The following is a 267228-nucleotide window of genomic DNA, read 5'->3' as shown; positions in this document are numbered from 1 at the left end:
GGTGATAACTGTACTGTTTAATTATTAATATCAATATTATTTTATACACAACACGGTACTTATCCCTGCTTGCCTGCTATATTCAGTTCCATTAACCGGGAAAGAAATTTCGGTTGAGGAAAAGACTCCAACGCGTCATTTTGCTCAACGATGAACGAGCACATAGTAACTCACATAATGAACAAATAAACGCCTCACGTTGAAAATTATTTTCCTATATAATAAGTGAATAAAACAATCATAACAAACAGAAAATTTCCTTGTCGAAATCGTTCCTGCAGTTATGTTATTTTCCAAAATAATCTATTCTCTTCTACATATGACGGTTAAGTAGAGAATAACTCGGCCAAAATATTAAGCACATCAGTGCTCAATTAACTTATAGGTCTCCACCATTGCTCTGTGGATAATTCTTCCGTATATATTGGCACACGGTAGTTAAATTCTGTAATCACTGCCAAGTGATCCACAAGACACAAGAAAACGTACGTGCGTCTCACTCAAACGCCCGCGCGTCAATGCGCGTGGAAAACGCGCGAAGTGAGCGCCGAGGCGCGAGCGTGCATAGCGTGCGTACGTTCGTACGGCAGATTTGCGCACGAAATTGAACCTTGTTATGACAGATTACATGGATTAGCATGGCAGCGGCTTGTGATGAATGAATCTTCAGTGATAAACGTGTAAAGCGATGTCATGAGATACATGCTGAGACTCGAGAGATGTAAGCCTGCTAGCATTACTGAATAAAGTCTTGCGATAGCATTCATGATATTAACTATTATGATGTTATATTAATATATTATGCAGTTTCACGAATGATATTGCATGACTGTTCAGTAAATTATCGATATCATTGATGATATCGTATAATCTACTGAATTGACTCGTGCAATATGCTTAAAGGCATTGCATGATGAAACGAATTAAGTTATTATAAATGTTTCCTATGCCAGAAAAAAATTTGAGTCATTGGTGTGGCGCTGAAACTATTTTAACAATAATCATTTACGTTGTTTCAATAACTTATTAATGCGCACAAAAATAGTAACTAATGGATAACTGCTAAACAAATACTTGCGAGTTAAGCTATAAATATTTACCTTCAGTTGAAGTTTGAGCGCTGGTGTCTCGCTAACAGTACGTCTTATTGCAATAGCGCTTCTATTCCATCTAAGATCACAAAAAAATTGTATCGTGTTCTAGAACCAAATATTGGAACAACAGTTTTTTAGGTTATTTTCAGATATGCTGCAATAAGAAAAACAATTAGTATTCCCGAATAAAATATATTTTAGAGGAAATTCGCCCAAAAAATTGGTGCGATGCTGGAAACGAGAAAATTGTTATCGTGAACTGGAGGTCGGTAAATATCTTAAATTAAAGTACGTGGTTTTTAAAATTTTTTACATACATTAGATCGTAACAATTTTATGGCATCTGGCCTACAGTTGTCTGATTCTGAGTTAAATAATTTAATATTGAATTAAACATTTTTGGTGGTTCGTTCATTTGCAATCATTTCACTGAAACTTCCGAAAATCGGAAAAAATTGAATTATTTTCCTCTTGTGTTCTCGATATCATTGATGCAATATCAATGTAGATTGATATCTAATTCTAATCATCTAATACTAAAAGAAGATGATGTATATCGATTATACCTGAGCTTCTTAGTAATAAAGACCTTGATCGAGCCTTGGAATGGTTTTGTTTGGTGCTTTCTTGCCTCTTGAACTCGTCGTGAGGTCGCGGCTCAGGAGGCATAGTTAGTGGTAAGAGCATGGGTGTCAATAACAGGTGTTGGTGGGTAGCGTTATGCCATTGTTTGCAGCGTTCAAGGTTGTGGATATGAAACGTGTTCGTCCAGTGACGCGCGACTGCTAAATGCTCACTCAAGGTATTAGATTACTTACTTAGACTGTGTAATATTGTGTACGTAAAACTTAGGTCATGATAACTTGTAATGCTAATTTATAAGAAATACTTAACGAGAAATGTTTTCTGCTAGCTGAATAGAAATTTACTACATAAAATTAGTTCAGGGGTTCAGTCTTTTATTTGTATATACGAGCCGTTTTTTTCGGGCTTGCCAGCTTAGTTGATACACATTCAATCAGTAATTTTTTGCCTCAGAACAAAAGTAAAAGTTTACATTTATTATTTTATTCATATATGTCACCAATATTAATATTTTTCCTCTATCTACACCTCCATATTAATATTAATTGCTTTTCCGTTTCCGCAGAAAAGTTTTGGAACAAAGCGTTTTTCTACGTTCGCATTTTTTCTCAAGTAATTATAAATTTCCAGCGAAATTCTAAAAATCGAATTTAATTTTTTGTTTGGATACAAATAATCAGTAGGACGTTGTTAAGAGAAATTCTCCGTTATGAATGTCCGTAGAAATTTGTCTCTAAGAATCACGTAATTTGCAGATTCCAGCGAATATAAAATAGTAAAACGAAATGTACTATTCAGTTCTGAAAATGCACTTATTTAAAAAATCAGTTATGAGCCCATGATGATGAGTCGATCAATTCCCGCTTCAGAACAGCAGCCTCGATCAAAATGTCTTTTCTTGACGTCGTTTTGAATTGGGTCATTAAAAATTGTAGCAGACCAGCTTGTGGCCGCGCTGTTAGTCGTAAGCCGCCGCACTTCGCCGATTATGACATCAAATAAGAAGCATTGTGATTGTGGCAGTTCCTTGAAGTTCGTTCTTCGAGTGTAGGGTTCAGTTGTAAGCAGCCGGGCTCCACTATGAATTGTTTTAATTGACTCCCTATCCCTTGTGGAATCAAGTAACGAAAAGTGTAAGAATCGGCAACAGGCCATGGGGCATGGGCCTATTTCTTCAATGCCGACACTTCTATTCTATTAAAATTTTTCACCATTTCTGTAACTATAGTGTAGCATACCATCACTGCACAACGTCTTCATTATCTTTTGTTACATGCTTTGTTTATTTTGTGCCCCTTGTAATTTTGTAATTTGTACTTCATCAACCTCGTTTGTTTAAGGCAAATTTTCAATTGTAAATGTAGTGCGTAATGTTCCCGCTAAAAGGTCTGACGCAGCTTTCACAGTTACTCCTAAAAAAATGTGTTTTCTCTAGACTAGAGAAAGTTTTCTCTAGCGTCATTCTTTGAGTGACTATAATGTTTAACACAGCCCATGACATGTAACAAATAACTGTACGAAATAATCTTCTGATTTTATTTTACATTTAGTACACAATAATGATTTAGTCGACTAAAACGAAAGGAAGGTTTGATATTGCTTCATTTATAACTCAAACACCTAATTTTCACCTTTTTCTATAAAATGTTATTAGCTGATTAAAGTGCAAGTGCGAAATTCGGTAAAACGTAAATACATAGCATTGGAATTTTACAGTGTTAGACAAATTATAGAGCACTTTGAAATATCTGTGCGTGTCTTGAAAAACTTAGAATTTTCTAACGTCTGATTGGGATTAAAAACATCTGGAATTGTTAATAAGCTTCTCCAGACATAGAAGAACTTGAGGCGTTTTTACTAGAAATAGCTTGACAGATCGTACACTCTATAGATACTTCATCATGTCATCAGAAAGGAAATGTTTATCCATTTTCTGCTCATTGTTTTTGATTAATTAAAGCCAAGAGGTAAAACATGCACGAATTAAGCGTGTCATAGGCATATACATGCAGGCTCGTTGTTCCTACTATTCCACTAATTTCTTGCATCGACTGTTCTTCTATAGTCAACGGCGTGTAGATAATTATGCTTCATAGTTCTTATAACAATAATATGCTTCTATTAATTATTATATACTTACGCATACTATAATATGCTTTAAAATAATGCTTCATGATTATGCTTGATATAAAACAGAAGGCTTAAAATACCGGTAAAATCAATAATTATTTTCTCCGTGACCGTGGAAAATTCCTGTACATTTTGACAATTTTTCCATTATTTTTGATCTTTAAAGTTGTTAATATTTCCTATTTTTCAGTTATTATGAAATTAATTGCCTTTTTTGTAACAGTCAATCAAACTATCAATAGTCATAACTGTTAAACGGAATCACGCAGATTATTTAAGGAATTATTTGCCAGTGACTGGCTTTCAATTCTGCTATAATTTGCATCAATTTTGCGGTATTCTGCTTCCTTCAGGTTATATTTTGGGTCAGTTTTGCTATATTTTGGGTCCTTTATGCTATATTTTGGGTCTTTTATGATATATTTTGGGTCAGTTCTGCTATATTTTGGGTCCATTCTGTTATATTTTGGGTCAATTCTTCTATACTGTCGATGCATTGGTCTCCCTGGTCTTCCTTGAAATTTCAACTGCCATAGATTTCGACACAAAGTAAAGGTTGTATATGTCATTTAAATCTATTTTTCATGTGTAATGAAACTTTACAAAAGCAATATTGCAAGTAGGAATAAATTCTTCAAGTTTATATTGCTGCTTTGCATGTCAATTTGAACTCCAAATAAGTCGCCGAACTTTAAACATAGTTGAACGAAAAGTTTACTTATTTGCTATCTCATTCAAATGTTAATCGTATGAAGTGAAATAAATCACAACTTTATGAGGATTACAAGGCTTCTACGTGCGCACTGCGCACCAATTTAAAATACTCTTATACTGGAAATTGGTTATAGTTTCTTGTAATCTATACATGCATAGACTGGATTCAACCTGAATTCTTAAAAAATTATCCCTTATCCAACGCACCGTATCCTTTTTTCTCCAAATTCACATGTTTCGGAAAACGTTTTGAAATTTTAGATGACAAGGCAGTTGAAAATTGTGATGAATTTCGCAGCGCTGCTGTCGCGTGACGACGAGCAGATCGCGTGAGAGTTGCGTCCACGCGACGACGTGAGTGTTATTGATGAGTGACAGCATGACGCGTGATGGGTGCTTAGTGTTACTGATGAGTGACAGCATGACGCGTGATGGCTACTTAGTGTTATTGATGAGTGACAGCATGACGCGTGATGGCTACTCAGTGTTATTGATGAGTGACAGCATGACGCGTGATGGCTACTTAGTGTTATTGATGAGTGACAGCATGACGCGTGAGGTGAACGCAAGACGTGGTTGTTAAAACGTGACTTTACATTCATTTTTTTATTAATGTTTCCATACTTTATCTACTATTTATCGGATATATAATGGTGGAAGATATTATTATAATTGTGTAAATATTAGTCTTAATATCTTGAATTGAGTTCTAAAAACGAGACTTGTTTCGATGTTTCACTCCCCACCATCAATTGTTGTTTCCATAAGCAAAAGTGCGAAGTATTTAAATAAAACTTGGGTATCCTGTTAATTTTAGAGGATAGAAATTGCGGATAACGTTAACATCCGGGTAACATTCGCGTACCAGTACCGAATTTCATCCATTTATATAACGTTGGACTAGCGTTATCGTTATTCTCGATGTACATACATAAGTCAAGTCACATAAACTAACAAAAACTTTAATGCATCAAATATTGTATGCAAGCTCAGCACGCAGCTTGGCGAGCAACAGACGCTGCATCAGGAATACAAACGGTGAGCTTGTCCCAGATTAGCGTGCGCGTGCGTAGTTTGAACGAGCAAGCGGAGCGCGTGTAATGCCTCTACGTAATTTGGCTGAGCCTCGCCGTGGACTTAATGCGTCAGAGAGATGGGCTGCAAGCTTTACAATTACGACGGCCAAAGCCTACACAATTCTTCCCTCCCCTTCCTCCCGGTTACCCTATTGTAAATTTTGGCACTTGAATCGGTTGTGTCACCTTCAAGAACTGTAGAATTGTCGATGGCCTGCTTATAAAGAGAATTTGGCCGCGCCGAAAATCCGTTAAGTTTTGATAAGGCGGCAGCATCACGACTTTGCTTGTACCGAGCGCGATTGCATCTAAAGCACAAACAAATGTTGTGTCGTCCGCTCCCTGTGGCTTGGAGGATAAATTGCGTTCGCTGGGAGATATTCTGAACGAGGCTGCAGGGACCTAGACCGCACCGCCTGTAACGACAACTTAAACTTCAAATTAACCACCGAATTATTCTCTAAACAAAGTTTAGAGAATTATTCTCTAAACAAAGTTTAGAGAATAAGATATTTATTTGGAAATCCAACGCAAACATCAATCATTTTATCTGAGATCAAAGTTAATTTCAAAAATTACTGCAGAAATTAGGAACCGCAAATAACTCGACTTTAATGTGCCATAAAATTGTTAACACACAACTTAATGTGCCAGAAACAACCATGCATGGTTGAAAACTCGTGGCGGCAAGAAAAATAGATCATTGTCATGCTCACTTGTTCAAGCAAGAATCATGAAAGTTGGATTGACGGACAACTATTTAGTTTACCTCTGTTCCTGAAAGAAATAACTGACTAAACACGGGCAATATAAGTACGTAGTGGCGTGTGTTAACGGTAAAGGCCGTAATGACCATTTTCCATAATAAGATTTATTATTAAGTGTTCTTTATTATCTCTGAAATTTTGTACCTAACTCATATCTTCCGGTCGGCGTCTTTTTAAAGCCATTGCATAAAGGCCATTGAATTAATAAAAATTTTACAGTGGTAAGTTTCCACTCAAGGGAGGATTTCAAGTGCCGGCTTGAAACTGAGAAACCTTTTATTTGCTCCTTGCGTCAAGAAATATTCTTTCGTGTTTTTCTAAAGCTACCTCAGGCAGCTTTGCAAGCATGAAAAGAAATTAAGAAAGGCTTTTTAGGTGCGCCGTGAGTGGGACTGCAGTCATCATAGCTTCCATGCAGCGCGTTACGCCTGACAACGACAACTGCTAATGTTGCCTCTTATTCTTGCCTGCTCTTTGCGGGGACATGATGGCTCTAGATACTCAGGCCTAGAGGTCTAGATACTCTGGTGCTGCTAGCATGACGCGCGGAGCACTCCTGGAGTTCTAGTTCTAGACTCAGGTGCTGCTGGCATGACGCTCGGAGCATTCCTAGAGTTCTAGTTCTAGACTCAAGTGCTGCTAGCATGACGCTCGGAGCACTCCTAGAGTTCTAGTTCGAGACTCAAGTGCTGCTAGCATGACCATCGTAGCACTCCTAGAGTCCTAGTTCGAGACTGAGGTGCTGCTAACATGACTGTCGAAGCACTCCTGGAGTTCTAGCTAGTTCTAGACTCAGGTGCTGCTAGCATGGCCATTGGAGCACTGCTGGAATTCTAGTTCTACACTCAGGTGCTGCTAGCATGGCCATTGGAGCACTGCTGGAATTCTAGTTCTAGACTCAGGTGCTGCTGGCATGACTATCGAAGCACTCCTGCAATTCTAGTTCTAGACTCAATTAAGTGCTGCTAGTATGACTTTCGAAGCCATCCTGGCGTTCTAGTTCTGAACTAAGGTGCTGGTGGCATGTATGATAGCCGGAGAACTGCTAGAGCGCTAGATTCTGTGCATGAGTGTGACCATCGTAGCACTACTTGAACTCTAGATCTAGACCGAATAGAAAAAATATAACTCATTACTCACTGCAGTAAGTGACAGGGAGCGCATTTTCTCGTCGACGAAAACGCGAAGTCACGGACAGACAGACAGACAGACATACGGACATGGCGAGCACGATAACGCCTTTATTTTCCATAAACGAGAAAATGCGCTAAAAATTAGTATAAACGAGGAATATTCATATGATTTTCGGATTTACTTGATTTTCTTTTACAATATTTTCAAGTCTCTGGAAAGTGAAGCTGTTTCTACAAGTATTGCTTCAGCGGCATCAGGTTCATGCGTGACATCGGTCCGTGACTTACATGCAAATGTCGAGATGCTTCGAACATATTTCACCTCATAAATTATTCAAGCTTGCCGCTCTACCTGACCGAAGGCTGTGCTTCACTTCTCAGGATTTCTAAATGTGTACTGAATCGTAAGACACGAAACCTGTGCAATTTACACTGTTTTATTTATTTGTGTTATCAGCCTATATATATAGTTTACACAACTCACAACCGCAAGTGATAATAATTTTATTTCACATCAGGCAACATGTTGATGATCTTTACCAGCGTCTGTGACACTCGATGTTTGCATTTTATCCAGGTTATCTGTCGTTTCATTTTTAATGGCTGAAGTCATACACGCTTTAGCCATTTGTACATCTACTGTTACTTTTTTCCGCGTTTTTTTCTCGGGAATTAACTCACTACTACTAACTAATTGCCCAAATTATTTAACGAAGCTTGGATTCAAGGCAGTAGCGCCTCAAATGACCTATCCACTGAACGCTCATGTGAGGGCTGTCAAAATTGGTCACCGTATTATGAAATCTAATGCCTGAAAATCATTACCACCAGCAGTTGAGTTTCGTGTTTAATAAAGGACTTTTGGCCCAGTTATGTACCTGGAGTTGAGATAAAAAATTGGCTCGGCTCCTACAGATTTATAGCGCGAATTTCTTACGGAAACTTTGGCAGCGGCGGATGCGGAGCGAGGGTTTGAAGCTGCCGGAGGCCTCAGTGCGCCGAGGGCTTTGATGGTGAGAGGGATTTGCTGTGTCGTTGTAAGAACTTCCAGAAATGAACTCGAGTGCCTGATGAAGTAAATACTTGAACTTCTCTATGTGACGTCGTAAACACTACAAAGGATCGTGCTTGTGAGCCTAAAGTTTAGAATTTGTTCAAATTTCACCGTGAGTCATTCTGAGATTTTCATGCCTATGGGTGTGGTGTACTCAAAATTACCTATGTTTTGGCTAAGACCTAAACTCGAAAATTCTACTTCGGCCGAACCAAATTGATCAAGAGAACTATGATAATTATTTAACCGAAGCAGACCTCATCGATTGTATCAGAAACGAAATCATATGTTATGCAAATATCAACATAAAAAGTAAATTCGTGTAATTTTGAAAAAAAATTCAGTTTGTCCTGTTTTCTGGTCGAATGGACAAGCGTGTACAGCTTCGGATAAAATGCTGAGTATATAGGAACATTTTCTCATATCGTTCACGGCTACATCAATGTAATTGAAGAGTGACCAATTAATCATCTTTTAAATGGGCGAAAAGATTCCTTTGAATTTGAAGTCTGCGACTTTTTCATCTAATTTTCTGATTATAATTAATTTACAATTAAGTTTAATAATTAACTACTTAACTAAATTAACTATAGTTAATGGTTCTGTCAACTTCTTTGAAACCTGATTCAATTGTAAAAATTTCAATTTAATTCCTTAATGAGATTTTTGGACCATGTATTTTCTTTTCATGCCTTTGTAAATTAAAAATTAATTCGTGAATATATGTAAACAAAACACAGCATGCTACACATTCTTACTTATTTAAACGCTGTAACTTCCTACTTCCTACTACTATAAATGCTACTATTCAAATCACGTAGGCCAATAAATTTCCCTAACCTTTCCTGATAGTGAAAGCTAGGGACTACATAGGTAAATGTTATGATTCATTTATTCCTCTAAAACGTCGAATTTTATTCTACCGAATCCAATATCTGCAAAAACCCAGAAGAACCAAAGTGAAATCGAACGCCAGTTGCTGCGTTTATCATCATTCGTGACAGAGCCCTCGTCAGACCGAGGGGGCGGGTTGCCCTCTGACGACGATTCTGCTCCAGGGGAGACTTCGCAGGCACTGCACTGCAAAACTTTCAAGTCGGTGAGTAAACTCCGTTGTCTTGTAACTTTAATGTACTGTATTAGTATTTAGTAGAGTTACAGCAAGTATCATATTTTTTTCCATGAAAGTTGATTTATCTTTAAATGTTATTGGAAGAACCTTTGAATGTTTTAGATGACCCTGAAATTCCAAACAAGTATTCATTCCGATTTAAAGTATTCTCATTTTAATTCAGTGATATGAAGACATCTAGTATGTTCTGCACGTGTCCTTGCTTGCACGTTTACATTAGCATTTAATAATGCGATCTCATAAATTCGTTCCTATTCTTCGGCTATCTTCCCGGTTCATGATAAATAAATTACCTTTCACAAGTTATCCAAGCTTATCCAATTATAAGAATAAATTTTTACGACTATTCACAAAAGATGAAGATGAATCCTTTCTGGTTCCTCCGTGAGATGGTTAGTCCTGATAGCGCCCTGGAAATTGAAAGCGCATCGGTGCAGGTTTTGTGTTCAGAATATTTGAAAGTCTATTATTCATCCACTATGTTTGGTATATCTAGTATATAATGGGTGGCACCTTTCTCATACAACTTTGTTAAAGTCGGTTGAAGCGCAGATTTCGGCTAAGCGAATTTCGTTAAAACTCGAAAAATAATGGAATAGATTTAGAGAAATCCTCCAAGTTCTGAAACAATCCCCACAACTTTATCTGATTAAAGGTTAAATCAACTATATCGAGTTGTATATTTATATTGATGCTTCGTATTCGCACCGAGTAGAGCTTCACTCTCGCCTCTCAAATGCAGCACTTGGCAGTCTGCTTTCGTTCACCGATGTTCAGGGTTGCGCCAAAACAATCTCGGCCTCTGCAAGCTGCTGGTCATGGCGCGAGAAAATTGGGTATTGAAAATTATGGTTAGTTTATGGGTGGCATCTAAGCGGCCGACAGCGGGCCTTCGAGAGTTTAAAGTCAGGTTTAAAGATCTTGCGTGTTCGGGAGTAGAGCAGACTATAGCACAAAGCTATCCGCGCTTATGATAATGGCAGAGTTGAGGCACAAGTGCGATACGCCTCAACTTCGAACTCGAATTTCCTTAGTCGCGTTTACTTTAATCATTTGCAATGTAATATAGTAAGTAAGAATTCGAGGAGGTACTGTAAAGTTTAAGCAAGTTATAGTAGATGGCGGATCAGAATAATTAGGATTGACAATTAGCATTAGTTCTGTTTTTTTAAGTATTTTTGGGTCAAAATCCATAATTCAAATTCTACATCAAAATTCTATCATTGGTAATAAACTTGGAGGATATTGACGCGTGCATTCGATCTCTGCATAATCCAATTGCGGAAGACGGGTTGAGATACCTACAAGTTTTTTCATTGAAAAAAACATTTTGTGCGTTTGCCGTGAATAATTTATACGTGAAGCAAAAAATTCGCATGGTGAATTTTCTGTCATATATGACAGCAAACACTCTATAAGGTTCTATTTGCAGTCTTTTCTTCACAACCGCTTAGCCTGGTGTCTTATTAGTCTCGTTATTTACAGCTTTACTCTCCTGTGAAATCGGAAGAAATGTTTCTTGCAGGAAATCCCTTTTCCAGTTATTCCTATCTTATGCTGCAGGCATCAAGTTTATTTTTCTATACATCTTGTGCTTCGTTTGAATGTATATTTTCATTATCATTCATTACGTGAGCCAATTAACTCTCCTCTCCGTCTTTCCTGATTTACTGCTTCCAGAATCCAGAGCCGCTCTTCGATCCTCATTTGTTCCTTTAATTACATGCTTCCTCGCATCCTTGCCGGTCTCTATATCCTTGTTCTAGATCCTCTTTCATCCTTAATTGCTTTTTCATTACTATCATTACTTAATAATTTGTTTCATCTCAGTTTTATTTTTATTCGAGTTCATTCAGATTCATTTTTCAACTCATCCTTAATGCATTTAAATCATTTTTATAACTTTTTCTCCTTATACTTTCATTATTGTTCTAAATTTTTATTCGTATATTTTTTTCAAAATGTAACTGAATTTTTCATTTCATTCCTCTTTAGCTAACTTAGTAAGGAATTACTTGCCAGTGTTGACAATTTTCTTCTTTTAATCATCGCTCCTATTGCACTATCAATTGTTTCCTCCTCATGTCGTCTTAGTTCTTCTCCGTATTCATTTCCTCATGGGCAATATTATCGCTTGTATTTACTTTAATCTTCTTCTACAATATCTTCCTAGTTTCTAGGTGTTCTCCTCCCACTTGATCCCCTCTCATCCCGCCCCATGTATCCCCACCGGACGCCTCAATTCCCCACGAGTGTCAGCCTCGATGGAGGCCGCAAATGAAGCGGCGCTGATTTGACTTGAAGCTTTATTATCGACCTCGACGTGCCTCAGTCGACCTGAAAATTTCACTTAATTTATTATTTAAGAGCAACAGCAACAAGCCATTGCCTGCGTCTCACACTGAAGTTCCTTCAGGATTGCGCTCACTGACACTAGAATTTTTTTATTATATTCAATGGGAAAATTTTTGTAAATAATCAAATTATTTTGAATCGTAATTTTTTTAATCTGTCAATTTAGTTTCTGTACTGTAAATATAATTTAAAATTTTGAAGAAAAATCGGCAGGATATTTTGTTCAAATTGAATTACAATGTTTCTGAATTCGGCATGTACATGTAATTCAAAAGTTTTGAATATCAGCCACTCTAATGTCGGCTGTTCAAGAAACAGGGGTTCCTGAACGAAGGTTACCAAGTAATTTGGCTTGCTTTCAATTAATACTATAAATTTCCTTCTATGTATTACGTTATTACGTAAATGACATATGTCGTGGAAGCGTCTTTTGAAGTAGTTACTAGACACACATGCAGTATATCTCCATGTGATGGGTTGAGCCTGCCCTCTAAATCCCTTCCTGCCTGAGCTTCAGAGTACGTTTAAGAACTTCGTTGAAATGCTTGCGAAGAAAATTTTTCAACAGTGTTGGTGAAATTTAACTATTATTTCAATAATGGTAATTTTTCGATAACAGATCTAGGTTGCCTTATGCCTCTATCCCCACTAGAAAAGAAAAAATCCGCGTAAAAAATATTATCGTATTAAATCAAACGGATAAGACAATCAAGTCTAAGGTTAGTAAATGTATGAATCTATGTGTGTCATAACACATATGCAGATTAATAATTATAGAATGAATGTACCAATGACGAATGTCGCTGGAAGGTCAATTATGGAAGTGTGCTGCTGGCCCGAATGTGCAAATTCTGCACAGTAAAATTTTAGCCTCCCTAAAGGTCGGCCGCTCCTGATTGTCCGCAATCGGCTTCCAGTCGGTCATATTTACTCGTATAAATGATGCCATTTCCGAAGTAAATCTTGAATTGCTTTGCATGTTGCGTTTCGAGATTTATGGACCTGAAATCCTGCCGGAGCAGCGCTATCAATAGTTCCTTCAATGGCGCTCAGCATTTTACATCCACTGACCGGGATTGCAATCGCTTCCCTCCTCCGCTCCATCTTGTCCCAGCGACGAGGACCGAAGTGATGCCGCTGCTGCCAAGACGCTCCTTGAGCCGCCGAAGCGCTTCGTGTTCCCAGATATCGCTTCAATCGCAGCCAAAAATGGTCTCGACTTTACGAATAAATCTTCGTGCTATTGGCAGCCTCAGGCTTCTTGCGAGAGCTTGTACGCTGCTTCTATACAGGCAGTAACTTATTTTATCTTAATCGTGTCCGTTTGATGTACTGAGCGTTTTTTCATATTTTTTGGAGGAGAGGGGGGAATTTCGAGTGGATTATTCCGTACGGGAAAATGATTGAAGGAGTAAAATATTGAATACTTCTATCCATCGAAAGATTAACTTTAAATTTCTCTATATCATCTCTTTTTTACGCTTATATTTGATTTACGTATCATTCATGTGTGGAAATGGATACACTATTTCACTCAAAAGCGTTTACTATTTGAAACTTCTTTGCAATTACTTTCAATGTTATTAAACTTAATTTTTGCTTTGAAGTATTTTTATTTTAGCAGTATTAACTTTACCGAGATTTGTTTAATTTAAGCCACATAAGCAGTCAAGAACAATTTGCTCTGCTCCTATGTTCTGATATATGGAGTCGAGTCTGATTTCCAGTACGCAAATGTTAATTAAAATTAAGATTCTAGCAAGATTCTAGCAACTTAAGGTAACTAATAATACAGTAGTGATTCTAAAATTAGTTATTAATTACAGAAAACTGTGGGACTAAAATTTCTGGAAGGCATTAATGGCACTGATTTAATTGAATGCTTGCGACTTCGACCATCAGCTTCGCACGATCGTTCAGTCCAATGACAGACGGCGGTGCAACTGGCCATTTTCTGGCGCTGGATATTTGGTGCTGCAGCGGACATTGCGCTGATATCACCATATGCACAATGAATCCACATCATATCCACATCATACCCACATCATATCCACATCATATCCACATCATATCCACATCATACCCACATCATATCCACATCATATCCACATCATATCCACATCATATCCACATTATATCCACATCATATACTGTACATCGCAGCACATCGTTCTCTTCACTTTAATGTAATCAATCAACAGCATGGCGGTAGTCGTGTGACGTGTAGTGTCCGCAGCAATTCATGTAGCGACGAGATCGCTTGTGATGACGAATGAAACTGTTGAATAATCTGCTACGTTGTTTTATTTGTTGACTATATGGATTGATGGAACATGTAATTCTGATAAAACTTTCTATATATACGATTTTATTATCAAAATTCAACGCGATTTAAACGTTGAAGCAAAGTCGAAATGTACGATGTTGAAAAATGACGTTAAATTACTTTTCATTCTGGACTAATATTCAACATGATTTCAACGTCGTGATGTACGTTGTTTCAACGTTGATTCAACCTGACATTGCCTGCTGCGAACTCTTTTGCTTTTGAGATAAGCTTGCCATACCTGAGCTCGCACATGGGGTGCCGTATGCACGGTGCGATCAATGGTCCGATAAGCTCAATAGAAGTCCACTAGACGCCGGTGACTTTGAAAAATGTTCATCATAAGGTTCTTGATGCCTAAATGTTCATGGTACATGCTCATGACCAGAGTCATAATGCAGATGAATGAGAGGCCTGACTCATAGTCCAGGCCACAGTTCACTTACTTGTCTACTGGGATGCCTACACTTACTGGCGCTCGTGTAGTTCTATTTGACTCAGAAAAGGTGACATTATGAACTTTCCTTCGCGAATAAGAGTTTTAAACAATTAAATAAATGAACAGTTTTCAAAAAAAACGTAACTCGGAGTATCTTCCAACAACGAGAACGCTCCGCGCTACTTGAACGGGTTAAATAAATTACATTAAAAAAGTACAGCAAGAAAAAAAACCTTCATTGAGAATATTATGGTACATTTACGAGCTGTTACGCATTCCTTTTAGCCAAACATCACTTAAGGTAGGTTATATGGGCAATGCTAAAAAATACTTTCTTGAGAATGTAATATGGTACATTTAAACGAGTGACAACGCATACCTGGTGGCAACTCATTGCCGGAGGCGTGGCTGGACGGAGGAGAATTAGAGGGTATCGCGTTCCCTCATAACTCACCTCCTGCAACTCCCCTCATTTGGACAATAAAGGTAATGACCCTAGCGCCTTGTGACAGCTCGTATTTTTCACCAGTGGCCAGGGGCTGCACACGAACATTGCGATATTTTGAAGCGATGAAAGTTTTGTTCAGTCCTGTGAATAGAAACGTCAGAAGCACTGTAGGTTGCGTCGTTTAAGGCTTTAAAATTAAAGAAATGTGTTAAAGTAATAGTGAGTTTTCTAATATCCCGCCCGTACATAAATGAGGCATGAATTGGTGTTCGATTTACCATTATGCCTAATTAACTTATTTTCGTAGCACGCTATCTCCCATTCCCTCAATTAAACGTTAAAGTTTTTAAAAAGAATAAATAAAAAAGTTAGCCTTTATAAGAAGCTTGATGTTTCTTTTAATTGACTTCCACGAAGAACATGATTCGTATGAGCTGCAAATTTTACAGTTCAGTTCAGTTCTTTCGATTATAGCACAACGGTCACATTCATCTCTTGGCAATGGTTTCGTTAACAAGTTTTCACGAGTGAATTATTTTTCTTGACTAGGCCGCAAAAATGAGGACATTTTTGCAGTAATCCTTCTGCCCGCCTAACTTCTTTTAGAATTAATTTAAATAGATATGATCGCAGCGACATTTGAGATTATTCTACGCGCTTTGATTTTTATTAATTATTTTCAACGGAAAATACAGTTAACGAGGAATGAATTGTGATGAATTTCTTTTTAGGTTTTAGCTACAGGTATTATCTCTCATGCTTGCTTTATGCGAACGAGAGCTATTCCCATGCAGCGTAGTCAATGACCTGCAAAAGTTTCATGAAAATATTTTTCATTTTCTCGGTTAAATTTATATAGTCGAATAAATAATAAATTATGATTTTTGAAGATTAACCCCCCAATCGCCCAAACGCAGTGTGTAGTACCACAGCTGCCAGCCTCGACCAATGAGTTCTTGAATTCGCGTTGAGCGCCGTATGTAAATCCAACATTTCATTTCAACTCTGCAGGGTAGGAATTATTTTGGTGCGTAGTTCTTTATCCAGAAAATATGCAAGCGAATATCCCCACTCCTCGTTCCCACTGTATGTTTAATGCCTCATTAATAGAACTTTTCAATCGTGTACGAGCGTGAGGCTCATCCTTCGAGGATCATTTACCTGAAGCCCTCAAACTCTGACTTTATAGTTTAGTATCAACAATTAACGCTGTTTATGGTGTTGAAACGGTCATTAAAGGCTCCATGATTAAAGCGTTATAGCTCACGTCGCCCGATGCGTCCGCTCGTTTACAAGCTCTCAACTTCCTCCATCAAGTGCGACGCGTGTGCGCGGCTGTAGCTTTGTCGTCTCGGGCAGTGTTGCTCTGCGCGCATGACGCTGTCGCGTGAAATTTATTTAGTTCAGGATAGATATATTTGGTTTTGTTTGGTTCAGGGTTAGAATATCCACTTAGAATTAATTTTGTTAAGCATCTTAATGTCAGCTTGGAATTCGTTCAGTTCAGCAATAAAATTATAGCTGAAAATTCGTTGGGCTCAGTACTAAAATTCCAGCTTGATATTCGTTCGCTTTAGAATTAGGATTCCAGCTTGAAATGAATTCGCTTTAGTAATAAAATTTAAGCTGGATTCGTTCGGTTCGTCAGGATTTGTGACGTGACTGCTAAGTATCACTTTAATTAGCTGGGAATTCAAATTAGAATTGTATGCAGAAAATAATGGGAAATTTGTATAAAATTATTGTTAAGTTGTAAAGTCAACAGACGCCTGCAGGAAGAAGGATCTGAGTCACGCAGAATTTCATGGCTATTTACTAGAAAAATAGAAAAATAATAGTTAATAGAAATTTGGCCAAGTCGGTTGACTCACCCTAGATAGGTTGTCCTGACCCACTAATTCATACTTTGGCACACGTCATAATTTTCTTTCGTCCCAATCCAGTGCATGAAAACATAACCGCTATTTGGTTGATTTGTTCGCAAGTAAAGCTCGTCAGCTACGCTGCCTCCCCAATTAAATCAGCAGCTCGAAACTGGAACGCGTTCTGGGAACTTCAAACCAACTGGCCTTGAGAATAAATTGAGTTCAAGGATGAGATAAAATGAAATGCATACATTATGGCATCCATTTTTCAAATGCGCGTGATTTATGATCTTTTTTACAACACTTCTCTTTATCGTCACTTCTTGTTTGTTTGTCTGTCTGCTACAAATCTTATAATCGATATTAAACACGCTTCTACCAGTCCAATCGATCTGAAATTTTGCTGCACACTTGCCTAAAGTTGGAGACAATGCATGATGATTCAATTGACAGAATAAATAATTTAAAAAACCTAAATTTTTTTATACTTTAAAAATAAAATTTAATAATTATTCTTTTTTAATATTTGAAAATAAAGTTAGAAATTCATTGCACATGTGTAACATCAGAGACACTGGTGGATTCTTTAGAAGTATTGTCTTTGAAAAGTAATTATCAAACCCATATTTTTACGACGCTGTCGCACAAAGTTATCTTTATGACGGACGAAAAATGAAAAAAACGAGTATATGCATCCAAGATACGAGTCTGGGTATACCTGCTCGTTTCTATCCTAGAATTCTAGAGGGTTGTATTACTGACATCCACACAGGTTATTTAAAATTTCACTTAGAAGTGCAAAAAGAAATTTCTCTCGCTGTTGGCATATCAAGTGTCAGCCCTTCCGTATATCCGCCAAGCCATCTTTTATCCACACTTTAATTTTTAATCATTCAAATTCTAGAGCAAGAATTCAGACTCAAAAATTAATTCTTCGCGCTCTACAACTTTTAAATTATTTTATGCGATTTTTCTTCGTCCTATTCAATTAGATATTCCGGTCTTTTATACTCTGATCATCATGCAGAAGAGTAATGGCGAGTGCTGTTCAAAACGAATTTTCTGATTTCCTCCACCAAAGTATCTAATAATGTTATTTCATATTTTTGCACATTACCACTCATGTTTTGCGTATTTAACATTAAAGAAAACATTAAAATATAGTATTGCAGATATATATATATATAAACAAAAGTTTGTTGTTGTTGTCAAAAGTTTGTTACATCACTTGTTGTCTACTAGTATCATATCCACGGATTCAGTGACCAGCATTTTGATGCAAGCTTCTGAATTCTGCTCTCCGCTTTCATACATAAACGTGCTGATTTTCGTAAACATTGAATAAGATTTTCATGTTACCGCGGCCTCAAACTTCATCAGCCTACGGCCAACCCTCCCTCCCTTGACCTGCGTTAGCGCTCCAACATTTTCATCGCGACTAATCGAATCCTGCGCGTTAATTGACTCCATCCATTAATCCTACGGGATTAATTGGAGCCGTGTGAATCGTAGACTAATTGACGAGGTGTGGCTGAATAATGACACTACAGCGGCGTGTACATACGAATAGTGACACCGAGGTGGTGTGAACAGACTAATAGTGACACCACAGCTGTGTGTACAGACTAATAGCGACACCAGAGCTGTGTGTACAGACTAATAGCGACACCAGAGCTGTGTGTACAGACTAATAGCGACACCAGAGCTGTGTGTACAGACTAATATAGTGACTCCACAGCGGCGTGTACAGACGAATAGTGACACCACAGCGGCGTGTACAGACGAATAGTGACACCACAGCGGCGTGTACAGACTAATATAGTGACTCCACAGCGGCGTGTACAGACTAATATAGTGACTCCACAGCGGCGTGTACAGACTAATATAGTGACTCCACAGCGGCGTGTACAGAAGAATAGTGACACCACAGCGGCGTGTACAGACGAATAGTGACACCCAGCAACTCATTTTATTTTGGTTTTTGTTCCGGTTTGCCGATAAATTGCCGATTTCGATAAATTTCTAATTCACACAATTGAAAATTTATTGGCAGGCACTCGTCTATGCTCAAGTCTCTTGTACTAGTTTTGTTATTTGAAACTTGATACAAAGTTGTTTGTGAGAGTTGTTGTTCTTGGTAGTATGAGTTTATTTGAGTATGAGTACATAGTTTATTTTAATTACGATTAAGAGTCATATGTGCCTGCATTAAATACTGATCATAAACTTGTATCGCGATCACTCAATAAAGTTTTAAAATTCTCACCGAGATGACCTTTCAGTGAATCTCTGCTGCGTTAATACAAACTAATTTTCACAATTAAATAAACTTAATTAGTGAGGAGCCCATTATTGAACATCTTGAGTTCGCGTCTCAGGTCGAGAGTGCGAATCAAGCTAGAGTACAAATCGTGTTGTAGAATTGGACATATAATTTCAGAGATTATAATGCGGACCACTGATTGCAGGTGTGCCATGCATTGAGTTGGATGTTGTGCAAGGGGCTGAGCAAGATATTGAGCAAGGAATACAACAAAATTTTTGTTCGGTAAACTCGCCATGAAACATATTTTATCATCTGCATGATAATATATAACTTTATAAGGTACTATATGGATATACAGGATGTTTCAGGGAAACTACCTGTTTAGTATTTCACGCCTAGCAGCCTGATGTTATAGGAAAAAGACGAAAAGGACGAAAAGTATTTCATATGAAAAGCAAAGTCATGAAGTTTTGTGTCGCACCTAGTCAATTAGAAAATTAAGCATTGGAAAATTTTGCAGCGTGCGTTTGCTGTCGAGGCTTCCTCTTCTAATCCGTTCCATTATCGCTACTCAAAGAGCATTCCGTGCTCGGTTCCTTATTCTCTTCTCGAGAACTTGCCTCACGATGCAGTCATTTCCTTGGTGATGAGGTTCACTTCCACATTTCCAGCAGCGTAAACAATCAAATCATGCGTTATTGGAGTGATAACAATCCGCGTGAACTCCATCAGCGGCCACTTCATTTTCTATGCGTAACTGTGTAGTGTGCGGTGTCATAAGTCGGCATAATTGGCCCTCATTTCTGTGAGGAAAACGAACGCTCAGTAACGGTGACAGCAGCTCGGTACACGCAAATGATTGAGGCATTTTTTCTGCCAAAACTGACTGAAATGAATGTTCGGGATGTCTGGTTCCGACAGGATGGAGCCATGGTCCACGCAGCGCGATGTTCAATGGATCTTTTGTGACAATATTTTGCAGAGCATCTCATCTTCTTGAGAGGTGACCTTTTGTAGTTCGCCTGATCCCCCGATTTGGCTCCGTGTGATTTTTCATGGGATTATCTTAAATCAATTGTTTACAATGACTGTCCAAGGACCCTACTTTATTTGAAGAACAAAATACCTCAAGCCATCGCCAACATACCCGTCAATACGTTTCAGCGCGCTGAACGGAACTTAAAAAATCGACTAACTTGCATTGATAATGGGGCCCTCATTTGTCCGATGTCATCTTTAAAACTAAGTGATACAAAAATTCAGACAATGTCTTTTTCAATAAAATTTTTGTTGTAATGATATATTTACTAGTTTTTTATTGAGCTTTCAAATTGAGAAGTTTCTGTGCATCCCTGTATGCAATCACATGCATCCGTGCATCCCTGTATGCAATCACCTTTTATCCATGTGTACCGAGTACAGCCGGTTGACTTGAGTACACCAATAGTTCATATTATCGAGAACTGTTGTGACGCATGCGCTGCAGGGGTGTATATGTGGCGTGCTCTGAGGGAACGCTCGTGCTGTCGCGGCCATCACATAAAATGACTAAAGTTTCCATTAGACCTGATGGAGGGAGTTAAGGTGCACTGCGCCACCTATATCGATCCCCTAGACTTTACGATCATGCCTGATGGTGATACGCAGGCGCCTGGAATGCCGCTGATCCAGGCGCCTGGAATGCGACTGATCCTTAGGCAGAGGCAAGATACAGAGTTTGTCATAAATAATTTTGCCTTTGGCAAGCATCAAGTGATGTCAGTGATACTGGGGTCGCTTTGAGCTACAAGTGAATTGGCTGGCAGGGGTTCGACAATTTCAGTCCTTGGCGAGCGTTGAAGACCAATCGTCCTGCCGACAGAAGAAATCTGTAGGGAAAAGCAATTACCCAATAGCAATGGCAAGCTGCATGTAGATTAACACTGATCATTATGTAAGAAGCAATCTTTTACAGATTAAGAGAATTACAATTCCAATTCTTGCACCTCCAAGCCTCTTTGAACAACTGTTCAACATTGGGTTTAGTTGAATGCCGATAGCAAGTTTTATTGAGTGAAACTGGCTATTAGAGCACTGTCAATCCCAGAGGCTCAGAGTGTGCTGGTAACAGCGATGCGGTATAATAACAAAGGCATGTCTTTGAAAGAGACGCGCTATCGATACTGATAGCAATATGTCTAGTCAAATTTCTTTGATTTGTTAGTCATGCAATCCCTCGAACAATATAATTAAAATAAAAACTTTTTTAGAATTCTGAAGCCCCGATGAGAATGCATGCAAAACCCTGTAAGGAAGGAAAAAATGGATATTATGTAGCTGGCAAGAAAATAAAACGGATTAAATAAACTTAAAATAGGGACAACTTGCAGAATAGATTACGCAGCATTTTTGCTTGGTTTGCTTGCGTTTGAAAAGTATTTATCCAGTTGGTTCATACATACGAGTATGAATCCTGAACTTGATGAATAATGCATCCAATTTGATGGATGAGTGAGGAATCCTGAATTTGATGAATCGTGCGACGAGTCCAGAGCCTATACTTTCAAAAAAAGTTAAGAGATCGTAAGTTCATCAGCCAATCATTGACGACCTTTCAAGCAAAATCCACCAATCGTAGACAAGAAAATAGAGCGTAATACTTACGTTCACTTAGCGAGTTTTGAAAGTGTGGCCCCAGGGCTGGAGAAATCTCCCCTGATGACAACGTCGTTCTCCAGAACGCGTCTGGAGTTCAAAATATTGCGCTTTTCATCATAGTAGAGTAAACAATGTCATGAATTTGAGCGTAAGTCTTTGGTTGTGCAAGTTATTTGAAATTCAAATCCATCTATTATGTATGGTCTATTTACAGTACGGAATGGTTTACATGCATAATGTATTCAGTACATATGCGCTAAATATTAGTTGTCCCATAATAAAAATTATTTAAAGTATTCTAAGCTTTAATTTTCCAGATGTTATTCTCGGTTTATAGCGGTTAAAGTGGTAAACAATATAGAATTTCGTTCCATAGCACACCAATCATCCGCTGTTCATGGCCGTGAAATTTTCGGTGTCCATCAATTACGAGTTTGCTCGCGCGGTCATAAAGCCACCGTGAAAGAAGCTCGCCTCGGTCGCATGATGCCCTATAAGAAGGCCTTAATTGAGTGTTTGTCTTTGATTGCTTCCATAATGAAGACTTGTAGCGCGCATTTCTTACCTTGCATGCATCGTAAAAGCTTGGTACGTCCATCACTCGCCCCAATGAGTCGTCACAAAGAAGTTATTGGCACGCACGCTCGACGTGACTGCCTCCGACGCCTGAATTTCATCGCTTGGATTCATTTAATTTCGTTAGGAAGCTTTCCGCTGGAGCTGCCCCCAGGAGGTACGTATCTTTATGAAAACAAAAAAATATTTCCGTGTGTAGCGGTGTTAATAAATAATACTTGATAAAGATTTAATGCTGAAAAATGAAAGAAAATCGCGACTATACCATGTGGCGAAGACATTCTTTGAATTTTTGGTTACGCAAAGTACTGTAATTTGCTTCGATTGGTAATGTCAACAAAACGCTTGTTTCCTAAATCTTGAATATTCATTCGTGCCCTTCAAACGATTTGAAAGGCAAATTATATATAGCTTTGAAGTTTCTCTTCTTTTCCTATCCATGGATTAAAGGTATTAATTCCACGCTAAATCAATTTCCCATGAAATCTCCAAGTTTATTTAGCCTCATCGTCTATTATATCAAACGTAATCCATGATCTTCTTTCGAGACCCAGAACGAGATATCGAGGATCCATGTATCGTCAGGACACGAGATATCATGATTGGACGCATCATCAGCTATCATGGGTGGATGTATCGTCAGCTATCGCGGACGTATTTAACGTCAACTGTCGTGGCTGGATGTATCGTCAGCTATCGTGGCTGGATGTATCGTCAGCTATCGCAGACGTATTTATCGTCAACTGTCGTGGCTGGATGCATCGTCAGCTATCGCGGCCGTATTTATCGTAAACTATAGTGGCTGGATGTATCTTCAGCTATCGCGGTCGTATTTATCGTAAACTATCGTGGCTGGATGTATCGTCAGCTATCGCGGTCGTATTTATCGTCAACTATATCGTGGCTGGATGTATCGTCTGCTATCGAGGCTGGGTGTATCGTCAGCTATCGCGGCCGTATTTATCGTCAGCTATCGAGGCTGGATGTATCGTCAGCTATCGCGGCCGTATTTATCGTCAAATATCGTGGCTGGTTGTATCGTCAGCTATCATGGCTGGATTTATCGTAAGGACCATTTCAGCAGCGCACTCTTCCATTAATCCCTTAGGACAGCCCGTCATGTCGCCGCGTCGGGCTCTCCATCATGCTGCCGATATATACGATGTCTCAGCGGCTGACCGAACGACAGCAGAACCTCTAATGATTACAAGTCGTCCGTGCAATGATATCATCCTCAGGTATTATGTATCAGGGCGCTGATTGAGCTGTGTACGGTGAAATATTGGCCTCACGCACGACATTTTTGCGCACTGCCGTTCGTGTTCGATGAGCTCGTTTGCAGTGTCGGTTGGTTGATTGTGAGGGCATATATGTCGATGATGTGTTCGATATATTTTGAACTATTGTGAGGCTTAAATTGTCGATGAAAAGAGTATGTTATAGAGATTCTGAAATATCGCAAGCAAATAAATTTCTTTCACTGTTTCTAAAAAAAGAGGAATTTCTCCATAGTTTCGTACCGAAAGTTTGTTAAGCTTACTTTCGATAGATTGGAATTATATTTCTTTTTAACTCAATCAGGTCGCTCATTCACTATATACTAATGTTTACAAGTATTTTTTATTTCTATTTTATTAATCAAATTTCTACGATGTACCACATTTTTAGTGGAGCATCCTGATCTCAAACAGGATATTTCACTCTTTCTGAGCGTATTTTTCTGTTAATACATTACAAAAGAGCTTGCGGGCGCAAGCATTTTCTTATAAAAGACTTATTAAGGGAGCATTGGTGAGCTTGAGAGCCGCTGCTCAGGCCAAATGGTCACGAAATTCCTGTAGCGGAAAAATAAAGTGTCTTGGGTGTACTGCAGCTAACACTTCCAGGCGCGTGCGGTGTACCCAGGACACTTTTTATGCATACACTCAACAAAAATCCCCTTCAGATGACCGTGATCAGCAATATCAGAGTCCCCGTCTGATGGTCGTGATCAGCAATATCAGAGTCCCCTTCAGATGACCGTGATCAGCAATATCAGAGTCCCCTTCTGATGGTCGTGATCAGCAATATCAGAGTCCCCTTCTGATGACCGTGATCAGCAATATCAGATAGCAATATCAGAGTCCCCTTCTGATGGTCGTGATCAGCAATATCAGAGTCCCATTAGTCTTGCAGCGATAGCGAGCCGTCATATATAACTCGGCTGAGGGGTTCCAAGGCTCCAATCATTTCCTGTTCCACGCGCACCAAACTTAGGGAATGGATAACTTTCCTGTTTCATGGGAACGAAGGAAATGGAATGAAATGATTTTGAAATTCATGCAAGACAATTTAAAGGAATGACTCACTTTCTTATCACGGCAGAACCAAGGGAATGTAATGAATGAATTCTTAATTTCAAATTCGGGGGCATTAATTATATGTAATTATTTTTTCCCGTGTTCCTGTGTACTAAATTGGAAAACTTACCTGTTCCGCATGGAATCAACGAATTTGATACCCAATTACTTAATTCACTTTAACACGATTTTTGTTTGCTTGCGAACGATCTAATTTCATTTAATGGTAAATTTGACGATTGAAAGGTGAATGCATGTGTTTGAACAATTAATAAGTTATCATTGGTCGATTGAACGTTTACCTTAGGTAAATATTCATCGAATTATAAGTTTCTTTCAATTCTCGCAAAAGCTGTCAACGAAATGATATTCCAGCGATCAAGTTCACAATCGATTCAAAGAACGATCGAGCGATCGATGAAGCCGATCTACCCCAGTGAACGATTGAGCGAACGTCATGCACGATAATCAATAATGAGCGTAAACTTGAATCCAATATCTAAACGATGGCAATCTTGCTGCCACTGTACTCCAACTCTTCCCAAACGCTGCTCCATGCTTCCCAAACGCTGCTCCACGCTTCCCAAACGCTGCTCCACGTTTCCTAAACGCTGCTCCACGCTTCCCAAACGCTGTTCCACGCTTCTCAAACGCTGCTCCACGCTTCCCAAACGCTGCTCCACGCTTCCCAAATGCTGTTCCATGCTTCCCCAACGCTGTTCCATGCTTCCCAAACGCTGCTCCACGCTCCCCAAACGCTGCTCCACGCTCCCCAAACGCTGCTCCACGCTCCCCAAACGCTGCTCCACGCTCCCATGGTATAATTTTCTGCATCAACGCTTTCCTCTTAAGTTTCTATTGGAAAAAAGGCTGAGACGGCTTTTGATTTTTGGCGACCTCTCTAAAATTGATCTTTAGATTATTGAATAAAGTTGGGCGAGGTTGGAAATTACCGGAAGAAAAATTTCTCTTGAAGGGAGCTTTACGAAATTGGCAACTTGCTGCCGGATGATGCAAGTAAAAAGAATATACAGCGTTATAGGCTACGGCTTGCAGATGCTATCAAAGTTGGTGTTTTGTATTTTAGGCTGAAAGCTCTTAAAATAAATTAAAAATTTTAGTGGAATTGATTGAAAATACAACTTTTTTAAACATTGACTGACAGGGTCCCCACATCTACATTTATAATTATTGTAATCTTTATTCAGATTTTATTTAAGATAATATAACGTGCTTTTCCAGCGATATTATATGCATTTATGTGATTGAAAGAAACGCCATGGTAAAGGTGCCACAGCAAAGTCTGCCTCGGTCAGACTAAACAGCAAATTTAAAATTTCTATCAGAACATAAATTTCCTTGAAACTGCCTCATTATCATACCAATAAAAATGAAGTTTCATGCCCAAATAATATCTCGACACGAATAATATTGTGGATACGCTTTATAAATATCCCCTGTATATATACGGCACCAGGCTCTGAACATAAACAAACTTAATGAAATACATAATAAATAATCAGAATGGCAAATGCGGATGACGTCGTGCAGGTTAACTTTACGATCGCAGCCTGGGACATACGCTTCCATATCCTGCTTTTAATTCTGCATCATAAAGCAAGTAATCCGAGTAAGTAGATCCTGGGGCCCACTTTATTACCAGCCTCATGATTAATAATGCAAAGAATACCTCGCATTAATACGATATATCCGTATGCTTGTTCATATTAATAATTCGTACTATAATTTCTGGAAGCGGGTTTATCAGCCTCGTCTGTTGTCTAATATTTAATATTTGTACTGTTTCTGTCAACACACTCAACCCCTGCAGGAAACTGTACATTAAATCTGTACATTTAAACTGTAAAATTTACAGTTAGTGGACACTCAGATCGACTGTTTTCTAGCGGCATGACTTATTGTATTATTTATTCGTTGCAAGATCAGGAAAAATAGCAACACAATAGCAAAATCATTGTTATTTTATCACGTTACGTTGTCATTGTGTTACTTTTTCGGATGCTCATAAATACCCTGCAGCTGGGATACGGTCTGATCGAGAGAATTACTGGAGAATGTAATATTTTGTCTGCCTTTAACTGTATAAATATAAAGGTTTTCTACCCTCACCATCGAATTGCTACGATCACAGCTTTATTTTCTGTAAATTCAGATCACCTAACAGTAACTTATCTTTACCAGAATATGTGATATGACTCGGTAATTATCATGTTTACTGATATCTTTGGGTACCGCGTATCAAATTTTCATGCCTCAAAGCAACTCTTGATTATCTAAAATTATATACGAGATGATTGTTCGCAATCGCAGAGTCACGTGCTATATCGCACCCAAGCATTAAATCTCATTTCTAAATTTATTATCATTATTATTAAACTGCATGATTTTATTAATGTAGTTTCTTCAGAATATATTGCAATACGATATCATATTTCGGGCTGGGCTTTGTTCATAAGAGACTCCATGAGTGCTCTTATAACGGGCCACTGGCGCAGCCCTAACACGACCGTCCGGGCAAGGGGCAGTGAACGGGCAGTGAAATATCATGAAGATAGAGCACGTCGGCAACGAATGGCGCGGCATAAATCCGGACTTTCTTTATCGTACTCGGGCGTGCGTGTTGCCAGCGCCAGTTCTGCTGATGTCATCATTTTTGGGCAGTTCGCTGCATTTGATTGGCCAGCGGCATTGCCTGTAAAAATGCCCTAATGAACTCGTTTGGCGAAAAGTCGGTTTCAAATTACTTCGACAAACACTGGCGGTGTCCTCTTTTCATTTTATTGGCTTCACAATGGTGAATTGTGTGTAAAAAAAATATCGCGCGTTACGTTCTCTATGGGGGACGGTGGTGGTTTTGAAGACTATTGAGGAGTTATTATGAACAAAATGCAGTCCTTGCTACCCCCATTTCATTTCACTAGAACAATACGGCCGGAGTGTTGAACGTTTTTCACTTCAATAACAGAGTGCGCCATTAGGAAACGAGGTCGCTCTGTTTCAATTATTTTAAATATAATAAACTTGACTAACGACCATGTAGTTAGACACGCCTGTCTACTACTATTATTAGTCTACTTAGTGTACGTTTTTCTAGTGCATTGGATATCCTTTTAAGACCAAATTACTTGTATTGACTCTCCACGACTTGCATCTCTTTTTTGCTCAGGATATGATTTCCGCGTTACGAAGTCTCACTGAAAGGATTTTGAAAACATCTACACTGAATGTAGCTAATTGAATTCAGGTATAAGCCAGCAAAAGAATATTTATTTAATTAATAAAGAGTGTAGTGTTTTGGCTTGCGTTATTATTATTTAAAGTTCGTAATTCTTAGGCCACGATATTGTGGATGCATATGAGTGATGAAATGTGGGCGCACGTATCACGATTAAATACGAGTTCTACATTTATAAAAAGAGAAAAAGAATTATTCACCTTAGCTTTTAGCGTAAATAACTACACTGAACAATTTTCATGTCAAATAAATGTAATGAATTCTATGAAACTCAGTTTCCAGAGCAATTCTTGTACGTTAGTTTCCGCATCGCGAACACAAAATGCAGCTTGTCTGAGAGGCTGGCGTAATTGGCATTCCCTCACATCGGCAACTTTTGTCTTCAAGTCGAGGGTTTCTAATTAGTCAGAGGGAAAAACATTTGGGATCTTCATGCAAATATGGACAGCGTTCTCCATGGCTTGTGGGAGGATTTCGACGAAAAGAAATTCCTCTGAAGAGCCGAGGTCACGCCGTGAATACTGCATGAGCGATGCCGTCGATTTAAGGCCTACATTGCAGCAGACTTGCCTCAGGCCTTGGCCTCTTCCGTGCGGCAAGTGACGGCCTCGCTTCGAAATTGCACGTCGGGTCCTGACTTGAAATAAAGGAGAACTTCCGTGCCTAAGCCAACACCAGTCAAGAGGACCCTATACTCCATAAAGGAGAACTTCCTTGCCTAAGCCAACACCAGGCAAGGAAGACCCTGGACTCCATAAAGGAGAACGTCGTACCTAAGCCAACACCAGGCAAGGAGGACCCTATACTACATAAAGAAGAACTTCCCTGCCTAAGCCAACACCAGTCAAGGAGGACCCTATACTCCATAAGGGAGAATGTCCGTACCTAAGCCAACGCCAGGCAAGGAGGACCCTATACTCCATAAGGGAGAATGTCCGTAACTAAGCCAACGCCAGGCAAGGAAGACCCTGTACTCCATAAAGGAGAACGTCGTACATAAGCCAAAACCAGGCAAGGAGAACCCTAGACTAAAAATTTGCTCCTAGACTTAGCCGACGCGCTCGGTGAAAATCGAAATTTTTTGCTAAACATGCTTGGCGAGTCCACAATTTTTTTCGTCGGAGTCGCACAGGCAAAAGTTCATGTTTTGAAATATTGAATTTTAAATATAAGACACGAAAAGACGACCACTTATTCCAGGAATATGATCACATTAAACTGTTGAGAAGTATAGTCTGTTGCGTAATTACAGTTTATTATTATTGGTCGCAAACCATATTTATGTGAATCAATTTTTCTATTAGTTCTCTGCCATTAAATATTGGGTAGTTACGAATAGAAATTAGATCATGTCATCCTGGCCTAACAACATTGGACGTCTCAACTTTACTAAAATAATAGTGCCTGTTATTTCCGTAAAAGCTGAACATACATAATTGCCTAAAAATAGCAATCACTCCTTCAAAAATTTTCACAGATAACTTGAACGATCTTTAACTGTAAAATAAGTAATATCGCATCCCTCTTCTTCATGAGGGGAAAAAAATGAACGCGGGTCTTAAAATTTAGCTTCGTCTAATGCCATATTATGACTCATTTTCCAGCTAATGCTCCAGAGTCTCTCGTCATAATTATGATTTCATAATTATACACTTTGTTGCCCTGCTATATAGCAGTGTAAGTGTAGCTTCAGAGGCTCAGGTGAACAAGGTTTATGGGCCATCAGAATCCTAACAAGAAAACTGTCACGGCTTCCTGCCTCAAGGCATTGTTAGCGAGGAATTAATATGCATGCTTGGCATGTAAATAAATCTCATATTCTACAGGGGTGATGGTAAAATTTTAAAATTAGCATGTTCGAAGGAGACTCGAACATATGATGAAAAAAGATTCGTCGCTTAACAACGTTGACCTCCGAATTCGATGAGCCATGCATAAACCTTGATTTTTTGTTTGCATTAAGCTGATATCAGTTCTAGCCTCTACTAAAGCTTCTTTCTGTGCTCAAATTTATCAAGGAAGCAATACAAATATTGGACTTAATCACACTGAAATTCAATTGAAATATCACAATATTATTGATGCAGTTTATGAAAGTATGTAATATAGTAGGCTGAAAAATTTCCTACTACTTGCTATTAGACAGTTAAGAGTAAGATCACTTGATAGTTTAAATCGCAATTCTATTCCGTTAAAGGCGTACAGGCTCGTTTTCTCTCATAAGAAATGGTGAATTTTTGGCTATTTTCCTTGCTCTTAAATTCTTGACCACTAAGATCAAGCGTGACCAGCTCTAACGTGGGCGTTAAATTTTTGGTAGCCGCCAGGTAAGCTATTGATCCAGACTGGCGTACTGGTTTCTCTTATAGGATTCTAACTACAACGCCAGCGTAAGTTATTGCGTGCGATATTGTAGAAATTGGAATTCTTCGTGTAATACCGTGATATTAGTGAACATATAATTAGTTTGTCATGCTTACGTGTTCACTCTTTGTTTTCTGTTTTTAGGATCACGCGCTTTATCGCATAACTCCGGTCTCAGCTCTCTCTTACGCATTAGATTTGTCACAGCTTTCTCGCATGTCCGATTAACAAGTATTAGTTTCCGTGTATCCGCTTTATTACTTTTTTAGTTTCCTATTTCGCATCCGTTTGCAAAGACTACCCGTTCTGATTTGTTACTTTAATAATTTGCAGTTTATCTTTAATAAGTAGTATAGATAATAGGCCTACCGTCACACTTTGCATAAACAGCTTAAATCATAGGTCACCACAACCATTTACCCCGAATCTTGTCCAACAAAATTAACCAATTACCCCTGAATAAAACCTATTCATTTACTCACAATCTTATTTCGAATATTACCCATCATAACACTTTCCTGATTGTGGTAACCTATGATTTAAGCTGTTTATGGAAAGTGTTATGATGGGTAATATTCGAAATAAGATTGTGAGTAAATGAATAGGTTTTATTCAGGGGTAATTGGTTAATTTTGTTGGACAAGATTCGGGGTAAATGGTTGTGGTGACCTATGATTTAAGCTGTTTATGCAAAGTGTGACGGTAGGCCTATTATCTATACTACTTTAATATATTAACGTTAGCTTGTCATAGACGTTTCAAATCCCGTCCAGCTCAAGTCTTGCTTATTAAACCGATAGGGAAACTTCTTAAACTTTCCGTTAATTGGTATATGCGTGGCGAGAGGACCACCCGAACTTTTGAGATGGTGCGACTGTTAATTTGAATATCTGAGGCTAGTTCGTCACGAACTATATTCCCTGATATTGAAATCGGAAACATTTCTTGAAATTTTGTTGCAATTAAAATTCACAGAAATTTGTTTTGATTAACAGCGAATATTTTTCTTTCTATATGTAATCAACAATTTTGGACTAACCTAAACTGTATAAAAGAAGTCTGTATATCAAACAATTTGGCTTCTCCAACTTCTAAATCAAAACTTCGGGTATTCCGTTTTTTAGTGAGCATTTTAGAGGCTAGGTGCCAAATTGCACCCATGCTTCTGCTAAAGTTTGCCTCTTGCGACGGTCGTAACGTATTTTTTCTGCCTCGGTAAGTGCGGCAGGTGTCTCGAAGTGTCATCTCACTGGCTCCTTGTAACGGCCAAGAGTCATCTTACTAAGGTTCCAACTTACGAATTGTTCCATCGAAGGCGTAACTGCCTTTCACTTTCTCGATTTTATTCCCGTTGACACTTAAATCCAAATTTGTGTTAGTTTAAGTTTGGTTTAGCTTGTAGCTTTAGCGTTAAGATTTTGATCAAATGGTATTAGTCGTCAAGCCATTTTTAATTGAAAATCGGAAAAAAATTTAAAAATACTGGAAAAATTAGTCGTCCAACCATTTTCAATTGAAAGAAATTTTGGAAAATACTGGAAAATAAGAATTTGGGTTTGGATTTTTGAAGAATTTGGGTTTGGATTTTTTCTCTTTAGTTCCCATATTTGTGGTCGCAAATAGTGATTTCTGTCCAATATTCTGAGAAATATTCTGCCAATATTCCTCAAATTCGTACACGTATTTCGAGGAATTTGTCACCTTTCATCAGTTTGAAGACAGTTAAAAATTAAACTATCAAGTTTAATATTCATACATCGACTTGTTGAGGTCTGAAAGGGCCTGTGTTGAACCCTGATCATGTGCTGCCTCATGTTGGAGAATATTCATCAAATTCGTACGCGTATTTCGAGGAATTCGTCACCTTCTCGCCTCAAATTACTCAGAACTCGGCGTTAGTTTGCAGTTCACGGCCTGAAGTTAAATGTGCTGGCCAAAGTTTGTTGTTAATTTGTTCTTGATGTGCAATATGTCCTTCGCTCCCTGTAATGAATTCATGCGTTGTGGCCTGATAATCGTCGCGACAGTTTCATCTTCTGGAATTTTTGGGATGAAAATCATGTTTTTCAAGTTTGGTCTTAATTTTTTTAATCACGCTGGGTGTAAATTCAAGTCGAATTTCGTTCATTGTTCGCTTATTTTTAAAAACGCTCAGTTATTTTGCGTCAGCACGGAGCGATTCATCGTGGCTTGGGACTGCCAGGTCCGAAACACATTATAAGGATACTAAGGATACTCGAAGAGTTCGTTTTTTTGAAAAGGCTCATTTTTTTGTCGTTTTACCAAAACGATTTTCATTTTTCAAGCGAGACTTGTATCATTCTTCAAAAGATTTTGACGGATGTTGACTTAAGATGCAGTCTCATAAAATCGTTTCCCTCGTTACATTCCCTCTATATCGATGTTTTGAAAATCCCTGAGATAAAGGGGGTTTCTGAAAACCCATTTCTTCGTCTCCTCTGCCATTGAGTTCCCTTGCCATCACCTTTGCAACGTCCCTCTTTGTGTACGAGAAGCCCTCGCTTTTCGGCTCTCAATGCAGACCACGCAAGCTGTCTTTGTGGCCCGTGCTTTCGCTCCATAAAATCTGAGAAGCTCATTCAATTTGCCTGGTTAGCGAGCGACGCTGCAAATGAACGGATGCAGTCCTCTGTGTTTCGGAGACCAAACGCGACTTGTGTTGCACGGTCGGTTTCGGGTGACAGCTTGGTCATCATAGACGCGATTACGCTCGTTTTGAATGTATGATTCGACATGGAAACGCTGATTGCAAAATACAATGTAGCAGATAATGTATGGCGATAGAGGTACGTGGTCTACGTGCGACGTGATAACGTGCTCACTGACACGACGCGTTGATAATGCACTCGTCCGGTTATTAAAATGAAAACGAAATTTTAACGAAAAATAATGCATTCGCACGTAAACATCGTGTCTTTATGCTTTAGCCATTACAACAAAGGCAGATATTTGTCTACCGGACAAATTTCTACAAATATCTACGTCACGAAGCTCCCAGGCGCAGAGTCCTAATGTTCCACTGAATGATTAATGAACGCTTGCTAATGAACTCCCCAGTATCTCTTCATCATTATAATACCTGGATTAAATTCTTTAATGCTGCTGGTTCTACTAAAAAATTTTAATACTAAGAAATTATTTACTGTAATTATTTGGGCTTGTAAATTCATAATAAAAAAATAACATTCACTTGATAGTGAGAATGAATCGGTATTTTATTTATTGAATTATTTTATTTAATGAATCGGTATTTATTTTTTATTTTCAATGAATCGGTAATATAATTTGTCTCTGATGAAAGTTAAACTCTTACAATAGAAGTAACAGCATTTAAGCATTTACAATATCACTCGAAGCGCTTGCCATCAGTTTGCAATCTTAATAAAAAATGTCAGCACCTGAAATGCATTTAGTGTTCATCAATTTTCATTTTCATGCACGGAATTGAAACGAGCATAAAAAATATAGTTTCTTTGCAAGATTTTTTTTAATAATAAGCTGGTAATCTTCTTCAATACGTTAGAGGTGTGTCCAAAATTAATTGTCTATGAGCATTGTGACATTAAAATAATATTTTTATACTTTCTTACAAATAGTCCGGTAATTGGGTTTGGATTTTCGAAGCCAACTCTTTCGTTCCTATATTTGTGGTCGCAAATAGGGATTTCTGTCCAATTTTCACATCAAATGTGCCCTGTGAATATCATTTTAGGAGCGTATACCCATATTCCGTTTAAATATTGTAATTTACTAGTAAGCATAAATTATTAAAACTTTACGAAAACAAAATTCACAGCTACTTATTTCCGCTCGAACCACTGTGCCTAAGACTGGATTTGCATGTAAAATTTCTCTTCAGTCGGACCAATGATTGAAGATTTCAGAAATATAGACTCCTCGAAATCCTGAATACTCTATTGCTCATACGATAATTAACGGTGAGCTTACCATATAAATAAAGTTACGTAGACATATATTCTATGAAAAGGTAAAGTAAAAAATAAATAAATATAAAAAATAATATAAAAATAATAACTAAAAAAGCATGAAAGTTCTTTTACAAGATAATATAATCTACATACATTGTTTTTACTAACATTTTGCAATAAGGGGCGATATTTTGGGATGCGGAGCTGGCGTTCCAGCTATACCAAGGGGCTTCATTTCTCCTTCCATAACGAGACAGCTTTACGTTGGTGCAGCATTAACCTGACCTGCCGTCTACTCCCCAGCGCTGCTCTATAATATAGATGTTGCTTCTCCATGAACAGAATAAACTTGAAATGAGGAAGATGCGGGATCTCTCGCTTATATTTTGATAAATGAAAACTTGAAACGCAGTTGTTTTATGAGCATGAAATATAAAACGTTCTTAAAAGAGTCCCATTAGACCATACTCGATGTGTTCGAAATAATTATTGTTAATGTAAAATGTGTTTAGATAATTATTATAAAATGGAACCACCAAGAAATTTAAGGCTGGCTGACGGCAGGTCTGTTCTAAAATATTCACTCGCAGCGTCTCGTGAAGCACATAAACTCTGGCCTCCAAGAAAAGTACCTTTGCATGCTGTCGAACAATTCAGCTCATCCTTAAAATATTCCCTAAAATATCCTAAGAAATGATGAACTGGAAATGAATTCTCAAGCATGACGAATATAAATCAAGAAACGTGTTACCAATTTTTTTTGTGTTCATGAATAAAATTTTTCGAAGCATCCTCGAAATAACTGAAGGTGAAAATTTTCTTGGTTCGTCGATATCACCCAAGCTCGCCTTCATTTACTGGTTCGGTGCTTCAGACAATTATTTTCTTGGTGAATAATTTGTGAACTCACATGAACTTTGATTATTCACATCAAGATCACCTTAGCCTTTGGAATATTTCCAAATTCTCAGTGATGTTCGCCCTGATACCGATAGTAAAGTTATAATGACTTGATTACGTTCTTTTTACTGCAGCGCACATCTACATTATTTTCGAACCTTCAAGTAATATGATTAATAATTTATCTGAAGAATCTACCTCCTTGGTTAGATGGTTTACTTTTGAGAACCAGAATTTTATATTAAATGTGTCACTAAAGACATAGATTATTTCCTTGTACTCCTTCGCTTCGTTCATGTCATCCAAGCTCCAATCCGTTCTGGAAATCTGGCATAAGCGTTCGCCACAACTTCTTCGATAGCACGGCGAATACGACATTGGTCTGACAGATCTGATCAGCCTTCCTCTTGCAATGAGGGGGTCAATCTCCCCCTAAGCTGCTCCCCACAAAAAAAAATAGTGCATGGAGCATGGAAGCGTTCGCGTACACATCTGAGGAGAGTAGGCGAAGAAATAAATATTTGTTTACCATTCAAGAAGATTTCCTGGAGGAGTTGCATGGTGCTGACATCTTTAATGGGCCCAATGTCTTCGTACCGGACAGTTTTTTACTGACATTCAGATCCATTGTGAGGCAATTTTTCAATATAGCCAACAGCTGTGAACGTATTATTATTTGTTGGTAATCTTTGGTAAAGTTTAATTGAAACTTAAAAACTTGAAACGTGAAACTTACGTTCCGAGGCTAGGAATTTTAAAGAGTCATCAGCTTAGCACCGGTTGCCATTTGGAGAAAACATCACGTAAGAGATTTTTAATTTACTCTGATTAACTCAAGCACGTATCAATGCGACCAAACATTTCCAGTACTTCATTAACGCCGCCTGAGTCTGCACTCAATGCTAAGGCCAATAAGAGACAGATTGCTATATCATAGAGGTCAGTATATGGCTGATGGCCAGTTGTCGCTGATTCGATGGTTGTGCCCGAATTCGAGTCGAGGACATTCCGACCTAACGTGGCGAACGTGTTCGACGAGATCACAATTGGCTGAACATCTGCCGACTCTAAGGACATCGGCTGCTGCTGCTCCTGATAGCCTGCCAGATTGCAATGAGTTCATCAAAGCCAACATGCATCCGAGGTCAATATTCCCTCCTTGCATCGTTCGTCGTGACCGAAATGGGGCACGACACCAAAGCGAGGCAGGTCAGATTGCTGTTCAGTGGGTTGCAAACCTGTAATGAAACTGAAGGGAATTCTGGTTCTGTCTATTCTATATAATATTTTTATAAGGCTCGTGAAACTGCTTCTGATTTGTTGACTATATGCACTATTGATACACACATCTTTTCTAGCTTCAAAATTCACTACATGCAAAGCAGCTCTTAATTGTGAGAACAGCTTCTTTTCCTATTTTGGATTTTTTAGTTAGATAAATTTTAAAATTAAATATTTTTTAAATATTTTGATCCACTCAACCAACGTTCAGCTGTGAGGTATTATTGTTTAGCCACGAATTTCAAATTGGGGATCATGTTTTAGCTTTTTATTACATGTTCCTTAATTCAAACGATTAATAAAGATCTAATAAAGTTGATATATGTATATGACAGAATTTTCATCGATATTCATGTGATGAATTTGATCTATAATAACAATGATATAAAGCATCTTTTATGATCTTTGATAAGAGTTTTTATGTAGAACCGCCAGCTTATAATCGCACTTTTTTATAATAATTTTTTGTTCAAAACCTTCACAAAAAACCGCTTGCACTAAATTTAATTAATTCTTATCCTTAACTTCATGGTTGTTGTAATAAGAACGATGTTTAAACCTTGAAAAAATGTGGACAAGGATTTTTAAAGTTCTTCACGCTCTAAATTAATAACATTGAAGTTCCAATGTGGGCAGAAAATGGTGCAACAGACTTCACGACACACAAGAATTTATGTCGCTTCTAACCTGCGCTTCAATTGTACTTCGAATAAAATCGGCGCTGAGTCACCAAAAATTTTACGATATAAAGTCACGCTCAAAATTCCACGCGCCGATGATATCCCGCAGCGTCACCAGCATTGCAACTTTTGCTGAAAAATTGTGAAGATCCACGAGCTTTAACAAGTTGTGAAGCTTCCTCCACTGGTAGACTTGGTATGTATTTTGAGACCTGGCATTCAGATCCACAATCAAACTTTGGGGGCGAACCGAATCGTCTTATTACTGTTTATGGACAATTCATTTGGTTGTATCAAAATTTTGACAAAAGCTTACAACGATTTGCGAAATTGTGAGCTAAGACATCACCTTTTATTTTGAATGATATTAGGCGAAATTTTTGACGCGCTCTCTCCCTCACCCCTCCTCCTCAGATGGTCTAAAACTTAGATTAGAATAAATAAAAAAGTACGTCGTCGGTAAAGTTGATGGGGAAATTAACACTGGTCTGGGTTCCTCATTTAGGGGAATTTTACTGCGCTAGTTGTGACCGCGAAGCAAATGAGGAACGGCAGGCGGGCTAGGAGCTCGCTAGGCAAATATTGACTGGCAAATACAAGACAGACAGAGAGTAATATCTCGGGCTTCAGCGTCCTGCGAGACCAGCATCTCAGGAATACGTACATAGCCTCTAACTTTCGCGTATATACTCTCTTTTAGAAGCCTTCTCGTGGTCTTTAAGCAATTTATTTAAATTCTTCACAATCTCACTAACCGTCGCACTAACGTCGCTCACTAACCGTCGAAACGCATCATGTTTCATCCATGGTGCATATATGAATTATGTTAAGTCTTCTTTGATAACTATATTTTGAGAATGGAATTTTAACACTATCATGGCTTGCTTAGGACAAGCATGTCGAAACTATCGCTCTGGCGGCTCGGTGCAATTTCTTCAGCGCGAATTACACTACGCCTTGCATCTCCTTGTTGCTATAATTCGCCAGTAGGGCGCATGACAAAGCTTTTTTATCTTCTTATTGCTCACTCGGGAAATCTTGCGAGTCCTCTTTGTTATCTTGTGTATAAAACTTGGAGCGACGGTTCATGCTCACCTAAGTCGGAATGAAGTTGATTCGGTGAAACACAAAGTAGATGTAAATTCTGATACGTAGGTGGTGATGCTTGCACCAAGTATCTGCCATTTAACATTGAATTGATCAACTGTGCCATTCGATGGATTTAATGAATGCATTAGTGCGTCGAAATCATCCGTGTTTTAACACGTTGAAAAAATTTCTCATGACATCGGATTCGTCGTTGACATGCCCTCGTTCACGTTCGTTTAACCTCCTGACGGACGAGATTGTTTTTGTCATTCTGATTAACTCGTTTTTACGTAATATGATGTTCGTTGAAAGAAATGTTAATTTCACAATCAGTGCAAAAACAAATGCGAAGCTCTTGCATATGATTTTCTAGTTGATCAAGTTCTTTTGAAGGCCCAGTAGAAAAACGACATCATGCTTAAAAACTTTTGCTCTGAAGAAAAAAAAAACAAGCAAATCAAAGCCCTAGATTTATTTCTTCCATTCAACCGAATCCGGATAAAATTGAATTAAGCCAGACGCTGGCAAGGCAGGAGCTCAGATAGAATGGACAGAAAATGGGCAACGCACTCCTCAATTAGAGCTTCTTCAATCGAAATTTCCCTTTGTTTCGAGATCTTGAGCTGGCATTCCCGAATGAACAAGAGTTCCTGAAATTCTTCGGATCAGATTACCGAGAAGAATTTACGCAGTCTTTGTGAAACGAGAATCCTGAATTCTCACTTATGTGTTTTAAATCCAAGCGTCCATTGAATTGCAAATAACTTCTAAAACTTGGCAGAAAAGTGCAGCCCTGTGCGCACAGAAGTAAAATCCAACCAGCTTTTTTGAAAAAAATTCGGAATAGATGGTTTCTTTTCTTCGAAGTTTTTGACATTTGTCACATTTCTGAAGAAAAAAAGTGCGATAAAGCAAATCACATTTTTACATACATTTGATAAAACATTTATCGCAGAAAAACAATAAAATGTATGTTATTTTCATAAGCAAGTTAATCCAGCATTCCATCAGCAATTGAATCTTTATATTATAATAGATTTGAAACAGCTTTACAGCATTAAATTTATCAGAGATCGCAGGTGACCGTGTCGTTTGATGGTATACGTATAATACTCGTGCTTGGTTCGGAATGATTACGCACTCCCGGACTAGACATTTTTCATTTTCGAATATGCTTAGAACAGAATCAGTCTTCAGATTTAAGAAAAAGATTGATAATTTTTCAATAGGTAGGCTCGAGGAAAACTTTTAAGAAATAATTGAAACTTGTTTATACACAAGTAACAAAATATTTCTTCTTCGCTGACATACAAGAAAACAATGAACACAATTCTCAGTCTTGTCGATCTTGAACTCGATCTTAATTGAAAAAATAAATGTACCAACCGAGCACTAGCTCTGTACAACTTGTCAATGTCGTGCTGCCAGCGCCACGATTAGCCATTAGCCACTCTTCATGATAGCGTTCAGCGAGTTTCAGATAAAACTGAAATCCTTGATATTATTAAAAATACAGTTTAAATTTCTTAAACTGAAATTCAAAATAATGTAAACTGTAAGTAATGATCACAGGCGTTCTTTTGGTGTATATTTATGATACAGTCCTTAACACCAAATTTATGAGGCCTTAAGTGTCCGTCATCTGGAATTAACATGCAATTTTTTAATTTGATTTTCGTCATTTAGGTTTTGACCAGTGATTTAGTGGGCAAATAGTTACATTGTACTCTTGTACCTAAATAGAATAAAAAAACTCTTAAACCATTGTGATAAAACGTAACGCGTTGAATATTGTAATAAAGGGCTCGTTTTCTGATGAAATTATTTGAAAGGAATTGTTCTTCTTTCACTTCAATAAATACTTGCAATAATTTTTATAAGCAATCCCTTTTGGCTTGTGTATCTACCGTTTCAAGCCCCAGGGCCGTAAAGCAAGCTTGCAATTCGATGTAAGTGGCCAGGCAAGTCCCAAGTCGTAGGTAACGACATAGAAATCGTAGAGCAGGTCAGTCTTTATTTGTTATTTACCTAAATATTAGGCAGCAGAGAGCCCTCGGTGCAGCTCAAGCACCAGGTCAGGTCGCTTTTACCTCCGCCCTAGAGACTTGTAATGGAAAGCCAACTTTTTACCTGCGCCTCGAGTGAGACAGAAAGCTGGTCTTAGAGAAAGTTTATGCCCGAGATGGGGCTGGTCGAATTCGTGCAATATACATGCTTAGGGATGTAGTCTGCTATTTAGGTTTATTTCTACTATGATGTAAATCTTGCATATAATTAATAAATTAATCTAGATCTTAGATAGTAGAAACATCGTAGAAATAAATATGTTAAGTAAATTAATAACAGTTATGGAAACGCAGATAAATTTAAAATTTACATAAATTATTTGGAAATGTTTTCTTAGGCAGAGACATTTTTGCTGATCGTATATCCGGATGGCGTGACATTTAAAAATATTCACATATTGCTAGATATCTATCTCGTATATTTTTATCTATATTTGATAATCACTATTATAATATAATTCTGATTTGGGGATAATTCCATACCAAGGCTAAGATATTTCATGCTTAGAATTTCTGAAATTAAAAGCAATCAAACATCACTTAGAATGAGCACTACCAAAAATCCTTGTAGGCAATGAATAATGAGTTGAATATCATTGTCAAACTTCACTCTTCACGTCACGATTATTGTAAGGCAAAAGGATTGTTTTCGAAAGCAACATGTCCTAAAGCGTACAAAAAATGTTTTAGGTATGAAAAGTAATAATGAAGAAACTTCTAAAGCTGAAACAAGCTGTTTTGAGCATGTCTCATAACTGCTGCAACCATCCTGAACTAATCGGTGGATGATGGGAAAATGGGAAAAATATTCTGCAGAAATAGGGAAAAGGAACCGCTTCTGAAGAATCAAGACTGCGTCATGTACATGTGACTGAAAGAGAGCACAAAGTACTCATAAGCGTTTAAAAGCAATAAATACTTTTCAAATAAATAAAAATAAATGAAATTTGATATAGGAAAAAATTTAGGTCTGGACTCGACGCTGGAAGCTTAGACTTTTTGGCGAAGTTTGACGGTGAATTGAATTTGTGGTTGAAATAATTGTCTTTGCCACCTCCATATGTAACCTTTTCATCAAAAGAGTCAAGTCTGCTATTAATTTGCAGTAAATACATTTAATTTATTGAGTTTCAGGTAATTTTCTATCAGGTAAAAAAATATTTTGCAGCCTGTGAATCAGAAAACACTCGAGTTTAAAAGCGTACGTAATATTCATCTTTAAATCATTGTATTACAATCGTCACAGGAATTGCCTACAGGCAAAACGGTACAATGAAACCAAAGTTTTGTTACATGTTGTCATATATACATAACTGTGTAAAAAATGCTGTCCAGAACATGCTAAAAGTCAATCAATCTTTCAATCACATCGGGCTCATCTGAAACAAACCGTAAAGTAGGATTTTTTCTAGCAGAGTTGATTAGCATTGCGGCATATTTTCCTAAATACTCGATCTTAATTGCCCAAAAATTTCAGTGAGGTCTTGACAAATCTTTTCTGTTGCATTTTTTCAATTAGTTGAAATCCATTTGAACCAGGAATTTATTGGTAGAAATTAAATTAAGGAGCTAGTAATTAAAATAATGAGCGCAATTCTATCGTATAGGAGCTTATCAACAAAGTGAAGTACTTGGCCGAAAAGAAATCGTGGGCCGGACAGCCGCGGCTGATCGACGTTCATCGAAGCTACGAGCGAAGTTTTTAATTGCATTTAATTGCTTTGCTCGAACGTCCATCGATATTTTTAAACTTTGAACTTCTAGCAAATTACCGGATCGAGTTTGGGCAAGGCAGAGAGAACAGCGTCAAATGGGAGCCGAAAGATCCCACTTTGATTTTTCCGCCTCTTGTTGATGCGCGCCTATAGAAAATAATTGGAATCTAAATGGATCTGAAATGTTAGAAATTGGCGAAGGAAGTATTTTGCTCGTGGTTCGTATTTATTCCCCCTGAGGGTTATAATTTATGGTGCTACAAGATGTCTCTACCAGTTTATTGAAGTCTCAGATGGTTAAAGACACAGCTCTCTATTAATTACCTCAGATAGGGATATATTAGATCTGGTCGCGTGATCGGCTAAACAGATGTCGCTTCTGCTGCACGCCTTTAAATCGTTGAAAATATTTGTGATTTGAGATAATGACTGATGCTTACTAAATGGAAACAAACTTATTGTAGTACAATTGTTTGCATAAGATGGCTTAGTCCTCATTCGAGTGTCAAAAGGCATGACTAAAAACTGGTGTCTGCTGAGAGTAGATCTCTGATTACCTGTCGTAGTGTTGGGGATTGAACTGAGTGCGTCCCTAGGAATAGTAAGGTTTATAACTTCGCATTTTGCTTAAAAAGTGCTTTCTCTGACAAATATCATCAATATCGGGAATTTCTTTTTTCGTCTATGGAGAATATCTTTCATACTTTGTTTGTTAATTGATTCTCAATATAATTAGCACAACTTCATAAACTCGAGCAAAATGAACGCCCAAAGTAAAGAACAATTTGACCGCTTACAAGAAATTTGAACAAAATCTAGTCAGGAGGAACCATAATGTTTATCCTGACAGTGACGGAATTTCCAGGAAACAATTCGACCTTTTTGCTATTGTCGTGATCGTATTTAAACTAAGGCTTTTGTCTTTTATAGGACCGCTTGCAAGAGACCGAAGTAAAGCTGATGCTCGCACCCTGCATAGAATTCAGGGCTAAAATTATTCACATTTTTATCTAGCTTCAAGCCGTTACGTATAAGTATAGCCGTTTCGTAGGAATAACATGCAATTTCTCAATCATAGACAGTCACAAAACTATCGCTAAAATTATCCATAAGAATGTTACCTGAGTAATTTGCATTGCATGCAAATTACAATACAATCGTTGAATAATGGATTCATTTGTCTTTTCTTTCACCAGTTTATTCCTGAGCTTTAAAATTCATGTTCTACGTTCCATCGTGCGAATATTTTTGCTCTTCTTTTGATAGAAAAATTATAATTTTTCTTACAGCATCTGCTGCAGCTGCTGTTGCTTCGCAGTCTTTCGACGTTCAATAATATCCAGAAAACCAATGTCTGGTTGTCATTGGAAACCTCTCATAACAGATCACGTGGCGTTGAGAAAAATAATGGAAGAGAAGGAAAATCTTTCCAGGCAGGGAGCTATCCAATATTTTTGCGCTCTGTCAATAGACTGAAGAAATAGATTTTTCATCTGTGAGGTTTTCTGATGTGTACTTTAATTAGTTTAAATACGCTTTAAACGTAGAATGTAGTTCTTCAAATGGGTGTACTAATATAGTTTTTATTATTATTATTATTTTCGCACCGAAAATAATCGTTTTTCAATTTTTAATAGTCAAAGAAATTATTGACCTGAAGTATTTGATATCTTGATTAAATATATAAAAATTTAGACTCGTTTTCTTTGAAATATTTGTCATTTCACGTTATAAATTCTAAAATTTTAAGATAATAATAGCATGGCTCGCAAAATGACCGACGAACGACAAAAATTTCGCCAGGAACGCAGCAGTGAATTGAGTGGCGCGTTGTCGAGCAATCATCGAGTTAGGGCAATATTGTCAGGGAATTATGGCTCGCCTGAAGGCGAATGTCGTCAAAACTTTACCCCATATTGAATCACTCCTGCCTCACGCTTGCAATAACTTCGGAATTATGAGCGACCGCTGCAATCAGCAGCGGCTTATGACATGAGCCTGATTTCTTTGCTTGAGATTCTGCTCATGCATTGCCAGAGTTTATATTTGAGATGGAATATATGACTTGTATGTTAGTAATGGCGGTCTGTGTGTGACGCTGAGGTATTAAGACATTGTAGCATATACTTGCGCAACAATTTTAGTTTCAAAGATAACAACCAAATGAGTGAAGAATAATTAATCTTTTATTTCAGTGATTGAAACGATATCTGTTAATTATTTCGCTTCTGAGAATATGAAAGACAATCCAGCCTGCCGAAACATTTACTTAGCAAGAAGTTTTTCATGACATAATAATGAATGTTCTATTCCACTCTATACTTAATAGTATTACGGAGCATTAAATTTAATTTAAAACAACGTTTTCAATTAAATGTTTGAGTAAATATACCCTCCGCTAAGATTAAGATAGAATGCATAATTGCATTCAGTTCGTGACCTTGCACCCAAGTAAATCATACCTATATGCTGAATCTTCACTTCTAATGATAATTGATTTCCACTTCTATTCTATTGGTATTGATATAATTCAAGTACTGTAATTCAAGTACTGGTAATTCAAGTAATACTAATAATTCAATAATTGTAACTGCGGTCTCTGGATTTTGGGTCGTTGTGGCTGCTACTGAAACAAATTGCCTGGCATGACGGATGACCTGTCAAACGAGATGAATTGATCATGGCTGAAAAAATCATCTACTTAGTTTTTAATTTCCAATTCTTAGTGTTTTAAGGACATTTCATCCATACTCGTAATGTCCAAGTACGTCATTTCGAATTAGTATTTGAGGGTGGTATACAAAACAAAGTCAAGTTTGCCGGTCGCATTTATAATCTAGGGGATCTACGTTACATGCTAAAGGAAGAAGTAATACGAGAAAGTATAACGAATAATGATGTGAAAATTGTGAATATAACTGGTATGGTATAAAGTTGAACTCGTGGGACAGGGTAAGGTCCTAAGGAGCTGACCTCAAGGTATAAGCCTAAATTAATATCAATGCGATTATATCGATTCATCTTGCCTAGTTCTATTATCCAAGTAAAATTCCAAATATCTATAGTATTGTCGAAAAAATACAAGGACACAATTATTGCATTATGCCTATAGGCTTACCTGCTCAGTGTGGGAGAAAAGGGTCGACGATTTTATTCAGGAGCCCAGCACTGAGCAAAGTGACGGAATTGAAGAAAAAGTCTATTACAGAAATGTGGACGGACACCTTACAGGTAAAATATTTGAAAAATTTGTCAATTCTTAGCTGAATTTTTCCTGTTTTTAAAAATTCAAAAGAATCTTCTGTGATCAACCGAGGTATGTAACAGAATTATTGTTTTGCAATAACTTGATTCAGATTATTGCTAGGTAAATAGCCACGAATAACTTTGAATTAATGAATGCAGACTTAAACACACAGACTTGCCTATAGTCTGCAATGCATTAACTAAAATATTTATCGGTGAACATGAACAAACATATGCTTCTCGGTGACTAAGTTGTACTCATTTACCGGAGTTTTTCCGCTTGTTGTAATTATCAATTTTTTTATCAGAATTTTTGAGACACTTGCCTCTTCCGTGGGGCTTTGTGTTTTAAAACTAATCTTAAGTTTGTGATATGAAACCCTATTTTCTCTTATGTTGACTCTCATTAATGCTTAGGATGGCGATTTAATGTGCTAGTTAGCCAAATTAATTTCACAGATATGCTCATGAAAATTATTAAAAATTTTCAGTGCTTGGCGTAGAAAAGATATTCCCTGTCTTGAGAGCCTAATTTTTTTTGTGTTCGGTAATAAATTTTTGACAGAGAAGAAGTTGAAGTAATTTCCCAACAACGATAACTTGCACTGAAAAGATTAAAACAAAATTCGCATGCCCCGTCAGTTCCTATGCGTCATCAGACTTGATGTTGTGCTGCAAACTGACGTCGTTCGTCACATTCTTCAGGCAATTTAAGTTTGGCCAAGTGAGATAATTCAGCAACGTTAAGAACGTCGTAAACCAGACCCGATACTGCAAGCCTCGCTCCGCGGCGCTTTATAGTGCAGGTTGCTGGCCCTGCATCTTGCTATCGTGAAACACAGCAACAGACCAGTCTCAAATGTTAGAAAATACATTCCACCAAAATTTAGCTCATTCAATTGTAAATGTAGAATTTTGACGTTGCTGTGAATTTTCGTGATGTCTTAATTATAATGCCGTATAGTACTTTCAGCGCTAAATTAGTTAAGCATAACATGAAAATATTCGTTCCTTAAATTGAAAACTAGATTGTATGTGCTTATTAGTAGGCTACTCATGTTGCGGCTTTTAATTGAGTTAGTAAGGAAGTTTGTATAGTTTCTTCGTATTATTGGTGCTAACTTGCAACTGCTGGTATTTAATGTCATTAAGATTAAAAATAAAGGTAATTTCCATGCTTAATAATTAGAATGAGCTAATTTAAAGTTAGTTTAATTAATTATGTGTACGATTAGCATCGCGTAATTACGATTTATTAGTACAAATTATAAATACATGCCGAAATTATGATCACGTAATCAGTGTGTCGAATCTAGATCCTACCTTCTTATAATTCTTCTTTTATAATACACTATTTTTTTAATTGCGAACGCAACTATATTGCTGATTAATTTGTATTAAATTTCACTATAGACCTCAAAATAGTTTCAAATTTTAGCCTCCACTCCCACCTTGTCAGCACGACAATGTCGATGACACCATCCACCATTAGCTCATCACCGCCTCACTACTTCCTGTACACAAATTTTCTTCAAAGAAGATCACAATCAAGGGAACTTTGTGAGCCGCTCTCCTGACTTCTGCAGACGCGCCCTGTGAGCTCTTACTAGAACTTGTCAACCTTCGCTCAAAAGGAAAGTTTCCGAAGCGTTAGCATGAAATTCGTATGGTGCAAAGAATATTTTTTAGACAGTGTATTTTATCAAACAATTGACATGGAGTTTTTAATATAGTGATTTCCATGGCTATGGAAATCAGAGATACTTCATTAACTTATTCTCTATCATCTAGCTTCATAGGAACTTATATTTCATAAATAGATGTCATTGTTATTAATTAGAGGCGCACAGTCATGATTTTTTCGTCATCACAAGGTTTTCAAAATCGCATTAGCAATGAAGCTCGTGGTCGATATTTTCTAAACTGCAATTATTAATTCTCGATAACGATTTCAGACTATATTTTGGTAATTGTTGGAAGCAAGCCCTAAAATTCCAACGCTCCAGAATTCCAGAATAAAAACGTCTGCTGCGATGAAGAATTGCGCGTCGGTCTCCTGGGACGTTATCCTCCAGTTCATTTGGAGCGTCCTGGGTCCCCAAGACTCAGCATAATATAAAAGCTCTGTTTTTTAAAGACTCTAGAAAGGCTACTCCAGATTATTATTTTCACTTGACGGTTCTTTTGTCCAGATCATTATTTTCACTTGACGGTTTTCTTCGATTCAAATGCAAGGGTTCTCCCTCTTTCGCGGTTATGTATTGTTTGTCTAGGCCAAGCCAAGTAGAACGACGTTCAGAGTGTTCTAATCTACGGATTTCGCTCCTAATATTTCATTTACTATGCAATTATATCCACGCATCATGTTAAAATTGGTATTGCGTGGGATATCTCATCCTGGAGATTCGAGAACCACAGCTCGTGTGTGCCGGAGAGACCCGTTAATGAAAAAACTATTACACTATCGTTTTAAAAATTTGAATGAATTTTTGATCGATTGTTTTAGAATAGCATAAAAACAACTCAATATTTATTTTTAGTTAAGTTTCAAAGGTTCATTCTATTGCTCGTTTTGTTATGCCAAGTAATTTATGATATAATGATATGCCATGAAAGTTTGAATTCAGAATTTGAATATAATGATTTCTTCCAATTTATTCTACGAATAAATATGACATGCTGCGCTTCAGAGCAAATTCTGATAGAGCTTTTACAAGTTTAACTTTCTCTCGAGCTTACGTTGAATTTCTTATACCGTGCAGCTGCAACGTCGGTACTTCCAAACAAATTATTTTTCTAGCATTCTACAATGTTTATGAAGTTGCTGTTAAATTAGCACACAAGAAGGATATTTTTCCTTATGATGTCCGAATTAAAGCAAACTAAGCATGCCGATCATTGAAGGAACTCACGCATATTTTAATGATCTTCTGATCGGTCGTCGGGACTGGCGTCCTTCCGCGCGTTTGGTGCTTTCTAATTTGTTGTTTAAAATTTGTCTGGTGTAATTATTGGTCCACGAAATTAAGCGACGATTAGAAATCGAGCACAAATTTTCTTAATTATATTCATGAAAATGTGATGGGTCAACTTACTGTAAAAAATGATCGTTTTTGGCTGAGTTTGGGCAGATAGAGATACATATAGATCGGATATTTCCGGCATTTATTTCTAGCATTTCTTCCGCTCGCTACACCTTGCGAATAACTGTAGTTGTTTTTCACTGTATTGCTAACCTTCAAAATAAACGAAATTATTTCTTTGTTACTTCTCGGTCATTTTTTCTCGTCTCTAGATGTGTCATCATCAAAAACAGATTCTTCTATTTAGTACTCGCTGGATATTATCACATAATCATACCATTTCATTTTTTTCGCCTACTTGTAGTTGAAATTTCATTGAATTGGCGCGTATTTATAGTTTGCTTGCTTCTAAGATCCAACGCGTTTTTCTCGATAACTTCATTGTTGGGGATCTCAGAACACCCAACTAGCCTACATGATCGTATAGGTTCCGGATATTGATGAATACTTGTTAAAACACTTATCCCACTTTCCAATAAACATAATTAAATAATCAATAAATAATAACATCAGCACATTAACAATTCACTTCATCTTGGATGCTTGCTTGCGAGACTAAGTCTTGACTTGAGTCTAACTCTTGCAATCGGGTCTAACAGTAGATTTGAGGCTTTCCTAAAAGAAACAAATAAAAAGTGGGAAATAAGTGATAGTAAACGAACATTACAAAATTCGAAACCCTAAATATTCACAAATCTATTCCGCATTTAATTCATTCACATATATATTTACATTTTGACATCCTAACACAGTACATACCTCCGCTCCGGCTTTCCACGCAACAATAATCAACGAATCTTGGCATTCCGCACATTTCTTCCGGTGGTATCTAAAATAAAATGACAACAAATTCAGAATGATAAACCATTTTGGAACATATATTATCGCCTCGAACTACATTAAAATAAAACTATTTCTATCCTTTACATCATGAATAATCAATTTTGTAGGTGTTTTCCCCATCTTCGGTATGCTACGAAATTTGCACTAGCTTTCGTTAATCGATGCATCAATTGATAACTTATATCTCAATGCTTGCTATATAATTATTTCAGACTGACAATGAACTTTCATATTTCTTTACCCGAAACCACATACTTAGGCCTATATTATGCTGTGCCGATACAGCCCATAAGTGCTTCTTAAATCAAATCTCACTTATTGAACCTCTTCACTCGCTAGAATATTTTCACAGAACGTCCTGAAGATCTTTCACGACCTCCTCACCTATAAGATTGATGTGCCCAGTAAAGAGGATTTCTCTGTTGTTATTTTTTGCTTGCGCAGAAAGCCGTGTGAAAAATGTAATTTTGGTTATTGATTGGCTTTGTTCTGTTGAAAGGCGCTGGTCAAGAACTAAATGTGGTAGAAAGCTTTACTTTTGTCAGCAGGTTAGCGTCTAAACTCGCACGAGGTCGGTATATGACTGTGATGCATATAATTGTTGTAATAATATGATTTCGCTAAATTATATATATTAATTATAATTTTGCAAATAATAATTTCGCTAAATAAAAATTTCGCTGAATTATAAATGCATAAATGATAAACAATGATATCACTGCATTTTTGATATTCAATTAATACCTTATTTAAAAATCGCGGGTAAGAATTAGAGTTGTTGGAAATTTAAGGTGGATAGAAATTCTACTATCCATCACCGTATTGATGTCCGGGAACGTTAAGATTCTGATGATCAAAGATTTTCGATAATACGGGATGGTCCACGATAAATTTCTGTCCATTGTTGTCATTGATTGAGGAAAATTTTGTGATGAAACGAAATATTGATTTATGGTCTTGGGAATGGGCTAAAGGTAGGCGAAATAAGATTATCAGATCTATAATTGTATACCATATATATTAAAGTGTTACATATTAATTATGAATATGGGCTTCAAGCGTAATTCCATAAAACTTTATAACAAATACTCAGAATTGTTCTTTTAATTCTCAAATATCTTATCTTCATGAAACTGCAATTGGAATTCCAAAAGAATTTCAACATATCAACAATTAGTTCCAAATTATTTCAAATTTCATATTGCAGTTTTAAAATAAGTCACGGAATCGCGTTATTTGTGCTGAAGCCAAAAACATTCCGTTTAGTAGTTGATGACAAAACATTCTTCTAATTGTATGTAGGCATCAATTTCAAATTCCAAAACAATTACCTAAAAAGGAGTTTTGTTATAACTGAAACTCATTGACAAAATTGGAATAATTGTTTTTACTCAAATTCTCCTTAGTTTTAAATAGATACAAATTATTATTTGTCGATGCTCGCGTCCTTGTTGAAAGCGCTTCATCTGGGGAATATTTTTTTATGATTTTTTAACTAGTCTAATTTTTCATCTGTCAGTTCCTTCCAAAAACAAAGTTTGTCAGGTATTTTCGCCACTAAATTGAAGAGAGATTCATTCCAATGTCAATGGTAGCTTTCAGCTCTCCTCCTTAGACCTCGAGATCTTCAAGCAGGAAATTTGTCTTTGCTTTACTTTATAACGAGTCCATCATTTAACGTTATATATCCTACCTTTACACTCAGCCGGGACAACTTGAACAGAAGCACTTCATCAGCTATTTTTTTCCCGACCGCCGTATTTTTTTCGCGAAATTCTTCTTTCCTTTGGCACCCAAACTTTAGTTGCTAATTTGCAGGTACAAAAAAGTTTCCGTCAAAGCAAAGACTGCATAAAAACACCGAGAGGAGGTCTTTTGCTCGCTGTCTCGAAGTTCTCTTGACGAGCTTCTTTCATTCTCCGACAAAAATTATCGCTACTCGACCGTTATATTTTCAAGACTAAAATTAAATTGCATAAAGAAATACGAAATCATTAGAACTTTAAAATAATACCAAACCCCTCTGCAAAACATCGTATTACTTTTTTCAGTCATACGAAGAATAATAATTATTGTCAAATCCAAGGTATAAAATTTTATAATTATTGTTTATATTATATTTATGTGCCCTTAAAATATTCCACCGTTTGGCGGTTACTACGACAAATTGGATAACTGAAAAAATTTCTAACATTTTCGCAATAAATTGTTGACATTTAGTATTTAAGCGCAAACTTGGGCACTGGCTAAAATGGAGATAAGAAAATGCGGATCGTCTATTTTCTTTTTAATCATGGGTGGTGTTGTGAATAATCGTCTTCCAGCAAAGAGCTTTCGTCCTTCATGAAAGCCATTGTTGTTTAAGTTTGCTCTACAAATTTTAGCGTTTTCTTCAACTGGAACAAGCCTTTCATGCTTCTGAATGGCAAACTTTTGTTAAATTCCTGGTTGCAATTAAAAACTGTCGTTGTTCTTTTAACATCACTACATTTACTGGTAACTTCCCACATCCACGTGAAATTTCCGAACTTGTATACGTTATAGAAAGCCAGGTTTGGAAATTTCGAGTTCAATAACTGAACCATTACGATGGTTCAATTTACTTTATTTCCGCTCCCTGCTTGCAGGATTTTGGGCCCTCATTGCAATGATTTCCATTGCTTCTCTTCCAGGCAATTAATGTCCAATCAGACTAAACTAGATTAGCATTAAGTGGATCCTAGTGCCGCCTGGGCTGTGATTGGAGATTTCGCAGCCTCTGCCCGGTTGCATTCATTTGAGCCCCTATTGAAAATCTTAGCTGTATTATAAGCGGAATCCTGGCAAATAGATTGGAAAAATGTTGGGTGGATCTGTTACACTGTTCGATGCCAGTTCCAGGAGAATTTCTCACTCAATGCCATTGTGAAGGGTCTTCTCATGTGCACTTGATATACAATTCAAGATTCGTCATATTCTCTTGCACACGTAACTTACTAGGGCGTTGCGGTTAGCATTGGCTGTCATTGTATGATGTAGCCTGTACTACTGTAGTAAGACAAACCGAGCTTTTCATCAATAATTTGGTGAGTCTAGCCACTATATCCGATGCGGTTTTACGTGAATAATGTTTGTACAATTAGTGTGTATATTAGTATAGGTTGGCAGAATTTCTTCTTTCAAGCAGGTTTCATTGAAGACCAGAGAATTTGTTTAGTGTGTATATATGTATGTTTTATATTTTCGTCATATGGTGTTTAGTTTTAATAAATGTTAATAAACTTACGCTAGGGGGAAGTGATGTACAGTGGGACATAAGAGTCACAGTATTACACGTCAATTATTTCATGTACTAATATATAATATGGTGTCCCATTGTAGCTCATGGACTGTCCCATACTACCCCGGACCGGAGTACTGCGAGGGACATTTTATTTTATTTTGTATTTTCATTATTTCTTGTCGATGTGACAGTTCTAATTATTGTCAATTATTGTTTAGGCAGTTAGCAATGTAAGGATGTGATGCTTAGTTTTATTTAGTATTTTGTATTTTAGAGAGGAAAATAATAGTGTTATTTTTAAGTAACTTTTTTTGTCTTTTTGTGCCCTACCTTCCTCTACATGTTTATTATCGTCTATTGAATAAATTCTTTGAATACATACATATATGTATATTTCTCATTATCAATTTGAAATGCGATTTTTGCTCCCATTTCTCACCTGAAACACAATTCAACTGAAACGATCGAAATATTATCAGTTAATAATTCCTCCAGGATTTTCAACCTAGTGATATCTAACATTGAAAGCTAAGAGGTTAATTCAATATCACTGTTTTATGATGCTATTATATCTTTAAATAAGTAAGTTTCAGGCAATACAAAACTCCTTGGCGAACATCCATCCAATTATCTCGGTGTTTTATCTCGCTCGAGGAACACTCATGAAAATTGCCGTGTATCTTTGCTACACTTTGTCCATTACCAAGTAAGAGCTCTTCTAAAACTACTTATCGTGATCAAGAATTCTGGCACGAAGTTCGCAGCCGGAAGGTGTCACGGGACTTCTCTCTCTGAATTTGGTCAACTTGCCCACTGGGACTGAGAACTGTGCTGTTCCTTTACATTCTAGGATGGCTAACTCTTTGAATAAAATACTTCCGCGTGGAATACTTCGTCGGAAGAGACAAATTTTACCTCAACTGGTCTAAAATTTTGTTGGATAAATGTATTGGAAGTAGGTATAGAATAAAAATTTTGCTGAAATATAAGTTTTTTGACTCAACTTAGAGATAACTCTCTTTGAAAATTTACCAAATAAAATGACCGTAAAATTATTCACAGTCAAATTAAACTCTATTTTCTCGTCAGGGAATGAGCTCACAGTATCAGTCATTCATCATTCATTGGATGACTATTGACATCATTTTGTTAGCTACTTTCACTCGAATTAATAACATTTATCTCGAATCTATAATTACAGCTGCTTTGCAGACAACTATGGTACGGCAAATTATAACGTTGATGATATTCTATTCGCCGCAGCAATATACTGCAGCATACTATTTACGCGTTTATTTCAGCCCAACAATTAATACCTAGAGAAACCTTACACTAGCTCTTTTTTCATAAGCCACTAAAGTTGAATTTGACTCTCAATAACGCAACTAATTCAGTCGTAGTGCGCGAGCTGCATTAATAATAGCAGGGTCGGAAGTCCTTCATATAAAACAAAGAAGTTAATTAGCATTCAAAGTGCATGTGCCTGGCCTTGCAATATCGGCAACAATGTTGCCACTCTAATCAGCAAAGCGCTGTAAAATTCCTGAAGCTTCTCCGCGCTGATGAAATTAAAGTCAAAAGCCTCCAGCTTTCATCATGCACATACCGCGTGTACAAGCTGCGCTTGCAAGCGCTGTCCAGTGCAGAAATTTGGAATAGAATTAGGTAAATTTGTTAGTTTGTTGAAGCTTTTTTTAAAATAAGAGATAATTGTCTAGCGTCCTTCAGATAATTGAAAAAGCAGTGAAGCTTTGTATGCATACTTAATTTTCACTGAGGGATAAGTGCCTAATTGTTTGGATATTAAATGACGCTGTCTGGTGACAAAGAAACTACCTTGATGAAATAATTTGCACTAAACGACAAATTCAAGTTATTAGTAACTAACATTTAATTCAACCACATTGCGAATTGAGAATCTTATAGATATAATTATGGAGACTAGGGATAATTAAGTCATTAAAAGTCACTTTAAGTGGGATCTCAAATCCGAAAAATTTTCGTTGAAGCTGTTACAAATTATCGGTTTACGCGATCAGTTTCCTTCTCTGAAGATTACCTTGGTAAATTTTCAGCATATAAGTGACCTTATTTAATAAAACTTGATGTTCACATGTTTTATTTTAATTCTACGGCACGCACGAAAACCAATTAATTTTCACAAATTTCCGAATCAGGTTACCACATACCGAAAAGAAAATTTGTTTGCAGCGGACGGGAAGCCAGCAACCCTTGGATGAGAGGAGGCGATTGAGCCGAACTGTACGATGGCCCCCAGTTTTTTGGGCCCCAAATTGCTGCTCGAGGCAAAAATATGAGCTCAGTAAAAAGGCAGGGGCTGTTATGCAGGTGGCGGTTATGAACGGTGAACGGTGTTGGTAAATTAGCTGCTGCAGCACCGTACACAACCCCTACGATTACGTCTGCCTCAGTCCACCCATTGGGGGAACTAAGCCCGTCTCTTAATTGAACCATTGATCAGCTTTTCGATAGCACTTTTTTGTGGTGAAAGTTGCCTTCTGGACACATTAGAGAGCGAAAATTTAATCGGTGTAATATACGATCTAAAATTGCTTGATATTACATGGAGAGCTAGCGTTATGAATTACAGTGGATTAATTTTACCACGTTAGATCTCTCAATGAATTAGCAAAACAATTCACAGAAGACCGTAAACTGTAAACGAGGCGATGACACCTTACATTTGAAAATTGTCCATTTTTGCACGTGCTTTTAATGAATGTTCTTTTTAATGACATTTGATACATTTTATGAACTTTCTTCGATCGATTTTCTTGTTGGCAATAACTTCAGTTTAATTTCTATTGCGATGAGGCGTGCGTTAAACTACAAATTTAATAGGTAAATCACTTTCATTAAATATTAGCACCGGTTAGTTGTCGAGTAATCGCTCGCTCCTCGAGGAAGACATTTGTTGTTTGTAGCAAAATCGCATACTGCACAACAGTAATTACAGTCATTTTTTTACTTGCTAGCTCTCATATAATTACATGATAATAAAATTAATTATTGCTGAACTAGTATAGCAAAATCCATTTTCTTTCATTGCTAACTCAAATGTTGTAACGAAGCCAATAACCTTTATGGCGCACCAATGTGATTCATTCTTTTCAGCACATGTGTCTTCTATGTGTATTTCAGAACATGCATTATTTATTTTTAACTTTAATTTGTCAATTGGCATTCCTTACGCTTGCATGCCAGCGCACGAGACTAATGTCACGCGTATTTGTTGTCCTCGCAAGTCCATCCAATGATTGTAAAATTGTATGAATGTTTATTCGTATGACTGTATCCGAATTTTTATTAAAAAATCTTTTTATTTTGTAAATCTGACAAATTTGACTCCATATAATATGGAACCCCAAAAATAAAAGAACTTGAAATGTTAAGAATATCTAAAAACGCTTCATATCTTCGCCGATTACTATTGAAAGAAGAGTAGAATACAACAGCGTATTCTTCAGGCTTTAATTTGAGAATTGAATTAACGCTGAGGCCTGCACATATGTTGCACTCGAGTCGCGCAATTGCAAATACCTCGAAAAACTCGATAGAATAACGAGGTTAAAGATCGAATATCGATCCTTTTTGGTGATAGATTGTTTGGGAATCAATGAGCCTTCAAGCCACAGCATATGGAGAAATAGAATCGGGGCACTAACCCTGAGAAATGTAACAATGTTATACTGAATAAAGTTATTTATTAAAAAAACACTGTGATGGATTTTAATATATTTTTTTCATATGGGTAATTTTGAACTATGGAAAAAGCGTCGGCTTTCAATCTCGGATGTTGTAAAGTTAGCATATCCTGCAATATCAGTGGCTAATATTTTCATTCCCGGATAAATAAAATTTTTTGACAGGAATTTTTAGTTCAAAAATCGCAGTTTCTTTCGTTCAGGCGGCGGCTGCCAGTCGCGTTTTATCGCCATACTTCATCCTGACCAAATTTCAGAGGATTTTTTATGAAGCTCTAGAAGCACACGTTTAGCCCTGAATTCCTGGACCAGAAGCTGTAAAAAACCGCATTCAGTTTTAATGCATCAATTTATTAGGCTTGTAGGTAATTTTTTCGCTTCGCCAAACTTTTGAAAGATAATTAAATTGCGCATGAGTAAATTTTACGTGCAAATGTTAAAGTTTTCCCACTTGATTAATAGCAGAAAATTTCAATTTTTGACTTTCACAGCATCTTAAAAATTATATGATAATTAAGAACTTTAAGTTGAATTACTTCAAATTTAGAAGCAATTAGTGAGACAGGCAACAGAAAAAATGCAATAGCCGGGTTATTTTTAGGGAAAAAATTATCGTATTTTGTGCTCATTAATACGTATTGAAGTATCGCTCTACGTCAAATATTGACTCCTTATGAACAATTAAAAGGCTCACACCCGAATCACTTCACAATATTACGGTATATTTGATAATAATATCCTAGTTAGACGGTATATTAGATAACTTTTCTCAGCTCCGCATCCCTACGTAATATGATATGGCACTCAAACGGGTTATCATGCGCATATTATGAGGTCTAAATACTTGTGAATGCAATCGAAAATAATAGGAGAAATTTCAAATTTTAAGATCGTCTAAAAGCTGAAAGGTGCCAAAAAATAATGAAGGTACTAAATTTTTGCCATCAACATTACTGAAAACTTTTCCATTAATATCACTGGACGGTAAGATTGCAAAACAATTTCGGTATTTTTTTTCTTACAAGCTGTTCCTCGACTATTTCAGATCAGAAATTTAATTAAAAATATACGGCATTTGTTTTTGTGCTCTTCCTTGAGTTTCCAAATTACCATATATTTTTATATTATATTATATTATATTATATTATATTATATTATATTATATAACTACAAACAACTATGTAAACAATATACTGCATATTTCCCTAGTTGTCTCAGACTTGCTTCTCGCTCGTGTTTCAGTTGTGTAATTTTTGGCGTAGCGAGCAGCGCGGTTTCGCATCATAATTTCAAGGAAGTTTTTATTAAATGAGATGGAAGCTGCGAAACCCGCCGCCTAATTGCTTTCATTTGTACAGAAGCCAGCGTCCCGCCTCAGCTTCTGTATCGCACTTTGCGGTCTCCAGCGCTAAGTTTATTTCTTTTTGATATAAACTTCGTAGTCGTGAAGTTGTTCCTGAGTTACTTTTAAAATTCTTTCTAAGTCTTTGCTTTCTTATTTCTATGAAGTTAAAGTCAATTCCACTCGCACTATGCTTGTTCAATTATCTCAATATTTTATTTCATTAACTAGCTAGAACTTGTTAATGAATTACTAGTTTTCCAAAAGATACAATCATTGTTACCTTAACAAAAAAATTTATTTTAAGTATTCGGTTTGAACTTGCATCATTATTGCATTTTACATGCAATAATTTTTAATTTGGTACGGGCGTGACGACAACACAACTCATACGGCACTGCTACAAAACAAGAAAATTTTGAAATGAACATTCTATTCATTGTATTTCTGTCGGATACAAATTTTCTCAGAAGATTGAATTATTTTCCACATGACATAACTTCTGTAGGTCTACGTTTCCGGAAAACACATTTGTTTATTTGATTACATTTTGACTACATTTGGTTGCATTTCGAGCCTCTCTCCACATGTTCCCGACGAATATTTATTTTTCCCTTGATTAGGCAATCAAGTGAAAAATAAATATTCTAATAAATATAAAATAAAAAGCAAAAATAAATAAATAGACTTGTTTTGAGTGGCAATTTGTTAAGCCAGGCCAGGATGAACAGCGCTGATCATTGATCACGTCATCGCGCCTGACGCCTGCCGTGAGATTGATCGCTCCAGTCGCCTGCATCGTTACGCCTTTCATGTGTTACTGCTCTTCTCTGCCTTCTGCTCCTACTTCATTGTATTCTCTACGTCTTGTTTTTCTTTGAATTCATCTTTTCACTGCACCCTCCCTTAGCTCTTTGTGTTCATTTTTCCCCACTCTTTTCCCCATAAAATATATGTTTTTACTGTGTCTTTTTCTTATTTACGTTCTTATTTTCACCACTCTTTTTCCCTTAAAGTTCATCTTCCATTTTCCTTTAAAATTTATTCATTTAAAGTGCACTTTCCAATGGGCGCAACGCATTTCATTTTTTATTACCCACATCTATTTTTAGATGCGTTTTAATTTTCATAAGTTTTCATTGCTTATAATAGTTCTGATCGCCCTTTACCCTGACGACATGACCAATTTCCATGTCCAAATGAGTTTCGTGCTAATAAAACTAAATAAGAATCAACGGTCAAACGTATAATACAGAAATGATCATCAGTGACGACTATGACATTTTCATGAATATTTCACAATTGACATCCAGAATATACATTTTCAATGAGATTCCGACAGTTGCAGTCACAAATTCATTTTTAGTATTTAGCTGACTCGACGAAAACATGTTCTTTCCATTGGGCTTATGCTTTTTTAACAGAAAAGCCATAATCAATGATTTGCATTATCTATTCAAGAGATGAGGACGAGAAACAAGGCGTGCGAAATATTCGTGAGCCAAATAATATTTCCTCGTGCTGGTATGCAGTTGATTTATTTCATGTCATTAATTATTCAGTAGCTTCAATAGGCCTGGAAAATTTGAAGCCAATGCATGGTTGCATGAATTGTGTCTAAAATTGAAGTTCAGTGGTAGAAGAATTTAATTTTCTGAATTATATTTCATGAATGTTATAAGAGTTTGGATTTGATTGGTTCTTTTTAACTACTTAAATTATCGCACCAATTCTAACATTAATTGACTGATCGAAAACTCATGGGCGGTGAGTGAGTCTACATCCATCCTATGCACCCCACTTTGGTAGACTCATGGTAGGCGATTGAGTGTACTTTCTACCTCCTTTCTACTTTCCTCATCTACATGTCGCCACTGGTCCCACTTTACTGCTGTCGTTAGAATTTTGATGCTGATTCTACTTTCCTTTCGTTGGAATTGCACCGAAATAACGGCCTTTGGAATGGGCGGATTGAGGAGCTGAGAAATGAGATTTGTCTGGCCTGAAATGCAAGGCTCTCAAAATTAGAAAAGGTCCCCCCTTCATACCCTTCAAAAATAGCGCGTTATTTTACCTTTCCATCGATACTGCAGGCAGTGAAACTTCAAGTGATCGAGACTTTGGCGAGTCATCGAAACATTCCTATATATTTACTTGCAGTTTTACCAATCGAGAAGGCGTTTGCAAGCAACTTGAAAGCTTGAAATGGGTGTCCAAGTTAGGAAAACATCGTTGGTGTAAATTTATTAATAATATGGCGGCGGTGCCGCCCGCTAAGCTATCTTACCATACACGGCTATCGGTTCTACTGGTATCGATGCCTTATAGGAGGCCGGATTAAAGAACTGAAGTCATCTGCTTATGTAAATCCCGTCTAAGTCTAACGTTATAGATCTTTATTTGATAAAATACTAAATTTTCAATTTTTTTTTGCGGTTAAATCTTTTTGTTGAAATTTCCATCCCTTATTTTCCAGAAACAAGTGCATCCTCCCGTTTGTTACGTAAAAAGTATATGAACTCGTAATAATAATCTCTTACAATTCAAGCCTTGAATATATTTTATAAAATAATATTTTCACAATTAGAGCGCATACTTTATTTCAACGGAGCAATATTGCTTTACAGTTCAAACGTAGATTATATTTATACAGAAATATTTTTTACAATGCAAGCGAAATTATGCAATCACTGAGATACGAACTTATTGCATTCTTTGCATAAGTATCGGTGAGAGAGGTAAGAACTTTAAAAAAATTTTTTTTAGAACTTTCTTTGCAGTTAATTTTATTAATTTCGTCTAAAAAACGAAACTAAGAATAGACGATGCAATTAAATCGTGATATTCTCGGTCAATCTTAATTTTCAAGATTGTCTCTGAATATCGTGCGCAACGAAAAATGATGCGCTTGGTTGATAGAACTCAATTTTTTTCACACGGGTTGATAAAACTGCATTTTTACGCGTTTAAATGAACTGCAACTGACAAGGTTCGTTCAATACAGCTGTGTCTTGGTAGATAATATGCTCTCATTTGAACGAATAGAAAATATAGAGAGTGGTTGAAGTCAATTTATTGTATTTTTTTCTGAACATGAGAGTATTTAGTGTTTGTAGAGAAGCTAACGTTCTCTAGATTGATTGTATAACCTGGGATTGATCAGTTCCGCGTTCTGAAGATCTGTCCTCAGTTCCGCGTCCTCAAGATCTGCCCTCAGTTCCGCTTCCTCAAGATCTGCCCTCAGTTCCGCGTCTAAGATCTGCCCTCAGTTCCGCTTCCTCAAGATCTGCCCTCAGTTCCGCTTCCTCAAGATCTGCCCTCAGTTCCGCGTTCTGAAGATCTGCCCTCAGTTCCGCGTTCTGAAGATCCGCAAAAGACGGAGGTCCGCAGTTGAGGACGCTGAGCTGCTCTGCAATGGCGCGATTGCCGACGATATCTCCTGGAATTTGCATGGGAATGATGCGTGCCTCTGATATCGCTGCGCTGCTACGTCTTCCTTCGCCAAAAATCGTCCTATGAAACCCCCGTACTGCAAAAATTATGAGCAGAAACGCAATATTGGAAGTAATTGTGAGCAGAAACTGCACAGAAATACGAAATTTAGGTGAATGCAAAATACCTATTTTGCTACTTTGACAGAACGATGAGTAGAAGCAAAGAAAAGTGGTAGAAATGACGTGATGAAACTACATGGGCTCTAACAGATGCTGCAACTGTTCACCTTGGACTGCTCCAGATTCAAATTCTGGCTCAAATGTGATGGAAATGCTCGAAAAAATATAGGCAGGTAACTCGAAACCTGCGCATCGATCGAAAAAGGAGCCAAAAGATCTATGCATCTAATCAAAGCAGACGTCCGTCGACGGAAAAATTACCTGGGATTGGAATTGCCCACTCGCAAGCTTGGGATTGTACACGGGATTCAGGAGGCTCCTCATACTGGTGGCAGAGCTCCGGGCAAACTTTATTTAAGAGGGAAAAAGTACGGCAATGTTATGATCTCGTTGGGCTTACGTGCTGTACTAAAGCCTGAAATTATCAGCACGATGAGCATCCAAGCGCACGCAATGGCTCGCCACGATCGTCAAATCTAGTCTTCTGATCCGGCGGCAGCCTCGGCTCCTTTCTCCGCGGGGGGCTGGTGCTCGTCAGGAGAACTGCTGCTGTGTTCTGTGCTGCGTGAGAATGTGATGTGAGGGCGAGTTGCGAGTTGTGAGGGGGTTAGGGAGGTTGTGCCTGGTGAGACTGTGATGTGAGGGCGAGTTGTGAGTTATGAGGGCGTTAGGGAGGTTGTGCAAGGTGAGACTGTGATGTGAGGGCGAGTTGTGAGTTGTGAGGGCGTTAGGGAGGTTGTTCAAGGTGAGACTGTGATGTGAGGGCGAGTTGTGAGGGCGTTAGGGAGGTTGTGCAGGGTGAGACTGTGAAGTGAGGAAGAGTTGTGAGTTGTGAGGGCGTTAGGGAGGTTATGCCTGGTGAGAATGTGATGTGAGGGCGAGTTGTGAGTTGTGAGGGCGAGTTGCGAGTTGTGAGGGCGTTAGGGAGGTTATGCCTGGTGAGCATGTGATGTGAGGGCGAGTTGTGAGTTGTGAGGGCGAGTTGTGAGTTGTGAGGGCGAGTTGCGAGTTGTGAGGGCGTTAGGGAGGTTATGCCTGGTGAGAATGTGATTTGAGGGCGAGTTGTGAGTTGTGAGTTGTGAGGGCAAGTTGCGAGTTGTGAAGGCGTTAGGGAGGATGTGCAGGGTGAGAATGTGATGTGAGGGTGAGTTGTGAGGGCGTTAGGGAGGTTATGGCGTTGCGAGTCAAGTAGATTGGTTGCGAGGGTATTTTAACAAAACAGCTGCTAGTCCATAATCCGTTATACGTTTTATGTGGAAAAAATAATCGGGAATTTTGAGTCTAAAATTGCTGCAATTCAAAGAAACTGCATCGCCTTCGTCATTAGTACGTGACCAAGCGCTTTATCTATTACTGTCTGCCTCACTATCAGTCATTATCTGGCCTCGCGAGATACGGCATCATAGTACCCACACAGTCTATACCACAGTTCCATGGTGTCACGTTGCTGTCTTCCAAAAGTCGTATTGCTTTCCCCTGTTGAAATTTTAAACTCGAGTTATCAGTGCCCAGGCTAATGGTTTCGCAGTTTCACATCGGAAGTTTGAAGTGATAAGTAACAATAATGAATTTTTCGCGTTCTTTGAAAGCACCCAAATCGGTTTCATAAATTTGTTGGGTTACTCAAGTGTGACCTACCTCTTTTTGTCGTTTTCGGTTAAAGACATTATTTGTGTGACGAACTTGCGATAATTTTCGTGATATTTCGTTGCCTTTTATTTCACACTTTCTTCTGAAACAAAGAATTCGTGCTCGGTTGAGAAAAATATCATTATCATTGAATAACTTCAGAGCCATCAATGAACTAGAATCAAATTAGTTAATTGAGAAAATATTAATGCGAACTTTATTAATTAATCATTCCTTCATCTCTCAACAAAAAAGGTGTACCCCAATTTTAAAGTTTGCTTTAAAAAAATTATAAACGCCAAAGTTCAGAAACTACACGCATGAAAATAAAATTTCCACTTATGTTTATTAATTCCTTCATTAACATTTGCAAATAATAAAGTGCAGCTACAAGCGAGGCTCAGGCACTCTTTCTCCATAACTTACAGTGCTGGTGCTCGAATTATGGTCCAACTTTCTCGCGACCAGAAACTTACGACAGATTTTCAAACTTTAAAGTTCTCTTGTTTGTTTTAAAATACCTTGACAGCCTGCAAACTCATTTTAATGATAAAGAATAACGACAAAAAATAATATCGCAAATCATAAGGTGGACTATTTATTTTTTAAAATTTATGTACGTATTAACTAATTTCAAATTGTATCTTTTATTTCGTTATTCGAAAACGTGAACAATATAAAATTATGTTGAAATATTTATGGTGGCATCTGATGGTAATTTTTTTACAGTATGTGTCGAAGAAATAAGTTCACCACGTGATCTGAAAAACATTTTCTTCGACTGAAAAGCTATAGGAAACTAGTATAATTAATACATAAAAGACTGTTTCACTCCGGCCTTATTCGAGTAGAAAAGCTCAACAAAATCCCACTCGAAAAAATTTCCGTACTTGTACTATGTATTGTACTATGTATGTTATTAGTAGCAAGGTAGCATTTTCAAGTCGAAATTTAGTTTTTATTTCTTGGCAATAGGAGCCATGAGTATTGAAAAGTCCGCGGGGATTTCCCGCAGTAAGTCATATGCTGAGCAGGTGCCTTGTGCGCTGCAAGACCAGCCTCGCTTTGACGCTAAGGAATTCGTGAAGAGATCCCGGAAGGGTTTTAATGCTCGAGTAGGAAGATCGAGTATCATTGAAGTATCGGAAGAATCTGATTCTCAGGATTCCGAAAAGAATTCGCCACTTCTGCATCCTTCGTCTCAAAATGCGAGTTTTTCGGTAGACGTGTCTGAACGAGATTATTCTGCTGATAAAATGCCCGGAAAGAACGATAATGTAGATGACCAATTTAATATCAGAAGAGTAGATGAGAAAAGTAAGGATTCATTGGAAAAGCGTGAAAACAAACTGGCTGATGATGCAGTACTGAATGCAGGAAGTAACTCCAAAAAGTTTATAGACAATGACTCACGTTATCTTGAACTTGACTCTCAACTATACGAACAATTTCCTGATATTCGTCCTGCCAATGGCACAGTTGAAGCGACAAACTCTCGTCCGCCTCAAACGAAATGTGATGAAGCTGTGGTCAAGGCTCCGGCACAGGAAAGTTCAGTAAAAGTTTACCCGGGGCAGAAAATGAAAGAGTTTTTGAAGTCCCGACATGCAATTAGTCCTGCAAAAACCCCCGCTTCAGAAGGTCTGATGAAATCTAGCAAATATTTTTATTCGCAGGAAATCTCGACTCATCAGTCAAGCTCACCTAATCGTTCGGTTCAAAGAATCAACGAAAATTCTAAAAAGAAAAACTCAAGAACCAAATCACTTCCTGCGTCAAATAATCACTTAAATGAGGAAAATCCATTTTTACAACTGTTGCTTGGCGTAAAGAAGGCAAATACTCCTAACTCATCTCATACCGATAACCTTTATCTCGGTAACAATTGTGCAGACGATTCACGTCATAAAGATAATACACCTACAGCTGGCAATAGAAATGGGGGAAACATGAACGATTCCCGCTCCTTTACCCCTAAAAATTTTAGTTCTTCGAGTTTAGACACAAGTCCTATCGACGATGCAGTCGGGAAAATACCTAAAATGGAGCTGCTTGACATTTCTTACAGAAGAAGGAACATTCTCTCGTCAAATTATACTCGTAAAGATCAGTTTCATGATAGTCGGAAGCTCGATGTTCTTGTTCTGAACAACTCTAGAAACAGCTCCACCAATCAGTCGGAAGGTGCACAAACAAAAGACTTTATTTGGAGTACTAAAATTTTCCCTCCAAAATCTTATTCTCGGCCATCGAGTTTAGAAAGAAAGAGTCGTCGGGACTTTGGGTGTTCGCCGGCTGCGAAACGAAGCGAATTGCGCACTTCACGATCACTGCCGCGATCCGTTATGTCAAAAGTGAATTTGCAGGGCAGTGACAAGAAAGAGAGAGATGGCGTCAATCAGAGTCCGCAGTCGAACATAAGTAAATTTAATTCTTGGTTTCGGAGGAGAACCAAAAGTCCATCTGTTGATCGAAAGTCTTCTAGCTGTAAACGAAAGTCGAAAAAATCGGAAATCAGTCTAGTAAACGCAAAAAGCGCTTCTCAAAATGATGAAGATCATGACATCTCTCAACCGAATGCAAAAATTGGTGTTTATTCTGAACTTCCTCTGTCGCCGAAGAAATTCCCTTGGGATTATATAAGATCGTCTTCAACGCACACCGCAGAATTTAATTCAAGTCAAACTGAATTGAGAAAACAAGAGGCAGATATGAACTCCATCAGACACCGCACATCGATGTCCGATAGAATTTCTTCTCAATATTTAATAACTCATTCGCCAACTGTAAATGTTGCTTATTGCAAATTTGATGGAACAAGCCGTTCTAAATCCTTGAAGCTCGACAAGTACAGAAGTATGCCAAAAATTTCTGAAGTGCACTTCGGCTTTTCGGAGGATTCAAATGTTCAATCACCACTACCGCTTTATGTCAATCATGGATCATCAAGTCATTCTCTACCAGCTTCTCCGTGGGACAAAATCATAGCGAAGTCCCGATTTGAGTTCAGCGCCTGTGATATCGCAAAATACACTCAACAAAATCAGCTGGAGATGATTGATCGTAACGACATCTGTGGTCTGAAAATCCGAGCTCCGACGCAGGACGTTTCGGTAAGAAATTCTGTTGTGCATTCTAAGCAGTTTTCCCGAGTCAACAACCACGATTTATCTTCTTCGGCCATTGATTTCAGATTCAGCCACGAGAAAAATGCACAAGATTACCGGAAATCTAGACTCCAACATCCGCCGAAAAGAAGTCAGCGACGGCAGCGGCAGCTCAGCGATAACGTGGAGTCGGCAGCAAATTTGTCATTGCTTCAAGAAACTCTTGGCAAGCAATCGCTTGGACATTCCCCTGAGCTTATCAATCCGAATGATTCTCTGGACAAGGGAAACGTAATGCAGAATCTATTTCATTCATTGCCGGAATCTGCCACTCATTGCAATCCATACCACAATGAAACAGAATTCATTCAAGACAGGATTGAGGCTTTGAAATTCGCATCCAGTGAACCATATTCCTACTCCTCGACCTCTAGCGTCTCTTCATCGACTAAATTTGCAGGCTCCTCCTATTTGACGTTACGCTTGCTTCCTCCAAAGCACGACAATCAATTACTCATGCGGCTCTCAAAAGAGGTGCCACCGGAATTTTCCACAGATGAATTTTCGAAAGAGGGAATGACAAACGAGTCGGCAGCCGACATCGCAACAAGTCTAACGGATGACTGCGAAATTACTGGCTCGAAGGCCTCTCTCAATTTATCAGGGAATTTGGCTATCTTGGAGAAGACTTCAAGTTTAGTGCAGGACTATTCACCTCCTGGGAGTGCTCCATCAATAATGTTAGCGCCATCCAAGTCTGTACTTAGACGAAAATTCCAGTATTCTGTTTCTTCCGAAGACGCTGACTGGCTTTGTGGGAGTTCAGAGTTTCTCAGTCTTCGTGGGCATGGGCTACAAAAGAAAAAAGAATTAAGAACTTTTTCGAACGGCGTTTTTTATCTAAGTAAAAGCGAAGAAAGCCTCCCAAAAATTCATCACCGGGAAAAGATATCTAGAAGTTTGTCGCTGATTATTTCAACAAAGGAAAGGCACTGTCTGTATGCAGCCGGACAGACTGCGACTGAAAATCTGCGTTGCGAAAAATCCATAGTATGTATCGAATTATTTTAGCTTATGTTCTATTTAAATGACTTATACTTGCAGTTAATTCGCTGAGCAATTAGATATTTTTAACTGGAACTCAGGTTCCCGAAAACATTAAACAGCGATACATATTTGACAGATATTTTTTAATATTTATTAGTTGATTGAAATACTTGAAAGGGTATATTCATCTTTGGGCTGATGAATTATGGCAAGCAACCGGGAATAAGTTTCTTGAATTCAGGAGAATGTTCCATATATTTTTTGTATGGAGCGTGACATTTCAATTGCGTTGCGATGAACAATTAATTTAATATACGTATAATATTTATTGTATATATTGCCCTTACATTTCATGACACTTTTCAATTTATTTTTCTTAGAAATTGATTTCAGTTTTATATTTGCTGTTCGCGATTTGTTGCAGGAGGACGCCGCATTGGTAACCGCGCTGATTATTTATTACATTTGAATATCTCCAGTAGCTTTCCTAGATAAACGATTGTTGATGAGTGGATCAGTACTTTGGTATTATTAGGCTACTATTAACATGTTCTAGCTTAAATTAACAATTTTCTTATCAAATTAAAGCTTTATTGATTTTTCAGGAGACGGACGCTTTCCCGCGAATGCCAAATTCGTCAGGTGAGTTTAATTTTTTTCTTTGAAATGAAATTCATAATACATTAGCTGTCCTAACATTTCCATCTCTTCCGTAAATTTCGAGTCCATGTGACAATTTAAATGCTGAATATCTACTGCATTTCAATAAAATATCACCGCACAGTGATGGGAGTCAGGGCTGAGCTGAACGGAAGTGCTAGTGAGTGAACGTGACGAATTGCTGTGCACTAGTGTCTGGTTATGTACAAAGAGACGTATTGCTGCGCACTAGTGCCTGGTTAGGCACAAACAACGTGACGTATTGCTGCGCACTAGTGCCTGGTTAGGCACAAACAACGTGAGGTACTGCTGCGCACTAGTGCCCTGTTAGGCACAAACAACGTGACGTATTGCTGCGCATTAGTGCCTGGTTAGGCACAAACAACGTAACGTATTGCTGCGCACTAGTGCCTGGTTCGTTACAAAGTGACGTATTGCTGCGCTCTAGTGCCTGCTGCCTGGTTAGGCACAAACAACGTGACGTATTGCTGCGCTCTAGTGCCTGGTTAGGTACAAACAACGTGAGGTATTGCTGCGCACTAGTGCCTGGTTAGGCACAAACAACGTGACGTATTGCTGAATATAGTGACTTGTGTGGATGCGAGTGTGCGCCTCGGGATTGCTTACTCGCGCGGCGTACGGAGTGCCTGCTTTACCACTGGCCACCTAGCGGTTCCCTGGCAGTGTGGGTCTGGCCGTGGAAGTAATAGGTCGTGTGTCCTTGGTGATCGTTCGTTGTTGGTTGTTGAGTGGAAGACTAAACTTAGTATCAAGTTTCGAGTGGTTGCAACTACATGTAAATGAACTCCAAATGCACGAAATTTTCTTATCAAATAAAGTCGGCATGTTTTGTTGTATTTATCTGGTATGTAATAGCAGTAATGGTAGGTGTTCTCGGTACGAGCGTCATGTGAACTTATGTGCGTTCCCGGGAGAGTTGCTTCAGATTAAATCTGCTGCTGAATTGGTAATTGAGTTGGTAATTCTTGATTAGTTAGCCTGTTTATACGCTCTTAGATGCCTGTAATAAACCGAATCAATATCTGCTAGTGTTTCTGTGTCCATTCAGAGGTAGGGGTTTCCAGTATCGGCGCTAATATCGTGTCGATTCCAAAAAGCTTGGCAAATCATGGCATTTACAGCAAAAAGCGCCGATGAAGGCCTGTTAAAAGAATGATTGGTTCGCCCCAATATTGACCAAAACTTTACTAAAACATATTATGCTCGTATTTGTTTTAAAATACGGAATGATGCAAACTAAAAGCGCATTGAACGATTCTTAATATATCACCATGTATCATATCAGTATTTAAACCATAATTCTAAAATATAACCAAATCTCGTTAGCATTCTGCGTATTTATCTTATATACATTGACATTGGCATTTTTTTTACAACTAAATTTCTCAGTGTTCATGGGGCCCCAAAACATGCGATGAATATTTTGCCGTTGACCGTCTGCTGATTAGCAATGCTTGTGCTGATTAGTATACGAGACCACGACGTCTTGCAGGAGTTACCAGAGATAATATTTAATTGTATCCTGTTGGCCAAAACTTGACGTCACCTGCACCAATACGTGATAAGATTGCTATATTAAGTAGCGTTGCAATATTCAACAAATATGCAGCTTTGAATTGAAATTATTGGGAAGAAATCAACGTGATACTTCATTACTAGTAACAGAAGACCATGGAACCTACCATGAGGCTGACAAATTCGGTCATCATGTAAATGAATTTAACATGAATTGTGTTTGGTTGAGCTCGTGCATTGGGTGAGTGGTGGGGGAGGGTAGGTGGTTGAGTGCTTGGTTGAGTTGTGCATTGGTGAGTGGAGGGCGGAGGGTAAGTGGTTGATTGTTCGGTTGAGCTCGTGCACTGGGTGAGTGGAGGGCGGAGGGTGAGTGGTTGAGCATTTGGTTGAGTTGTGCATTACGCCAGCAAACACTGAGGTGGCAATATTGGTCCAGTGAAAGCTTGTCGCTTGATCGGCCAAAATTGCGCGACGTGTTACTCATGCCAATCTAACAAATAATCACTTGATTTTTTTCTCTTCGTGCAGTATGTTGTTAATCATCCAATTCCAGGCATCAGTCGGATAAAGTTATTTGTTTTTATCCCGCAATGAATTTGATCTCGCATTTTATCATACGGCAAATTCAGTACGTGTTTACTGTGACCTCATAGCTCGATCGTCTCCATAATGGAAACAGCGAAAAAAATTAAGCCCATAATTTGTCCATTTCCGCGTAATCCTTTGCATTAAGAGCCCTATTTATAATCATTGAAAAGAATTTCACAGCCCAAACTTTAAATAAATCTGGATTCAAGTCTCGCAGATATTTTCACCTAAAGCATAGTCCTATAATAATTTGCATTGGGAAGCTGTTGGTAGAGGCTTGATAAATGATACCTACTGGGTGTAGCTCCGCCCATCCTTCTATTATAAATCCTTTATTTTTTAGTCTGAATCAAGATGAGGCTCATGATGACTAGCCAGTTTAACACCTTATTTCTAGGTAGGCCTGAGGTGCTTGTCGTATTTATGGCACGGCGTCAGAACAACGCGTTCCGTTAGGCCGTGTGTATGTCTGGCCGTGTTCACAACATCCTGTGCAACGGCTCTCTCTCACCAAGCTACCCTCGCACTAGTATAGTATAGTGTGGTATAGTATAGTAGTGTAGTGTAGTATAGTGTAGTAGTGTAGTGTAGTACAGTATAGCGTAGTGTAGTGTAGTATAGTATAGTGTAGTAGTGTAGTGTAGTGTAGTATTGTATAGTGTAGTACAGTATAGCGTATGATAATTAAACACAAATTTAGCAAGCTATACTGGATAATGACGTAACTATGATACAATATTACCATGAAAATGTTCTTCTTTTAAATAAAACAAGTTTCAACTTCATAACGTTCTTAGTTTTTTTATTTATTAACAAATTAAAAGGGTTACTTAATTCTGAAACACCCTGTACTTACGCTCTATTTTCTTGCCTATGATTGGTGGATTTTGCTTGAAAGGCCGTCAATGATTGGCTGATGAACTTACGATCTCTTAACTGTTTTTAAAAGAGTGGCTTGAAAGGCCGTCAATGATTGGCTGATGAACTTACGATTTCTTATTTTTTTTGAAAGTATAGGCCCAGATTTATATTCCTAGGTAAGTATATAATAGAAGGACTACGCTCAATAAAAATAATAATTATACTCTAATACATCGACTTAAATACATTAAGTATTATTTTTTGCAACCGCTTCCAGCAGGTCTTGATGTGCAATTTCTGGCAATTTTTCAGATACATTCAGTTTGTGATTAACCGTCTACTGAACTCCGATTTGCGTGTTTTTGAAAACTTTCAATAACAGTTATCTGTTTTTGAAATTATCGAGATTTGTTTAGAAGATTTTCAAAATTTCTAATACATTTTATGGCTTTTTTATCCTCGCAATGGCTTTGAAATTTACGGGGCAGTAGTGATGACTTTCAATCAACTTTTATTTGATGCGGGTGTATGTATAATGTGAATTAAGATCGTGACACTGTTCACGTATTGCGAAACGAGTTATTTCGTACTGTGTGGTCTCTCTGTGACCGTTTTTTGAAGCAAAGTTATCACTTTCGACTACTGCCATGCCTCGCAAAATAAGCGGTAAGTACAACCATGCCTATACAAAACCTTACCTTCAACCATGCCTATAGTAAACCTATCCTTCAACCTTACCAACATTCTGAGTTTCAACATGTTTCGTTCTATTAACTAAATTTCAATATCTTGAAAACATTCTCATGCTTTTGAGATGATTTGAACCGCTCATTTTGACACATTTTGGGTGCAACTCATCATCAACCTTGCTTGTTAATCTTTAAAAAATGTTCATATGGTCAGCATGTTTAACCCTATACTTTGTAATTATTGTTCTCTTGATCTAAATGTTCAATCCATTGTGTTACTCTCAATGTTATTGTTCTCGCAACTGAGAGTTATTGTTCTCGCAATTGTCTGACGCTATCGTAGTTGAAGCGTGAATTTGTTGAAGCGTTCATTCGGTCAAATGTGATGTATATAAATTACTGCCGCTTTGAATTTTGTCCAGCTTTTTTAATATTCGCGCTTCAGTAAAAGAAGTCGATTGATATTAAATAGCTCGTTTTAAAACGTCAAATCTACGTGGCTCTTAATAATTATTAGTCGCATTCTTATTAATATAGTCAAGTCTGAATTGACGTTCGCAGGTTTCTTGCATATCTGTCACTAAAAATGTATTGAGGGGAACGTATTTTCGTGACCCCGCTTCATCGTTCCTCTATCGTTATTCTGAATCTTTTGCATTGCGTCACTCCACGGGTTACACTGCATTAATTGCCCCTGTATTGGAGTGAAGCATTGAATTTTCATAAGAAATTCAAAGAAATATTTTCAAAACGAATGGGATTTTGCGTCCTCAAAGGGACAAGGCACACCCGGATGTCAGAGTCCGCTTCTTTGTTGAAGTTGACGCGGCAGTGACAAGAAAGATCCTGGCCGATATGAATAATCTGATGAATAATGCCCCCTCCCCCCCCCATCCCGGAGGCAGAAGAGGCCTCAGGACAGATAATGCGGTCATGCCTGGCCACGGTCCTGGCAGATTACTGTCACTTGTAGATCTTATGGCCTCTTTTTGTCCTCCCGACTCTTTGATGGAGTTTTCAGTTATACCAAAAACACACGTTAAATATTTTCAAAGCATGTTTGTCTATTGTTATTCTGAATAATTATTGTTTTCATTTCAATGACTGATACGGCTTTAATCTTTAAATGAATTCGAACTCTCCTCCCTTTATGTTTCCGAAAGTTACTCAGTTCTGATACCTTTTTTATTCCAAAATAACATCTATCCATCCATGAAACACCTGGTAGTTCCGCGCTCTCTTTCTCTATACCAAAGGAATTATTTATGAAATGTTTTTTCAGAAGTTGCGAGGGCCATTTTTTTATCATGGCTCACAAAGAGCGCCTATATGTCCACCTTCACTGGACATCCTCGCTTGTATTTAAGCTTCACACTGAAGCCGTAGTCCCGACGGCGGTATTCAGCCAGCGACTTTCGAATGATGGAGCGCAGCGTACGAAACATCAGCGTTCAGGGCTGGAGCTGCGGTTGTGGTGGCTGTAAAAAATCATTCAATGTCTACGCGAGCTTCTGGAAATGAAACCCTAAATAAAATTTTACTCTTGATCCAATTTCACTCTTGGTCCGGATAAATTAGTGTAATTGTTGCTAATAATTGAACGGCTTGGTATAATAGTATTAATTATTACAGGAATAATTAATACTTATTAATTGTTTACATCGAGGTGACATTTGGTGACATTAAGCTTCCCCATTTTGTTTGCTTTTACTTAATCGACGTCTTTATCGAGTAAATTAGGAAAATTCTGGATATTTATTAATTGAATACTAAACAGGCGGAGCCCCTCCTTGCCTTGCTGATTTCTTCAACAACAAATCATAGCCCAACTTCCCAATTTTGTACATTTTATTTCACGTCACCTTATTATATTTCGGTGTGAGCGCATCTAAATTGGCGTATTAAATAATCAGAGCTCAGTCTCAATTGAAATTCAACTAAAACTTTTTGAACAATATAAATTTTCTTTTCCTTCATGGTTGCTTTTTTGTTTATAAACATTACACTGAAATAACTTAACCGAGTCTTCAGTAGCAGCAGCAGCAGCAGCTGTAAGTGAAAGCGAGAAGATCTCGAGCTGGCGCGCTGGAGGCTCTCTAAATGTTGTGTTCAAGACTGTAGAGTTGTTTTTATTTCAGAATTTACGTTTAGGTTAGCCACTCTCATTTGCATTCCCATTACCTACCAAGCTGCCCCTCATCTCGGTGACCATTTTTAAGCTGCTGATGATGCGTTAAGATGAAAACTGAAAAGATGAAATATCACAAGATGAAGAGAAAGATGAAAAGATGAAATATCACAAACACAGATTACTCAGCTAAATTGTCTCTGAAATTCATCTATTATTTAAATTCAATATAGACCCATGCTGCGATGGGAAGTAACTTGCACATGCACAAGTTCTTTGTTATTAATGCATCGTACCTTCGGTAACCAAAATCAAGTTTCATCTTCCTATTAGATTCAAGCTAAGTTGCCAGATTCAACTTATCCTTTTCTAAGTTCAAGTTTTTGTGTCAAGCTTTTTTTCTAGTTTTGTTATGCAGGCAAAAAGTTAACGCAGCAGAGATTCTCAAATAATACGAGAGACATTTTTCTCCCTCAATTTGTCTTTGAGACGAGATGGAGAAGATGGAGAAGGTCTGCCATGCTGGAACGTCCATGGGAAATCCCCTTGGCGTCAAAATCCCTGGAATTCATCGGCGGCAGAATTCCTTTCTGCTGGGCTGTGTTGTGTGGATGCCGGGAAACCCTGCTTGCAGCCCCAAACTTTTTTATTCAAAGGCCTTGAAACTTTTTTTTTTAATTTGAAAAAAAGCTTCATGTTTGAAAAAAAAACTTTTTTTAAAAAAACATGAAAAAACGCAAACTTTTTATTCAAAAGCCTTTTTATCTTGACCCCCCAAAGCCTTGAAATTTTCTGTGCTAGAGTCTACCTCTTGGCTTATCAGAATACTTATAAAAGCTTCAACATTTCTTATTTCGATATATCTAAGCATTTATATATTTTTTAAATGACACATATTTGACACTCTCTGAATTCGAGAATTTTACTCACCATAATCATTTTCTGATATCGTAATCTTTTTCGTGTCTGATTCTCCCTCAATAAATGAGCTTCCCTTCTTTCCCTTCTTCAAACACATTCTTCATATCTAACCTTCCTTACATGTCTGACATGATTGCCATGCCTGATCCTTCTTCCATTTTTATCCCATCCCTCATGTCTATCCCTCCCACATGTATATCCCTCCCCTAATGTATAACCCTGCCTCAACTTGTAACCTCCCTCCATGTCTATCCCTCCCTCATCTATATCCCTTCTTTCATTTAAATACCTTACCTCATGTATATCCCTCCCTTCATTTAAATACCTTACCTCATGTGTATCCCTTCCTTCATTTAAATACCTTACCTCATGTGTATCCCTTCCTTCATTTAAATACCTTACCTCATGTATATCCCTCCCCTAATGTATAACCCTGCCTTAACTTTTAACCTCCCCCACGTCTGCCCCTCCCATGGACCCATGTGGTGTACATCACAACCTTGAATTTTTTCCCGGTTGCTGCTGGCGGTTGTGTTCTCAGTGCCGGCACGAAGAAAATTCTGCCACGACGCCGGCCTAAACCTGCTCCGGCGCTCCCGACGTGTTCGATTATCCAGCCGAATTATATTGTGAATTATCACTCTCATTTGTTTTTTATTCGTAAATAACGATTTATTGCACCAAATTCTTACTTTACTCTTTGTAAAAAAAAAGTAAATCTTGTGTTCTCCACAACTCCGAAGCCGAAGGATTTCCTTCGGCTTCGTTTAGGATTACCAGATTATGCCTAAATAAAAATGATCGATCAGTTAAATTGATATGATCTTCTAATAAACTTAATGGGTATTTGCATTGCATTGTTTTACGGGAACGTTATAAATATTACAACACGTCGAGTTATTTTCAGAATTCGTGATCCAAATCTATATTTCTACGTATTTACTTCTTTTTTATTCAAGCTTCAATCATGTATGTTTATTACAATTTCCTACTGATTACTCGTTTGCCAGGCATGAGTTAAATTTATTGATTAACGGCGATTATTAAGTAATCAATATTGATTATTGATTACTTTAAAGCATCGTTACCACTGAACTTCGCTGTAATTCGATATCTTGCTTGGGCAAGAATACCATTGTAAAATTGCACGGTTTCCGCGGGTCAAGCAGAAAAGCTCTACCGCACTTGCATGCTTACCAATTGTGGCATACCTACCATAGCAAAAATTTGAATCTATAATTTTTGTGTAAATTTACGCTAAAGTACGATGGCAAATTATCTTCTGACGTCACCACAGCGGCAAGGTCACGGCGCGACATAACCTCCTTCACGCCTCAGTGGTGACTGAGGCCGGCAACCGCGTAAGCCTTGCCACAAGGCAGGCTGCTTGCTTCCTCTTCTTTATGACTGAAAGCGAATAGTTATTATCACCTATAAAAAAACAAAAGCAATAATAAACCATTAATCATATTAGGTATACCTAAAGTATTAAAACAAACATCACTTAGAATAAAACAATGTTGCTGCATAGAAAATAATTTTCTATGAATATTTTATTAATCTATTATACTTACAATTATATTATCTGTTAGGAAACATATTCATCAAAGAAAATAAATACTTTTTTTGGGTTTATGTAAGTAAATACGAAAACGGATCATATATATATATATATACATACATTTTTTCTTATTACGGTGGTTCAGGGCTGAGGATAAGATCACGAGTCACGGACTTGTCGTGGCATGCAAATACGGTGGGCGGCGTCCCTGTTTTAACGCCTCGCCTTTAACGATAATAAATCCTTCCTCTTACTGCTAATGCTATTCCTACCTGAATTGTGATTTTATTGGCAGTGACGAAGGCTTTACAAAGGCGCGAGCGACGATGTAAAATTGAAATCTTTTATTTTATTTTATAACCAACGGGTTAACCCGGGGTTTCCTGGGATAGATTATGAGTGTAATTTCTAAATCCCGATATTCCGAATCCCGTCATCCCAAACACAGGTTATAATTATGATACTAAAATACGTTAATTCAAAAAAGGAACTTGCATCATGCAAGCAGGGAACGTCTATTAGAACTTCGTACAAAATTTAACAGAAGTTGAAATTGCGATTTTTGAATGAGTTTATGCTTCCCAAGGCGGGAATTGGATTTGAATTTAACTCTCCATCGCTCCTCCCCTGAAAAATTGTTTAATGGGAGGGATGATGGAGGTCAAATATAAGTTTGAAATATCCTCGAACGATTTTTCAGAAAATCATTCATTTGATGGGATTGTGTTCATGCATGTACTTTCTATATGAACCTGATTGCCGTATCATAAAAAATGTTTCCTGGATATTAGGGTAAATCGGTATTTCCATAGCATGTTCGTGACAGTTTGGGGAATATTACTGAAGCTCTGAATATTTTCCTCGCTAAAAATTGCAATGACAACAAGACAAATTCTTGCTAAAAAAACATCAACGTACCCACGCTAGAGCAAAAAAAGTGTTATAATAACACATAAAAGTTATCAACACCATATCGCTTGCTCAGATGATGTTATTTAATACCGTGCATGGCCATTTACTCGCATTCTTCTGGTCACGAGTTGCATGAAGTGCAACGGCTCGTAGTGGTCCGCAGATCAGCTCGTGACGCGGCTCATCAAACTCGTTTGATGAAAATCTCAGCCGAAATCGTCCATACTCGAGCGAGTCTATGAAGGCGACCTGCGCTCACCGCCATCCCATTATTCCTCGGCACGGACATCACATCAACTCTGATGACATAACCTCAGCCTACACTCAAAAAAAAAAAATTAGTAATTTTTTGACCCAATAGCGATGCCCCGTTTCCGTTGTGTGGGTCATCACGATCCCGATCAGCCCGGCAAATGGCGGTGTCAATGCTACGTCCTATTTCTGCTCGTGTTGTGGGTAAGAAAGTGTGTCAATATATGGACATTTTGACGCATTCGTGGTTCTGAGTGAGGGTTACGATTAAACTGATTAGCTTCACGATTAACTCTGTCGTGACGCTCCATGTTCGTACAGTTCGTGTCTGACGTACAGTCTCTACTGTCTGCCCTACTTTGTACTATGATGCAGAATTTACTTGTGTTTTTGTCTATTTTAATTTTGAACTAAGTTATGTGAGAAGCAATCATTATTGCCGTATCTAAGTATAGATTTGCGGTTTGTATAATACAGTATACACATGTACAGCTCATATGTTTCCTGTTTTGTCTCGTGTACTTGGTTGCATATTTAGAAGTTGAATTCCACCGTGCGAGCCTCGTGAATATTTGGGATGTATCACATATACCCATGAATGCCTCTCGTCGACCCCTACTTGAATACTTGCATCAACACTGCATCTCATGTATCAATTCATGCACATGCAACATTCACGTTCCCTTGTATTTAAAATTTTAAATGCGTGCTAAGAATCACGTCTCCACTCTGCATTAGAGTGAAGAGCGTTATTTTTTGTATGTTTTTTTTATTTCACTAATTTTTTATGAGGGGGAGCAAATGAGCATTAATTAGGTGCGCTGGATCATAAATTTAAATCACACTATCTTATATATTCACAATGTACATTGATCAGAAATAAATTGTGGAATTTTAACAGGGGGATTAGTTTAATGTCGTTAATATTAAAATTCAAATATTTATCTCGTGTACTGCAAAAGAAAATATTTAGACAAGTAAGAATTAGTTTGTTTTAAATGTAAATTTTCTGTCTAAATCCAAAAATCGTTCAACGTGAGAGCTCTGATGTAACTGCTATCAGGTCGCTCTTCTCCCCTAAAAAGTTCTCGGTTCTGATGAAATTACCCATTTTAATTGAGCCCGACATGAACCCCGGCAACAGTGTATTTCTATTTGGTTTTATCCGCCTACAGAAAAATGTTATACTTTTTATAAGCTGTTATTTAACAGGTTGCTCGTGCTTTTCAACCTGAAAACTTAATTTAAAGATGATAAAAGGGTGCTTTGTAACCCTCACATGCGGTTACTCAGGACAAAGCCCCTCTAATTTCCTTGAACTATGCTGGGCAAAGTCGTTGTTACCGCAATGCACGCGTAGATTTCGATGCGCAACGGAGATGAACTTAACGAAAAAACGTCCTCGTGAGTTAGTCAGCTGACGGAAACGCAAAATTAAAACTTGATTAGTTGCTAAGTTCGTAACGGCGCCAACTTTGGTGATGGCAACTGCTTGGTGTGCTACAATATGAACTTTGTTCCCTGCCGGATGAGAACTTATGATGAGTAGAGTGAAATTGGAAACTTAATGGGTACGAGTTATGAGTTAAGTTGAGAACTTAATTGATACGAGTCAAAAGTTAAGTTGAGAACTTTCTGAGTACGTACGAGTCAAGAGTTAATTTGAGAAAAAGATGGGTACGAGTTAAGAGTTATGTTAAAAACTTGATGAGTACAAGTTAATTTTTAAGTTAAGAACTTGATTATTACGCACATAATGGCCATAATTCTTGCGGTTATTTCTCACTATATATACGTAGTCTAAGGAGTGATTTTATTTTGACCTGAATTTGTATTTTTCCTAATCAGTCAAAAATAATTAAGGCGATTAGGTAAAATTGTGTTTAATAAATAATAATCGGTTGCCAATTTCTTTATTCATAATCAATAAATAACTTTACAAATGATTTTTAATGATTTTCTATCCTCCATGGTTAAATGGAGCAGACTTCAGGTCCCTTCCTTCGTATGAAGTACGCAAATGAAAAAATCCCTGATCGAGAACATGAAAACTTCTCCATAACTTAAACTTTATGGCTCCGACGTCTACGATGTTGACCAATATCATTGGTAACCTTCGGTTGAAGGGACTAATTAAAAACTAGATATTGATTTATTTTTAGAATTTATAGGATAATGTTACATTGCCCCCCCCCCCCCAGTTAATATTTAATATTTATAAATATTTATTACCCACATAATATAGCCAGTAATGATGCTTTCTTTGTTTCATTCTGATTTATTGTAGTTGTGATAAGCTGCTTCTCTTGCTCGGTGTAAATGGTTGGATTTCTTATCAAAGTGGTAGATCTTAATGACTTATTTCTTGTCAAGAGGCGTAGTCGGCGGTCTTGAATATAAGGCATTGTCTAGTTTCATTGACACGAGTAACTTATGGTGCTCGCTAGCAAAAAAAATCCTTACTTTGTGTGTTTTTATTTTGCGATGCCCGCTATTTCTTACGAAATTAAATTTTTTCCATGGATGTTATTCGAGTTTATTCTGTTCCCAATTTTTAAAAGACTTGTGTCAGTTCAGTTTTGACGCTGTTAACATACTTCTATTTGTCGTCGCTTCTACCCCATCTGGCGTTAATATAATTATTCGAGCTATTTTATGCTATATTATTCAGTATTCACTATGTGGTCAGTGGAAGGGGATTCTCATATAAAACATTCATTGGTCGTCAGGACAGCGCAGCTCGCAACTAGAGGCGATCGACAGCATCGTTCTCCATCACTTACGAGCTTGTGGAAGTGTCGACTTAGTTTGGTAAATAGCAGACTCCATAATAATGGTTGACTTTATACGCTCTTCATAAGGGTGCCCTGTCCATATATGATCATCTCTGTAACTGGTCGCTCGTGGTTAGTGCGAATCTCGCTTCTATAACAAGCGGAGCTTGTTTCCTGCAGAACGAGTTATTCTGCATGCGATTGTGCCGTACGGCTTGGCTTTACCGTTAAAAAATTCAGGAAGAGCTTAGCGAGTTCTGGTGTGAGTCTGGACCTGTCAATGCATCTTATTTTTTATCTCAACTTCGCTCCGGTGAATACGCTGAAATTTGAATAAATTACGAGGTGCTGACTTAATGTTTTGTTATGAGGTCTTGTTTATTAATTATATTATTATTAATGAGGTCTTGTTTATTCAGGGTTATGCGTAATTTCAGCTAAAATTCAAAGGAGCAATCTTTGAATTAATGCATATTTCGGAATTAGCCGTAACCAACTTGTATTTATATTTTCAGTCATTCCGGGCTTAATTGATCTTAATCGTCGGTTCAATTGATCGAAGTAAATCTTATTTGATGAAATATAATTTAGGGCATCTCATATGCATTTGAAAAGTTATTCACCGTTAGCATGACATCATATCACAAGTTTTTTATTAATTATTGTGTACATTTTATACGTTCTGTCCTATCTAAATAATTGAATGTTCCTTCTATCAATTAAATGCATGTTCAAATATCTTTAAATGCATGTTCAGATTACATTTTCCTTCGCTAGTTCAGTCAGTTTCCAGTCACGCTGCTGCTGTGCGATCTCGTCCAAACTAAGAGCGACAGACTCTTATATATCATCGGCCTCTTGTTTCAAGAGTTCTCAACTTCAAGAGCCTCTCAGAGCTTTGTGAAGTTTCCCGTTAGATTTTCAAGAGAATCAGCAAAATGTTCTTGCTCCCAGATTTGCAAGTACGAAGGAAATGTCGTCTTCTATTTTGCATAGAAGATACTGGAGCAAATCTTTTACTGTGGAAGTTATTGAAGAACTTTTCTGGTTTTCACTTCAAAGTTAAGCTTATTTTTCAACTATAATATGGGTTCAATATTACACTGTAATATTGAACTTATGGATATCATCAATTGAATGCACATGTAACGATTCGCTTATTATTTTGAAAACGCTAACTTGGTCTTAAATTTTTAAGTGACCAACCACAACATCCCGAGCTCGCACTTCGGAAACCGAGCGAATAAACAAGACTCTGTTCCATGATGAAGTGTGCTGTAGAAGTAATGCACAGTCTGATGGATACTTTTTGGGAAAATTGTTCTGTAATTTAATTTTTGTGTCAAAAATTTACGAAACTTCTATCCCAAAGCTTCTATCTTCCAGAATGTAAACACAATGAAAGCCTGTGAATTCCATCCTTCATGTTATTAATGCAGATAATAATACATCTTTTCATGAACTTCTCACATAATTTCATTAATGAAATAATAAAAAAGTCAAATAAGAAAAAGTGCTCCGGCCAATATTCGTCTAATTCCACCTTTTTTTCATTCGAAATAAAAGGTATAAATCTTATTCTCCATCTGCAATGCCATCCGCGTCGAAATTATGTATATAATCCGTTCTTCCATTCAATCGATATGAGTGATCGCTGTTCAATTCATCCCGTCTGCAACGATTGTTTCTACTCAATTTCATCATTCCACGCTTTGCAGCCGTCTTTTCACCGCTATTATTCAGATTTTTCAATAAAATAAGGCAGCTATGCTTGGAATTACCTTTTTTTGCAATCAAGATAAGATCGCGGCACCTGTGACATGAGATAGCGTGTAGTGCAAGGCAGTGTGAGATGCCGAAGTAAAACTATTAACATATATGTATACTGACACGCTTAATGTATACCAATATGCTTCATGTATACTGATACACTTTATGTATACTGATACGTTTAATGTATACCAATATGCTTCATGTATACTGATACACTTTATGTATACTGATACGTTTAATGTATACCAATATGCTTCATGTATACTCATACACTTTATGTATACTGATACGCTTAATGTATACAATATGCTTCATGTATACTGATACACTTTATGTATCAGACTGATACACTTTATGTATACTGATACGCATAATGTATACCAATACGCTTTTCGACTTGTTCGTATCGCACTAAGTGATAAATTTTGTAAAAAGAAATATATAGAATTGCAAAAGTTTTCAATCAGGGAATTGAAATACAAGTAATTGTTGCGAATGATTAATATCTCAATATTTTCTATGGATGATATCGAAAGCTCATATTTGCATGTAATTTGTTAGAAAAACGGGTCTTTTCATCCTGGAATTCCTCTCTATTTCAAGATGGCCGATAGCGGATTGAATTTCCTGGGCATTAACCTTTTTTATCATCAAGATTCCAACCGTCCTCTTCCCTCACGCATCACGTGCGCTTCTTTATACGACATTATGCTACACTCAGAAACACAAATGTCTCATATTGTCAAAATAGTGACGCATTATCTTACCTGCAGCACGAGCAGGGAGTCAACGTAGCAGTGAAGTGCTCATTGCCGTACCAAAATGGGTCATGATTGACCCACCCAAAGCAAAAATTGCATCGCTATTTGGACAATAAGCCGCTCAGATCTCTGAGTGTATGCCTTCTTATCACTCTCAATTTGAAGGCCTTGAGATTTGTGAAGGCAGCTTATACGCTACGCATGCGCAAAATTACTGCCCTTGACAGCCTAATAAGTTGCAAAAATCTAAAATGTCGCCTGCTATAAAATGCTGGTGAATTCGAGATACCTGGTCTTTGCTTTTCTTGCAAGGAAATTTCATAATAACAACACAACGATTTTGTCCGCAGTGTGTTATAGTGTTCAAGTTATGAAAATTTCAACGGCCACAATGAAAATCGTTAAAAGAATTTTTCTAACCTCATTTCTTCCGAAAAAATCTATTTTAGCGTCAATTTACTAAAATATCTAACAACCAAACAATTCTGCTTTCACAGTTGAGCTAAATCACGGCTTCAAGCAAGTCCTGACCTGGAATACTAAGTTGGTACGCTCGAGTTCTTAGTTCAGTCATACTTGTCCGTGGACCTGAACTGCATGAGCTTGCTCAGAGAAAGTGATAGGGAACTATGTTAACTAACGAGGATTAAAATAAGAATACTAAAGAGAAATTCAAGCAGGAAAATAACAACTAAAAGTGAATTTCTAAGAAAGACTTTGAAGTGTATAATAAGAATTCGAGTTATAATTCTAGAGTAGACTCCAATAAGAAGAGTAAATTAAGATTTGAAAATGAATTTAAAGATATTTGCAAGTAAAATGCCGAGAAGAACTTGCATCAGAATCTGGAGGTAGTTAGTTAATAGAAAACTAACGACAAATGAAAGTATAATATTGAGAAGACTCCATGTAGCGAACTGTGAAGTTCTAGAAGAATACTGAGAATTCTGCCCGATTGCATAATCCGAAATGAGAAGACCAACGTAGAAAAAAGTAATTCCTGCGGTAGTTTTGTATTTTTGAGTTCAGTTTGAACTTGCATATACTTTGAGCAGCGAAAGTCTAGACTTCGACTGAGATCTTTTACCCGGCATCACACGAACTCTTCCTCACTTTCCTCACTTGGTGTCAATTTCACTCAACCGGGGACTTGTAAGTGGTTTGAAAATAATTTTATCTTATGAAGCTTTAGTAATTATTTCGTCTGAGAAACTAAATACTGAGGAATAAATAATTTTTTCTGTTCCAAATTGAGTTCAAATATTCTGGATATTAGACTTGATTTGAGTTTAAAGTATGAATAGGAATTAGGTGTGCAATATTTGGTCTTCTTTGGCTAGTTTCGGAAAAGTTATATATTTCGACGTACGTTGCGCTGGCTTGGTCGATCCCTATATACTAAGACCAAACTGCCCAAACGTTTACTAAATTAAAACAGAAATAACATGATAATTAAGTGATAAATATGGCGATGCTTAATAACCACATACAGACCTAACGCAAAAGGATTCAATTCTACAATTAAACTATAATCGGGTGATGGAATGATGCGCGGTTTTGATAGTATATAAGGTTATTAGGCTCTCGAGCGAAAACTTTTTCAGGTTGAGAGTTGAATGTGTTTTCTCCCTGACATTTATTTGCCGCTACTTGCGCATTAATTGTTTTATTTATAACTAAATTAATGGTATGATACTAAACTACTTCATATGTTACACGAATGATCAGGATCATGTGACATAAATCTGAGTATTAGTATTCCTTCGTTTACTGTGCTTCTCGTGTTCTGAATGAGCGAGTAGAAAAATCCGGGTTCATGTTTGAGTAGGAATTGGTCTGCATGAGCAGTAAAATGTGACCATGTACTCCTTAACTGGACGTTGGTTGAATATTGAGTAGGCAAATGGCCTAGCCATAGCCACAAATTCAATCGATTCTTCAAAACCAATACGTAAGTTGATTGCAGTTCGTGAAATCGGTATATGGACTGTTTCACACATGATTTCTTTACACTAGTGCAAGATTGGAAAAACAATTGGTTTGATTTTCATGAACAACGTGAACTCATTCGTATTCTTCAGTCTCCATTGACTCTTTTAATATATTGATAAAATTAATCATTGTGTAAACACACGGATTGCATTTAGGTTTATTATCAGCACAAATCTAGGCTCATTATCAGCAGAAAATTGTTTGTAATTACAAGTAAAACCTAATTAAATCATTTACAACGCTTCATAAATTGCTCAATTCATGTTGCTATAATTATTCAGAAAGCAAGAGATACCATCACTCCCACGCACTCGGTCTGCACGCCTCTTCTCTTCTCTCCTCTGATGAACAGATCTGTATCTCTGCTGACAGCTTCACAAGCTCTGCCTTGCTTCACTCGTATGCTGCTGCTGCAGCATTGCCTTGCTTCACTCGTCTGTTGCTGCTGCAGCATTGCCTTGCTTCACTCACGGCCTGTTGCTGCTGCAGCATTGCCTTGCTTCACTCACGGCCTGTTGCTGCTGCAGCATTGCCTTGCTTCACTTACGGCCTGTTGCTGCTGCAGCATTCCGCCTATACCTTCAGTTCCTATACGACTTAATTGCTCTTGTTGAAGATGTTGTTGATGCAATGGCGGCGCACCATTATATTTTTACGATAGTAAACACACCAGTCCCCTCCGCAACATTGGTTTAGTTTCATGGATTATGCCAGGAGCTCCTGCCACATTAGTTATTCGGCAATGTACCTGTAGATGTGGCGACAACTTGCAGCGAGCCAACGCGGTTTTACCGCGTTTTTTTCGAGTTTTCGTTTATTTTACTAATATATTGCTGCATAATTTTATATTTCATCTTTGTGTTAAGTTCATACCAGATGCTTTTTTGTTCTCGAAGGAGTTACAATATCAGGTAAATCAAACAAACCAATACAACAGTTCCAATCATACTTCCGGCAAGTGCAGACCAAACTGCAGCGAAGTCTGTTTAGTACAGAAAAAAATTCTGCTGCGTTTCTTCCTTGGCAAAGTTTCAGGCGAGTGGATGAAGTGCGAGTTGACGCAACTGACAGTAGTTCTACAATCAATGCTGTGTTTCATTTGAGTAACACTATCGTCAATTAATACAAGCTTCAAGTGGCACTGGAATGGACTGGTAATATTTCACTGTATGCAGCAACTCTTATTATAATTTTTATCTGTAGTACAGTACAATGGCTTCATCGAGCGAGCACGACAAAGGAATGCTGCTCCAGAGCGCGGAAGGTTGCAATATCTCGTGTTTGGAGCGTTCGCTGGTGTACAAAAAAAATGTGTAGTGCTCTGCTCGTCCGTTATTGTGTTTCAAGGGTGAATTGTTAAAGATTTGCTGAGAGTTTGCATCTCAGTTCAATTTCGACCTGGATTTCTATGTAGAAATGCATTATATAAATGCCGGGTTTTCCATGATATTTAAAAGTGGAAAAGGTTTATCACGGATTTAACGTTTTTATATGAAAAACCTTAATAAATTCATAAAAAATTTTGCATTTGGCTCTTTTGAATGGTGAAATGTTGTCTCCTTTCGGCTGAATGGTATGTAGATACGTAATTTGTAGATTGTACCCATCACTCGTACTTCATCACACTTGCCCCCAACAACAAAGTTTTTTTCTTTCAAATCTATCCGTAACTCGTCACGAAAATTATTATTTTAAAGCATGATAATTTTGAGAAAATTCGATGGACACAAAATTCTACTAAACTTGATTTATTTGCTGTCATTTGTAGCTTAGATTGACACGGCGTCCAAAGAAGCACCTTCACATCTCAGGGCACGCATCTCTTGAAGTGCTTCTTGGTAAATCCAAGCAAACACTTGAGTTTGCCCTTGATGACTGAACGACGACTCTCGAACACGTCCACGCCCACCTTCAAATTAATAAAATATTGACTGAACACTGTGGCTAAGACTTCAATAATAATTAGTTCTTTCGAAGGGTGAGAAAATTAAAATTAATCATTTTTAACAGGAGTGGCACAGCTGCACGCGACAGAAATTGTGTTCAGAATCAAGTCTTATTATGTTAAAAAAAGTTACAGAAAAAATTGCAATTTAAACGCCACTATTTTAAAGTTTGTGATATTTTCAGAAAACGAATTCTTTACGCTACTTAATAACCAACTAATCTACAAATGAGTTTAAAAAATACGAGTTTAAAAGTTCAATTTAAAATATTACGAGAGTATAACAATAAAAATGCAAATTGGAAGCTTTGAAATTTAGCGTACGTGAACACTACCTCTGTAAGTCTCAAGTCGTGCACGCATCTCAAAGCTTGGCTAAGATCTTGGAACAAGAGCGGGTTGTTGTGAACCCTCGTATACTGCGCCACACTTGCCCCCAGCCCTGCTATACTGCGCCACACTTGCCCCCAGCCCTGCTATACTGCGCCACACTTGCCCCCAGCCCTGCTCTTGCCCCAGCCCTGCTATACTGCGCTACACTTGCCCCAGCCCTGCTATACTGCGCCACACTTGCCCCCAGCCCTGCTATACTGCGCCACACTTGCCCCCAGCCCTGCTATACTGCGCCACACTTGCCCCCAGCCCTGCTATACTGCGCCACACTTGCCCTCAGCCCTGCAATACTGCGCCACACTTGCCCTCAGCCCTGCTATACTGCGCCACACTTGCCCCAGCCCTGCTATACTGCGCTACACTTGCCCCAGCCCTGCTATACTGCGCCACACTTGCCCCCAGCCCTGCTATACTGCGCCACACTTGCCCCCAGCCCTGCTATACTGCGCCACACTTGCCCCCAGCCCTGCTATACTGCGCCACACTTGTCCTCAGCCCTCAGTGTGTCACGCACGCACGATGCAGAGACGAGGGTAGACATTTTCTAAAATTTAGTCACTCAATTATCTACCATCAATTACTTATTTGATCAATTATTCAACTGCGTTTATTAGAAAATTTATTTAAAAACAAGAAACCATTAGGGTGAGACTTCAAGGCTTGCTCGTGTACGGTTTACTTTTTCATACCGGTATATGATAAATTGAGATGGGAAATTTGACAATATAAAAATCGTAGACAAGTAACCGGTGGGCACCTCTACCGTTTCTCATAAGTCGATGGTGTTATTTCGATGGAAGTGACAGCCATAAATGTTTTTTTATATCTCTGTTCCAGCCACTTTCAAACTGCTGGTTCTGAATAAATTTATGACTAATTATATACACCCTCTCTGCATCCTGATACACCATCATCACAGTCTGATTTGTTTTAACTGCGTAATTTATGTCAAAATAGATTGTTTAAGAAAAATAAATGCCAAAAATTTGACGTGTAAACATTTCGTGACCCGGAACACTCACAAGCCGCCTCCCTCTCCATAATGTTTTTCAACAACCAGTTTGGGGTTGAGAGTTAGGTCCTCTTGCCGCGAGTAAGGTGTTGGGTTTATAAAAACATTAAAAACTCTTTTACATCAAAAGCTCCCATTTACATCAAGCAACTTGGTCATGCTCGGTCTGCACTTGGTATGAAAGGTCCTCTGTTGAACGTGAGAGGTTCTCGGTGGTCTTAGCGCTCGACAGCTTGAAGGCGTCTGTGGTGCCTAGTGCGTAGGTGATAAAAAAATAGCTTTCCTCTCGATACGCTCAGAATAAAAACTGTTCACTTGGTAATTATGAAGAAGTTTAAGCTAGCTAAGTACGGTTCATCGTTAGTGGGGCTAATGTTTCCACTGCGTTGGTTTTTTGTAATTAATTAATGCGAGGTTCTGATTTTAAAAGTAACAACAAATTTTTGATTAAAACGATTTTGTGCTGTGCAACAATTTTGAATAGATTTTAATTTGACACGTTCGATTGGCTACCTTACCTTATGTTGAATTGTTCATGTACTACAATGGTCAATGCAACTAGCACTACCAAATTCAGTGATCATTTCTCAAGTGCAGCTGTCCTCATTTAATTAAAGATAGAAATGTAATGATGCAATTGGCTCTGAATTAATGAACAAAATTCCAATTGACAATATTTTTGCGTGAGCCATTTGTTTTACTTGAACATTCACAAACATCTTGCACTTTTACCTCTGCTGCTTAAATATATCATGAAACTTAACATCAATTATTATATGTTATAATAGGTCGTTAGTTCCCATTTTTAGCGCATTTTCTCATTTATGGAAAAAATGTACTATTGTGCTCGCCATGTCCGTCTGTCTGTCTGTCTGTCTGTCTGTCCGTCCGTCCGTCCGTCCGTCCGTCCGTGACCTCAAGTTTTCGTCGGCGAGAAAATGCTCTCTCTGTCACTCACTGCTGTGAGTACTGAGTTATATTTTTTATATTTGTGGCGTATCCTACCGGATATATTTATTCTAAACAAACTGGTTTCATTAATCACAGCTGCATCGACACTTGGAAGTGAGCAAAATAGAGGCGCCGTTAACACTACCGCGCCGAACACAATCCGCGTTTCCTGTGATGGTAAATTGTGTTATTTTCTTCCCTCATTTCCTGTCGGCTGCAGATTCATTCTTCCTGTGCCGCCCTCATCACGCGTTCGTCCTGATGGCCACTTCGTGTTTCAGCATCTTTCTCTGCGCCTAAACTCAACGTTTCAGACTTTATTTGTGTATCGACTGAATGTTTCAATAGATTTTTTCATTGCAATTCTCGTTTCAACCTTTTTTTATGTTTCAGTTTTCTTTTCCGTCGTTTTTTTGTGTCTCAGGATCGCTGTTATGGCAAATTTCCATGAATTACCTTACATTTAACTATATTTTTGTAGGTATTCATCCTCGCCGTTGTAGCCTCTCTGTGTATTACATCAGTGTTTCATTCAACTGATGAATGCTTAGAAATTAATTAAGTCACGTCTAAGTGTACATTTTGCACGCTGCACTTCATTATAATTTACATTAAGCTCCACTTACGCACAATTTTGAAGCAAGCATAAGTATATATAATAAATGGTTCATGTTTCCCTCTTTTACAATTACCACAATAACTTTTGCTGTAAGAAATTCTACTGAAGTTCCCGTAGAACGTGACCTCGTTACCAGCAGTCTGCGGCACTCAGACTAACTCACTTAAGTTCCAGACTACACACAAAATTCAAGTCTCTTCTCTTATTAATGTATCAAGAAATGAATTTACTTAAGACTATGCATCAAGGCGCTCAGCCGCGATAGTCGTCTATGATTTCCGTGTTGATTGAAAATAGAAATCAGAACCACCAACAATTCAAAGCTAGTTCGTGGTGCAACAGCTAGGTGATGTGAAGTAATTTGAGAAAAGATCTACCGGAATCTCACCCGGGATATGGAAAATAATTAATTTCATCAAATAATTACGTTTAGGACGTACGTAAATTACGAACATTTTCTTACTGAAAACATTTGTATTTTCTTGAACTTTTCATGCGTTTTGGTTAAGTATTGTAACCGTCAACTGTGATCGATGTGTTGTCGAGGATTTTTACAATCCTCCCGTCGCATGGGCTCAGATTTAACTTTAAAAATGAAGTCATAGAATTTACTTCATTGATATCGATCCAAAACAAAGCCAACGTAGTGAATTTTCTATCTATTTTGAAAATTATTCATCTCACCGCTACAAACGAGTTAAAAATGTCTTCATTATCTTAATTGCCTGTTCTGCATTTTTTTGATTGCGCCTACACCCCATGCGTGATGAAATATTATCAACATTATAATTTTCAGTTCCACTTCGTTAAAGCATAAAATTTTCACGCTTGCTAATGACACATAATTTTCAGTTCCACTTCGTTGACGCATAAAATTTTCACGCTTGCTAATGATAGACGCAATTTTGAACTAGTTGATCACCTATAGTGACCTGGGACTAGAATATAGGCTTGCGTTATACTAAGTATACTGTACCTGAGAATAAGACGTCGAGGCGGTTGTCTACGTCTCGTTGTTTGTTTACTACGCGACGTAGTGTTGGGTGGAGCGCAGCAGCTGCGTAGAAGACGAACCTTTGTTTACGTCTGCAGGCCTGAGCACCGTTCTGGCTGCCCCAATTTCCGAGCGCCGGGATACATTATACGGATAATTATTTGTTTTCATTCGTAATGTAACTAAGACTCTTCAAGCTATAAACACTTTGTTATCAAACATCGCGCAATTGTTCAACACTTAAAATCGCTATTCGAACATCATAATTCTTGCTCAGAGTCTCCAATTATAGACGTGAACTCGAATGTAGGATTTGCAAACATAATTTTCTACGATATATGTTCAAGATTTTTCTTTTTGGATCATAAAATCAACAGTTGCGAAAAACATCTCGCATTACATTTCATTGGCAGCTTTTAGTTTTGGTCGTAGAATATTCGCTTCTCAGCCTTCTTACCCCTTCAGTAAATACTGTCTGGTAGCTTCTCTAACTTTTACTATCTAAATTTAAAGGAGATAATTAATACACGCAGCGATACAATTTACAAAGATGATGACTGAATTACTTCGCCTTCTATATACAGCGTTATGGCCTGTCACATGAAAGAGCGTCAACTTGTAAAAAGTCTTCAGCATCGGGAGCCTTTTCATCAATTTATCTTTCAAATTCACTCTTTCTTTGTCTACTTTTGCATCTCTATTTCTTTTCTACTTGCTTAGCATGCAAGTTTTTCCAAGTAATTCAGTTAGGAATAGTTATATTATCATGTAAGAAGTCCCCGACCCTTTTGGCTGCCACGTGCGTCCCTGTACGAAGCAATCCTGGGGGTTAAACAGGTAAATGGGGGGGTCGTAAAGGGGGTTGTAATGAAGAGGACGGTCTACAGGCCATAACATCACCCTAGCCCCCTTACACTCGACGTTAGTTGCTGGCCCTTCTTCACCAGGCTTTCACTAATGAACGTCCTCTGGAAAAGACTTTCGTGTAGCTTTACCTTGGCTGTACAGAAATTCACTGTACAGAAGTTATGTCTTCATTAATGTAATTTGTGTGATTATTCATGTTTCGATTGATTCATACTCCTATGACAACTGGTCCAATTTGCTGCATGTAATTTTCCGTTTATATTATTCATTTGAAAATGGTCTTATAGATTTAGGGTCTCGTGCGATATTTTCTATCAATTACATAAGAAAGAGAAGATTTCATATCTATTTCAGTGATAATAATGCAATCTATCATTACTGTACTTTAAACCTGTTAGTCATACACTTTCACAGCTGGTATTATACAAGCGTTCAATCTGTTTTTACTATGCGATAATTCGTTATTTTTGCACTTTCGCTGTAAATATATTTCGCCCTTCTACCTGTTATTACAGTACGATAACCTGTTATTACAGTACGATAACCTGTTATTACAGTAAGATAACCTGTTATTACAGTACGATAACCTGTTAATACAGTACGATAACCTGTTATTACAGTACGATAACCTGTTATTACAGTACGATAACCTGTTATTACAGTACGATAACCTGTTATNGGGACAAAATACGTTATTGTGAAGTCCGGGACGCTGCGGGGACAAAATACGTTATTGTGAAGTCCGGGACGCTGCGGGGACAAAATACGTTATTGTGAAGTCCGGGACGCTGCGGGGACAAAATACGTTATTGTGAAGTCCGGGACGCTGCGGGACAAAATACGTTATTGTGAAGTCCGGGACGCTGCGGGGACAAAATACGTTATTGTGAAGTCCCGGACGCTGCGGGGACAACATACGTTATTGTGGATCAATGGACGTTGCAGGACAGAATAAGTTTTTGTTAAGTCCCGAAAGCTGCTGGGAAATGATCGGTTATTGTGAAGTTCTAGAAGCTGCAATTATACACCGCGCCAGTTTTTTTTGTTAGCCTCAAGTACATTGACAAAAAATGTTAAATGAAGAAAAACTACAAGCGAACTCATTACATCTTCCTACGAAACATTTCAATGAAGATATGGTGAACTTGCTAGTGGTTTTCTATGCTACGAAATTCTTGGACGACAATTTGCGGTTTGAGCAACTGCTGATTTAAGTTTATCCTGTCTAAAATAACATATGGTTATGCCACTACCCTCTTGTCATTTAATGAACGCAGTAACAAACTTTGCGATTGTATCTTATAAACTAGCAATTATGATGCACCTGTGTATTTTAAAGTGAAAGAAATATCGGAGTTCGCTGCTGACACAGACTTGTGATTCTTGAAACACCATTCCCCCCGTCGTGCTCTCTTTATTGCCCATAAGGAAACGTTGTACTTCTTATCATAATGGTATTCTTATCTTAATTTTGAAATGGATCGGCTGGCAGGGGGCGGCAGACTACATTACTCGGGGATACAGTAGCACAGGCCCACAAGTTGAGGCCGAGTTACGATACTCCTTGCTGAGCGATTTTAGAGACGGAGATCGTCAATTTTTTCTGAACGAATGTAGTCTGTGCATGTTTGCTTTGATCTTTGTCGTCTCTGTGATAATTGAAGCCCAGGCTCCCGGAAGCCTAAAAAGCTCCTCGAAATCCCTGCTAATTTCCGGTGCTCGAGTGGCCGACGCCTGCGACTGGCGACGTTCACTCATGGTACGCGGAGTAACATTGTCGAAATTTTTGAGCGGAATATCGGTGGCCGCCATTGAGCGCAATACAGGCTGTGCCTATCATCTGTTATTGTTATTGTTCTTGAAACAATTGATTAATTTCATTAGTTTAGAGAGAATTTAATATGTGTAACTTTGAAATATTATTGTCGTCGGATAACCGCGGGGTCGACGTGAGATGCTCGAGTTGGTCGGCAGGGAACGAGCGGTTGTGATGAAGGCGAGGCAACGAAGGAAGGAACTTCGATTTCCAATAATTCCTGTGCTTGTAATTTGTCGTGAGGACACATGCTGGGTTGGCCGCGGGCAAGGAACGCGAGCGAAAAATACGGTAGACATTCGATGTTCAGACCGCGGCTAGCTTCAATGTAATGTAAATAAGATGTTTTAACTAATTAGCTCATTAATTTACACGAGCATTTCAGTTTACACATATTCCATCTTGGTGCCCTGGAGGTCTAGCGTCTCCTGTAATTTTAGGAAATAATTTTAATTTTGTAACGTAAGCAACTGTAAGGCAATTGTTCAATGCGTTGTTTAATTAATTTTAAACTTTTGTTAATAAATAACTTAATAATATTGTTATTAATTTGTGTTCACTCCTATGTGACGCTTTTAATGTATTTTAATACAAAAATCTCTCACGTAATTTAAATCGTAAATTCTCAACTTCGACCTCGAATATTTTTGAATTCTTAGTATCAAATTCAAAGTTGCAATTTTTTCATCGTTCTCGGATAGCTAAATAGCTTTCTCGCACAGAAAAGCTTTCAAACTTTGCTCGGCCGATTTTTGAAAATGTTATTTCATTTATCCGTCGGTAATTTAACTACTTAACACATTGTAAAACTAACGTTTCTAGGGACCTGTCTTCAATTGGCGATCCACGAGTGAACATTTTTTTCTTTTCCTGCAATGGTTATTGAAAAAGCGAGCATCGAGTACTGAAAAGCTCTCAGAATTGCTCGGATTAGCCCCGGATTATAGGGAGATCTGCGAAGATCTCTTCTTTTCTCGCGAGAATAACTTGTGCTCCGATAAATCGTCAGGGGTCGCTATGTAACGCAGATCATTTTGTGCTAACGAACTCTAGAGAATCTGTGAGATTGTTACGATTACGTCTCATTTCTTACTGAATGCTATACTGATATTTGGTTTACATTTTCTACCATATTGAACTGCCCTATGCTCTTTGATTCGGTTAAGATTTTATTCCGTATGGTTTATAATTTTAGTATTTGATTTAGTAAAGTTCATGAACATAGTGGAATAATCTTCTAAGAATTTCAAGCATATATAGATGTTCGAGCCAAGGTATAGAATTTATGAAACAGTGGTATTTGGGCAGTTGATTTCGGGCATATCATCATGATCAGTGATTATTTATAAATTTTTTGAAATACGTGATTAGAGGTTACGCTATGATAGGCAAAATATAAAATCTAAACGGATAGGTGCTCTGTTTGCATTAGAATTCAAGCCAAACTTATTTTGTGTTCAAAATCGTGTTCACTACCGTCAATTGTAGTGTCTGTCATACTGCAGATCGTTTACATTTTGTTAAAAAATTGTAATAATCAATTAAATGAATTCGATCTTCAATTGGGACAAAGACTCTTCACACCAAATTATTAATTTGAGATTCCAGTGAGGTCATGGGAGTAATTAGTGAGATTCTCAACTGAATTGAATATGTGACTGCTGACTGGCGGCTGCCAGTCAATTACTACAAGACTATATACGTAGAGCACACTTTTTAAAATTGTACGAGTCGAAACGAGTATTTTCATGCTATGCACGAACTAAAATACGCACATTTTTAAGGTCTTAACCCTCCGCGGCAATAGTGGTAGCCAAATTCTACAAATTAATGCTTATGAAGTTTATTATTGAATTTAAAATTACGGATCACGATCGTGAGTAAAAGGCAGTATGAATGACCTCAACCTGAACGTCTTATGAGGTGTCATTAAGTTTAATCCAAGAAATATTTCTAGACTGATATTAGAACGTGAACCGCAGCATCGACCTAAGAATGATAGCTGCAGACCAATCGATGTCGCGCAACGCTTTAATCTATCAGCATTCCCGTTCTGTCGACTCATAGTGCTACCGTGACAAGCGATATGTTGGACTGGAACAGCCGCTCAATTGCGCCCTGAAACTCCAGTAATTTTTTCACTGAAGCGACCCTCGCTGCAGCGAATTCTCATTGATATAACTTGGGGAGGATAACCGCTAAGTGCGACCTGAACTGCCGGTCTATTGAGTAACGTCGCTGCCTCGGCTTCACTATTTAGTGAACATTGTTCGTGTGAACCTTCCTGAAATTGTTGCGGCTGTCATTTCCGAAATCATTAATTTTTGATATCAAATAGGACATCTAGCTCTTTCTTGTACACATTTGGTGTTGATTAATTTATATATACCAATTGAATTTATTTTTAACGTGTTCGGAAGGTTTACTCGATTCAGGGTATTCAATGTTTAACTGCAGCGCTCCTGAAACCGCAATGTCACCTCATGTAGTCGAGAAAAAACTTTCTAGATGGATTTCCGTGACACTTTCTGTTTCATAGATGAAGTGTTGCCTTATATCGTTCAATATATGACTAATTAATATTGCTTATTGGTGACTATTTTCTGCACTGTCATGAGTGACATGTTGCTGTACAAAACTATTACATTAAAGTCTAATAACTACTTTTTAGAAATTGATGGCCTTACACATTCAGTTGTTAAATCGATTATAAAGTGTTAACGCTATTACTAATTTTCTTATCGCCTTGAACAAAAGCGTTTCTGAAGGCTGATGGAGCATTTTTTTATGCCCATAAACACTATCAGTAATTTATTTAATGTCTTGAAAGACAGCTTTTCTGAGGCTGAAGAAGTATTTTGTACAGCTTTATTCTGCACCAACTGACCGGAGGGGCGCGCGTGAAAGAGAGCCACTCTGTGCATTAATCTTCATGCGGACGCTGTGTACAGCAGCAGCGCTGCAGGTCTTTCAACGACTCTGTGCCTGAGGGGAGCTGTAGGGATTGTTTATGTTTACCCTCGAAGGGAGAAACATTTGGCTTTCTGCTTTAAACTAAATCCCACCTGCAGCTGAAAGTGACCACCTATAAAACTCTTGCTTTCTGCGATCTGGGGTTATTGAGATAATCCATGAACACCACAGTTTGCATGCTATGAACTGAATACGTGTTGTGCTTTATAAATATAGATACAAGCATAAGTAATATCGAGCAAGTAATTTTTATTATATCCAACGATGTATTCTACGGTGCTAAAGCTTCTTCTTGGCCAACGTAGCAGAAGCAGCTTTATCTGGCGACGAGTTTTTTCGCCGAATTTTTGCCCTAGCATCAGGAACTCGGGGGCTTTACTCTGTTGGAATGCATTCATTCCTGTAGAATTTGGTGTTTCGTGATGGCTGAATATTTATGGTTTACGCACCGATTCGGTCGCCCTTAGGATTATTTTAATGGCAAAAAGTTTGCTGGTATATCTGAGGACATGGCTTCAAATCCTTGGCGGATTTTTGGAAGCTCTCGGTCAGAAATTTTTATGTCAGATATAATAGTGAAGCGTTTTTTTCTACTAGTTATACTAGTTACGCACACTTTTTCAATAATAGATATACACTTGGTTATGTTCACACCATGGATGAACTTTTTAAGCGTTTGGTTGATAATTTTAATTAAACATTCGCTTAAAGTCAAACCGATGAGATGTGAAAAATTATGAACTCCTTTCTGGCAGCAGGCAAGTTAAATCTGATTCCATTTCCTGGTATGTTCTTAACTCTTTTCATCAAATTACATTTTCCTATCATTACCATGACAATTAAACAATTACTTCTGATACCAAGTATGATAAATCCAGTTTGAGCGCTTCTGGATTATTGTTTTGGTCATACCGATAAGGTATCATTCATTGAATGTAAAATTGAACATTATATTGTTTATGAACTTTGGCCTACATTGTGACATTAGTTTTTGAGTAAATAGGGGTAAGAAACTTTAGGTAGGTTTTTCAAAATTGGTTCTGCAAACGTGATACGCGGATTAGTTACATTTATACATGATAATAATATCAAGTATCGGGTGTGTGTGCATGGTGCAGCGCTTTCAGTAATAAATCACATTCATTAAGTAATGATTACAAAATGTATCCCTTTAATCAAGCGTCTATTATTTCTGTACTTTAGTATGAGGTTTCTAAGGCATTCATTCCATGTTTCCATAAATTGAATAATATATATGTATACTATTTATTTATATTTATTGATGCGTGTGTTGAATAACTGTAGTATTCAGTGGTGCAAAAAACCATCCTATATTCATATCTCTCTCTCTCTCTGACCTTTTAGGTAAGATCAAGAGTACGCTGAAATGTGCATCGGATGTGAGAATATTCGAGTGACGCTGCCTATGCATATGAGTGAGTGACCTCGCTATTGTATTCCGTTATACGATTTATATGATACTATTATATTATATCTTTATTCTCTTGGATATTTAATTTTGTTATTTATTAAAGGTTTTGCCTTACTCTTTGAAATTACGAATTGCAGTACAATGTAGCTTTGAAAGTGCAATTTAATGCATTTACGCAGGTGTCAGATCGAAGGCACGTTTATGCGCACATAGACTTGTTAGATATTTCTACCTGAACCTGCATTAGGACAGGGATTCGATAAGCATTTATACGTAAGACAGCATTTGTCAAGGGTGGTAATACATGAGAGTTATATTAGTGGTAAAAGGATAAGACGTTGACCGTTATGTCCGAGTAACTCTAACGCAAGTTACATTGCGGCGTACTTGTTATCTTTTGGGGGGGGGGGGGTACTTGTCCTCTTTGTGTACCCATAGCGCTTCTTGCATGAAATAAAGTCTTTGCTTTCCTTTTGATTCACTGTTCGCACGGCCCCTAATATTACCGGGAACGATTCCTGTAACAGGCAAATTTTTCTGTACCTGTCTCAACGATTCAAATCCAATGGGGAAATTGAAACGGCAATCGCATCAAGACTGAATAATTCATCTACTGAATACATCCGGTCTTTTAAATAATTATTCCTCATTGAAATCAGATTGCGCCCTGCAGTCAGACAAAAAATTCAATCCCGCACCGTTCGTCGGGGTCATTGGGTACGCAGTCGGGCTAACAGCGGGCGGGTCTAAATCTTTCAAGGAAAGCTACACGCCAACTTGACTACAGCAAGTGTCCGGGTATATTGGCCTCCAAGCGAGCATAGCTCGACTATATGCGGCCTCGGTGAGTCATAAAACGACCGCTGCTGGACCTCTTGCTCAAATTCGCTAATGAATTGTTTTTTGAACGAACGCTAATGAATGGATTTTGCGTGGCTGCTGGCACGATGCGGCCGTGCGGCAACGATGCATTCAGGGTAATTTTCGAATTCTGGCTTGTACACCTACATTCATATGTCTATAAAATGTTTCACGGCAATTCATTGTTTAAATAATCATTAATTTTAATATTAACTTTATGCATATAACAGCAATTTTTGCAGGAACAAAAATCGTCCGTAAAAGAACTCGCATTTTTCTGTTATCGCCGTAGAAGTGATAGATCAACTGATTAATTCAATTTGTTATTAATTATTTATTTCAACTTAGACCTACAGTATGTGAAATCGGATTAAATCATTTGAAATCTTGAAAATGTAATAAGATAAATAAGAATTCATCATTTGAAAATCATTTGAAATCTTATTAATTGGTTGAAATACCAATTTTATGTTGCTTATACACATGTGCTTTTAGGTCACAAAGCCTGCTACGTTGCTAATGCTAAATAATGTTCATCATGCTAATGAGTATGCTAAGATAATCTGAGAATTTTTAGATAACTTTTCAGTTAATATTTTGTGTGATGCCGCGTAAGTACTTGCAAGTATTATAACTTGATGGGACTTTCGCTTCAATATTTTGAATGATGCCACGTAATTAAGTGCAAGTATTAGAACTTAGCGGGACTTTCGCGTCATGACAAACCTAATTAAAAGTTGTGAGTTTGCGATGCCTGTGCTTATCAACATTAATGTTACGCAATCAAGGGCCAATGAATCTAATTTTATATTTCCATTCATTCATTTAGGGAGAGTTGGACGGGAAATACCGTCCAACCTTGTGCCGGGGGGTGGCAAAATTTTCGTCTACGAATCTGCCGAAATTTTTATAAATGAAATCAGGCTCACCGTATCAGCTAAAACTTGAATGGCTTCATGTCAACTTTGAAAAGGGAGAATAACTTTTAATTTTTGTAGGATTATGCAGAATTTAATACGTTCTAATTTGGGCGTTCATAGTCAAATTTAGAATTCACTTAATTTTGATGTTCATCGTCAAAATACCATTGTTGCATTAATTTATATTTTTTAATATTGATGAATTATATTGGCAAAACTACAAGGCTAAAATCAGACGAATGCAAAAAAATTTATGCGTCGGAATGTCTATTTCACACGGTACTCTATTCTGCTCCTGAAAGATTGAAATAAAATGTCGCAGTTCCGTCGAACTACAGATTATTTTTTACCACTTTCTTACCTGTTGATGCAATTTATTGGAATATTTCCAAACGGATCACGTCATATTTCTACCAAGTTGCTTGCCGTCCAGGTTTGTTTGCCAAATATTGTGTTTGGTTTCTCGAGTTTGGGAACGCGGAAAACATTTTCTTGGTCTGCCTCTTTTCGGCAGAGAAAACTCCTCGACTTTCTGTTTGATATTATCGGTTATGATTGATGCCAGTTTTCGAGTGTTTGCTAAATAATCGTGGCAATGTGTCCAGTTATTTGAACATCAGTTTTTTAATATATCTGAATTAATTTAAAACTAAAAGAAGATTGAACGGGGGTCGGTATGAGTGAAGTGAATTAAACATTGTTGAATCGGTCAAGATTGACTGTGTGATGAGAACGTCTGATACATTCATGAAAATATTTATGTTGTTGTCTACTAGTGGCAAATTTCGTAAACTATCTAATTATATATGTAGATATCTTTAATTCAAGTACAGTATAACGACAGATGGATAATATACCTGTGAAGCCTCAAGTAAATAGAACATAAGATGAGAAATATTTTTGTGTTAACCGTGTTGGTAGCGGAAAGTATAAACCCTAGAGCAAAGTAAAGGCAATAAACCTGAGAAAGCTTCATTTGTTTACACGTTGAACCCCGGAAGGCATTATTACACTGTTAGAAAAAACGGTGAAAAAACGGTCCCACTGGCGTTCTAGTGGCCGGTGGCCCCGTGAAAATAAACTGTTTCGCCGTTTTTATCAGATGTTTTACGGATTTCTAGTGTTAAATTAGAATAAAAACGGCGACACGGTGTTTCTTTCACGTGCTGACCGGCCACTGAAACGCCGGTATAATACCGTTAACGGTAATTTTTCTAACAGTGTATCAAGAAGTATTAATATCAGGAAGTATTAATTAGAATCTTAGATTTTGTTTAAAGGCGTCTCGCCTTTAAGATGAACCAACCGCCTTTCTCTTCGCTGCTAACAAAAGGTGTTTTGCAGGCTTCCAGGAAACAGTTGCTATAGAAACATGAGGCCAAAAGGGTCAACTCTAGATAGAGAAGTGATGTGGATGTTGGCTGCGACCATCACGGTGATGGCTTTCTAGCTTAGCTTAATTCATGTTTTTGATTGAATTATCAAATTATTTTAAAATTTTCAGAGCGTATTAAACTAAGTGCTCAATTTGATATTTTTCATTCATCAGTTAGTGGCTAATTGTGAAAATTCAAATCCAAGTTTATTATTAGAAGCATATGATTCAACACAAATATTACTTACCGTTATTTTCTATTTTAGTTCTTAATTTTGTTATTTTCATTCACTAGCTCCATGTTAATTGAAGGACGTTACCCCTAATCGTATACACGAAAAAGTTCAATTATGTTCCGTGAGATCTCTTTTACATTTTTTACCGGTATTTTCATTATCATTTGCCGGTATTTTGGGAGTATCTTATTCTATTTTATTCCTTTTTTTTGCGAGGAACTTATCCTAATTTAATCCTATGTTTCGTGAGCATCATACCCTTATTCAAGCTCATTTTTTAATTTAAGCATCTTATCTTATTTCAATCCTATGTTTCGGAAGCATCTTATTATATTTTAAGCTTACATTTCGGAAGCATCTTATTAAGCGGCGGCGGCCCAGGAGAGTCAGTGCGTCGCCGGACTTCGTTATGTAAGGTTGTGCAAAAAATTTCGCTGCCTGAAGATAACACATTATAGTATTTACTATTGCTTGACTGTGTTCCGAATGTGCAATTTAGTGAATAATTATACTAAATTATCTCTAAAACTATAATGTTGATGTAAAATATATGCAGTTATATTATAAAAAATTTTGCATTATCTTCAAGTATTCATAAATAATAGTCTTGACAGTGAAGAATGTACTAAAGTCAATTGCATTTCTTTGCTAATACATATCATCACATGTCTATGTTGCAGAGAGGACGATTTCTGCATGAATTTTCTCGTGATGCTCCAAATCTTTTTAAAATAAAGTTAAATGCATGGAATACTCGTCTGAGTTCACACAATCCAATAAGTTATGTAGTCAGCTGATAGTAATGCTTTCACACGTCTGTAAAATATTTAAATATTCGGTGATTAAACATCAGAATCGTTAAAATATCCCTTGTTCATGTAGGTTTTCCTGCCGAATTAAAAGAAAAATTATTAAATTTGAACAGTAAAAATGATCTATTTCGATCGAAGCTGATTTTTGGACAGAAATTGCATTCAAAACATAGGATGTAGTTTGTATAATCCACGTGCTGCTTGTGCGTTCAATTACATTTAACTTTCGATTATTCACTCTTCCATTTTAGGCCTCATCCTTGAAACCAAATTTCAGATAACATAACTGAAATATGAAGCGTACTTGGTTAACCATCTGCTCTCCCCAAAAAAGTTGAAATTTGACTTTTTTGGTTTTAAAACGCGCATTTTTATGCGTATTTGTTGTCGTGTAGAATTACTCAATGGTTTTATATGTGAAAAAGAGCGTTCTATGCAGCACATAAAAAAATGAAGAAAACATTTAAAGTAAATTTTTATTTAATTCCTTCGTATCATGATTTAATTTTGATATAAAATCGTCCACAAGAGTTTCATAATTTTGCTTTAAACGTCCCCAATTTTTCCTCGACTAGTCTGTTTAACTTAACATTCAACATTCCACTTATTTTAAGTAATAAATTATTATTTTTAACAATCAACTCATTTTTAGTTTTAACATTAATTTTTAACATTCAACTTATTTTTAGTATTAACTTATTATTTTTAACATTCAACTTATTTCTAGTATTAACTTATTATTTTTAACATTCAACTTATTTCTAGTATTAACTTATTATTCTTAACATTCAACTTATTTCTAGTATTAACTTATTATTCTTAACATTCAACTTATTTTTAGTATTAACTTATTATTTTTAACATTCAACTTATGGCGCTCCTCGATACGCCCCTCCTCCTTATCAGATTTTTTTCTTCCTGTGATACCAGACTGGAAGTGCCACAGAAATTTTTATCCGAATTTGTATTAAATCTTGCATTATTTTGTGGTTTGTTGAACTTAGATGAGTGGGCGCTGTTCTTATCAGTCATCTAAAAAATTATACCCAATATAATTTTTATAACAATTGATTTATTTTCATTTCTTGGCGTTGGATGGTTGCTTGCAATTTGTTTAATATTGTTGGTCATCACATTTCTGAAATTGTTACTTGAAATTTAAATTTTTGTTTTAATGGTGATTACAGCTTCAGTTTTTGTCACGATTTTTACGATGGATTTGTGTAAATACTGTGTTTAATTTTGAATTTAAATATAATCTTCTATAATCTATAATCTATAATAATATAATAATCTAATAAAATCTATATTCTATAATCTATAATCGGCGTTGCGAGTTATTCCGTTATAAGCAACCATTTAAATTTTTCACTTATAGTTTGCCTGTAAAATTGATGTAATTTCAATTGACGCAATTTTTCTTCATTCGTCTTAGCTTAAGACAGCAAGGAACAGTATCTTTAATAATAAAGTAATATAAAGTCTACACAACATGTTTCTCACGGAGCTTCTTTATATTTAAGTTCTAAACTTATACTTCAGTTTTTGGTTTAAAAATTGAATTTCTACAATTTACGGAGTCAAGATTCCATTGCTTATGTTCGAAATCGTAATTTCTGTGCCATTTATAAGTCATCTTATCAAATTTCTCAATTTTCTGAACCGCCAAATTAAATTCTCCGTTAGTAATGCCGCTGCGAGGTTCCAAGACAGAAGATTTATTTGGGCCTCCAATTAAGTCCAGATCCTCCATTAAAACTCCACTTATTGAAATAAAACATTCAAACCTAAAATTATACCAGAATACCTAACAATTCTCCAATTTTGAATTCTTGAACTTTCAATTAGAAAATCTTCCTTTATGCATTTCAAAATTTTAAATTTCGTATTTCGTGAGTACGAAATCATATTGTATTTTATTTTTATATTTTATTATATTTATGTAATTAGAGCTTTTATATATAAAATTCATGAATTTTAAATGACTATCAGAAGTTGCCAGATCACTTGTAATGGATTATTCTTCGTCAATTCTATGAATTATTTTTCTTAGTACTTGCGTATTGGCAATTTGCAATCTTTTTGAAAACAGGACCAGAAAATCATTCGTTCTTTACAGGTCAATTGTTTCTGTGCAGTACTCAGGAGTCGTGACCGCTAATGAGGCCGATAGATAAAGTCCCGGGGAGAGTGTATTGGATTTCGGATTATTTCTGGATTTGTGGAAGCTGCATGGTGATTGTTTGTTAGTCTTTGGTTCGAACATTACCATCCGAAGCAAGACAATCATTGTCAGCCTGACGTTCTTTGTTATTTCAATCAGTGTTCTCGTGTAAATGACTTATCAACTGCAGGTCGACTGCAACGAATTTTCTCCTTTCGTACATTCTGTAATTGAGCAGCAAAGGCAGTTTGGTTTCAGTTCCGGATTACATCGTCAATCAGAAAACACCTGAATAGAACTGTTTCCGGTGAGGCGTATGCCTGCTTGATTTATTAGATGCAGTTCTGTTTCATCAGTAAATGTTAGGTCAGCAAATGAAGAAGCAAGTGAACACTGCAATGGATGCAATGCCTCAGGTTGTGAAGCAACTTTTCCACCGCATCCTGCCTTCTGCTGACGCTGGCAGATTTCACAAGAGTGGTGGCTCTGGTGATTCAGGTAATTTCTGACATTTATAAATTTCTGTATGGCATTTTTCTTTGAAAATCCATTTTCTTTTTCGAATTTCCATTTTTTTCCTTGAATATTCGTTTTCTTCATCGAATATCCGTGCGTTACTAATTTTTTAATGAACTTTTTAATCTGGTGTATTGTAATCAACATTATTATAATTGCTTTAGACCTAAATTGAATGATGATAATGATGATCAAAAAAAGAAGATCATTAGTGGTTTTTCAACGGTTCGCAGCATATGCCGGGGTAATATGGCTCTATTTCATGTCAAATATTCATATTGCGACGCCCCTAGACTGCTTATGGCCTTGTTAGTGTCAACCCTTCATGCACATGAACACAAGTCCCTCTTCTTTTTGCTCTGTAAGGCTATTCTTACCTGAATGTGTAAATAAATCGCCCTCAAATATCTTGGTATCTTCACAAAATTTCTTCTCTTCCAAACTGAAATTTCGGTTCACCGTGTCACCAGACGACGGAGGCTCGGCGCATTCAAATTGCCATTAATGGCATAGTCAACCCTTGCCATATTCGCAGGTCTTGTTTAATTGGAACTCGTGCTTTACGACGCTTCATAATTATGTTTTAAAGCACCATGGTGTAGTCTGTGCGTGTCTTGTGTGTAGTCTGTACATTATATATAATAATTTTAATGCTGTAAATTATGTTCATAACACTGCAGTTTCTTCGATGCCTCAAAATAAATTCTTGTCCTAAAATGTTTGTTAATGCTGAAAAGTATTGACTTCATTGAACTTTAAAACTTACCTCTTGCTGACTGTTGTGTTAAATAGTAAATTTCGTAACGTTCTGATGTACGTATTGAGAAGTTATACTTATCTGGGCGAAAACTGTATAACATACTTATTGAATTTTTACTGGCCATGTGGTAAATCAATTAAATTTTTATTCTACCAGTTCTTTATATTAGGTAATAAATGATCCTTTTTAATCTAGCGAAAAACATATATTAATGATAGCTTAGTAGCATCTTGCACTTGGAATCCCATGCTTTTATTAAAATTTTTCTGTTTTCTCAATGGCCTTACGTTTACCATTGCTCCTCATATTTTTTGGAGCAAGTTTACCTTGTAATTCGAAGTCACTGCAGCCGTTTGTCCAGAACTCACGCGATTCGATACAATATCTACGGAGCGGCCGCCATTCTTCGCTGGCCTAACGAGACAACTCTACGAATATCTCCTACATTGCCAATCAATACAGGCTGCTGCGTTGCGAAATTGCATCCTCAAAACTTCACCGCTCTCATATTGAGTGCAGAATGCAATATGTGAAATTCTTCCCTGCCGGAACTGTTTCACTTTGCTCTTCTGTGTCTTATTTTGGATTTCTTCCTGGATTCGATGAACTGAAACCTGTGTGGCAATTTTCTCCAGCTCAACGAGTGCTCCGTCTTGGGAAATTCATGTTTCCCGAGTTATAAGTTGTTGTGTCATGATTGTAATAATTGACTATGAATTAAGTTCTATGCGACCGAAACCTCTGCAAAATACAATTAAAATTCATTTTTTTAATTAATAACGGAATGGTTATCAATTAAATTATTTTTCAACGATTGTATTATTTAAGAATCATCAATATGAATCATCTAAATGAATCATCATTTGGATTCATTTCGTATACAAGATCTATCTGCATTTTACACAAATCTTTTATCCTCGAACTTCCTAATTTGGACTTATATTTCTTGACAAACTTGATCGTTTTTCTAGATGTTACGGCACATAGCAATAATATTGATAAAATTGTGCATGCGAATCTCGGTTGAAGTTTAGACTAAATGTTCCTTATTATGTTGGTCTCAAATGTCTTGTTACTATTCGGCTGGAATGAATCAATTGAATGCTTGAAAACTGATCATCTCTGAGCGTTAACTGTTATTTGAATGTCTAAGAGAAGTCATTTGAATTAAGAAACATTCAGTCATGCTATTAAAATCCACCAAAAGTTTGGCTTTTCTTTGCGCATTTTATTTTCTATCGCGTTATGGAGCGTTTGGGCTTTCTAACATCAGCTGCTCGAGGCTGAACAAGTTATGCTCTCTATATTTAGGCAGCAGTTCATCCTCATACATACGCCCAAGACGAACCTTGTGTAGCTATCCTGTAAGGCCAACCTCCCAAACCCTTACGTGACTTGATGAATCTAGTCGCAAATTGCCGAACCAGAGTGACTTTGCATGACAATTCTTGCTGGAACGTGACATGTGAATAACGATTGATGTTCGATTGTGGTGCATGATTCAAGTAATCTATTGAGGAAAATCCGTGCACCATTTCCTTCAGGAGGTATTTAAACGTACGCTAAGTATATCGAACTAATTTTCAATACCTGATTCACGCCTCACGTTTTCGGTGGTATTTTCAACCTCCACATCATTGAGGTTTAGACTCAACCTTCCTCCTCACCACCTACCACTTGTATCGGGCTACACGAGTCTGTTACGTCTCATCCTTGTAGCGCTCCATAGAATTAGCAACCTCTACATCACTGAGGTTTAGACTCAACCATCCTCGTCACCACCTACCACTTGTATCGGGCTACACGAGTCTGTTGCGTCTCATCTCGTAGCGCTCCATAGAATTAGCAACCTCTACATCATTGAGGTTTAGACTTAACCATCCTCGTCACCATCAGGCTCGTGTACGTCTCATCCTTGAAGCACGCCTTAAGGGGAGTGGCGGTCTAGCTTGCCCTTATTCGTATATATTGCCGGCGCTTGAACCTTAGACTCTAGAGAGCCCTTAGCACTTATTGACCCAGCGTTACTTAGGTTAAATGCTCAGAAACTATTGTCTATAATTTTGAATCTTAATGTATCGTTAATTGGGAAGTAGTTTTCTATAACGAATGAATCATTAATTTTGTTGAGATTAGTTACCATTGTTTCATTCACTCGTAAGAGGCAGGTTCTCGAACAACTCAATCATAGTTTGATCAAAATTATCATGATGATAATAAAAGTTAGTAGTACTAGTTGATATTTTTTTAAACTCACTGCGATGTCTTGTCTTACATTTATGTGTCAATCGTTTCACCAGACATCCGTTACCCTGCCCAGGTTTTTCATGTATGACTGGGCACCTTAATTGGCTTCAATAATTATGTATTTATTTTTTGACGGAAATACTAATGAGTAAGTTTAACACCTGAACCTTCAGCAAGGAATCATTCTCGCCAGGTTTGTGCCCCAAGCCTTTATAATGTGTTTGCTGTAATGAATTATAATGATATATTTATAAAATTATTTATATTATAATTAAATTTTGCTAGCAATTATATACTTTGAATTAAAAATTTCAAAAATTTTTTTACTTGCTTTTTTAAAATCTCTCTTAAAGATTATATAGTTATGAGCTAACATATAAATTGAAGGCAAAGATGAGATTTATTAGGAAATCTTATTCCTGTAATGAAACAGGAAATTGAAGATTTCACCTCGACATTGGTTTTTGTATACAATGTCAGTAATCTTTGTTTACTTTCCGCATTCGATGAATTAGCTCTAAAATTATTCACGGATTAACATATGCAGCATTTAGTGTTGATTCGTGTATCCATTATCTTTTACTCCAAGAATTTCACAGTCACTCCATTTTATCGCGAATACTTGATAACGCGTCCCTTGTACTCTTTTGAATAAGTATGTGAACATCGATTTCTTTCGCCCTGCCGACGCTCCCATTCCTAAATGAATTAAACTGAGCTCTGTGTACCCTGAGCTCTGCGTATACTGAACCCTGAGTAGACTGAGCCTCATCTCTCATTCATGATGCTCTCAGTAGCGCATTTCCTTAGGCTAGAACCGAGTCTCAGCGTGGCCTGAGCTGCCCTTCTACATGGCTTTACTTTCCCAAAATTAGACAAGACTCTCTTCAATATTATGCCTAACTATGCATTATTATTGTCATTAAAAAACTTCTCACTCAGCCAAATTTAGCTCACTTACTCCTGAACTATGTCCTCGGAAGTTTCGACTTAGACTCTTGAATTCCATAATCATCGTGACTCGTATCTATGTAGTTTCTGGTTTCTTAGTCTATTAGACTTCCTTTGGAATTTAGACTTTTAGACTATTTAAACTTCTATTTAGACTTCATGTTAGTTGTTATCAAGCAAACAATTTCATTAGCATTTATCCAAGCATTTTGTCTGCCCAAAGCCGCTCATTACCGATGAAAATAATGAACACATTTTATGGTGTTTCTAATGAAGTAACCCAGAATATACTTTATTAATGATAACTTATCTTCATTAGAATGTCATTTCCACGTGACGCCTTTGTCTTTATTGTTGATTGTGTCAGCAATGTTGTAGCAGGGCTACAACGTATTGTTTCTGCAGTCTCAGCATTGTATCTCGAAGCAGGACATGTCTTACGATTCCTCGTCCACGGTGCTGAAGAAATACGCTTCAGGGTGCACTCTTAGGGAGAAGTTTCCACCAAGTGTTTCCGGGGTGACCCAAGTTTTCCACTTAAGCTCAGGTTCTTTTGTCCACCAAATAGCTCTTTATTATGGCAGTTTAGCGCCTGAAAATTCCGTCCTTTCGACGTTTGTTTCCATTGTTCAGTTCGCTGGACGCAACTCCGCAACGAACTTCTGGCAATTTGGGTAAATTCGAAACATGTTTCTCTTCAAAGAGCATTATTTCCCTCATTAAATGCTCCCGCTTGTGTCCAAGATTTTTCCTGCCATTTGTCGCATGAACATTTGGAGTCAATATTATATTTTTCACCTAAAAAATACATATTTATAGAAAGAATTTTCTTTTAAATTATGGAATTTAGCCACGAATAGTCTCTCCTTTAAAATTTTTGTTGACCTTAACAGCAACTCGAGTTGAGATTTCACACGTTTTTCTACAGACGAGAAAATAACTGAAATAGCCGTTGAGTGTAAGGGGGTCCAGCGTTACCCATCATCGATTTTAGACTGCATCTGAACAACTCTCGTTTCGAGCCGCTTCGTGAGACATTTCAAGTTTGAGTATTTTGTTTTATCTATTGTTCTTATTCTTCTCCTTGTGCTAAAGAAACAAAAAAGCTGGAAAATACCTGACACATGCACATCCCAAAGTTTTGGTAGCTATTGACCAATTTGCTTATCCTACGGCTCTGTGTGATCCGGCAAAACTTTTTGTGGTCCAAGCTGCCTTCCTGAAACTGCTCCTGTTTCTAGCCAGCTTTATTCGGCATAGCTAATTTCTAGTGCAAGACACTAGGATTTTATTATTCAATATGTGATATTGTGTCTACAAGAATTCGGGCACGTCTCATTTGTTTTATCGGTTCTCCCGTGCAAGTCATTTCCTTTGTCGGTTAGGTTACGACTGACTAAAATAAGTTTACGCTCCCATTATTATACCTCGATAAAAAAACTTTTCATTCTCTTCCTCTGTTTTATTACTTGAATCCTTATATTTTGTCTTAATATGAAATAGAAAATCGTTGTCCAAAAAAGGCCACTTTTCATTGCCGTGGCAGAAACCGCTCCGACCCAACACCTGAAAATGCGGCCACATGCGCCGCGTAACTGCATCGTCGCACTAAGTTTCACTGCCCCAGAATATGGCAATATTGCAGAACTTTTTACTTGCTCTTAAAAGCTACATGGAAATCCTTTTACGCTTGCTTTTGTCCGCTCATGCCCAACCGATTAGCCTCAACTCCTCACATCCGCTTAAATTTTGCATTCTCGTGAAAATAGAGGCGTTAAAGTTGACGACTTCCCAGCAACTCGATCTATGGACCCTGTTCCTCATTGATTATTTCTGCGCTGCTTCTGGATCCTCTATGGGTTAATTCTTGCTAATTATTTTTATTAAAAAAATATGTTTACGACAATAAAATGAACTTCGTTGTGCGAAACTTCACTTACAAGCTAGGGTTTCCAATTTTGTTTTTTAAAATTAAAAAATATTTAGTATCCAATTTGACGCAAACAGTGCAATATCATGTACTCATTCATAGCCCTCATCCCTGTGTCGCTTCCCTCCTACATTTTTTGTCGCATCTCTCCCTTATATCCCTCATCATTTTGATTTTTTCAAGTTGTCTCTTTACTCCTTTTTCCTTTCATATTATACATGGTAACATTTATTTTTCTCTCCTATTTTTCCATTTCTTGTCCACTGATCAATAAATGGATCAATCATCTATACTATTCCTTTTAGTCTCACCCTCATTACTAGTATTAATAGTATAATAGTAACCCTCATTTAGCCTAACCCTTATTCGTTATTTTAGCTTCTTTCACTCTAACTCATGAAATTTCCATCGGCAGCTTCCATCATCCTGTAGGCTTGTCCAGTCCAGTCTCCCCCTGTAACGCCTCTGCGTAGGTGAAGTCTTTCCACTCGGACATAAAACACGCGGTTCGATTGTTTTGTTGGCAAGCTCCTGAAAACACTCGCCCCGCAACACACAAAAGATTTAAATGGATCTGACTCACACAAAGCTGCCAAATGGAGGATCTATCCTTACCCTTGCAGTGTAACTCTGTTTCTCTCATATCCAGGCCTTCAAAGAAACTGAAAGTTGCAGTGTAACTCTGTTTCTTTCATATCTAGGCCTTCAAAGAAACTGAAACTTCTCCCCTCAAAACCAATAGATTGCTGTTGCTTGATATTTATCAAAATGCGGGTATTCTATTTCCGTCGTTCAATATGGCATTGCTAGTTCTATAACAAAGGCTGGGAAGTATCCGAACTATGGAGTTTACAGCACTCTAACCATTTGAGTTCTTATATCCACTATTTAATCTGAAATTATATGTATAAGAGTAAGCATTTGAAATTATAATATTTTTGAAGACCTAATATGTTTTCAGTGTAATAGATCGTTCCGCGTAATAAGGCTTTTTAGAGCATTTTTATCGCATTTTCTCATTTATGAAAAAATGCACTATTGTGCTCGCCATGTCCGTCTGTCCGTCCGTGACTTCATGTTTTCGTCGACGAGAAAATTCGCTCTCTGTCACTCACTGCAGTGAGTACTGAGTTATATTTTTTTGCTATTGCTAACAGCTGTATCAATGAATCAAAAGCTTTCCTTCACTCCCACGGTAGTCTGCTTTTTTTGCGCCCACGGTAAAAGATCTACCTTTACAATTTCCATGTTTGATATTTTTTGTTCACTATCATCGTAAAAAATAAAAAATTATTCTTTCCACTAGCTGCGTAATTCGGTTTTTGCAGCTTGGGACCCATAAAACGTCATAAATTTATGACGTCCAAATCGGAAGATTACTTTTTCCACTGGACACGCTGTCTTTACGTTGGTCGTTGACTCAAAGATCACTCCCTGCTCCACCTGACGCCGATAATTTCTTGTTATTTTTTTCAAGGATCTCTATAACATCAATATTTTTGACATTCCTTCAATTATGTGCAAATGTGAGTTCAAGCTTTTGAGGCTTGATGAATATTACAGTCATAGTGATAACAGCTTTATTTAATCGAATATAAATCAATCATGTAGAGAGACGCATCATCTATTTCGTGCGAAAAACAGATCAGTGGGTGCACCGTACGACATTTTCCTGACTAAGAACTGTTGAAGGAGTTTCCCACATTCCTTACGTGGAATTGTTAGCCATAGTGAGAGATTTACGATGCCTTAGCAGGAGCAAGTATGCGGCAGACAGCGTGTCGCGCCGTCCTCGCTGATGAATGTCGCTCTTGGTCGCGTTTACTTTGAACCCGTCATGGAAAGCGGCCGTGAAAACCCCGTAGTTGAATTGACAAGAACCAGGATGTAACATTTTTTTTATACTGATACTATCAGGCATCTCCATAATTTAAAATAGGAAAACATTTCAAAAATAAATTCTCCTCAGAAACTGTTGAACGACGTCTTTATTCTATGTGGTTTCAGCCATTGGAATGTTCCAGAAAATAATTATATATCGCTCAAATCCTGGAGAAATGAAACGCATTATATGGTGTGTGGTGAATGGCTTGCCTGGGCAATAACTCGGTGTCAGGAGTATTTGCCAAACCAAAAATTCAGTGTTATGGATTTGGGTTGTACAGAAATTTCAAAGCCAATTGAGGGATTGTTAATGAGCTCGAGAATTACTTGGTAACTCAATCAATGTACCTGAAATTTCGATAGACATTAATCCGTGGGCGTTATTCGAGTCGAGTTGTAGTTTCATTTTTTTTTTTTCATCAAGAAAATTTATCTTTTCTAGTAAAAAAATTTTCATTTGACCAAAAAGTGTTTTATTTTAGCTTTTTTCGTGAAAACTGACAACTTAATTTAAAAAATTGTTAATGGGCCCGTTGACTGTGAATCGACGGCCAAAGAGTAGTTATTGATATTATGACGCCTATTGCTGGCCCTGGGCTTTGTATCCAAAATTTATCAGAAATGTTTTAATAATCTTATTGGTGTTAAATTAATTTTAACGGGAGTCCTATTGAATGACGGTTATATTTTCATTTTATTGTAATGTACGCGTCTTTCATTCTGAGGAATGATGCACACTACACGTTTTTCTCCCGGTAATAAATATTGAGTTACTGTCTTGTTTTGGTGCATCTCTAACACCATGCCTGTGTACCGACCGCGAAGTTCTTGCGTCCGAGAAACTTTACCAATAACGTTCAGTATTTACGTACACCTGGCGCACGACACAAACTGCGCTGGTGTCGATCCGAACGTCGTAAAACACAGGCTTTCAAACTGACCCCTCCAGAATATTTGAAAAAAATCGAATCAAGGGTACAGGACAAAATATAGTTTAGAAGTGAAAAACCCTATTAATTATTAACGAGTTTCCTGCGGCTTGAGAATGGGTTCGGTGACTGTACTGATCTGAAAATATTTGCCGGGCAAGAGGTCTGATAATCGATTGAAGTTTTTTTCTGAGACTTTTAACTCGGTTTACTGTAATATTGAATGTGGAAAGTATTTTTGCTGCTAGTATTTAAATCAAATTGACCTTTTGCTTATTTGTACTTGAATTAATGGGAAATCGCACACCGAGAAACGAGTGATACTTTTTTCAATTAGCGATGCCTTTTTTGCCTTTGAGTAGATCGTCCTGACGCACTTCGATCGGCTCAGCCAAAGAGCTTATCAGTGCTACGTTTGCTCACTGTTCGTGCTGTGGATAGAGAAGTGTCTTACTATTTGGACAATATTACCATTCATTTTTCCTGAGTGCATGTTTTTGGATGAGAATTGAATTGTTTGGCTGTATTTTTAAAGCACTATTAACACACTATAAATTAAGTGTTCTGGAGCGTTTGGCTCTGTTCGTGCACTTGCGGGTTCCGCGGATTTCGAATATCAGGCAACCCGTAGGCGTCTTCCTGCTAGGGCGCTAATCATGCTAATGCGCTACCGCTAATCTAACGATCGCTTACCTCATTAAGAGCCTAATTTGCCGATAATTTCATCTCTGATATTGCTGTGCTCGCGCCGCACTATTAACAACGTCAATGTCTATCGCATGCAGAATTTGCAGCCTCGCATCGTCGGAAGAAGCAGTTGCGTGGAACCTGAACTTTCAACGTAGAGTTTGATAACTTTTAAATTCTCCTTAGCCTTTCACATCGGGCTAAAATATTTCATTTATTTCGACTCGAGTGAAATAATAAAATGTTGCGAATCGTCACAAATGTTTGAACTGTGTTTTTAATTACCTTTAGCGGGACATTGCTGCCAGACTATTTTGTCAATGCTTTGTAGGAATTTCCAAGGACGAAATGTCTATATTTATTTCGATAACATTTATATAAGTTATACACTTCGCACATCTCTCTGAGCGACAAAAAATCCTCAAGACTTGTCCTCCTCGAATGAATTAATTTGTTATCTTAACAAATCGAAAATAATCGAGACTGATTGCGAAATTCCCGGTTTTAGTTAAGGGAATAAAATATAATAAGACTGCTGAGTAAAATCAGCATTAAAAGGGCACATAATGTTCAAAATATTCGTCGGCAAGTAACAATTTTTTTTTTATTCATTATCGTCACAAAATCAATTAACAGTATAAGATGGATTTTGAGGCAATGGCCAGATACTCATTCATGCAAGAGTATTCACTCTCAATTATTATTATTATTATAATATTACTCAATAACATTCTATTTTCAATCTCCTTACTCCTGATATGGGCTGACTTGGTCAAGTCTATATAAAATATATTGTAAAAGTTAATCTATAGTGAAGCCACTATTTACAGCGTTGACCATTAACCTGGCACTAAATCACCGGCCATTGAACGCTTCCCTTTAACATGTCTCGCGGTGGACCATCAACACTGCTTCTCCTCGCTCCTTAATGTTATTTATCCTTGTGATCTTATGGATTTGCGGTGAAAATATTGAACTTTACTATCTAATTTTAGTTTACGATCTAATTTTTAGTCGTTACTAATATTAACTATATTGATGAAGACATAGAAGAGACGTTCGCTCCATTCTTAGCGTATGTCTGGATGTTAACTAAACATTTCAATGAAGTTCATGTTAGGAAAAGGATTAAAGGTTTTGGTTGATATGATTTTTATTCCTATCGTATTTCCTTCATCATTCATATTAAAATTTTCCCAATTTCTTGAGTGATAGCTTGCACTGCTGTTGAGTTTGATCCACAGTAATTTATTTGCTTATAGACGCATTTGAATTGAAACCGATGCATGATTTCGATTCATTCAAGTATATTTTCTTCATTTTTTGACCAGCATCGACGGATAAGGCTTTCTTGCCACAGTGAATAAAAACTCTCGCCATTGTTTGCAGAGAACGTTCATTGTTCCTTCGTTCATTGAAAGTATTTTATATTGCTCAGCTTATCTCCATTGATTGTTCATCGATGCAAATACATAAAAAGGTTGTGTTGTGGACATTTTGGCATGAGTTTATGTTCATGTGAGTTGTTTTGTTTGTACTCTTACACTCTCAGTTTGTACTCAAGACGAATTAGAGCATAATGGGTTAGGATAATAACTTTGCAGATTTCAGATGCAAACACTAGATAGAATACATTTATAATTTGATAATCTAGGAATAAGATTTATTCTGCATTAAAATTCGTTCAAAAATCGTCCATGAGATGCATCTCATATTTTAACGTCGATCATCGAACCAAAGATTCGTTTTTATACGGTTTATCGTAATTTATTAGCGAGTTTAAATTAGGCTTTCCAAGATTAAATTGTTTTAATGTTCATATGAATTTGTGCTACGCTGCCTAGCTACAATTTAAACATATTCTGCTGGATACCAAGCATAATAATATTGGCAGGTGTGATAGTGGCTGATTCATTGGCAGCCTGCAAGCTGGCCGCTATTTTCAATGACGGCTATTTGTTACCTGCCAGGGACCGTAACGCGGTCAATGTGTTTGTGGTTGTTTGTGCCCGTGTGACATTGATTGCATCTGTGTTTGTGTGGATGTCGTTCGAGCAGCGACGAATGCCATCTTCATCGATGAGTCTTCATTGATCGGCAAAGCCCCGGCACTGAACCATGCCCCGCGGAGCCCATCGTCTTGACCTCTCGCTAATTGATTGCCTCGTCCATGTCTATAAACTCCCAGCATCTGCCTGGATAGTTACATGGCTCGGCCAAGCTCTAATTCATTATTAATTTTATCTTCGCTGTTCATTTTCCTTATATTACTGAGCTACATTTTCCCATACCTGTTGTAAGCTTCATTATTATCAAGCACATCATTTGCTACTCAGACTTCAATAGTTCCGTATAGCTACATCGTTGGCATGGATTTGTCAATTGAGTCAACAAAACTGGCCTCGAATCAACGGTTGGAATTCGGTCATACGCGCCTGGAATGCTGAGCTGACGCACGACTCTAATTTGGGGTCAGATTCTCCAGTTACTGCACATATTCAACAAAATTGAGGATTGGAAGACAATTTGTATGAAATTTCGTACGTCGAGACACCTACTACTTTCATTTCATGGTTGAGTGCGTTTAATTTAGGATGTAATTATTTGCGCAAATCTTTTCATTTATAAAATTACGAAATTATTATAATCCAATTTGTAAAATGCTGAAAGGTAATTGAGAACATATTAAAACGACGTGAGCTTAATTAACAATATTTCAGATTAATCTTCCTACAGCACAGCCTTCTATTGTGGTTCTGTAAGTCGCATCCAGTGGGAACAGTTTGTGGGAGACTCTTATAATCCTTTCGCTTAAAATCAATCACGCGGAAACGTTCACTATGATTTTAATTGTTTTTTTATAAACAATCACTATGCTCATAATTTCTGCTGCAACTGCACTAATCGAGCATTTATTCGGCGCCATTGTTAGAGTGTCGTCGGTGCCGGCGCGGTCCCTGGTCTGAGGTGGGGGGCGGCGCCCTTTAGGGGTGACCGTCATCAGGTAATGGCGACGTGGGAAGGCGTGACATGCTAGGGAATATCGCTGACCCTCTCTAAACAGGAGCTGCTACCTCGACTTGGACTGCTACGCTTCAAACTTAAACTGCTCTCTTGGTATAAAGTATAAACTAAAGTTTATTCGCGAACAGAAATACTCGGTCAGCTGAATTTACATTTCCGACTAGAGGGCCTCCGCATGTTTACAGTCGCGAAAACTGGAAATGCATCTCTCCCGCAAATACGTAATAGCGGCTTTGCCAACGAAACCCGTTTCATCAGATAAAGCTTCTTCGTCAACTGAAAGGCCTAAAGCTTTTCGTTTGCTGAAACTTATCGTAAGTGGATGTTTCTTTTTCATCTTTAAATGGATCATATTTAAATGGATCATCTTTCTTTTGGATCATCTTTAAAATTAAATGTGCGATTTACAAGTTGGGGCTCACATACCAGAATTCACTATAGCACTAGATGCAAATTTTCGACACTGGTTATTTACTGAACTTAACAGCATCGTCCACTGAACCTTCTTCGTCAGCTAAAGTTTCTTGTTGTCGCTTCCTCGTCACCACATGATGGAGGCTCAGAGCTTCTTCCTGACAACGAGCGATCGAAACACACAATGGCCGGCAATTTAGTTCCTGTCATTACGAGCTGGGTTGGGATTGCAATTAGGATAACGAGCTATAACGATGCTCGTCATGAGTTATTTCTTATGATGAAAGAGAAGCGCTGCAGGCGTTGAGCTGACAACATTAAGTTTTAATCGCTACGTTCCCAACGCAGGATTTTTTATTCGATATCTCTTTCTTCAGTTCCTCAGTTTCAGTAGTTATCAGTATATTCAGTATCTCATTGTCCATATTTAACTGAGGCGACTACTTCAGCGCAGAAAAATACTTTCTGATATTGGAGTTTAATTAACCGAATAGTCGTTGCAGCCGGTTTTTAAAATTCATCGGCCAAAACAAATTATGAAGCTAGCCAATGTGGATATCCTGCTTCCAATATTGTTTGAAACGGTGCACGTGCGTCTATTAAAATTGCAGCTGCTCATATTAAAAGAATTGCTATGCAGAAATTCTTTCATCGCCCTGTTGGTTGTGTGCACCATTTAACGCCGAACTTTCCGGAGATTTTTACCACAAGCATTTGACTTTGATGGAGTGGGCAGGACGTATGTACCTACCTAGAGTCAAGCACATGGAATAAAGTCTCATGAAAAGTTCAAAGTTTTCTATTATAAATCATATGAGCGGAAATACAGAAGCGTTTTAAGGAACGGTCCGGGCGATGCCACTCATTTAAACTCATTTAAAATGCCACTCATTTAAAATGCCACTCATTTAAAATGACTCACGGTCGTCTTAATGCCAATTTATTCATTGAAATGACCAGGTTGCATGAGGATATATCCCCAGACTCGACCATTTTATTCACACGTGTTGTTCCTTAGAAGATGTCACTTGCTCCAGAGCTAAAAAAAAATTAGTTAATCTCTTTGATGCCAAGTACGGTCAAAAACCATTTTCTGGATTTCTGCACGCTCGATTACTGACCAAAATCTCCAAAAAGTTGTTTAAAAGAATATGTATATAGCCCCAGAGCATTACATTTTTATCTATGTACGATACTAAAAGATAATAATTTTTGTCTGAAAGTACACATTCATTTTTTCGGGAAGACTCTTAAATGGTTTCGTATATGCTGCAATCGGAAAATGCAATTTCGTTCTACGAGCGATCATGTATAATATAAATTAGTATTCTAAAAGTCTAAATTTGTTCAACTGCAACTACTGCTTTGTCAATTTAAGATGTTGATGTTTGAAATTGATTGAAACATCAACATTGAAACATCAACAAATAGTTGATGTTTGAGAGCAATCAACTGTCCAAGTATATATCGTTTGCTGAGTGAATGTTACGAATACCAGTCGAGTTGTAGAACAATTTACTAGTGTCAGGATTCCATCGTATGTAAAGCAATTTTGCAGTTAGAAATATGGTATTATTGCAGATTAACTACATCCAAAAAAAAAGGGTGTTTTTTCTTTTTGAATTATATGTTTTTTGGGGTGTAGATTACGAATCTGAAATCCATTTTTGGCGGTCGGCATCGGAAAACCGATTTTTTGCAATAATACCGATCACACGTAGCGCACGACATGTAAGTTACGTAACCCCCATGTTAGTAAATAAAGGTGAGTGGGTAACGTAAGTTACGTAACCCCCATGTTAGTAAGTCGCGAAAAAAATTGGTTTTCCGATGCCGACTGCCAAAAATGGATTTCAGATTCGTAATCTACACCCCAAAAAACATATAATTAAAAAAAAACACCCTTTTTTTTGGATGTAGTTAATCTGCAATAATACCAGAAATATTTCCAGTTTTATAACGTGATACAAATTTGTGCAAACTCTTCATAAAAACTTATTTTCAACTGAATATTGTAAGTTTGAAAACTCGTGATTTAGAATTTTTGGTGATTGCGTCTTTGAATGTGTTACTGCTGGAATTAGCAGTATTTTCTCTCGTATTTTCATTGCTCGAGTAGAAAAGTTTTTATGGTGCACTACGGCAAAAATCTACAGGGATCGGCCGTCAATTTAGCACAAAATATGTCTATTTGACAAAAAATAAACGATCAAATACGCATTCTCTGAAAATATTGTTCAATGTGTGCATTTTTAAGTTGCAAAAGGTGTGCAACAAACATTATTTTATTTTACAGGAGGTGAATTCTGGTATTTAGTATTCTAGTTAGATTACAGTGACTTATGAATATTTTATCACTGCTATGTAATATACCCTGCGACCACGTTTGATCTGTTCTTTTGTATGATTGGAAACATTCCAAACTGTGTTCGTTCTACATAGAAGAACTTAACTACCACAAGTGTGTAGGTTCTAAAACAGTGGTTCCCAAACTTTTTCAGGCTGGCGCCCCCTTTGGCTCCCTGGTGAATTGAAGAACTTAACTACCACAAGTGTGTAGGTTCTAAATTCTAAAATATGTCTACGCTCACAATAGATTGTAAATATACTACAGTTACCTATTAAAGTACGAAAGAACTAATTATCACTTTGCGATTAATAACTGTGTTTATGACGACCAAGTCATGGCTGAACATCTTTCTTCAATATTTTCAGATGTTTTGCTAACTGTTTGTTAGGGACACGTTTTCTTCTATGCCCAGTGAGCCACTTCACAATAAACGTTTCTTCAAGAATCAAGAGCTTGTCCACATTAATTAATTTTACTCTGCCTTGCAATTTTAATTGTGTGTCATCCATCTTGGATGGCATGTGCTCGATACTATTATTTGTTTTTCTGTCTAGAGAGTTTACAATCGAATAAAATACCGATTTAAACAATAAATTTCTTTGTTACAATGAAGGGGCTGCTCAAGAAGTGCCTTGATCAATTATTTACTTTAATAAGCTGTAATTTCCTGGTAATGGTGCGAACTCAGCCACCTTCTATTTGATTCGATGCCAGCTTCAACACACTTTGCATCAATACACATAATCTGATGAATGAAGAAAAATGGTTACTAATTATTTATCGTTTGTTTTCGTACGGTTTTTGAACAATTCACATTGTTGCGCTTGTGTAGGCGATAAATACGCATTAGAAGGCTGTCGGTAATAATCTTAAAAATTATAGAAATTATGCAAATAAAAATGATCAGAAATTAGAATTACATTTATCTTTTATTTTTCGGTTGTATTAGTACCTCGCATGGATGTCTTTATTAAAAAATTAATATTTCGTTTTTTTAAAGGAAGGTTTTTGACAGGAAGGGATACAGTGCTGCATCTATAAAAGTGTTAGTACACGTGAGCTCTGATCCAAAATTCTAGAATAAGTTTCTAACAATTAAATTTCGATAAAATGCCGTTGGCTTGATGAAAACATGTTAACCTGGTGATGTCTTTAGAGTTATTCGTTTGTCAACAAAAATCGCAGGAGCTGCAATTTATTTTTGACGAATATCTAACATGCAGCAACGGAAGCCTGAAAATAATTTTTAACGAAATTTGGAAAACAAGACCAACTATCTCCCTGAATTATATACGCAGCTAAAAACTTATTCCAATTACTTATTATATTCCTTTTCTTATGTTACTTATTCCAAATTATATATTCAAATATATCATGTAATTTATTTCGAATTAGCTATATATGCTTATTTAATTAAGTTTTAAGTAATCAAGTGAAGTTTTCGATTAACCTTACCGCACACTGGGCAGACAATCAGTTGTGTACAAGAGATATTCATAAAATTGAGCATTTTTAATTCGAAGGTTATTTACGATGCATGTAATAACTTTTGCCCTCCTCTTCAACAGGTGAGTCCGTGGCCTGATGCTGCTGTGGCGCTGTAGGACTGTGAATACGGTGAGCGTGATGAATTTCTTGGTCAATACTAATTATATTGCAATTTTTGTGCGAAAATTATGTTAAAATAATAAAATCAATGCAAGTTTGAAGTGGCTATTGACTTGCACTTGTTGCTTGTAATTTTTGATAATGAAGTAACGAAATCTGCGAAAATAATGCAAAACATATAATTTTCTTATATATTCAAAAAATCAATAACTGAAAATGTATAGAACTTTTGGCTTTGTTTAACGAATTTTCATGATAATGGTTTGTTACGTACGACTTGTCGAATTTTTTTTTTTTCGTTTGAATTAGGGTTGAAATCGTGCATGCCTTTATTCAGTGAACAAACGATTATGAGAAATCTACGCCTTTGTCAATCACTTGAATTATATTTGTCGAAGTTACTGTATGGAAGGGTTGTAGCTATGTTGTCTGGGGCCTATACATAACGGGGCCTATACATAACGACCTCGTTTTGACACTCATTTTTTTAAACTTTGGGGTATTACAATATCGTTCCAGTCAAGTATACCCCTCTCCTCTCCACTTTCTTTTATTGCCATAGCCTCTTCTTTTTAAATGTTCAAATTTAAATAATGATAACATGTCGACAAACAAGCTCTTTGAAGACAGACAGGCTGATCTGCAGCTGTCCCGCTGAGCCCCTAAACATTGGTTCACTACTTCGTAGTTCGCAATTCGCATTGCGGCAGCGACTCTAGTTGGAGTTGACAGTCTTCAGTCTTCACTCTTCAGACTTTCAGTTGCTTGCTGGCTGTGGTCGAGTGTGGATGTGGTTAACTTCGCTCTTGTGGACAACGACAGAACATTTAAAAATTTAGATCAAATTATTTCCATTTAATGCACACGGATTTTTAGGCATATAATATGTTTAACCATCTGGTACTTTATTGTTTTGTGTAATTTATTAGTATACATTTACACTAGTTTACTTCACTGAGTAGCAACTACTATCTGCGACCGCTTGCCTGACGCCGCTGTTTTTATGACCATGAGATCAGTCCGCAGCCATAGAATAATCGACCAATGGTTACTTTAATTGTAATATTGCCAAATGATTTGGTGAGTGATGTATTTTGAAGAACGTTGCACAATTTCACTTGCCGGAGACTTTGAGGGGGTTCGTCAAATCTGCTATATTTTGGGATTTCGACGCTGCTTCGTGTTGACGAACATGATCCAAACATATAGTTACGGCCGCTGATCAGTGATAAAATTGTTGCTGTAGTGACGCCAAGTGAGACATCTTCAGCCGGCAAATCTTATACTGAACTAATCCAGTTGTATATAATTGTATGTTATTTCAAGTTATGACGAAATTGTATGCAACATGTGACGTGTTGATACTTGATTCAGTAATTGTATGACAGGAAGTTTGAAACCTGCTTACTTGCCAGAAACGTCCGGACTCCTGTCATGCGAAGACTCGAAATGCCTGTTATTTTTCTTGTTCGTTCGCCACTGAATCCGAAAATTTTCGGTTCACTTTTGCCATAACTTTTTGTTGAAAAATTTTGGTCTCTCCACCCTGATTGCGATGAGGATTTTCATAAACCCATATGCTTAAACAATCATACGTCTGAGATGAATGGAAGACCAACATTTTTGCAGCTAAAACGTCTTCCGTCCAACCCGCCCATCTTGAGGAATTTACTTTTAGAGTTCAGGCTCGATTGCTCGTTCAATGCGGAGGCATGCACCCATGGGCTAAATTTCTAATTGACATGTAATCTCGTTTAACTTTTAGTTGGGCATTTGTTACTTATGGAATTTTAAAGGAGACTTCAAGCTCAGACATTCTTGTGAGTGACAACATAAATCTTGCGATTTGACTTAAGTCAAGTTGTGCAAATGCCCTGCTCTGCCACCCGTTATCTTCTTAAGCCTAACTCCTGCTCTCGTCTAACTCGAGCAGTAGTGTGGCAGGCTGTCATGAGCTGACAAGACTGAAATCTAAGTTTGCCTTCATGTCTGACATTTTCCCGGGAATGTCTGCTGAACGGTTTCATTTCACCCTCTTCAAAGAATTGTTCGCGCCTGACACCATATGCGTGGTGTAGATCATGTACTGTCTAAAAGTGTCTATTTCATCGGTTGTAGCGAATACGCATCACCCCCCAGATGCAGGGAGCTGGGTGTAATTTTTTTTTTCATAACTCGTTTACCTGCCGCAGCGGCAGCCAGACTTCATAATTTTCGTTTATATTTACTTGACTACGACGCGCAAAACGAAAATTTCAGCGATATGACAACGGTTTTTTTTACCATTTCATGCAAGAATTATCCTACATTTCACGGCATGAATCGCGTTTGCTCCTCGTAACTCACGTAAGCGAATGTGAAACCTTAGTTTGGGCTGGGCAAGGGTGGTGGGAATTATTCAGGTCTGACTAGTAAATTAAAACAAGTATTTAGCCGTCGAAACTTGATCTTCCTTAGCAAGGTTATTGCTTACAGCTAACAGTGTGTGAGACATGTGGATGATGTGGTAGCTGTTTGATCGTAACCAATGCGCTTCTCTTTAGGCAGATGACTCTAGACAACGTTTTATGTATACGTTGTTTCATCGTCAGATGCCTGGTAGGATCGGTATAATTTATACTTGTAGATGCTCGCTTCCATTTTGTGTTGTATTTTTTCTTATTGCCAGTCATTGCTTGGATCTCTGGAGTTCCACCCTAGTAATTCATTTGATATTATGAATATATTGAAAAAATATTTATTTTTAAAATCTGCATATAGGTTTTCTTTTATTAATTCTGCCTCATCCTTCGGATTTCATCTCTAGCTATTGGGTGACATGAGATGAACTGCTCAGTTATAAAAGTCAGTTCCCTTCAAAGGCGTCGTTGTTGACAGCTTCGTTTGTTTTGGTTGATGACTCAAATTCAGAGCACACATGTTACTGCGAGCCTCGAGTTACTGTGGCATGCATGTGAGAGGAATCTTGTTCGCAGTTGTCATGTCTTGTTTGCAGTTGCCATATCTTGTTTGCAGTTGCCATATCTTGTTTGCAGTTGCCATGTATTATTTGCAGCTGCCATGTCACGCCCGCAGTTGTCGTGTCACGTTTGCCGTTGCCATGTCACGTTTGCCGTTGCCATGTCACGTTTGCCGTTGCCATGTCACGTTTACCGTTGCCATGTCACGTTTGCCGTTGCCTTGTCACGTTTGCCGTTGCCATGTCACGTTTTGCAGTTGTCGTGTCACGTTTTGCAGTTGTGTCACGTTTGCCGTTGCCATGTCACGTTTGCCGTTGCCATGTCACGTTCGCAGTTGTTATGTCACGTTTGCGTTGCCATGCCACTTTTGCCGATGCCATGTCACGTTCGTGTTGTCATGTCACGTTTGCAGTTGCCATGTCATATTTTGCAGTTGTCGTGTCACGTTGGCAGTTGCCATATCACGTTTGCCGTTGCCATGTCACGTTTGCAGTTGGCATGTCACGTTTACAGTTGCCATGTCACGTTTGCAGTTGCCATATATTGTTTTTAGTTGGCACATTAAGCGGCACGCTTGTCTACTATCGTAAATCTCACGACCACTGAAAAACTTGTGAGAAAACTGGAAAGATGTACCTCATTGTAGTTACTAGTGATTTGAATTTGTCTGAAATTTTGTGAGATTGTAAAATGGCAGGTATTTACATTGTGTGATACAAGCCTCACCTTGATATCGGCGTGTTGGTGCAGTGTGTGAGCATGCCTCCTCTTCGTAATGTCGGCTGGTTGGCGCAGTGTGTGAGCATGCCTCCTCTTCGTAATGTCGGCTGGTTGGTGCAGTGTGAGACATGCCTCCTCACAGCGATATCGTTTGGTCGGTGCAGTGTGTGATGGTCGTCAGAACCATGATACTGTAAGGCGACACCTGAGCTCAGCAGCCCGGCATGTTCTTTCACACCCTCCTCATTAGCTCGTCGATCCAGACATCAATGAGTCCCAATGTGGCATGTGCAGTGATATATGAAATAATTATTCTAGAAATTGTGCCAATTAATCTGTGGATTCAGATGACCTACCGTACGTTACGCACCGAAGCGTTTGTTCTGCGTTTCAATGTTCACTTTATCTTTAGAATAGATTATACATATTAGTCCTGTATTTTCTTCGTAAGAGATTAATATTTAGAAGAATTGACTCGTGAGATGATTTGCATTGTTATTGAGTTCATAAAAAGTATAAGTTCACAGAGACTAACGTCTATACAGATTTCCTTGTTACAGGCCTGGTTTTAAACAATGACCAAAGCCGTACGGCAGTATCGCACGATGAATTGGTTTTGTTCATGTGAGCGTTCAGCAGGACAGTATTTGTTTGTTTATATGCGGAAATACGAGGGGTATGTACGGTGGTCTGAACGTGTTGCTGAAGTAGAGTGTTCGATCATTCAGCGCCCGCATGATGCGTCATGAACAATTGTCTAGACGCCTCACATCTCCATACATGATGGCCTTAAATTTGTTGTCACTCTAAGAAGTCATATCGTGCTATCTCCTCTGTTTCGTAGGTATGAAGCAGTTATAATGTCATGTTCTTGATTAGAGGTCAATCAAAATTGATTTAGAAAATGACTTTCAAATTTTTGTCTTGCGATGTGCCCAATTTATTTAGTATACTTATTGCATCGTACGAATAATTGCAGCATCGTACGCTTATCACTACGAGCTGGCCAATTTTGAATGCAAAACTATAATTGATAAGCTTCGTATAACCTACAATTAACCGAACATTATGGGGATGGAATACAAGGAGTTCATTCCCATTATTTGCCAATCGAATAGAAGCGCACACTAGGGATATTCTACCGATTTGGCGTCCTTTGCCGAACTCTTGAAACGTGTTCGATTGACGGGTATATAATTTTTAGTGTTTACGAACTTACTTATTTTCTATTATTGGTTAAACTTTATTGCAAGTCTCCTTTTGTCATCACTCATTCGCGTTCTTTAAGAATGTTGCTGGACTGATAACCCATTGACTGGCGAATCCGTTATTTATCAAAACTTGGATCATATAATATGACATTCCTGAAGTCCCTGCCAGTATGTGTGCTTCTTATTCTGTATTTTGCTACTCGATAATTGTTGGGCATGTTTTATGGTATCAGTAATGCGAGGGTATACACAGATTGTCATATTATGAAGCATTCTATGTTGCACTACATTTCTCTTAGACAGTATCTCGGTCGCAGGTTTCGACTCTTGCAGGCATCTCTCTCTTGATGATGATCGCATATTTGAGGAGACGCATCGGCGATGCTATCGTTGAAGCCTATAAAAGGGGAGCGATTTTTAAATCCTGGTGGCGTTGCTGGCTAGATCTGTTATCGCCATCAGCTCAGGTCTATAGTTAACCTTTCAGCTGAGGCGCAAGCTCCATAGACTGAGTTGATCATCTTTGCCGCGTTTTTCCGCATAATATGAATGGTTGATGATCGGTAACGATCGACCTGCGATAAGATCGTCTTTCGCCTTTTGAATATCGATTATTTTTTAAAGTTTTTGTTAGCTTATTATATACTCGAATCCTGTAATATCGAAAAAATTTAAATTTTAACTGAATTCTAACAGAATAATGTCCTCGTAATTTTAAATTTTTTTCAGACCAAGCTCGTATAATTAAATGGGTTACTGCAGAAATTCCTAGTAAAACATCTAAAATAGTTTTTAACCACATATATAAAGTATTGATACATAAAATTAGTTATATACTATATATGTCATTGGTGCAAGTAGCGCATCAAAACGTACCCGTATTTATTGTGCATTAATTATTCTTCGTATTATTTTACACTCAATTGATTGAGCATCAAAGGATGCTGAGAAAATTTGAAATTTCGTTCTAACGTTATTATTTAATGGAGAAATTCTACAATGCTCCTGAAATATGTTGCCTTCATTCATTATGAAACGATATTTTACTTCAGTGCAGCATCGATATTGCTTTTCAAAGTAGCTTCTTTCAGATTCTCATTCATGTTACTATTTCATCAATGCGTTCTCACGCGGCTTCTGTCTTGCTGACGTGGCATCACCATTACGTTTTGATGACGACGCTTTGTTTATTCCCATCCAAACTCTGAAGTCGAGAGGCTGATTCTTTAGCCGTTTTTTTGCCGAAGGTTGATTTTACTGCTATTTCCTCACGATGAAGTTTGAAAAAATGTTTGATTCGACAATAGTTGGTGAATTACATTGTTTTACTCGTACCACTCATTGGCATCTCATTATGAACACCACGTGCAATAACACTCATTGGTCCGTGGCCAATTCAGTACTGATCTGTCTGCACATACTAATCCAGTCTTAAAACAAACGACAGTTCAATTGTTTGTAGCTAATTTTATTTTAATTTAATTAATTAATTTTTTAGTTTATTAAAACGGTGTGAAAATTTATATTTAATTAAGCATTTAAGTATGAAAATTGGATAAGACCTCAATTTTTAGATAAATTATCAGATGATTGTTAGCACAATGAGAATGATGAGCTATACCCCGCGATCAGCGTGTGCAAATTAGGTTGTTAGGCATAGGTTAGGTTAGGCATAGATGAAAATTTTTGCGCAATGCTCTAATTCTAGGTTGGTGATTTGCAACCTTTCTTTACTTGAATACTGTTACTCTTTTTACTCTCCGTTTTTACTCTTTTTTTCTGATTTGAGTTCCATTGTGTTTGCTTGGAACTTTCTACTCAATCTTGCTAAGAACAACTTATCTTTTGTCTGATATTGTTTCCACATGGATCTCAGTGGGCCAAAACTGAAGAGACCCTGAACGCTTATAATAAAATTTCTTTGCTGCGATTGCAGTGATCGAGCCATGTACGCCTGTGATCAATTTACTCGTTGATATATTGCTTTACTTTATTCTATTCCGTCTATCAATTTTATATTTTAAACTTACGGCGCGAAGAAATATCAATACGCGAATCATATATAATTGTAAGCTGCTAATATTTATTTCTGCTGTATCACAAAGGAATGAAAGGATAAAACTTAGCCTGTGTCTTGATCGGGTTCCCTTCTATACGAAAAACTGGCATAGAACCCCAGGTAATATAGAAATTCTGAAGGCAGTTATAAGTTTCGTCAATCATCCCTGATCGTTTAGCAGCGTCGAGAGGGCGTCACTGCGTGTATGCTGCAGTAGTTCAAGGCCTGAAGCTCTCCTCGTATGAAGAGGTCACGGCACCAGCGCACATCTGTTCGTTACTTCTATGATGTCCTGCTTGCAATTAGCAGTCAATGTTTTAGCTCTGCATCACGTGGAGCAAGTTTTTCCAGTAGGTGTGCTCATGTGGCGGGTTTTAAAACTTCGTAGAAAGTTAGTTGAAAATATAAATGCGGTACGTTGGGCGGGCTCTTTCTTATTTGCTGTCCGTACATGCTTTGCCGTGCAATGTTTGAGTTCGCATTCTCTTTGTGAGCGTTTAAATTTTTTTTTGTGCCTGCGAACATATAGAAATAATTGTATGCTAATTGCAAAATTTATATTCGTTATCATTTATAGAAAGCTTACCCATTTTAAAAATCGATGCGTCTTTGCAAAGACTTGAATTGAACAATTTCTGTTTTCGGTACGTATTGAATTTTTTTTGTGAGGAGGCGTTAATCGTCAGTTTTACAGCCTAAATTTCAATTCTGGCAGCGTATCATAAGTTCTAATTAAATATATTTTAATGAGCGTCACGATTGCATTGACTGACTCGCCTCGTCATGGACTGTTGAGAACCTCGTCAAGCTCTCGAATTCACATTTAACGAAGCATCACAACTGCCAATCTGGGACTAATTATTATATATGGTCCATCATAAGCCTGCGGCCTAAATTTGCAATTTTCATTTAATTGACAATTTTAAAATTCTTTTTTCATAACTCAACTTTTTTGTCGTGGTCATGATCATGATTGTCAAAACTTTGACTAGAGCTTAATCTTGTTCAAATCGCTAAGTATTGATTTTTTTCACTTATTCCTGACATGTTTATTGCAAGTAAATAATGTGGCTTGATTTGTAGCTTCATACTTTAAGCATTGCTCTTCACTTTCCAATGCAGATGTTCGCTAGGCGTACGTGCTATAATGCATTATCATAAACTTTACAGTCGTAGGTTTTCGCCTCGTCAACTGGCTCTATTATTATGGGCAATCATAAAATATTCAATTACTTTCGTGTAATTGATATAGGTAGTAAAAAATCGATTAATTAGCATTCCAGCGACTAATTATGCTCGGTTAACTCTTGAAATCTTAATGATACGAAGAGTATCTTTTTATTTAAATGTATATAATATCGTAAACGTTTATAATAATAAATATTTGACGCGATTTTTAACTTTGAAGGTCCTATAGAATTTTACTCTTGCGTGTATCGTATTCTGTGATGCATTATTGACTGCATTATATCTCCTTCCAAATTTTCAGTTTCTCATACATCAAATTAGTAATGACCACTTGTTCCGCTGTATGTGTGACTGAGTTTGTTATATAAAACTAAATTCAACGAATAATGGAAATTTACATGGTGGCTACTGATGTGCGGTGTTAAAGTCCTTACCTCAGTATGTTCACTGAACTTGAGAAGCCATAATTCACGAGCGAGTGTCAAAAAAATAATGAAGTTATTATTAAATACGATCTCATTAATCAGCACTTGAGCAAAGAAGCACAGCAATTCCCCGCATTCACTGCTCTAACATCTGGTGGATATCATCTGCCTGAGTCGTTTTCGTTTCACAATCGGCCGAGCAATTTTCTGTACGAGCTCTCATCTCTCACAGAGCCTGCAGTCACCCATGTTTTCTGACCTCGAGCTCGCAGTGATTGTGCGCAGACGAGAATCCGTCGTTGCAGTTTCGTCTGATGCATCATCTGTGGCTGACTTTTACAGAGATGCCTCGCATCGGCCAAATAGTTACAGGCTAAATATTCTCAATTGTTATTAATTTATCTTTGTGTTTTGGCTCGCATTGTTACCTCAATGTGAATGGTTTGTTTTTAGCATCATAAAATGCTCATGCTTACCTTGGTGCATCTAGCACTCCGCGTCTCGTTGTTGACTCAGTGACCAGCCGTAGGCGTTACTTTTCACATGGATAATGCCACACATGATAGGTGTCGCTCCAACTGCGTCGCAGTGACTTGTCAAAACTTCAGCAAGGACTTCTCGACTGCCTGTGCATTACTATTTATATTGTATATTCTTTGAGTCAGTAAACACCTAGTGTCTTGGTTATTTGAAAGTCATATTTACTGCTGCGAAGATTGTTGATGGTTATACTCTTTGGAATTGAGTCGACATTCCAGCGGAATGTATTCAAGCCTATACGCCCTTCCGATGCTTCGGCTCGTCACGTTCATGACCATGAATGGCAACGTGAAAGCTATACTGGGAATAGATCTTCCGCTTTGCGATCAAGCCAACCCTGTTGTTGCTGAGTTGTATGGCTGGAAATCATGTCTGTCAGGTGTAGGCATTTGATTTGGATATTCGATTCTTCGGCGAATTTGTTAACGCATTATCCTTTGCAGCTGCATGATTGAAGAAACAAATGAATGTTGTCGTTTTCGTCGAAGACTTATTCACATTTTGACGAAGACGTTATTTGGTGCACTCTGTGCATCGATATTCTGAACATTCAAGTTCGTTGACTATTGAGTGCGTTTGTTCAGCTTTGCTATGATCTTCTGAACTTCAGAAAGTCGAAGTGTTATGCTTTCTCACGCTCGTGGCTGTTGTTGCTGGTAATGTTGTCACCTTTGCTCAAGAGGCCGTCGCGTTTGTGTGATGTATGATGGTTATATATGGGATGAGATGCAAGATGCTTCAAATGGTGCTGTGATGTACGATGGTTGTAATGGTGATGTGATGTACGATGGTTGTAATGGTGAATGATGTACTACGGTTGTAATGGTGATGTGATGTCCGGATAAATATGAATATGGCACTGAAAATCTATGAAGAAACTTCCTCTGGTAGTGGTTTATTATAGTCTACTACATTTGATTTAATACCTTAGGCATAAAATGCCTCGCCAACGGTTTTTATTTTGGCATATGATTTTTAACTGCCCCATTGTCAATATTTGAATCAATTCGATCTTACAAGAGTTTTATTAGGCGTTAACGTTTTTTTGAGTATTTTTTATATGCGTTGGCTGAGATCCAATTTCAACAAAAAAGAACTAATCAGGACTGATTGTTGCAGTGAATATGAGTTCATCGTAGAGTCGAAGTCTCCCATATGTTGATAATCTTATTAAGTATGCCGGCGGTCTGTTAATTTTCTTCCTAATTTTCCCTTTCGTTTCAGATTTGAATTTCTTATTTTTTACATTATATCATGTTTCTTTAGGTAATATTACGTTGATTTGCTTAGGTTTGGATGCACGATTCGGTATGCCTCAGAAACCCTTTAAATTACTTGATTGAAATTTTACACGCTCGCGGTGCGAGTGATCATAGTTGCTTATAGTCTTCGAAAATCATTGAGCGAGTGCTGAAAAATCACCTGTTACTTCAATATCTTAGGTGCCTTAACCTTTCATGATGGTTACCAGACTCTTCGCATCGAAGAACTCGAGTTCTCAGTCGTCCCGAAAAAATTCTGCTCCGAACGATCCTCCCCCACCGCCTCCGCCTGCTTCGAACAAACCCACCAAGACTACGTTCTTTTCGAGCATAGGCAAGCCTCCTCGAAAGCGACCTACCAACTTGCCCTTATCGCAGCCTAAGGCCGGACAGCAACATCCTCCTCAGTCTTATCGATCACAGTACTCCTCGAAAACACCTCCCGCGTCGACTTTCCGGGCGCCAGGGCATTTAAGGCCGAGCCATACGGACTGTGGCCATGCATCGGCCTCGGCATCCAGTTGTGGGGGTCGACTCCCCATTCAACAGCAAGCCTGTGCTCAGCCTCGGCCAACTCATCTGCCTTCAACGTACTTGAGCTTTGCAGACTCTGATTCGAACAGCAGCTATTTGGATCTCATCAGAGCTCGAAGTGACGAATCTCTACTATGGACTGCCGAACAAGAGGCGTCCGCACTTGTTGCTGAGCTTCGCGCATCATTGAATTGCAACAGCGTAAGCTCTGACAACAACCTCAACTCTCTGGGCAAGCAGGGGAATTTTGCTATCGGCAAAGAGACTAATCATAAATTAAATCCTTACCAGCTCAGACCTGAACGAACTGACGACTCGGATGATGTTGGATCAGGCGGCCTGGTTGACGGAGGCAAGCATCACGACCAAGTTCAGTATATCTATTCTTCCTCCAATGATGCTTTGGGTTCAGCGGACAGCAACCCATTTCAACGCTCTTTCTCAGTTCAGAAACGCAACTCCGACGCTCGGTTAGCCGCTCAAAAACTGAATCACTTGCCTCCACCTCGGTCTCTGTCGTTCACGGACCTGCAATCAGCTGTCGAGTTGCTTCCTTTGAATCGACCCGATCACTGTCGGCTACTGCCCGACAAGGATGAAGAATCAGCTATGGGTGTGAGCTGCAGTGGCAGTCTCAGTTGCTGCCATACTGCTGCTGGCCCTGGCACGCACCGAGACCTGCTATGTGAATCTCCACTCAGAAATTTCGGTGGATCTTGGAAAAGTTTACTTCGAGGTGAGTGAAAGAATGAAAGTTACCCGTTATTAGCAAAAAATTTTACGTTAGGCGACTTGTATATTATTTAGAATTGTGTGTGTAATTAGGCCGATTGTTATGTGCTGTTTCTTAGCTTTTAATTGTTTTTTTCTGTGATTTTATTCTCGTCACGAAAAAAATATTTGCAATACGGACACAATCTGTAGGGTTGAGTTTATCGGACAACCAAAGTGTGTGCGCTAACAGGCGCAAACTTGAATGGCGTAATTACTTACTTCTCTACCATGCATTTCCTTTATCAGCCATGTTTTGGTGAAGCAATATCATGGAGGGACGCTTGGACAATGTGCTATTCCTTTTACGGGATAATCTTCTAACCATGATCGCCAAATTGTCGGCTATCCTCTTTTCAATCTCAAACGCTTTGTTTACTCATGACTTGGAAGTATTCTCAGATTTAAAGCGTTATTGATGCTTGGGTGTGTCTTGTAACATTATTTGGCTCATCAGTTCGTGGGCAGATCAAGACAAGCCCATTGATCCTCTTTACTTTTGCAGCCAGCCACACTGTATAAGGCTTGAAGTCCTAATAAATACCGGCGTGTAGGAAGGATGCCAACCATCCCATGAGACTTCCCTCAACACGCTAGTTTTTCAAACGCTAATTGAACGTGGTGGCTGTATGCTAGTTATTGATGGTTAATGGTTAAACCCTTGAGTACGTTCACACGCATGATGCCTTTCGATTTTTATTAAATTTTTATCGCTGGATATTAGATATTCTGAATGATGGTGATTTAGAGTGTACCGATGATCATCGCGATGTAGGAAAAGCCAAATTTTATTCGCTTAAGATATTTTGTCGTTCAGCGACTTACGTTATGATACAAACCGTTGTGCAATTGCTACATTGTGACCTAATTTTTATTTACAGTCCTCAAAAAAATCTCAAGTATTTGAGCTCAGCGGCTCGTGATTTCTCTGCTGAGTAAATTTTCTGTATTTAAGTCTTAAGAGTGCAACAAACACGTTTGTTCATTTTATTCGCTGCGCCATCCGTGACCTTCACAATCGCTTTGTTAACTATCGCGTTTACGAGGCAGGCATGTTTGGTAAGCTGTATTTAATAGCGGTCACTTGGTCAATGTTAGAGCAGTGAATGTCAGGCAAATTCACTTCTGATCCGGGATGTGCGAGTTCAGCATTTAAATTGTTTCATTTTGAATGCATCACCCAAACTGCGCTTAGCTGGTCTTTAGAACTGCTCGTGAACTTTTTCTAGGAATATAAATAATGTGATGACTCTGTCAGAGATTTGTTTTTGTTTCATAATTTCTTGTAGACGTGCATTAAATACGCGTTTTGCAATCATAATCCAGCTTATGGAAAGCGTGTAATATGTAAGTAGTTGCCAAAAAGAATTTTTATCAATGAAAAACACAAAAAAAATTATTTATTATACTTCACAAAAAGTATAAATAAAGCGGTTGATTTTCATTCATATAATCCATAGATGAAACGAAACAACTTTAATATTAATAATCATGAGCCGCGATTCCATAGAGGCACGAGTCCTTGAATCCCTAGCGTCTCAGTCGGCTGCTAGTATCTATTTTTAGACAAGCTACGCTGTACCATACGTTGCCCACGCTCTTTAACTGCTGGACCTGGTGATTCCTAGTGACAGGTCTGCATTTTATTAGCAATCAATTGCGTATTATATCGAAAATTGCGTATTGTATCGAAAATCGTGCCCTTATAGGCATGATAATTTGAGTGTACACTTTCCCAGATAGAAGATGTTCCCTCGCACGATACTATATACCGAATTTCCGTGTGGAATCGATATAATGCTCTGCAGGCTAACTATGATACGCCCGTCAACTTTAATTGCATTTTCAACTTTCATGGTATTGAAATTTAGCATGAATGTATGTAACAACTGTTTGGAACACGGCAACATATATCATAAGTTCAATTTTAGATGATTAGATGAAGGATAATCATCTGACAAGCTCAGGTTCGTTGAAAAAATTTGTTTGACATTAGAAAAAATTATTTGCGGATAGAAAAAAATTTAGTTGCGTTATAGGAATGAATTTTCATTTCACTGTTAAATCGATCTGGAATTTGAAAACTTGTAAATGTTACCCATCCTGATCTACCTATTTTGATACATTCGTTCCGAGATGTAGATTTATTGATGAACAAAGCAATAGAACTCATATTAGAAAGAGTAGAAATTATTACGCTGCAGTGTTGCAGTTCCGAATGTTCATTGGAGGCATGTCTTCGTCTCCTCTCAACGGATCAAGAAAAGGAGTAATGATGGCTGTGATGCATCCTTGTGCATCCAACTTCAACTGTGCATGCATCACTATCAGCCACCTGCCTCCGTTTATCGCTGCTCCTCTCTAACGTTGAGGGCTTTTGCATATTCTGCCGCCCACTGCATCGCTGTAACTAGGCTACGGAAACGGAGGAAATCACTCCTCTTCCGGGCATTGATCACTGTCTCGGGGCACCTCAGGGCAAATGATCACTCCTTCAAGGCACTGAGTTCTGGCTGAGGCAGCGACGAGTGACGAATCATTTGCCAACCGCGATAACAGACGAGTCTGGGTTAATTTGAAACTGTTTGGACTGACTACAAATTACTTCTGACTAAAAACTGACCAGCGATGAATGATTTCTATTGATAGAAGAAACTGAGAAACAAACGACGAGATTTTCTGGCCGCAGGAGATGGAAGGAAAGGTTTGATGTGACCGTTATATATTATGGTTGAAAACAAGAACGTGGCATAGACATACTTCATGTTGAGGTTATATCTTGTAGCAAAGTACCTTGCCGATTTTTAGTTGCTAATTATTTTCAAAAATATTTTATTCAAGTAATTCATGATGAAGACTCATTCCACGAGTTGGTCACACGCTGACAGCTGTATTATTTATGATGACTTAGCAACATCATTATATTTTCTCGATGTTGCATAATTGTATTTTCATGTTAGATAGCTTAAAAGAGGAAATATCTTTCTTTGAAATTTTTTTAGATTAAAATCAAGCAGAAAGACTGCTCAAATAATACTACTGAACTTTGAATTCGGGCCTCACAATCATTCAAGTCAAGTTCACCTATCATTCTGATTTGGAGCTACCTCAGACACTGTCGGTGTGCTAAAGCAGCTTACAGGCCGAGCCATGCAGTGACAGGCCCGTTGATAACTTTGTTGACTATATAAAGTGCTCATTACAGTGCCGCTTCTGAGCAAGGCTTCATTAGTAGCGTATGTTGTTGTTGCTGGCTTGATTACGCTCAATTTACAGCCTGTTGATTATCCGATAACGAACTTGAGCGAACGATAAAGAGTTGCCTTATAAAGTCCATATCCTTCATTGCCTACGATTCGCCCGTGCTGTGCGGGCGTTGAACTGTACAGTTTATCCGCCGTATATTCGCATTTCGCTCCATTGTGTTGTGTGTCTGTGAATTTTGTTTGGTTGAATGAATACTTACGAATTTTTGTCAATATACGCTAGATCTTAGCACGTCTCGAGAATTTTGTCACTTGTTGATCTGGAATTTTGCTACTTGTTGTAATTTAGACCTAATCTTGTTTCGAACCTAATTTTAGTTAATTAATTTATTTATTTCTATTTGCTGACACCGGTAAGCTAAGCGACAATAAAACGTCCCCTGTACCTAGTGGTGTGAACGAGTTATCTAACCAAGAATATTATTTTAAACAAAATTGTTCATCATTGTTACTTGGTGCAATTTTATAATTATGGTTTTTCAACAATTCCGTCAATTTTGCGTTGGAATAAATCAGACGTGGGAAAGAGCCGTAACTGTTACTTCACAATAATTTTGCCCTGTTTAATTGGCACAGTGGGAAGCCATTTATGTGTAATATTATGTAACGTAGGTACTGATAATTTTTTCACTATTGGTAAAAGTCGTTACGGTACTTTTTATTATCGACCACTATACATGCATCGTATACAATTCAATCATTCTGGACCACGGTGCATTGATCATGAGCAACCATGCGACTGGGACGTGATCCAATCACACGCTGTATTATACCACTCACTGTCTGCGGTGCATGTTTGTTGACGTTGCTGCTAGAGGTGTCTGGTTATGGCCTGGCTAGAGCTCTTGTTTAGCAGTTCTCTCTGACGTGACACTAGCACAGGCGTCCCGTCGTCTCGTCTCAACGGTCAACGCACTGACATGCGTTCGTCTTGTCTCCATGTCGTGTTCTTCAATGTTCTTCAACTTCCGGCTCATCTGGCGGTGTTGATAGTTCGCCATTGTCTCCTTCCATGGCAAACAATCCTTTTGTTTACTCTTTCAAGGAAAGCAATATGTGCCATGAGTGTTTTACTATGGTCTCTATCATCAGTCAGTCTATTCATTTCCTGCTTATACAGATATAGTTGCTTGGAAATTTATTATTATAATGTTTCCTCTTTCAACAGTTTCCTGCTCCAGAACTTGAATTGTCTCGGACTTATTATTCAGTATATACACGAAACGTCTCTTCGGACTATTTTGGACTCTAAAGCTGTGATTGTTTACCATTACACGACGATGTTTCTATTGATAGCATTACTCGCTTGAGTAAAATAACACGATAGTTTCGATGTTCTGTGAATAGAACCAATTGAATCGCACACGACACACACCTGCTGTAATACCTAAAAATGCAGTGTTTGTCCTTACTCAGGTCCGAGAAGACTAAAAAGTCGCTTATGCAATCCTAGTGTAATTTGGGGGAGATGTAAATTTCCACCCCAGTCCCATCCCTGCATGTATAGTGACTCCATGCATGCCATTCTCATTACGAGAACCACAATCTATACAGCAAGATCTTGATGAATGGTTCATTGTTGACGATTGGGCCGTTCACGCTTGCCTTGCATCTCGCTATTGTTCTTGCTCGAACCCTACCTCACCATCTTTAACTTCTTTGTCCTGAACAATTTTTGGTAAAAATCATTTCATTTTATTGTGCTCCGTTTTCTGTCCCTCATTCTTCTTCTTTGCCTTTGCTGGAGCCACCTTGAAATTATCACCATGAGTTGAGTAACGTCACCAAGAGGCAATTCGCATGTCACGTCACACTAAATAGTGTTTGTTCCAATGGTTGGTGATGGAAATCTCTTCCAAGATGCCAATCTAAGTTCCGTAACGTTTATGAGACCTATCCAGTATTTGTGATCATAGTTGAAAATTTTAAAAAGTAGGAAAATGGATTCGTCGTACGTTCGCATCGAGAGCATCTTTGGTTCCTTGCGCGTTGTTGGCAAAGTAGTTTATTCCATATGAACAATTTGTAGTAATGCATCAACTTAATTGTTTAATAATTACTCAATTTAAAAAAACTGAGGTAGACACGCCGAGGTTTAGTGTAGTGCACCTGTGGACGTGAGCTCGTGACAGCGAGGAGGGATCGGCGCTCCCAGTGACCTCAGGGCCGACCGCTGCCCGTTAAACCTTCCGGCCATCGCCTCCTTGGTCGTTTGTCAGACTCACGTCTCACGCTTTTATTTCCCTTTTTCATTTCTCTTCACCCTTCCAGTTCCTGTCTCTTTATTTTTCTGCCTGGATGCTTTCTCCTGATCTTCAAGGCCCACTTTTATAACTTGTGAGGGATTACAATAGATGTTAGATGTAAGCGAATGTATTCCTAGCCACTAACTAAGATTTTTTATAATATTAGTATGTATGCGTGGTTAAATTGGTAGAAATCTTTTCGCTGCATTATGGAAACATAAGATTGTGGTGGACTGACCACTGAATGCGAAGACCATAATGTTCCGAATTTTGTTTTGAACGATAGTCATCTGAATATAATAGTCTAAACTATCAGAATTTTATTCAGTCTGAGTTTCAGGGTCGTTTGGCATTCTAGCTTTCCATTAACTTCCGTCATTGAGTTTTATCACCTTTACTGCGCCAATATCAGCTAAAGATAAGAACAACGATGCCTATTTGCGTATACGCGTCTGGCCAGCTTCTGTCACCTCTTGAATTCTTAACAAGTGGTACTGATGTAGGGAGTTGCACACTTCACATTAATGTCTTAGACTCTTGGAAAAACCTCTGACCGTGTTGGTCGGTGTATGTCTACCGGACTTGTGTTGACTGAACAAGCTTTGCGTTATTGAGCAACGGTGACTTTTTTTTTTCTTGTTCACTGTTCAAACTCATTCCGTGGGACGATCCGACTAGGAAGTTAAATGCTTGCCTAGCGATGTGATCTCTATGATAAGCCAGTCGGACATATACCATTAATGAATGCTGGTTAATTGTACAAAATCGTTGTAGTAATTGGTATTATTTAATCTCAAACCGTCTTTTAAACAATTGGTTAGTGATGTTCAAGTTTTGAAAGACATCTTCCTAATCATCATGAATTATTTAGATCTTTGCCTTACGATCAAACGTTCAGCTTCTCACGCCACGGATATGCTATATATACGCAGTGTCGCCCAGGGTTCAGCCTGCTGAACATGACTGAGAAGATTGGCAATAAAGCCTTCACAGTCGGTCCATTGTTCGACGGCCTCCCCTCCTCAGCTGCTGCCCCAGCTTGCGTGACCATCACTGTACATTAACCCCAACGAGTTAACGCTTCAATTTTATATGCGCAGGACTTTTCTCCGTTGTCGAGGTGTCAAATCATTCTGTTTTATGACTTATTACTTGGCTACATGTGAGCACAGTCGAGTTTTATGGGTGCTGTTGTCTCATGTTTTGCGGTGATATTGCCAAATATGTTACTTGACATATGATGTTGAACATAAGGTTTTTCAATAATTTTTATTCGTTTGATTTGTTTTTATTCAGAGATACATCTTTCATACCTTTTAAAAATGGTCGTCAAACTTGTTTATTTCGGTAAAAAATGTCCTACGATATTATACTAGCACTAAATGTGTAATTATAATTCAATTTACAAGTTGCAATGTCTACTTCTCACTTCTGTTACGTTGCGTTCCTTCTCACAATAAAATTTGTGCATCCATTTTTTTAAAATATTGCGTTTCTTTTCAGAATAATAGGTATTCTTTGTAGTCGTACCCTTTTTGTAAAAATATTGTCTGCTCAGTCGCCAACTTTGTTCCTAACCTCTGATGTGATCGCTGCTCCGTGACAACGAGCAGCGTAGCCTGCGCAGGTGTTAGTTGTCGCATCGGTGACGCTGCGACGGCATTTCGCCAGGTGCTAGTTTACTCATTTATTATTGTTTCCGAAATGGGTAATCAGTTAAAATTAATAGACTTTCAGACTTTTCTTGATCATCTCGTTTATTATTATTTTTGGTCTTAAATTGTGTCTCAAATGCCCTTCATGCATTTTGTTTCATGTGTTTTTGCTGATACAGAGCAGGTAATTATAGAATTTTCAAATATGTACGCTTTTCATCAATGCCCAAACAACTCTCGAGTAAGCTAACATCATACCAAAATGAAGCACATTTTTCGAAGAGCGTTCTTCACGTTATATTTCATCTGGTTAGTGCAGCTGTTTTTGGAAATCTTCTCTGCTTCATGTACTATAAATTATTCAGTAGTTGGCCGCGATAAGTCGAATACATGTCGTGCCGTGGTAGCTTTTAGGAGGGTAGGGCGTGAGATCTTAGGCTCCCATATGATGACTTTTCCGTGCGAAACTCGGATCTTAGCCGCCTATCTGTGCACTGGTCGGTATGCGATTAGCCTGCGTGCGTCCTGTCATGTCGACAGGAATTTTTCGTCGTAGGAATTTTTTTGTCTGTCCAATATTTGATTTATTGTTCCCGTACTCGATTTTGAATTGCGTCGGTTATTATTATTATTATTTGCAGTTGGATTTTTTCCTTATAAAATTAGCGGTTATAGAATTTTGCGGTTGCACTTTGAGATTTAAAACATTATGTATGAATAAATAATTTGCACTATACAAGATCACGATTAATGCCGTCTTCGCTTATACTTCACTTGCTGATTTTAAATTGAAGTTTTAATTTTGTTTGTTTGAGATGATGCCTCCCTGGTAATCCAAAGTCATTCCTCGCTAGTAAAATACTACCGTAGCGTTCAAATGTCATTTATTAATGCGCTCTTCCAGCCTCGGTATTGAATCTCACCGCCAAAAATTTATCAGGTTTTATTTATTTATTTCTCTGGAGCCTACAATTATGTATGTAAAATATCAGCGATTTCAGGATGATTATTCACCATTTTTATTGTTTACTCCTAACATGTTGTAGATAGCTACATCTATCTTCATTATTGGCGCACTTCAGTTACAGATTAACGCTTCTAACTCTTATTAATTCCACTTGAGACAGCTTATTATATATTTGGCCAGCTGGCTGTAGGGAGCGCCACTACACGCGTGTGCCGGTACGGTGGGAACCTGTTTCATGTCCGATCTATGCACACAATATACGCAGCTTCTGGTATTGATTGGCAGAGGGAGGACTGTTCTATTGATTATACGCTTCCCTTATTTTGAATATTCGCTAGTTACACGTGTTCCGCGCAGAGTGACCCAATTAATATTCCTGACTGAAGAACTTATCAATATCGTAACGTATCAACACAAAGTATTTTCGTACTTGAAAAAAATAGTGAATACCGCCTTCTCAGTGTGTATGAAAACCAATCGATGCGCCAGTTACTTCATAAATTCAGCTTTGTTTGGAACGTGGCTTTACCTATCGTCTTAGGTATGGTTGAACTCTTTTAAAATCTTAAATACCTATATTACTGTATTACTATTACACTATTCGTTATATCCAGCCTCAAGATGTATGTATGTATTTAAAAAACTTATCCTGCTTATGTCAACTGGACGATTTTTTTTCTCAGAATTTACTCCGACCGGCGTGGGAATACATGGAATACATATTTACATCGAGCAAATTATGCAACTAAATTGCCTATTAAATTAAAATTAAGACATACAGAGTAGAAATCGGTTCCACTTATTGACACAGTAATCAGAGTGAGTGGTTGTGCTGTATGCCTGCTGTTGTCTCTCGGAGTCCAGCTGATGTAGATCCTGATTTCGATGAGGCTTTCCTGCACCTGTTGGGTCCGACGAGGGTAGATGAGAGTAGATTTAGGGCCGTCACAATGGAGGTGGAATGAGGGTAGACGTGATGAACGTGGGATGCGGGTTTACATAATAAAAGTGGAATGGGGGTACACGAGATGAGGTCGCCATAATGAGTGTGGAGTGAAGGTAAACGCAATGAACGTGAGAAGACACTGGAATTTTGGTATGCTTAATGAAACGCTGAATTTTATAGACCGACAAAGAGTGAGATGGGTTGATACATACAGAGTGGAATGGTGGCTGGCAGTAGGAGAGTTTGACGAGCGTAGCCATGGTTCAAATGATATGGTTCAAATGAAATGAGGATAGACAAACAGGGTGAAATTAGGTACGACTATCAAGACAAGGGCAGACGCGATGGAGGGTTCTGCTGTGAGATTAGAGTCAGCGCCGAGCGTGTGAGATGGAAAGTCATCTAAATTATGATTGAAAAGTCATCTAAATTTGAAAAGTCTTCTAAATTCTGCTGCCAGTAAATGAGTTTATGATGTTACTAAGTAACTGAGATTCCATCCCTTTACTAGTTTCCAGCAACTCTTAACAGTTGCAACAATTTTTTTATGAAGTAGGTCTCTGATCTATGCTACTCGATTCAGTTGTTTAGTTAATGTTTGTCTCTATCATTAGTTACACTTCATCATATATTCCTATTGATATTTCGCTGACTTGAAGTTACGTTCGAATGTTTGTTATCATTTGTCGAGACTAATTTACATGTCCGTCCATTGGAAATAGGCCTTCTTGGCAGCCAAATCTTGCTCGCGCTGGGATTTTTTCGTGGTTGCGAGAAGATTTTTTGTGTGAGAGGAATCAGTCCGTATGGTGGCATGGGGAACGTGTGAGTGCACGCTACCTGGGCCTCCTGTCTTGGTGCTATTCTAAGCCTTTGAAGCAGGTAGCTTTTGTAGGACTAATTCGTGTTCTAATGGTGTCGTGCCATTGTAGATCTTCCAGTAAACCGTTGGTTTTATATCCATACGTTTTCCATATTGTCGCGTTTTACATCGAAATGGCGAACACTAAATTTATTATTTTTGTTCTAAATGATTGAAATTTGCCTTAGATAGATACCGAAATCACTTCTATATGTGTCAAAATTCTGGAGGCTGTCATTGAAAACTATAAATTCCACTGAAAAAAACACAGCTTGACGTAACAAATCTCTTGCCTGAAGATCGTTGCCAGGAATAAATTAATTTACCAATTGTCATAGGCTAACGAACTTCCCCTCTGGTCAGAATGTTCTGGGAGTAAAGTTAAAATTTCAGTTGTTCGATGCAGTGAATTTTTTGGCGCATTTCAATAATTTTGACGTGATGAAGTGAGGAATAATTTTTAAATGAACGGTTAGTTGTACAACTAACAAGATCTTTTTTTTTTTTTCGTTTAATATATCAATATATATGTCATATCTACTATATGCTGTGGATATTTCGTGATGCAAGTGGGCCTCTCCAACAACAGTTATCTCTCGACATCGCCCACTTTTTTGTGTGTGTGCACGACGCTTGTGCTAATGAGTCTTCTTGTTATCTGCTGACAAGTTTATCACCTTCACGCGGGGGGTCTGAAACCCACCTTCTGAAGCCCTTCTTCTCTGTGCCATTAGTATTTGCAATGACGTATGCACGTTGTTTGGTCTGTCCGCACCTGTTCCTTTTACAGCCAAAAATAGAATCTTGATTCGTTTTGGAGATCATTGCGAAAAAGTAGCAAGAAAGTTGCGACGGCTAATTTCACTTCTGTCTTGAGTTTGCCCGCTCGCTGTTCATGGCCATTCAGAGCTGAAATAGAATCGGCAGGCAGATAGGAGATGCATTGTTCTTAAGTGGATGGATATTTACCATGATTTCTCCTGAGTGAATGTCGTCTTGGGTTTGTACCTCAGCCCCTACTCTGTAATTCTTTGCCTTTAAATCTACTATAACTGATTGAAAATGATGGAAAAATTCATGTTGACTGTAAGAATATTACTCCTTATTTAATTTTAATTTTTCTGTTGAAGTGGAGTGCTAATGCATGAAATTTATGTACTTTCATAAAAATCTTCATTATTGCTGCGTGATTTGACGGAAGGTTTGCACTGACGCACTCAACTTAATATTCTTCCTTGTTCTATCAATAAAATAGCGATGTAAAAATTTCTTTCGATCTTTGTAAACCAAAACTTGATCCTCAATCTTTTTATTATACGAAACGCACACTTTTTCTTGACGCCATTGTGTAAATTCAAAAGGTACTGATTATTGTTCTCATGAATATCCTTGCACCTGTATAACTGCTTCACAACTTCTTTATCTGAGCGAGCTTTAATTTGATCATAATAGTGCGCTGTATCGTCGCCGTTAGTTTCTTTCTCTAGTGAGACGGCGTTCGCTTCTCTCCGCATGACCTTTCACCATTCGGTTGCCGCTTTGCTCGGGGCCGCGCTGCCATTTTTTGGCCGTATTTTGCCTTTCTGACCATCTGGTCAATTTTGTGCCCCACCTTGGGATTATTGACTGTATTGTCCTCTTGTTTTTAGTGCTATGATTTACACGGCTTTGAAAATGGATACCGCAGGCCACTCTTACTTTCTAAAAGGCTTGTTTTTGTGGATGTTACAGCTGTTTCTTCTGTGTTTCTTAAGGAGAATCACTTCAGTTTTTCTCTTACCTCATCATGGTTTGCCTTCGCTGGCGAGTTGCGCTGGCGTGTTGACGAGGCTGGTGCTGCAGCCGCCTGGCCTAATCGCTTACGATTATCGTTGTGCTGATTTCATCACCCAAGTCGATCAGTTGTATTCAAAGCGAAGCTGACTTGCTGGATTTAGAATGTTTGATTGCGCCCATGTTGAGCCATTTTTCTTTGATCATATGAAGGCAAAAAAAAAGTTATTTGCAGCGCTTCAGTATTAATTGGAGGTTTTAAATTATATTGAACGTCATCACGTTTCGTTTTTTTTTATTAATGTAGTGTACTTGTATTTCAGTTCTCATTTAATTGTCGAAATTGTAAACTTCCTTCATCACTCAGCATCTTTTTAAAATAATTGGTAAGAAAGTATTAAAATTAATTGCATAATATTGCATATTATTACATGTTTTCCTATTTTTTTTATTCTCAGGATTTATTGTAACTTCGTTCTCTAGGGGTACAATTTGTATTTGAATTTCGTTGAACAATTTTGAACCCAAAATAAGTGCAAGCAGCTAATTTGACGAGAATAAATCTTGATTGAAACGCTGACAAAATCAAGTAAATTGTAATTGCTCCTCGTTTTTTGGCATTTTTTGGTAATGTATTTGTACAGAAGTAAATTTTGTGAGTAATGATTTGGTTTGTGAAGGTGCGGTTCTCATACGGTATTAGCGAGCAAGGCAATAGAGTGCCTCCAATTTATAAACTTGCCTCCTTTTATCGAACATTCCACTCACGGTGGAAGCTCGGCTAAAACACCACGAGAAATGGCTCTCGCTATCAGCTCCCTTGATTTAATGCTTCTCTGTGGAATTTTCGTGGCGTTAATCAATGACTGCGGTGGTCACGTGAAGAAGTTTCCCCTCGTCTGCAGACCCCACATGTACTAGTCACCTGAAAGTGTTTCTGTAAGAATAATAATACTCATGTCGAAATATTTCAGCCGTGATATAAGTGCCAAATTTTGCCTTGTTATTTATGAATTATGTATGCATTTCTGGGAAGATTGGACCCATTGGTCCACCTGCACGGAATAATTAATTTTTAATGGAGTGAGATTTTGATAATTGGAAGGGATAAATTTTGTGATTCAGTATAACTTTGTCATCGCTAGTTATCTTCCTCAGCACAGACAGCGACAGCATTGGCAGCAAATACTAGTATATTTAATATTGAGAATGATTAACGAACGAAACTGCAGACTAATCGTTTAGCTTTTACATCTTGATGCACTGAGGCTTTTGAGCTGTCAATGCTCACCTTTAATTCTGGTTTGTTTTTCTGACCATTCCACTGAAGTTTGTCAACAAATTCGTGATACAATTTTGCATGGCTTTAAGCCTTGCGGCACTCACGATGGGAATTTTGTAGGTACTTTAGGAAGTTTAGAGGACTTTACACTGGATTAATTGCCTACTTTACTCTGAAAGACTCTTTGAAGCTATTTTTATGTGAACGTCTTAGGGAACGTACAGAGAACGACCCTTCTTCTTTGATGATTATTTGTTAGTTTATTCTTTTGCAAAATTCTTTATATACGTTTCTCACATAATGAGCACAGCTCTTTTTGCGATCCGAAACAAGAGATTTTTGCGTTAAATTGATTATTGTTAAATTGAGCTACAATATTTATTAAATGGTTTGAAAATGAAATAAAATATGAGCTTGGCTAAACGCGCAGGAATCCTTCAAATTTGTACTCATTTTCACTGCTACCATAAGATTCTGTTATACTTTCTACTTCGGATCATTGAATTTTAAAGAAAAGTCTTTATTTGGATAAATATGTTGATTTTTTATGACATTTCACAATTATTACTTCTATCCTTGGACATTTGTCGCTTATTTATTATTGATATAGGTATTTATCTGCATTCCGTTCAATTCATTCATTTGGAATGTTATTAAGATCTTGTATCTTTTTTCATCCTGCCTCTAGATTTTCATTTCTTCTACATTGCCCTTAGGAAGATTGTCCAAATATTCGTCATCCTATATTTTATCTGCTTTATTTTACGCAGATGCTCGTTTCTCTCGAGATAGCCTCTTCATCAAGATTTCTATTTTCTGTTAGTCTTGTCTCACCGACTGTCGGCCTTGCCGGAAAATGTGGACTTTCAGAACTATTTATTACTGTTTATGTACGTGCGTTCCTGTCAACTCTAAAGCTTATACGATTTGCGATGTCTCGGGTACAATTTTTCTCGTGCTCCTTTCTGCTTTTCATTGGAACTCGTTCAAATTATTAATTTATCAAGAATGCGTTGTCCGTTGTATAAGGTTTAGATTTAGCTATGTTTATTAGCTCATTATGTTTATGGCTCATATATGTTTATGGCTCATATATATGTTTATTAGCTGCTTATGTTTAGGTCTTATAGAGCTCGAGGTGTCTCATTTCAATTTCACTCTGGTTTTTCTGCCTTTCATTGGAGCTCGTTCAAAATATTTATTCATCTGAGAGGCATTATATATCATAGATAATTTTTTTAGATATTTTTCCGAAAGATATTGATATTCGACACATTTCAAACATTATCTATTTACTCTATATTTCACAACGGTGGTCAAATACATCCAACTTCATTGTTAAGCTGAGTTAACGTAAACTCGATTCCTGCGATTGGTTATTTCACAGTAACACTCATGCGATGTAACGAATTTATTTCCTTCTCTGGTCATGTTATCTTAACAAACGAAATGCTAATTTTTCTTCCTTCTCCTCTCATAGTTATAACCATTCGCATTTATAAATCGGGTATGCATGCTGGCTCTCCAAAATGCACATCGACCGTGTTTCAAATCAACGCATATTCAAACAGCATCTGTTCAGCCTTTTAATAATCTTTATATACACTAGAATAACTGCACTCCTTACGTGCTCTACACGCATTTATCGTCTGTTGATTTGGACAAGCGATTTATTCGTGAATTCAATCTTGAGTTCCCGGTGCAAGAGCTGCAATGTGAGTTCTCGGTGCAAGAGCTGCAATACGAGTTCTCGGTGCAAGAGCTGCAATATCAAGAGCTGCAATATGAGTTCTCGGTGCAAGAGCTGCAATATGAGTTCTCGGTGCAAGAGCTGCAATATGAGTTCTCGGTGCAAGAGCTGCAATACGAGTTGTCGGTGCAAGAGCCCTTTGTGAATTACCGCCGGTTGGGTTCCAATTCGCATCTGAGGTATACATTGCTGCCATGAGATCGCGTGACAGTTGGTTGTGTCAATTTCCATTGAGCGGTTTCGTGATCATCTCTCGTATATAGGGCTTCCCTTGACGCACTTTGTCTTGGCTTGCCGTGATGCGGGCCATCAGTCTGGTGGTTTACTGGACCTAAAGGGAAGTAAATGAAATTAGTGCGTCTGATATCACCATCCAGGTCTCGACATAAAAGTAATCGTTATATCTGTCATAATCTGTGACTGCGCACCTTATCTTATTTGTGTTAAGGTTGAATTAAAAATTAAATTATTATAAATTAATTTAGGTTACAGCAGAGTAAGTAGAGGAAATAGCAATTCAATTTTTTCGTTTCATGTGTGATAACAGAAAAATTGCTTGTCTTGCAGTTGGCGCTATGAGCGGCAGAACGGCGGCTAAACCTCCTGGCGCTGGCATCAAGAAGGTAGCACCTCCAACAGTTCCTGGCCACCACCTGCAGCACGCTTCTCACCTGCAGCACCATTCCTCCAGCTCAGATCCTACAACTCCTTCCCTAACCCCCACTCACGGACCTGCCGCCCCTACCCTCATTATACCTTCTCCTCAATCGAACCTTCCCTCGCTGACACCTGACACTCCGACCAGCAGCACCAGTGGCGGCAGCAGCGCGGGAAATAACTACAGACACTCTGGATGTTCATTCCACTCATCCTCGACTTCTTCTTCAGGAGTTTACACAGACCAGAGGGCTTCCTTTAGCTCCTCTGTCAGCAGCTCTGAAGACGCCGTGAGCACCAACAGCAGCAATCCGCCTCCGTCGCCCTGCAGCCCTTCCTCAGGTAGGTTTTGCTTCCGACTCTAAAAATGATGATTCACCGAATATTGTTTTCTTTAGCTTTCCAAAATTTCGGGTTACAATATCTCCAGCCTTGAGTAATGTTCAAGATCAAGGTGCTTCGTGCTGAATGTTGAGCCACTCGCTGATAAGTGAGAGCAGCGATGTCAATTTTCATCACTCGCGCCATGTATGTTGTGATATATTTATTCAGGTTTGATTGCAGACCAGAACATGCTTTTTATTAACAATTCATTATTTATGATTTACTTTTGTTGTGATTTATAGGCATCTTTGGTGCTATTCTTAATATTTTCTGGCGTTGTGTAACTGAAGCAGCGTGTGAGTGCCTCGTGTGACTGCTCATACGTTATTAGCATCTCGGACTAAAAAAGGTGCAGACGCACTCTCGCTTTTCGGCGAACGAAACCCAAGCTTTTGACTTTGTGTTATCTGACGATAGTCGGTGAAAAAAACAATTTCTTTTCTGTCGTTTGTGCTGAGTAATGTTTGAATCTCTCGGATGAATCTGAAACTTTTTTCACTCAAATTATGATATATCTTGTAAATAAGGAGAGTTTCCTGTAGCAATTATAAACTTGTTTATTATTGCTCTAATGTTTGAAAATAAAATTTATTCTGGCTCTCGGAAATTAAATTGGATATTATAAACTTACGCATGAGTGCAGAAGCCATTAATTGCATCGCCATCTAAAGCTTGGGTCAAAATTTTACGATTCTTTGATGCTGTACGTCATCGACCGTGCGTGACAGAAGTCGTCTTTTTCATTGAATTCGTACCCATGAAATCCCTCGTCGCCTATTGATCCTCGAGTAAGTTTCTATCCGTATTAATTCCTATGCCCTGATGGTCACGATATTGCATCGTGACGCTTAGCTGGCGGATTTTCTCTAGCAATTTATGACCCAAAGAGATCTGAGAAAGGAAATTCTAAAACACCTGGGAACTAATGTTGAAGTTATCTGTTTCTATACAATATTGTAATGTCAATTCGCTCTTGAAATAGAAAACCCGACAGCGTTGCTACCTTTCTAAAGGGTTTTTTACATTTGCTTCTGCATGCCCTTAACAATTACTTTATTCACGTCGAATTAGAATGTAAAAGTAAAATTTATAAAAAATCAATTTTGTGAAGCGTTCACTATTCTGCAATTTCGTGCATGGCTTCCGTTGAACGCATGAGCGCGTCGCACAGCTGCTAGCTCACAAGAGGTCATCGTATGCTCGTGAAAATTACAGATGAATAGTCTGTGGGCATTGCTTGGTCCTGCGGTTGACCGCTTGGAAGATGACTAAAATTTTCGACGTTTCATGCTCGTTCTGCTTAAGTTTATGGGTTGTTCATGCTTGATTGTCAGTCACGCAAGTTACTGAATTGTGTTAGAGGTAGTTTCACGAACCCATGAAGGAGTATATAACCATAAATCGTTATTTATCGCACTAATTACGCCATTGGAAACTAGATTCCTTGATTCTACTTGCGACTTGTCATTATACTTCTTAGATGACGAAAGCAGTTAATTTGCTTTCATGCGAAATTCATATTGAAGTCAGAAAGGTCTTGAAAATATTATTTTTCTCAACCACTGGAGTATGAATATTGTGAAATTTGAAGCCTTATAGTTCGATACATACCATATTTCTTACCAATTCGTTAGTTGCATTATAAACACGCAAAAGAAGAAGAATTGCGCCTTTTCCAACGTGAGCTCGTTTGTACTTGGTGCATGCCCTCTTGACTCTGTACTTATCAGTATTGAAATGCACATTTTTAATAGCAGTTTTCCATGTATCTCCTATAATTGTAATAACTAGGACAATTTCTGTTGAAAACGCTCAGAGTAAGTGCACCTTTTCTCAAATTATAACTAACCAGTTTTGCAGTTGATGCCACCTAAGGAAAATAAGTACAAAAATGCGGTCTAGATTGAACTTTAGGTCGTTGTTCCGCAATAAATTCTGAAATATTATGTTCAAAAACACTTTTTTATGCTTGATTTTTGGACTTTTTCGCTTTGACATTTTCTAAAGATATCATTTGAATTGAAGCAGTCACGCACCAAGGACGAAGTGATGAAGCACCGGGGGGGACGGTTGTGTGTCCGAGAGAGAGGCTCGAGTGTCACTTCAGCTGCCAGATGCCGGCGACTCCCGCATCATTATCGTCAGGCCTATTGACTTTTTCTGCCTTTTGCATTCTTCCTGCTATCGCGGAGCTCTTTTAGTTATGTTGATACTAAAAAATGCTTATGTTACTAGTATTACTTCATGTCTTCAATTAAAGTTTATATTTTAGTTGTTCGCCGCTAATTTATTATAGCTCAAACTACAATTTTAACGTCTTTCATTGGATTTTCTGTCGATTCCGGTATAATTCCAGGAGTATCTTTTGTTCTTGCAATAATTTTAAAGAATTTTGCGCCCGGAATTCGCTACGTTATATCGCGTTTGGTTCTTGAATGAAAGTTTCTCCTCGGTTGGCTGGTACATTCTTGAACCTCTTTTCCGTCAGACCTGGTAAGCCTGTCTATCTTTGGAATTTCTAATACCCAGTCATGTGCTTGAGGACAAACCGTTTACTGTCGGTCTGTTCAGCCTTCTCCGCTTACACAGCCATGACTGACCGTCAACTTGAGACTTATGGACGATCTAAGATTTCATTTGGTACTATTTCCGAAAATTATCTGCCTGAAGCATTCGACGGTGGTAATGGTTCTTCCTCACTGTATTATGATGCTGTTCTGACGGAACATACACTTCAGTTTCTTCACGAATAAATTAAATATTTTAAGTCTGACCAGATGCCTTTAGTTCAGCCTTTGACATTTGTCGCGGGCTTCATTACTGTCACTTGGCTTGAATGTCAGGTTCGATGGCTAATAATCTAAACTTTTGCTTATACATCAGAAGTTTCCAATGTGTACTCCTCTATCAATTAGAGTCCTATAGGCAGTGTTGAAATGTCAGTCGTGTGCTGAACCTTTATTGGACTCTGATAAAAGATTGTGCACCGGTGGCACGTACCCAGCTTGCTCAAATTGATTATTATCGACCGAAGCCTTTGCTCAATTTATTCAGTTGATTCTAATTCAAGCTGAATTAATTTTTAGAACCCGGATTTCTAAACAAGTGCGCGTACATGTGACGAGTCAGCACAGATGCTGCAATGCACATTGATTACATTCTTGATCATTTTTGTTTTTCATGATAGTTCCGTACAAGGGATGAGCTTAGGCTGGTCACTATAATTGGTAGTCTCATTAGCGTGGCTATGCAGGCACCCGCACTCTGTCCCCTCTCATGATCCCGCTACCACACGTCGCCGAAACATGCCATATAGTGTGACCACGGTTGCCATGACGACAATATTTTTTGGTTTGTGGCCTCAGTCGGATTAAATTACTTGATTAGTGGATGTCTGAATTCGACTTGCATCGAAAGGCTATTATTTTATTTGAAAGGCTGGACTATTATTCGACAATTAAGCGAACTTTGTAAGAACAAATAAAGTTGTTTCGATTACTTTGAAACTCAACCAGTCCTAGCAAGGTTTTGTTGCATCTCTGGAGTCGGAACCTAATTCATGTTTTATCTTTAATATGATGCTTGCTCGTATTATTGAAACTTAAGAAATATACTTGACGTACTTTCATCCGGCACGTGTTATTAGAAGTTTTGGCTATTGAATCAATTATTGAAAAATTCGAGTCACTCGTATATCATATATTAGTTTCGCTAGTGAAGTGACTGCATGCCGACTGTTGTCTTATTAGCAGCGGCAGTGAGCCATTAAACCAGTTCTTGTTTAACCGTTGGAAAAAATGTTGCTGGTCGGTCTAGTCCCTTTAGTAGTTTATTTTCGTAACCAAAGCTAACTGGATGCCATATCTTTTACCGCAGAATTCTCTACATTTATTGTGTCTATGAAGGCATATGCTGGTTTTTCTATGGCTTGAATAATTCTGTCGACAGTATATATTTACTCAACGTATGATGCGTGAAACTCCACATGCACGGTGTTTCTTCATATGATTTTATTATTATTATTTTTATTAAGCTGATTTTTTTAGGTTATTGACTTGTGTGATCAAAAGTGTGATAATATTATTGACAGTCGCAGTCCGTCGTTGTAAGCTTTGATTTCAAGAGCGGCCTCCTCTTAGCTCGAAAAAAAACCTTTGTTCTGGATTTTATGACAGCCAGGGAGATGACCCGCGTTTGATAAGCTCTTTTTGTCTTTGAATTACAAATTTTTTCGTTTTTATTACTAAACCGCAATATATCAAGTAAGATGCGAGATCTTCTTGTATGACCGCCTTTGAAGTTGGCACTTAATTTTTGCCATTTGACGCCGAGCTGCATTGGTTATTGTGTTAACAATTGCTGTCACCGTTCAGATCGCTGGCTTGGACGGCCAGCTAGCTTAGCTATCTGGCGTTAACCTCGGGACTTGCAAGGTATCGCCCAAATTATCGTTGCACTGGAGGCCCTTATTTGGCTTCTACCTCATCTGATATCGACTCTTTTGTGGACCGGTGGGTTCTCTAGTGCACCGGTGTTATTTTGAGTTTTTTTCCCTGCCGTTACCTGTATGGCGACCACACGGTACTTTAAATTCGCGGCTGGCCGCAGAAATGGCGATGGAATGCCATTCATTTAAAGGCTTATTTTCATTTATTTTTTTGTAGAACAATGGTAATGATCGTAGTTCTCATCAAATGATTCTGATTATCTGAATACAATGACATTCCGAGTCATTGTACGAGTTTTAATTCATTAAATTATCGTTAGCCTTCATCTACCAACTGTGCAGGGTATTTTTTGTTTTTCATTCCTATTAAAAAGCATAGCGCGATCTTGGTTTATAGGCATAATAGATGATGATAAACGAAGCCAGTATGCTTGGAGAAAATGGAATAGAGATGCAGGCACTGCCATTGAGTGCTCTCCCTGCTCCCATTGAAGGTATACCCAAATAAAAATTAAGAGTGGAGCACCTATGTTTTTAAGATGGCTATAGGCGGACGCCATAGGTGGAGCAGCTATGATTTATTTAGTGAATTAAGGGTGGCGTGCACCACATTTACCACACTTATAACCTGCCTATGGCCCCCCTACCCGTAAAGCTCTTCTTCCGCAAATAACTACCCATTGGCACCAGTGGCACATTTACGAGCCACCGATGGCCACTTTTTAAAATGAAGTCGTAAAAAATTTTTAATTTAGATTCTAGTCCAATGCTTAAGTATTTACTGACATAGTTTCACACAATCAGCTTTGTAAGGGCTGCGTACATAGATCTACCATGATAGTACAAGTAACAATGTCAGACATGTAGCGGGAACAAATTTTCAGAGTACCATACACATACCTCGTGAGAAATCGAGTTGAAGAAGCTCCCTGCCTGCAGGATTCGAACTCCGGTCTCCCACACGCGAAGCAGAGCCTCTACCGTTGAGCTATAGGAGAGGGCTAGCCTCTAAAGTAATTTTAAAAGATTTAACTGAAGTATTGCAAGTATTAATTTCATCAAATGACAGAAGTTAGTGCTACCACCGTGATGATTAGATGGTTCCATCAACAATTTTATTTGAACATGCTGCTACATTCAAATAAACAGCCACTGAAACAAACTCCGTTTATTCGTAACGAACGATGGTTAAGCTCAGAATAAAGGCTACGGTAAAATGTTTAATAAACATCGAAGTTTCATAATGTGAACATTACACCATATTTGACAGCTGTTTGATTCGAAATATTTTATCAAGAATATTCTTGCGTGAAATAAGAATTGATATCGCTCGATTATTTTGAAATTTCAGGCGTGAATTACCTGCTCCACTTCGTGTCACTATTTTTCTCTTGCATAATCTTCAATCTTTTGCGTCCAAAAGCTACCAGGACTACTCTAGTATAAATTTAGACTTAAAATCGAAATAAAATAATTATCGGACTGTATAAGCAAATTTCCCTAAATGATTTAAATTCCACTATCGAAGTAAGCGATAGAAAGACGAATTTTTATTTGTATCCTGCGTAAAAATTATACTTTTTTGACGAGAAAATAACCCGGAAAGCACATATTTCAAGCAGGACATGGTAAAGATTAGTAGGAAGCAGGTCATAGTAAAGATTAGTAAGATTAATAGGAAGCTCAACGCCGACTCCCGTAAACCCAACTCGTGTGAACGTGTGCTTATACTCGACTGCTCGCAGTGCTTGGGAGCCGCCGAGCCGCTGTGCTTTAGAGATGCCTTACCTCTAAATAGATGCCTCTACAGACTACGTCGACGTGGCTTGAGTTTAGATAAATGGGGCGATTTGAGAATATTGTCAATATTATATAACACATTTAATCGATCCGTACAATTTATACTTAATGATACAATAATTAGTCTGAATTGATCGCAATATTTCCAACACAGCCAGTTGGCGTATACGCAAAATTCGTAAATAAATTTACTCAATATCTCATGTGAACATAAAAAATTGGATTCGCTGTCATATTTTGAGAAACTATTTTTTGCGACAAAAATTTTCCATTGTTCTGCGGACAATTTATATCAGAAGCAGTGTGATACATGCCCAGTGGCTTCACTTTGGTTTGGAAAATTTGTGAACACCTTGCTTCTATCTGTCAGTTATACTCGTACCTACTGAATTCACGCTAAATTTTCGCTAAATTTTCTTAACAGAACTTAATCTTAAATGCTAAGCACACAGAACGTTTCGTCTCAGAACGCCGAACGAACGCCAGAACGCCAAGCACAAGTCATGGTTTCAACTTAATCTTGAATGACCTGCAATCCAAAAACACCTCACTATACGTTGGATAAATTACAGTGGCAAATACCTTCGTGCACTGTGCAGTTTGGGCAAACGGTTATCGGTGGCTCACAAGAGATTTGTATGAGCCATAGATGTTTCAGACCCTACAAATCATCAATGATTCATCGATGACTCCCACCTATACTCGCCACTCTTTCGATTTATTGGTGTTTTATTTTCGATTTTCGGCAGATCTGGCCACCCACCGTTACGCCACCTATAATCTACTATCGCCACCTATTATCATCGGTGCTCCACCCTTAATTTTTATTTGGGTAGCGTCCTTCAGTGAGGTCGTGCATGTTTTAGTTCAGATTTCTCGGTAGACATTGCGGCAGCCGTGCCTGGATGCCGATGCCACTACGGACAACTTGCTCCCAACTGCCCACAGGAAATGCTCCGAAAGTTGAGTAAGTTCTTTGAATTCTGTGTTGCGTCGTGAGCCCGTAGATGATGCCAGGTCTTGTCAGAGGTGGAATCAGAAAGTTAGGGGGGAGGGAGGGTAGGTTCCTATTTTAAATTTGACAGCTTAGCTTTCAAAAATTACGTTATCGTTCTAAAATTATTTAGAATTCGTATATGGTCTCAGATATTTGTTTCACACTTTTTTTATGGTTTGCAAGAGGTTGAAGCACTGTCCAAATTTTTGTTAGCATCCATCCGCTGTGAAAGAAAAGAAGATATTTTTGGTATAATTTTTTCTTTCGTACCAGGATGTGCCAGCTGTTGGGGCAACGTACCCGGGAATTTGTATTCTATACAGGATGGATGTCTGCGGACGTCAGCTTAAACTATGATAATTACCGATGAACTGCTCCTTAATAGTCTTTATCTGAGTTTTTACATCGAACATTGAATAGACTTAAAAATAAGGGCATATCAAGGAAATGCCAAGCGGCGTTATTTAAGTGGCCGCCTATAATCTTCTTATAATAAGAAATTGAGGGTTTCCAGCTGTCCCAGGTTTACGGGACTGGATGGGAAATCCCGTCAGGTCTATGTGACATCTCTTTTTCTCGCAGTGCTGCTTTGGTATCGATCCTTCATGTAATCGTAGTGAGCGAAAGGACACCAAACTTCATATTCTACATTTGAATGTTTAGTTGTATTTATATATTTGCTTGAATTTATACTAAAGTAGTTCCGATTAACTAATATTCTCTCTAATATTTGTCGTTGGGTTGCCTCTCGAGACGATGTCAGAAAAAAGCTAAAAACTGCGTGCTTGAAAATTGATTTGTATGGGAAGAAAATTCTTACCATGCAGGTGCCCTTTTTTTTCGTTATGGGAATTTCTGAAATGTACTCACTAAAAAAAGTATATAATCTAAAAGACACAACACATTACTTACGATGGTCAGCAAATTCAATTATGCTTTCTTATGATGCTGATATGACGAATTCTAGAAAACCCTACTACGTGGTATCACGAGTAATTGAGCTTGTCGAAAATTTGTCCCAAAAAGCACATCTATGAAAATTTTTCCTGATCTTTCAATCCAGATGAGAAATAGTTCGCCGCTTTAGATGGTTCTATCTATCTTTGCTTGCGCCTTTTTTCGTGACGTTGCAGTGTAAAGATTTTTTATGGTTCTCGGGCAACATTCCTCATTTGCTGGTTGGTCGTTGCCTTGTGAGAAGGACGTCTGGAGGTTGACTCAGACGGTGTAAAAAGAAGAAGAAAAAAGATGCTCGAATACGCCTACCGACTTCATGCGGTCAAGCGAGTTGATTGCACTCCGGCGGGATCGGTGCTCTGTGTTGCTTAATTAAGAAGTATGTCTGTTCAAATCGAGTTCATTTTGCAGTTGTAGTTCATTAAATTATCACCCAATCAAGGCACTCAACATTAGAATGCAGATGAAATAATTTTGCTGATATAATGCCTAGCGGATGTTTATCAAAGATGAAATCCTGGATGATGAGGAATTTTCTTCGATCATAGTTAGGGCCTCGCATGTAAGCCTGCGGTCCTGAGTTCTTGTGTTCACGGTCTGATCCCAATGACAATGATATGATACGTCTCAGAACAGTGCTACGTTTCCAACACTACTCTTACGAGTAGTGTTGGAAACTTATTTTTTTTCGGAAAACTTTTTCGTTAAAAAAATTGAAGATCGCTTTAAAACATTTTTTTATTAACTCTGCTTCAGTAACGTGAAGTTTCTCATCATTTGGATACACTGGTGTAGTCGTATTTCTTTTGTGTGTTGAGATTTTTATTGCATTTTGGAATACTTCATTTCTCTAAAGTTTAATAACACCCGTACGTCTTTCTGCCTTCCTAGTCATTTTTTATATTGATTTCTCTTGAGATCTTTATCGGATTGATTATCGCCAAATTCGTGATCTGAATCTTAATTTGTCTCTTCTTGGTTGCCATGCGAACGATCGGTCGGTCCGTGCTACGGTTTACCTCCGTAAGAAAAATCGTGCTTTGAATCGATACATTCTCGTTATTTACATTCAATGTTAATGTACGTTTGATTTAAGGAGTGTATTAATTAATAAGAGCGTTTGAATTCTCATCATGCTATGTGAACAATCTTCTTGAATTTATTTGAAATTCGAAATGAGCTATTTTGACATTAACTTCATTTAATTGCGTTGTCATCTTGGTGAAATTTTAACACATGTGATTTGATATATTGTATTGTAATCACACTGCCCGTGTGGATTCCATAAATAATAGTTGTTCGATTCTTAGCACCTTTAAAATGTACTTTTGTTCAATTTAAAAATCTTATTTCAACATGGTTTTCGTACATTTATTAAAGATTTCGTGGTCCAGCAATGCGTGTGCAGTCATGCACATAGTCGTCCAGAAGCAACAATTTTCAGTTATTTCCTCGTGGTTGATGCTGTGGCCTAACGTAATTAATTCTTGATCAGTTCTCACGCGGTACAATTTAATTTGTTTGATTTTTATCTCGGACGTTCTGTCATTGGGAGGTTTTTTGCCTTTGCAGGTTTGGCTCTTTTGAGATTCAGTTGATACAAATTGCGACCAAACAGGAACTACTAGAATTACTCATCACGTCTGCCAGTAAAATATTTTGATGAAAGAATAAAGAAAAAATATAACTCCGTACAGACTGCAGTGAGTGACAGAGAACGCATTTTCTCGTCCGTCCATGACGTGAAGTCACCGACGGACATCACGGACGGACATGACAAGCAAAATAGCGCCTTTTTTCCATAAATGAGAAAATGCGCTAAAAACGATGAAATTTTTATTCTTCCGTTGTAAAAAAAAAAATTCTTCCCCAAACTCGGACTCGTAATTGGTCGATGCCCAATTATTTCTTAATATTTTTATTTTGAGACCACCTATCAAATCCTCCATCTGTATTGGGGCACTCTTGTTAGGTAATTTTGTGGCATGACTGCATTTTCGCGAGCTGTAGTATCCCGGATATTTAATCACCTGTTCTTCAAACCTCATAATGAGTTCAGAATTGAGGTTCATTTTTCTTTTACTATTCGTGGTATGTTAATAAATGTGTCGTAAATATTAAATGTATTCACAATTGCAACTTTTGCACCGTTGAGGTTATTGAGATTTTTTCCATTTTGAATATTGCTAATCAAAAGTTATACTGCTACTGAAATTTAGTTTTTTGAATCGAAACAAAATTCTTTTTGGAGTTGGCTACTTGAACCAAATCAGGCTCCTGCACCGCAGAAGCCTGATGCAGGATTGCGCGGCTCCTGCAGATTTTTGCGCAGGAGCCGCAATCCTGAATTCAATCCGTCCGAGTCGTGCTAGCGTGGGAGCGGCGCAGCCGTCACTGGCAGTCGAAGGGACACAATAATTTGAGTTTGATGTGCCTCAGCCGACCGGATATGGCGGTGATTCTCAAACCACAAGTGTGAACTGTATGGCTGTTTCTGTCGTTATGTCTTTATGCGAGCTTAAGACAATTTTTTCATTTTTTTCTGTATGTTTAGTGTAATGTTAAACCACAGAAGGTTTAATCAAGTTGAGCTGTTCCATGTGAAATTTAATGCTCGGTTTATACCACAGGAGGGAATTTCGAACTTGGCTGAACTTCTGAATTTCGTGAATGCTAACCTGCTCCAGAGTACCTAACTATATAACCTAACCTAACCTTTTATATATTTAATTTGTAAGATAATTTAATTTCAGTTACTTTTTCTTGTTATTTTGACCCTATTATTGGGCTAAGAATTCATGAACCGATTTCTTGAAAAAAAATTCTTCTTCACCATATATTACCGTTGCACCTACCGCGTACGTACACTTGCACCGTGCCGATGTTTCTTCATTGCAGTTTATAAGAGTCTGACATCCCTTGTGATGCCGTCAATGTAACGTGGTCCTTATCTTTGTTGCGCGCGCGTCTGCTTGATTGTGTTGAATTGAAGGCAACTCTTTTAAATTGATTGCCCTCCGAAGATTCTTTTGCCTCCTTGACGGTAAACTAAGGCACTTGCCGACTGAATTATCTTGGCACAAGGCCTATGATGATTGGTCTATTGTGGCCCTGCTGCATTGCTGACTTTATGCTCATAAATAGTCGTAACTCAGCTGCAATTTTGTTGACTGCTGCTGAATTCGCATACGACTGCTCGATTCTTTTCATTTGCTACGTAAATATTCCGAATTGTTCAGTTCACGTGCGTCACTGGATTCTGAATGCAAAGAAATCTTTATTACTTCGCGTAGTCATTCACCGACTAGGCTGTGATTGCAGTCTTGTTTGGATATTCATTATTTTGAATATTATTGGGGTCCATTGAATGTTGCTGCATACAAATCGAAAATGTTTATTTTTTCATTGGTATAATTGTATAATTACAACTGAAAAGATAAACGTTTTCGACCTGCAGTGACTGGAGAGCTATATAATGCATAATTCTTCAGCATTCAGGAGCTATAACCGTGTATTTTACCAATATGTTTGTATGCTGACCTTTGATTTGCAGCATTGATTTCTAGATTTGGTGTCAAGTCAATATCTGATCTGTAGATACTAATAAGTTTTTGTTTTACAGTTAAAAGTCGATACAGGAAAGCAAAACTCAATTAAATTTGTTGGACTATTCCTCAGTTGAATTAATTCATGCATAGCATTACAGATTATTACCTCTAATGATATGATTGTATTGTGATCGAGTATCAAACCTGTGTTACCTGTGTTCCTAACAAGTTATTTCCTAGAGCTCGATAATACTCGCGTTTACTCGATAATATCCGAAGCCGTATCAGTTAAACTATGAATTTTCAGAACTAGTGGACTTGATTCTTGAAACTTTTCTAATCAATAGTCTTTATCCGTGAATTTCCAGACATACATTGGGTGTTTGACTTCGATGTTTACCGAAGTGTCAGTTCAGTTGCTGCGGTCAATAGCAAAGCATCAAGGTCGCTCAGATGCTGGCGCTTGTTTGTCAAGACTGCTTGTCTGCCTGACAAGCGCATGGGTATCATGGATACCACAGTGTTAGTGCATTATTGTTTTTACTGTTTTATTTTCTGTGTAACGTCGAAATGAAAAAAATGCTAACGCGATTTACACGCTTCATTTGCATCGATTCCGATATGTGATACTTCGCTTGATTTTTCAGCTCGACCTCTGGAATTGAAAATGTTAATAACCAGATACCGGTTAAAATGTGTGGCTGATTCAAGATAATCAAGTATATCATGTCTGTGTCATATTATATAATACTCAATAAATGATCACATAAGTCCCTGTAACGATGGATGGTCTCTACAGATCTGCGTTCATCAATGAGACGTAAATAGCTATTTTTTATGCTCCCTTATTTCTTCGATGTAATACTTATCAATTTTTCCCAAATTAGTTCTGCATTTCATTATTTGCACACTCGGCGGCTATTGTGGAGTTACTGATCAGCATCTCAAATCAGACAATAAATGCATCCATGGCCTGCGTGAGCGCCTTAATTAATTCATAGAACCCATCCCACTGTGACCCTTCCCATGAACCTGCTGCTTTATTCTCGTTGTTGTCTGTGTATTGTCATTCAAAGCTCGTTTTTTAATGGTGATCTCTGACGGGGTTTCGCGTCATTGATGCGTGAAGTCGTGAACATTGCGATATTCTTGTTTATTTTTATATTAAATTCTATTCTGGTTAAAGCACTGAAAGATTTTAATCGTCGATATCAACTTTGCAAATGCAATTTCGAGATTTTTTTTAATATTTGTGTGCTCTCTCCTCTTTATTTTTGCTTATTCTCTCATCGTTCTATTGCGAAGCCTTGCAACAAAAATTTGAATTGAGTTAATCCAAGAGTATTTGATAACAGCTTGATGCAGGACAAGCGTACACTTATTGAATGTGTTCTTGATACTTGGTTGAAGACCACGATTTAATTCGTAGGAACTAGTTGCGTCCAATTCGTTTCCAACTTTTGAGTCTTCCAAGTTCGGTTTGTTCATTGTGAGTCTTCACTTTAGGTCTAAAATGGTCTGTAGATGAAGACATTTCTTCATAATTTGCTTGGGTAGTGCAATTTACTCGGTGAATCTTGAAAAACTCAGAAAGTTTAAAATTTTAGTGTTCTCTCGGCCGTGTTATGAGCCACGGGCATGTGCGCGGTCACGCGCTCTTCTACGACATCGGTCAACTTTAGGCTTGAGCTTACATTCTTGAGTGGGACTATGTCCACACTCGGCGGCTCGTCTCACAACACTCTCCAGTTATTGCTCTTTGCGCACATTTTTGTGGGGGTCTCTCTAGCTCTCCTGTCCATGAGTTCTGGCTGCTTCAAGCATGTCGCTGTTGCTGTTTTTCTACCGTGGGGGTCATTAGATAATCCGGTATGTTGGTAGCTAGATAAAGTCAAAACCATGATGACTATCTTACTGTTATGAATTTTGCAAAAGTTATTTTTTAAATTTTAATAACACAGGGTGTTGGAAGTTTCCGTCATTTGATGAAATTATTCTATTTGATATGTTGTGTGCCTGTTTATTAAAAATATTTTCATTGATTTTTTTATTGTATGCTACAGAATTCAGAATAAGTCATTTTAGAAATTTTTACCTGAAAATTTTATAATAATATTTCTATCAAATGTTTCTAGGTTCCCAGAGCTTTTCACTTTTCCTTGCTAGGCTTTTATATATATATAATATTTCTATCAAATGTTCTAGGTTCCCAGAGCTTTTCACTTTTCCTTGCTAGGCTTTTGAACCGAGACGATCGCCATTCTTAAACGCCTGAAATCTTTTAAATTGTTCGCAAAGTGAATCTGTGGGAAAGAGCGATGACTCAATCATGCGCCCGAAGCTATTCATTTACTCCCAGGATGGTACGGGATGTACAGTTTGGACCAACAAACTACCATACCTTAGGCCATGGGTGGAGTATCCAGGCTACATTACCTCGCTCTAATTGCAGCTCTCGCTCCACTTCGTACGCTCCAATTGAGCCCTCACAGCCTTTCTTTGCTAGCGCAAGTTTATCCTCCGAAAAGAAAGCCCGTATTTGATGCATGATTTGTTTTTTGTTTGTGGAGGGTTTAAATAAGAATTGTTACAGTTGCATGTTGAGTATTATTAGGTTTGGCAAATTATTTTCTTTGATAATGATGCTCCGACCATTGTGTGATTCTGTCGCCTCAACAGCGCGATTGCTAATCTATCAAAAGTGCATAAATTATTTTCGCATATGAATTTCCAATTCAAATTCCTTCCAAGGAATATTCTTAAATTCACAAAATTGACGTGGAATTATTTGGCTCGATTGGTTGAAAAAGTCAGAATTTCAATATATTAACTTTAGCTTAGACGGTTTGTAAGTATTTAATTTTGTCGTAAATGAACATATTTGAAAGCAATCTGTAATTTAGAGCGATTATGCCCAAAAATTCTTGAACTATTTTTTATAACCTTTATACTGGAAGTTGTTGATTTTGATTTTTCATTTGAATTTCATCTGTGACCTGGGTGAAAACTTTTCATGCATTCATTTTATCTCATTTAATTAATTTTCATTTATTAGGATTTATTCATTTTAAGTACGCGTTGTGATATGGGCGTTCGGCGTTCACACCACTTCTTCTATACAAGCTCACACTATAGCAGAGAACCGGACGCTGCTTTCTTTGGAGTTCATTCTCTTCCCATACTAAACCTCTGCTGCTTCCTCTACGTCCATCATCGGTCTTAATGGCAGCTTGCGAGAGGAAAAGAGCATTTGGTGTTTGACATTGTATCGAGAGTCAATTCTCACTATAAGAAAATACGAAGAATTTTAGAACAAAGAAAATGTCAAGCAAGCCTATCATATTTTCATTAAAAGCTTCGAGGATATAAATATGTTTGACGAAGGAAACTATTTTGATATTTTCGACCAACAAGCAATTCAAGTTAACATTCCAGAAACAGTTTCGAATCGAATCAAATCAAACGACTAAATACTAGTTCAAATTACAAGAATGACCGTCGATGACTTTGAACGTTAGTTTCTGTTATCTATTATGTATCGCCCGCTGTATAAATGACGAAACAATTGCTGTTTGTGTAATTTAGAAAGCAATATGGCTGGAGGTGCCCCTAACATCCTGGCTTGGTAAGGGTGATGCACAGGCACCTCGAATCGCTGTAATTAAGCTACACATCCGTCCGACCTCGGCTTTTTGTTGGGTAATTTCTGTGTATTTTGATGGGCGGAGCTGGTCAACGATCGGCTCTAGTACAGTGCAATGGGATCTCATCGGCCGCTCACATGCGCGTAGGCCGCAGGTTCGTAGTTTTTCTTACATTAATGCGTAGGTGTACACATTTCGTCCACGAGCTACGCCATATTCATTGAGAATGAAAACGTTTTCAGTAGGCGTTCCTTTATGTCAGAATATTTTTTTGGCGAGTTCTATCCTCCTTCGTTGCAAGAGTGCGCGTGCAGAATAAAGGTGAAATTGTGAGTAGGCGTGCTCAAGTCTGTTTTTTAATTTTTTTGTAGAATGAAATTCCTTTCTACTCTCTAGCCTTTCGGTCAAAGTACAGTGGAGACTTGAGATAGTAGTAATCAAGCCTCCTATTGCTACAGCCTGCTATTAATGCAGCCTATTTTTGCTGTTCTTAGCTTTTAATTGCTGCGAAATTTCGTTATATTCCAAGATGCGTCTTGTATGGTGCTCAGTCTCACCGACTTAAATTTTTTTACTGATTTTCCATCCACCTTAGGTAGTAAATAAATCTGTGAATTCCCTTTAAAAAAAAAGGAAGGTTTACTTTATAATCGCTTGTGTAAATGTAAGTTTCGTTTTTATTTTTTTTGGAATGCTATCAAGGTCAAATGGTATTATAAATTATTTATAAGCTAGGTTTCATGGTATTAATCGAATGCAGATCGAGAATATTTATCGAGCTGTGCTAATTTCGATCGACTCGAAATTCGCCATTTGTTAATCGTCGAATCTGTCATAACTTTGAACAGTGCATAATTTAGCTTCATGCGTGTAAGGTTTAAATATATGCAAGTAATTGCAACCGGGCGAAGCTCCTTTTAGCACCTGTTGCGTGCTGCAAAAAAGCTATCTCTTCTCGCCGCCTCCATCAACTTGATAAAAAACCTTGCCTGGCCTCTCGCACTGCTTCATGGACGATGAAAAACCGCAAATCTGGCTTTATTCTGATTCGCTTACGGTATCTTACCGCTCTAGAACAACAAATATTTGTGTGGTGGTTGACCCGTTCAATGCATACCGTATAATTGCCATGGATGTCCCGTATAGTGTATGCGGAGTAGCTGAAGAAGTAATGTTCTCACATGCACACAAATTATTTTATTTGCTCATTGTATCAATAAAAGTCGTGTCTTTTTATCGATGCGTACTGCAGTTGCAACATTTATCATGATAATCGAAATGTAAAACATGCTACGCGTATTCGGCCCCTTCAGACTCATCACAGATCTCGCCTTATTCTTTCTTTTTTTTTTACCTGAACTTAGTTTCTCTTCATTGGCCTCTATGAATGCTCAGCACGAGCTACGTATGAACTTCGTTGTTGATGCAGCTGTGTTAATTTTTAATGGCGTTACAAATAAACGTTGGCATGGCTAGAGAGCTTCCGTGTCTCATATGTTATTCGTATTTGGAAGGATAGCACCTTCGACGTATTTTTTTCGCCCATATGGTTTGGATCGCTAAATGACAGGCTAGTGAGATTAAGGCTGACACTCCGACCAACGGTCTGAATGCTCTATGAGCTGAATGTTGGCATTTATTTGATATGAATTTTTTTGTGGATGTTTCATTGCGTTCATTATATTTGTTACAAACATTTGAATATTTTTAAGGTTTTTCCTACAAATCTTAAATTCTTGTCATTTGTTCTTGGTATTTAAAGCATTGACCTCGAACCCAAAAAGGTCTATGTTTGACTGGATATCCAATAATAAAGTTGATAAGTTAACTTATTCTATGATCTTCGAACCGGATCTTCACTCTGGAGATTGCCTCATTCTAAAAATATTCTACACGCATTTTATGATATTCTTTCCTACCTGTAAAATGAAACCTTGCGTCCTAGCACGGCACGTTTACTCTCTTCATCCCGGTTGCTGCAGTCATTGCCAAACAAGTCGCGTGCTTGTGCATCTCTTGGCTGGAAGTGTTTACACGCGGTTATAGGTGCGTGCACGTCTTGCGTGGCATGTTAGTGAAGTGTATGCACTCTTGCAGGCGCTTAAATTGTTGTGCATGTCTTGCGTTGCATTTATACGAAGCCAAAATGAATTGCACACCTCGGGAATATCAATGCTTTATTCCGTAAAGGTTCTGATCACCATTTAGTTTTATCAAAGAGTAGCCTCAATACTGGGAAATTTATTGGTCAGTCTTTCATTTGCTTCTTGGGGCTTTCTGACCACACCAAAGTCATGGTAATTTTGTTCTTTTTTTTACACTTTGAATTGCGAATTCGCTGGGATTATGAAAAGAGTTCTTGGAACTCTCGAGATTGTTTGTCAAGTTGGGAAAGGTCGTTCAGTATTGTTAGCATGTGACAGATGATTCAAGTTTTTTTTTTTTTACAGATCGGAGTATAAAATCCTGCCTTGCCGTTGTTGTTGCTATTGGTATAATAACATTTTCGTCTGCATAACACGTTTTTTTAAGTCAGACTGTGCATGATTCTCGTGTGCAACAGTCCAACAGTCTTGTTGGACTTTTATTATAATATTATTTGAACGTTTTGGTGCTATTTCGATTTTTTGACGAATTTCTCAATTTAAAGTATTTTGTGTGCAATGTTAAACAACTTCAACTTAACTAGAAATTTCTGAAATTTGTCAAGTTGCGTGATACACATTGAAAAGTGGTGCGTTAAATGCGCAATTTATTTGAAGAGCATGGCGATAGATAAAGCAGGCCTTGCTTGTCGTTGCTTGCTGTGGTGGCTCAGTCCCTGCTTGCATGTGGCTTCTTCTAGACCGGTTTTCTTGGTTTTTGTTTCACTTTCTTGCATTTTACGTCGGATAGAACTAACGCTGGAAGACTTTAGAAGGATATTCGCATAAGCCGTGAGTTGCAATGTTCCTTAGGGGATTGATGAATGTCTATCCCATTGATAGTAGTCCTGGTTTTAGTACATGAACGCTCGACGTCTCAAATATCCTAATATCGTCCAGGCTCGACGCCTGGTGCAGCGAGGTTGAGGCTCGATCGCCTTGCAGCCTTATGTCCATGTAAGGTGTGATTGCATCAACTTGCACTAGCGCCGTGCTTTGTGCTCTTGTCCAGCACTGTTCGGTGCATTGTGTGTGCCTCGCATGCTGCTTCTATGTATGTTCGTCTTCAGTTCGCTTGTCTCTAATTGAGTGCGTAGATAATTTTGGTGAGGTTATTTTCTACTTGTGTGAATATCATAGGTGATACATTGTGTTTAGTGCAACATCTAAATTGTGTTTGGGTACCCTATGATCATTTTTTCGTGGTTGCTATTTTCATTCACATTGAACAGCCCAAATCAGACGCTTCCGTTATCTTCCCTAAAAATGCCATTTTTTACTTAATTGAACGCCAAGTTCAACAACTGAGGCTTTTGTTTTAGCTTCCAACTTCATTTTGAAGCCTGTCCAATTTTGGTAGATTGGTTTAGGTACCAAATTCCATGTAAAATTTGCTCCTACCTACAAAATATTATTATTGATAGCAGAACTTCCTCAATTTAATGTCGTTCTGCTCTGCATCATATTGCGAAGTATGCCCTATATGTTCCACTCTTCTCCATACAGTCGCAGTGATGTTTCAGTGACAATGGGTGTGTCGTTGTAGGTCAACTTCTTGACGTGTCTTCTAATAGATGCATTTGCTAAGCTTGCTTAATGGAGTTAATTACTCACTTAACTGCAGGCGTGTTTTTTTTACAAACTTCTGAAAGTAGAGTGTGGCTTTGAATGCTATGCATGATTGAAACTACGCAATCTTATCATGAATATTTTGTTGTTCGCTACAATCTTCGTATGTGAATTTTAATAAGTTGAATATGTTCTGATAACCTTTTGAGGCAAAAATAGTGTCGGCTGATAAAAAAAAGCAAGCCTACTACCTGGTCTCCTAAACTGGTTTCGATTATTCTGGTGTCATTGGTTTACGTATGCATCAATCCGTGAAGGTTTTTCGCGCATGATTTCCATTGTTCATTCGTCGCCTTCTTTATCTTGAAATATTACTTTATTTTTCTCGTTGTCATCTAAAACATCAAAGGTACTGAAGCCGCACCCTTCAGATTTTTTCTTAAGTATCGATCGCGAGGATCAAGAATATTTACGTTAGGAGAATACTTAAAATGTAAATATACAAAAATATATTGTATAAAATTTATATTATAAAATATATATTTATATATATAATAAATATATACAAATATTTAGAATATTTATTTACATTTTTGCCGATGACTTGACTAGCCGCCTAACTAATTTGTCGTCGCGACTGCCTTTTTGGCGCTTGCAGGAATTCGAGTGTAGGTGATACAATCCAGGGCGGCGGCTCCTACTGAACACACTTCGCTGCCTCGATCTCACGCCCTTTTCTTGGCGCCTTAAACATGCATGTGCATATTAGTACAATGGAACCCCGCTTTATGTTACGAAGCCTGTCCAGATAGGCTCATCACGTGGTTTTCACGTTCTTAGTTCCACTTTATGGATTTTCGAGCTTTGAATTCGAAATTCGGGTGGAGATTCTCCTCTTGTTCGTCAAATGAACATGCAGAAATTAATGGATAAAATATTTTGTAGATCATCTTATAATAATGTACCAAGATGGGAATTCGTTGTAAAGACGCATTTCAATCTACTTTTTGTACTATTTCTATGCTAAATGCGGTTGGGTTTAGAGCATTTTATCTACGATGACAATAAAGAATCCGCTTGTGGCAATATGGTAGCTCCAGACAGGTGATGTTAGGAACTCAGCTCGTCAATGAGTTTAAAACGACGCTTATCAGCTGGCCTGCCGCCAGAGACGCCTGGGTGTTGCTCCTCAAGTTTGGCCTTAAGAAGAAGCGTGTGGGAGGCTCGAGACACTTGCTTCATATCGCACTGCCATGGCAGGGAAAGTTTCGCTTGTAGCTAACTTATCGAGCCGGGTGGTGTCTTCGATGTTTATTCACCTTGTTTCATTGGCTTTCTTCGTAATATCATCTGGAGTTGTGGCACTTTTATTCCGGTGAGCAGGAAAGGATAAAGTAATGTTCGATTTTCAGTTCATCTTCTGCCAATTTGCTTTTAACGCCATTTTGAGAATATTCGTTCTAGTCATTCATCGAAAACCAAGTTGTATTAGTAAATCATGACAAATTCTGCAAAATTGGATCGACTCTATCAACTTATCGTTGGGTATTAAGACAACTAATACCCGTTCTTCGTATTCAAACAAATGGAATTGTTATCCTCTTTAGCTCCATTTGCCACTACCAATCAGCTTCTATTTATTCTGCATAAATTCTTAGGCGTTTGTCTCTAAATATCGATTTCTCAAATACAAAGCCCAACATTAGTTAAGCTGCTTATGAGTGTGTTGATTGTTAGAATGTAGTTTGAACCGACATGTCATTTGTGAACCTTCATATTATCACAAAAAGCACGCTACCAAACCGCCAAAGTAAATGTTGAGGTCGGAGTATCAGACATGCATATCGATAATTTATTTTTCACATACACCACTTACTTAGTCATCAAGAATTTTTATTTGCTTCCACAGTCAGACGATTTTTTCGGCTACATGAATATCATGCGCAAAATTTAATATTTGTTACTGAATGCCTATTCATAATATTTTTAGCGTTTTATTATTATTACAATTTTATTTTTTAGCTGTTTAACGTTCCAGTACGACACGCAGTCCCATTCTCACGAAAACTTTTCTAATAATTTTCTGCACCCAAGAGCACAAAACGCGTGACATTTGTGGCGTAAGTTGGAATTGTTGCAATCAGATTGGAATTGCAATCGTTCTTTTGAAATTTCAAGTTCAAACAATAATCGAGCCTGTTGATAAAATATTATTCAATTGCGCCCACGCGCCATTTTCGTGTATGTTGGACGTGCTAATTGCTGTGTGCTGCAAAATTATTTGTGTTTTCGGCATGTTTCAAAGACAAAGTAAATTGTCATCGTGTTTCTCTGTACATGAGGTATCAAAACGAAAGTGAAGTAGTCTGGGTCATGTTTTTTTTCAGAAGGTGTAAGTTTCATTCATTCAGTGATATTATCCAAGAATTTCAAATGGCACGTTTGTGTTGCACCGAATGTGCACCTTGTGTCAATTTCGAAGCTTTGTACATGAAAGTCATTTAATTAAATTATTTATGTATCAATCCTTTAGTGTCAACATGTTATAATCATTGACCACTTGGCTCCGAACGCTGTCATTTTTCTTCTCTCAACTTCCTCTTTTTATTCCTGTGAAAAAAATTTCTGTTGCAAGCTTCACATGAACAACAAACTTTGGCTCATGATTCAATATACTAGCTACCCGCACAGAATTGTACGCAGCAATGTTTCGGCCATCATTGTTCGAATAACTAAATTTTGTTGAGAAATTTCTGTTCTTTGGGGTGGGTATGAATTTTAGTTGAATTTCCTATTACATAAGAACGTTTTTCAGTACTCACAGAAGAACGTAATGTGAAGGCATGCGTAAGCGTAAAAAGAGCATAATGTGCTGTGGGATTAAGATACGTAGCTCGTCGTGGTTGCCCTACGCTTACCTCAGGATTATTTTTTAGCCCTATGTCGCTCTCGGTATCAGCATTGTCCTATTCTGAACCCAGTATAAGTTTCAACATTTCCAGATTTTTCTAGCACGAGTCTCTTTGCTAAGATAAATTTTACATAGCTCATGCTTTTAGGGCTCGTGTTCATTGCCCTCTGCTTGCCGCATGCTTATGTCGTCGCTGCTGGTTTATTACGATGCAGGCTCCTATTTGCAAGCTTTGTCTTGAGGCGTCTGGAATCTTCAACGTCAAATTCTCCTTACATAGCTGGCTTATTTGTTCTCCCTCAAGATCCAAAGCAGGACTTGCTGCATCGCATGCAGTCCGGAATGCCCAAATGTTTTCCTTGAAGCGATATAGCTGAAATTACTTTGATGCCACCATTGTGTATGCATGAACCTGTTTCAATGGTGATATTTGCATTCTGATATATACCTTCTTATTCTGGTATTTGATGCTGAGAATGGCACGTCAAGCTAGCGTCTAAATTTGCATTTTTGATGCCCATATTCCGACGTCGTCTATCGATCACTTGCATCATGTGTCAATCATTAGAGGACGAACTAAAGTTTTGTGCGTGCAGTGTAGCAATTATGTTGTCTTATTTTAGGTATTACCAAATTGTAAGTATGGGCATGTATCCAAGGCCTAATTTAAAACTGCGGTGCCTTTATTGTTTTTTTTTTAGTTTTGTTATCGCAGTGAAGAACAAGTAATTAGTAAAATTAAGTAATTATGGAAAGTTTTCAATAATACTGCTGCCACTATGATGTCAGAGATTTTCATTGTATCTGAAGATTTTACTTTCACATGTTTGTGCTGAGCTGCCGTTGGTCATCGCGGCTGTTGAGAGTATTTTATCGCTGTTGTGGTTTTAAGCCTCATTGAGCATGTGCCGTCTCCTGGTGTTAGATGCCGGCTAACTAGCGCATTAAATTTACCGCCATGTGTAATCAGGAGGACTCCATGTTTTAGCTCATTTGATAGCCAGTGTCTTGAACAACATTGCTCTGGTTTTTGTGTATACTGAGACTAGAACTAAACACTACTAAAGAAGAGACGACTATATGTGTAATGACCCTGTGTTCTTACTTCTTTCAAATTGTTCTCGCTGGTTTTCTGTTGATTTATGGATCTCTTGAAGTCAACACAATCGCTATGTTCAAGTGTTAATTGTAGATTTGCATTTAAATTTCATTTGCCTACGTTGTTTTGAGTCTGAAGAGGGTGTTAATTAAGGGCATGGAAACAGTACTTGTCTGCTCACTAATATATCATCACTAAATAATATGATTTCGTAGTTTTACAGCTTCATACGATCATAAAAAAGTGTTTAAAGTATTTCCCCACCGTGATTTAACTTAACAAGGTACTAGATTTGAAGGTGGAGAAGCGTGTCATGATGGCACCGCGCGTGCAATTGCTTTCAGATAAAATCATCCAGTTTGACATGGCGCTCATGTAATTCAACAGTCCTGCTGATGTGAAGTGATGGCTGTGGCGCAATTCAATTTTTTTATCTCAGTTCATAAATGACATTAAATTATATGGCTTCTAATCTCCAATATAATCTTCTAACTCTAATCATGGACGGAGTTTAGTTCATATGCGCATTGGTTGTAGTAGCTGTAGATAGAAATTTTTGCTCTTTACTACAGTTCAATAAAGCGGGTATATTTTTATATTATGTTGGACACTAGGCATAATCTTTAATAACTTTCATGCCACCCATTTATGTTGCAGGAGCTCATTTATTTTTCACTTAGCTTGTGTTTAGTGAAAGTGCTGGTTATTTTATAATATGTTATTTATTCAGCTCTCAAGTGACATAGGTTTCTTTACAGGATTGCTTTCATTATCATCACAATATAAATGAATTAAGAATTTTCATCATTTTCTTCCGCCCGTGATTTTAAGCTTGAGTATATATGCGTAAGAAATATGATTACATTCAATGTATGACTATTTTTTGAATTTTTCAGTTATCAATAAATTTTCCCTAATATTTGACTGTGCAGGCACAAGTAGCATCGAAGGCCGCAGCACCAGTGCCAGGCTGGGACCGAACACTGGGAGCTGCAGCGCTGCGTCTCCTGCTCATTACATGTCCAGCATGCAACAGCAGAACGCCGGGCAGTTCACGTTCCCGGTGCCGCCATCCAACGGTGGTCAGAGCCCCGCCGCTCCTCAGGTAGCTCTCTTGTCCCCTTAGTTTCCATGACTAAAATTATCCTCTTTGAGCAGCTATTTAACACGTGCTTCAACAAAAGCACACTCCTGATTTTCCAGCCGCCAGTTTTTCGAGTACGTTAATACGGTTACGGTTGCAATTTTGATTAATATGCAGCCATTTTAATACTTGCGTTAATATTGTTTCACTCCTGCTCTTCGAAGAGACATTTCAAGCGCGAGCGTTATCATAACTTAATACTGCTTTTTTTCCAACTTTGTTCGATTGTGTAGCGTTATTTGTTTTGATTTGTTTTGTACAAATTTGGATTATAATGTGGGTAAATTAAACCTTTATAGGATATCTTGCACACAAGATGAAATAAAATATGACTATTTACAGTAACCGGTATGTGGCACTTTGAATCTTCGGCATTGGATGTGATACTTCGTAATGATTTTTTTCCGAGATTCTCCTCCGAATGACCATCCCTTCCCCCGTTTCTAAATTTTGCTCTCAGTGTCAGACTTGAACAAATCTAATGCTTCATTTCATTACACTACATTAGTACATCAATGAACGTTAAGGTACCGGTATTTCTCTCCATCAGTTTGCCCATTTGCTGTGCAAGTCGCAAGGTCCCAATTCACCTCACCATCAAAACAGCCATCATCACCAGCACCAGCATTCTGGTTCTCACGCACATCAACAGATCTCCGTTGAAGATCAAGGCATCGACGTACAGTCGCCTGCGCGTTCCAGCAGCCCAGGATCTGGTTCTGGATCTTCCAGCACTGGATCAACGGCTTCCACTAGCTGCTGTCGCAATTCCACCACGTCACTGGACTCAGGACGGGCCTCCACTTCTACTCACCACCACCATCATCATCCGCATCAACAACACAGGTGTGTAACCACTTTTCATCTTTTGACTATATACTCGTCATTAGGCTGATTTTCCGTGTCGCTGTGGACATTGCATTAATGTTAACAATAGGATTTGGGAGGTATATCCTGGAAGCAGTTCAGACAACTCGAGGTTAAATCAATTAATAAGTCGATTTCTTTGAATTTTTCGCTGACTGTTGTAACGATCAAAAAGTGTTGTACCCGAAATTTAACGCGATTGTTCGCGTTAAAGCTTTAACATGCCAGCTATTTTTTTTTTGTTCGATGTTTCTATCCTCGTTTGGGTAATAACTCGTCGTGTAGAAAAAAAAAAACTTTTTTTTGTCATATATCTGTCTGTCTCTAACTTTTAAATTTGAGCAAATATATGAGTGTTGTGTTTTGTACATCATCAAATATATTATATGACCGAAATTCTTTTTAATCTTCCAGTCGATGTAAGTAATTATTGGAATAAATTCGATTCGATTGGATTAATCGCGTTAGACTTGAGTATAGGTGTACATTGTACATCTAGAATGAACCTCACTAATGTACATGTTGGCTCCTCAGACTTAGCGGGCAGAGTTATGACAGCGGCAGCGGCAACGGCAACTGCCTTCGCCGCAGCTGCCACTCGTCCAGCAGCAGCATCGGGTCCATTGATTCTCCTGTACTGAACGTCAATGATCTCCTCAACAATGGAGTTAGGGTAAGTCCAAAAATATTCTATCTCGCCCCTGAGGGAATGCCAGTATGCTACAAAAATTTTATGAGTTTATTTTAAAATGATATAGGCATTTTTAATGATGTTTGATTTTAACTTTTGACCCTAACTCATTTTAATGGTTTGTGTTCAAATATCGAAGTAGTTCACCTTTTTAACTTCGCTCTTCTCAGGACTCAGAGGTCCTGCGAGCTTGGTTGTCGGAGCTGCACCTAGAGGAACACACTGATAAGTTCATCATAGCAGGCTATGATTTACCGACCATCTCGCGTGTCACACCTGAAGACCTCAACGCCATCGGCATCACCAAGCCTGCACACCGCAAGAAACTCAAAGCCGAGATCAGCAAACTCAACATCAGAGACGGACTTCCCGACTACATTCCGGTAATGTTTTTTTAGAGAAATGAATGCCGAGATAGTGATGTAAATTTGTGATCTGTGTCATTTGACTTTTTTTCGCTGCCCATGCAAAATAGTATTAGCAAAAAAAATAGTTCCTGATTTAGTTAAACTATAATTTTTTATGTTTTCTATGTTGTAGGTGAAGTGTGAGTATTTATTTTGTGTATGAATCTTGTAGGCGACGCTGGAGGAGTGGCTGGCGGTGTTGAAGTTGTCCGAATACAACGCTACGTTGCAGCGCCAGGGATATCGAACGCCCGTGCAGATGCTGCAGGTCATGTGGGAGGATCTTGAGGAGATGGGAATAACCAGGCTTGGCCACCAGAAGAAGGTAAACTAATCTGAAATCCAGCTTTAGCGGAATAGTCCGTATGGAAAACAAGTGCTTGTTTATACAGCAGTCTTGCGAAAATAATAATGTTATAAAGTTATGATGGAATGTTATCAAGTCGTGTCCAAAAATGCATAATTTGGTTAAAAATCGTATTATTTCAGTAATATTTGTTTGTTTCAAAGCGATTTGCAACTATTGAGTATTTTCAGTAAAAAAAGAAGACGTTTCGCATCATATTTCTAACGTTTACCGTTTCGCAGGTCATGTTGGCCATCAAGAGAATCAACGATATCAAGAGTGGCAAGAAGTTTTCAAGTAATCAGTCTCCACTACAACAGCTACCGCCACAAGAGATTGTCTTGATCAACAGAGCCGAAGGAGGCGCGGATAACTGCTACTCTCCAATCGGTGACATGAGGACTTTTTCTGGCCAAGCTAGCTACTCAGCGCGAGGCCCAGCCGAACCCTACAACCACCAGCGCTCTGGTAGCGGTGCCAGCACTAGCAGTGCTACAAACTACAACTCTAGTGGCGCCCAGTTCAGCCCATGTGTGTATCGCTCGTACAGCGTAGGTGCGACCAGCGCCATTACGCAGCAGCATCACGACACAATAAACGCATCGCCTCTTCATCGGCAACTTCCCCGCCAACAGTCTCTTCATGCAACTCAGTTGGCACCCGGCAGTGGCAGCACCCGACCTCCTTCCGTCCAGTACCGTCCGGATGTGGTGGCTGTGCAAGTCAATCCTCAAGTTAGGAGAAGTAAGGACGGTATTTTTGAAGAACCTATTTACTCGACGTTTCATCCTGAAAACAATCGACTAAGTCAATATCACCAACAGTTTACGCAGCTTCCGAATTCTTGCGATCAATTTTCATCGCTGCCTTCAAGACCAAATTTACCTCCCATGACGAGCTCTTTTCCTCCGCGGTCTCTCGATGATGGGGATATTACCCCCACTAATGAGATGGTCATGTACGAAGGAGGTGGTGGCACATTACCTAGACAAAGATGCTCCAACAATAAAGTTCGGCCAGTCGCCAAAGTCACTGCAAAAACTAGAGTGGACGTTCACCAGGAAATGTCATACGAAAGCGATTCTAGCCATTATTGTGCAATGGAAGATGGTAACCAGCAAGTCAAATCAGATCCTCTTAAACCTGGTATTAATCTGAACAATCTCGATAAGGTTAATAATGTATATAATATTATGCATGCGCACAGCACTAATAATACTCCTCAAGGTACTCCTAAAAAGCTCCCACCTCCGCCTCCCAGGCGATCCAATTCTGTTAGCGAGGCAAACAAACAAGACTCCGTGCAAAGCACCTTCGCCAAAGGAGTTTCTAGTCAACAGAATTCTAACATCGATGCATCAGGCTGCAGCAAAATGGGTCCTCCACTCAACAGTAATGTTTTAAATTCGCGAGACGGATTCTTGAGGCGCAGTTTTAACTATGGTTACATGGGCGTCAAGAATAACCTTCAGCCTGACATATCATCCGACCTTCCTCCACCTCCTCCAGCGCCGCACGATGTGGGCAACCATCAATTCATCCACCACCATCATAGTCACCGCAGGTCCCAGGACCAAATGATGGTCACGCCTGAGGAACCAGCGGATGACGCCCCGCCATCTGGTGTTGATTCTTCCGCTCCAGCTCCTCTTTCTAGAGAACTTAGTAATAACTCTTCAACGCACGCGTCCGGTTCCGCTACGTCAACGGAACACGAAGATAACGCTGTATCAAGACCGCGACGGAATGATTCGACTGTGTCTAACTGCAGTATGAAGGTTTGTCTGCAATTTTAGATAATATCGTAGATATTTTTAAATGTGGAGTGCGTTTTGTTTGCAGGCCTCTTTGTTACCATGTGTTCTTATTGTTCACTATTCACAAACGCAATTTATACAGCGTCGTTTAGATGTCATCATGCGTTGATGATAATCTCGTTTTATTTCGCGCAACGTGCATGATATTCATTCCGCCCTAATAAATTATTGGATATTATTCCACACCAATCATTACTTCTTTAGCTGTCCTGTTGGAATAGTTCGCATTGAATAAATTAGGGGTTTCCAATACATTATTTCGATATTAGTTTCACAACTCGTAATTTTGTTGCAGTCAACGTCGAGTACTGATTCATCGGACAGCATACCCTTCGCCAACGACAACGCTGGCACCATCAAACAGCGCTACAACGCTGCCCCTCCCCTTGGCGTTCCTGGGCATCACGTCATTACGCCACATCTGCTCCCTGGTTTGGCATCTCCTGTGCCCTCGCCCTCCACCCTCAGAAGGGTTGGCAACCCACACAGGGCATCTATGCACAAAAATAGCCCTGCTCGTTCTGCTGTTAAAACGTTAGTGATTATAAAATTTGCCGTTAAGCTGCTTACTTATTGTAGTTCTGCTGTGGTCATAGTAGTACATGACGAGTGGTCCCATTTTCATCTAATATATCCATCTCAGATTCATGCCTAACTTTTACATGAGTGTTTTCTCAAAAACGCATCTAGTTTTCGTTTCTGAATTGACATGATTAAATTCAGTGCATTAGCATTCATGATTTTTCTTCGAAATTCGTGAGGCACCAAGTTTATGATCAATACTTTTTTTTTGTTATTCGACTATATATTTGCCAGTCTGTAGGCTTTTCCTGGTTCTTGGTATCCCGAAGTGTTTATAATTCCTGGTGCCTTGACATGTCAGTTGATTGAAAATTTTCTATCGACTCTATGAAATTATGCCTGATGATTTACGATTCATGGTCTTATGTGCGTTAATACATTTAATGTTCACGTTGCAAAATTAGTGTTCATCTCTTAACCCAAAAGACATTTACGCATCCATAGCTATTATCTGTTAAGATTTTTTTGTCTATTCATTCAATCACAATTTTTTTCATGAGCAGGACGGAAGAAGGCAATGTGGATGTTCTGAACGATATCGGCAACATGCTCGCCAACCTCACTGACGAGCTCGACGCTATGTTGGAGCAAGAAATGGCTGCGTAATTCATATTGTAAAATGCAAGAGTGTACGTCAACCTTCGGTTTTACTCGAAATCATGCCGCAGGAGGAACAAAGTTAGTAGTTCTCTTATGAGCAACCCTTGCAGTGGTCACGGAATAATCGTAATTTTTTCTATTAAAATTTAGCAATTCCCTCCTAAATAGTACGGTTTTGTATCAATGCTTGATTGCTTGTTGAATCTGCCTACCCATTATAAGAAATGTTGTGATCTCAAGACTTGTTTACTGCGTTTTTAGTTAACGATGCAACCGAATTATCATTCTCTCGGTCAAGGAGCGAATGTTTCCATTGAACTTCAACTTGAATTTCTAAGCAATGAAAAGGCTCAACTTGCTTCATGTTTTGTTTTACAGATCCATTTTAAATGGTGATTATGTACGATTTTTTTTGTAATGAACGGAATTAATCTAAATTATCTAATTTTTCTAAGATATGAGTAGATGCGTGAATATTTTCGAGCCTCTTGCGACTGATGTTTTCTACTATACTGGGCCTATACTTTCAAAAAAAGTTAAGAGATCGTAAGTTCATCAGCCAATCATTGACGGCCTTTCAAAATCCACCAATCATAGACAAGAAAATAGAGAGTAAGTACTTACGTTCACTTAGCGAGTTTTGAAAGTATGGCCCAGCTGATGTATAACTTTTAGCAATGCAGTTCGTATTTTTATTGGTGCAGCCGTTCCGACAGAGTCCAAATGAGTTTGTATCCCGTGTTCCGAGCCAAGAGTTTAGTCGCTGCCGTCTCCACTTATGACTTGTGCCAAGTAGTGAGCTGTTCTTTAGTATGAATTGCCGTGCCGTCCCTTACACCAGTCTGTCCTCATCTGTCCTTCTTTTCCTTCCGCTTTTTTAGTGAAGCTAAACGTATAGCTACTGTCCTTTGATACGTAGTGCTCACGCGCCCGTAGCACTAAGAAGATGATGTCAATCATCAAGAGTTTACGCGAACGCTATGTCCTAGGGATGAATGGAATAAGGAAGGGAATTTAATTGTATGCACTTTCATAGGAGTCGATTTCAACGTAGGCGCTATGTCGTGGGCATGTATCGAAGTAATTTTCATCTGATGCGCTATTTCGTAAGGATGCATGTAAAGGATTTTCATTTTACGCGCAATTGCTCGAAGATGTGTGGAAGGGATTTCATCTTCGGCGCTATGCCGTAAGGATGTACGGAAGCGATTTTCATTTTATGATACAAATCATCCACGCAGCACACCTAGTCAAGCCTTCATCGTCATGGTAGCTAAGTTGCTGTCACGACTTGCGCCAATCATTTTTAGGTGAATTCATTGCTTTAGGATTTGGGTAAATTCATTGCTTGCAAATGACTTTTTTGAGTAAAATCGTAGCTTTTTATGTTTGATTGTTCTTCTACTAAATTAAAGTCATTCAAGTTCTTAGCGCTCATGAAAAAGCCCATCAATTATTTTTACTTTCTTTTGGTACGAATTATTACGTAACTTGATCTTTACTTTCATTTTATAATGAAAAGTTTGATTACCAACAAATCTACGAATAATTTTTCGGTGGAACCTTGTATTAATCATGTTGTGATAGTCTATTCTCAATTACTAGGTCCCTAGTAGTGCCTTAGAGAGCTTTCCCTATTTTCATTGTAAGCGATCAGCTGCAACAATACTTAAGTGGCCAATGCTTGTTTCACTGGATTTTCTAATTAACAACATGCTTGGCCTTGTTACATTTTGGTGCAATATTTTATTTGCGCGAGGTTCGCTTTTAAGTGCGCCTAATCTCGTTGATATTTTTTATTTAGTTTCTCGCTATCACATTCAACCAAATTTTTTTTAGAAAATTATTGAACTGCTCATTTATGTTTATACGTTATGGTTTTGTATAAATAAATTGGAAATTTGTGTTTCTGTATATAAGGAAATAGCATTGGATGGGTGTGCAGTTTTTTTGTCATCAATTACAGTTTTTGCTTGGAACTCAATTCACCTTGAATAGGTGTTCAATAGCTGTAAATCGAAAATTTGCTATTTGGTTCACATGAATATAGCTTGTTAGACTTTTCATTTGTTTACGCTTCATGTTCTGAAACTCGTTGAATCCGATAGGCTATGTGTAACTATAATGGAGTCGTGTTTATTAGCATATTAATGTATAACTGATAGTTGTTAGATCACCTTTAGGACTATTTTTCTATCTTACTGCCCTTACTACATTAGGCTGTATATTTGTTCATTTCCATTCACAGAACTGAATATTTCTTTGGTTGTTAGTGAAGACCTAAGGTTGCAACATTCGTGTTGCAAATAGCTAACATAGTTATAGCGGTCTCAAACTACGAATCATATCGAAATATTCGCATTAATATATTTTAAGGTGAAGACAACATTACTTATATAATCAGTAGGTGTGCTAATTAAGAAAAATAACCCATGATCAGGAATTAGCAATACAACCCAGCAAATTATAACCTATCATTGAAAGTAAATGGTGGAAATAAAGTCTTAGTCAACCTTGCTTTCGACCATTTATTAAATTGTTACCGTACATCGAAGGACCTTATCCTAAGTGTTAGAATAATTTTAGCCTAAACACATAATTGACAACCATTCAATTCAATCGTAAGGGCAAAACAAACTGCACAAGATTCTAGGAGCATGCATGACAAACTGCAAACGTACTACATTACAGTGAAATTATTTCCGGTGACATTGTATTTAGCAAACTGGAGTTTATTTCAAGACCACGGCACAGCAAATCATAACTTCTACATTTCTTCTCAATCACTGATTAACTTTTATCGACAGGGTAACATTACGGCGCAAAGTTGGTTATGAATTGGTTAACGTGTGACTCTAAACTCATGTCCTACATTCCTCATGAGTTAGTAAATAAATACATATGAAATTTGCAACTCTTTGGTAAATGCAAGACAGATTTTCGAAAGAGGAATGGTCATACAATTTTTACATTCTCTTAAATTAGTTCAGTCTCTAGAAGGCACAGAGGAATGGACTCGCTGCCGCGAAGGGAGCGAGATCTCCTAACACTAGGTAATCGAAGTTGTTCATACCTTATCGAAATCAATGCCAACCGAGTTATTTGAAAGAAGCGCGATGTAAAGGAACAGAAACGAGACTAAATACTACATGCCTTGTTTTTCCTACTAAATACATATAATTAAAAAAAAACATTCATCAAAAATGCCAGGAAAAACTTTAAAAATATATATAGCCACACAGGTGTTCAGCCTTTTAATCCTAGGGAAACGTAAAAAAATTCACATGTACCGGCACAAAAACAACTATATTGTAACCGGCACTGCAGCACTCAGCATAGCCAAGTGGAAATAAGTTTTGTCTGAAAAGCGGATTCAGTGACGAATAATGAGCACCGGCAGCAATTGGGTGAGCAGCAACAGGGGTGACTGGAAGAATGGACCTCCAGGGGATTAAATGTGTAACAACAACCAACAACTGAGAGCTCCATGGTGAAGCGAGGGCATCAACACTTGAAAGAGATGTAAAAACTTACATTACTGACCGTCTTCTCACAGTGTAGTCCCAATGAATCAACTGGCATCTGCATTAGGCTTGAATTTTTGCAATTCGACAAAGAAGTTAGAGTCGAAAATTATTCAGCATTTGCTGTTGAAGCAACACCAGGAAAGAATTCTATTGGTGATTTTTTCCCCTCACTCACCAATGGTGATCTCATTTGAAATGCAAAAACTTCATTAAACCTTTGATAAGCAAACTGTAACAACAAGCTGAAATCAAACGAGGAAAACAACCAATAACGGAGTTTACCTATATGAATCGACGTACGAATCCACGCTATATTTCAAAGCCTTACTGCAATCTGCTCCTGTAGGCTAAAAGCATATCTGAACAGGTGATTAGTTAAATGCGAACCATTTATACATAAAAGTAACTTTGTAGTAGTGAGAACATAGCTAATTATTTCGCGACAAATTTATATTCAGCAGTTTTGCGAAACGCGTCACTGCTATCGAAACTATAAAGATCAATTTTTTTGGAAACGCTAAATGAAAAGATGGAACCAGCACAAGCAAAATTACGACCAAAATGATGAAGAGAAGTAGGAATACATTTTCTAACAATAATATATGCAATATATTGTAACGTCCAGAGTCAACAAGGGTAATACGGTAACAGACAACGAACAAGCGCTAAGAGGAGCAAAAGCAGGTGTGTTTGAAGCCAACTTACCTGTATCATTGAAGAACATGGGAGCTAATATTTACAAGTGTACATCATATCACTTGATTACTCTGATTCGATGCTTCAACAATACAAGAGTTGTAATCATTTCTATCTAAATCAAACTCCTCGAGCCTGTTGCAAGCAAAAAAAATTGCGAACATTAGGTTCACGGAATTGATTTGTACTTCCTCACAAAACAAACATTGTACACACTAGGCGATGCTGAATTGAACATTACTAAAATAGCTGATAAACAACGGTAACTAATCATTTATTGTGGACATTTCGTATTGAAAAGTCAATAATAAGCCGTAGCTAAACTTTAATCCTTAAAACGTCTTGCAAATTTGTAATCTGCACCCAATTTATATTGCATCACACGAGATTAAAAACATGAAGTTACTTCATTCCCACCTATTCGTTGATGCCTAAAAAGTCCATTTCGTTTTCCACATCCGAAGTCCCGTCCAGGCCCAAAGTTTCCGTTTTCTTCAAGTTTCTGCAAATACGACATTCAGTCGAGGAGCTGCTACTGTGGCGACAACTTTCTTCATAAACGCTAGAGATGGAAGAGATCGCTTTCTTCTCATTTGACTTTATTTTGTGCACATGTTTCCCGTACTTGCTAAACGGAGTGCCGGTCAAATTACCAACCGACAACGAGCGGACATCAAGTAAAAACTTCTTCAGGTGTTCAGAATCTCGATCACAAACGACTTGACGCGGCAACGTGAAGCTGTCGGCATGCACTGCTTCTGACGAGGTCAAGATTCGAATACCCGCGGCGAGTTTTCTGGCAGCACGGGTCTCCGTGCGGCAGCTTGGTACGTCAGTCATGCCGTCCACATGTATCATGGGGAACGTTTCGCTATCACTGTACGTTTTCCTCCCACTCGAGTAGAAGGAATTTCGAGTGAAGTTCTCTCTGATGCCTTCTCTGTAACTGTAAGAATCAAACGAGGAAGATGCATCATCGACGCTGTCCGACTGGTCAAGATTTATGCCTCTTTCACTGCAAATTGAATCCATCGTGTCCAAAACTCTGTCTAACTGGCCATCCAATTCTGAAATATACAATGTTGGTGGGATGGATTCATTGGCGATTTTGAAGGGCTCCTGCTCTTTCTTCTTAACAAAAGGAATAACACGTTGAAGTTCCGTGACAATGAAATGGAAAACATCTTTCAAAGATATTTCAACAGGTTTCCTTTGATAGGCAAAAGTTTTGACTGCATTAGAAAATGCGGAGAAGTAGTAAGCTCTTGAAAACATTACGATTAATATTGCAATAGCAGATTTATAGATATTGCTGAAAAGGACAGAGCCAGAAGGATAATCGTCGACAGATACATCAGCGGCGTTAATTCGCGCGGATAATGAAAACACAGTAAAAAAAGACTGCTTGGCAGAGTAGAAATCCGACGATATTGGATTTAGCCATATAAAGCACATGTTTACGAATGAAAATATTAAAATGAGAAGTACAAGAGTTATATATAAAACATCAGGAATGGCGGCTGCAAATATTAGACCTAGACGTCTAAACCTTGTAAAGAAACTGAAAAGCCACAAGCACCGTATTATGTGGACGAAAATTACAAAACCAAGAATAGAAGTGATAGTCGAATCCCATGTCATTACCCCTTTCAAGTTAACGAACTTCTGGAAGTAAGAAACTTTAAGTTGCCACATAAGATCTTCCGCGATCTGAACTCGAAGCATGAGGCAGACGATGTAGTCCCACAACAGAAAAGTTAACAGAAGGTCCAAAAATCCCCAGAAAGATTTCCACACTTTGAATCTACAGTTGTAAAGGTACAGAACACTTTTGATCAACAGGAACATAGCAATTGGAAGCAAGAGGCACTCCGCAAATATTGTGGGATACGCTCCGGGTGTTTGATACCGCTGGATATTTGTAGACGCAACCGAAATTTCAACAGCGGCGCCCGAAGATGATGGAAATTCAGCTACGTAATTGATTGTTGAGTAAAGGTCATAAGCTGGATGGTAGATGGTGAATTCTGTAACAATAGCACGTGAGGACTCTGTTGCAAGCCAACCGAATGCACGCAATGTTAGCAGGAATACAAAAGCTCCAAACTCGTTCTGAGGTAGGAAATGTTCGTGCTTGGTGTAACTGTAATGAGAAAACTGGCCATGGAGCACAGCGAGATAATGAGCGTCCCATTCGTACTTTTTATCGGTGGTAACACCCAGGAAATTTGAAAGATGGTCAACTGGATCTCGATACTCTAGAAAACAATCGACAATGCCAAGCTTGGATATTATTGATTCGTTAGCAGTCATCATATAATTCGAAGCTGAACATTCAGTCGCAGCAACGGAGTAGAGACGCATCCTTGGATTCCCTATGATAATACCATTCGTGTCGCAAAACAAATGTTCGGTGGAAAAATCTTCATCTTTGTTGAAATTCAAAGCCATTAGCTCTGATTCGGCCCAAGTCCACCAGTCATCCTTATTTCGTATATCCGTGAATTTCTTATAATATTCATCTATTTCAACAAGACACGTCCCGTTGAGTACGGATTTCTTCAACGCAGAATTTACTTGGTTTTTCTCCTTCACGAAGTTATGGTTCATGATAACTATAAGCAGGCAAAGGAAAGACAAGTAGCGTATCGTGGCAGACAGGAAGTTGACGATCGTCTGTCGTTTCAGCCGCCGCTGGCGACACTTGAGCAGCACAGTCTCAGGTGGCGGCCGAGCAAAGCGAAGCTCACGGGCTCGAGACAACAGGCGCAATTCTGAAAAAATATCCTATTATAATCGTATATACTATAACGCTTATAAAACAACCTTGATAAATTTGTTAGGAAAACCTGACGCAAATGAGAATAAGTCAACTGAAGTGGTGTGAGGGCTAGTTATAGAAGTTGTTAAAAACTTGTTAAATTATCACAGAAGAATGCACGAAACAAAATGGCTATACGGATGATCTAATCTAGAAACAATTGGTTATAAACGAGTAATATATGTCCTTAGCAGGGCATTTTTCATTTGGAACTGAAAAATTCAGAAACAGAAATAGGTTTCCTCAATAATCAGCATTATTATTGTTCTGTTAGGGTTATTGTTAATTGTGAGCATGTAATTACTTTCTTCTGAGTCATCATTCGAGCTCCCATCATGCGCGTCTGGAACTTCATATTCACTCGTGGATGCTCTGCCAGAGTGGCCATTTTCAGTAGTAGATTTGCGGCCACGAGCTTCTTCGAGATTTCGTTGAAGACAATTCGAACATCGTCCGCATGACTCAGTGCTTTGGTTCCGCAAAAACGCTGTTCTGTAGTGACGCCAGATCAATATCGACTGCTCCAACGAGAAAGTCATGAAGAAAGAGATAGAGCCTCTACAGCCTTGGCACCATCTGTAAACCATCACCTGATGGATGCAAAAACGGTGAACAGATGGATATTTTCTAAGGATAAATGATAATCACTTCAGAAACGTACGGAATGGTCCGATTGAAAGTCCCGATATATCAAAGCAGTTTGAATTCTACTTTGAAATTAGAATAAATTTTCTTGCAATATGGAATTGCTAATGATCTAAGACTATACCAAGAACTGTCTATTGGCTTATGTGTCTACTGTAAATTATAAGTCATGAATTTTATTCAATTTTTCTGAACTTTTTTATGAATAACGAATGTTTGAGCACGAACATGACAAATACATCGATAAATACTATAATCACGGTCTGAATAAAAAAACGAAGATAAAAAATTTAAAAATGCAAAAAAATATAGGTATATATTTCAGCCTCACTTTCCAACACTAAGATTTCGATGCAATAAAGCCTGAATATCTTAAATAGCAAAAAATATAATAATACTGAAGGTTTATATAAATTCTGAATGGACCGGATGAATGAGATGTATTGCGCGGCTTACTCGCGAAATGGTGTACATGACGACGATCAGAGGCTGGATGACGATGACAGACGTGCAGAGCGTAGCGTAGATGATCTGGAGCCACAACGTAGAGTAGTCCACTGGCATATCAGCTCCTTTGATCAGCAATGTAACACCACAAGCAGCTGCACGAACCAACAAAGTTATCGAACTAATCATTCTTTATTATCCTACAGTAAACCTTTTAAAATTTGAAGGCTATTATTTGAACAGTATGCTGCCGCGGCCATTCAGAAAGTAAGATGATCCTCAAAACCAAAAACATTACCAACGGGGAGAAAAGAACCACAACGTACGTTTTGTCTATGTGTGCGCTCACGAAAAACAATTATTGTATTAAGATACGGCAAGACAATAATTTTACGCGAATATTGCTTTAGCGCTAAGGATCATGGACAAGGTCTAAAATCATAGGAAAAAAATCAATAAATTTTATTCTTGCCACAAATTTATTTATTGATTAAGAGAGCAGTTGTATAACACTGTCTCCTCAACTCAGTACGAACTCCCTCAGCCATTATTACTCACCAACACATAGGATGCAAACGGTCCAACTCAAAATTTGCAAAGACCTGCGCCATACAGAACTGCTCATCTCTTCCAATAAACTTGTGACGTCGGTATCGTCGTGGTCTATTCCTGCAGGTGTATGAACATCATCAGCAGCAGCCGGAGAAGGATTTTGAACTGGAGTGTCTCCACCGGCGCAAGTGTTTTCATCAACGACGTGAATATTTTCTTGAGAAACATTTGTTTTACCATCTGTGATGTGGTCTGTAAAATCAACCTTATCCTCTTCTCTAGCAGAGACTTTTTGCGTGGAACCGTGCAAGGAGATGGATGAATTATTAGGTATTTTTCTATTTCTTAATAAATTTTGGAATAGCACATCATCCTCGTGTTCGGTCTCTACCGTGAAATTATCCGCCCATTTTAGCATATTCTTCCATTCCTGGGAATTAGAATCCAGTACGTCAAGGAGTGAAGAAACAGATTTCGAGCTTTGACTTCGAGAGCCATTTTCTAACGTGGAAGATGAAGCTGAAAGCTGAGTAGACTGTGTACACCTGGGCATTTTCCCAGACGGAGGAGTAAGAGCGTCGATTGTTTTTCTTGCAGATAGAAAACTTGCTTCTTTCTCTTCCTGAAATGACAGAAAAGTGTTAGAAAAAGTAATGTCGGCTTAGGTTCCCAATTTTTAATTGAAGCTAAATTTCGAGAAAAACTTGAACTTGGCAAACATAAGAAAGTAAAGGCGCGAAGTCATAACGATTAAATAGCGATCAGTATCTGGGAACAATATAACTTCAATTTTATTAACAAAAATTATTCCCATTTATGAATTTCATTTGAAAAATTACTAAAAAAAAAACAGGCATGGTAGATGGGTAAACCCAACTGACCAGCCTGTTGCTGGCTTTGAAGAGTATCTCTAGCAGCCACTGAACGGGCATCAGTAGCGGCGATAGCATGAACGCGTACAACAAAGGCTCGATGTGCAGGTCTGGTGTCATCATAGTGTGGCTGGTGTTGATGCGCTGTAAAATATTAGAAACGAAGATAAACAAGTTGAAACAAGTCAGTGCTTATAAGTCAGACAAGTCAGTGCTTATAATAACATAATTGGTGCGTTTCGGAGACTCCAACATAGTGGATCCTATAGAAATAATTAACAACACAATAAATATATCGTTAGGGTATTTCGCAAGTAAACAAATAGCAACTTGCTGATACTTGTAAATGAAATGCCTTCCTATTAGTTTACTTACCAAAAACATTCGGGACTAAAAATTGAAGTAATGGAATCTGAAAATCACGCAGTAATTACCTTGACGGTTGAAAGACTTGCTGTCCCTAGGCCGAGGCACACGATGAGGCAGATGGTAAGACGCTGCAGACGATAGAACCTGACGCTGTGCGACATTGAGCACAAGGAGGTCCACACTACGTTCTCGTTGGCGTATTGAGGAAAGAAGTGCTCGACGTCCTGAAAGAATACAGCTAACGATACGATGGAGCACTAATTTCCAGGTCGAAAAATTAACAATGAAATAACAGATTTTAGATAAGGTTGAATGTCTTGCAGAGTAAATTTATAGAATAACAGCACAAGTAGTTAGTTACTACATGTAACTAACTACTTGTGCTGTTATACGCTGTTGTGTTATATTTTGATACGTGACAAAAAGTCACGTATCAAAATAAATGCATACAAACCTGCCAAAAAGTGGTGGCCGTTTCCAAGCTGATCTCATGCTCGACCTTGGCGTCATTTTCGGTGACCGAGAGCCACCGGTAGCACGGGAAGTCGAAAACTGCACCGGTCGTGAGCTCCGAAACTCTTACTTCGCACACGAACCAAGCAGCGGCATCTCCGCACGAAGGGTAAGATGAGCAACAAGTGGAGTCTGGATCTTCGGAATTGGATTTTGAATTGCGATTTATTTTTTGAGACTCTTCTTCACAAGGCTTTGAATCCGAATTTTCGTGCAGAGAGTGTGTAGAGCTTGATGTATAGTGTGCACTGGCGTGATCAACTGTATCGCCAGATTTACTTGATATTGAAGGCGCTAGTGATATTCGGTCCAAGTTTGCATCCGAAGTCGAAGTAGATGCATGCGAAGGAGGATGGATGGCTATATCGATGCGAGATGAATACCGAGAAGAAGTTGACGACGGGTTGGTAGTCGAGCCTGAAAAATCTTGAGAACTGCCATACGTAGAATCATCCAAATTAGCAGTAGTTTCCGTATGTGAAGAATTGGTGGATGAGCAGTTTTGAGCTCTCTTGAATTCATCCCCTTGATTGTTATGCCACAACTGGACCTTCAGTATGTTTCCTAGTGCCTGTTTAGTCCTGTGCAAAAATTCGTGCGAGTTAGAGCCAGATAAACCATTGAAATATACGTCGTCCTTGAATATCATCATAAAAATTAAGCTTGAAAATAATATAAGAATAATATCAATCTAATTTAGATCTGAAGAAATGAAGAAACATTTTCCATATGAAGAAAGAGACGCATTTTATTCAGGACGTACGTGATGATGAAGGAACAAACTGAGCCTCTGACAAAGATATGATCTGTGATGCTGGACTGCAGTTCTCTGGTGTCGCTCATGCTTGCCGTACCATGAAGAATGGTGAATACCTGGTAAATAAAAAGAAAGGAAATTTCAAATTTACAACAAGTTATGTCGCTGCGCGAGTCACTAATTATCTATCAAAATCAAGGTGCAAGGTCGCATTGGACAAATAAATTGCATACAAGTTTATATACAAATAATTTTCGCAAATAAGTGTCACATGGTCTTAAGTTGCCAGACAAGAAGCAGTGCAGTAATTTAATACAGATAAAAAAGAGAACAAGCAAACGGAAGAGAAGATACTGTGAAAAAGCCGTTTGCATATGAGAGGGAGACGATACGGACTGAGGAGTGCAAGAAATCCTGCAACATGTACCCCACCCTCCTCATCCCTGAACTGATGCTAACAGTCTAATATTAAGAGCACTCTGTTGAATCACTTAGAAACAATGTAATCCTCTAATTCTTCTGACAAACCAAACCATGAGTTTAAAAGATCATCCAAAATTGAATAACCACAGAAAAACGAAAAAAAATCAAATAAATGATTAATTTAGTAACAGAAACAGCTTCGTACCTTAGCCGAAGTTCCGGCATGTTTTTGGGTGCCAGTTTTGATGGTGAGTAGGTAGGCGTGTTCATGAGAAGGATCGTTTTCTCGTAGCCACACATTTTGCCTATTGACATTGATTCGTTCTGACGTTGTAAGTGAGACAGCAAGAACAATGTAGACGATGAACAGAAATAAGATGAAATACAGTGCACAGTACGACTGCAGCAGCATGAGTTCATTCACATTCATCGAGTCTTGTTCGTCCAAGATTGGGTAGACAACGCCTCCGTAGACTGTCAGGGTTGAATTGCAGCTGGAATAAGAGATTTATTTTAAAAGTTTATTCTAGAGTAAAACTTATCTCAATTTAAACAGAGCATGATGACACCTAATATGGCTTATATTTGGAATATTCATAAAATGTTCAATTTTTTATTTAATCAAAGTTAGAAGAAAACGGTAAGTAAATGTATCAGATGGATACGGTAAGTTTTCATCTAATACATTTACCTACGGATCCAATACGTATTAGATCCACAATACGGCGGATCCAATCTATGGAATCCGTTGTACCTAACAGTCAAATAATACAAAAGCATAATAGTAAATATTTCCTGTAAACCTCGTGTTTTGCTTTCGAGACTACACCTACGGAAATATACCGACAATCGAAAAATGTCTAAACACTCAAAACTGCACAACCTGCATGTGATGGCATCCCAAGTGGACTTGAGGACTGTACACTGGCCGGTCACCCAGTGTATGTTATTCCACAGGAGACAGTCACTCCACCAGCCGCTGATCTGGTAGTCGGCGCCTGCCAAACTCGAGTACGAGGGCAGCGACATCCGTCGTGACCTGCAAACGACCAGCAAGTGAGACGACGCTAAGGTTAATGATTCATGGAGTCGATAAAGGCAAAACATTTTACACTCAAGAGAACTTAGAACTACGGATTATGACGAAAAAATTACAGGCGTCAGGCTACAAATAAAACATTCTGCAAACTAAAAGATAAGAGAAAATAAAGAAAACAAGATTTCAAAATTTTTCGTCATCCCTCGATACTTAATTGTCGAGGGAAGTTTAATTCATCGCACGCAGGTTCAGTTTATCAAGGGTTGTTCGAAAATATTCGTGAAACTGAAAATTGCTAAATCACGACGAAGACGTATCTGATTGACTGGCAAGCAAGCAATAAAATTCAACGAAAAAGTGCATTGGTTGGACTTGCTTAAAGGCTAGAGCAGACTATAAATATGCCTTCTTCGCACGCAATCATGCAGTGAACGAATCAATAGCTTAATTGTTATAAAAGAAAGATAAACTGAATATCCGAATTTTCGCTTCTCGCGATATTCAAAATGAGAAAACGGGAAATGCCTAGTAAGTGTAAGTGGAATGTCAAGAAAAAATGTTGTCTCAATCTCGTTAAGCAAAAAGGTACATCTTGAATGTCCTTTAATGGTACAATGATAACATGCACTTGATATAGTTTTCAAAACTTTGTTATCGAATACTTGCAAATATTAGTTAAAAAATATATGTATAATAAGTATCCATGTAGCAAATGGTAGAAGGACACAACAATTTTCCACTCATCACTGTCGTTGCTGGTCTCTAATTAGCCCGAAGGTGAACCATGACTGTATCACAATACGGCGGATCCAGCCTCAAGTAATCGACGTACCGAACGACATCATTCATCAAAAACTTTTTTCTCAGACAAAAAGAAACCATTACAATTGAACGACGAGAATAGTTTCAGAATTCCCAAGAAGTAGGAGAGATGTGGAAGCCGATAAGGGTTTCTTATATAAAGGTTCCATGGACACGCGATGACGTCGATAAATCAATGGGCAGAGCGACGTTGAGCCGCCAGTCGTGAGCGTTGGTCTTCAGCGGAATTGCTTTCAACTCCGCTCTCGTGCAGCGCAGGAATACTCTTCATAGGATCTCAGCAGACAATGGATGGAACTTCATCCACCCAATAAAATATGAACAAGAGAGACAAAAGTCGGACTTGGATCCGATTCAACGTAATCCAAATGCGGCCGTACGCAATACGCCGCAAAGACAGAGAATAAACGGTTTTCATTTAACAAACGCGCTTAAAGCGGAAACAAAATGAATATAATCAATGGTAATTATTCTTTTTCAATAAAAAGATACCCAGAGCAAAACAACGTACCACGATAATTACTTTATCGTAGTCATTTATACAAAATTTGAATGAGTAGAGATGACTTATTCGAAAACTAATGATTGTAAACGTGTTAACATTAAGACAAACGAATAATTTTTGCGACAAAGTAATTCAGAGTTTTATACCAGACAGTTATGCATATACCAATTACAAAAACGACATAAAACCTTATCGTACTTTGTTTTGGTATATCATGAAAGTACGAAGAGTTTAGTTCATCGGAAAAAATATCAAGCAGTGACTGAAATTAAAACAAAATATTGGCAACCGAAGCTACTGCACCAAGCACATTTCTAAGCTAAACTGGTTGGCTGTAGTAAAATGTAATCTCTTTCTTATTACACTTTTGAACATAATCGTTACAGTGCGCACTGCGTTGCCGCCAGACTGCCAATCCTCAAATTCAGAAGGGTATTTATTTATTCAGAGAAACAATGAGCAGAATTTCCTCTGACTGAACTCCATTTAAATGCATCGCTTATGAGAAGAGCATGCACTAGCGTGGACAGATAGATGCGCTAGTTTAAATGACGCAATATCAACGACCTTTCAAGCTGATTTGCGGGAATCTATTGCAATAATCATACCAGATTAACTATGCATTAAATGCACTGTCTCCCAACATAAAGAATTGTCTCTTTGCAACGAAGATTAAAAAAGGATGCAGTGCGTCCATCACAGTTAGTAGCTGGCAGAACGCTTGAAACGATACCATTATTACACATTAACGCATAAATGACATGAAACTCCTCACAGAAATCGAACAACTTCTGAACTAAATCAAGTTATTTTTCTTTCTGCCAAGGAGGAACGCTTGAACTTATATTCAATTATTATTTCGACATTCTAAAAAATTCAGAACAATACGTCGAATTAAAAAAAAAAAGAAATTAGAAAATTGAAACGAAGATTTATAACAAACGCAATTACGTCAGCACGATGGGAAATGTTTAGCAACAAACGATTTGTTCTCTACAAACTATCAAATTTAAATCTAAATCAAACTCAGAAACAAAAAAGTTATGTACAATTTTTTTAATCTACCAGCAAAACCTCATTATTTTCTCAGATACAACAAGCCACGTAATAGCGTCCGTTTCCTTAACAATTGATGTATTCTCCATTAGCCTTCTTTCGTCTCCGTATCTTGAATTAGTCGAATTTCCCATCTAATGGAGTGACAAATTCCGATTCCATGAGCGATTTTCCTCGGTTACCATAAGAGAGGCATGTTGCTTTGTAAATCACTGAAATGGCAGTCACTAAATAACACTTTATCATTGTAATCACTGATAGGAAAATTGCTCTCTTTGTCGCTTATAGAACGTCGTTTCACCAATCCAAGTTATGTTTAATCGATGCCTCTTTGTTCTCACCATCTATTATCGTAGCTGTTTTGATCCAGTATGACGAGGACGTAGGTAGCAGGCGGCAGCGCTCCTGGGGGAACAAACAGGACTCCTTCTGTTGTATCCTGAGTTGCCTGCAGACGCATCTCGTACAGAGGAGTATCCAGAGACTGCATGTCTTGGCTGAAATAGGAACAAGACCGTGAGTCAAGAGAAGAATTGACGAATAGTAGTAGTATTAGTAGTAGTAGGACGGTTTTCTAGCGCTTCAGGTATCAAACTATTAATGAGATAGGGTACGAGGACATGATATTAGCGGTGTACGTATGCGAGAAAGCGTACACTTATAATATCAGAATGAATGAATAATATCAGAATAAATGAAGTCACCACCGATGATGCTGGTAACTCCATGGGCAATAAATTATGATTCGAGTTGGGGAAATGGATGAATAGTCATCCTTCGCGGTAACATAATCAAACACACAATTAGAATTATTAGTTTGCAGTTGAAAGTTTATGAAAATAAAATAAAAATATTTGGAGAAATATAGCAAGTAAACAAAATTTGAACTTGCACCTTATCGAAAAAGTTCTAAAACAAAACAAGTGCAAGCATGGCATAAAAGCAGCAGAATGAATGCACTCCTAACGACTATTAATTACATGCAAGGAAGATGTTACGAAATATATTAGTTACAATAACTGACACAAGAGACAACAATACAATGATACAAAATATTTATTTCAACCCTTCTGTCTCGTGTGCTGCTTTGGGTTAACATTTAATATGAACCTAAAGATAAAATGAAACATCGAACAAATCGAAACTAGCACCAAGCAGCGATGAAATCGACCTACAGGTACTGAATCTTATTCAAATCTTAATATATACTGAGATCTGCAAGTCACTCGAATGTATTCAGCCATTGTCGGCATCAGACAGATTAATTCACAAAAACTGCAGCTCGTGATGTCTCTCCAGACGGGCGGCCACGACAGGGATCATCGAGAGGAAGTACTTAAAAAAATAACATCGTAGGATAAAAATCTTAGCTAAGAAAAGGTTCAGCATACCTCAACCCTTATATAAATGCCAGGATCCAGCATGTTGCGACGTCAAATAGTTTTATTTACATACCAACAAGAAAAAAATACCAAGTGCGCGCATGTTGAGCGTGCATAAACAGTGATTTTTACTAATGCTAATTTTGGAGTAGCAAAAAGTTTTCCAATCATGAGACATTTTTTATCGCATCCTTCCGACAATAAGAAATAAACAGCTGTTCTTCTAACGACCATAGCAATTATTCTCTAGCCTTAACACTGATTAATTTTTTACAAATTCCATACATGTTTTCACAAACAATATAATGCTTAGCACGACCCATGCTGATAATTTCCCTTAAATTATGAAGATATTAAAGAGCCAAATTCAGTTGAAAAAAATGTTGCAAAAAGCACACAACTAATTCCTTTCCGCCCTGCACTCATCAACGCTCATCACAATATTACTCGAACAAAATCAAAAATAGAATATTTTAAATCACTGGTAGACAACTTGCATAAGAACCTGGTCCATGAAAAATCCAACACAGAACCAATTTTTAAAGCGCATAGTAGAGAAGTTCGAACAGCAATAGGTTTGGAGCGACATCGTCAAGGCTGGATGAGAGCTGGATCGTGCTTGCCCGAGTTAGGAGTAGCGCGAAAGAAGTTCAAGTCGAGTTGATCTGCTTCATTTCGTTGGGAGCTCCGGTACCGTTGTGCAGAGCATCCGCTTCATTGGTTGCCGGTCGAGAGCACGATAAGATCAAGCGGAAAAACGAAAGGATCGTGATTCAAGAAAGCCGCTAAAACGGTAAAAGCAAAACTCAACTAGCAGGTAAAATTCATTATTCGTAGGAAAAAGGTGAACTGGATTGTGCGTTCACTCACAGAGTAACACCCCATATACTATGTTGGTGAAGGAAGGGATGCATCTATATTCTGGACGGTTTGGCTACCACAGCCACACACCTGAAACTTTGCTCACCTATCATAGTAAACAAGGTTAAAAGCAAGAGTCAGGCGTCCAGCTATGGCAGCGGCTTGTTTTTTCTCTTCATTGCAAGTGCTCAGCCGACTCGTGAAGTTCAAGTGGCTTGGTGATGTATGGGAGGAGTAGCCTGTAGTTCGTGCTCAGAAAGCAAGGAAGAAAAGCCTCATCACATAATAGGATGGCATTTACTCAGAAGATTAAATCATTCCCATCTTTTATGGAATACTTTTCTAGTTAATGCCTTTACTTATTTTATTTGCTTTGGAATTCTCCGAAATTATACAAGTCACACATTTTACAATATCTGTGAATGTTCATATAGTAAAAGTACTTCAGAATGCGATCATTTTGGCTGACAATGTTATAATGCTTCCAGCCGCAGAAAATCCCCATTTAGTTTCGTCGATGCCTAGCCGAGTTGCAAGAGCAATAAGAATGAAACCCCCTGAATCTTTGCTCAACTCGCAGTAACACAGTGGGGCAAAGCTCCAGAGGGGCTCAGTCTCATGCATGCAGAACAACTGACAGCTTCAGATGGGGACCAAAACAAAGACAACTCCGCACTAAGGCTGCCCGTCCAACTATGGCAATGGGATGTACCAATCTCCAGTCACGATTCGCTTGATGGAGAATTTTGTGCAGTTGAGATCACTATTGGCTGTCGTCGCAGAACAAAATCGAGCAATTTTCAGATCGAGGTTGTTAGTAAAGTGTAGCCACAATCCTGTGTAAAAATTAGAGGGGAAAATGTTCATCAGTTAACTCGATTACCAGCATCACTTTACTCACTATTAAAAGAACACCAGAAATAAAATTTGTAATACCTTTTACACTCTAAAATTATCCGCAATTTTGATAATTATAATCGGCAAGTTTTTCCAGAGGCAGTCGCAAAGCTCCGTTTCCCACACACCTAAAACTTTGCTCACCTCGTCAAAGCCAGGTAAGGAGCAGAGATTCAGGCCCGTGGGCAACAGATAATATAGCAATCCAGTTCGCGGTGTTGATCGGTCCTCGATCTCTTCTTGTATTTTCCTGCGTTCTAGGCTTTTCAGAAAATCGATTAATTTCTATAACATAGTTGAAAAGATCGAATAAGCCCGTGTTTTCGTTTTCCTAGTCAAGTTCTGTGTCAACATTGCATATTGAACGTAGTTAACTTGATAAAAACATAAATTATGTGTAAAAACATTAATTTAGCTTTCTGGCTGTACAACATTCACGACAGTTTGCTGCAGTTCTTGAAATAAGAACAAAAAATGTAATCGAAAAATGGAAAACGATACTCCGTATTTGAATAATATGGGTTAAATGCGCAAATGATCCTTCAGTCAAAACACTCGTGATAATTAATCTACAAGTAACAAGGGTCTGCATGCACTCACCAAATAAGTGCGATGGGTGCGATAGGGTAATCAGGATCGTAGACTTTAGTAACTTGAAGCTGTACATGCAGGGGTTGATGTTGGTGTTCAGGAGTGATCTCGAGCTTGTAGACGTTCAGTCGCTCGGGCAAAATAGTACCAGGGCGCCGGAAGTCGTACTCCTCTGAGTGCGTGAGAAAGTGCGACCTCTGCAACCGAACCTGCAAGAGGAGGGAGAGAAAAAATCTGGCTTATTATCGTCGTCTGTTTGATCGCGATTCTATACTCCGCAATTTGTCAATATATAAAGAATTATTATGTATATTAACGCAGAGTAGATACTATTACCTATATCGTACATAGTTATTAATTAGTAAATATTACGTAATTGGAAAAATTCAAGCGTGGTGGCATTAACATTGAGCTGATAGATAAAGTTGATATTTTCGTATCTTTCCTCTTTGTAATCAGAGAATAATTCATTTAAAACAGAAATCCGTAGTTTTTCGGAATTAGCTAAAATCATTGCGGTCGAAAATACATAATGTGAAAAATAGTGAGACAATAACTAACTTACACCAAGCATAAATGGAAAAAAATTCATTGTTTGTGGAAAGAAAACATAGAATTGTCTGGCATCTATAAGACAGGAAGATTGCTAAGCAAAAAAGTCCCTCTGCAAGACAACAACAACAGGAAATGAGTTCGATGGTAAATGGGCAGAAGTTGGCTGTTTTTTAGAGCGCACTCGAATATCCAGAAAGCGATGAATAATATTGAAGAAATAACCTCATTGTGATTATGAATAACGATAAAAGGTGATTCTTCAACTAGTATCTCTGCAGTGATGTTATTTATATTGATAATTTTGTTCGCTGATAATTATTTTTATCAACGTCGACGGCTTCGGTAAAGTTAAATTTTGAATGTATTTATAGGTTGATACCAAAGTATGAACATAAATCAGGACTTTGGTTATAACAAGAAGAACTGGCTCTGAATAAGTTATAAGATAGATCAAGAAGTGTATCCAGAATTTTAAACGCTCAACTATTACGTCGAAAGTAGGAGCAATCCACGTTAACAGTTGTAATAATAATAATATATTGAGGATGCATGAAGGTAATTTTTCAGCCCAAATAAAAATCTTCCAAACACAAGGCAGAATAATTTTACCTGAATATTAGTCCAGATTAACCTAGATCGCGCCAGCTGAAGATGCAGGACGTGGCTGGACACGTCGACGCCGCGGCCCTCGGTCACCATGTAAGGGGACTTGAAGTGCTCCAAACACAGCACCGAATGAACAGGAATCGAAGTTTCCGCGTCGACACCGCTGATCGTAAACATCCACTGTACCTGGCTGTTGGTAAAGCTGTCGCTTTCTGACAAAAATCCCGTGAATTCGAGCGTTGAAGTAGAATATTTCAGTGGGCTTTCTTCGAGGAAACGAGACCGTACCTCCTTGTCCATGACGCGCATGAGCGACCAAATTAGTTGGTTGGTCGTGTCGACCGACACGGCCGGAAGGTCGTATAATTCGCTTTGTTTGTCCAGGAGTGAAGACACCAGAGCAAAGTAATGCTTTGCGACCTGTTTCATTGAGAAAAAATAGTGACAAAATGCTAGACACGACATAAATAAAAAAACTTCTGAATTTAAATCTACGTAATTTCATGTAAAAGACACTAAAGAGATGAGAAAGAAATACTGTTCTAGAATTATAACGTAGCATATGAAATAAGAGTAATAATTACAATCTATTAACGTATGAGAACTTCAACTTACCTCGCTGCGAATTTCGGTTCGATAATCCCATAGCTGCATGTGCTGCTTCTGAATTCTCCACATGGCATCCACGACTCTGAAGAAAGTCTTACTCGAGATGAAGTCGGGGGTATCCAGGATAATTGTGAGGGTCGTCTCAACAAGCAGTATCTCCATCTCGTCTCTAATAAGAGAAGCGCACGTGATCTCAGCGAGATGGTCCCGAGCGCACGACTTCAACATGTTAACGCGATAGAAGCTTTCGATTACGGAATTGTCAGCAATTACGTCATTGGGATCTTCGGTGATAGTTTCGAGACTATCCATGCACGACTCACGGTAGAAAAGAATTGTCAGGATGTTATCGAAAACAGTCTGACTGATAACGCTGTTATCGATTGAGTTCAGCTCCGAAGTCAGGGCTCTGATTTTTTCCAATTCTAAGCAAGGGTTATACGAATCCATTTTGGAGATTTCTTTGAATATGGCCACCACGCCGTCACCGCTATTGTGTCTCGGCGGCACCAACACTGTTTTTGTTGGGAGCGTCTTGCTCACGCCCTTGCCATCAAAGATCTTAATGGTGACAAAAACTTCGTAGTTTGTCGACTCGCTGCCAGGGGGCAACTGGAATTCAATTTCAGGCAGGGAGCCGTGATAAAAAATTGTTTTGCTCTCGAGGGGTGTGAGATGGTAACTCCATTGAAATATCACCGGGTAATATGTGCCCGAGTAACCGTAACACGTACCGCGGAAAAGTCCGCCAGAACTTCCGTTCACAGGTCGCACGTAACAGCCCTCCTGCAAAAACAAAAAAATAAATATGAACAGAAAACAATAGGTACACGAAATAAAGGCGAGTACCTAAAGTACATATCAGGACGAATTCCCTGGCAGGAATGAATTCGATACCTTAATGCACGAGAGATAAATTATAATGTCTGAAGCCTGTAAGAGGATATATACAATTGATTGCAACAGAGAAATGCACATATGTACGAGTAGGTTGGACGAGAGTGGGTGAGCGCTTAGAACAAAAATGATGAGGAGATAAGCGAGTTTCGTTTTAATTCTTATCGAGTTCCGAGTTATATTTATGCGTCAAATCAGACTGCATGTTCTTTTTTCTACAGTTAAAATGTCATACGACAAACGATTATTACTCACGACGTTAGGTTCAGGAGAGAATTTGAGTATCATTTTGCTGAGTCCTGTGGAGTTGACACGAGCGTCTCGAGTGAGCAGACTGAGGACGTACGTAGCTTGACGGTCGAGTGCGTAAGTGTAGAGGACCAGGACGGGTTGTCTGAGACCCGTGGTCGTCATACTGCGTAACATGAGCACCTTGTGCAGGCTTGTTGAGTCACTCACGTATGACGTGTTCGTCGTGTGTGGTCTGCAAAGATAATAAAATGCACTTTGCAATAAAAAACAATGCAAAAACTTCACACTATAGACAGCTTAATGTATTTAATCACTATTTGTATCTCTTTCGTGATACATCAGGTTGAAATATTGGGATTTAAAATCGCTACGCGATACTGAACACTACTTGATGTAGGTTCAAATTATTTAGCATTTCGATCGACAGTCACTTCGATAAGTTAAACGTTAGCATAATCACCAGCCATGCTAAGCTCTAGTCGCATTAAAGCATTAAGGACCTCGATAACAATAGATGAAGCGAACAAATCCAGCGGCGAAGAATCTGTCTGAGAGGAAGCAAGGGAGGAGCAAGGGGGTACGAAGGCAAAACTTACGCCGAGCTACTTACCGGAAAAAATACCCGAGGCGAAGCAAGCGGAACTTGAGAAGCAAGTCATTGCAACTTCCCAGCGGGCATTTCTTATTAAATAAAAGAAAAGGAAGTTACTCGCAGCGCCATGAGAGCCTCGGTAACAAGCTGAACGGACTTACAATCGGGTTAGGGTTCTGTATAATGCATAGCAGTCCCACCTGTGAGAACAGACGACACACCGCGTCCCGGGAGGAAGCCTAATGCTGAGGTACAGCATCGCAGTCTGAACATAAACTGACCTCTCGACTTGTACTAATGCAGATCTATTTGTTCTTAAACATGACCGAAATGTTTTAAACGAAGATACTTTCTCGACCATTGTTATCTTGGTGTGCTTGATGATTTTACTGGCTTATGGTAGCAGATTGAAACATGCTAAGAAAAATTAAATGATTTGTCTATTCACTCCAAATAAGACAGAAATTAATAGTTACTATTTAGAGGTCAGGCAACAATTTGTCGATATTACGGTAAAAAAAATTAGATTTCATTTCGATCACATTTTTAGTAACTAGAAGCATGATTACAATCGGTCCTACGTTCTCACCTTAAAGAAAAGTCACGGCTCCATGACAGGGTAGAAATAAACTTCGATTTATGACCTGAAGACCAGGTTGGAATAGATCACTGATGGTCTTTAGAAATGAAATATGATGTTCGTCTTACATAGATTAATAATATAGTAGTTCTCACGAAATTTGATATGCCCTGAATACTGTACTCACTCTGCAAGGCTAGGGTCGATGATGCTATGCATTTCTTCGCCAAGCAATGTTGGAAATACATCTACAGACGTTGGTGACGATGCAGCGCTCTTGAAAATGTTTGAAGTAAAGCCAGAATTTTTCGGAGCCTGTAAATACCTCTCCTCGGTTGTATTAAACAGGGAAGCAGTTGCATGCAGATGTTCATTTTCATTTTCTGATATTTTATTATTATTGGCCATTGATTCAAAACGATCACTTGATTGTACATCAACTGCAGATGATGGTCGGCTGATGTAGGCTGCAGATGATGATGTAGGTGATTGGGAGACGTTGTTCGGATCATGCGACACTGTCGAGTCTTCATCAAGGGCGTCAACTTGTTTTCCTTCGTTTTCATTGGCGCCAAGCTGGTTTTTTAATATACCACTTATACCATGATCTGAGTTCGTCGATCTTGAAGTTGAAACTTTTTTGGAATTAACAAGTAACGGCGAAATAAAGGTACCTCGACCAGTCGAGGATGCGGGATCGATAAATTCTTCGCTACTTGAATCTGTAGTAACGTACTCCTCGTCATCAGTTGAATAATTTTCATCGTAAATATCGTGCGATGAATTATCTACGCCCGATTCGTCACTTGACGCTTGATGGTCTCGATAATTGGCATTGGCAGAGGCACTTTGGAGGCGGTCGAGTGGGGTGACGGAGTTGGAGGTATGGGCGAAGGCGCAAAATTCCCAGTATGATGGCGGGCAGTTGAAGTTCGGAACAACGCCGTTGCGTTGAACTGCACACAAACAAACGAAAAATTAATGAGGACAATACTCATAACCACAACAATAATGACAATAAACTGCATTCAAATATATGTTTTATCATTTAAAAGGACTATATGTAACCAAGCATTATGGTTTAATCGTTTCACACTTGATTCTTGTACGGTTGTAGGATCAATATTCTGCTGTAGAAAAGAATTAGAGGGAGAAATCTATTACTACAAATAAGCGTATAAGGTAAAACGTAGAAAGTAAAAAAAATCTGTTTTGATGGTATTGAACATATTTAAGTTGCGACGAAAAGTATTTAAGACATCCTGAGTGTACAGTGAAGTTATTCTCTACCCAATGAAGGAAGCAATTCGAGAAGGCAGTTCCACTCAGCAAGAATGAAGCAATATGGCTAGCGCTAGGACGAATTGGGCAACAGAGGCCCCTTCAATCGGTAGTAAATTTAGCTGCTCGTACAGAAGCAGGTCGCTCTTGTTTGGGTGGTCGGTCACGAATTGGTCAGTAAACATGCAGGTTTCCTGCGCATGGGCTACAACACGCGATGTATGGTGGCAGCAAATGATTCTCCGAAGCCATTTTTCATTTCTAAGTTTATTTTTGCATCACATTCTTTCCTCGGACACTCTTCAAATGCTGCTCGCTGAAGAAATGTTAACTTGCAAGAGTGGGAAAAATAATGCTATTAACATATATAGTTTACGAATCAAAATATTTAGAGGCAAAAGTAAACGACAAATTGAACAAGAATATTATAATTATTACAAAAATATATGGAATTCCATTGAGAAATATCAGGATCTAATAGCGTGGATTTACGTTTGCTGAGTCGACGATAATGTATTCGACACTGATGTATGTATATGTATGCAGGCATGCGGTGTTTGGGAACAATTAAACTTTTTTCATTCAACAATTCAACTTTTTTCAACGTTTAGGACCTGCGCACTGTACAAGCAGTATTGATTAAATCAACATATAGGAGAGAAACAGTAGTGTAAAAGGTACAAGGAAAACTTGGAATAGCATGAAGCACTTAGCAGAAACAAGTTAATTGCTCACAGAACACACAAGGAATAGGCCGAAATAAACAAAGAATATCCCTCATTATTGTTCTTCCCTAGATTCTTTGGTAGTAATTAATTCACGAAAAAAAGAACCCGGGAAAGTCATATGTAAGGATGTCTTAGGATTAATTGAAAACAATATGATGAACAAGTAAGCTCGTACATTTCTGAATACAACTCGATCGCATTAAAGAGTGGTGTAAATAAAAAATTAACACGATGATAACAGAATCAAGTAAAAATTGATAAATTCTTTACATTAATCAGTCGAAATGAATTTAAATATTTTTCTATTCATAATGGCAAGTAAATTAAGGGCAATTCGATCACATATTTCATAGTATTTTAGTTTCCAAAAACTAAAGTTAGGACTTGAAAAACGATGATGAACCGCACAAGGCGATCAACCAAATGAAGAAGAAATGTAGTCCATGCAGATCACCATAGAAGTAACTTTGTATAGGACTTGAATATATAAAGACAGAGCAAAGGCGAAGTATCAAGAGTCTCTCGGCGATAAAGAAGTTCTTTTGTAAAGATTCTTAGTCCCAGAGAGGCGGAGGAGCATGGCTGTTATAGCTGGCAGCAGGTTTATCGGGAGACCCCAATTGTGGTCCACACAAAAGAGACGGATCGGTCGGCGATTAAAGACACAGAAGCGTAGCTAAGTGGGGCGAGTGAATGTCATCGTTCCTACGCACAAGTTTTACTAATAATAGGTACCGATTTGAATAATTTATACAATCTATAGTCAATTTTTCGTCAAGTATAAATAATTGTCACTGATTTAACTGGTGAAATATGATTAAAACTTAAAAAAACGGTTCAGTCACGCACAAAAATGGTCATGCGAGCGACTTTCCACTTGTAGAACATAAAATACATTTTTGGTCGTTGCTTGAATGACATTTTTAGGAAAACTCGCGTTTCAAACACAACACCTCAAAATATAATCCGCAGCCAGCCTCTGTGCATGGATAGCAAACATGCAGGCAGCTCAGGCCTTTGTCCAGTAATTTTGAGAACGAAAGTTCAAAATTTAGCTCAAGTACGAGCAATTTTGAGGAAGAAACTCGGGTGATAATTTCAAGCTAGCGAAGCGCAATTAAAAATTAAAAGCGATCATTAGCACAGGAATTGCGGAGTTGGCGGCTTAAACGAGTTCAAAGGCTCGGAGGCCTGCTGAGTCGTGAGTCGAAAATCATCAATCGAAAATTTCTGAAAAAAATAGGACAATATTGTAGTCAAGACTTGTGTAGAAGTAATGTGTAGAAGTAATGCAGTCAAAAAAGCCTTCTGCAAGCTTAGCATGCATGCAAGTAGCACTTGATTAAAATTTCGGCCGGAAATTGAAGTTTAATGCGCATTGCAGCTAAAGAAATAGAGAAAATTAAATGGGCGTATAGCTACGCGGTTGTGAATCGTTTTTCTATACGTACATTGAACGTAATAATGAAAAATGCAAAACACGGAGGAATACAGACGATGACAGCGATATTCAACAAAAACGAAATTGAATCCACTGAAAATAATCCATTTCTGCCGACCTGACTGAAATGGTCGGCCATTGTGGCAGTTACTTATCTGGGCTAACAGCGCAACTGTAATGGTCATCTGCGAGGAGTTGACCACCGTGAGAGTATCAATACTTGTAATATAAACGTCATTAAAAGTGTGCCGCACTGTCACAAACCATAGACAGCAATATCCATTTGCTATCCAGGCAATATCCACTCAATATCCCCGGAGCGCCGCAAGTTATCGGCTAGGCACACCGCAGCCGAGCGGCTTCCAATTTAGTTCTCACGCCTCGGTGGAACCCAGAGTGATTCTCGAGAGCCAGTTGAAAATTGGCAGACGGTGAGTAGAAGCGCGACTTGAAATTGCCGGACTCCTACATTGGAGACTGAAAACCTGGGATGGAGATGGCGACGAAGCGCAGTTGAGGTACAGACTAAGAAGAGGGTCCAGGTCAAGAAACATGGCATGAGAATCTCACAGAAAAGCATGAATGACTAAGGCACCTTCAAGCCATACATAAAGAGAAGGTCAAAATATCTATTAAAAATATCAGAATTTCTCAGAAGGAGGGATAAAATTATTTCGAAGAAGCAAGCGTAAGTTTTTTTTATCATCAAAATCAAGTTGTATGAGCAATTTTCATCAATATATAATCATGTGGTCCGATTTATTTCTTGAATTTCATATGTGAAAAAACATTAATGGCTGTATTGAGTCGATGATAGTTTCGTTACACGCGTAAATATCCGACAAAATTCATAACTCTGCCTATGACAGGAATAGTAAAAAAAATGTCTACAGAGAAGATGTTTAATTTCTAATCGTCAAATTTAAGGCGTTTTGAAACGACCAGGCAAAAAAATAACGGGAATATGGTTCAAATATCATTTGATGAATATTCCGATTTTTAAAGGCAGACTCACCACATGAACTCACGAATGAAAAATTTCGATCCTTTAATACTAATACAATATACGTAGTATAGTTGTCTCCGGACCTATTACCTTCGCATGCGAGCATGAATACCGACAAAATATAAACGTCATACGAACATAAAACGCATACTCCTCAGTCACTCTTCCAAAGTAAAACGTTAAATCCCGATGAAATGTTCAAAGTTTTTACGCTAATCTCATCTCAAATTTTATCATATAATCATTGATGCTATTGAAACGTAAGCTCCTTAATAATTCATTTTGGGAAAGTGGTCACATTAAAGAAACTTTTGGGAAGCTCGGCCGACCAAGAGAGCCATTTTAAAGTTTGCCGGGGCCGTGATAGGCAAAACGGAGCCCAGAAAGTTGAACAAACAAGCGCCAGAAGCAGGCAGCGACTCGAATAGAGACGAAACCGACGGGAGGTATAAATAAAAAAAATTTCAGTGCGCGGTGATTATATATGAATGAATGAGTGAGTAAAAATTTTGTGTTAGTCTTGTACATATATATCAATTATTATGTGATACAAAAATTAGTTGTTAATATCTTAGTTGTATCGGTTTGTCAAAGTTTGTCTGTTTGAAGTAAGTCAGTGCAAATGTTTGAGGACTTCGAGAGGGTTACCCAGACAAGGCGATCGTGTCGGGATAATAACGCGATCAGAAAATGCTAAGTATGGAAAAGCGATAATTACTTCCTGAGGGAAAGTCTTCACAAACACTGGCTTAATCAACTTTCTCCCATAAATTAAAAAATTACAAATTTTGAGGTAATTTATTGATATTGTAATTTATGCGACAATTATGTAAGACACGAGTTAATCTATTTTCTATCTATACTCTAATTTATTTTAGCATTTTTACTCAGCTGCCAACTGTGTTACTTACCGTCTAAACGTATTGTACTTTAAATATTTGATTTTAAACACAAATCTGTCAGATAAACAGGAAAAGTAGACCATGTTGAGAGCCTTGCCTCCATACAAGCCAGTCATCTCATGAGATGAGACTTGCATGCATCTAGTTAGCGGTTCAAGTCATGTTGCTCAGTAAAAGGCATTCAAGTACACATAAAAGATGGCAATTGACGTCAGAAAACCAACTGAACACTAGTGCGGTCTTTCATCTACGAGAAGTTTCATCGATCGCAATGCAATGCGTGCACACGCGACAATCATCTTGACCACAGGGAGTAATTTTACATTGCTCGGTCTTGATTGAACGCAACCTGAAGACAGTTATCATGATATTTGAGCGTCAAAATAATAGCCCGCACTTCGTTGAGCATTCGATCGTCAAGGCTAACATGGCAACAATATTTCGCCATCTCCCATCTACAGGGCATACCTTATCACCGAGCCTTATTGGAGGCCCAAAACTTACCGACTCCTGCCATAGCGCAACGATCACGGGAACGAGTTAATTTAGTGATTTTTCATCCTGATCGAGTAAGTTAAAATGTAGCGCAAAATGAAAAATTGTGCTTGTTATTAATATAAAAAATTCTATTAACGTGTTAATGGAAGTTTTTTTTTCAAATATTTACCAAATTACAGAAGACAAAAGTTGTAAATAAAGAGGATAGTCAACAGAAATATTTTACCCTAATAATGCGATTTATGCATAAGGATTTTCTTCGCAAGCTTTGAAAGTGAAATACACCTTCACTGATATCCTAATGAGAAATCCTCAGCACAGAACGAACTCAAGCAACAAATCTCGGTAATTAATTCAATTCAGAAATAAAGTGCGAGTGAATTAATTAACGAAACTTGAATTTGAAAATGTCTAAACAAAATATCCGTAAATAACAAATGGCCGGGCGGGCGAAAGGGGAGAGCGGCTGAAGTGTTTGGCTGCGATATCGGAGCGCTTGAGGGACGACGCAAATATGAAGTGGAAAGCCGCCGCGCCGGCCTCAGCGATACCAGTGAGAGCAGCCAAATTTATAGACGCCTCTTGGTAATTTATTTCAGCCTCTGAATGAACAAGCCAGGGATATGTGGCGGCTCAATAACGTTCGTTGGGTATTTTTGCCGGCAATGGTAACGAAATTTCATACGTCTCGACTGATTGCCTACATAACACAACAATAAACTAAGAAATTTCATTCTCCTATAAAGCTCGAAAAAAATTCTGAGCTTGAATTGTACGAGTTCATCTATTTTGAAGCCTACAAAACCAAATGTGGCGAAACGTACAATAAAAATAATTTAATGCGTTAATGGCTATTTCCGGTTTTTGGTCATTTCAGATCAGCATAAGAACCATCATCAACACCCATCACCCAATTTCCAATTTATGGAAGGAATTTAAAACACCATCGTTAATTGCTACTGCCCATCAGGTATTAGGTACGTGAACAAATTAATACACCATATTTAATATGGAAAATAGTGAGTATTTTCAAGATTATCAGCAAGAGCAGCACAAGCATCTATTGATCCAGCACCACGCAGAAGCATTAGTAGCAGCGGCTCGAGTCGCTAGCTTGTTTTTCCAGGATTATCAATGAAGACAAGTAGCACTATTTTTGCAGCCAAACTTGGGCTCGATAAAGAAATATTTTTCAAGGCGTTGATGAAGACAAACTGCGAACATCTCGCAGACTCAGTTGCGTTCTTTTTACTTCATGGAGCGGAGTAGCTTGAAACGAGCTCTAAACTTACCCAAACAAATTAATAATGAACTCCTCATTATAAACGGTTCTTAATTAAATCATAGATTCAAGAGAATGACCAAAACATAACAATAGATCTAATGATTTTTAATGCTATTTTAATGTGCTATAACTGGGCCGACCAAGCAATTTTTGATCGAGTGAAACTTTTTCAAAATTCGACATTAGCCAATCGGACACACGCAAGCAACATGTTTAGCTCCAGTTCATAAAGCAAATCTACCTAGAATTCCAAATCAATTCCAAGATCGTAATACGAGCTGACATCAAATGCGTTCATTACATTTGCGTTCAAAATTATATTATCATATTGATATCAGAAATAAAAATTTATGATTAGATTCTTCAAATTATAGACTTCGCAGGTGGTGGGCAGGAAACATGAAGCCTAGCATATAGATCGCAGTAAGTTCCCAGTCTAGGAAAATTATGGATCAGCAATTAGTCAAACTTGAAAGAAAATAATTACGAGTGTTAGAAAAGAGAACTGGTGTAGCGATCAAAGCTTGAATCGCTGGAAACAAGAAAGCGGCCGCATACTAATTCTCTTTCACTGCCGTTAAATAGAATTTTGATCCACAACAAAAATCTAGCAAATAAAATTCGACCAAAACATACCAACTGGGACTACACGAGAAGCACATCTGGCCAAATAAAGCAATGTCTTTATAGTGCGATAAAAATACGCGACCCGCGACACTGAAGCATATTCAGTGGCGACAGGAAACTCGAGTTCAATTAATCCCATAGAAGCTCTTGAAGCTTGTGAGAGGTCGCTTCGCTGCCAGGACAGCAACGAAAAAAACGCCGAATAATTGGTTGGCTGGGGGAAGGCATCGGCGATGAGGCGAGAGCGGCCCATCAATTAGCAATGGACGAGCCGCCCCTCGGGGACCAAAGCGCGGGCAAAAGACGGCTATAAATTATCAGGCCCCAATAGATTTGGTGTCCACAAATGAGAGAAAACCATACTTGAATACGCCAATAACAATCTTTAAGGAACGAACGTTGATTGAACAATGAATATTAATATGCAGGCATTTTCAGAGTAATTTCAATCTTTTCTATCACTCATGTGAGATTTGCTTATAATTTATTGTATAGCCGATGCATGTCAAGAAAAGTCTGCCAACCTAACACGCGATGAGCACATTAATTCTAAAGTGACATTATATTCGGATGACGAAATTAAATGTCAGGCTAAATGCATGGCATTCTTTGCTAGCGTATGTTTGTCTAGAATCATTCGAATCGTAAAGAGTTGGTTCAAATGCTACAGTTAAAAGTACATTAAAGTCCATCAGAAAAGTTAGTTTTCATATGAATTTTATTCATATAAAATGTTTTTTTGTCGGATAATTGCAATTAACTATTTTGACCAAGTTGATTACATTGTTACCAATAAATAGATGCATGCTGCAAAAAGAGGTCGTCCATGCTATGAGCATTAATCACAATCTTTTAATAAGTAATTTTTAAAATTTTTAAACTACAATGCTTTCTTCGTCGATATTTTCCGAGTTCCTCGGTATATAAGCTCGCTGGACATTACACCTGAACTCTTCAGTTGGCAGGATCCTCGCAGCAACGATTACAGTTAACCCCTCTCACACGTCTGTGATATATGCAAGGGTTACTTCGTACTAATTGCAATGGTAAATAAGGTGGTAGTTGCGACACACGTTCCGAAACGCAATTAAAAAACAGCATTCAACCTTGCTGCGCGCATCTGGAATGGAATTTTTCGCGATTCAAGGTGACATTTTAGCAAAGGAAAATTTACTGGAAAATTTTGTTCACAATGTCACAATGATACAGAATATCTTTTCATGAGCCATCAATTTTATAATGAATGTATATTTTATTTTTCGCACGAGTTTGGAAAAAATATCATACTTTACATAATTTCCCACTAGGATTCATTTCCTGTGTAAAATTTCCAAGAATATATTTTTCCTAAAGCGCAAAGGAGTCGGAGGACTTGAAAGAAAGGATATCTCACCAGACGCGGGAGTGTGGAGACCGCCCAAGAAATTCAAAGCACGTTAGCATATCCATGTGGCCACAAGACAACGCTCGGCTCCCGGCAATCCCGAGAGAACGGCCCGCCATGTACTCCATATTTGAAGGGACGTAAGCTAAAAACAAATGCGAAGTTCAAGAGACACGAGGATCTTGCATCGACTTTACGAGAATTAGCGCAGTAAGCATTATTCAACGAACGTAGATCAGAGAGGAGTTCCCCGTGACCACGAAGGTGCATTAAAACGCCTATTGGAGGATTGGTGCATATTAATAGAAAATTCACAGAATTTTATATAGAATTTATAGAAAAAAAAACATACGTTCACGGGTCAGTCACAATACGAATTATCAATCATATATTTTATTATTCATATATTTACGGAAAAATCACGATACGAATCATCAACTAATGAAATCAATCACAAACTTCACATACGGTAGGTTGTGTGACCTTACAAAGAATAGACGATACAATCAAGTTATTTCAACAAAAAAATAGTGCCCTGGCCCGATGCAAAAAAATTGACATTACTTTATCGGAGCTCAGGAAGGACAAAGATATAGGATAAAACAAACCTGAAATATTCTCTTCGTTATAAATGATGAGCGAGGCATTTCGTTGTTCAACACTCAGAAATTTAATCGGCATATTGTTTCGGATTGATCACTTGCTTGGAGTTGTCATACCGAGAGTTGAACAACCAACAGTTGTTTGAGAGAACTCCCGTGAAGTGAGCTGGTAAACCATTGAAGAAATTTATGCAACATTGAAGTTCCTATTTGCGTGTCGACGTAAGCCAAAAGACATCAAAAATGGCCCAAATGTTCCAGAGAAAACTCCACTAACTGCGCTGTAAAAGCTAACTAAATTGAAGATGCGCTTTTCTTCCCAGCTCAAGAGTGAACTAGTCATACTAATAGCTGAAATGAGATCGAAATTAATTAAGACTAAATATAATCGTTCACAGCAGGTTTTCAAGGATGATGACGATTTTTCCCGGTTTTGAGTCGACAGAATTACTGTTGCAAATCTCCCCGACATCTTCAAGACTGTATTTGTTTTGCGAAGAATATACCTGACCGCAAGAAACAAACGAACGCGACCTGAGCAGCCGCGACTTGTGCTAAACCAACAGGTAACAAACAGCAAGCAAATCAGGGCCCTGGAGGAACTCCCCAGAGACGCATCCTTTTCAACGGAGCCAAAAGGAAGTTCGATGGTTTAGCATACATTAGCATAAGAGAATACAGGATCACTGCGAGCTTTACACTCATGCCTCATGTTCAGCCAACGATGGCAGACCGTGACGCCAGTCTTGTAGTCAACATAACACTCCTGAAGCTCCCAGCTCAACTTGGAAGCCTTTGCAGCATAAAATCCTAATTTGATTGTTCAAGAGCAGCATCAGAGAGAGAGACTCATAATACTCCTCGACATCACATGCATAGACTACTTTAGTTAAACATAAAGCTATAGCTCATGCGCAAGTCACGAACAAAGTACAAAATTATGTAGAGATCTCGTAACAGAGTCAGAGTGTTATCTAGCGTGCGATAAGCTCGTAATGAATAACAAAGAAACCCAAGCAGTGAATCTACATTCGTCCAGCAAGCCACTAATCTGACATGGGATTTCAAATTATTCAAGGAAGGTAGTGCCAATCTCTAATTTATAAGTTACAACGGAAAGAGAAGAAATATTTTATTCAATTATTGTTAACGCAGACAAACGATTAAACTTGCGTTATTTATTTACAGTACTTTGAGAGCATTTCTCTACTGTTTTGCGGGCTTCAAATATATAATTTCTTCAAACGAAACTATTTCCGAAACAGGCTCATGGATATAAAAAAATAAAGAAGGTTGTAATTAAATCTTAACATTCATAAACTATTGTTTTGCATTAGCGGAACTACATTATATATGAAATACGAGTTTGGAAAATAGAGATTTTTGCTTTCTTTTACAAGACACCTAACAGCAAGTCAACAGAAATTTTAACGTGACAACTAAAAATCATGCGAAAAATTTGAAACTTAAAACTGCAATTTAACTTTCACAAGCAGCATTATTTTTTAAAACTATAAACTATCAAGAACAATAAAAGCATAAAATCAAAACAAACAGTAAATGGAGCCAAAAAAAAAAAAACAGCTGCTCCGAGTAAAAAGCGTGACGCGAAGTATATAGCATTGCAATGAGTGAAGTTGATAGAGCAAAAAAAAAATGGCATTGAAAATCATGATACTTCCGTGTAAACATAATGGACATAATGGAATGGTGTAAACATAATGGACGGAATGGAAAGACATAAGAGAAGTTGATACTCTTAAGAGCAAATGCTTCGGGTATGGAAGAGATATTCATGAGAAGAAACGAGCAAAATTATGCAAATTCAACTCTCACGAATGCATATACAAGCAGCTCATTTACTTGAGCACAAAAGAAATGGAGGTTTAGGAAGCAGTTGGCGTAGCGAGAGACTATCAGTATACGAAATAAGTATGATACTGAGATTGTAATTTCAGACTAAGACATGACTTAGCATTGGCAAGGCTATATTACCGGCGTGACGACAATATCACGTTACACATTCTCATCGCGTACGGCTCAGCATTGCACTTCACGACCAATGTTGAGCTGATTTGCATCACAATTTTTACTCGACTAGACAATTTCCCATTATGAACGTAAATAATACATTGATCGTCCTGGGATATTGAATAATTTAGACCATATCGATCTAAAAAATACCAACGTAGGATAAATTTATAGAGTATGTGCATGTAAGAGACTTCAATGATATTCTAAGTATAATAAACATATATATATATATGAAACTCACAACGATCACTGAACCTTATTGTATGTTGAGACTTACATTTTTTAGCGTAGTTTCACACCAAATCAATTAATTTAATTATTTAATTGCGTTAATAATCTATATTACGCCCAGGAAACATTTCTTACACTTACACAAAAATAAATTTCTGGCCAACGTGTCTTTAATAATTCGGATCATGAATCGTAAAAAATTGTGACATTTTGCATGAAATCTTCCAGCAAGCTTCAAGTTATTTTGAGTGTTGAAGAAATATTCTTTAGAGATCTTTCAGATTGGCTAGTAATTCACAAAATTAATATCAATAGATCGATCTTTATAAGCCCTGAATTTGAATTCCTCTGCACACAAGATAGCTAAGTCTCAAAGCCTGAATTCGAGTTCACTGTATAAGAGTTTGTTATGATAGTGAATACAAAGGCACCCATAAAAGCCATAGAAAAGTCGCCGCAAAACTCTCCAGTCTCAGCAGCGAGCTTGCTATCACGACCCTCGAAATATGCCACCGCGAGTGTATCTCGCTGAATTTTATATTCGAATAAATATGGCACAGGGATCCGGAGTTCCGTTTGCCCCCTTTGGGAAATCGTGCGGGTTTATTGCAGCCCGAGATAAACCGAGGCACCCGGCAACTCGGAGTCGCTTCGAGTGCACCACGGCTTAATAAAACACATACGACCAATTTGACAAGAACAAGACCAAGTATTGCAGCATGAATTACCAACTAAAGTGGAGCGCGGGGTGAGGCGAGTCAGATCATTTCTCGACATAGAAGCTCCTAGACAAGGCAAGGCTAAATTGCTTTCCACATACCCTTTTGACAATAAAAGCAACAGCAAGTAATTTTCCATGGCAAATTGAGCCTGCAGCTCCAAGCGGTGCAGCGAATAAGATGACAAAGGAGACAAATGTGGCCCGAATTGCAACCGGGGCTAATATCACAGCAGGATCCAAGCAGTAGAAAAAATTTCGTTTGCTAACAAGATGAAACATTCAAATAAATTTCGTTTTACTTATCGATTTGGATGGCAAAAAAAGTGTGGTGCTAAGGTCTGATGTGAAGCTTACTGAGATCCCCACAAGGAAATCACCAGAAAATAATCTCAATCAACATTTAATAATATTCAGCGAGAAAACCAGCAGACTATCTCATTTTTTTCTCAGCAGGAAATCCAAGAAAATGAGTCGTTTCCTGGAGCTTGTGGATGGCCGATCCAGCAGCAAGCGGTCCCAAGCAACCACGCATCCATGCCTAATAATGTTCTTTTTGACAGAGAAAAAAGTTCATCGAGTCCTCACGATCGAAAAGATTTCACTGAAAGACGAGCATTGAGATGCAGTGGACAGCTTCCTTTCCACGAGCTGTGTATATGATGGATAATCAAGTACTCTCTACCACTTGTGTCGTCTTACTTAATTTCGGTCTCTTGCAACGAAGAAAAGCGTCTTTCAAAGCGATCACAAACAAGGTTGAGCATCAATGAGTTGTGCCCATCAATAGGCACAGAACTGTGGGTGCTTCTTCTCTATTCAAACACGCAATATGATTGCACAATTATGAGACAAGTCCCAAATAATATGAGCACGTCCCACATTTAATACCGAATATATTGAATACAAACCTTCAATTGCGGGCTTGGATGGTTTGATGTTGTTGGGAAAAGCATTTCCACATGCTTAAATATCTTATATTAAGCTTAAATATCTGGACTTGTTTTTGTGTTTTGTTGTAAATATCTGGACTTTCTATTACAAATGAACGCTAAAAAGAGTTTCACAAATGCAATACGAAATCAATATGCTAAGCTTAGCTTGACAAGCAAACACCTCGAACGTTGATCGATAAGAATCGTTTCAATACGGACGAGAATTAAAAAAAAGGTTCAAGCAACTTTCATACAATACACGAACTATTTTGTCTTCATCAATTTAATAAAGACAAAATTGGGTACATTCTTAACATAATAATAATAATCATATTTAATATTCGAGGAACAATTGAGTACTACAACAAGCCTTTAAATTACGTGGGTGCGGACGGCAATACAAAAATTAGTAATTCTTCGAGCACGCGCGAGTCAAGTTCATCGGAGCACGCGTGAGTCAAGTTCATCGGAGCACGCGCGAGTCAAGTTCATCGGAGCACGCGCGAGTCAAGTTCATCGGACCACGCGCGAGTGCATCCCACGCGGGCGTGTAGCGGAGACGCGCTCTAATTAACGAGGGGCGACGTCGCAAAAATGGAGAGCTCTTCAGAAAAGATGAAAACTCGCAGAAGCTGACGCCGCACATAGGAACAAGAAGACGAGTGAGAGAGGAACGAGTTCTATGATTCGATAAAAAAGGTAAAGTAAACTGATATTTCAAAATGAGGCATTGAAAGCCAATATTACGATGTGGGAAATGATTACAACATCAGTAGAAATAATGCAAGCAAGGGGAGCGAAGTATTTAATATGTACAACTACAGCTGGCCGGTTTGTACTTATTAATACCTTTCAATAATTCAGAACTAATACTAAAAATTTTAGTTTTAAAGTATTTCATCAATTACCTCAATAACCTTATCAAACGAGAAAACTGATAAATTTGAACGCCGCAAGCAGAATAGATACAATTTAGTACAATATCAACAAGGTCTCTTGCAAAAGAGCAGGAGATCCATTTACGACTTGAGCGTGGAAAGTCACAATGAATATTCTTATTGACTACATCAACTTAGCGTGACCTATAAATAGCTTATGTGAACAAAAATCCAAGACATATAAGCAAAAATTGGTAAAAAATTGCACAAATAATTCATAATGACAGTTAACAATTACGATCTTTCCAAACTTTCGTGATCTTCCAAAACATAGAAAATCACAGCGATTTTTAATTTTTCCTGTGTACACATTGACATCAACTATTGAAAATTTCCAGAATTTAAAATTATACAGAAAGAAATTTCCTCATTAACACGGTCTGTGTATAACCGCTATTAATAATTAAAACAAGATATGAGCTAGAACGACCATTTCCGCAATTGGAAACAAAGCATATCGTTTCTTCGCCAAATCCGCAGATTTCAAAAACCTCTCAAGGGATTGACACAGAATTGGACTGCACTCGCTTTTCGACAGCGGCTTTCCTTCAGTACGATTTAATCATAATTCTTTGAACAAAGCTTCACAGCCAGCGAGACACCCCAGTTAGATCGAGACACATCGCCTCTATGTAACCGAGAATACAAAATGGATAGATTGAGAGCGATGAAGAACTTTCAGCCCGCGAGTAAAAATCGGAAAAAGCTCCCTCCGATTGACAAAGAATAACGCTGACTGTCCGCTTTCGCCTAGAAATGCAAACGAGATTTCGAACCCTTCAATACCCAAGGAAAAAATCCCTTGGACAATAAAAGCGACTTTCCCGGAATATGAAAAAATTGACTAGGACGAACCAACCAGTTAATTTTTGAACAAACCACCTCGGTTCCATGTATGCTCAGTCGTAACTTTTGCCAACACGTATGCAAACAGCGTACGAGTAAAGACTTCATTCTAAGATTAATTTTGCTTCCGTTTGTGAAATTAAATTAACCAGCTCAGCCGATACATATGAAAGAAACCTCGCACTAAAAGTGAATATACGTTTCTTTGAATAATTCAAAATAAATCAGTACAATCACTGTTTCCTAATCGAAACCGTTGAGCTAGAACTTACAGTTAAATTTTTTACAGTTCAAATTACCGTAAATATTACATACTACTGCAGATCAGAAATTAAAGCTCCAATAACGCGTAACTCATGATATAGTTAAACGAATAGATTCTTGAAATTTATTTACGGCACATTCATAACTTTCTACGACACCAAACTAATAAACATTTATACAGAACATGGCATACGGTGTACTCAAGCATAACTTGAAATTGCACTAAGATAATTAATAATTCTTCAACCTTCCATAGCTAAAGAATGATTGAAGAACGAGGTAACTCACTGAGAAGAGTTACTAAGTTTCGCGAAGAAGTGAGGAAAGAAGAAACAGAAGTTGGCATTGGAAGTGAGTGTAATGCGCCATCAAGTGGCGGGCGCCCGAGCAGCTTCAAGTCAAGTTTCAACACTCCAACAAGTTCCCTCCTAAGTATCTCGACGCAGTACCACCAACAGGCATGACTCGTGATTTTTGCGATTCATAAATGTATAGAAACCAATGGACAGCACTAACACCCTGCCTTAAATGAATTACCTGCACGCATAAAAGTAAACAATGCAGCAGACCAAGTATCAAAATTTGTCCAAAAATTAAGCAAAAATATAAATGACACTATCTGTGCCACCAATTTCTGAAGCAGAACCACATGCGCAGTTTCCATAATTTAATTGCAAGCGGAATACGAAATAATAATACACATTCAAAAATGTCTTGTGTTGCAGTTACCTATTGAGAGAGTCTATCTATCTGTCTGTCTGTTTACTGGGGGGAAAGGCCTACGGTCTTTTGTCGGTCGACGAGCATTAATAAATTTCACGTTAGCGTTAAGTATGAAAAATAGAATTAAATTAAACTGCATGAATCTTGAGCTCAACTAATTTCAATTCCCTTAGAAATCAAGCATATTAAGCATGCACTTAATATAACAAAAGGCGAAATGTACTGCATTTTCATAATTAGCATAAAGGAACTAAAAAAGAATTTTTATCAGAATCATGATATACCGTACTTTCGAAAGAGTAAATAATGATGAGTAAATTGTTCAACTGAACAGTTGTGCGAGACCAAAAATAGCAAAATAACGAAGAAAATCAAGACACGCGTAAAACAAATATGGGATTTGCCAAAATTAGGAAATTTTGATAAAATGAAAGGGCTGTAAGAGAGGTCTTCTCTTTTTTCCCCCTCACCTATTTCTTTAGAAAAGAAGTATAGATAGAACAAAGAAGTGGAGAGCAAAAGAGAGCAGAGCCAGAGCGCAGCCAAAGAGCCTATCGCTCGAGCGTCTCAAGCAACAATAGGCGACCTCTTAGCCAGATTGGTCGGTCGGACCATCGTTCAGCGGCACATACACAGGTAAGGCGCCACTGAGCACAGTTATCAAATGTACTCGCAATATTGCCTTTCCAAATCGAATACAACATCGATACCATAACCATAATCGAGGGTCTAAAACTCGCAAGAGATGAAGACAAACAACTTTGATGGCACCGGCATGCGCCTTTGTGGGAGACTGAGTTCGCTACGGCTGGTCGAAAGACGGATAAGATACTGCAAGGACGGAAAATAGAATGAATAAGGATAGACATAAATGCTAGAGCAAAAGGATAAGTGTTGGGAAAGTTTTAAGGCATTATATTTCGTTCTTTATTTCCAATGGCATCAAATAACACGTAAAAATATATGACCATTTGCCCTCGGAAAGATTAAATACTCGATTGATCCTGTGCAAAGGGCACTTAAATTTTAGTAGGATTGAATGACTACAAATGGCAATCATCTCAAGTGATTTTGTCGAAACTCGTTTGGAATAAACTGTTCGGAACTAATTAGGAACAAACAATCACGGGAGATGGGAAGAAGAGCAACAAAACACGAAGGTATTGATGATATCGGTACTGAATGACCCAACAAACAATACTACCGAGCGTGAAGCATTGGGGAGCACTCGTAAATGATGAATTATTTCGTTCTGGCTACGAGTCGGAACGAAACCAAGCTTAGTGCACTTCAAAAAGATTGAAGAGAAATGTGTTATTAAAAACTTCGTGATGACACAACTGGTTTTGACAATAATACCACTAGGAGTGAGATGAAAAAACTTAGGTTCAATCTCACAGGAAAACAGTAATTATTAAATAAACGTAATCAAAAAAAGTGGTTCTCAACTTTTTTGAATGCTTTGCATTCTCATTCAGATTTAGCTCAGCAATTCAACACACTTCGTAAGGATTCCAAGACTTCGTTTCGATGGCTGCGAACACAATACCCGGAATAGCATCAGAGAAGCCTAACAAAAAAAAAAATATATATACAACTCGGTACTCACTGCAGTGAGTGACAGATAGCGCATTTTCTCGTCCGTCCGTTTGTGAAGTCACGGACAGACAGACAGACGGACGGACGGACGGACATGACGAGTACAATAGCGCCTTTTTTTCAAAAATGAGAAAATGCGCTAAAAACGCACAATTAAATGAAAAATTCGGGCAAGAAAAAGAGTAGCTTCAATTTGTATAATACGAACATTGAACATTGAACAATTTGTTCAATGTTAATAATACGGTGATATAGATAGTGAATGAGTTATACATCTGAATACTTGGGGGGCTATCAAACTGATTAAAATAAAAATGAAAAACTGCATGATGTGGTGCAAAGCTAGCGAAACCAGCTTCCGGGCAAAAAAAAATAACATACATGAAAATTTATGCAATCTTACTTATACTTCGCTAAAACCAAGCATGCCGAACGAAAATGCGCAAAATCAATATAGCAAGCATAATTGCCTACAATGATATCCGAAAAGTAAGATATACGCCCTCAAAAGTTAGCGTCTCGACATTATTTGTCAAGCGTAACTCCATTATGCGAAGTTACTGTCCAAGTTTCAGGCTTGAAAGTTAATTCGACAGAGCACAGCTCATCGATTTCTAAAAAATAGCAGAATAATTATAAACGAGTACTGTACACTTATGGCGGTAAATATATTTTTCAAACTTATTAAATTTTTAAATATTTTTTTAAAACTTCAGCAGTACTTTACCACTTATGGCGTGGAAGTACTGCTGAATGTACAGCTAATATTTGGCTTCTCGTTCGTACCTGAGCAATATTTGGCTTCTCGTTCCTACCTGATCGGCAAAGCAGGCGTAACAATAACATGATAATTTATTACTAACCAATGTTGCGAGGGCTTTGGAACGTTCAATCAATCCTGTACGATACATATTATGTTAAAATTACGGTCAGGTACCCTAAAAAAACAAAGGCACGAGTTGGGTCAAGAAAAGGTACTAGCCTTTTCTACGGTCAACGATTAAAGCAAAAAACAATTTAATACCAGTTCGTTTTCAGCTAACATCCAACGACGCAATGCAAGGAAACGAGCTGCAACATAACACCAGACCTCTCAAGGTTTTGAAATTACCAGTAATTTCTACTCAACAACTCGAAATCCATTGTCGGATAATGTTAAGCTGAAATGGGGATTCGGAACCGTTTGAATCAAAGGGCATCCAAGCAATACCAGAACTTGACTGAAAATTTTACGTAAATCATGAGCGAGTATTGCTGCGATCGAATGGGCTGCAGCATTTCCCTTATGGGGATGACTGCGATCGAATTCTTATATATGTAGATACTTCAGAATGAGAAACGCCTCATTCCACCGTAAAGTGTACATGAACTGATAAGACGAACACTATAACATTGATTATGATTGTATCAGTGAAAGACGTATTTTGAGTCAATGAGAAAATATGAAACCTACCATCTTCAAGTTCATAGGAAGGAAAAAGATGAAAGATTAGAATTGCGCCAAAAAATTATAGAGGAGTTATTCAAGTGTTCGTTTTAGTTTTAGCGGATCCATACATAAAATAAAAAGGCCGCTAATTTATGTCGAGGCATACACTTACGTGAGACGCAGTTACTTAAAACAACACATATATAAAAGTAAAATTCGAAGGAAAAAACATTAATTTACCGAGTCTAAACGGGGCGCACGCAAATTACGGAATTTTACATCGAGATTTAATCGTGCGATATAAACCACTTCGAATGAAAAATGTTACCAAATTTAAATCGTTCAATTAGAAAAAACCAGAGCATCAAATCGAGATCAAAGATTACTCAGCATTTATGTGTCATGAGGAACTCTCCTCTGAGATAAAAAAGAAAGCGCTATTTTCAACGAAAAATTCTGACATTTTTTTGGCAAAATTTTGTCATAATGGGAATATTATACGGACGTGAAATGTTATGATCGACCACCGATTGAGTTGGATTACGAATAAGTATACTTATGGAACATGATTCTATCAAGCATGTAAGAATTCGATTAAGAAAAAGTCGAAAACTTTCAGATTTACACGAGAACGTTTTCGTCCCTAAGCGCGACATTGCCCGAATATTCACGAACGGGGTATTTCAAAATTTCATGAGCGTCGTAAGCCTGAAAACAATATCGGCCAATAGAATTCTCCGCATCATATATCTTTGGTGCGGGGCACTCCAGGAGAGGTAACGCAATCATCGCTGATGTCAGCATTCATCATCATTGCAAATCAAGGATCTTCAATTTGGACGGAGACTTCTTGACGCATCGCGAATCCAAGGAAGGAAAAGTCGTTCTCATTACCAGCAAGCCTGTGATGAGCAGTTATCTATAAATGGCGCTGCAAATTGAAGCCACCATGGCCTGATTATAGCGTGCTGGAACTGCAAAAAAATCTCTGTAAAACAGACGGGTATGCCCGATATCAGGAGCGTGAGAAAGCCATCATACAGCTGTTGATGAAGGCTCGAACGTAAATGTTGAAAATACACGCAATCATAATTTTGAATTGAGAAAAAATACAATTATAAATGGGATTAAGTGGCAACTTTCTAAATTAATCGAGAAATAATTGAGTTGTAAGGCTTGATTAACTCGAAAATTATTTGCTTGCACCACACAGAAGTACATGTAACTTTCAATTCTAAAAAATTTCACAATGCAAAAATGAATAAACTTGGCACAAAATTAAAATTGGAATTTGCACTGACATTAAAATGCCGTTTCAAAAGTGGAAAAGATAAAGCGACTATAATCTGAAGCCCTGCAATAACGGCCTTTTGCAAAAAACTGCGCGACGTAGTATACCGTAGTATACGATAGTAGAATTCACACTTCATTTTCATCTGACTTTAAATTGTTTCCAGAATAGCGTCACATAAAACTTGACAAATATATCCGATCTTTGAAAACATCGTTTATGTGCTAGAAAGTAAAAAAAAAAGCTTGAATGTTAGATATGCATCCGATCTTTGAAAACATAGTTCATTTGCTAGAAAGTACAACAAAAGCTTGAATGTAAGAGCTGGCCGAGTGTCTCGACAAAAATAAGTAGAATGTTAGCACGTAGGCTGGGTAAGTCAGTGGACGAAAAGAGAGTTGACGAATAGGACGGACCACACCCATGCATGATCCAACGGATGATCCGGCGAAAGTGTGTCGGTGAACCACACCCAACTGAGGAACATCTCAATGGAACCTCGAGGTCAAGAGTCCTACACCGAGCATGCAGGCTGGCTAGCGCGCTGTCTATGAGCTGTTGTGCGCCACGCACTTTAGTTTCCCATTGGAGTATATTAATGATAATTGCAAATATACAAACCAATAGATTGAATACTTCACGTTTTTACGTATATTTTTAGTTATTATCACAAAGGGACATACAATAATCACTGTATTGGGCCAGAAAGACGTAGTTCGTATTGGATATGATAATAATTCATCTTAACGAATTCAAACTTCTCACTGTTCGACTTTCAGGACCATTGAGCTTGCTCATCATGTAGGGTCTATTTCTTGTGACCCTAATGTATAACAATACTTTAAATGAAGGCTTCATTCATTAATCTGGTGGCTATAAAAACACAGCATATTTTTCACTTCTCATCGAAACAGATTTTATTTTAGAGTGGCATTCAATCGCGCGTTAGAGCCGAGCTCAATTCATTGAACTTTCCGATAAGTAGAATAACAAGCCATTAAGCTCATTAAGTTGAGCTCAATGCAAGGGACAATCAAAGCGAGCATAGCAGTAGGTTTTTTTGCCAGGCATTTGCAGTCAATAGCAGAAGTCGGGGCGAGGGGGAGGTGCAAAACTTGTGACGGCAGATGCAACGGTTCATTTAGATGCGCTGGTGATAGCGCCGCTATCGCTCAAAATTAAATGGAGCCCAGCAAGCGGAGGCGATCCCGGAGAGGAACGTGCATCGCGACCGTGCAGGTGAAAGCACTTTTGCAGCCAGTCGAATAAAATAAATGCATAGGAACGTATTTCATTACCAAACTTTTTACCACCAAATAGTTTTAAATTTTCGGGAGGAATTAATGCGTACAAATTCAAAGCATCAAATGTAGACGATACAGCTAGACGCATTTTGTAGGTTAGAACGGAAATTGCTTGCTAACAAATCATACATCATTACAATCTACGATGGAAAAGATACCTCGTGGTATAGCTGATGACATGATGAGTAACTATATGAACATGATGAGTATATGAATAACAAGGGTGTGAACTTCTGAGGTGAATCAATAAAAACGAAAAATCGTGAGCATTTTACGATCTATCAAAACATAGAAGAAAAAAATCTGAATGAATTTACAAGGAATCGAAGTGTTGTCGATATGATTATGATTAAACGATAGCATGCGAAGATATTGTGTATGTATTTTTGAAGAGTGAATTTCACCGAGGAAAAAATGTAATAAAAACGGAACAAGAGAATGAAGAATCGACAAAAAAAGTACTCGCACACCAATCAAATCTAACTAAAAACCCACCAATAAAATTTTACGAGGGAAATTGTGGAAGCCAGATCGTGCACGACTCGGATCAAAATGCGTCTAAATGAAAGTGATGAATTTAGAAAAGTTGAAAAAAAGAACTAAAAATGACAAAACAAACGTAAAAATCCAAATTACTCACCGAAGTCGGCAACTTGCCGCAGGTATTGGGGCGAGCGCAAGGAGAGGACAGGATTCTCTGCGATGGGGGCGGATCGAGATCGGCGGTCGGGCCCCATGAGCTTAGGTTCCGCCAAGCCAGAATCAGATTGCTGCTCGGCTGATGAGAAGCGAGATTGCAAGACGGGCTTCGACTCTAAGACTTTACTTTGTTCCTCTAGTCTTAACGCGGCAGCTCCACGATCTTCTTCGTTCTGAACGTGAATATCGAGTATAGATGGCACATTTCTCGAAAAGTCATCATGCTCCATCAGACGGCTGTTTTGATTCGAATAACCAATTTTAGACCAAGTTGAATGGCGAATATCGATACCAGATTTTTTGCTATTTGAGAGCTTTAGGTCAGAGTTTCGTACCAAGTTTTCTCGATTGGAAGGAACCTTTTCCTCAGAGGAGGTTCGGCTGACCCTTAGCTCGGTTGCAAGATGACCATGGTCGCTAAATTCCGAACCTACGCTTTCGCGAACGGCGTTTTTCGTGCCGACTTTCTTACGATCCTTAAGGGACTGTGCAACTTTTTTTAGATCCAAAGCCGGTGAGTATGAAGGTGCGTTCAAATGGATTAGTGAGAGACGATGATGAGGTGCATTACCCATGGGGGTCAACAGCAACGACCTGTTTCCTACCTCAGCTAGATCATATTTGGGCAGGCGGCTCAGAGGACTCGCCGTGTCCTGCTGACTTTCAGACAAAATAGGAGCGGCGTTCGGGTCTCCTAGCATGGGCTTCCAGATCCGTTGTGATGAATCACCAAACGTGCGCTTACTGAACGAGCCACGCTTTCCAATTGCATCTACAGAAGACGACGCCCGTGCACCGGCGATTTTTTCTGCCCGGCCCTCATTAAGATGAACATCAGAAGTACGATCTTCATTCTTCGTTGAGTACAAAAGCTCGTCAAAATTGATGGCCTGATCATGATCGTCGCTGGGTGGATTTTTGATTCGGCTCCAATCAGCTTTATTTGGATGAGCAGCGACCTGTTTAAAAGGATGATGACTCTTTGTATTCCTTCGACGTGAAGTCTCAACATGAACTCCAGGAGCAGAATCACTGTCTATGGAAGCGTTGGATTGTAAATCTCGGGCGTTTCGAACGTTTCGTTGATTCGTGGAAGGCTCCCTTGTTGCTTCACGCAGAGAAGCCATTTCGTCGGAAGACTCTGAAATAAAGACAAAACACCAGATCAGCAAACTGAAACATCTCTGAACCCAAATATTAATGTAATGACAAGACAAAAAATAAATTTACTCGTTAACTTCAAAAATTATTGAAAAAAAAAAGAAAAATGTGCAGATATCTGCAATATTTAACGCACCTCTGTGAAAAAAGACGATACTATGAAGACTCAAACGACCTCGCGTACGACTTAGAAAGAGGCACACACGCAGGAAGCAACGTCAAGAGAACAATTCCAAACAATCATGTTGCAAGTCCGTACATGCGTAAGTTGAGTTTGCAAAGCTCGTTTCAGCCATTTCAAAATAACAAGGATGGAAGGAATTTGTAAAAAAAGTCTGCTGTATAGCCCGTATCTACCACTAGGGCTCCCCAATTGCACTTTATCGTAATTACGAAGGAACTTTCGTAGCGAAGTTGCCGTTGCCCTCACCAAAAATGACGTCCGGAGCAAATTGGAGACATTGCAGTCGCGGCATACCGGACTGTCAAGGCCACACAAAAGCCGCAGCTACAAGCCTTTCATTGTATTAACTGACAACTAAGAACTTGCTAAATTAAGAACTTCGACGCATAGACAAGTTTAATCGAATCCTTGATTAGTTTCGTGGACCGAAAGTCCAAAAATTTACCGGGGCCGTGCGTACTTCGAAGATTAGAAGTTCATTAGCAGATGGCGAAAATGAGAGTTGGTCGGTCAGATAATGCTCGAGATGGTCTTCTTATAGATAACGTTCACAATTATAAGAGGCGCGGACAAATCGCGCACGTAATGCCGGCAACTGCAAATAAATTAAGCGCATGAAATTAAATTGAAAATTACGCGCATGCAATACATTCCACGAATAGGCGAATTTTGGTAAGAGCTGAATGACAATTAGGTTTTGCAAAATAAACAATAGGCCGTCAAAAATAGGTTTTGACGGCTTGATTGATAGTTTACCAGTAGTAAGAATTACATTTTGCTGAACCGAGTTAAGGAAAAATTTTAATCGCTCGCCCTTCCACTTTTCAATGTATGATTTTCCGGAAGAATTTGGTTAAATCCCAAGTTAAGAAAAATTTTTACATCTTGTTAAAATAATATAAAATATTTCTAAACGACCACATTTTCCGAGTGCAGCACCCTGCCTCCAAAACGACCCTAAACACCTTCACATGCAGGAATATCTTTCATCGGAGATGTTCCAGTATTCGCCGCCCAATGTTCCAGGCAAGCCTGGAAGAACAATTCGGACTACAAGTCATAATTATTCAGCTTAATAGTGCCCCAGGGAAGTGTTGCGAGGACGCCTCTTCGAGGCCATCAGTTGCTTCAAGATGACAGTGCCGCCCTATTCAAATCCTCGCGCGATCTGTCTGACATAATGAAGCCCTTATCTTCATAGCACGAGACTAAATGGCTAATCCCGAGACCAATGTGCTGGCGTATCTTGAAGCGTGAAGTTACGGCTGCATCACTGGCAGCCACGAAACCTCTTCAAATTGCCAATAGATTCCATTCCAAATGTACATTTTGGTGTTTTCGACTTTCATATTTGAAATTGTACACAAAAACTCGAACTTCTTCGACGCGCTTGATCGAATTTCAAGAATTGTCATGGTCTAATGAGAAAAATCTCAATAAAAAAAGTCTATCTGAAAAAAAAACGACCTAATTGATTGTTCTACACATCTTGCACATCTTGTAGATTGTAGAGCATGATACATCAAATTTCTGCATCGGATGGTGAGGAAGTGTGCATGCATATCTGCAATCAATAAACATAATGATATTTTCAAGAAACAAAGATCATGCAAACCACAAATCTCGGATTCAGAGTTTAAGTCAGGAAAACCGAAGGAAATACGACGTAAGAAGATGGTGAGTGGAAGGAAAATTCTGCCGATGAAATGAAGCTTACTGAACGTTATACTGAATATGTAAATGATATTTTGAAAAGTACACTTAGAAGGGCTTCAACTCAAAAAAATACGCGAAAAGGTTATAATTGCAGTTATATTATAGATAAAAGTTAATGATCGAGAACTATTGAAAGCGATGAGAAACTAAACAGGGGAGGAGATTTACCTCTTCTTTTTAATCTTGAAAACAAAGAAACATCGAGCTGCAGCTGAATAATTAAACTAGCACAGGCTTAAGCGTAGCTGGCAACAGAGCAGCTATCAACATTTCATCAATATATTTTTGGAATAATGTCTGAATTTTATAATAAGGATGAAAAAATGATCGTGTTCCCTAAAAGCGGTGATCACATTTCAGCTGAGTTACACCAAATGATACTACAGAAACATAGGAACACAGTCATGTTCGAGATTCTTACGTTTCTTCACTTTGAACCGAGATGAGAATGTCAGATATGGAACAATGAATTTAAGGTCGACCAATTACGAGTAATTTTCATACAGTAAAATATACGGTAGACCTTATGCATGTTGTTCAGTAAAATAGAAATAAAGCTTCGAGCGTAATTAAACCGTGTTCGCATTTTCATGACATTTCAATTAATTTGATAAAAATGACTTATTTACTGCCTCACCTCTAAAAGCGAAGGGCGATTCTACAGGCAATCTATTATCAATTTTGATCACGTTGATATAAGGTATTCAATAAAATATTCTAATTTAGCGATAGTATGATTTTTCGGCGCAACATATGAATAGACGTAAAAGGCATCTAGATGCTTCAGAGTACCTAATAAATATTTTATTAAATCGTTGAAGGAAACTAGAAAAAAATATAACTCGGTACTCACCGCAGTGAGTGACAGAGAGCGCATTTTCTCGTCGACGAAAACTTGAGGTCACGGACAGACGGACGGACAGACGGACATGGCGAGCACAATAGTGCATTTTTTCTATAAATGAGTAAATGCGCTAAAAAGAGTTAGTTTTAACGGGTAAGCCATTCTATAAATATGAAGAAATATAGAAACGAATCGCCAAATTTGGTCCGAAATGCGACGATGCTGGCGACTAGAAGCCTCATTGGGCGCCACACAAACACAAGTACGAAGCAACTCGAAGTGACGCGTCATTGCTTGGGTGGCAGCAAATCTTTTCTCCTTTCCAGATTTGAAGCGGCCTCCGGCAAGACGATGACTCAGCACAATTGCGAGCTCGATCAGGCCATGCGCCGGCCCAGCTCGTCGCACCGACTGACGTCCAGGAAGAACCGGTGAGCGCGCGAAACTTTCAAGAATAAATTAAGATATTAAAAGCCAAGTTAACGAACTAATATGCCATATTCGTTAACCGGATGCCATTGTTAAGACTATTATTGAAATGAACTTTCGAAAAATACTTATCGTACAATTTATCGAAGTCGTCAGTTACCCAGACGGTTTTCAACATAATATTTCAAGTGAAAATCCTACACTTTCAGATACATATATTACCAAATATTTTTTACACTATGCATAATTGGAAATATACGGTATCTAAAACGGTCTAGTACTTTCAGAATTTAGTCGTTACTACTTAAAAAGTTCGAAGCTTAAATCTCGAAATGAAGTAGTGCATCGCTAGGCAATGAATCTCAGAATACCACTATGTGTTATCATATTGTGTGTGAGCGATATAAATGGGTCCGAAATAAAGACAATGGCAGTAAAATAATAAAAACAAAAATGTCTGCATTTAAAAATCTCCATTCGTGGAAAGAACTCAAACAAAGGACCCCAAAGTCAGAGAAAGTCGGGAGTTCAAGTCCATGTTTATCTTCTGCTCTTGAGAAAACAAGGCAACCGACTGTGAAGCCTGGCTCTTCGTATATAAGCGTCGACACACCTCGGCTTGCCACAAACCAACGATACGTTTTGTAACAAACACAACGGCAGGAAAACTGTTATTACATGCTGATCGAATGGGAAACTCGGTTAGATTTTTAGGAAGTTTGCGCTCACTGCCACATTTAATTACGCATCTGTATAATAATGAATGCGGATAGATCGACTTTGGATAATTGAAATGGAATCCAGTGGAATGAGGTTGAGGTGAACATTAGGATGATGACAGCACAAGGAAGATCACGAAATTGGGAAATGTGTGAATCGTAGGACATGTATCCATCGTTTAACTTAGAGTAACAATATTTCGTTTATTGCAATTCTGGTAAATATTTCACACTGCACGAAACGTCTCTCAAAATGCCATGATTAGAAAATTATTATACAAAATTTTTCAAGTTGTCTTTCGTATAAAGCTTGCAAGCGTATTTTGGAAGTCAACTTCTCTTCTCTCTCTAAAGATTAATAATTAATCAACAGAAAATACAGGGCTGCTGATGAAAATTAGATTGCTTTGCTCAGCTGTAATTTTCAGAAACCAATGAAAATTTCTTCGTTCATGTCCGTACTGTCCTAAACGTTTGACTCAGGAAGTCGCTTAATTTACGGTAGGCTATAAATTGAACCCCAGCACAGCACGCTCAGTAAATAAGAAGAAACGTCAAAAGTATCGAGCGAATCGACTTTCGACGTCTTTACATACAAATACATACATGCAAATGTTTGGTTAATTCTTGACTGAGAAAATGTAACTAAAAGTGCCGTAGTGAAGTGCTTCAAAGTTGAAGCGCACAAGAACTAAACAACACAATAAGCCGACACCCCGAGGCTTGTATGTGTGCGAGAACTCACTCCGCATGCGCAGCAGCACAGTGTAGTGCTTCTTGGCGACATGTGGATGTCACGGAGCAGAGCTGTCCAAAACCATTGTGAGATTTTAGCATTATGTTAGGAAGCTTCTCGAATGTTCGAATATATGCAGCATGATCATTATTTAAAATTACTTATACTGGGTTTGCATTGGGTTAGAAAGCTTTTAGAATGTTCCAATACATTATTGATGATAAACTATTCATAACTACATATGCCCTCAACTCTAACTAGTCGGTACTAATTTTACCTACAAATGTTATCTAATAATGCTCTCTATTCATACTCACCACTAATGTTAATCATATTACCTTGTGTTACAATAAGCATTTCTACAAATACTCGAACTATTTAGATGCAGTACACACAAGATTATTGAGAGAATACAATAAAACTGCCTCCAACAGCGAAAAAATTGTAATTTCTGCTGCACCAGAAACCAAACAGCATTACCTAGTAAATATGATTATACAAATCGGAAAATTAAGCGCAATGCACACAATTGAAAAAAAATCATCAGACGAAAAGCTAGAAAATCGAACAATGGTCTCAACGCAGAAAATTATTTGTCTAGTTAGCAGAAAACCTTTACAATGGGTTTGGTTTCAACCAGCGCACAGAACTCGAAATCGAATTTACTTCGCATTAGCTTTCAATCAATGCAGCGCACCAATCCCTCGAATTGGATGACCAAGAATAGAACGAAATTCAATGGTTTCAGTAATGCTCAGGAACTGAGATGTGCAGAACAAAAGTGATGGGCAAACATCATTTTGCCTTGGACATATATGGGAGAATCGCAATAAAGAAATATACAAATAACGATTATACTCTTCAAGTATTGAAGTAAATGTTACAATGCCACTGAGCTTTTGAATTTATTTGCTGGAAAATTACTTGCATGGTTGAATCTTAATAAATTAAATTAGAATTGTTGCATGTTCAAACGTACACACGTTAATTAGTTTAGTTTTATCAACTGGTATTTTTGAACGCAATTTCCAGGAAGAAAATAGCGGTAGTTGCCAAAGAATAGCTCAGCAGGGGCGGTCTAAAGACGTCATCATACCAGCAGTGCAGGGTCTAGGGAACACATCACACCAGCAGTGCAGGGTCTAGGGACAACATCACACCAGCAGTGCAGGGTCTAGGGACAACATCGCACCAGCAGTGCAGGGTCTAGGGACAACATCACACCAGCAGTGCAGGGTCTAGGGAACACATCACACCAGCAGTCACCAGCAGTGCAGGGTCTAGGGACAACATCGCACCAGCAGTGCAGGGTCTAGGGACAACATCACACCAGCAGTGCAGGGTCTAAGGACAACATCACACCAGAATGGAAGGGTCCAGCGCCGGCAGAGTTGGCATCGTGTGACTCAGCAAGCTGAGACTTAGAGCGCTCTGCGAGATAGGCGAGCTAGAGAGACCCTGCGTGATCATGTCGACGCCGATATCAAGCAACTTGTGCTATGCTATACCAATTTTTGAAATATATTTGCTGGAGTAAGTTTTTAACATTGCTAATAATAAAAATATAACTCAGTACTCACTGTAGTGAGTGACAGAGCGCATTTTCTCGTCGACGAAAACGTGGAAGTCACGGACGGACAGACAGACGGACGGACGGACGGACGGACATAACGAGCACAATAGTGCATTTTTTCCAAAAATGAGAAAATGCGCTAAAAATAACCAGTTTGTATGCAACAAGGTTTTAGTATAGCATGATTTTAAAAGAAATGTAACATCTGAAGTTAAAATTTCACGTACAGTGATGTACGTAATTACAGTCATGATGCTGTGTTCTGAATCTCAAACAATATTTTATTCAATTAAATTGTAGATTAGATAAAAAGTCGACAGCAAAGAACGTAACGTATTCAGACGGTCGCGAGTGCGCAGTAGGCGAGCTTTTTGTTGGACACAAAATAATCTTGCCAGGGAGCACCGACAAAAATGTCAGGCACTCCAGACGCCAGTGGATGAAAAAGATCGATGCTTCACAAGGATAAATGATGTGCCAGGCCTTCAATCGACTGCTTCCCTTACATAAAATTATTGTGAAGAAATGAACTTACCTCTAAAAATAAACTGTCAACATGGAGAGCAAACACCCAACAAAAATTTACGTATAAAAGAGTGATCACTCGTCGACGAAAAACCAAAGTGAATAGGAAATAATAATGTAAGTCGAGTTTCGGAACATGTCAAATACATTTTAATTGTACTTCGTTAAGATATAAAGAGGAAAAATTATATGCAAATATACGAAATTGCTGAGTAGGTCTTGCGGCAAAACGTGAATTTCAAAGCTGTTGGAGCTATTCTTCGCAATTAATACTTCGCACGACTATCTCCACAAATGCAACGGTTTACTATTAAAATTGGACCGGCAGGAGTGATTAATTAAAAACATTTATTCAAGTTTTCATTGAAATAACTGCTTACATGGAATTATTTACGAATGATCCTGGCATGAGTGACATATAATCTTTACCAAATGATTCATTTGAAAATGACTATCATTTCCGGCATTTCATTGATGAACTCAAAATTGTGTGCAAACTTAACTCTAACTAAGCAGCTTCCTTCATGGATTCGTCGACGCCGATTAACGCGCACAAATATGCTAAAACGCTTGAAAAATTGTGACATTAATTTTGATTAATTTAAGTGGTATACTCTGTGTTGCAGATAGTAACATACAAGCAGCTACTTCGAGCACACACGAATATCTACTGAAAACAATGGTCTGAAGAAGCAAGCACATTAGCGCATGGCTGCAGCCGAGTGTAAATGTAAGAGCAGCACAGCAATAGCTGAGCTATAAGCAATATAGCGTGCGGCTAGAGCCATTCTGGCTTCCACAACCAGGCCAAGCTCTCTTCTCAGGATTCACCCGCTCGTAAATTTCGACCGCTGGCCAAGACTACATTCGACTCGAGGAAATTTACTGGGGCCTTTTGGGGAACTGAAAATTTTAGTTCAGCCAAGATAGGAAAATGAACAGAGTTAGCAACATCGCTCACACGAAATACACATTAGCTCTATTGTGCGAGAGGCTGCAAGTAAATAAAGCGCCTCGTTGTTCTCGAATAGACCGAACGCAGTTAGCATTCGTAATCCAATGTTTGAATGCAAGGAACTCTGGTACTATGTTATTATACTTTACTTAGGAAAAAATAACTGAATAACAGTACCTCAATTTTCAGTTTTGAATTACATCTAATAAACATTATGATAGAAGTCGAAGGATCAGCTATTTTCGTTGCTTAAATAAAAAGAGGAAAAGCCATTCAATGGTTCGAATGAAAATCCTTCCGACAGTCATTTCAACACAATAGATTGGTCATTTTTCTTCGGCAGCGAGGGGTTTCGAACTGGTCAAAGGATCTACAAGGTGCGCTCTGAATCTAAATTTAAATCCTTTGCAGGTCGAGAGATCCTACTTTCCTCTGCCGTGACAGTGGAAGCGAAGACATAGTCTTGGCAAACCGTCTTGCACACAATATACCAAGAGACTGCATGGCGGGACAAAACCGTCTTGCATACAATATACCAAGAGACTGCATGGCGGGACAAAACCGTCTTGCATACAATATATACCAAGAGACTGCATGGCCCATTTTCTTATCCATGATGCCAGCAGGAAGCAAGTGTAGCACTAATTCGAGTGGAACTGTGTCAGGATGACCCACACAAGGACATAAGTGCATCGTCATTTAGACAAAGCCCCTCACATAGCTGTGAGTGTAGGCAAGGCTCCCATTTTTATTATGCACGTCAGCCAATATATATACATGAGTCACCGCAAACACTGGATCGAGGAATGGATGACCATGGCAAAAATGTATCAATATGAGGAGCTGGAATCCATTTACGGGATAATGCACGGGAAACGATATATTTTGTAATCTCTTATAAAAAATTAAGCTATTAACACGAAAACCTTTTGAACACTCTTATGCACTTTAAAAATATACCTATAAATAATAATTTTATGCAGAAAATTTTCAAAAGCGAATTCGATTCAACAAAATGGTATATTAAATTATAATTGAGAATTCGTTAGGTCTAACAAAAAGATCACATAAAACAAATCCTGGGCATTGCAAAGACAACCTTATCCTAAACTCATTATTTTATTTCACCCACGAATTTCAATTCCATGCAATAACAAGAAGAAAGAAGTGCAAACATCTCCACAAAAATGTGAGGAGAAAACCACATTATTCAAGCACACAATTTGAGATTGGCACCTCATACGCCAACAAATGAAGTGACAGCAGGAAAACATGGGGAGAGCTGAACTGAAAATGCGCTCTACAAATAAATAATTAAACATGTTCCTCTCGCTTTTCACAGTTGGTACAAAATTACACAATATTACAATCAAATGGTAATAGAATGGGATTGTAATCCAACTCATACTTCAAATAATTTTTTTTAACTCTCGACGTTCACTGAATGAAGTTGAAAAGAACAAACAAGCATTTCATAGCAAGGAAAATTTTATATGAACTCAAATACATGCGTTGGTAATAAGATTTTCAAAATATGGAAGAACAGATTTATGTAATAGAAACAACCCATAATGACCAATTTTGAAGCCTCAGCACCTTAAAAAATATCTTCTCAACTTCTTTTTGTTCAAACCAAGTACTTATTTACACTTTCTTAGGCAAAAACAAAGAATAACACGCACAATTTTACAAGAGAGATGCTAAGATCGAGTGCAGCCACCGCCGCAGCGCAACGGCAATCAATGATCCGTGAGACTAGAAGATCCACACTACGATCTAAAATCTTGGCCGGGTTATCGACGGCCACAAAACGGCCGTCAGTTGGCCGCCAATGATTTTGATCCGATAACGGAGGTCGAGCGACACTCACTTGATTGAATTTGTGAAACATCTCGATCATGTGACACGATCGAGACACCGACGTTAACGTGTCAGACATGCGTCATCCAACACCGAGCTCGGGGAGACGGAGCTGCGTGTTCAGTAATACGTACGGGGATCTCAATGTAATATCCTGCATATCTATGACCAGTTCAGTTACAGGTAGCTCAATGCAATATAAAATACCACACTATTGAATAATTTTATCATCACGAAACTACGTGGAACGACTTTCAGGGAGTGAATGCAATAATAAAAAAGCAAGGGAAAACTCTCAATGCATGGTATTTGAGTTTTATAAAGCAGGCATTTAATAACTCAACGCTTCGTAGGCTAAATACTTTGATAGTAAATAAATGCGGTGGTGAATTATCACGTTACTAAAACGAATATTAATAATGTCAATCACAACACAGAAAATGAAGCATAGTTGCGAGATATTTTAGATTGTAAACAGTTATCTTCCTACGAATTATTTTCAGTTTTTTTTTTCTATTTATTTATTTCCAGTCGAATTGAGACTATGCTAGTCAGATCCAGTAAATTGTAAAAATTAATCAAAGAAGATACGAAGCTTGAAATTGCCGCACTGTTTATTCATAGGTTGACACTTGAAACTCTCAAGGAATAAACATGTCTAACACCCACTCGCTACAGCCGCAAATTGTGTTTACAAGCAAACACAACTTGACTTGCCGCATTCGCAAACAGAAATATCGAACTGCCGCAGCGCCAAAAAGCAATCCAAAATTAAACGCATAGTGAACAAAAAAAAAAAAACTTTAAAAGTCAACACTAGTAGTTACAAATCATGTGACGTTCATAAAGCATATAAATCTTACAAGGACTTGAAATTTTGGAGAAACTTTTTGGATGTCGCAAAAATAAGCTAATCTACAGTATTTTACAGAGGTTTGGCCAACATAAAACAAGAAAATAATTAGAAGCAGCATAGACAAAAGTGGGAAAAACATCGACATGGCCGCAATAAAGAGAACGAGGTGTCTGATACTCGCTAGTGAGCCGTTTACAGAAAATGCGGGCCAGTCTTGCCATGATAGAAGCAACTTCTGGGGCCTTGTTTCACTGATCGGTTTGGGACGGCAATTTCACGGGCGATTCTACACGACAACCTCGCACAAAACCAACCAAACAAAAGCAGCTCTCCAGGCGTCTAACTTCGACGAGGCGTGTGCAATGTAGCGGAATTGGCTCTAGTTTCATGCGTGAACATGAAATTTTTCTTGCGTTTCAGTGCTTTATGTAACGCAATAACATGAAACGCAATAATAACAGATAACGAACAAATAATATGAAGTGTTACTGGTGATAATTTGGAGGCGGTTGACAACACGACAGAAAAAAATCATAGTGTTGAAAAAACAATGACAGCGACGAAATTTTAAATTAAAACACGTATCAATTAAACTAAATTAATCTTAGCACGGAAATTATCGTTCATTATTGATTATGAAACGAAAAATGGACTGAAGAGTAAATAATTCAGAACGACAGAAAATAAATGACAAATGAAAGACTTTCGAAAATAATTTAGAATACATTCCTGACCAATATCGGTATTTATTCAAAGTTTTGGACAATCAAAGTATTACGTGCTCATTCCATACGAATTTTGAACAAAATAACCTTTTGATTCATTTTTCCTGTCTCTTAATATAGGTACACTGGCCTAATTTTGAAAGTAAACTTGCGCCTTTCACTCTGCTTACTACAACCGAGTTACACGTTTCCATGTTACTGGAGGCCGACATGCAAACGGAGAAGACATTCTTACCTGCAATCAATAAATGAATCATTCAACATAGATCCATAAGCTATCAATTAGTGACAGCTTTGATGGGGGTCGTATTGAGAGTGAATATAGAACGGCTAAATTACCGACATGAATATTCCTAAGGCATCCCTCTTTTTTTATCCAGAGACCTATCAAATTGCATTTCAAGATCAAATACGAAATTTGCTTAACAATAATATCCCAATATTGCACCCCCAGTGCCTACAGAGGTGATGGCTAATCAAAAGTGAAGAAGAACTCAATGAGAAAGATACTCAGATCAAGTAAAACGTGTGTATATATATGTCGTGCAAAAATCGCGGAATTGTCGATTCTATGGAATCGGCGGTCAGGTTGCCGAAACTGTAGAATCAGCATTTTGTTGCTGATTCAGAAAATCGCACGTCAGATCGAGTTAGAGTAAAAACATAAATCAAAGTTAGAGTTAGAAAAAGCAAGGTCAAGTTCGATCATATTTCCTTGTATTTAAATAAAAAAAAAACTTGGCTGACTGACCTAACACTGAATTCCTATAGTATAGAAATGCTGATTCTACAGATTCAGCAAACTGGCTGCCGATTCCATAGAATCGACAATTCCAAGATTTCGGCACGACATATACAAAACGGGAGAATAAACATTATTAATTTGAAGCGAATCAGGGAATTCATATTAGGAAACCGGCAACTAATATTAATGAATCTATACGGTTTTCCGGCTAGCCGGCCTTAACGAGTCATATTACACAATTACATATTCAGATTGGATTAGGATCCTAGAACCATTTCTGCAAAAATTTTTTCCTTTCATGACTATGACACCACGATGAGCAAATGTTGTAATTTAAAACAATAATTTGAAAATATCGTTCAATAATTTAATTTTATGAACTTTCTGTAAGTGTGGAGGGAGAAAACGAGCCACACATTAGCGGATAAAGTTTCTCAATGTTGAAAAAATTACAGTAATTGGAAATAACTGAAGTTCACGTACTACTAAAGAAGTAAAATGATGGACAAATGAATAATGTATCGAGTGCACTGAGTTTTTTTAATCCTGTATCGAGTCTTGAAATTAAATACAAGTCGCGAAATGTGTCTCAGGTGATGGATATGTGCACAAATCATAATTCTTTATGATTTGTCTTCTTTTAATGACTTTCAATCGAACTTGCTAAATAGTTCTTCGAAAATAAAACGAAGATTTTTTAGGTCACAGGTGTGTAAGAAGACAATAAAAAGTGTCACGACGAATTTTAAATTCAAATATATTAAATCAAAAGTCTATGATTTCTAACAAATTCACCTCGTTGAATAATGATGAGCAATAATAATTTAAAACGCATACAAAATATTCAACAGTATCAAATAGTACAAAAAATGTAGCTCAGTACTCACTGCAGTGAGTGACAGAGAGCGCATTTTCTCGTCGACGAAAACATGAAGTCACGGACAGACGGACGGACGGATAGACAGATGGACGGACGGACAGACAGACGGACGGACCGACAGACGGACGGACATGACGAACACAATGGGGCATTTTTTCCATAAATGAGAAAATGCGCTAAAAATGTCTATCATAAACGACGCGCGGTATTTATTCCTGTTTTACCAGTCACAAGCTTTAATTAGCAGCAACTAGCGTGGCTAATTCATTTATTCATTTGTTCAAAGTCGACGGTGACAGTCCGGTAGGGGTTACAAAATCCGCAGCAGAGACTCGGAAAATCTCCGACCCTCATCAGAAAATCAGTGGCCCTCATCGTCCCAAGTAAACACAAAGCTCGAATTCACGAATGCACAACGCCGGCATTCCAACAATGGAAAAACACGCACGGAGAAATCTCGGCCGCATCATCGGTGGCCATTAACCGGCCATCGGTCAGTTCCCATTAAGTGACAGAGGGTAAGTTGTAATGAGGGCGATACCGCGACGCGTCACAGCTCACCAAATGTGCACAGCATTTATCCCGGCAGGAAAATGTAATCTTTGACAGCAACAATGGATTTAAACGTATTATTTTCTAATGAATCCTAAATGTCAGTGACAATCGAGATCATATAGATCAACGCTCACGAATAGTTCTTTAATTTAAATGCAAAATTGGGAGGAAATGAAGAAAATCATGTACTGAAACATCCATTGTGTTGAGTTTTGTTAACGGTATAAGTAGATTAGTTTCGCTCGGTCATCTTTTGAGGGCATAATTACAGAACACCTTGGACAGCTCGGCTGACATCCAAACTTGTATCCCAATCCAGTCTCTAGTTTACTTAAATGTTTTTATTTTAAATAAATCCCATGTAATCGCTCAAAAAAGCTGGGATTTATTAAAATCGTATCATTCGCCCAAATTAACTAGCGAAATGAAGTTTGTCTCAAGAGAGTCTGCCTCGCGCCAAAGAATATCCTTCTTCACTCCTATTTTTCACTACCACGTAGAGGCTGTAACCAACGCGTATCCTAAAAAATATTCATCGCTTATTTATGTCAAATTAAAGTTGTAGCGTATTTTCAGGACGCCGCAACATCCTGAGTATTCTACATACATCTTTCTACAGGAAAAAATGAAATCTGGGAATCACTGATTCCTAATCAGCCATGCGCATTAAAAAAAATAAAAACCCGGACGCTCGCATTGACAGACACACATGTAGGGCAGTACAAACGTGCAAGGATCCCAATTAACAATCAATCATCCTCATCGTCATTATGTCATCTGGCAACACAAGAGAGGGTAATTTGCACATGACTCGCGCACGATTTTACTGTCGGTTGAATGCACGACTGCTATGTTGACTCACTCACTCATATGACACGAAATGAACGAATACTGGTAGTTAAAAGCGATGGAAAATCAAATTTCATGGAAACATTAATTGTTCGTTTACATACTCGAACGATTACAATAATGATCGAAGAATCACTCACCGACCGAAAACCTCGTTCGACGGCTTAAACTTTGAACTGAAATTAACAATGCATCTGCAATAACGAGCTTGCACATGAGGTAGCAGACAATTTAAAAAAACTTTCGAATAATAATTTCCTTGAAATTGTTGCTGCGAGTATTGACTGTTTTTGAGTGGACCATAGCAACGAAGTCTTAATGAAACGCTAGTCCAGCATGGAGGATATGCTTGGATTTAGTTTAAAAAGAATTAGCAATAAGAAAAAAAGCTCTATGAAGATACATAAATGATTGGTTGCAAGGATTAACAGAGACATTACTACAGAAGAAGAAAGAAGCATGTCTGAGACAGAGGAGTTTGACATCTTGGATTTTCTGTAACCGGGACCGGTAGAAAATAAGCTCGCAAATATTAAAATACATTTTCCATAGCACCGACGAGACGAAGTTTGTCCTGAATGTGGTATCATCAATACAGCAGGAGTACTCACACCTGCGCAGGCCTGTATGTCACAGGAACACCTGGAGTCTGTACCGCGGGATGGTGCATATGTGATGTTCGCACACACTACAGTAAAGGCCATAGCCACCAGAAACGGTTTGTCAACATCGATTAAGATATTTAACGTTAACTGGAGTAACTCTAGAATCAATCTGAAAACTTCACTTTATATTATGGTTTCTCAAGCTTGTTACAGGCAGCTTAACACATAGATTGATAATCCCAGCTTCGCCCGAGATTGACAATCCCAGTTATTTTAGAAGATCATTATCCCTAATCCAGTTTCCGGTCTCCACCTTATTTCACAAAATCCAGTTAATAATTTCCATCTAAAGTAGTTTTGATTAGAGAAAGGCACGTCCAGTCGTACATTTGGCAAGTAACTTCCATTAAGCTCTTCTCTTGAAATTCGAAACCATTTTTTTTGTATGTGAATGAAATGTACATCAACGTTTACGCGATCAATTTTTAAATTAAATTCCTTTCCCCTTCCTGGTTCTTTAATAACTTATACTCTCCCGCTAAAATTGCAAAAAAATGATCCAGCTTCACCTTAGATCACTGAATAATTTACCTTATAAACTTTGCAAGTTTCTAGCGGTAATATCGAAACTAAGTCTTTATTAAATTGACGAGTGTTCTGAAGGAGTTTGCGTTGAAGGGTCATGCATGTTTATCTAAGGTATTCTAAGCAAACGATTCGGATAAAAAATAAAAAGAAGAGCAGTCTAGGATCATAACTTCATTGCACTATCTAATATACTGAAGAATGAAAAGGAATTTCTTAGTCACTGGAGTGTCTTGCTGCACCAAGTCAGTCGATATGTTGCTGCTTTCCTCATAATTACTCGATCTCAATAGGATTCCTGAAAACATGATGGAAATTACGGAACACATACTGACAAGCAGGCGTGTGTCGAGAACAAAAATATGTATTCAACAAGGGCTGGAAAAGCAAAATGAAAAGCAAAATGCAAAAAATACAAAACCTAGAAACGATAGAAAAAGTTGACGAGTATTATGGAAATTATTCAAAGGAGCCGTAAATCATAAATCGCAACGAGGAGGGATTAAATAAGTTTTTTCAACACAGCTAGGCGATAACGAGTTGATTGGAATGGGGATGAATAGGGGCATTTAATTAGCTCATCAATGGTAATTGCCATTACAAGGACTGCCTATTGAGATGATGGCCAATCATAAATGAAAGAGCCATCAAACTAAATTTATAGGCCTTTTAAATGCTTCACTACGATCAAATGAAAAATGAAGCTGATGCACATCGATTACTTATAGAGTGATAATCAGGAATCAAAGTAATTACAAGTTCAGCACATATCATCTCTCCATATAAATTAAAGCAACACACATTGCATGCGTTAGAAATGTAGCACAAAGATGAATAAACAGACTGGATGATTTACTAGAACCAACTGCTTGTATACCTGCTGTACCTGTATGAGTCCCACGCAACATGGAAATGTTACCCAAAACATGACAGGAACGACAATCAAGCAGGGAAAGAAACGATGAAAATCACACAATGAATCAATACGACGAAAAATCAATACGACGACGTCGACGTTTCGTCGACGAAAACGTGAAGTCACGGACGGACGGACAGACAGACAGACGGACAGACATGGCGAACACAATAGCGCCTTTTTTCCATAAATGAGAAAATGCGCTAAAAACTGATGATGAATTGAAGCGAAACGACGTTAATAGTTTACCGATTAAGTCAACGTCTCCAGATCTATAAAACATAGGCCTCTTGCATGGGAAATATTTTTCAGCATCCGAAAAGAATGTATGAGTCATTCCTTGCAGCCACGTATATAAACTCGCAGGTGGCTAAATCTTGCACAGAAAAAAGAGTTCACACCTGCATGGGCAACAGACGAATCCCAGCACACGTGTGTCCATAAATCAAATCTGTGAGACGGACTGCACGAGTTTCCACGGCACGTGTGTTATATAGGTGAAAAAAATTGCAGTGAAAAGTCCCTAATGAATGCAGGAATCATTAATAATGTGAGCCCATGTAGCGTGACAGCCAGGAAGTTCGAATCAATGGAATAATTAGCGATACCTTGTGTACTGTATGAAACGGAATCAATCTTAGTGAAATTAATGATTTTCCAGTCTGTATTGAACGAACTGTTGAACAAAAATTTCCAAGCAATATTGTGGGGAATCAGAGTCGCTGTAGACTACAAAATTAAAGATTCACCGAAAGTTAACTTACCAATTAACTTGGTAAGAAAAAACATTTCACAAACATCACGAAAATTCAAATGAACCAATCGAAATCATGAGCATCAAATATAGCCAGCGTGACCACGATAGGTCTTGGATCACGAGTCCGTATCATGGCTACTCGGCAACATACCCATTAGGTGCCAGCACAATGGAGTTACTCCTTTATAGGAGCGATCGAAATCTGCATCTACAGAGCAGCAACTTCATTGAAATTCATCGGACGAGAGCAAGCAGATATTCTGTTTTTCGTGATGAATCTTAATGAGCTACGGACTGCGCCAAAGCTGAGCAGCTATAAGAAAGCAGGAGCTTTATATCAACTCGTATTTGCGCATGCGTCATCGAAAAAAATAACGGCTATGACTTCCTGATACTTCGAACCATAAAAATTCCTGTAATAGCAACAATTTAATGCTGCCCGAAGGCTGTAAGCATTATGTTGTTGGGGAGCTTCCAGTCTATCAACGAACAAGCGTTTCCCTGACACACAGCACGTGATCGTTGAACGTTCTTCAATCAAACACATTTCGAAACCTAGGGTTTTTCAATGAATAAACAGTTTAATGTAAATATAATTAACGATGAACGATGAATAAATAAAAACACTAACAGCAAACCTAAAACGCTTTATCAAACCCAACCGTAAGAACCTAATTCTAGCCGTGCGTTTCAATCCACTTCCAATTTATTCCACAAAATTCAAGTCCATAAGTGGTACCTTCCTCAAATAGAACAATAATAACTCTTGAAATACCTAACTAGAGAATATGAATATATAATAAACAAATTAACACACACAAATAATCAATATAACACGAAACGATTCACTCTAAAATTGAGCAATCACAAATATAATCACAGCGCTATCTATTAACGAACCTCCACGGCAAGATCACGCGATACAATGAAATATACCTGTATAACACACCGCTCCTGAGGTCACGGCTAAGGTGAGTGAAAACTGAAAATGCTAAAACAAAATCCTAAACCTAATACAGTACAACTTAAAAATTATGTATACAGCAATAAATTGAATCTATTTCTTCTACAATACTGTAACATATAATATATTTTTATGCATAGTAAGACATATCCGTCCGGCATGACCTTCCTTCAGAAGCTGTAGAGGCTGGTAATAACAGCATTTGATAGTGAGGAAAATACGGCAAATAATGGCGAATAATCAAGGTAATAAAACCTCGGAACCCTGGTACCATATGAATAGTTGCTTGCTTAATAGAACATTCTTTTACTATTGTAAACTATTCAAAACAGGCAGTAAACGGCCTGACCGGAAAACTATCTGAAACAACGGCCGGCCTGCACGTGAAATAAAACACCGCGTCACCTTTCATTTTCCAATTATATAAAAGACATTCGTACCACATTTGAAAAAAAAACGGCGAAACGGTTTATTTCCACGGGACCCGGCCACTATAGAAAGCAGTTCAGACCGTTTATTCACCTTTATTTCGATGTGTACTTTTATGGCAGCAGCGTATTCAGGAGAGAGAAATTATCAAAAATTGCAAGTTATAAAATTTGTACGATTTAACCCTCAATTATTTTGATTTTTTTAATGGATTGGTCGCGTATCCATCATTAATTCATCACCATCATTTCACCGGCCTGATATAACGAAATGACAAAACAAATATCAGAATCAACCATGCAATTATGGATGCAGAGTAGTGATATTCTTCAATAACTCAATGAATTAAATTGCAGTAAATAGCTAACACCTAAAATTCTCAAATTAGTCGCCAACACCTGCTCATGATAGTAATTCAAATTCCACCAGCAGCAACTGCGCATTAGTCTGATTAGTCTGTGATATTTACAATGGACTCTCTCTACGCTCCCCATCTAACCCCCTCCAATTTATTCATGCAGACAGCTAAATACGTGTAGTTCGCTAATTATTATGGAAGCCTCACTGATTCCAGCTGCAACAGGCTTCCATTTAATTTCTCACTGATGAGAATTGTAAAAAAATCGATGTGAATATTATTAATGCACTACAATTTTTGAACGTCGTTTCCAACATGTAAGTTGCCGTACATGTGTCTAGCAGACAAATTTCTCAAATTGTACGTCTTCATAATATCCCAATGCAATGAGTTATGTAGAATTGTAGATACGCGCTTGAGTGGTCTTTACGCATTCCCAATGCCAGTTTCCAAACAACCTGACATTCTAAAATATAATATGAATGATAGTCCATTCAAGATTCAAGTTCAATGTGCATACATCAATAAAGACTTGGTATTTGTATTTCAGGTATACGCGTTAATAACGAATGCATCCTCACATTGAAGTGATATTCCATGAGCATTCCATTACCTCCTTCCAGAAGAAAATTTAGTTTTTAGAATGGAATCAAGTCTCTGCACTCGGTGGGACGTACGTGAAACTGGGGAATAATTGCAGGTGCTTCAAACATTAACGAACGTTTCAATTATTGCTCGGCCCCTCGAGTCGAGCTGGGCTCAAATTGTGAAATAATTCAGAGTCACTCAAGCATGCACCAGATTTTGAAACGTTTTGAAAGCGTGTCTTGACTGTGCAGGTTTATTCAACTAATTCTACTAAGAAGAATTTCAACTACAATGCCGAAAGTCAAAAAGCTGAGTTTAAGGCGATTCCAGCAACGTATAGCAGTATTTTGTGGAAAAAATGCAGTCTGAGAAACTGTTGGAGCAGGGTTGTGTTATAAACTAAAAAAATATTATTTCGATTATGGAAGGCCGAGATGATTATAGAAAAAACGATGTTATTCGTTAAACGCCAGTGATGTTGAAGCAGCAAATTGAAGGAGATGAACAAGCAGACAAATTCGACCGGATCAACTCGAAAAAAATATCTCGACATTATTTATTTGCGGACTCGCACTGCACAGTCCGCATTATCAATTCACCGATGTCAGTTAAAAAGGTTTCATACATCAGAGAGTGAAAGTAACTCGATAACATTAAAGTCGATCTAATTTGCGATTCTAACGAATGTTGAAGGCCTCGTCGAGGATTTATAGCTCTATCAACAAGATGTGCCCGTCAAAATCAGCGGGAGTGCCAAAAACTGTTAAATGAGTGTCATTTTCGAAATTCAAGATGCGAGGAGCGGCAAATAGCATGCGTCAATCATTATCGAATGGAACGTCGACAGTATATATCCAGGCGAAAAAGAATCGAGAAACATTTTACCAGACATCTCACTAGGATCTGAATTGATTTATCCATCGACACGCAGCCGCTGCATGTCTTTGAAGTAGGCGATTTTAATATGAAATTCTCTAAGGAGTCAGTAAGAGCCATGAAGCCTCGTGTTTGATATGGAATTGATGGCAGCGATGAAGTGTTTCTTCGCGCATGATATGGAAATGATTGCAGCGATGAAGTTATTCGGCAAACGTTGTTTTTGCGACACATCCGGAACCCCATTTAAGATCGACGCTTTGCCTGCCACCGTCGACGTTCTCCAAGAAGTCTTTGATAGCAGTCGACTGATTGGATCCTTGATGGGAGATCAGGCAGCGGATTTTCCAGCACAAACGTTAATTCCTGGAAACGCGAGCATGAATTTCTCCTAGAAACCACGTATAAAAGTTATCAACGTTGCTAGTTAGAGGACTTCGACATATCATGGTAATTACACACGCAAGTGAAATGTGAGAGAAATCGTTCAAATGGAAAACGAAGAAATTGTGGAAGTAGTTTCCAATATCGGAGGAATGCGGTGTGAAAGAGGTTTGATCAAACAAGAGGTTTGAGACGAATAAATTGTTAACTTGTACTCCACAAGATATTCTCTCTTGTGATTAAAAATATTTGAATTAAGTGTTGTCCAGAAACGGAACTGACGACATTCTGAGTGCTTACAATAAAAGCATTACTCTGTAACATTAAAAGTAGAGAGACTCATCTGGATAAAGAATTTGTCTCGGAAAGAATACTGTGGAAAAAATGTATAAATAGGACCGATGAGAGAAGCGATGAAAGCAGTTCTCACCACTTACCAGGTTTTTACTATCGAATAAGCTAATTTATCTGCTGACGCTGAAATAATGGGACCAATTATAAAAAAATACCAGTTCAGCTTGTCTTTGAATCGGCTTTTCCAGTAATGTGTGCAGCTTGATAGATTTTTACGCCGAAAAATATCATAGTTGGCACAAGGTTAAAGGTTGTAATACATATAAAAAACACTATTCGTTTAATTTTAAAGCCCAAAAGCAACGCAAAGTAGCTTCGACAAAACTTCGGAATAAGAAACGCCCTCGTCCAGTTAATATGACGGCGGCAAGGATCCTGCACTTCTTCCCACCTTGAGTACTTCTCTTTTCTCCGCAAAGTGACTTTAAATGACTTGGGCAAGACTCGGATGCCGTCCTTTCTGAGGCAACCACTTCAAGATTTTCATGAATTTCAATGAAGTTCGCGGCGGCAGAGTCGATTGCGCCGTTTTCCGCAGGTCTGATCGCGAGGAATAAGCTACGATGGCAGCCGTCGTCGCTCCAATTATTTCCCAAAGATCTTTTCCTGGAGAAATAGTTTCTTTAGAAAGACCAATCGATGTTGCAAGCTAACTTTCGAAGTCGGAAGTTGCTTCACGACGAAGGTCCCAATAGTTATACAAGAAGACACACGTAAGTGGCCTGTGAAACATAACGGATGACAATCATGTCCAAATAAAGTACATCTCAAATATTTTTTGAAATACTTGCAAGTTAACCATAAATATTCACACCAGTAACGTTCTTTACTTAGTCAAATGATACAATAGTTCGACGGCACGAAAAGTTTGAAACCGCTCTTCCATACAATGAACAAAGCCAGGCAACTCGAAGCTCAAAACTCATCTGGCACTCCCAAACAAAGCTACGCGCCCCAACTGTGAGATTCAAACTGGAGTTGGAGAAAAAGCATGGACGTAACAACGAAGCTTCAAGCAAAAGCAGACGCCGAGCTCGTATGGGATTTGATAACACATGCCAGCGACAAAGCCTGCAATTGCGACCCAGATGACAGCAGCTTTTTCTCTGACAGTTCGAATAACGTGGCGACGCTCAAATCCGTGAAACTTCGCTTGTATTCGCTGAATTTTTCGTGTTTTATTCCATTTATTTGCAGGTCTGAAGTGCTACTTACGACAAATTTGACTGTAGGTCAGCGTTAATCTCAACAAGACCAGGGTAACTCCACAAAAGTTATCTGGTTTTATTCATGATCAACGGCGATGACTTCCAAAGGACTGTTACTTAAACGTCTCGGTATTTAAATAACTTTGGTAAGTTGGGAATTAACATTTTCCAATGTTAATTCCCAAAAGTTGGAAACATTAATTTAAACAGTTGGAAGTGTAGGACTAAAATGACGAGCTGCTAATTGTGTGAAAATAAAAATAATTGCGATCGTACACTACTAATTTCGATTATAGGAATAGACGAATATTAGAGGTCTCAATTCTCGCTTCAGATATGAACGCGTTCGGAAAATGAAGACAGCATTAGCCTAATGGGTCGTGATTTTTTAATCGAGTCCTTCGCGCAAGCCAGCGTTGTCCGCACTACGAGATGCAATGATCAAAACTTAAATTAAGCAAATCGGTGGAATTGGGGGCAAAATGAGCGAAATATTAAACATTTAATTCATTGGAGTAACCTAATGAGAATTTTTTTGGATTCATTCATGTAATCGCACGACCATTTCCCTGAAACAGACACACGAATCGAAAACGACCGGTCAAAGGCGGTTTCCGGGGCGTGATATTTTGTCCAATGAAGGTCCTCGTATAGAGTAAAGTAAAAATAAAACTAACACCTGAATGTGGTTAATCAATCCTGAAAAAATTATTATTAGCTGTATTAGAAGCAGGTTGTAACTATAAATTATGAGATTCAGCGACTACCAAGAGCATCCGAAACGAACAAACCCGTGATTTCAGAAGCACGTAGAATATGTGTAGCCGAAAGATTCGGTAAATCTCTAAAGCTTTCGTTACCTCAAGAAGAGCACTAATATTAATATTGGGAAACATCAGCTCAAGTGACATAAAGAGCAACTGGGTTTTGATTTTTACCAAGGTTTTGTCTGGGTCTGAAGATGGTATCTGGTGGAGCAGCCAGTCGGCGGCCGGACAGTTCGACTGATTTAGTCTGAGAGTTCGTATTGCTTTAGAAGAGAGGGACCGGCGATGGCTCGTGTCTCCTTGGTAGTGGGTTAGCCATTGCTGGCTTTGATTGGATTCACCGCCTAGAGGGGATCTAATCGGATACAGGAGCCCACCGAAACTGATTGGAAACAGAAATCAGTGCATGCATCAAAGATTGCAGCTCAAACACGTTCCTTTAGTGGAACCGAATAATGTGCAGCTTCCATCCCATTTTCGAAATTTTCGAGCATGGAAATCGAAATTTCGATAGTGCACAAGATTACAAGATTAAATAATGCATGAAAAATATAATTTAAGCGGCGAAAATAATTTATTTATGTTAATATTTAGTATTAAATTCGAGAAAAAACTACAAAACGAACTGAGTTTAAAAAGCTGTCCTACAAGCCGTCGATGATTGTGCAAATAAATCAAAATTTTGTTGTTTTTTAGTTGTGAAAAAACATACGTAGTAGTGTTAAAAACTATTTAATTTTTCTGTCTGTAATGAGGGAATTTTTACAATTTAGAACATCCTAAGAGAATGAAAACGTTTTGGAGACCAGCGTTTGCACCATCACTTCATCGACATGCGTAGAACTGATTAAAAACTTCAGCAACGTAAAACTGGAACCGACCAAAATTTACAAAGCATATGCCAAAATGAAGTGGAAAATCTAATTTGCAATTTATCCAATCCAGTGATCTTAACATAAGCGAATATTCAAAGTGGCAAATCGAGATTAATATGCTGATTTATTTAAGTATCCACAACTTAATAGTACACTAACAACCATCTTAATCACTAATGAAAGCGTAATCTGAACTATAAAAACGAAAGTCCAGTAAAGAGAATTTAAAAAGGGCTCTAAAAAGAATCAAAAGTGGAATGAGCAGCAAACCACACCGAAATAATATAACCAGATTGAAGACAAGTTTCCTTAACTTCGAAAACTCGGAGTAACTTTCAGGCCGCTAGTGCCATGAAAACAGGCTTTGATGGTTAAAAGAGCGAGTGTACGCTTGTTTACCTCACACCAGCCACGAAGTAAAAGGACGTTGAAATAATCCAACGCGTGTCACAAGAATTAAACTGCGTCTTTAGGTTCCTTGAACAAATAACCTGAGTCAGAATTTTTTTCAAGTTAAAGCGAGAAGGTCTTCATCTACAACTTCCAGATTTAACCGATTTTTGCCCCTGACACAGACAAATGATCTGGTGTGCCTCAATTACATTCTGATAAATGACCTCAGGGAGCGTTTTCTACCAACGATTCCAGCAAAACGAACGCCATAGCAATCCTAGCAGCTAGGCTGCCATAAATGACGCCTCCGAACAACAGATAAATGTTTCAAGATGTTTCTCCACCACATAAAAATGATGTTCTTCATTTTTGGTGAAGTATATTCAGTTAACACATTGATCACGTGAATGCCGGTTCGCCAGATTTCGCAGGATCTGTGGCTCCAAGCATTGTTTTATGTTAATCGAAATTTCTGTCTTCGGAGAAAAACGCCGAACAAAGAGCGCTGTCGGCTTGAATTGGTGATTCCAAGCCTCGAAGATCAAGAGGAAGTTGAGGGATTCACACGTCGTTAAAATAAAAAAAGTAATCTCTGGAAGTGGCGACTTTTAAAGAAACGAAATCGGAGTTCGTCGACGTCTCAATCTTTGTGGGAAAGAGACAAATCATGCCGATATTTCGCGCAAGTTTTGGCGGTGTTGCGGCAGTGAGAAAAAGCGGTCACTCGGCGCTCATGCGGCTCTACAGGGACTAAGAATTGAGTGAAACAACAGTAAAAAACTAAAGGAATACGTGAATAGCAAACGAGTTTAGGCTTTGGTTGAGACCTAGAGCTAAAAAGATTTTCGTACAACTGCACTGTGAATAAATACGACTTCAACCTTCATAAGTTTTGCTGAGCCTGTAATTAATCCCGCTGGCAAAATAAATAATATCTCCCCAGAAAGAGGTACCTACTTTATTGAATAATTGCAAAGAGCAGTAAGCATCAGTTCAAGTATCGTTTCATACTTACGAAGGAGCCTAAAAACCAAAAACAAAGATGTAAGATCATTTCATGGAGTATTAAAAACTCGTGTGACAACGTTGACATTGCGGACTTGCAACAACTGTACTCACGAGTGACGTGCTTCTGTCGCGTTGACGACGTCACAACGCGACTGCGCTCCTCAGACGAAACATGCACGCTTTCGTTGACAGGTGCATTTCCGTCAACTGTTCTGTCAACGGCTGGCCGATGGAGTTTCTGGTCACCAAGCACGGTAGAAGCACCTGGTAATTTTTTGTCTGACAAGTTGAGCGAGCTTGTACCTCGTATTTTTTGTCCCGCAGGTATGACAGTCGACTTGGTGAGACTTGGATGAAATCGCGAGTGATTATTGAATCCTTGGATTTGATTCAAGTGCTCATCGATTTCGATCGCTGATTCGGTGTCATAACCAGGCTCGTTCACTTCCATCACGGGCTTCAAGTATCCGGTGTTCGTTTCTTCCTCTTCTTGGCGCCAAAAATTTGTCGTTTCTGCATGGCTCGGATGCTTGTTGGCTGGGGCTTTTCCAATTTCACGGGTTGTCACTAATGTATCATTCTTTTTGAAAATGTGTTCGACCGCACGCTTCACCGGGTCAATAACCGTTTCTTTCAAAATAGTTCGTTTTTTGTTATGTTCGTACCTTCGACGACGACGACGACTTTTTAAAAAGAGATCTCGAGCATTTTGAATTAAAGCGCTGTCGAGAGGGGTGTCAATCAAACTCATAACTAATTCAACGGCTTCTCTTTCATAGTCGAGCAGCGAGCCGCCATAGCGCAATGAAGCGCTAGACGTCATTTCCAAAGTAGACCGAAGATCTTCAGATTGGTTAGTAAGGCGAGATTCTTGCATGTCAGGGGCGTTTGAAGCCGCATCTTCAAGGGAAACGCCAAGAAACGATTCAGTAGATCGAGGTTTCTTCAGTTGCAAATCATTCATGAATGTTAGAGGGGACTTCCCCAAGCGAGGCATCTCAACCTTCGATGTGTTGGAGAGTACATCGCCTGGAAGAAAAGTCGTCATGGAAAGAGCTGATTTCACACGCATCCCTCTTGCGATATTCCAGAGTTTCCTGTCGCTGTATCGAAACGCTGAAAGGTGCGAAAGCTCAGCTAAAGAGTTGCTCGGAAAAATCTTCTGGTAATCTCGAATCCTAATGATAAATTCAAATTGATCATTCTCCGGAAAATTCGGACCTTTTTTTGGTTCTCCTGTGGAACCGAAATTGACTTTGTTTCCCAGATTACCCTCAAGAGGATCAGCCACAGAATTCAGCTCATCATCCTCTTCAAGGAGCAACGTTGTAAAGACGTCTTTTAATTCTGAATGAGAGCCTTGCCTTTGTCCAACATCAGCAGCCTCGTTTTTAAGAACTTTAGCCAAACTCCACTTGTATGAAATTTGCTTCAAATCGTCATCCGAGTTACACGAGAAGCAGAAGCTTTCGAACACCACACGATTAGTTGAGCCCAACGGCAGGTATTCATCGAAATGTCGGACGATGCCAACACTGAAAAAAAATATTTAATGACAATTAAATAAAAGTTAGAACAGAACAATCGAATAACAGAAGATTTTTAATATTGCTTTAAACCCTTGTATGCTATCATTGTCTCGAACTCCAAACAGTACTGAATCGAATCCAGAAGTTCATTTCCTATAAATGCACGAGCGAGACTATCACGGCGAGGTATACATCTAATGATAAACTTAGAATGAGTCTCAAGCCAACTCGCATTTTCGTTGAAAATTCAAAACACCAGGTCTCATTTAAGTGTTTAGGTAACTAACAGGACAATATAGAGGGCACACAAACATAAAAACTGTTTAGGAACGCATTAAGAGCTAGAAAGAAATTTTCTGGGTATACTTCAAAATCGAAGATAATAAAGTTGAGACTGATTATTCAATAATGTCATCACTGTCGTTAATTGAGTTTCCGGGTAAAGCTGCGTGATGGCCTCGAAATAATTAGTGGAATTTTAGGGGCAAAATTATTCGCGGAGGGAATAAGTTGAACGACTCGATCCCTCACGACCGATGCCGGGACTGCTTACAGCACCGCTTGTTTTAGGCAGGAATTCATTTACGGCGTGAGCACGAAAACTCATTTGTACGCAACTGGGCGGTGGGTGACGGTGGGACGAGTGAAGCTTATCATGAGACACGCGAGACACTGAGACTTTAGTGGTAGACAGTCAGACTTCAGACCGAGACAGTGAGACATTTGTGCGAGACACTAAGATTCAGTGCGAGACAGACTTCTGAGCGAGACCCTGAGATACGAGTGTGGGACATCAGTGCAAGACTGTAGGCGAGACACTAAAACAAAGAGGATCAACAGGTCGATATTTCCTCAGTGCATTAACCTCATCACTCATGTGACATCAAAAGACAGAGCGGAAAGCCTTCGTTTAAAACACATTATTGATAAAAGATATTAAAGGGATGTGATGCATTAAGTCATCAATGAGAGTGACTAATTTTCAGCGTACAAATCCGGTTAAGATATAGAAGTTTTTTTTAATGAAGTAGGTACGCTAAAAGCATGTTCGTGATTACCGATTAGCTTTTCTTATTATTGCGCATTGTTCTACCAGTTACAAAATCCATTTGTTCCTCATTTTACATTACATGCAGGACCGGTAACATAACACCAACTTCACAATAACGAAGATGTTGCACTTACGACTTTATCAACACAAAATCGCAAAATGAATTCAATAATTAATACAACACAGAATAAGGATTCCACTCACTCCGTCACGAGACTGGAGAGCACGACGATGCGCTGCTGTGATGACCGTGGAGGTCGCGACGCTTCTGTCACGGACACTTTGAAGAGCAGTTCAAACGCCAGAGGCTGCAGCATGTAGCAAGGGAATGTCAGAGACTCGATGTAGCTCGTCAGCTCCTCGGATTGGCCTTCATCGGCTGATGTTGGCCAATCGTTCACGATAAAGCCGTCACCGAAGCTAGCAGGTGTTGAGGATTCGTCGTGGTTCGTGTTTATAGAACCCGGTCGCTGATAGCTCGCATTTGCGAAAATTTCGTTGAAGTTTTGGATCTCATCAGTGCTGTCTTTAGGGTTAGGTTGGCTCGATTTCCACTGTGTGTATAACTGGAAAGAAAAAATACACAAATATACTCTGTTGTCAGTAAAAAAAAATGAAAAATTTTCCGACAATCGCGTTCTTATTTGGCCTAAATGGCACTCAAAACGAACAATGCACTCTAGAATAACGAAAATTAACATCGAAGAGCACTTGACACTCGAATTCGGAGAAAGAGATAAGCAATGCGCGTCATGGGCGACCGGCGTCTACGAAATAATCAACAAAGATGCTTTGTTCACTAGCGAGACTCCTTGTAAATGAAGTGTGGCACAAAACGTGACTACTGCATTACTGCATCGATCCTTCAAAGCCAGCAACGCAGACGACTCCGAGACGCTATATCATGTCTGCCGCGCTAACCACTATAACTCTAGAAGAATACTTCGTCTTAATTATTCTTCTCCCAATGTGATAAAGAAAATCTGTGGAGGATTAAATGTGTCAGCATAAAACCCAAATCCCCAGAAGAGTAAAAAATTCGCGTTCAGAGTGTAAAATAAATTTAATGCATGTCCTTGGCCGAAAAGGAACTTCTACAAAAATTACAGAAACACTAAAATGCCGCATAATAAAACCTAAAAATACAAGAAATGAGTAAGAAAATAAGTGCAGTTTACGTTGTTGTTAATGTTGTTAATGGTACACACTACACAGTACGATGAAAAACCGAGCTATTGTGATGAATAAAAACTGACATTGTGAAAGCACTATAATTGATGACATTGTGAAAGCACGATAACTGAAAGCCCACACGCTAAGAATGGAACGATTTGAGAAGAGGGAGAAATAGCATTCAATTACTGAGAGTTAAGTGATGGAATTTGAAAAAAAATATATATTACAAAACATCATCCAGCGTTCCAGAAATCAGATAGCTGAAAAGGCAGCAACAGAAGCAAAATCATGGTGAGAATTGTAAAAAAATGAGGCGTGACGTTTCAAATTTTATGCCTGAAACTTTTACAATTAAATAAGACTGTAAAGAACAGAGTGCTCGTCTGAAAATAGATAAAATTTGTTAACTGAACCGCTTGTCATCGACGTTTAATGCTTCGATTAATTCTTTCCAGGCGACAACATTTTTCAACATGATTATTAATATTAATCTCTCCGTAAAACGCTACAATCTGAATTCGCCTTAATTTATCTTCACTGAAACAAACATCGCTCGTTCAGAAGTCGTGCGCTGGCAAATTGACATGTTCTTCAGTTCACGCATCACTTGCGCAATTTTTTGTTGTCACGGAACCAATAAACTTTCGAGTTCAATGAACCGCATTCCTAAGTGAGTGGTTAAAAATTTTTATTTGTTTCTGATTTTACCAACAGTTTTTACACGTTTGTATTCTAAGGAAATTTGTCATATTTTCATGCACGCCAAAAAGATTTGTCTATCACCCTTTCCATTTGTCAATCACCTTTCAGATTTGCTTATCACCTTTCAGATTTGTCTATCATCCGACTTCCATTTTATTCTTGTAAATGAAACTGTTATTGCAAAACTCACAGCCATATTCGAGGTTTATGGAATACATCGGACCATAGCATGCATGCAAGCAGGCTGCCAAGCCAAAGGTCTCGTCGCACCTTCCACGCGTTTAACCTACACGCTACACGTAGATCCAAAGCCGGCATAAAGGCGACCAGCAAAGACAAACTCGAGAAAAAGTCAGGAGGTGAGCTCAAGTCTTTTCAGGTACAACAATAATGGAAATGGCAAGTCATGGTAGCACCGGTTACCGGGTCCGGGCTTCCCACGGGTTCGTGGGCTGATCATGGTCGAGGGCGACACAGTCAGAGTTCATTCAGGACAAGGTTTACATTCGCGCGCTTCATGAAAAAGATACGCCATCAGGAGACAGACCGAGTTCACATCAATTCTGTTCTTATTTGAAATCAGCATGAACTGGAAGTGGATTCACGAAGACAGTAGTGGAACTATTCTATTGAAGGTGAATCCAGGCGTTTATCTTGCTTTGACAAATATTGCAGTAATGTAGGTACAAATTTCTCTGAGCGCCGTGAAGTATAAGATCATTGAAATCGGAATATGAAACGGGGTTCAACCGGGTGCTACCAGATAAGCCCCACGTTCGATACCGAGCGGCTGTAGTAATAAGTTTCGAAGTAAATCAACTACGAAGTTCCAAGGTGACAATTTGACATCCAACACGACGTTAGATGCTGAACTCTGTCCTATGATTATTATTCTTAAAGTATGCCTCAGATAAGGCCAAAAAATCCCGTCAACGGTGTGTGGAATGTAGTTTATAAGACCAGTCGTGTTAGACCACCATCAAAATGATTAACAGCGTCGTTTGCGTACGAAAATATTCAACTAGGCGAAGTCAAATTTCATTTGTAACCTTACCAGATTGACCCACGGACAACAGATGAGACAAATTGAGACTCGGACGTTCGTATCCGATCAATGGAATGATCATACGGCCGTAATTGGACGCTTGCGACATCAGAATACAGAACAGGATCGTCATCCTATGATCGTGAGGGCAACGGATGAATTTGCGTAATCAGGAGCACATTGATTCTCTCTGTGACGAGGTGGTCGCTTGTCCAAATCGGTGGCCAATTAACCGTTTGATGAAGACATTAACAAAGGTACAAAGGTGTATCAAATGCATTTTGTATAAACTATATAAAATATAAAACGCAGGAATCAATGTCCAAAAATGATCAGTAAGTGTAAGTGACAAAAAAATTAATTACTTCTGATTTCAATAATACTGAACGCATGACGTGAGAAAGCAGTCGAATGTCCAATTAAATAAATAATCTGTGATAGACCTACGAAACATCAACAAAACAAAAACATCAGATAAATACCTGCAGGTTAAAGTATAATCATATTTTCAACGACGTAATGGCTTAGAATGTGGCTGAAAAATTAAACTCATCGATAACGATAGTCTGTCTTCCTTTACATAATATAAATTGATGAAAAAATAAACTCTTGTTGAAACTATTGAAAGAATGTAAGCCAAGTTGGTTCGGGAGGAATGGAAACGAAAGAAGTTCGTCTGGACATCACTGATGATCAAGCATTCTCAGAGTAGAATGGTCGTGATTAAAGTTTCACTAAGCACGATCTCACTAAGCACGATTGATGTCCTTCGTCCTAGACAATTTCCCCAAAAAATATCACACAAAATTAATAAAATATAAAGGACGCCAACTAAGTGGTTGATGATTATACTGGCGCCAGATAAGTGGTAAATGATACTAAATAATGAGCAAAATGTCTTTGAGGCTCACCTCGAATGTTCTCTTGAGTTTGCGGGAGAGCGAGTCGGTACGGACGGTGCGTTGGAAGTAGTCCCAGGGGTCGGGGGCGATGAAGCACGGAGTTTGCGGGTCGTGGAGGAAATGACATGACCAGGAGAGCGAGTAGTTGGGGGTCGGTGAGTGAACCTCAACCCAAAGAGTTATATTCTCAGCCCGAGACTGCCATCGAGTGCTGCCGCCTAGGAACTTCACTCTGATACAAACAAATATCGTCATTAAATACAAATTCCAAATTGGATCAGTATTTCAGAAAACAGACTCAATCAATAGTTGAACGGCTAGTCACTAACTAAACCCTCAAACAAAGAATGAGAAATTATATACTGATAAAATAAGGCACGATCATATTTAAACCCGTTGGACGAAAATAGATAAACATATCTGAATAACCCAAAGCCGGAGCAGAACCCTACACCAGAGCGTTTTAGGACTAGTGCAATAAAATGATTAGGCAGGGTACAAAGAACAATACCGCAGCGAACCATTATCCTTCAGCCTAAATAATAATTTAAAAAAAAAACATGGAAACGTACCGGCTTCTTTGAATGGTATAGTGTGAAGCGAGATGGTTTCCGTTGCTAAGTTAGCAAAAATGTGACCCATGTCAGTCTAGACCATTTACAGGCCATCAAACCACTTCCCTCACGCGACCAGAAAAGCGTGATTTGAAAATAAATGACTAAATTCTCGTTTTTTAATACCTTGAGATGAGTGATTCCTTTCTCGATTTATTGAAGCAGGAAAAGCCCAGAGATAAATAAATCAGTAGGTTTCGTTCGTTGTACGAACTTTACCGAAAATACAACTTGGGTGGAGTTCCCTTATTTATGTGTCAGCTAAAATAATTATTCGACAACACTATGACAGGTTATTATAAAATGTTTTTCTAGAAAAGAATTTTAAGGCTTGCGGTCAAACTGAGCAGAAAAAAATTAACCTCGAATGTGTTCGAGTCTAAAATCATTTTGCAGGTAGACGTTTCAGCGTGGAGCTTGCTACTTCTAACACAATGATTGGAAACTGGCGTCGACCATACTTAGCTCTCCATCAAGAAACGGAAACCCTTCACTGCAATCGAAGGAAACCCTTCACTGCAATCAAAACCCTCTACGACACAAATTCCTTTCGGTGCACGCAAGACGCAAATAACCGCTCGTTACTGCACTGTTAATCAGTGATCACTGCAGTCAGATGACAATTTACTAATAACGAGGTTTTCTTTCGCAAAAAAAAAATTGCATCTATGAAATCGAAGCAACCACTAATTGAACGGAGAAATCAACAAGAAAAATACTTCCGACGCCTTAACCGAACTGAATTAATTTTTAAATTGAACAATCACGGAGAATATATTACATGCAGTATTGATGCTAAAGAAATGAACTTACGAAAATGGTACTTCGACGACTTGGAAGGAAATATTCTTGCCGGAGTGGACGACGGTATCTCTTTCGGAGACGATGAGCGCGGCCATGTAGGTGCCGATGCCCGAAGACCAGTGAAGATCTGAAGTCGTTCTAACCGAAGACGAGGTCTTCGGCAACGACATCACGGCAGCTCCAGAGGGTCGGGGGCGAAATGCAAGAAGTTCGAGCTTTGGGGTTACATTGTTTTTACCAAAGGTTGAGTTTGAGAGCAACGATGCGCGGTTTGAAGAATGCTGGACATCGTCGGTATCCTCCAGTGAACTATCACTTGCGTCAGTGTGGTTATCGAGACGCCAAGAAATGGAACTGTTGTATGTAGGTTCTTGACGAGAGTGCATGATAACCAAATCTTGAGGCAAGATCATCAATGTTGGAGTTTCGAATCTTGCAATTTGTTTTTTCCCTTTATAGATAAACCAGGTAAACGTAGCACCTGAGCTTTGTTCACAGTCACGCCAAATTTCCGGCTCCAGGTGGATTTCTTGCCCGCTATCGAACTGTGAATAAAAAAATATCCTGTTAGTATATGTACAGTTCAAAAAGTAAATAGGTAAGAAATGATCCTTAAGGGCCGTCAAGATCACATTCTGATTAGACCCTATTAAAAGAGTGGAAAGCTTACGTGTAAAATATGTTGGTATTTACATAGCGCATTGAAAATAAATACGGAAAACATGTGTTAAGATGGGTTGCAACACGTTCACCCAACATAGCCAAACAGTATGAATCTTCTTGCAAAAAAAATCGCGCGTCTAAAGTGAAACTTGGCTTTCTCAAACAAGAGTGCCCGCACGAGCGCAACGACCGGATGGACGTGTACAGATAAAAGTTGTTTTTTGAGGAAACCCTTCATGAAGGTCGGGCCATGCAGACCTGGACCAGCAAAATCAGTCACACCCAGGAAAAAAATACATAGAAGGCAACGCCCGCGCATACGCGTGATGAAACCTCACGTTCACTCGACAGCAGCAGCGCTAAGCGTCGACACCCAGGCGATCGCGATTCTTGCAGGCGATCTGTGCCTTCAATAGACGCTGTTGAACCTTTATATATTACAGTTGGTTTCTATGATACAAATTCATGGTGTCGACCAATGAGATGAAAAGCCTGCTCAACACTATATAGTAGGGCGGACAAATTATCGAACCGAGTGTAAGTTCAGTTGTACATGTGCCGTCCGAGAAAAGTTGACGGCAAATTTTTCTTGTTATTAGCCTACAGTGTATTATTTAGACTTCCAACTTGTTTTAGTAATAGACGACAACGTACACATGAATGAACAATATGTTTTGCAGTATTATCTGATGATTTTACGGATAAACCTCATCAGCATTCCAAGTCAAATTAACTCTAATGAAGAAAATCGCGACGTGTAATCGTAAATATTTGATTTTCACACCCAAATATCTCTTACAATTTTACTTGATGTTCGTGAAACATCGAAACCTTCAGAAAGCACCTGATGCTATTGGAAAGTAGTGTACAAATAAATAATAACATAATCGAATTCGCTTACCATACAAATACGTAACGCATTATCGTCTCAAATCGTGTTGAGAATCTGGCTATTGCGCTTAAAAATCTCTTATTAACGCAAGAAATATGAATCTTCTTTTAAAAGTTGCAGTGTAAGCGATGTAACTTTCTCGTTAATTATAGAAATCGCGCGCGGTCGTGAAAAACAATGCGTTCTATGGTGCCAAAAGATTATACGGACGATATAAATCTCGTGTTGTCAGGCGCTATGATTTACGCTGCGCTCCGAATTGGTGATTATGTCAGCAGCTCAGAATTGCTCCACGCTCTCTCTTCCATGGAAAATATTGCGCTTAATAAAATCCAAAAAAATAACATCATTGTCAAGAATTTCCGGGATGTTTTCAATTATATTTTATCCCAGACGACTGAGTGCTAAACAGCCGGTCGGTATGGATAGACTAATTTTATTTTATATATTAAAAAAATACATAAAACATGTAGATTTTATTCCAGTTACAGAAATTGGACGCATATCAATTTATGGCAAAATTTTACGTGCATAAAGTTCAGGCACACACGAGAACAAAGTGAGATTTAGTACAACGATGTTAGTGATAAAATAGCGAGCGTGTTGAAATTACGGACTCATCTTAGCTCATTATGATGCACGAAAAATATCCTATATCTGTTCTAACAACTTATTAGTTTCTAAGTTTAATTATTCAGAAAAATTCCTCTAAAAGAATACAGAGGAAAGTTCAACTTTCAGAACATAAAAAAAACATTATCATGCGGGGGATACGCGATGAACTCGCAAAATGCCTCGTATAAGAAAATAACCTAAAAGTTTTTTTTGATCCTCTAATTTATGCCAAAAGTCGGAAATTAAGCAACACTTGAGATGGCCACATAGCACAAGTTCAGGGAAAAACTTCAAACTCTAGAAAAAGCAGCGACCGCCGAACGAGGTCTTCGAAAGCGCTTGGCAGCAGCTGTTGAAATATTAAAGGTCCGCTGTAAAGTTGGCGATGTTTATGCAGACTGCAAACACCTTCGAACCTGTCATAAACACGGCCTGTAAACACATGCATGCACCAACGCCATCACCCTAACGTCTCACAACGAACATGTAACAACCAAATTCTAGGCTTTCGTTCTTCATCATGGCTCAGTTATACACGAGGAAAGTTGTATGAAGCAATTTAAATTTCAATTTAAAAATTCAGAAAATATCGCTTCTTATTGACTGAGGCATTCTTGCCGCAGAATGGCAATTCAAACGGAATCACGGTACAATTAGACGAACGACACATTGTCTCTATCAACCATTTTAATTCATTATAAGGCTACATTGAGGCCCTTAGTTCAAGATCAACAAACCTTTCAGAACATTCATAAGGTTGCACGATGGCGACAAAATAATCAATCTCATAAAATACTTCTTACAGTAAGGCTATCTTGAGCCGAAACACGAGATGTCATCACCATCAAAGACACCATATCAGGAGCAAGTCACACATGGCTACGCCGCTCCTAAGAAGTTTGCCAAGACAATAACTCGTAAAATCAAAGAAGATGGCATTTTCACCATCGCCAGCATTCCGAGTTTCCAAGTTAGAACAGACAGCCATCCATGTAGAGCAACGCACCGCGAGAAACTTATTCCAGATAAAAAGGAGGAGCTGAAGTTAGATGGAAACTTCCGAGTCAAGACAACGCTCAATCCTAGTCGTTAAGGACTCCGACGAGTCACTTCTGGTGTCCTGTGTAGAGACTGAAGAAGCACGACTTGTTCGATGGGAAGCAGAGAAGCAGGAATCAAACAGAGTCGCTTCTCTTAATTGTTTAAATAAGAAAACTTCTCGTTCAGCCTTTCGCATTAAGTAGAATAAGAGCAGTTTTTTCTATTGAACGATTTCACTGTATACTACAACTGAGCTTTCCACGGAAGTGTTCTATTTTTTCCTGCAGTAACGCAATTCAAGTTTTTGATACCTTAAGATGCCACACATACGCTTCACGACGCATTAAGAAACATTTTCAGGTCGCAATGCAAAGCAGCACGGACCCTCGTCAGCGCCCAGGGAAAGGGAGCGGAATCGAGAGCCTGCGAGGGAAACGATTGACGGCGCGAGGGCCCTCGAGGAATGTCGCGGAGAGGGGAGCATCTCACGCTGATTAAACACGACTTGTCAAAAGTACCGAAAGCAACAAAGGCAAACCAGAACTAATGGATGATATTTGGAGAGTCAAGCCGTGCTGGGTTTAAGGACAGGGCGATGGTGAAAGGAGTTATAGCGTCTTGAATTAAATTTCTCCCGACACTGTCGAGAGCTTTCCTGTCCCATCCCAAGTCAGTGAAAGAACCAGAATAAGTCTACGGGAATTTCAATGATTACTTTGAATAAACCAGGTCAAATCAATGATTGTCTTTTTTATGTATGAAATTCCTCATGAAATCATGTATAAATTTAGTTAAATAAATTATTCAAAACGGGTGGGGTATTTTCACTCAGATCAAACACGAATTCCCCTATAAAACATAAACCCATTTTGAGACGGCATTAGTAAAAATAACCTTGCCATCTATAGTACGACATAAAGTTATTTAGAAATACAATTGTTTTCTATTTTCCACAGCAAATAAGTCGGTACCAAGTCCTTAAACAATTCCCCCTTAAGCTCTTTATCGCTACAGAGGAGCATTCATTCTCGTGTCAATACCAACACTAATCTTATGTGCTCCAGAATCGAAATAGATCCGAGCGCCGCAAATGATGAAGTCGAGCACGAGAAAAATATGCTCCGTTTATGTGTTGACAGGAGAAATGTGACAGTACCTTGTTTGAGTGTAATTGTCAGGTGTTGATGTCACGCACTGATGAGTGCATTCTGCGCAGCAGCGCTCCATGGAGGATCCAAGAAAAACAAGTGTGCACAGACTGGCTCGTCCAATACACAGTCTTTCCAAATACAGCACTGATTTTTGTGACGAATAAGCGATGCGCACAGAAGAGAATTGATTTGATGCACGCCTGAAAGGCTTATAATAATAGAGAGCATAATGGTGGGTTCATTGCTTAATCCATTCAGGAGTGGGCAGCAAGTTAAAATATAACAGCTGACAATATTAACGAAAAAATTAGAAAAATGTTCTGTCGAGGAATTGTAAACTAAATCGTATAGTCAATAAGAAGCGATATCAGTCAGACCACGGAAGTTCAGAGGAGCAAAATCAGTGAACAAATGGAGAGCGGTCGGTTTCATTTATTTATTTATTTTTTAAACAGAAAGGTCGGGTATTTCGATTGCTTGTTCTCAACTGAATTAGTGTAAAGACAATAATTCAGAGAATCGAATTTTTCCAATGCCGTAAGTTATTCAAGCAAACTTTTCACACCGAATGACCGAAATAAAGACTCCAATAAACCATTGTATAATTTACACGCAATTTTTCATATTTTGAACGAATAATTCGTTATAAAAATAGAGAAATTTAATGGAAATTAGAATGAACCGTGCAGTTTGTCGTCAGTATGCAAATAACTAAACATACTGGCTGCTCTAATTCAAAAATTTTCATCAGAACAATTAAAATCTTCGCGATTTCCTCGGGTGGATATGCTGCTGACGAGTAATTTTACGTGAAAAAATATAAAAATTCTATCCACAAATGTTGGCAGTAATTGGACTGGGATTCGCTTAAGTCACTTTTTAAGAAGGGGAGTCGCAATCTGCGAATTCAATTGATTGGAGAGCAATCAGCATCGCACTTTTCTATTGTCGGCTGAAGCAGACGAGTATCCGAGCACCGATATGCACATGACGCCTGATAGAAATAACCAGTCAAATAGTCTGTGAAAATCTTAGAGAAATTAGTTAAAGAATACTCAAAGTTTGAAACTATTAAAACTATAATATTAGGGTAAAATGCTTCATACATAGAATGGGTTAATTCGAAATAAGTCAAAATCTGGCAAAAATAAATATGAAGTAAATCTAATCGCGGCTTCGAAATTTACCAAGGTATTCCACAAATTATAAAATAACACAGCAAGGACAAATGATAGCGTAAAATGACATTGAAGATTATTTTTAGATTTTTGATGCAGTCAACAAGAATACATCAACGGACGAGTTAGCATGAATGCGAACCTAGAAGAAAGTTAAATCGGAATGGCAACCATGTACATGGAAAATAAGAGGCAAGAAGGCCTTAATTGGTTATTGACGAGAGCTTTACAGAGGCCGTTTCATTAACATAACATGCACAGAACCCGCGAACGATCAACTCAAACACGAGCTTGAAGAACAAAAAGAAAAGAGTAAGGAAAAAATCATGATCTTCGTTAGGGTTCACCGAGTCTCAGCGAGGAGAGAAACTTATTCTTCATCAGGGTTTACCCGTGCAGTATCGTTCACTATATAAGCGCGAGGTTACAACACTCCGATGATGCCAAATAGTATGTACGATTAATCAGGATCAGAGCCTTTGGCTATAAATAAAACCTGAAAGATGAATTGCTTCATCTCGTTCTTGGTAAATACACGAACGTATTTTGCACAATGAGATTAGATAATGTCAACATTTATGACACCCTTCAAAGATTTCGTTGAACTTGAAACATCTCGTGGTCATGAAATAACGTCAAGATATATTCACAAAAACTTGACAAAATCTGAGCCTGGCGTCAAAATCGCGCAAAATAACACTAATATACCTCGATATGTTGGTAGGTAAGAAGGTAGATAGATTAGCAATAGGGGGTGGGATTACCTACGAGTTTGTTGATTCAGGTGCCGAGCATTGGAGTGAGCGGTGGCACACTCCGCGTCTCGCTAGCCCGCCCAGTCGGTACGTAGGCATGATATAGATGAGCCAGCCAGGAGGTCGGCTCGGTCAATCAGTGCGGCACACTTGTCCTAAATATACCGCGCTCACATTCACGTTCGCACGAGTGAGACACGCGTTAGGCGGTCTTTATAATCAACATGAGACCTTGATATGCGAGTTCTGATAATTCCGTTTTCAATTGTTGAATAAAGATGACTGTTGTAAAATTTAGTAATAAAAAGTCATAGCTGAACTAAATTAGTACAACAGGATAGAGAAACGCAAATTTTTCATACAGACCATTGCGGTTCACAAGAAAATACATCAAACAGCAAGAAACATTGGCAAGTTATTCAGCGCATTAACGGCGCAGAAAATTTGAATTTAGCGTTCTAGCAACTTCAGAAAAAAGAAACAATTTTCAATAGATAAACTCGTGGAATTATACCCGAGAAGATAACTTTAAGCAATTTTGAATTGATAAATTAGTGGAATAATATCCGAAAGATTACTTAAAGATCCATAAAGGATCCGTGGTTGCCGTGAGTTCTAACTCAGCGTTCGCGAACAACACACACGCTGGCAATGCGACAATAAAACGAAAGTCGGGGAGAATGACCGCCGCGCGGACATTATTCAGGGACCACAAGGGCGCTGGAATAGAAGACTTGGTTGCTGATCATCAAAGCAACGCGACGCTTGTTTGTTTAAATGCTCCGACGGACGCACGGCTGGCGCGGACCTCTCATGGAGTGCGCTACCCGCCATCATATCTCACACATGAATCATTATAAACCATTAACTATTTTTGCTTCACTAAAATGAAGGGACATTTATTTGCTGTATTAACAATCGTATGAATGAGATAATGCATACCTTATTTGCCAACAAATAAATCAGAATCGGACCCTATATGACAAGGCAAAGGATCCAGCACGAAACATAGGTAACTATTAAGAAAACCTAGCGCTATAGCTTCGATGGGGACAAAAAGAAAAGCAATTAAGAATAATACAATCTGCAGAACTGAAAGCTTCAACAGCATTAAAATCATGAAGTTGATAAACAAGAGTAGCAACGACTTTTAGCGCAATTGCAACAGCGACAGCACCAATGACCAAACAGCGCGATATAAAAAAACATAACATTAAGTAATAGTAAGAAGAGTAATAAGAGCAACAAGCCTGCAACAGTAGCAGTAAGCCTGCAACAGGAGCAGTAAGCCTGCAACAGCAGCAGTAAGCCTGCAACAGGAGCAGTAAGCCTGCAACAGGAGCAGTAAGCCTGCAACAGGAGCAGTAAGCCTGTCTAGTTAGAACGCTGGACAAGGCTGGGCTCGGTTTTCCAATTTCCGGCGTTCAGTAGATTAAGGAGACTTTGGCCCCTGAAAGCGGCTTACTTCATGTGCAAAAATTCATTCCTAATATCTCCTCGAGATAAGTTCCTAAACTGGAACACGATAATTAGTCTCGCCGGAATTCATTCCCGGCTTAGAATGGCGATCTCATTTCAATTCCTCGATTTTAATTGAATTATTCGAAAAATTTTAATAGGTCAGGAATTGGAGATAATTTTGAAAAACTGTGCAGAAAAATAATCAAAGGTGCTACAGTAGCGGGTGAACTTAATTAACATGTCTTCAGGTCATTCCAACATAAGTCGTGAATTCTTATTTCGTATCCGTTAATATATTTACGGAAGTTTTCGCGATCATCTAGAAAAAGAGTTAAGATGCACGTTCAGGGTAGGTTAAATTTATTCTGTGAGATTACAGCAGGCATAAATGTACTATTATAAAAATAATTTATGGTATGCACCGATATTTGTCATTATTTATTGACAAAAACGCGAATATATATATTTACTAGATTTCCACGCTTTTTACACACATTAACCTCCAAAACAATCGATATTTCTTCATTATAAGACTTTTTACTTCACGTCCCACTAACTAATCTCGTGCTTCACATGAATTTTGTGTCTTTAAGGTAATATTCGCAAGATGTTTTGCACAGAATTTCGAGCCTGGTTTCCGCGAATTGAACCGGGTTGGAAGACACGTAAAAACTCGTATCGTTTGCAGTCTTTTCAAGAATTGCTTGGAGTTTTTGCAGCTACGAGGGTTTTGAGGTTTCATATGCATATTACCTGAGCGAAATTCAGACATGCGAGTAAGTTTATGGAATAGTAAAGATAAAAAACTCTAAAATGCGAGTCCTGCACGACGAAAATAAATCTCAACAAATAATAATTACATTGCAACGGCATTGAGAGCTACCAATATGAGATGAGATTGTTAAAGCAAATTATATCAATAAAACAAATAATTTTTAAAAAATTTGCGCGTTCTGTCAGCTCAAAATATCAGAAACAATGAAAAACAGCACTTCAGCCTAATAAAAAGAATGCAATAAATTATAACATAAGTGCGTTGCATTTCCCAGGCTCATAAATTTAACCAGAGTATTTTAGAAGCTGAAACGAACAAGAGTATTCAACACTTATGAAGAGAACAGACGCATTATTAAAATTGCGGATAGCCCTGCAGCCGGGAAATGTCCGAGACTGTCACTCAGCCTCGCATAAGAACTTTCTCCAAAACGAAGACGAAAATCCAAGAGACTAACTAATTGAACATAACGTTAAATTTGGTTGAGCATTAGGGCTTCAACGAAATAAAATAAAACAAACCAATAAATACCTAAAAAACGACTTTGAAAATCTACACAAGGCTATAATTTAAAAAGACGTAGCTTGTAGCAAATTTGAGACGCAACCAAAATCAGTGTCGCA

The 267228-nt window shown here is 38.3% G+C and overlaps 3 protein-coding genes across 5 annotated transcripts; 1 reads left to right on the top strand and 2 right to left on the bottom strand.

Moving 5' to 3' along the window:
- The first annotated feature begins 71071 nt into the window (after positions 1-71071).
- Positions 71072-178753, top strand: LOC108672229. 3 transcript variants are annotated; one of them, XM_018159868.2, is made up of 10 exons: positions 71072-71446; positions 148198-148629; positions 172720-172892; positions 173482-173777; positions 174333-174471; positions 174660-174872; positions 175069-175221; positions 175485-177020; positions 177355-177593; positions 178145-178753. In XM_018159868.2, the coding sequence occupies exons 1-10, from the start codon at positions 71428-71430 to the stop codon at positions 178245-178247; spliced, it is 3303 nt and encodes a 1100-aa protein (XP_018015357.1). In that variant the 5' UTR covers positions 71072-71427; the 3' UTR covers positions 178248-178753. The 3 variants fall into 3 exon arrangements, with proteins under 3 accessions (XP_018015357.1, XP_018015356.1, XP_018015355.1); XM_018159867.2 differs by lacking the exon at positions 71072-71446 and adding an exon at positions 131536-132848 and having other exon boundaries at positions 173584-173777; XM_018159866.2 differs by lacking the exon at positions 71072-71446 and adding an exon at positions 131536-132848.
- Positions 178754-180755: 2002 nt separating this feature from the next.
- Positions 180756-251693, bottom strand: LOC108672228. Its single transcript, XM_018159865.2, has 18 exons — positions 250363-251693; positions 223814-225013; positions 201295-202063; positions 199939-200167; positions 198793-199572; positions 198181-198597; positions 197026-197225; positions 193627-193782; positions 190747-190902; positions 190069-190357; positions 189447-189556; positions 188625-189264; positions 188236-188394; positions 187811-187945; positions 186936-187551; positions 186387-186532; positions 185590-185875; positions 180756-185238 (listed from the first exon to the last, which is right to left on the bottom strand). Exons 1-18 carry the CDS (start codon positions 251321-251323, stop codon positions 182882-182884), a joined length of 9606 nt encoding a protein of 3201 aa, XP_018015354.1. The 5' UTR covers positions 251324-251693; the 3' UTR covers positions 180756-182881.
- A 1338-nt stretch (positions 251694-253031) lies between these two features.
- LOC108672226 lies at positions 253032-258591 on the bottom strand. Its single transcript, XM_047883812.1, has 3 exons — positions 258084-258591; positions 256666-256888; positions 253032-253385 (listed from the first exon to the last, which is right to left on the bottom strand). The coding sequence occupies exons 1-3, from the start codon at positions 258485-258487 to the stop codon at positions 253032-253034; spliced, it is 981 nt and encodes a 326-aa protein (XP_047739768.1). The 5' UTR covers positions 258488-258591.
- Between the last annotated feature and the right edge of the window lie 8637 nt (positions 258592-267228).

Source organism: Hyalella azteca, unplaced genomic scaffold, assembly GCF_000764305.2.
Source record: "Hyalella azteca isolate HAZT.00-mixed unplaced genomic scaffold, Hazt_2.0.2 contig13723, whole genome shotgun sequence".
NCBI classification, from domain to species: Eukaryota; Metazoa; Arthropoda; class Malacostraca; order Amphipoda; family Hyalellidae; genus Hyalella; species Hyalella azteca.
This window is presented reverse-complemented; position numbering and strand designations above follow the sequence as displayed.

What these genes read in the sequence shown, in the direction of transcription:
- LOC108672228 (XM_018159865.2), bottom strand. Translation starts at nt 251,323, where the DNA reads ATGCGTGTGAAATCAGCTCTTTCCATGACGACTTTTCTTCCAGGCGAT. An exon ending in TAATCTGGACTAATATTCAG is followed by an intron (nt 197,226 to 198,180) that starts GTAAAATTATTC and finishes CTCCTCTTGCAG; the next exon opens with GTTCGGTTGCAGAGGTCGCA. An exon ending in TCATGTACACCATTTCGCGA is followed by an intron (nt 185,876 to 186,386) that starts GTAAGCCGCGCA and finishes TGCATCCATCAG; the next exon opens with GTGATGGTTTACAGATGGTG.
- LOC108672229 (XM_018159866.2), top strand. Translation starts at nt 131,774, where the DNA reads ATGATGGTTACCAGACTCTTCGCATCGAAGAACTCGAGTTCTCAGTCG. An exon ending in AGAGCCCCGCCGCTCCTCAG is followed by an intron (nt 172,893 to 173,481) that starts GTAGCTCTCTTG and finishes TCTCTCCATCAG; the next exon opens with TTTGCCCATTTGCTGTGCAA. An exon ending in TGTCTAACTGCAGTATGAAG is followed by an intron (nt 177,021 to 177,354) that starts GTTTGTCTGCAA and finishes ATTTTGTTGCAG; the next exon opens with TCAACGTCGAGTACTGATTC.
- LOC108672226 (XM_047883812.1), bottom strand. Translation starts at nt 258,487, where the DNA reads ATGATCTTGCCTCAAGATTTGGTTATCATGCACTCTCGTCAAGAACCT. An exon ending in GTCGTCGAAGTACCATTTTC is followed by an intron (nt 256,889 to 258,083) that starts GTAAGTTCATTT and finishes TGTTTGTATCAG; the next exon opens with AGTGAAGTTCCTAGGCGGCA. An exon ending in AACTCAAGAGAACATTCGAG is followed by an intron (nt 253,386 to 256,665) that starts GTGAGCCTCAAA and finishes TTATACACACAG; the next exon opens with TGGAAATCGAGCCAACCTAA.